The 267,647-nt window shown below is 62.9% G+C and overlaps 16 protein-coding genes across 25 annotated transcripts; 4 read left to right on the forward strand and 12 right to left on the reverse strand.

The window, feature by feature from the left end:
• Window positions 1-731: 731 nt before the first annotated feature.
• RND1 (Rho family GTPase 1) lies at window positions 732-5,370 on the reverse strand. Its single transcript, XM_054012374.1, has 5 exons — window positions 5,201-5,370; window positions 4,720-4,807; window positions 3,032-3,141; window positions 1,771-1,905; window positions 732-1,566 (listed from the first exon to the last, which is right to left on the reverse strand). The coding sequence occupies exons 1-5, from the start codon at window positions 5,318-5,320 to the stop codon at window positions 1,321-1,323; spliced, it is 699 nt and encodes a 232-aa protein (XP_053868349.1). The 5' UTR covers window positions 5,321-5,370; the 3' UTR covers window positions 732-1,320.
• Window positions 5,371-12,190: 6,820 nt separating this feature from the next.
• CCDC65 (coiled-coil domain containing 65) lies at window positions 12,191-21,590 on the forward strand. 3 transcript variants are annotated; one of them, XM_054012370.1, is made up of 9 exons: window positions 12,191-12,297; window positions 12,916-13,040; window positions 13,484-13,651; window positions 13,901-14,070; window positions 14,316-14,454; window positions 14,798-14,995; window positions 20,174-20,392; window positions 20,744-20,896; window positions 21,125-21,590. In XM_054012370.1, the coding sequence occupies exons 2-9, from the start codon at window positions 12,918-12,920 to the stop codon at window positions 21,422-21,424; spliced, it is 1,470 nt and encodes a 489-aa protein (XP_053868345.1). In that variant the 5' UTR covers window positions 12,191-12,297; window positions 12,916-12,917; the 3' UTR covers window positions 21,425-21,590. The 3 variants fall into 3 exon arrangements, with proteins under 3 accessions (XP_053868345.1, XP_053868344.1, XP_053868346.1); XM_054012369.1 differs by lacking the exons at window positions 12,191-12,297; window positions 12,916-13,040 and having other exon boundaries at window positions 13,058-13,651; window positions 20,174-21,590; XM_054012371.1 differs by lacking the exons at window positions 12,191-12,297; window positions 12,916-13,040; window positions 13,484-13,651; ... (1 more) ...; window positions 14,316-14,454; window positions 14,798-14,995 and adding an exon at window positions 18,939-19,771 and having other exon boundaries at window positions 20,174-21,590.
• Window positions 21,591-21,937: 347 nt separating this feature from the next.
• FKBP11 (FKBP prolyl isomerase 11) lies at window positions 21,938-25,549 on the reverse strand. Its single transcript, XM_054012372.1, has 6 exons — window positions 25,372-25,549; window positions 25,213-25,278; window positions 24,588-24,675; window positions 23,772-23,805; window positions 22,698-22,768; window positions 21,938-22,174 (listed from the first exon to the last, which is right to left on the reverse strand). Exons 1-6 carry the CDS (start codon window positions 25,483-25,485, stop codon window positions 21,957-21,959), a joined length of 591 nt encoding a protein of 196 aa, XP_053868347.1. The 5' UTR covers window positions 25,486-25,549; the 3' UTR covers window positions 21,938-21,956.
• Window positions 25,550-33,618: 8,069 nt separating this feature from the next.
• On the reverse strand, window positions 33,619-40,046 carry ARF3 (ADP ribosylation factor 3). The gene is made up of 5 exons (XM_054012745.1): window positions 39,970-40,046; window positions 37,689-37,890; window positions 36,779-36,889; window positions 35,551-35,675; window positions 33,619-35,463 (listed from the first exon to the last, which is right to left on the reverse strand). Exons 2-5 carry the CDS (start codon window positions 37,834-37,836, stop codon window positions 35,302-35,304), a joined length of 546 nt encoding a protein of 181 aa, XP_053868720.1. The 5' UTR covers window positions 37,837-37,890; window positions 39,970-40,046; the 3' UTR covers window positions 33,619-35,301.
• A 10,663-nt stretch (window positions 40,047-50,709) lies between these two features.
• On the reverse strand, window positions 50,710-57,324 carry WNT10B (Wnt family member 10B). The gene is made up of 5 exons (XM_054012878.1): window positions 57,143-57,324; window positions 54,982-55,148; window positions 53,377-53,639; window positions 51,867-52,228; window positions 50,710-51,429 (listed from the first exon to the last, which is right to left on the reverse strand). The coding sequence occupies exons 2-5, from the start codon at window positions 55,020-55,022 to the stop codon at window positions 50,971-50,973; spliced, it is 1,125 nt and encodes a 374-aa protein (XP_053868853.1). The 5' UTR covers window positions 55,023-55,148; window positions 57,143-57,324; the 3' UTR covers window positions 50,710-50,970.
• Window positions 57,325-71,601: 14,277 nt separating this feature from the next.
• Window positions 71,602-80,342, forward strand: WNT1 (Wnt family member 1). Its single transcript, XM_054012242.1, has 4 exons — window positions 71,602-72,441; window positions 74,969-75,222; window positions 76,803-77,068; window positions 78,911-80,342. The coding sequence occupies exons 1-4, from the start codon at window positions 72,341-72,343 to the stop codon at window positions 79,397-79,399; spliced, it is 1,110 nt and encodes a 369-aa protein (XP_053868217.1). The 5' UTR covers window positions 71,602-72,340; the 3' UTR covers window positions 79,400-80,342.
• A 14,850-nt stretch (window positions 80,343-95,192) lies between these two features.
• DDN (dendrin) lies at window positions 95,193-99,632 on the reverse strand. 2 transcript variants are annotated; one of them, XM_054012865.1, is made up of 3 exons: window positions 99,517-99,632; window positions 98,248-98,334; window positions 95,193-97,711 (listed from the first exon to the last, which is right to left on the reverse strand). In XM_054012865.1, exons 2-3 carry the CDS (start codon window positions 98,319-98,321, stop codon window positions 95,824-95,826), a joined length of 1,962 nt encoding a protein of 653 aa, XP_053868840.1. In that variant the 5' UTR covers window positions 98,322-98,334; window positions 99,517-99,632; the 3' UTR covers window positions 95,193-95,823. The 2 variants fall into 2 exon arrangements, with proteins under 2 accessions (XP_053868840.1, XP_053868839.1); XM_054012864.1 differs by lacking the exon at window positions 99,517-99,632 and having other exon boundaries at window positions 98,248-98,589.
• Window positions 99,633-104,578: 4,946 nt separating this feature from the next.
• PRKAG1 (protein kinase AMP-activated non-catalytic subunit gamma 1) lies at window positions 104,579-114,028 on the reverse strand. 2 transcript variants are annotated; one of them, XM_054012919.1, is made up of 12 exons: window positions 113,946-114,028; window positions 110,547-110,595; window positions 109,997-110,103; window positions 109,638-109,719; window positions 109,476-109,534; window positions 109,131-109,176; window positions 108,841-108,895; window positions 108,414-108,540; window positions 106,805-106,970; window positions 106,407-106,444; window positions 105,726-105,872; window positions 104,579-104,841 (listed from the first exon to the last, which is right to left on the reverse strand). In XM_054012919.1, exons 1-12 carry the CDS (start codon window positions 113,952-113,954, stop codon window positions 104,737-104,739), a joined length of 990 nt encoding a protein of 329 aa, XP_053868894.1. In that variant the 5' UTR covers window positions 113,955-114,028; the 3' UTR covers window positions 104,579-104,736. The 2 variants fall into 2 exon arrangements, with proteins under 2 accessions (XP_053868894.1, XP_053868895.1); XM_054012920.1 differs by lacking the exon at window positions 113,946-114,028 and adding an exon at window positions 111,302-111,440.
• A 326-nt stretch (window positions 114,029-114,354) lies between these two features.
• KMT2D (lysine methyltransferase 2D) lies at window positions 114,355-159,826 on the reverse strand. Of its 4 annotated transcripts, XM_054012409.1 has the most exons (55): window positions 159,615-159,826; window positions 154,375-154,453; window positions 153,437-153,554; window positions 152,861-153,078; window positions 152,391-152,500; window positions 151,524-151,686; window positions 150,904-151,069; window positions 150,443-150,557; window positions 149,869-150,023; window positions 149,430-149,566; window positions 148,815-148,943; window positions 147,667-148,640; window positions 147,145-147,258; window positions 146,418-146,528; window positions 146,144-146,248; window positions 145,554-145,735; window positions 145,006-145,170; window positions 144,055-144,164; window positions 143,888-143,935; window positions 142,942-143,157; window positions 142,137-142,280; window positions 141,799-141,915; window positions 141,435-141,559; window positions 141,094-141,283; window positions 140,772-140,852; window positions 139,906-140,010; window positions 139,106-139,270; window positions 138,498-138,582; window positions 138,041-138,285; window positions 137,571-137,644; window positions 137,408-137,458; window positions 135,360-137,114; window positions 134,732-134,905; window positions 134,148-134,296; window positions 131,495-133,563; window positions 129,727-129,850; window positions 129,543-129,630; window positions 129,197-129,263; window positions 128,711-128,943; window positions 125,120-128,254; window positions 124,840-124,983; window positions 123,915-124,079; window positions 123,563-123,719; window positions 123,142-123,223; window positions 122,703-122,878; window positions 122,258-122,385; window positions 121,964-122,099; window positions 121,695-121,834; window positions 120,286-121,435; window positions 119,852-119,988; window positions 119,430-119,560; window positions 118,917-119,202; window positions 118,722-118,795; window positions 118,022-118,130; window positions 114,355-117,631 (listed from the first exon to the last, which is right to left on the reverse strand). In XM_054012409.1, exons 2-55 carry the CDS (start codon window positions 154,421-154,423, stop codon window positions 117,539-117,541), a joined length of 15,669 nt encoding a protein of 5,222 aa, XP_053868384.1. In that variant the 5' UTR covers window positions 154,424-154,453; window positions 159,615-159,826; the 3' UTR covers window positions 114,355-117,538. The 4 variants fall into 4 exon arrangements, with proteins under 4 accessions (XP_053868384.1, XP_053868381.1, XP_053868383.1 ...); XM_054012406.1 differs by lacking the exons at window positions 148,815-148,943; window positions 149,430-149,566; window positions 149,869-150,023; ... (6 more) ...; window positions 154,375-154,453; window positions 159,615-159,826 and having other exon boundaries at window positions 118,917-119,184; window positions 147,667-148,588; XM_054012408.1 differs by lacking the exons at window positions 147,145-147,258; window positions 148,815-148,943; window positions 149,430-149,566; ... (7 more) ...; window positions 154,375-154,453; window positions 159,615-159,826 and having other exon boundaries at window positions 147,667-148,588.
• An 8,497-nt stretch (window positions 159,827-168,323) lies between these two features.
• Window positions 168,324-174,148, reverse strand: RHEBL1 (RHEB like 1). 2 transcript variants are annotated; one of them, XM_054012870.1, is made up of 8 exons: window positions 174,015-174,148; window positions 172,869-172,940; window positions 171,416-171,483; window positions 170,835-170,917; window positions 170,236-170,292; window positions 169,865-169,912; window positions 169,570-169,654; window positions 168,324-168,558 (listed from the first exon to the last, which is right to left on the reverse strand). In XM_054012870.1, the coding sequence occupies exons 1-8, from the start codon at window positions 174,064-174,066 to the stop codon at window positions 168,469-168,471; spliced, it is 555 nt and encodes a 184-aa protein (XP_053868845.1). In that variant the 5' UTR covers window positions 174,067-174,148; the 3' UTR covers window positions 168,324-168,468. The 2 variants fall into 2 exon arrangements, with proteins under 2 accessions (XP_053868845.1, XP_053868844.1); XM_054012869.1 differs by having other exon boundaries at window positions 168,469-169,114.
• A 6,953-nt stretch (window positions 174,149-181,101) lies between these two features.
• On the reverse strand, window positions 181,102-192,724 carry DHH (desert hedgehog signaling molecule). Its single transcript, XM_054013256.1, has 3 exons — window positions 191,566-192,724; window positions 183,223-183,484; window positions 181,102-181,840 (listed from the first exon to the last, which is right to left on the reverse strand). The coding sequence occupies exons 1-3, from the start codon at window positions 191,872-191,874 to the stop codon at window positions 181,173-181,175; spliced, it is 1,239 nt and encodes a 412-aa protein (XP_053869231.1). The 5' UTR covers window positions 191,875-192,724; the 3' UTR covers window positions 181,102-181,172.
• A 3,195-nt stretch (window positions 192,725-195,919) lies between these two features.
• LMBR1L (limb development membrane protein 1 like) lies at window positions 195,920-218,498 on the reverse strand. The gene is made up of 17 exons (XM_054012179.1): window positions 218,318-218,498; window positions 207,466-207,550; window positions 203,382-203,418; window positions 202,799-202,938; window positions 202,595-202,698; window positions 202,382-202,508; window positions 201,877-201,945; window positions 200,957-201,021; window positions 200,643-200,718; window positions 200,458-200,541; window positions 200,234-200,310; window positions 199,996-200,073; window positions 199,576-199,649; window positions 199,284-199,374; window positions 198,729-198,795; window positions 198,321-198,482; window positions 195,920-198,093 (listed from the first exon to the last, which is right to left on the reverse strand). The coding sequence occupies exons 1-17, from the start codon at window positions 218,387-218,389 to the stop codon at window positions 198,035-198,037; spliced, it is 1,467 nt and encodes a 488-aa protein (XP_053868154.1). The 5' UTR covers window positions 218,390-218,498; the 3' UTR covers window positions 195,920-198,034.
• LOC128827955 (uncharacterized) lies at window positions 214,528-225,683 on the forward strand. 2 transcript variants are annotated; one of them, XM_054012182.1, is made up of 2 exons: window positions 214,528-215,234; window positions 224,267-225,683. In XM_054012182.1, the coding sequence occupies exons 1-2, from the start codon at window positions 214,706-214,708 to the stop codon at window positions 224,413-224,415; spliced, it is 678 nt and encodes a 225-aa protein (XP_053868157.1). In that variant the 5' UTR covers window positions 214,528-214,705; the 3' UTR covers window positions 224,416-225,683. The 2 variants fall into 2 exon arrangements, 1 of the variants encoding a protein (XP_053868157.1); XR_008443135.1 differs by lacking the exon at window positions 214,528-215,234 and adding an exon at window positions 217,414-217,484.
• On the reverse strand, window positions 222,693-228,889 carry TUBA1B (tubulin alpha 1b). The gene is made up of 4 exons (XM_054012181.1): window positions 228,786-228,889; window positions 225,953-226,175; window positions 225,690-225,838; window positions 222,693-223,905 (listed from the first exon to the last, which is right to left on the reverse strand). The coding sequence occupies exons 1-4, from the start codon at window positions 228,786-228,788 to the stop codon at window positions 222,928-222,930; spliced, it is 1,353 nt and encodes a 450-aa protein (XP_053868156.1). The 5' UTR covers window positions 228,789-228,889; the 3' UTR covers window positions 222,693-222,927.
• A 7,397-nt stretch (window positions 228,890-236,286) lies between these two features.
• LOC128828198 (tubulin alpha-1A chain) lies at window positions 236,287-241,425 on the reverse strand. The gene is made up of 4 exons (XM_054012646.1): window positions 241,335-241,425; window positions 238,579-238,801; window positions 238,316-238,464; window positions 236,287-237,496 (listed from the first exon to the last, which is right to left on the reverse strand). Exons 1-4 carry the CDS (start codon window positions 241,335-241,337, stop codon window positions 236,516-236,518), a joined length of 1,356 nt encoding a protein of 451 aa, XP_053868621.1. The 5' UTR covers window positions 241,338-241,425; the 3' UTR covers window positions 236,287-236,515.
• A 20,048-nt stretch (window positions 241,426-261,473) lies between these two features.
• Window positions 261,474-266,990, forward strand: LOC128828132 (tubulin alpha-1C chain). Its single transcript, XM_054012523.1, has 4 exons — window positions 261,474-261,573; window positions 264,122-264,344; window positions 264,457-264,605; window positions 265,918-266,990. The coding sequence occupies exons 1-4, from the start codon at window positions 261,571-261,573 to the stop codon at window positions 266,890-266,892; spliced, it is 1,350 nt and encodes a 449-aa protein (XP_053868498.1). The 5' UTR covers window positions 261,474-261,570; the 3' UTR covers window positions 266,893-266,990.
• The last annotated feature ends 657 nt before the right edge of the window (window positions 266,991-267,647 follow it).

Consider the following 267,647-nt stretch of genomic DNA (forward strand, 5'->3'; position numbering starts at 1 on the left):
CACCCTAAGAGTTTCCTGTGCTGTGTTCAACTCTCAATAAACCCTCCTGTTTTACGCTGGCTGGGAGTCGCTACAGTCTAGAGAGCAGGGTTGCATCAACCCCTTCGGGGGTGGAGGGCTGGGAGGCCCAGAGCGAGGGGACTCCCTGAGGGGGCCCACAGCAGAGACAGACGTGCTAAGGCTCAGAGAGGTGCGGCTCCAGGAGGTGGAGGGACCTGACCCTAGGAGAGAGTGGACCCTCAAGAAGGGCTGTCGCACTGAAAGGGGCATCCCCCACGCAGCCAAGAGTGGGCATGATCTGTGAGGCCGTGACAGCTCCCCAGACGCCTGGGGCCGGACTTTGCCCCACTGCTGGGACAGTGACTCATTTGCACGGGGTGGAGTGTCCAGCCAGACACAGCTCAGATGCTTGCTCACACTGGCAGAGACCGGAACCGGGAGTCACCACAACCCTGCTGGAGGTGACGTGGCTTGGGAGGGAGACTGCTGCTCCTCAGAGGCCCCTGGATCCCCACACTGGGAAATAGTGGTTAGTAAGGGGCTGGGAGCCAGAACTCCTGGGCTCTGCTCCTAGCTCTGCCAGTCTGCACGCAAGCTGGGGCAGGTCCCTGTCCGCCTTAGTGACCCTGGCTGGGGAAGGAGATGGCACTTCTGTGGCTAAATCATTGGGGGGGGGGGAGGGGTGTTAGTTTTCAACCTGACGCTTCACAGACACCACAGGAGCCCCTGCCGCACGGCTGAGCCATTCTAGTCTCCATAATAAATACGCTTTTTAATAACACTGAACACTGAACAGGTGGCCCCCCCAGAGAAGAAGTCTATAAACCAGTTGCCTCCTTCCCGCACAGACAGGTGAAGGTGGAGCCGCCCCCACGCTGGGAGGCAGGTAACGGCAAGGTTGGAAGCAGCCAGCTCTGAAGACAAGCAGCAGATGGAGGGGATGTGTCACAGCCAGACACGGGGTGGGCATTCAACGAAATGGATGGGTCCCGCTGCCGGGGACTCCTGGCTCCGGGGGGAGGGGTCAACAGTAGCTGCTTGCCAAGGTCCTTCTGTGCCGAGACACCCCAGGGCCTTGTCACCCCACCTCCATCTCTTGCTCAGAGAACGTGTGCCGAGTCTGCGTGCGAAGCGCTGGGATGGTGAAGGGCTGATCCCAGGGCTGCCGAGGCCAGTCGGGAAACTAAAAGCCTCTGTGGGACAAGGTGTCACCGCCCCCCATCTGGCCCGTCCCCCACCCCCCGTAGCATCGGCTCGAGACCATCCGGAGGCCAGAGTCAGGGTTTGGTCCATCCGCCCCTGCCCTGGGGCCCAGCCCCTTCACATGATGGAGCAGCTTTTAGCCTTCTCCTTCTTGAAGGTGGAAGAGATGAGTTCGGATCGGCTGGGCAGGTGCAGGAGTCTCTTGGAGAAGCTGCGCCCGGGGCTCTTGGGGGGCGGGGGGCTGGCCTTGCTCAGGCAGATGGTGGATGCTGTCCGGAAGACGCTGTGCACACTCTTCTCTGACGTGAAGGCTGAGCACTCCAGGTAGTTCTCTGCTCCCAGCTGCTTGGCCGCGGCGCAGCCCTGTAAACCAGCCAAGGAAAGCCGTCAGCCAGAGCCAGGCGCGAGGCCTGCAGCTGCTGGCCAGGCTCACATCCCAGGTGGATTTGGGGCTGAGCTGAGGTTCTGGTTCAGAGCTTCAGCCCCGGACCCTGGGACACCGCCCCAGGCTGCTCTGTGGTCATGCGGAGTCCTGGCCGGGGGCAGGGACTAGCCAAACCCACTCACCTGCTCGTAGGAGACGGGTGCCTGCTTTTGGTGGGACAGCTCCATCAGGGTGCTCAGGTCAGTCCGCAGATCCGTCTTGCAGCCAATCAGCAGCACGCGGGTGCTGGGGCAGTAGTCCAGGATTTCGGTCTTCCACTACGTAGAGAAACCCGGGGTGAGTCAGGTGCCTAGAGCGGCTATCACTGGGCTTAGAGCCTGCAGGGAAAGCCCCTGGCGTGACTCAGCTGCTGCCCATGCCCTCTCTGGGTCCCCGTCACCGGAAGGGTGTGGGGCCCACAGGGCCGCCCTGGTGACAGCACAACTCAGTTGGGAGCCTCACCCCAACACCCAGTCAGAGCTACCTCCCCATCCCCCTCAGGATTAGACCTGGGAGCAAGGCTGGCTTTAGTGGCCTGAGCACAGGACGGAGAGCCAGGAATGACTGGGGGGGCCCATTTTGGGCAGTGCCACCAGGTCTGAGTCTTTGTACAAAATGTCAGATCCACGTTGGCAAAGAGGTTTAAAGAAACATTCCCTCTCCCTGCCCCAGCACAACTGGAAGGGGAAGGAGCAGCAGGACAGAGACTGCACGGGCGCCCAGGGGAGCGGCACGGGCGCCCAGGGGAGCGGCACGGGCGCCCAGGGGAGCGGCACGGGCGCCCAGGGGAGCGGCACGGGCGCCCAGGGGAGCGGCACGGGCGCCCAGGGGAGCGGCACGGGCGCCCAGGGGAGCGGCACGGGCGCCCAGGGGAGCGGCACGGGCGCCCAGGGGAGCGGCACACTGCTGTCAGCCAGTGGGGCAGAAGAGGCTCCCCCAAGTCTTTAAGCCAAGCAGAAAGTCTTGGAGAAGGAAATCAAGGGGTCACCCCCCAAGGTTTAGCCTCTGCGCCCCTGCCCCCCCCCCCCCCCCCCGCTGTAGAGCAGGTCTGGGGGCACAGGTGTGTTTGGCTCCTCATGAGAGGGGCCCGGCCCTCCCATTATGAAATACCCCACTCCTGCAATCAGAGACCCGGGGTGGGGGGAGCAGGGGGTAGTGTCCAACTGCCCTGCACTGAAGGACTCCGACCACGCCAGCAGTGCAGCCCTGCCCAGTGCTGGACGGGGCCCCAGTGCCTCATCTTGTAACCAGCTCTTCACCACTGGCTGGGAGCCCAACACCCCATCCCTGCCTGGGGGCCGGCTGCCCCAGGGCCCCCCGCTCCTCCCCTCTTTACACAGCAGTCAGATCTGTCATGGGGGGAGGGGAGAGAGAAGAGGCAGGGTGTGTGGGGGGGGTCCTCACCTTCTTCAGGGCGCTGTCCATGGTCTCGGGACGGCCCACATCGAAGCAGAGCAGGACGGCGTCCGAGTCGCTGTAGCAGAGGGGGCGCACGTTGTCGTAGTATGGGGACCCTGTGGGGGGGAGGGGGGGGTCTCTGGTGAGTCTGTGTCACCCCCTCACCCTGCCATGAGCCGGGGGGGAGGGGGAGAGAAGCTGCCGGGAACCAGCACCCATGGTCTGTCCCATGAAGGAGCAGGACCCTCCCAAGGAGGGGACGCTGCCCTGGGGGCTCACATGCCCCTACCCCCCACATATGAAGCTAAGGGTACTGACCCCCCTGGATACAGTTGTACAGCCAGGGCCCTTGCAGCCCCCAGTCCTCCCCCATCCAGCCCACATCCCAGGCTCCTCTCATCTGAGCCTCCAGGATCCGTTTATATAACTCGCTGCCTCCCCCCAGAGCTGAGCAGCGCCAGGGAGCCGGGGGTGGCGGAATGCAGGCTGGTGGGGAGGGGGCCGTGTACCCCTGGGGGAGAAGGATGGCCCAGGTGCACAGGGGGAGGGAAGGCCCGGGTGCCCTCCCCCACCCCCGGAAGCAGCATCCAAGCGTTTTGCAGCCCAGACGCTCTGTGCTTAGAATAGCAAACAGCCGCGCTCCCTGCGCCAGCGCATCGCCATAGCAACAAGGGGGATCCAAGCGAGACTGGGACCCCCCTCCAGAGGGAGGGGATGCTGCAGCAGCGAGGGGGCTGCAGTCCTGCTGCAGGGGCTCCCCAATGTGACCTCCATAGTCCCCCCTTCATTTTAAGGGACCTGTCCCCCTTCCTCCCAAGAACAAGCAGGAGCCTCCTGACCTGGGATTTCCCCAGTAACACCCCTGCTCCCCCCCTTCCACGGCAGAGCCGCAGTGATGCACTGAGGGGAGGAGCACACCCTGTCCTCAGAGCCAGGAACCTCTGGGGGCTGCAGTTTGCCTCTGCCCAGGATCACCAGGGGCTTGGGGAGCTGGGCTGCAGGGACCCCATGGACACCAGGGAGGTGGTCTGGGGGACAGCAGCTCTTAGACCCACTGCTGGAGTCTCCAGCATCACAGACCCCCCCAGCCCCAGTTCCGCTCTTGCAGGACCAGGGTCCCTGGGGTGGCGGGTTGCCCCCAGCCCCTCTAGAATGGGACCCTATTGTTTCTCCACCTGTATTTGGGTTCTGTCTTTGGTGGGGGTCAGTCAGAGCTGGCACATGGTTTCCCCCCCACCCTCTCAAGCCAAGCCCCCAATGCTCAGAGATGCCAGGGAAAGCCCACCCCCACTGTGGGGGGGAAGGGGGACTGAATGAGCTGCTTTAGGCAGGATTTGCAGGGGGGAGGGGGCTGCATGAGGCAAAGCCAAGCCTGCCCCTGCAATGGTAGGGACCCCCCCATTTAAAGAATTAAAGCAACCCAAAGGGGGTCACATGCCTTAAACTGACCCCCTCCCCCAAGAGCTCCCTGTTCAATTCCTCACACGCTCCCCTGCAGTGGACACTCCCCCCCTGCACCAGGAGCCCCCCCCCCCATAAAACCCAACCAATTCTAGGCTGGGGGGGCAGGGCTGGATCTGCAGGGACCCCCAGACACATTCCCAGGGAATGAAGGCGCCTCTCCTGCGGCCAGCCCCCACCCCAGGCACCCCACCAGCTCCAGCCCTTCTTGGAGGGGTGGGGGGGCTCCTTACCAGAGGTGTCCCAGAGGCTCAGCTCCACGCGCTGCTCCTCGGTCTCCAGGCAGGCTGTGTAGTTCTCGAACACCGTGGGCACGTAGGTCTGGGATGGAGAGCGGGCACCGGTCACCACCTGGGCCCCAGAGCCCCCAGCCCAGGGAATGGGGGGGGGGGGTGCTGCCCCTCATACCAGCCCAGCTGCCAGCCAGAGCCTGGCACACACTACACAGTGCGGTGTGTGTGTTGGGGGGGGGGGGAAGAAGAGAGCCATATTACGCCCCCCCCCTTGCACCAGCCTCTCCCGGGGGGGCTCAGCCCTTTGCCACAGGGAGCCGCGGGCACAGAGACCCCCGCCAGGCTGCCAGCCCGGGAGCCCGCCCGGGGGGGACCCAGCACGGCTCAGGGAGGCTGGGCAGAGGCGGGCCAGGGGCCGGGCATCCCCCGCGGATGCGATAGGGACCAGCCCCCCGGTGCCCCTCGCGGGGCCGGCGCTCACCTCGGGGTAACAGTCCTTCGCCAGCACCTGCAGCATGGCGGTTTTCCCGCACTGCACGTCCCCCACCAGCACCAGCTTGCACCGGGCCACGGCCGGCTGCGGGCTCCTCCGCTCCCGCATGGCGAGGGGGGCGGGGGTCCCGGTGCGGCTCCGCGCGGCTCTGCAGCGCCCCGCCACGGGCCCCTCGCTCCGACCCGCCGCAGCCCTGCAGGGACGGGGACTGGGGCGCGGGGCCAGCGCTGCTTTGATATAGCACACACCCGGCCAATCGCAGGCAGAGGCGGGTCTTCCCCTGGCCAATCAGACAGGCAGGGCTCTGGCCTGGCAGCCAATGGCAGAGGTCCTGAGTCACAGCCTCCCTTAGCACTCCCCTCCCCTGCCTCCCCTTCCCGGCTGGGAGCCGCGTGGGGACGGGCTCGGGCCGGGCGTCGCAGGGCAGCGTCTCCACCTGGCCCCGCGGCTGAACTCTTGATTGAGCAGTTTCTTAACAGACTTAAATACCAGCCAATTAACGGGTCCGCACGAGTCCCCCCCACCCCCGCCAACTAGTGATGCAGAACAATAGTTCCAATGCAATCGGGGAGATTCCCTCCCGCTCCGCCTGGCCTGGCCTGGCCTGGCCGCCCTCCCGGCTGGAAATTCTCGGAATGTGGGTCCCGTAAGGGGAGGTGACTCAGCACATGGGGGCGGGCAGGGGGGGGTCAACACCCCTCAAACTCCAGCACCCAGCACCTCATCGGATTCTGGCATCCGCCGGACAATGTTTTGTAACCACTGATTTTCACGGCCCGTGAGAGAGAAATCAAAGGGGTAAAGTCACTCCGATTCAATGGCTATTAGCCGTGATGGCCAGGGACGCGGCCCCATGCTCAGGGTGTCCCTAAGTAGGGCCGGCTTTAGGAAGTGCGGGGCCCGATTTGAACAGTTTTGATGGGGCCCCGACAGGGATGACTAAAAAAAAACACGTAAAAAAACCACGTGCAGCTTGTACTCACCGGGCCGCGCTCCTAGTCTTTGGCGGCGGGTCCTTCACTCGCTCTGGGTCTTTGGTGGCACTGAAGGACCCGCCGCCAAAGTGCTGCCAAAGACCCGGAGCGCCGCCGGGTGAGTAAAAATTAAAAACGCGCCTCTAGCCAGGGAAGGGATTCTCTGCCACTTGCCCCCCACCCTGGGCAGCCCTGCCCCTGGGCGCGGGGCCCGATTCGGGGGACTTGGTGGAATTGGCCTAAAGCCGGCCCTGTCCCTAAGCCTCTGTTTGCCAGATGCTGGGACTGGACGACAGGATGGATCCCTCAATAAGTATCTGCTCTGTTCATTCCCTCTAGGGCACCTGGCACGGGCCACTGTCGGAAGACAGGACACTGGGCTGGATGGACCATTGGTCTGACCCAGTGTGGCCGTTCTTATGTTCTTATGTCCAGCTGAAATCCTCAGGGTCTGGATGATCTATTTGCGGATGTTTTACCAACCTGAGTTGGATGTGTCCATTGGTGATACTGGATTCTTAAAATTGATAGTAGCCCTTTAATGACTTCAAGGCAGGCTCTAGAGGGGTATGGGAGGTGGACTGAGGAGCTGCAGAAGACTAGGGTAGCAGAGAGGGAGAACATGAGAACTTGGGGGAAAGGATGGGAAACGGGGGCACATGGGAGTAAGGGATAGATGGGGGCTGAGACGGCAGGAGCACCCAGCCTGACTAAGTGCAGAAGAGTTTGGGAGGGAGCTGGTCGGGGGCAGGAAGAGATGGGGCAGTGATAGGAGAGGGGTGGGGAGAACTCTGCCTGGCCTCTCCCCCCCAAAGCACATTCCCGTCTCTGGCCTGCAAGTGCCCACAATGGGAGCCCAGGTTTTGCAATTCCAGCCCTGGCTCAGAATCACGTCACCCGCCCTTGAGAGCCGACTACCCCTGGGGTGGGATGCGGCGGCAGGAACAACAAACACCCATATGCAGAGGCCACTTTTGAGAACCGTTGTCCCTCGGTCTTCATGTCGCAATATTTGGGTTGCAAACCCTGCTGGGGGGGCGGAGCAAGCTGCCTATTCCTTTCAAACCAGCTGTTTCTAATGGATGATTGTCTTTGAAGCATGTGAAATATTTTTTTTAAAATGTCACGTTTTGGGGCAGAGTTGAATTGGCAGCATCAGCAGGGCCCCCCCACGCCGATTCACCCCCACCCCTCTGAGGACTGGGCTACACTAGGACGTTCGACCAGGGTAACTGTGTTGGTTTGTGCTGGGACAGTTTTCCAGCAGGAGCCCTGGGGTGTAGGCTGCCCCGTGGATACAGAAGTGCCTCCCGCCGTCTCATTTCCCTTCCTGAACTGGAATAAGCTACAGTGCTCTAAGCCTTGTTGCCCCAGTGTATTTGCATCTGCATGGGGGCAGGGGGTTGTTTTAGCAGCACCAGGACAGATAAAGCAGCAGGCTCTGTCGCTGTCTCCTGGGGGTCCTGGCTGTGCACCGCAATCCCACCAGCCCCACCCCACGCATTGAGGGCTATCTGCCCAGCAGGCTGGGTTGTTAGGAAAGGCTGGACAGGCCCGGACCTGGCTAAAGTTTAACGCAGAAATTGCAACCTGGCTCCCTGGGTGAATGGCAGGTCCGACTGGCTGGGCACCAGGGTAGCCAGGGGCACGACCCTTGGGCACTGCGTAAGACCCCCCCGCCAGCTGTTCATCCCTGTGCCCACGCCTCAGCCTCTGATCCTGGGGTGAGCTGGGCACAGGCTCTCAGAGCAATCAGGGTGGCGGCACGGAGGAGCTGAACCCTGGCTCCTCGGGCTGCCCACGTGGGTCTGCACAGTGTTGGGTGCCCACAAGGAGCTGGAGCCAGCCCCATGGACTCTGTGCCAGCCCCAGCCGTCTCCATGCAGCGGGGAGGCCTGGCTGCCCAGGGGAGCTTGGAGGAAGGATCTGGGCTTTCCCCACGGGCGCTGCTCCAAACTCTCCATTACTCAGCGCTCTGCCCTTCCTGCCCAGCGGAGGTCACTGGTCTGATAACAACCCCAGGCCCCCGCTTCTCGGGACTGATCGCCCATTAGTTCACTGTCTGAAAGGAAAACTACCCCCGCCACAGACACACACACCATCCACGTCACCCTGAAATGAGTCCAGGGCCGGGGGGGGGGGGGGGGGACGGGGGACGAGATCTGCGAGCCCGGACTCCTGGGTTCTATTGCCAGCTCTGGGAGGAGAGCAGTGTCTGGCAGTTGGCGGCGGAGCTGGGAGTCAGGATTTCTGGGATCTGTTCCCAGCTCCGGTACGGGGCATGTGATTGAAGCAGTGGGAGGAGAGTGCTGTCCAGTGGTTAGAGTGGAGGACTGGCAGTCAGGACTCCTGGAGGTCTGCCCGTGACTGGCTGTGTGATCACAGGTCAGTCACTTTGCAGCCATCTCTGTGCCTCAGTTTCCCTATCAGGCTGGTGGCTGAACAGCGCTGGGTAAGCGCTTTCGGACAACTCAGAAAGGCTGACTGGGGCATGCAGGGCAGGCACTTAGAGCTGATGCAGCTAGAAAGAAGCCAGGGAATCAGCTCCGTGGATGGAAACAGGAAACCTCTCGAGGCCTTTTAGGAGGCACTTTCCGATCCCGGATTCCATGTGACCGAGCCTGGCTGCTGGGAAGGGAGCCTGGCTGCTGGGAAGGTGACCTGGGACTTTCCCTTAGCACGAGAGGGGAGAGCGAGATACCTGGGGCCTGCCAGGTACTCTCCAGCCTGGACGGTAAACAGCGCTGCTGCTACTCACCCATGCAAACCCCTTGGCAATGAATACCCCGACTGGCAGCTGGGGTCAGGTGCTGGGGAGTGGCTCTCTCAGGGGCTGGCAGGTTGGCAGCTTTTGTTCAGCGGCCTCCAGAAGAACAGATCTGAACCTGACTCTTTCCAGGGGTCCCTCCGAGGCCATAATGATCCTGCTCTAGACATGGGAGCTGCTGGCCTGGAACACATCAGGGTCTGGCTCGTCCTAGCACCTAGTGCACCGGGCTAGCCTGTCTGTACAGCGCCTCCTGCTGGAAGAGACCGGGACTGGAGTAGGCAGGAGGGGGGTGGTTATTTCTCAGCCATGGGACAGCACGCCCTGGTTTGCTGTCTCGCCCCCACTGCCCATCTGCTCGGGAACATAGGGCATCAGAAAAGAGGCGGGGGCTGATGCGGCTTCTGTGAAGAGCCCAAGTCCCCTGTATCCAGCAGCTGCTGCAGGCCTGGACTCTCCCAGCAGGAGGCGCTGGTGCCCTGGGCCAAGCCAGACCCTGGAGTTGCCTGTGACAGTCCAGGCCATTTGTTCCACAAATCCCCTCTCCTCTCCCCCCCCCCCGTGAGGCCCCCTCCCTGGCTGGGACCGGTGGCAAGCGCCCAAGCTGGGAAAAGGAAGGGGAGGGCTGAGTGAGCCATGCAGCCGGGGAACGGCCGGGGGAAGTCCGGAGATTGCACAGAACGGCTCAGAAATTCCAGGACTCCAGCTTCCTGCGGGTGCTTTTCCCATCAGCAGGAAATGCAGATATGCTGGAGAGCGAGGCCTTGTCATGCACAGCCATGGAGGGGGGGGGCAAGCTCTGAGCCCCATGCTCTGGGAGGCGAGCTGGCTGCGCTGGCTGGGCATTATGGGGAGACAGGAGCCTGCCGTGGGATCCAAGTGCCCCCAACCTCAGGGACAGGTCGACTCTTGGTTCCTCCCTTCCTGGCCCAGACTCTGCAATGGATCAAATTGGACCTGCCCCAAATGGGGGAAGGGGGGGCAGGTGGGGCGAGGGCATAAAATGATGCAGGGAGGGAGAGGATTTGGCCTCTCTTCATATAATTAAACCCACACCAGTTACCATGACAACAGTGCTGCAAAAAAACACCCCACATTAAAACAATAGCGAAAGAATAACCCCAATTCCCCCCTCCCCCCTCCCCAGGGCAGGTGCATTTACATGGCTACCCCACCCCCGGGGCAAGGTGTCCTCCTACCAAGGAACCAAGCCAGCCTGGGAGGGGGATTGATGGGGTTAGGGGCCAAGGGCAGAGCTGCCCCACGCCCCAGCGTCCTGGTCTCCCCAGACTGACCTTTACCATGGGGCAATGGATGAGGTGACTAATCACGAAGGGTCTGACTGTGATGTGGGAGCCTGGGAAGCGGGAACTGACCGAAGACCCCTAAACCCATTCCGCACCCCGGGCAGGGATGACTTTGGGTCACTCGTGACCTGGGGATGGAGCCCAGCTGGTGGCCCCAGAGGGCAAAACCCTGTGCCCCATTTCCCCCCTGAGCCAGCCAGTCTGAACCCAAGGCCGCTCGCGGCCTGGCAGGAGAATGCCTGACACCTGGTTTACCAGCTCCAGCTCCGCCTGCCGGGGGCTCAGCACAGAAGGGGTCTGACTGGGTTCCTAGCGCTTTGCAGGGCCAGGCAATGACAGTCGCCGGTATTGTTAGTAACTGACACAGCTGAGTCCCGGTCTCAAACCTCCCTCTCTGGGCTTCATGGCTCTCCGCTGCTGGACAGCCTGGGGCCCTGAACCTCCACCCCCCACCCCCAACACTATGAGCTCCCCCCTTCATTCTGCATGGGCAATGTCAAAGCAGCCACTTGACGGGGAGAGGGTAGTGGGGTGGGGAGCATGGCGGGGGGCCCTTAGAGACACCTCTACGCTGATCCCCCTTGGGCTTGTGGCCAGAACTGGGTTCGAGAAGAATCAACCCCAGCCCCCCACCCCAAGGGGGGCTCCACACCAGAACTGAACCTCACCTGCCCTGGGGGGTTGGTCAGATGAGGAAATTGAAGCACAGAGAGGGGATGTGCCTCCCCCAAGGTCACATGGTGAGTCAATGGCCAAGTCTTGAGTAGAACCCAGGAGTCCTGGCTCCTGCCCCTGCTCTAACCACCGGACAGCGTGGGAAGAGAACCCAGGAGTCCTGGCTCCCTTCTCTGACTCACTAGCCCAGGTGCCTTCCCACCAGGGAGCTCTGGAACTGGCCACTACTGATATTTTTGGGTCCTTGGCCCCCGCTGGCGTCTCCCCTGTCCGGGATCCCTCTGTGTCCATGGCGGAGCTGGCAGGGCTCGGGATGCCAAGCTGTGCTCTGCAGGGCTCGGCATTGGGCTGGGTCCAGCAGCAGCTGGTACCAGGGCTCCCAGCGCCATCATGGGAACAGGCTCCACCCAAAAAGAGGAAGAGGCTGGCAGCATGCGAGGGGAGTGGCAGGTGGGGGATGGATGTCCAGGGGGGCTGGACAGGACAGTGTGTGCGGAGGGGGGGGGGAAAGGGTTGCAGATGCAGGGACGCTAACAGGTGGGAGAGGGGCCTGGAGCCAGGGGGGCCAGGCTGCTCCTGCAAGGGGTCAGGGAACTGTTTCCTCCTGCTTCTCTTGTCCCCCCACCCCTGCAATCCCCTTCCCCAACCCCCTCCCCCCCACTAACCCCTCCCCCTCATTGCAATCCCCTTCCCCCTCCTCCCACTAACCCCTCTCCTGCAATCCCCTTCCCCCTCCCCCCACTAACCCGTCCCCCTCACTGCAATCCCCGTCCCCCTCCCCTGCAATCCCCTTCCCCAACCCCCTCCTCCCCACTAACCCCTCCCCCTCACTGCAATCCCCTTCCCCAACCCCCTCCTCCCCACTAACCCCTCCCCCTCACTGCAATCCCCTTCCCCAACCCCCTCCCCCCCACTAACCCCTCCCCTCACTGCAATCCCCTTCCCCAACCCCCTCCCCCCCACTAACCCCTCCCCCTCACTGCAATCCCCTTCCCCAACCCCCTCCCCCCCACTAACCCCTCCCCCTCACTGCAATCCCCGTCCCCCTCCCCTGCAATCCCCTTCCCCAACCCCCTCCCCCCCACTAACCCCTCCCCCTCACTGCAATCCCCTTCCCCAACCCCCTCCCCCCACTAACCCCTCCCCCTCACTGCAATCCCCTTCCCCTCCCCAACCTCACGGCGGTCGCCGGGCCCGGCGGGTCCTCCAGGCGCAGGGGTCGCTCACTCCCGTCCGGGGCCTCCCTCTTTCCCAGAGCGACCGCTCGTCAGCGCCCGGGCCGCAGGGGCCGCCCCTCCAACGGAAGCGGCTGTTGCTAGGAGACAGAGCGACGCGACTTGCTGCAGGGGGGAGGATCAAGAGGTACCGGGGGGGGGCGGGGGGTGCCGAGGGCCCGTAGGGGGCAGCCTGGGGGGGAGGGGGCAGAGGGCCCATGGGGGGCTCATGGGGGCAGGGGGCCCGTGGGGGGAGGGGGCCCCTGGGGGGAGGGGGTCTGTGGGGGGAGGGGGCAGAGGGCCCCTGGGGGGAGGGGGCCCGTGGGGGGAGGGGGCCCGTGGGGGGAGGGGGCCCCTGGGGGGAGGGGGTCTGTGGGGGGAGGGGGAAGAGGGCCCATGGAGGTAGGGGGCCCGTGGGGGGAGGGGGCCCGTGGGGGGAGGAGGCAGGGGGCCCCTGGGGGGAGGGGGTCCGTGGGGGGAGGGGGACCCTGGGGGGAGGGGGCAGAGGGCCCCTGGGGGGAGGGGGTCCGTGGGGGGAGGGGGACCCTGGGGGGAGGGGGCAGAGGGCCCGTGGGGGGAGGGGGCCCGTGGGGGGAGGGGGTCCGTGGGGGGAGGGGGCAGAGGGCCCCTGGGGGGAGGGGGCCCGTGGGGGGAGGGGGCCCATAGGGGGGGCCATCTGCACGGGAGGAGGGTTCTGACCAGGGACCCTGTGCAGGGTGGGGGGCCCCCTGGGCAGCATCTGACCCGGCTCCCCCCTGCCCCGCAGCCATGCCGAAGAAGGGGCGCAAGGCGCTGAGCGAGGAGGAGCGGTTGCTGCTGATGCAGCAGAAGATGCTGGCGGAGGAGGAGCTGAGCAAGAAGAAGGAGGACATGCTCACCCAGTTCCTGAAGGCGAGGCCCGGGGCGCAGGCAGGGGTGCACCGCTCCAGGGCCTGTGTAGTGCCCCCTGCGAATTGCCCCCTGGGCGCTGGGAGCCGATCTGGAACCTGGAGCTGGGCAGGAAAATGGCTTGGGGAGGGTGGGGGCATTCGACAGAAAATGTCGACTTTTGGGCCAACCCTCGAAACCTGCAATTTTGCTTCTGAAACGTCTCCCCCAAAGGAGCTGTCGTTCCAGGGCCTCGTTCTCCCGCGTGAGCCGGGCTCTCCCCTCGTAATGCTGAACCAGTGCGGTACGTGATGGGCGTCCCCGTCAGTCCTTCTGTCGCACGCTGCTGGAGTCTCGAGCTTGTGCAGTGCTTGGGGCTGCAGGTTCCACTTGAGCGAGTTAGATACCGGTAGGTGGTTGGGATGTGCTCCCACCCGGCCAGTGTAACCTTGTGACCCACCCCGCAGGACAAGCTGGCGAAGGAGGAGCACAACAGCGCCCTCAACATGAATAAAATCAACCTGCAGTGGCGCACGGTGCTGCGGGAAGTCAAGGCCAGAGAACTGCGCAAGGACATTGAGATCCTGAGCCAGACCTTTGAGCGGGTGGTGGACTGCAAGGACAGTGTCATCCGGGTAAGCAGTAGGGGTCCCAGCTGGGTGAGCTGGGAGGGGTACGTAGCTCTGTGGGTCCATGAACAGGGCTGGAAGAGTGGCTAGCAATGCCCCCCAAGGAGAGGAAGTGCTGCAGGAGGGCAAACGTGCTCAAACCAGCGTTCCATGCGCCCTGCAGCCCTCGCTGCCGCTGAGCTTGCTGGGGTAACAGCGCTCGGAGGCTCTGGGGCCGGCGCTGCAGTGCCTGAGTGTTCTCGGTCATCCACACAGTCGCTGGCCAGGGACCTGTCCGAGGCAGAGGCACAGTACACTCATGCCCTGTGCAGCCACCTGCACAACATCGACCAGTTGCTGCAGCTCCAGCGGTGCCGCCTGAGGTACCTGGATGAGGATTACAACACCGAGCTGGAGGTCCTGAAGAAGGAGTTTGAGACAGAAAGGTACGGGGGGGGGGGGGGAAGGGCACAGACAGGCAGGTGATGAACACAGGGATGGGGAGGCAGCTTGATGGTGCCCCAGGGCCATGAGCCCTCATCCCTGGCCATGAGGCTCTTGTGCTGCGTCCCAGGTCTAGCCCCCTGTGGAGCAGCTCCCCAGAGCTCTCTGGGCAGCCATCAGCTGCTCTCCCGTCCCCTCCGCGGGCCAGGCTGGCTCAGCCCTGGCAGCTCACCTGCGGCTTCCCCAGGGGGATGATCATCGAGCACCATGACAAGGAGAGCCGCTACCTGCGGGATGTGCTGCTGGCCCTGGAGCAGAACTTCAGTGAGAGCGAGTACGAGGCCAAGCTGGACTTCCAGAGCACCAGGGACGACGTCAAGAACAAGGTCTGGGCCGAGGCTGCTCCGTGCCAGCCTGGGGCAGGGGAGGGGCTTGGTGACACCAGCCTTCCTCTGGTTCTTCAGCCAGCAGCTGGTGGCGGACTCTGGTGAGGAGCCCCTCCCCCTCACTCCTATGTGTGCAGGGCTTGCTAAGGCACAGGCTATGGGCAAGAGTACATCTCTACCACAAGGTCCTCCCCACTGCCAGCTTAGGGGGCTGCCCAGTCCCAGTGGGACTGGAGGGAGGGAGCTTCCCTCCTGGGGTTTGGGTTCCAGCCCTTGGGGTGGGCTCTGCAGGCATGGCTGGTGGCTCAGGGTGGGTGAGGGGCTAACATGTCTCCCCCCCCAGAACCTGGAGGAGAAGCACTATCTGCGTGTGCAGCTGGAGGGCACAGTGGAGGAGCTGTGGAAGCGGTTCCAGCAGGCGCTGAAGAACTACACCGAGGCAACAGAGGACCGGAAGATTGCATTTGAGGCCCTCAAGCTGAAGGATGAGAAGAGCTCCAAGGAGATTGAGATGCAGATGAAGAAGCTGCAGAAAATTCAGGTCAGTGAGGCTGCCCCACCCCAAGCCCTGGCTGTAGGAAACAGGCCTTCTTGGGGGGTGTCACGGAGTATTGGGGGACTCAGGGCCCTGCACCCCCGGCTTCCTGCGATTCGCCATGACTCTCAGCCAGCCAGTAAAGCAGAAGGTTTATTTGGATGACAGGAATACAGTCCAAGACAGGTCTTGCAGGCACAGACAACAGGGCCCCCCTCAGTTAGGTCCATCTGGGGGTCCCAGGCATCCCAGCCCCCCTTGGGAGGTCAGAGACATCTCTGCCTCCCAGCTATCTCACAACCCAGCTTCCAAAACTCTGCCTTCAGCGACCCCTCCCACAGCCTTTGTTCAGTTTCCCGGGCCAAGGTGTCACCTGGCCTCCAACCCCTTCCTGGGTTCTCATGTTACACGCTCAGGTATTCGCCTTCGGGCAGACTCCCATCCCGCAATGCAGACTATCCTAGTCACACTCCCCTGTCAGCATTCACAGACCACAGTAAGAACAGTCCCAGTTCGTCACATCTCCCCCCTTTGAGACCGAACTGAGCAGGGTCACTTTAGCCAGTGACCCGGGGAAGTTCGAACCTACCCCCGTTCCCATGGATGCCCCCGCATCCCTCCCATTCCTTGGTGAGAATTACACCAGGCCCCTCCAGTTTCACGCCCCCCCTTAGGTCGGGGTTGCTTGATGGCACTCGCAGTTCGCATGTGGGAAGGTTTATGCGGCCTGTGCCCTTTCCCCACCCCCATACCTCTGGGGTTCCAACTGGGCTGTGGTCTTCTCCCAGCGCTCCAGTCTGGAGGTCTGTGCTTTGGGCTCTCTTGGTTTAGAGCCGCCCTCTTAACCTTGGCCACCCTCCGGAAAGGATCCTTTATGCTGGGCAAGGGTCCTAAAGCTGTTTTCCCCTTGTCCCAGGCCTTCCTCCCCCTCTGACAGGGGTCACAGGATCCACAGTACTGTCGGACAGTAACAAAGACCCCAGGCCAGTAAAAGCTCCGTAGCAGCCTCTGCTGGGTACGCCAGGTTCCCTGGTGCCCTGAGAGAGGAATGTCATGGGCCCGGCCCAGCAGCTGGCGGCGATACTTCTGGGGTACCACCAGCTGCCTCCTGATCCCCCCTGACTCCATTTTCCCTGGGGGAGCCCATTCTCGGTACAGGAACCCCTTCTCCCACAGGAACCTTTTCCGGCCACCTCGTCCCATGGTCTGTACCGCATTGAGGTCGGCCAGGTCCCTTATCTTCCGCAAGGAGGGATCTCTCTGCAACTCGGCCTGGAACTCAGCAGCTGGGACAGGGATGGCCACCTGCTCTTTCTCGCCCGCTGGGTCTGAAGCTGCAGCCTCCCTGAGCCGTGTCCCTGGGCGTTCCCTCCCCACCAGGTTAGGGTCCTGCGCCTCAGGTAAGGCACCCCCCCCAAGGCCAGGGCGCAGCGCCCCTCGCCGGCTCTGACTGCGGGTCACAACCAGTGCCCTTTGGGGGTTGCTTGGCCAGTTCTCCAGGTCCCCCCCCATCAATACCTCAGTGGGCAAATACGGGTGTACCCCCACATCCTTGGGGCCCTCCTTGGCCCCCCACTTCATGTGTACCCTTGCCACGGGCACTTTGACTGGTGTTCCGCCCACCCCCGTCAGGGTCAGGTAGGTGTTGGGCACCACCTGATCTGGGGCCACCACCTCGGGCCGGGCCAGCGTCACCTCGGCGCCCGTATCCCAGTATCCATTGACCTTCCTCCCATCCACCTCCAGGGGAACAAGGTACTCTCTCCGGAGGGACAGCCCCACGCCTACCGTATAAACCAAAAACCCTGAGTCTGGAGCATCCAGCCCCCTAGAGGAGCTGGCCTGGAGCTCTCCTCCCTCCTTAGCAGATGGTACTCTGCCAGCCCCCCTTCCCTGGGAATGCTGCCTCTCGCCGGGCTGGGTCTCTACCCAGTCAACCCTCTGTGGGTTCGGTCTGCTCAGTCTGTCCCTGAGCCTGGGGCACTAGGCCCGTATGTGGCCTTTTTGGCCACAGTGGTAGCAGCCCATGTCCCATGGGTCCCCCCGAGTGGGTCGGATGGTCCTGACGCCGGATGTTCCCCTTTGATGGGGTTTTTCTGTATTTTCCCACGGGGAGGTCCCATGGTGACTCTCTCTCTGCGTTGTGGTGGGACTGTTCCTTTGGGACTCCTCCGTGTTATCTCCTGACCGGCTCTTTACAAACTCATCGGCCAGCCGGCCTGCATGTCGCGGGTTCTCTGGCTTTCTGTCCACCAACCACAGCCTCAGGTCGGATGGGCACCGCTCATACAGTTGCTCCAGTACCAGCAGTTTGACCAGGTCCTCCTTCGTCTGGGCCCCATCAGCCCACTTGCTGGCGTATCCTTCCATGCGGACGGCTAGTTGCAGATATGAGATCTCAGGGGTTTTATCCTGACTCCGGAACCTTTCCCGGTACATCTCAGGAGTCAGCCCAAACTCACGTAGCAGGGCCTTTTTGAATAGTTCGTAGTCCCCTTTCTCTGCCTCTTCCAGTTGGCGGTACAATGCCACGGCTTTGGGGTCCAGTAAGGGGGTAAGGACCCAGAGTCTGTCGGCGGGATCAACCCGGTGCAGCTCGCAGGCCGTCTCAAAGGCCTCCAGGAAGTCATCCATGTCCTCCCCCTCCTTGTGTGGGGCCAGGATGCACTTATCAAAGCTCCGTGCAGTCCTGGGTCCCCCCTCACTCACCACAGCCAGGGGTTCGCTGCCCTTCAATCTCGCCAGTTCCAGTTCATGCTGACGCTGTCTCTCTTCATGCTGTCTCTGTCTCTCTTTCTCCTCCCGTTCATGCTGACGCTGTCTCTCTTCATGCTGATGCTGTCTCTCTTCATGCTGTCTCTGTTGTTCACGATCCTCCAGCTCTCTCAGTTTTAGCTCTTTCTCCTATTCCAGCCAATTCCGCTCCCCGGATGCCGAACGTCGCCGGGAGGATCCCCTGCTGGCCGGGGGGGTCACGGCGTCCTCGGTATTTATAGACTCATAGACATTAAGGTCAGAAGGGACCATTATGATCATCTGGTCTGACCCCCTGCATGCTGCAGGCCGCAAGACCCTTCCCTGGACTCTACCGTTGAAGTCCCCAATCCTGTGTTTTAGTGACTTCAATCGGCTGGGACCCTCCTGCTAGTGATCCCTGCCCCATGCTGCGGAGGAAGGCGAAAAACCTCCAGAGGCTCAGCCAATCTACCCTGGAGGAAAATTCCTTCCCGACCCCAAATAGGGCGATCAGTAATACCCCGAGCATATAGGCAAGAGTCTCTAGCCTGACCCTTGTTGGCCATTATGCTGTTCATGTACCATTGCTTGGTTTTCCTTGGCTACTATGTTTTATCATTAAACCATTCCCTCCATAAACTTATCCAACTTAATCTTAAAACCAGACAGGTCTGTCGCCCCCACCGTTTCCCTCGGAAGGCCGTTCCAATATTTCACCCCTCTGATGGTCAGAAACCTTCGTCTAATTTCAAGCCTAAACTTCCCCCCGGCCAGTTTGTATCCATTCGTTCTCGTGTCCACATTAGTACTAAACTGGAATAATTCCTCTCCCTCCCTTGTATTAACCCCTCTGATATATTTAAAGATAGCAATCATATCCCCCCTCAGCCTTCGCTTTGTCAGACTAAACAACCCAAGCTCCTCTAATCTCTTTTCATACGACAGGTTTTCCATTCCTCTGATCATCTTAGTCGCCCTTCTCTGCACCCGTTCCAGTTTGAGTTCATCTTTTTTAAACATTGGAGACCAGAACTGCACACAGTACTCCAAATGAGGTCTCACCAGCGCCTTATACAACGGAAGCAGGACCTCCCTATCTCTACTAGATATACCTCGCCTAATACATCCCAAGACCGCATTGGCTTTTTTCACCGCCACGTCACATTGCCGACTCATAGTCATCCTGCGGTCCACAAGGACCCCTAGGTCCTTCTCCTCTTCCGTTACTTCTAACCAATGCGTCCCCATCTTGTAACTAAAATTGTTATTATTCGTCCCCAAGTGCATCACCTTACACTTTTTACTATTAAAGTAAATTAAATTTGCTGGGCTCCTCCCCACCCTTCCCCTAGGCATAGGAAGGAGGGGTCTCGGGAAGCCCTCAGCAGCCAGCTGACCACTCCCAGCTGGGACAGACACTGGTGCCTGCGCTGCATTTGCCAGGCTGCTTCCCTGAGACACAGGGATCAGTTCATTCGCGCGATCTTCCGCCTCAATGAGCTGTTCTTTGGTGAGCCTCCCACTGCGCAGCCCCCTCTGCTTGCACAGCTCCACCAGGTCGCTCTTAAGCCGCTTGGCATACATCTTCCTGCTGGACACTCACCGGCCTGTGTGCTCACAGCTCCCCACAGTTCCCAGGGGGACCCCTAGTGTGCCAGCCCTTCTCGAGGTCACCACCTCTCTGCCAGGGTCGAGCTGCAGACTCCTCCGCCCCTGGGACCACTCGCTGCGATCCCCCCGGGGGACCCTGTTACTGCAAAAGTCCTTCTCGCTGGTCACACACTCCCAGGGGTAATAACTGTCTCTCTCTCACTCTTCAGCACGCCTGGTCCCCGTCAATCCCCCTTCGTTTTACTGCTCCCCAGTCACTTACTGCAGGAAGCGCCGTCCACGGGGTGCAGTAGATCCCGCCGCTGCCACCAGTTGTCACGGAGTATTGGGGGACTCAGGGCCCTGCACCCCCGGCTTCCTGCGATTCGCCATGACTCTCAGCCAGCCAGTAAAGCAGAAGGTTTATTTGGATGACAGGAATACAGTCCAAGACAGGTCTTGCAGGCACAGACAACAGGGCCCCCCTCAGTTAGGTCCATCTGGGGGTCCCAGGCATCCCAGCCCCCCTTGGGAGGTCAGAGACATCTCTGCCTCCCCACCATCTCACCACCCAGCTTCCAAAACTCTGCCTTCAGCGACCCCTCCCACAGCCTTTGTTCAGTTTCCCGGGCCAAGGTGTCACCTGGCCTCCAACCCCTTCCTGGGTTCTCATGTTACACGCTCAGGTATTCGCCTTTGGGCAGACTCCCATCCCGCAATGCAGACTATCCTAGTCACACTCCCCTGTCAGCATTCACAGACCACAGTAAGAACAGTCCCAGTTCGTCACAGGGGGTCGTGGGGTTCCCGGTGCGCTGAACAACTCACTGACTGCTCCGGGCGCCATTTCCCTGCCAGGACTCCATTGGCATCCTGAAAGGCAAGATCGCGGCACACATGCGGGAGGCCGAGGAGCAGAACCGGCGCGTGCACGAGGAGAAGGAGGTTGTCCTCAAGCAGCTGCAGAAACTCAAGAGCCAGATGAACCAGGCCAGGGCCAAGGCCAGGAGCAACCTGGCCAAGCTCACCCTGGAGAGCAGCACTGCCCTGAAGAAGCTAAGGGGTGTCCTTGAAAAGGTAAAGGCCGGAGTTCCCCTAACCCTGCAGGAGAGGCCTCTGCCCCGCCCACGGGGCCCTGCTCTTCCATGCATGCCTGGAGTAGCACTGGCCAAATGCAGCTCACCGCTGCCCCTGTCCAGGACAGGCAGCAGAGAGAAGTCCCAGCCATGCAGCCTGGCTGGTGGGAGACTCGCTTCCCCCAAACCCATCATCCCTTCCTGGCCCCAGGGCGACACTTCTCCTGCCGTCCCCCTGCGTTGTCCACACAATCCAGCACCCCCCAGGAAAAGCGTCCCCTCCTGGTGTCCAGAGCACACTGCTCACCGAGCTGTCCCCAAGCGGCCCGCTAAGGCCTCGCTTGCCCCGCAGGCAGAGCTCACCCTGCGGCTGGCCGAGATGTGTCGGAAGCTGGAGACCGAGGAGGAGAAGGTGCTACCGTTCTACGCCTCCTCGCTGAGCAGGGAGGAGCAGGAGGAGCTGGAGCAAGTCTCCCTGGAGAAGCCTGGGGAGCAGCTGGCCCAGGTAAGGGGTGAAACCCGGACCCCCTCCCCCCCCATCAGGGTGCTGGAAGGAGGGCGCCGGGGGTGCCTAGAGGCAGGCTGGCATAGCTGGTGGAGCATGTGCCGCACTGGGCGGCTGGGGAGAAGGTTGCTGAGAACCAAGCGCTCTTTAATTGAGGGGACAAGCAGAACCAGATGGGGTGCATTGTGGGAGCCCCCCCTCAGCTCTCCTCTGTCCTTCCAAGTGCAGCTGATGCAGGATTACCTGGGCCTGGAGCACTTCTGGCAAAGGTACAACAAGGTGAAGCTGGAGCAGCTGGCTCTGGAGCGGGAGAAGGCAGTGCTGCGCCAGGAGAACCAGAAGCTGCGCTTGCTCCTCAAGCAATACCTGGACGGGATCTCGGTGAGCGACGAGGTGCTCAGCCGGCTCAACCCACTGCTCATCCTCAACCCCAAGCCCCGTGCACCCGGGCCCGCCGGCAGAGCCCACCGAAAACCGCCCCTTCACAATGTCATCGAGGCTGCCCACGAGGTGCCACACATCCTGTGAGCCGCCCCGCCTGGGGCATGCTGGGAACTGCGCTCTGCCAGCTGCGGCTGCTTGTGCCTGGCGCGCGTGGCTGGAAGAGTCGGGCGTGAGGAGTGGCGAGCGCTTCCCCGGCGGTGCTGTCCCACTCCGTGCCCACAGGAAGCTGCCATTAAAGGGTTGTAATGATCGCAGTGGTGACGCCTGACAGGGGAGCGTAGGGGAGCCGAGGGGCATCCAGGCACAGGGCTCTACCCCCGCGTTCCAAGGCAGGCTGGTAGCCCTGGTGCAGCGCTGCAGCCTCCAGGCCAGGCCCTGCCCCAGGGAAGCACGGCGCTGGGATTGCCTGATCCTGGGAAAGGGCCGGCAGGCGGCCACTGTGAGCGAGATGCCTTCACTCTCCTGCCCTGTCAGCTGGCTTGGCCAGGTTCAAGCCAGTCCTGCTGCTCCGGCCCCCTTTGGAGGGGAGCAAAGGGCTTCCCCCCAGGCCCTCTTCCCCAGGGACCCTGACAAAAGCAGCCACGGAGCAGGTGCTGATACTGTGGGGAGAGGACGTTTATTTCTTTTTGGCCTTGTTTCTCTTCTCCTCCTTGAGCCTCTTCTTGGCCCCCCGGGAGCTGCTGGCCTTGTGGTAGAGGTGGTAGCCAATCAGGCCCAGCAGAGCCGGGATCAGCCCGATGCAGAGCAGGGGCAGCACGTCATTCGTCACCTTCTGCCAGTAGCTGGCCCGGGAGAGGCCAACCAGCTCCACGTCGAACTGCAGCACAGCGTCCGCTGGGGAGAGAGGGGGCATGGCTGAGCTGGGCTCCCCCGCACACACCGCAGAGGTGGGAGTGCTCCTGACACAGCTGGCACAGGGCATGTGCTCACTGCCCAAGCTCATGGGAGGGCACCAGACAGCGCTGCCCTGCCCAGAGCAGGGCACCCGCACGCTGCCCTGCCCAGAGCAAACCAGAGGCAGCTGCAGCTCTGGGGAGTCCCAGCCCTGCCACGTCAGCTCTGGCAGCCTCTCCAGGCAGGCCAAGGACTGAAGGGGCTACAGAGCCCAAGCTCCCTCGCTCCTTGGCGGGCCACAGCGTCCAGCTCCGGGGCTGTCTGTCAGCCTGGCACTGAATTCACCAGGGAGCAGAATCTGTAGCAGGTGTTGCTGGGTAACCAGAGGGCTGGGGGGGACCTAACAGCAGCCTAGTGCTCTCTGCCCTGGGGTGGGGGCACCAGGGCTTGGCTCTGAGACTCAGGCCGATTAAGGAAGATCCCACGTCCAGCCAGGCTGGGCAGACACGGAGGCGGCAGTTACCTGGGACAGCAGGTGGGGATCCTCGCTTGCCGTAAGCCAGCTGAGGTGGGATGATCACCCTCCGCTTCTCCCTGCCAAGCAGAGGGAGAGGCACATCAGAGCAAGGGCCCAACCTTCTGCCCTTTGGCAGCATAGCCACAGCCCTGCCGTTCGCACGCAGCATCCCCTGCCCAAGGCACCCCATCCACCAGGGAAGTGCGACCACTGCTGGGGTGGAGCACCGCAGCCACCCAGCACAACTCCATCACAGTTCAGGACAAGACATGCCTAATGCCGAATCAAACTGAAATTGTACATGGGTAGAACGTAAGCGATAGAGCTGGGCTGGGGGCAGGATGCTGAGGGTACCAGCCTGTGTCCAAGGAGAAGGGCCTGGAGGCGTTAAAATAACGAGAATGCATTAGGGCCTCCTCTCCAAGGCAGCACATCCAGCGGCAGGTGGTTGGGGCACTGGCTCAGTGACTGAGAGCATCTTCCTGCGTGGTTTCGCATCCAGCCCTGGGTGGGCTAGTATCAGAGCTGCATGCTCCTCTCCAAGTGCTTGCAGGCCCAACCACCTGCATCTGCCTGCAGAAACCAGTCCGCAGAAAGGGAGCGGCCCAGTGGGCAGCCCAGCCCAGAGGGCAGGAAGGGAGCGCCTCGCCCCTGCCCCCAGTGGGCAGCCCAGCCCAGAGGGCAGGCAGAGAGCGCCTCGCCCCTGCCCCCAGTGGGCAGCCCAGCCCAGAGGGCAGGAAGGGAGCGCCTCGCCCCTGCCCCCAGTGGGCAGCCCAGCCCAGAGGGCAGGCAGAGAGCCCCCTTCCTGCTCCTGGAGATAAGCACACACCGGGACCCACGCCCAGCTTCCTGGAGAGAAAATGCAGGTACAGCGAAGAGCTGGGCCCCTGCCCAGGCTCTGACCTGATTTTTACCATGTTTGCGTCTCCAGCCCCCTGCCCACTCCACTGATCCAGCCCCATCCCGGAGCAGAAGGGGAGCCCCAGCTTGTCTATTGCTTTGGCCGAGAGCACGGAGCCAGGATGCCTTTCCCCAGCCACACCATCACTGCTCTCGCTAGCAAGCCAGGGCCTCACTTACCCAACGCACATGTCTAGCAAGCTTTGCTCCAAGCCTGGGAGGAGGGAAAAACCACAGAAGAAGAGACACAAATCAGGGGGATTCTCTGAAAGGGTTCCTACCCTCCTGGGTGACGGGGCCTCTTTGGGATTGCTCTTCTCCCCACCCCCTGTCGCAGGAGGCCTCCCTTCCGAGCCCCCGGCCCCGCTGAGCTCTGGCAGGCTCACGGCACCAGGGGGCTAAGCTGCTGAAAGTGGCCCCAGTGAGGCAGGGACAGCGCGGGCCAGGGTGCCTAGGAAGTGGGAGCCAGGGATCTGGACGGGTCTGATCATTCAGCAGGGTTACGAGAGAAGCCTCCCAATCGGAGCCCGGGCCAAGCCGGGGAATTCCTAATACTCCCCGCGCCCCCCGACCCGGCGGAACATCTGCAAGGGCTGGACGTGGGAGGGGAGGTTCTGTCACACAAACACCGGCAAGGGGCGGTGGCCCCTTCACAGACTGTCACTGCAGAGAGGACAAGCAGGGGAACATGTCGGTGCGTTCCAGGGCCAGCCGGATTCGGAGCAGTGCAGGGGGCCCATGGGGCACCTGATCCTTCCAGCAGACGCCAACAGAGACCTGCACCTTCCACTGCAGTTAGTATGTCAGCAGTACCTAGAGGCCCCTGTCGCACCAGGCGCTGAACAGGCCCTGACCGAGAGCAGCCCCCCCCATCTTGCTGGGGAGGTGGGGGGTTAAGTGACGGCCAAGGGCACGCACGCAGCCAATGGCAGAGCGCCCAGATCTCTGGAGGCCCAGCCCAGCCTCCTCCCCACATTGGGGCCCAGGCTCACGTACCAGGGATCACCTGTTTTTTACCCAGCTCCACCTGCAGAGGGTCCCGCGAGAGCGAGGTGTCGATGATCCGCCCATCCTCCAAGCTGCCCTGTGGGGAGACATTGGACACACACGGGTAACCCCCAGCGCGGGCACCCTGCTGCCAGACCAGGGCCAGCTTGGGCGCGGGGCCCTGGGGCGAGGGAGCGCCTGCTGCACCACCGCTGACAGACGCGCAAAGGGCCCTGCCATGGGGACGCCGGCCCCGACCCTAGGCCTCCCCGGGGTGGGCAGCGGGGGCGAGCGGGCACAGCAGGGCGGGGGGCAGACGTGGGAACAAAGCCGGGTGAAGGGCAAAGGGGGCAGAAGGGCCAGAGTTCTGCCCTGTGCCGCTCCTGGGAGGGGGACACAACTGCAGGACCCCCGACACAGGGGGCACTGCCCCCCTGCCATTCCTATACCCCAGAGACTCAGGGGCACCCCCCCGCCCCGCGAGCCGCTCACTGCCCCAGCCGGAGGGGGCCCAGTCTCCCCCCCCCGGGCGCACGTGCGGGCCAGGTGGGAGCCGCCCCGGCCTGGCCCCGCCCCGGGCGGAAGGAGCCGCCCGTGCTGACGTGTCCGGCGGCTCCCCCCGCCCCCCCCTTACCGTGTAGTGAATCTCCACCGTGTCCCCCAGCGCCGAGCGCGCCGCGCAGTCCTCGGGGGGCGCCACCTGCGGGGCGAGCGCAAGGGGGGGTCACAGCTCTGGCGCCGGGGTCCCCCCCGTCCCCCCCCCCGCACCCCGTTCCGGCGCGCCCCCCCTCACCAGGGTCTCCAGCTGCGGCGCGCGGGGGGGGCTGTCCCCGCCGCTCTCCCCCCGCGCCCCGCACCCCAGCAGGAGGAGGAGCAGGAGGGGGGCGGCCGGAGGGTGCGGGAGCATGGTCAGCACGAGCCTGCCGGGAGCCGCCTGGCCGGGGAGTGTGTGGGGGGGGCCGCTACCGCCTCCTCGCCTCGCCCCGCCCCGGCCAGCGCCGCCTGGTGCCTTCCCACCCCCTGTCATTCAACCCCGGCCGGGCACTTCATGCCCCCCCCGGCAGCTCCGCCCCGGCCGGGCCCAGGGACACGTGCGAGCTGAGCCCCCCCCCCCCCCCCCCTCGCACTGTGGGATGTCAGCACAGCCGCTACCCCCGCCGGCACCTGGCGTCGGGCCGGGGTCAGGGCCACCCTGGGGCCAGGCCAGGCAGCAGGACAGCGGGGGGGGGGGGGGGGTCTGGCTCCAAACTCGGGGTCACTGCGTAGGGGGGGGATTGTGAGCATTGTGAGGAGTGGTCAGACACACACCTGGCACACACACCTGGCTCACCTCTCACACACACACCTGGCACACCTCACACGCACACACACACACCTGGCACACCTCACACGCACACACCTGGCTCACCTCACACACACACACACCTGGCACACACACCTGGCTCACCTCACACACACACACCTGGCACACCTCACACGCACACACCTGGCACACACACATGCGTTTAGGGCCAAAACTCCAGGGCTGGTGTAAATCACTCTCGCTCCCTTGGTGCCAATGGGGCCAGATCCCCAGCGGCTGTAAAGTTACTCCGTGTTGGCCGCGCTCCGGCGTGTGCTCTTCGGCAAAGGCTCCCCAGCGACAGCGTTAGCTGGCACAGAGCCGGGGAGCTGGGCAGTGGCGGTTCAGGAGGAGGCCAGGATGGGGTGTGGGTGCGACCACGTCCCCCTTTCCTCCTTCCCTGGGGCAGCTCCCCCCCTCGACACACACTTTACCCAGGTGCAAACTGCTCCACAAGGTGCAAAGCCTGTTCCAGAGTGCTCAGCGCCCCACTGCTCCCACCCACCAAACCAGCAGGGAACCCCCCTCCCCTGAGAGCAATGGGGCGTTCGTTAGTCCCCCAGCCCCACCCCGCATCACTGGCTCAGGCCCAGCTACCAGCGTTAGGCTTTGGGTGGACTGGGCCTTCCGGCAGGCACCAGTGGGGTCCCGTCGCGTTGCCCAGCTGCGCTAACTCCATGGAAGGCCATGGCTTTGGCCCACGGGCTTGGCGAAGGGCAGGGGGAGGGGGCAGACAGCAGGGGGTTGGTTTCCTAGGGGAGGAGACGCACAAGCCCCCTTTGCTGCGTCTCCCTTGGCTGCGTCTCGGTCACGGCCACGGCGGGAGCTGGGCTGGTGGTAGGATGACAGCGTTGCTGACCCCAGCCATTGGCTCTCCAGGCTCCCGGCAGGTGACGTTTCTCTGAAAGCCCCAGTTCCCGGCACCTGCCACCTTTGGTTTTGTGAAAGTGGATGTTCAGCTGAACAGAGCTTGGCTGCGTGAGCCCTGTGGGCCCAGCGAGCGGGCCGTGAGGCGAGACCCTGCGTTGATTGTGCGTTACATCTCACGAGTGCTTTGGGGTACAGCATATGGCAGTGGCCGGGGTGGGCTGCAACAGGGGTCTGGCAGTGCCGGCTGTCCCAGATCACCCCCTTGCGGCCAGGCAGGGCACCACCGAAGCCCTACCTTGGCTTCCCTCCACCCAGGGAAGGAACAAGTCCAAGCAGGTTTTCAGGTATCGAAGCGCATCCCCTTTTGGGGCGGGGGGGGGTCTCCTTCACAAACAGGAAATGGCCAACAACCAAAGACCTTCATCCTGGCAGGGAGACAGTCAGTCCCTGGCCCTTCGCCAGCAGGGTCTGCTCCGCTCAGCTCCCTTCCCTGGACTCCAGGCTCCTGCCAGCCTGGGCACCCTGCCACTGTTTGCAAGCAAGCGTCCTTCGCTGGGAACAGGCCTCCCTGGCGTTCTCCCTGCAGGAATCTCCTCTCCCTAGGTGTGCACCGTCCAGGCCCCCTGCTCCTCGGGGCACAGCACCTTCTTGCCACAGCCACGGCTACGCTGTGGGCACGACCGCTGCAGCACCGCTGCTTCCTGTCGTGGCAAAAGGGGGTTTCCATCCACGTAGGCAGCCCACCGCTCTGAGCAGCGATAGAAATTCTTCCACCTGCCTGGCTGGAGCTACACCAGGGCCTCTACCCACCTCATCTTTAAGCATAGACTAGGCCTAGGAGAGCCAGGCCTTTCGAAGCAGCTTCTCCCTGGGAGCAGGCCCCCTAACCACCCTCCGGACACCCAGCTCCAGGGGCTCATTTGCCAATTAACCAGGAAGTGGCCACCTGGGGAATCAGTTTACCCCCAAGCAGGCCCTCGGGAGGGAGTAACAGGGGGGCTGGATCCTGACCTCCCTTAGTGGGGGAACTCAGAGTCCAGCCTGGGTCCTGTGCCCTGCTCTGGGAGGGGAGTGGGGTCTAGTGGTTAGAGCGGGGGCAGGGCTGGGCACCAGGACGCCTGGGTTCTGTGCCTTGCTCTGGGAGGGGAGTGGGGTCTAGTGGTTAGAGCGGGGGCAGGGCTGGGCACCAGGACACCTGGGTTCTGTGCCTTGCTCTGGGAGGTGAGTGGGGTCTAGTGGTTAGAGCGGGGGCAGGGCTGGGCGCCAGGACTCCTTGGTTCTGTGCCCTGCTCTGGGTGGGGAGTGGGGTCTAGTGGTTAGAGCAGGGGGCTGGGAGTCAGGACTCCAGGCTGGGTTCTCTATGAGTGACTCACTCTGTGTCTCTTATATTTCCTCACAGGAACAGCTTTCAGATGATTAGAACTGGGGGTTACATGCTGACTCTCCCCCCACCCCCAAGCACCTTCCAGCCTTGGCGGGCAGACGTGAGGTGGAGCAGAGCATCTGGGGCATGCTGAGCTTTAAGGCACCAAGCTCCCAGCACCAGAAGGTGGCAGCAAATCATCAACAATTCCTCCCTTTCCACCTAATGGCATGTTTAAGGCCCCTGACCCTAACCGTGTTTCAGGCATCCGAAGCAGCCGCAGATGGGGAGGGACGATCTAGTGCTTGGGGCCCAGGACACCAGGGTAAGTCCTCGGCCATGCTACTGCCCTGTGGGTGATGTTAGGCAAACAAGCTCATCGCCCTGGGCCTCAGCTCCTCCGTGCCGGGGCTAACGCTCCTTCCTGGCTGGAGGCAGGGACCGCATCTCACTCCGTGTCTGGGCAACTCACGGCGCGATGGAGCCCCTGAGCTCAGCCGGGCCCCCCAGACGCTACGGGAAGACAAATAATCATTTACACAGCAGTGGCAGTACCTAAGGCCACAGCCAGATTGGGCCCCGCCGGGCTGGGTGCTGCCCAGGGCCCTGCTCCAAAGAGCTCGGCGTCTGACAGGAGAAATTCCCCACCAGAAAGAAAGGTCCGGTGCTGGTGTGGCCATGCCGGGACTCCATGGCAGGGTCGGAGCCAGGACGCAGAACTGGGCAGGCCATTTCCACCGCACGCACAGCCCCAGCTGGCAAGAGGCGGGTCCCTGGGGAGGAGGTTTGGGCGGATGCCTGTGAATGGGGCTGGGGTGTAACCTCCGTCCATGGCTCCCGAGCGCATCGCAGCACCTGCCGGGCCAGGGCCGAGGTGGGCTCCTCTGCTCTGGGGCGTGCAGAACAGGCCCGTGAGATGATGCAGCGTGTGCTGTCTGGCCCAGCAGGGCCACGCCCGGGTCCAGCCCCACCATAGTGCACATCCGCCCAGTTCGTGACTGACCGGTGCCCTTGAGAACTGGGGCCTCGCCGAGCCGTGGCCTGGCTTGAAGAACACCGGACTAGCTAAAGGGGGCCAGGCTGCCCGCATGCATGTGAATGCAGCTTGGCCACTCCCGCTGGCTGCTTCTGTCCGGGGAAGGCCCCTCTGCCCCGCTTGGACGGTGGCCACACAAGGGTGGGGATGGGCTCGCACACTCGGTAACAGTCCCCCCCAGGCACCATGGCTGTAAAGCACCGACCCTGGTGCAGAGCTGCCGGGTCTGAGGGACCCTGGTGTGGCCAGCGCGTGTGCTCTGACGGGGCCGTGCAGGCTGCGTTCGTTCTGTGCAGGGGCAGCCCCGGGGGCCCTGCTCAGGAAGGTGCTAGGAGCTGTACAAGCGTTTCCAGCTGCTCCTCTCACCAGGGACAGCCCCAGCGAGCTGCACCCCCCAGTCGTCCCGCTCAGCAGTGCCAGCTCTAGGGCTGGGCGGAGAAGCCAGCTCCGGTTGGGCTCAGCTGAAGGCTCGTGCTCCGGCCTGTGGGCACCAGCTTTGCCAGGCCAAGCAGCGTCCAGCTGGGAGCCTGCCCGTCTCCCTGCAGCACGGGGGTGTGGGGCCACCCAGCACCACAAGGCGCCGCGGGGGGCCAGAGCGTGGGCTGGGCTGTGGGGCTGGCTCCCAGGGCGACGGGATCGGCATGCCAGCTATTCCTCCGCCGGGACGCTGCTCCCATTGTCTGGGCCACGCCTGTCATTCCCCGGCCGCGGCCCCGCCACCTGCACCCACATACCAGCCCCCGTTGCCGTGATGTGGCGAAGACGGGCTGGCGGCTCGGGCCGTGAGGCTGTAATGGGATTACGGGAGCTGGGGCGGCTCGGGGCTGCGCCCCCTCCCTGGCCCAGAGACAATGTGAGATGGATGGGCTGGTGGGAAACCGGCCCCAGCCTCCAGCCCGGGAGCGGGGAGGGGGGGGGGGGGGCGCTCCGGCAGTGGGGTCCCAGCAGACCCCTGAGCAAAGGCTGCTGCCAGGAAGGGACACAGGATCGGGCCCTGTCACCTCACAGCTGCTGCAGCCATGGCTTATAACCAAGTGCCAGAATCAAAGCAGGATTCCTGGCCCCCTACAACACCCCCCCTCCCCGAGCCGGGGAGAGAACCCAGGAGTCCTGGCCCCCTACGACACCCCCCCTCCCCGAGCCGGGGAGAGAACCCAGGAGTCCTGGCTCCTGGCCCCCCTCCCCCTCCCTGAGCCGGGGAGAGAACCCAGGAGTCCTGGCTCCTGGCCCCCCTCCCCCTCCCTGAGCCAGGGATAGAACCCAGGAGTCCTGGCCCCCTACGACACCCCCCCTCCCTGAGCCGGGGAGAGAACCCAGGAGTCCTGGCCCCCTACGACACCCCCCCTCCCTGAGCCGGGGAGAGAACCCAGGAGTCCTGGCCCCCTACAACACCCCCCCTCCCCGAGCCGGGGAGAGAACCCAGGAGTCCTGGCCCCCTACGACACCCCCCCTCCCTGAGCCGGGGAGAGAACCCAGGAGTCCTGGCTCCTGGCCCCCCTCCCCCTCCCTGAGCCAGGGATAGAACCCAGGAGTCCTGGCTCCTGGCCCCCTAGACTCCCTCCCCCTTCCAGAGCCAGGGATAGAACCCAGGAGTCCTGACTCCTGGCCCCCTGGATCCCCTCCCCGAGCCAGGGATAGAACCCAGGAGTCCCGGCTCCTGGCCCCCTAAACCCCCTCCCCCTTCCAGAGCCAGGGATAGAACCAAGGAGTCTTGGCCCCCTACACCCCACTCCCCTCCCAGAGCCAGGGATAGAACCCAGGAGTCCTGGCTCCTGGCCCCCTAAACCCCCTCCCCCTTCCAGAGCCAGGGATAGAACCCAGGAGTCCTGGCTCCTGGCCCCCTACACCCCACTCCCCTCCCCAAGTTGGGGATAGAACCCAGCAATCCTGGCTCCTGGCCCCCTACACCCCACTCCCCTCCCCAAGCTGGGGATAGAACCCAGGAGTCCTGGCACCCGGCCCCCTGGGCTCCTTCCCCGAGCCAGGGATAGAACCCAGGAGTCCTGGCTCCTGGCCCCCTAAACTCCCTCCCCCTTCCAGAGCCAGGGATAGAACCCAGGAGTCCTGGCTCCTGGCCCCCTACACCCCACTCCCCTCCCCAAGTTGGGGATAGAACCCAGCAGTCCTGGCTCCCTACACCCCACTCCCCTCCCCAAGCTGGGGATAGAACCCAGGAGTCCTGACTCCCGGCCCCCTGGACCCCCTCCCAGAGCCGGGGATAGAACCCAGGAGTCCTGGCTCCTGGCCCCCTGGGCTCCTTCCCCGAGCCAGGGATAGAACCCAGGAGTCCTGGCTCCTGGCCCCCTAGACTCCCTCCCCCTTAAAGAGCCAGGGATAGAACCCAGGAGTCCTGACTCCTGGCCCCCTGGATCCCCTCCCCGAGCCGGGGATAGAACCCAGGAGTCCCGGCTCCTGGCCCCCTAAACCCCCTCCCCCTTCCAGAGCCAGGGATGGAACCCAGGAGTCCTGGCTCCTGGCCCCCTAAACCCCCTCCCCCTTCCAGAGCCAGGGATAGAACCAAGGAGTCTTGGCCCCCTACACCCCACTCCCCTCCCAGAGCCAGGGATAGAACCCAGGAGTCCTGGCCCTGGACCCCTAAACCCCCTCCCCGAGCTGGGGATAGAACCCAGGAGTCCTGGCCCCCAGCCCCCTGCTCTAACCACCTGCTTGGAGCACTGGGGATTTGAGGGGCAGCACTAGCTCTGGGGAGCGTTGAGTGGGGGGAACTGATAGGCAGACCCTGCAGATGTGCCCCCCGGCCCAGTCCCCAGGCATGTGACATCTTGAGACCCCCCCATGTCCCCCTCCAGCGCTCCCTCCCCTGCACCCTGGGCTGAAGAGCCAGCCCCCCCCCCCTCTGTCACTCACCCCAGGGGGCACAACGCTCCTCGTGTCAGACTAGCAGGGCTCAGGCCTGGTGCCCGTGGCCACCGCACCCGGGCACATGCCTGCAGCATGGAGGGACCCAGGACAGCTGCTGGGCTCCAACTGCCCTGTCTTGGGGGGAGGCGGGGCTTTCTATCTCCTCCCCCCATGCACCCCACCCCTCACTTTGCTCCCCCAGTGCTGGCGTGCGCCGGTCAGCTCAGGCCTGGTTCAAGTCGACACCACAGGACCTACGGCAGGGGCAGCGTTCCACCTGGGCTCTGGCAACGGCATTGAAACCCAGGGGCTAAGCCTGGCCTGGCCTCCGCCCACCGCAGAACCCACGGGCAATGCCCCGGACAGGCGGGTTTGACCTGCCCTCGTGGAGGCACCGGCCTGGGCCCCAGGAGACTGGAGGCAGCTCCCAGCAGGAGCCTGGCCAAGGCCTTCGGGCTCATCCGCACTATTAACAACCCTGTCACCACCATCCCTAGAGCAGTACGGCCCCACTGCCCACACCACCACCGCTCTACCCCAGAAACCGAGCAGGGACTGGTGCCCATGTGTACCGCCCCGCTCCTGATCCCCGAATCCCGGGCAGGGCAGGGGACGTCTCCCCCCACGTCTGTGTTCTCGGGACACATGGGTGGAGTTTCCATTTACCCACCACCACCTGGCACCCGCTCTACCCACTGCTGCCCCCCGAGAGCGCAGCCTCGCCCCCACTCGTGCCGCTCCGAAACGTCCGGCCTGTCCTGCCGCAGGGCTCCAGCTCGGATGGGGGCCCAGCACGCGGGGGGCTGAGGCTGCGTGGCTGGAGGGTGCAGGGGGTTGCAGCCAGCAAGGGGGGTGACCGGGCTGGAGGAGTGCGAATGGCAGAACCTGCAGGGCCCCTCCCCGGGGCTCAGGATCACACTGTCAATATGCAGCAGAGCTGGTGGGGCAGAACCCAGGCGTCCTGCGCCGGGGCCCCTCTCTCTTCCAGAGCCCCAGGGCCAGCTGCCAGGCCCTGTGCCCCATCCCCCCCCGGCCCAGGGCGGGGGCGAGGATTCAGTGCCTGCCCCACTTGTTTCAAATCAGAGTGTGGAACGGGCACAATCCGCCTCCCCCAGCCAGGATTAGAGCTAATGGGATTTACCATTTAGCCAATATCCCCTTAAATACAGGACCAGGGGGAGTGCGGGGGGGGGGGGGGGGGTAAAGCTTCTCTCTGGCTCCGGATCTCCCTGCCCCAGAAGCACCATCGCTCCCCTAAGCTGTTTCTAATTAAAGTCAGCCCCAGCCTGTCCATCACCACTTCCCCAGCCCGCCCAGGGGACCTGGCTTCACTGGCACTGATGGGGGTGGGGGGTGAGGGCACCAGATCCGGGCCACGTACCAGCTCAGCCCAGGTGCGATGGGGAGTCCCAGCCCCCCCTGCTCTAACCCACCAGCCCCCACTCCCCTCCCAGAGCAGGGGAGAGAACCCAGGAGTCCTGGCTCCCCCCCGCCTGAGAGAGTAGTTGGGGGTGTCAGTTCCTCTGGCAGCCCCGGGGAGGTGAAAGAAGCGACACTGGGCCAGCACTACATAAAACATGTTTAATATTCAATGGGGGTACAGGGGTCCTCATGTATCCAACACCCCGAGAGCCGGGGGGGGGGGGGGAGAGAGGCAGGTGGTGCTATACACACGGGCCACGTCCCAGGGCAGAACCACGGGCAACATGTCACACCAAGCAGAGACCGGGGGTATAAATACATGTGCTGGGGAGGAGCTGACAGTCCGTCCGCCCGCCCGGGGGGTGCGTGTGTTCTCGTTACAATCACTGTGCTGCACACGGGGGGGGGGGGCAGGGGGGGTTCACTTGTGAATCGCTGGCCCCTGTTGGCTGGTTAGGTGGCTCCCCAAGCCGGGGGAGTGGGTGAGGCCCAATTTCCCTCCATCTTGGGGGAGAGGGATGGGGGGGGTCACATGCATGACTGCTGGGGGGGGCGGGTACAAAGGAAAAATTAATACACTCCTTGCTAACCAGCCCACTGAGAAACAGCCGCTAATTACCCAGCCCAACCTGAGCTAACGCGCTCCCACCACCGGCCCCGGGGGACAGGATCCCCGGGCTACCATCCCTCTGCTGTGGGCAAGTCCGGGGGGCAGTGGGGGTCCCTGATGCATCTCCCCAAAATCCCTGCTCAGCCCAACAGGCGCCTCTCAGGGTGTCCCCACCGCAGGTGGTCGTGATAACGGGAGTGCCCCCCACGGCTGCCGAGGAGGCGGGCGCTGGGGAACATGGGGGGGCTGCTGCAGGGGGTGGAATCCTCCCTCTTGAAGTGACATGATTTGGTGTGTGTGGGGGTGAACCTGTGGCCCTTGCTCTGGGGCGACCTCGGGGGAGTTATTTAGCAGCTGTGGGTGCCGCCCCAGTGGAGACACAGGGAAGCGCACGGGAACGCTGGGTCTGGCAGCGTCTGAAACCTGGGGGGGGGGGGGGCGGCGCGAGGCTGGAGGGGCAATTTCCACCATGGTCCCAATTCTGCCACTGAATCCACAGCCCCCCTGCGGCCCCCCTCGGCAACGTTCACCTCCCTTGCACAGAGACTGCACTGGCCGGTCCCCCACCAGCTCTGCCAGCCCCCCCTTGTGCCTGTACAGTGTGGTGCAGGGGGGGACTGGGAAAGGGCCACGTTGCCAGCAGGGGGCGCTGCCCTAGCAAGTGATACCAACTCCCCCCCACCACCACCACCCAGATGAAAGATGGAACGGGATGAGACCCAGAAACGACTCCCCCAGCTGCCCCCTCCCCCTGCAGTGTCCCCTCCCCCCCAGCACAGACCAGTAGCCCCCCCTACACAGAAGCTTAAAGCTGCCTTGAGGAATTTACCTCCGTGTCACGTCACAGGGCACCAAGAACAACATAAAAACAACACAAAAGAAAGGCCACTGCTACACGTGGGGCAGTCAGTGCCCCCCGCCCTGGCGACAGGGGCTGCCCCAGCACGGAAGCAGATGCCCCCCGCCCCCCATAAATATTTATATATCGATATATTCATCACACGCGCACACACACCGAGATCCGTGCAAACCCCGGGGGAGGGGGGGACCAGAACCGAGACCCCAAATCAAACCCACAGCAACCGGTGCCGGAAAGAAAGCAAAACCCAACGAGAGGGGGAGGGGGGAGAACCGACGGGTCCTGCCAGCCTGAGAGGGGGTGGGCAGAAGGGCGGCTCCGCCCGGCCCCTCGCGGTGCGGGGGGCGGGCGACTCTCGCTCACTTCTTGTTCTTCAGCTGGTTGGCCAGCCAGTCCAGGCCTTCGTAGAGCCCATCGCCGCTGGTGGCGCACGTGGCCTGGATGTACCAGTTGCGGTGACGCAGGGAATGCAGGCCCAGCTTGTCCGTGATCTCCGCCGCGTTCATGGCGTTGGGCAGGTCCTGGGGGGCAGAGGGGGGGTTACAGACACCACGGAGAATTCAGCCCCAGGGCGGCCGAGGCTGGAAGGGCCCTGGGACGAGACCCACCTGCTTGTTGGCGAAGACGAGGAGCACGGCGTCCCGCAGCTCGTCCTCGGCCAGCATCCGCATCAGCTCCTCGCGCGCCTCGTTCACCCGCTCCCGGTCATTGCTGTCCACCACGAAGATCAGCCCTGGGGGGGTGGAGGGAGGGCACTGACACCGGGCACTGGGGGGGACAATTCAGTCCTCCAGCTAGGGAGCCCCACCCCACTCCGGGGCCGTGTGTGACAGTATGCCCCCAAATCCCTTCTCGGGGGGGTGACAGTGCACCCCTAGACCCCTCCTCACCACCCCACCCCTCTAATGGGGGGTTGAACAAAGTCATTCACCAATTCTCTTTCCCCCACTCACTCACACCATGGCAGGGGAGGGGGGGAGCAGGTAGGGTGACCAGATGTCCCGATAAAATCAGGACTGTCCCGATATTTAACCCTTAGTCCTGCGTCCAGATCAATGTACGATCGGGACGCCATTTGTCCCAATATTCGGGTAAGGAGGCAAGCGGGAGGGAGGCCCTGATCCTGTGGGTGCTCCGGGGCTGGAACACCCATGGGGAGAAACTGCAGCCAAGCTCCCCACCCTCGCCTCCTTCTCCCCCCCATCCCCCCATCCCGTCTTGTCCCTGCTCCTGCCCCCCTCCCAGCGCTTCCCGCCGCCTAACAGCTGTTTGGCGGTGCTTTGCGCTGTCCAGGAGGGAGGGGGCGGAGCGGGAACGCGGGGCACTCAGGGCAGGGGGCAGGACAGGGGCGGGGACTTGGGGAAAGGGGGTGGAATGGGGGCGGAGCGAGGGCGGATGCTTGAGCGGGAAGAGGCGGGGGGTGGGTGAGCACCCACCCAGCAGAGGGAAGTCGGCACAGTATGCGTGAGTGGCGAGCAGGGGGGTGAAGGGGCGAGTGGCGGGCAGGCGAGCAGTGGGTGGGGGACTGAGGAGGGACGCAGCAAGCCCGCAGATGAGGAAGGGTGCGGGGGGAGGGGGGGGGCGAACGGGGAGGGGGCGGGACCTGGGGCAGAGTGGAGGCGGAGCCTGGCAGGAGCAGGGGTGGACTGTGGGCGGGGCTGATGACACCAATATTTGTGTCCCGATATTTGAGTGTTGTGATCTGGTCACCCTGGGAGCAGGAGAAGGAGAAACCTTCTAACCCTCCCTCCCCCCACATATACTCAGCCAGCCCTAGACTATCGCTGGGGGGAGGGAAGGCCCCCCAGGAGAGGGGGGGGGCTCTGCCCACCGTACCCTGGGTGTTCTGGAAGTAGTGCCGCCACAGGGGCCGGATCTTGTCCTGGCCGCCCACATCCCACACGGTGAAGCTGATGTTCTTGTACTCGACAGTCTCCACGTTGAACCCTGCAAAGGGGGGTGGGGGGGTTAGCCACAGTCGTGGGGGGGCAGCCAGCCCTGCCCCCAGTGGGGGCTCAACCCCCTTTGCCTCGAGCTCTTCCGCAGGGTGTCCAAGCACTGGACTGAGACCCAGCAAACTCATCTCGCACAGGAGCTTCTCAATGGGCAAAGAAACTGAGGCAGGGAGGGGGGGCAGGGCGGTGCAGGTTCAGATGGGGAAATTGAGGCACAGAGGTCAGCAGCTTGCCTCCAAGTTCAGACGGCAGCAAAGCTGGGTAAAGAACCCAGGCGTTGTAACTCCCAACTCCTCCCCTCTAACCACTAGACCCCACTCCCCTCCCAGAGCCGGGAGAGAACCCAGGACTCCTGGCTCCAAGCCCCCCCCCCCGCTCTAACCACCAGCCCCCACTCCCCTCCCAGAGCCAGGGAAAGAACCCAGGAGTCCTGGCTCCCAGGCCCCCTGCTCTACCCACCAGCCCCCACTCCCCTCTCAGAGCCAGGGAGAGAACCCAGGAGTCCTGGCTCCAAGCCCCCCCGCTCTACCCACCAGCCCCCACTCCCCTCCCAGAGCCAGGGAGAGAACCCAGGAGTCCTGATGAAATGGTCTATGGGGAGCCAAACAACGCTAGACAACAGCCAGGGCCCAGGCCCGTTATGGGTCAGCTGGTCCTTTCCTCCTGCCCCCCAGGCCAGCACGTGGGGCTGTGTGCTCACAGGACCACGCCCGTCACATGGGAGTCCCCGTCCCCACGGCCGGGCCGGCTGATGGGAGCCCCAGGGGCCGCGGCCCGGCTCCCGGCCCTACCGATGGTGGGGATGGTGGTGACGATCTCGCCCAGTTTCAGCTTGTAGAGGATGGTGGTCTTCCCGGCCGCGTCCAGCCCCACCATCAGGATGCGCATCTCCTTCTTGCCAATCAGGCTTTTCAGCAGGTTCCCGAAGATGTTGCCCATGGCGGCGGCGGGGGCGCGGTGCAGGGGCTCCCGGGGCCGGCTCGCTCGCGGTTCCTGGGCAGCGGGAAGGGCAAGGCCGGCCGGCGTCAGGCGCCTGCGGTGACGGCACCTCCTAGCGGGCGCGGGCCCCAGGAGCTCAGCTCCACGGCAGGGCTGGGTCGGGCGGGGCACTGGGTGGCTCAGGCCCCGAGTCCCGGCTCAATGCCTGGCTGACCCAGCCCTGATCCCCATGTGTTCGACAGCCATGGCCAGCAGCGACAGTCAGGGGCCCTGCTGGCCCATTGGCTTCAGGCTACCCAGCCCCATGGCTGGGGGCAGAGGGGAGACCCGCCGGCAATCGGTGAGAAGGATCGGCCCGGAGCCCAGGGCAGCGCCACAGCCTGGTTTTGTGCACCACACAAGGGACCTTTCTCCCTGCGTCACAATACTGAAAGGCAGAGCCGGGGGCAGCCGTGCCAGGCCGTGCCCAGCGCCCACCAGGGCCAGCTGACTCGGCTGCCCTCGTTCCCCCTCCACGGAGTGTCGGCCCCCAAGGCACCGGCAGCAGGGTCACGACAGTGCTGCCAGCGAGGGCCAGGAGCAGCACATGCAGGGCTGGGGGGGGGGGTCCATCGCACAGGCTCTTAACGCTGTGCTAACCAATCAAAACAGGCCTTCCCCCTGCGCCTGCCGACCGCAGCCCCCAGGAGGTGGGTCCAGACCAGCCTTAACACAGATGGGGAAACTGAGGCACTGAGTCAGGGACTTACCCAGGGCCATGGCGTCAACAAAAGAATTCCCAGTCTCCAGCCACTAGACCCCACTCCCCTCCCCGAGCTGGGAACTGAACCCAGGAATCCTGGCTCCCAGCCCCCCACTTCCCCTATGCCTGTACATGGGACCTGCTCAGGGGAAGGGGGCACCGGCACCTCTCACCTTTCCAGACCATTACTCTCTCGCTGGCGTTTTAGGCCATTCCCTGCCCTCGGGGTATCAGCGCCCCCCTGCCCGCCCACGCCAGCACCTGATGCTTCACCTCTACAGCCTGCCCATGGCACTGCCAGGGCCCCCCTCAGATGCCCCCGGGCCCAGATGCTCCAGAACCATGAGCCCCCTCCCCTTCCCCCCGTGAGAGCACTGGGCCCTCCCAGCAGCCCCCAGGACTCCCAGGGCTGCGACCCACCCACCCAAAATGACTAATAATGAAGCACGACGCTCCCTGCCTTCCACCCCCAACACTTCACAAGTGATAATGGGGGGAGCTCCCCCCAGGAAAACCCACAGGGGGTTCACTCTCTGGTCAGCATGGGGGCAAGACCCCAGGCCCTGCTGCCCCCACCCGGGAAAGAAGGGCCCCTCGGGGTGGGAGGGAGCCCCCAAGCCTCAGGGGGGGCCCTGCTCAGAGAACAGGGCTGTGCTCACTCTTTGGAAGGGCCCTGCCCCCCCACTGGGCTCTCAGCCCCTTCCACTATTGGGGTCTGCAAATAGGACCCCAAAACCAGCCTCCCCCGGCAGCAGGGGGGCAAGGCCTGCTGCCCCCGTCGGGATGCTGGCCCCCAGCTGGGCTCCCCGCTCTCCCCGAGGCACACCGCCCCCCCCAGACACCCCACTCTGGATGGGGCCCTGGGGCAAGGGACGCCTGGGTCCAGCTCCTCCGCTGAGTCTGAGACACCCCCACTCCCAGGGCTCCCCAGGCTCAGTGACAGGGGCGGGCCGGCTGCCCCCCCCCCAACAACAGGCCCCACTGCAGCCCCTGCACCTCCAGATGGCCTGCACACAAACCCCCACCCTGCCGGGGGATCAGGCCTGCTCCCCCCATGCACCCCACTGAGCGTGCCCCCCCGGAGTACGGGCCCCATTGCATGCCCCCCCAAGGGGGCTGGCCTGCTCCCCCCATGAACCCCACTGAGCGTGCCCCCCCGGAGTACGGGCCCCATTGCATGCCCCCCCAAGGGGGCTGGCCTGCTCCCCCCATGCACCCCACTGAGCGAGCCCCCCCGGAGTACGGGCCCCATTGCATGCCCCCCCAAGGGGGCTGGCCTGCTCCCCCCCATGCACCCCACTGAGCGAGCCCCCCCGGAGTACGGGCCCCATTGCATGGGCCCCCCAAGGGGCTGGCCTGCTACTCCCCAGGCCCCTGCACCCCGCACCTACCTGCTCCGGCTCCGGCTCGCGCTCTTCCTCCCGCCCCCTCCTCCTCCTCCCCAGCTGACTCTGCACCGACCCCCCTCCCCCCCCAGCCGGAAGCAGCAGGCCCCGTGCACGCACCCGGGGATCTCGCGAGAGCTCTCGCCTAACTCTGGGGAGAGGGGGGGCAGCAAACCTCGCGAGATCAGCAACCCATCTCCATGGCAGCAGCTGCAGCAATGCATGGGGGGGGGGGATTGCTGCACTAGTGGGGGAGGGGAAGTGCAAGGGGGCTGCATTGGGGGTGCATTGGGGAGCTGAGGGTGTGAAGCATCGTGGGTCTTGTGCATGCCTGGGGGCGCTGGGGTGGGGCTGTTACCCGGGGGATGATGCGTGTGAATGGGGGGGTCACATCAGCGTGGGAGTGGGACACGCGGGGGCTGGAGCGTGAAGAGGAAGGCAGAGATTCATGATGGTGAGGTGCCATCGAGAGTGTGCTTGGGGGGGCCGTGGTGTATTAGCGGGAGATATGCGAGGGGGGGGTCATGGTGCATTAGCGGGGGTGACGTGCATGCAGGGGTCATGGTGCATTAGCGGGAGATGTGCATGGGGGGCCGGGGTGCATTAGTGGGAGATGTGCGTGGGGGGCTGTGGTGCATTAGTGGGGGCGATGTGCATGCAGGGCTCATGGTGCATTAGTGGGAGATGTGGTGCATTAGCGGGGGTGACGTGCATGCAGGGGTCATGGTGCATTAGCAGGAGATGTGCATGGGGGGGTGTTGCGGATTGTGGGGGAGTTAGGGCCCTGCACCCCTCTTCCCGAGATTCACTGCGACTCTCAGCCAGCCAGTAAAGCAGAAGGTTTATTTGGATGACAGGAATACAGTCCAAGACAGGTCTTGCAGGCACAGACAACAGGGCCCCCCCTCAGTTAGGTCCAGCTTGGGGTCCCAGGGCATGCCAGCCCACCCCCCTTTGGGGGGGGGTCAGAGCCATCCCTGCCTCCCAGCCATCTCTCCAGCCTCCTTCTCCCTGCTTCCAGCACTCTCCTTTTACGACCCCTCCCACAGCCTTTGTTCAGTTTCCCGGGCTAAGGAGTCGCCTCGCCTTCAACCCCTTCCTGGGTTCTCATGTTACACACTCAGGTATGCGCCCTCGGGCAGATCCCATTCTGCAATGCAGACTATCCCAGCACACTCCCCTGTCAGCATTCACAGACCACCGTGAGAACAGGCCCAGTTCGTCACATCTCTCCCCCCTTCGAGACCGAACTGAGCAGGGTCACTTTAGCCAGTGACCCGGGGAAGTTCGAACCTACCCCCGTTCCCATGGATGCCCCCGCATCCCTCCCATTCCTTGGTGGGAATTACACCAGGCCCCTCCAGTTTCACGCTCCCCCTTAGGTTGGGGGTGCTTGATGGCACTCGCAGTTCGCATGTGGGAAGGTTTATGCGGCCTGCGCCCTTTTCCCACCCCCATACCTCTGGGGCTCCAACTGGGCTGTGGTCTTCTCCCAGCGCTCCAGTCTGGAGGTCTGTGCTTTGGGCTCTCTTGGTTTAGAGCCGCCCTTTTTACCTTGGTCACCCTCCGAAAAGGCTCCTCTATGCTGGGCAAGGGTCCTAAAGCTGTTTTCCCCTTGTCCCAGGCCTTCCTCCCCCTCTGACAGGGGTCACAGGATCGGCAGTACTGTCGGACAGTAGCAAAGACCCCAGGCCAGTAAAAGCTCCGTAGCAGCCTCTGCTGGGTACGCCAGGTTCCCTGGTGCCCTGAGAGGGGAATGTCATGGGCCCGGCACAGCAGCTGGCGGCGATACTTCTGGGGTACCACCAGCTGCCTCCTGATCCCCCCTGACTCCATTTTCCCTGGGGGAGCCCATTCTCGGTACAGGAACCCCTTCTCCCACAGGAATCCTTTCCGGCCACCTCGTCCCATGGTCTGTACCGCATTGAGGTCGGCCAGGTCCCTTATCTTCCGCAAGGAGGGATCTCTCTGCAACTCGGCCTGGAACTCAGCAGCTGGGACGGGGATGGCCACCTGCTCTTTCTTGCCCGCTGGGTCCGAAGCTGCAGCCTCCCTGAGCCGCGTCCCTGGGCGTTCCCTCCCCACCGGGTTAGAGTCCCGCGCCTCAGGCAAGGCACCCCCCCCAAGGCCAGGGCGCAGTGCCCCTCGCCGGCTCTGACCGCGGGTCACAACTAAGGCGGTCTGGGGGCTGCTGGGCCAGTCCTCTAGGTCCCCACCCATCAACACCTCAGTGGGCAAATGGTGGTGCACTCCCACGTCCTTGGGGCCCTCCTTGGCCCCCCATTTCAGGTGTACCCTCGCTACGGGAACCTTGAATGGGGTCCCGCCCACCCCGGTCAGGGTCAGGAAGGTGTTGGGCACCACCCGATCTGGGGCCACCACCTCGGGCCGGGCCAGTGTCACCTCTGCGCCCGTGTCCCAGTAACCATAAACTTCCTTCCCATCCACCTCCAGGGGAACAAGGCACTCGCTCCGCAGGGACAGCCCCGCGCCAACCCTGTAAACGGAGAACTTTGAATCCGGAGCATCTGGCCCCCCAGAGAAGCTGGCCTGGGGCTCTCCTCCCTCCTTAGCAGGTGGTACTCTGCCAGCCCCCCTTCCCTGGGAATGCTGCCTCTCGCCGGGCTGGGTCTCTACCCAGTCAACCCTCTGTGGGTTCGGCCTGCTCAGTCTGTCCCTGAGCCTGGGGCATTGGGCCCGTATGTGGCCCTTTTGGCCACAGTGGTAGCAGCCCATGTCCCATGGGTCCCCTTGAGTGGGTCGGATGGTCCTGATGCCGGATGTTCCCCTCTGATGGGGTTTTTCTGTATTTTCCCACGGGGAGGTCCCATGGTGACTCTCTCTCTGCGTTGTGGTGGGATTGCTCCTTTGGGACTCCTCCCTGCCACCCCCTGACCGGCTCTTTACAAACTCATCAGCCAGCTGCCCGGCGTGTCGCGGGTTCTCTGGCTTTCTGTCCACCAACCACAGCCTCAGGTCGGATGGGCACCGCTCATACAGTTGCTCCAGTACCAGCAGTTTAATCAGGTCCTCCTTCGTCTGGGCCCCACCAGCCCACTTGCTGGCGTATCTTTCCATGCGGGCGGCTAGTTGCAGATATGAGATCTCAGGGGTTTTATCTTGACTCCGGAACCTTTCCCGGTACATCTCAGGAGTCAGCCCAAATTCTCGTAGCAGGGCCTTTTTGAATAGTTCGTAGTCCCCTTTCTCTGCCTCTCCCAGTTGGCGGTACAATGCCACGGATTTGGGGTCCAGTAAGGGGGTAAGGACCCGGAGTCTGTCCGCGGGTTCCACCCGGTGCAGCTCGCAGGCCGTCTCGAAGGCCTCCAGGAAGTCATCCATGTCCTCCCCCTCCTTGTATGGGCCATGATGCACTTATCAAAGCTCCGTGCAGTCCTGGGTCCCCCCTCACTCACCGCAGCCGGGGGTTCGCTGCCCTTCAATCTCGCCAGTTCCAGGTCATGCTGACGCTGTCTCTCATTCTCCTCCCGTTCATGCTGTCTCTGTCTCTCTTCACGCTGATGCTGTCTCTCTTTCTCCTCCCGTTCATGCTGACGCTGTCTCTCTTTCTCCTCCCGTTCACGCTGATGCTGTCTCTCTTTCTCCTCCCGTTCATGCTGTCTCTGTTGTTCACGATCCTCCAGCTCTCTCAGTTTTAGCTCTTTCTCCCATTCCAGCCAATTCCGCTCCCCGGATGCCGAACGTCGCCGGGAGGATCCTCTGCTGGCCGGCGAGCTTCGCCGGGGGGACCCCCTGCTGGCCGGGGGGCCCACGGCGCCTTCAGTATTTGCTGGGCTCCTCCCCACCCTTCCCCTAGGCATATGAAGGAGGGGTCTCGGGACGCCCTCAGCAGCCGGCTGACCACTCCCAGCTGGGACAGACACTGGTGCCTGCGCTGCATTTGCCAGGCTGCTTCCCTGAGACACAGGGATCAGTTCATTCGCGCGATCTTCTGCCTCCAGCTGGGCAATGAGCTGTTCTTTGGTGAGCCTCCCAATGCGCAGCCGCCTCTGCTTGCACAGCTCCACCAGGTCGCTCTTAAGCCGCTTGGCATACATCTTCCTGCTGGCCACTCACCGGCCTGTGTGCTCACAGCTCCCCACAGTTCCCAGGGGGCCCCCTAGTGTGCCAGCCCTTCTCGAGGTCACCACCTCTCTGCCAGGGTCGAGCTGCAGACTCCTCCGCCCCTGGGACCACTCGCTGCGATCCCCTCGGGGGACCCTGTTACTGCAAAAGTCCTTCTCGCTGGTCACACACTCCCAGGGGTAATAACCGTCCCTCTCTCACTCTTCAGCGCGCCTGGTCCCCGTCAATCCCCCTTCGTTTTACTGCTCCCCAGTCACTTACTGCAGGAAGCGCCGTCCACGGGGTGCAGTAGATCCCACCGCTGCCACCAGTTGTTGCGGATTGTGGGGGAGTTAGGGCCCTGCACCCCTCTTCCCGAGATTCACTGCGACTCTCAGCCAGCCAGTAAAGCAGAAGGTTTATTTGGATGACAGGAATACAGTCCAAGACAGGTCTTGCAGGCACAGACAACAGGGCCCCCCCTCAGTTAGGTCCAGCTTGGGGTCCCAGGGCATGCCAGCCCACCCCCCTTTGGGGGGGGGTCAGAGCCATCCCTGCCTCCCAGCCATCTCTCCAGCCTCCTTCTCCCTGCTTCCAGCACTCTCCTTTTACGACCCCTCCCACAGCCTTTGTTCAGTTTCCCGGGCTAAGGAGTCGCCTCGCCTTCAACCCCTTCCTGGGTTCTCATGTTACACACTCAGGTATGCGCCCTCGGGCAGATCCCATTCTGCAATGCAGACTATCCCAGCACACTCCCCTGTCAGCATTCACAGACCACCGTGAGAACAGGCCCAGTTCGTCACAGGGGGTTGTGGTGCATTAGTGGGAGATGTGCGTGGGGGGCTGTGGTGCATTAGTGGGGGCGATGTGCATGCAGGGGTCATGGTGCATTAATGGGAGATGTGGTGCATTAGCGGGGGTGACGTGCATGCAGGGCTCATGGTGCATTAGTGGGAGATGTGGTGCATTAGCGGGGGTGACGTGCATGCAGGGCTCATGGTGCATTAGTGGGAGATGTGGTGCATTAGCGGGGGTGACGTGCATGCAGGGCTCATGGTGCATTAGTGGGAGATGTGGTGCATTAGCGGGGGTGACGTGCATGCAGGGGTCATGGTGCATTAATGGGAGATGTGGTGCATTAGCGGGGGTGACGTGCATGCAGGGCTCATGGTGCATTAGTGGGAGATGTGGTGCATTAGCGGGGGTGACGTGCATGCAGGGCTCATGGTGCATTAGTGGGAGATGTGGTGCATTAGCGGGGGTGACCTGCATGCAGGGCTCATGGTGCATTAGTGGGAGATGTGGTGCATTAGCGGGGGTGACGTGCATGCAGGGGTCATGGTGCATTAGCGGGGGCTGTGGTGCATTAGCGGGGGTGACGTGCATGCAGGGGTCATGGTGCATTAGCGGGGGCTGTGGTGCATTAGCGGGGGTGATGTGCATGCAGGGGTCATGGTGCATTAGCGGGGGTGACGTGCATGCAGGGGTCATGGTGCATTAGCGGGGGCTGTGGTGCATTAGCGGGGGTGACGTGCATGCAGGGGTCATGGTGCATTAGCGGGAGATGTGCAGGGGGGTCACGCTGCACAAGTGGAGAGGGCGCATTGCAATAGGAGGAGGCTCCCCTGCAGCGTGAGTAGGGGATAAGGCAGGAACAAAGTTCCTCATGTGACCATCGGCTGCCCCCCCCCCCCGTCCCCAGAACGGCCTGGCCCAGTCGCTGCATACAGGCAAGTTGCTCCAGCCCCTTGGGTGCTGCTTGCCCAGAGCAGAACCCCCCACCCCGGGGAGCCAGCTTCCCCCTAGCTTACTGTGGCAGGGTCCATGAGGTGCTGCAGAGCCCCCCGCAGGGTGCACCCCATGGCAGCCAGAGGGACACACAGGCGCTGCACCCCTCTGCCACTCCGTGGGTGCTGCTGCATTGCTGGATTGGGACTCCGGAGCCCTGGATTCTATCCCCTGTTCTGCTGGGTGACCTGGGGCAAGTGCTGGGCCCGTCTCTGTGCCTCAGTTTCCCCATCTGTAAAGTGCTTTGGGATCCCCGGGTGAGAGGTGCTAGATAAGAGCTGGGTATTGATTATTAGCCCCAGCCTCCCTCCTGACCCTGCCACCTGGACCTGCCTCGAGGGAATGAGGGAGCCTCTCTCCCTGCTGTCAGAGCCAACCCTTCCCTGGGTCTGCTGGGGCCCTCGCACGTCTGGCCATAGTGTAGTGAGATCACCCCTCCCCATGGCAGGGCCGTCGAGTGGTTAGAAAATATTACGGGGAGCCAGGACTCCTGGGTTCTATCCGCGACTCCGGGAGGGGCGTGGGGTCTAGTGGGTTGGAGGAGGAGAGAGCTGGGAGCCAGGACTCCTGGGTTCTATCCTCGGCTCTGGGAGGGGCGTGGGGTCTAGTGGGTTGGAGGAGGAGGGGGCTGGGAGCCAGGACTCCTGGGTTCTCTCCTGGCTCTGCAATGGACGGATCTACTGCATCTCGTTCAGCGGCCCCGGCCCTGCGCCCCGCTGGCCAGTGCCACTCTCCCCCAGCAGGTGGCGCACTGCACCTTGCAGTGTGGACGCGCACGGGAGGAGAGGGGTACCTCTGGGGCTGGGCATGGCCCCACCTGCCCCGTGGGCAGCCAGGCTGGGCACCCGCTGGCTGGGAGCCAGGACGCCTGGGTTGTGTCACTGCAGGTGGGTCAGTGCACTTCAACTGCAGTCTGGGAGTCGGGGCTCCGGTGTTCCCTCCTTCCCCAAGGCATGAGTGCACTGCACACAGAGCCCCCCCGAGCTCCCCTCACTGCACACAGAGCCCCCAACCCCCCCGAGCTCCCCTCACTGCACACAGAGCCCCCCTGAACCCCACTTACTGCACACAGAGCCCCCCCGAGCTCCCCTCACTGCACACAGAGCCCCCAACCCCCCCGAGCCTCCCTCACTGCACACAGAGCCCCCCCGAGCTCCCCTCACTGCACACAGAGCCCCCCCGAGCTCCCCTCACTGCACACAGAGCCCCCAACCCCCCCGAGCTCCCCTCACTGCACACAGAGCCCCCAACCCCCCCGAGCCTCCCTCACTGCACACAGAGCCCCCCCGAACCCCACTTACTGCACACAGAGACCCCTGAGCCCCCCTCACTGCACACAGCCCCCCCGAGCTCCCCTCACTGCACACAGAGCCCCCAACCCCCCCGAGCCTCCCTCACTGCACACAGAGCCCCCCCGAACCCCCCTCACTGCACACAGAGCCCCCCCGAACCCCTCTCACTGCACACTACATACCCAGAGACCCCTGTGCATATGTACATGTGTGCTCTGCACACACAGCCTTGCACACTATGCACACACACAGAGCCCTGCACTCTGTACAATCATCATCCCCCCCCCCCACCCCCGTGGCTGGAGGCTGGGCTGGGCTGCAGGGCAGACTGAGGTCAGGGCAGGGCCTGTGTGTTTGCAGCGTGAGTCAGAGCCTGCAGCTCCCAGGGAGTGTCCCACCTCAGCTGCTAGGGGAGCAAGATGCTGGCAAGCGGGGCCTCCCCAGGGCAGGCGCAGCCCCCCCCATTGACGCCCCTCAGCCCTGCCCCAGGGTGGGGGGGTAGACGCTGCATGAGGCTTCCACGCTCAGTGACCCGCAGCCCCATGGCCAAGGCTGTCTCCCACACCCTGCTGCCCGGCATCCCAGCACATTCTGCTGGGGTCTCTGCCCTGGGGGCTGGGCCCTGTGCTGGGGGCCCCTGGCTCGGCGTCCTTGCTCCCAGGGGGGTCCCTCTAGCCCGCTCCCCGTCCCCCACTGCTGCAGAGGAAATGCACCACCCCTGGGCGGCCCAGAGGGGAGTCCCCTGCCCCACCAGGTTGGGGTTGCCTCATTCCCCGTGAGGGAGGGTGTCTGCCCTCTTCATGCACAACAGCCTGACCCCGCCCAGCTCTCCTCCCCTCTCACACCCAGTGGCTGTGAGTTCCACAGGCCACCCGCCTGCCATGCAAAGAGCACCCAGTTGGGTCGTGTTTACATTTGCTGCCCGTCGGTCCTGCCGAAGGCCCTGCGGGCACCGGCGGGTGTGCGGGGTTTCCCCTGCAGAAACACTGCCCCACTCTGGTCTCGGGGGGGAGGGTGGAGGGTGTGTGGTGCAATTTGAAATGGGGGGGGGGGGGGCGAGGCAGGTCTGGGGGGGGCAGGGTGATGCACCCTCCCTGGCTAATGTCTGTGCAGCCTCTGGCTGATCTGGGGCCTGCGCTCCCTGGGAATGTTCCTCACCCCAGGTCAGCGGGGGGGGGGACTGACACTGGCCCCCCTGCCTGGAGGTGGTTGGGGGAGGGGCACTGCAGCAAGGAATGTAGACGGTCAAGGCCAGCTGGGCTGGGACCCCTTGGCAGCCCCCGCAGCATCCCCCCAACCCCACCACTGCCCTCTGGTGCCTTCGGCTCAGGCTGATTTCTCTGTGTGTGGGGGTCTGCTCCACTGGGGTCATGGCACACAAAATCCACTGGGGCAGAGGGGAGCGTGTGTCCCAGGAGCCGCTAGCCAGGGACCAGCTGGTCTCGGGGTCGGGTCGGGTGGTGTGGGGCAGCGGGTTGAACCCCAGAAAGCTCACCTCACAGTGAGATAGTAATGGGCTCTGGTTACCACCCTCCTAGGGCCGGATTTGAACCCGCAGCCTAGCAGGGCAGTTCCCTGTCCTGTAGCCTCCCTGAGCAGCCGCTATCAAATCCCTGCAACAAACCGTCTGCTTCATGGGTCAGGACCACCCGTCTGCCTTCCACTGCCCCCAGCCTTCTCCCCTGAGCACCAGGCCTCTGCTTTGCCCAAGCCACGGGGCTTGGCACTGAGAACCTGCCATGCCCAAGCAAGCCACTGCCACCAGGGAGCTCGCAGCCCCATTGGGGGCACTGCTGTAACGAGACACAAGGACCTGTCTGCACGGAGTCTCAGCTGTGGGGGCACTGCTGTGAGGAAGCTCGCAGCACTGTTATCAGCTGTGGGGAGCCCAGCCCTCCAGCTACATGCCATGTGTGTTCGCAAGGAAGGCATGAGTCCTGGCTCCCAGCCCCCGCCCCAACCACTGGACCCCACTCCCCACCCAGAACCAGGGATAGAACCCAGGAGTCCTGGCTCCCAGCCCCCCCCCTCTAACCACTGGACCCCACTCCCCACCCAGAACCAGGGATAGAACCCAGGAGTCCTGGCTCCCAGCCCCCTCCTCTAACCACTGGACCCCACTCCCCACCCAGAACCAGGGATAGAACCCAGGAGTCCTGGCTCCCAGCCCCCTCTAATCCCCCTTCCTCCCAGTTTCCATTTAACAAATGTTTAACCAACATATTTGCTGGGCCTGGGCTGGGAACGGGCCTTGCTGCCCCAGCCCCGTCCAGCGCCTGCACCCAGGAGGGGCACAAGAGCAGAGGGGACCCGAGCAGGCCCCACCCGGCGAGCGTCGGCGCAGGAAGGGGTCTGTGCAGCGCCGGGCACTGCAACCCGGTGCCAGTGAATTCACCGCAGTCACTCCCCAGGCAGGTGCTTTTACTGACAGGAACCGGCGGTTGCTGCTACAATAGCCAAGCGGGGCCGCGCTTTGCCGTGAGAATCGGGTACAGGTGTGAAAACAGGCAGTGAGACATGGAGCGCACAGACCAGGTAACGCTGATGGGGCTCGGAACCCCTGAGCTCTCTGCCCTAGAGCAATAAATTAACCCTGCGGCATCCCCCACCCCGGCCCCCTGCTGATACCCACCCCAGCCCCCAATGCCCGGAGTATCCCAATGCCCTGAACCTGAGATCTCACTGTGTCCCCCCGGCCCCCACTGCGTCCCCCTGACCTCACTGCTCCACCCCGACCCAATACTCAGCTGCAGTATTGTGTCCAGTTCTGGGCACCGCATTTTAAAAAAGATGTGGAGAAATTGGAAAGGGTCCAGAGAAGAGCAACAAGAATGATTAAAGGTCGTGAGAACATGACCTGTGAAGGAAGACTGAAAGAATTGGGTTTGTTTAGTTTGGAAAAGAGACAACTGAGAGGGGACATGATAGCAGTTTTCAGGTATCTAAAGGGTGTCATAAGGAGGAGGGAGAGAACTTGTTCACCTTAGCCTCTAAGGATAGAACAAGAAGCAATGGGTTTAAACTGCAGCAAGGGAGGTCTAGATTGGACATTAGGAAAAAGTTCCTAACTGTCAGGGTGGTTAAACACTGGAATAAATTGCCTAGGGAGGTTGTGGAATCTCCGTCTCTGGAGATATTTAAGAGTAGGTTAGATAAATGTCTATCAGGGATGGTCTAGACGGTATTTGGTCCTGCCATGCAGGCAGGGGACTGGACTCGATGACCTCTCGAGGTCCCTTCCAGTCCTAGAATCTATGAATCTATAAAACCCCTCACTGTGTTCTCCTGATCCCCACTGCTCTGCCGACCCCCTCTGCTCCTCCCCGACTCCCACTGCTCCGCCCCAACCCCACTGTGTCCCCCTGATCCCCACAGCATCCCCCCAACTCTCACTGCTCTGCCCCACTCCCCATACCCCCACTGCCCCCGCAGCATCCCCCCAACCCCTCCACTGCTCCGCTGACCAGCCCCCCCCATCCCCACTGCTCCTGCAGTGTCCCCCTGGCCCCACCCCTGAAAGCCCCACTGCTTCCTGGCAACCCCATAACATCCTCTCTGCCCCCCCCATGCCTCTGCTCCCCCACTCCCCTGCAGCATTTAAAGCATTTGCAAAATTTGCTTAGCTTCCCCCCGGCCCCACTGCAGCGCCCTCCCCCCTCCCCACGCTTCTTGTTCCCTTCCCACAAAGCCCTAGGAGTTATGGGCGCGGAGCTGGGGTGCTGCCCTTCTCTTTGGCCCGCAGCCTTTGCGCACGCCCCGAAACACCTGCAGGGACCCTCGTGTCAGGCAGCGGGCGGGGGGCTGCTCCGTCCATGCTGCCGGGGCAGGAGGCAGGGCTGGGGGCGGCGCAGGCGGCCCCCCCTCACTTGCAGACGCTGAGCCAGGTGTTGAGCCGGCACTGATCACACAGCACGGAGCAGCACCAGTGGAAGTGGCAGCGGCAGCGCTCGCGGCGCGTCTGGCGCAGGAGGTTGTGGCCTCGCCCGCAGCACAGGCTGGCGCACCCGTCCGTTCGGGGGCTGGTGCGGTTGCAGGCACGGCCGCGGGTGCCGGGCGAGTCGAGCGCCGGGTCGTGCTCGCAGAAGTCGGGTGATTTCTCGAAGTAGACCAGCTCGCGGGCCAGGCGGCGCGGGCCCAGCCGCGGCCCGAACACGCCGCTGTTGCGGTTGTGGGCGCTGATGAAGGCGGCGTGTTGCATCCGCTCCCGCAGCACCGCGCCCACCAGCCGGAACTCGGGCACCACCGGCCAGCACGTGCGGAACTGGCAGCTGCCCGACGTGCCGTGGCACTTGCACTTCCGCTTCATGTTCTCCGCCACCACCTGTTCCGGGGGAGACGGGTGAGCCGGCGGAACTCCCCGCCACTGGACCGTGCAGCGACCTGCCATGGGGGCCTGCCGCTGCTGATCCCCGGCTGCTCCCTGCTGGGGCTCAGGACAGCGCCCCCCCACACACACACATGCAGAGTGAGCTGCACCCATCCTGCTTATGCCTGGCCTGAGGCATCTGCCATGGACCTCCCAGTGAGCAGCAGTGACCCTGCCCCTCCGCCCCTGCCCCCTAGCATCCCTCCCCTCCTCTCCTCACCCGCTGTGCCCCGCAGGCACTGTGCCCCTCCCCCAGTGCCAGTGCCTCTCCCCCCCCGTGCCCCTGCCCCCTAGCATCCCTCCCCTCCTCTCCTTGCCCGCTGTGCCCCGCAGGCACTGTGCCCCAGTGCCAGTGCCTCCCCCCCCGTGCCCCTGCATCATGGGCACCGTACCTGCCTGCCCACCCAGTTGTTGTGGATCCTCATCCGGGCCTGGATGTCGCGTGGCACCTCTCGTGAGTCCAGGAAGTCCCGGGAGAAGCGCTCCCCGAAGCTGATGTCGGGCCCACAGCCGCCCCACTGCCAGGTGTCCTGCGGGCCGGGCTCGCCCAGGAGCGAGGCCAGGTGAGGAGGGAGGCCCTTGCCCCGGGACAGCGCCTGCAGCTGGTTTAGCTTCAGCCGCTGCTTCTCCTGGCCGCCGTGCTCCCCCCACGCGCAGCCGCAGCCCTGCAGCTTGCCCAGGCTACAGGCCGTGGCCACCGAGTGCATCACACCCGCCGCCAGCAGGGAGAAGGTGAAGGCACTTTCCCGGAAGCCTGGGGAGCACATGGGGAGCGGGTGAGCTGGGGACCAGGCCAGGTCCCTCCCAAGTGCCTCTCAGGAGATGGGGAGGAACCCAGGCACCCGTGGCTGGGGATGCCTCTCTCCCCTGCAGAAGTGCGGATGCCTCTGGGGTGGAGCATGAGGCAGCCCTGTAGGCGAGGAGGAACAGAGTACCCAGCTGAAACTGGCCGGGCGAGGGGAGGGGGAATAGGGTCACTGGAGTGGGATTTCAGCCAGGACACCTGGGTTCTTTCCAAACACACCCAGGATCCTTGCTGCCCAGAGCAGTCAGCTCGGCTCCCCCCAGCTCTGCCAGTGCCCCCAGTCCCGACCCACAGCTCCCCGCTCTCCCTCTTCTGATTCTGCCCCTCACAGAAACCACTAACCCTGCTGAACTGTGCTGAGACCAGCTGCACTCGCTTCACTTGTGACCGAAGCGGGTGTTTGAAGGCAGGTCTCCAGAGCCGACAACTTAGGTGCCCCTCACCCTGCTCCTCAAAACTTCCCAGCCAGCCACACTGCCAAGCTTCATGGGCATGGACAGGCTACAGAGCTGGGACCTTGGGGCGCCCCGTTAGCACCAGCTGGGCGTTGGGCTGAGACCCACAGAACTCCCTGCGCCCCGGGAGCTGCCCGCCCCGGCAGGAGCAGGCAGGCCGCGGCTGGCTCCAGATCCCTCGCTTTGATCCTGGGTTTATTCTTAGCTCCTCTCCCTTGATGCAGAGGCCAAGGCAACATCAGAGGCTGCTCCAGGCTACGGGAAGCAGGGACGGGGCAGCCCCGACGCGCCATGAGAGCAGCACTGGAGGGAGGAGTCGCAATGGAGGGGCCAGCAGGGATGGGCACAGATGGGCACAGGGCAGGTTGTGGTGTAGGAGGCCGGGGCAGAGCTGATGCCGCGGTGCTGAGGGGCCAGGCTGGGGAAGCGGAGAGCAGGGTGGGGAGGGTTGGCACAGCACCGAGTGCCTGCAGCCTCCCCACCCCCAGACCCCTGCCTCCTTCCAAGTCCTGCCCCAGCCCCTCCACATGCTCCTATCCCCACCCCAGACAGGCCTACACCAGGCACTGCAAACCCCACAGCTGGGCACCCTTCCCTGCCCGCAAGTGCCCAGGGCATGGATCCCCCTCCTCCACCCCTCACCTCTCTTGAGGATGGCGCTGTCCTGCAGCACCTGGCCCGCCCCCTCCAGGCTGGAGCAGTTCCAGCGCTGGTCCCGCAGCTGGTGTTGACACTCCTGGATGGCGAGTTGGATGCCCTGCAGGGCCGAGGCGGTCACATCTGGGCTACGCACACATAGGCCCATCTGGCGTTTGCTGAGTCCCGGCAGGGTCAGGCACACCGTGTTGGGGGTCAGGACAGGGTCACTCGGTAGCTTCAGCCCCAGAATGTCATTACCCAGTACCCTGGAAGGGAAGTAAAGCACGTGAGAAGAGCAGAGGGGAGAGAACCCAGGAGTCCTGGCTCCCAGCCGCCCTTCGCTCTAACCACTAGACTCCCCTGCCCTCCCAGAGCCGGGGAGAGAATCCAGGAGTCCAATGTGCCATGCACGCTCCAGCCCTGCTAGCAGCTGGGCCCATGTGCAGCCTGCATCACACGTGTGTGCAAAGCGTGCAAACCCAGGCCCCTTCCCCCCATCCCCTCAGGAACTCTGCACCTGGCCCCGTTTGCAGGGAAATTCCCCCCTCACTCACACACCCCTCCCTGGAACCACATTAAAGGGGTTTGAGGATTAGGTGCGTCACCCTCCGGCTCGGCACCCCGGGGGTGGTGGTGTTCTCATGATGATGCGAGAGCCCCCTGCCCCCCAGGTCTAGAATAGGGGTTTCCATGGCAATGGAGGGAGGGGCACGCATAACCTGGGTGGCCGTGGAGAAAAACATCTGGAAGCTGAAGGGGAAATAGCGAAGCTTCTTGCCGTGAGGAGGGAACGTAACCCCCCCCCCGTGACCCCCAACCCTCAGGAGATCCCCCCTACAACCCCCCTAACTCCCCATGACTTCCCACAAGACCCAGCCCCCCATAATCCTCCTCAGCTCCCCATTAGATTCTCCCATAGCCCTCCATGGCACACCACGAGATCCAACCCCCATAATCCTGCACAAAATCCAGTCCAGCCCCCACTCTACCCACTAGACCCCACTGCCCGCCCTGAGCTGAGTTAGAACCCAGGAGTCCTGGCTCCCAACCCAGCCCCCACTCTATCCACTAGACCCCACTGCCCGCCCTGAGCTGAGTTAGAACCCAGGAGTCCTGGCTCCCAACCCAGCCCCCTGCTCTACCCACTAGACCCCACTCCCCTCTGGGGCGAAGGGTAGAACCCAGGAGTCCGGGCTCCCAGCCCAGCCCCCACTCTACCCACTAGACCCCACTGCCCGCCCTGAGCTGAGTTAGAACCCAGGAGTCCTGGCTCCCAACCCAGCCCCCTGCTCTACCCACTAGACCCCACTCCCTGCCCAGAACCAGGGTAGAACCCAGGAGTCCAGGCTCCCAACCCAGCCCCCACTCTACCCGCTAGACCCCACTCCCCGCTGGGGCGAAGGGAACCCAGGAGTCCGGGCTCCCAGCCCCTGGCCCAGGTGGCCCGCGGGCAGAGGGTGCAGGGGGGCACGTGGGGGGGGTACCTGGCTGAGTCGCGGCGGGGCAGACACACACCTGCGGGCTGGGCAGGGAGCCGGCCAGCCAGGGACCCCGCTGCCTCCTGCCCCCGCGTGACCGCGGCCCTGTCCGTCCCCCCCCACCGCTTACCGGCTCCAGAGGCAGAGGGCGAGGAGGGGGGCGAGCCCCATGCTGCGCTGTGGCTGGCGGGCGCCGGGGCTGCTCTGGCGGGCCGGGCGGCGCCTCCTCCCTCATGTCCCGGCCCGGGGAGGAGGGGGGGGGGTCGTCTCCTGCTCCGGGCAGCCGCGGGCTGGGGGCTGGAAGGGGCCTGGGTCGTTAGTGGGGGGAAGATGTCCCAGCCCCCATGTCCCCCGCAACGTCCTGTCATCTCCGGGGCCTCAACCCCGTATAGGCAGGGAAACTGAGGCAGGACAGGGAGAGCCCCGGCCCCGCCCTCACCAAAGGGCTCCCGAGGGGTTACCCCAGCCCAGCCCCCTTCAGCCAACGGGCTCGCAGGGACAGCGGGATCCCGCGGGGGCGAATCCAACACAGCCCCCGCCCGTCCCTCCCCCGTCACACACCGGTCAGTCTGTCCGCGCAGCCCGGGCCCCAACGCCCGGGGGAGCCCAGACGAGCGCCCCCCCCCCAGGCGCTCGATCGCGCACCCTAAGGTGCCCTGCTCCGGGGGTAGGGGCGGGGCTGGGGACGCGGGTCCCTCCCTCTCCCCAGACAGCGGGAGCCGAGCTGGGCGGGTCCCAGCCTCCTCCCCACCCCCACCCTGCCCCTGGGGCCAGGCTGCAGGGCCCCCACCCGGGCGGGGATCCCAAGGGCCAGAGCAGGGAACCCGCGGCAGGGGCGTCGCCCCGTGCCTGCCCAGACCGGGCCCTGAAGGGCAGATCCCCCGGCCATGGGGGAAAGACCCTTACAACGACCCTGGGCAGACCCAGGCGGGGCTAAGCCCGTTGTCCCGGCCCCCTCCCCCGAGCGTCTTTCCTGCTCCGCAAGAAACTGCACTGAAAAAACCCCAACCCTTGTCCCTGGGTCTCCCCAGCCACGGGGGCACCTGGGCATCACCCAGGTACTGGCAGTGTCGGGGAGAACCAGGAGTCCTGGTTCCCAGCCCCTCTGCTCTAACCCACTAGATCTCCCTTCCTTCCTGCAGCTGGGGAGAGAACCCAGGAGTCCTGGTTCCCAGCCCCTCTGCTCTAACCCACTAGATCTCCCTTCCTTCCTGCAGCTGGGGAGAGAACCCAGGAGTCCTGGTTCCCAGCCCCTCTGCTCTAACCCACTAGATCTCCCTTCCTTCCTGCAGCTGGGGAGAGAACCCAGGAGTCCTGGTTCCCAGCCCCTCTGCTCTAACCCACTAGATCTCCCTTCCTTCCTGCAGCTGGGGAGAGAACCCAGGAGTCCTGGTTCCCAGCCCCTCTGCTCTAACCCACTAGATCTCCCTTCCTTCCTGCAGCTGGGGAGAGAACCCAGGAGTCCTGGTTCCCAGCCCCTCTGCTCTAACCCACTAGATCTCCCTTCCTTCCTGGAGCTGGGGAGAGAACCCAGGAGTCCTGGCTCCCAGCCCCTCTGCTCTAACCCACTAGATCTCCCTTCCTTCCTGGAGCTGGGGAGAGAACCCAGGAGAACCCAGGAGAACCACAGCCCTGCCCCCACCCTTCTATGCATGGGAAAGTCCCTCCTGGAAACACGGGCCACTGGAAACACCCCCCACAACCCACATTGTACAACCCCTGCACCCACACTGCACACACACAGCCCAGCACTTCACCGCACTGCACCCCCTCACTGCACGGCACCTCCCCAGTGTGCATTGTACACACACTGCACACACACAGCCCAGCACTTCACCACACTGCACCCTCACTGCACGGCACCTCCCCAGTGTGCATTGTACACACACTGCACACACACAGCCCAGCACTTCACCGCACTGCACCCCCTCACTGCACGGCACCTCCCCAGTGTGCATTGTACACACACTGTACACACACAGCCCAGCACTTCACCGCACTGCACCCCCTCACTGCACGGCACCTCCCCGGTGTGCATTGTACACACACTGTACACACACAGTCCAGCACTTCACCACACTGCACCCCCTCACTGCACGGCACCTCCCCAGTGTGCATTGTACACACACTGTACACACACAGCCCAGCACTTCACCACACTGCACCCCCTCACTGCACGGCACCTCCCCAGTGTGCATTGTACACACACTGCACACACACAGCCCAGCACTTCACCACACTGCACCCACACTGCACCCCCTCACTGCACCACACATCCCCCTCACTGTCACCTGTCACGCAGTCCCCTTCATGCCTCCCTCTGGCTCTGACCCCAGCTCTCTCCTCTTCGGCTTCCCTGACACTGGCTTTTGTTCACCAGAACTTCAGGGCTTCCCTCAGTCGTTCGCTCTTTTCAGTTCCCCATTCACCCCTTCACCTCTGCACTCACCTCCTGGCCCACATGCTGCCTAACTTATCTAACCTGTCAATCCCCCCCCACAGCTCCTGTATCTATCCACCCATCCATCCCCAGACACTCCTTCTGTCTGTCTGCCCCCCCACACCCCTGTCCATCCAGTGCCAGCATCCCGCTCCCAGCTGAGACGTGCGGCCCAGAGACACCCTCCTCCCCTGCTCCCTTCGCTCGCTCCCCCAACGCCCCGCTGCTCCCTCCCCGCCCAGCCCAGCTCCAGCCCCAGCTCCGCTCTCGCCTTCTCCCGCCGCTCAGCCGCTCCGCTCCATATGCCGGTCCCTGCAGCCCCGGCTCGCTCCCCGTGCCGCGGTTCAGCCCGCTCTCCCGCTGGGCGAGCTGGTTCTCCGCACCCTCCCCCGGCTCCGCGGGCGGGCTCCAGCCCTCGCTCCGCGCTCCCCCGGCTCCTGCTGGGATCCGAGGGTCACACTGCGCTGCAGAGCCGCGCTCAAGTTTTTCTTGGATCTGGGGAGACTCAGCCACTCCCTGAGCCGCCTGCCTGCGCCCAGCCGGCCCGGCAGCCTGCCGCCCTCATGGGCTGAGCGGCCCCTAGCCAGCCCCGTGCGCCCCTAGCCAGCCCCGCCTCCCCGTGCGCCCCTAGCCAGCCCCGCCTCCCCGTGCGCCCCTCTAGCTACCCCCTCCCTTCCTCCCCATTAACCCCCTCTGTCCCCATGCACCCCTCTAGCTACCCCTCCCTCCCTCCCCATGCGCCCCTAGCCAGCCCCGACTCCCCGTGCGCCCCTCTAGCTACCCCCTGGCTCCCCATGAAACCCCCTCTGTCCCTATGCACCCCTCTAGCTACCTCCCCTCCCTGTGCGCCTCAGCCAGCCATCGCTCCCCGTGCGCCCCTCTAGCTACCCCCTCCCTCCCGGTGCGCCCCTCTAGATACCCCTCCCAACCCGTGCGCCCCTAGCCAGCCCCGCCTCCCCGTGCGCCCCTAGCCAGCCCCGCCTCCCCGTGCGCCCCTCTAGCTACCCCCTCCCTTCCTCCCCATTAACCCCCTCTGTCCCCATGCACCCCTCTAGCTACCCCTCCCTCCCTCCCCATGCGCCCCTAGCCAGCCCCGCCTCCCCGTGCGCCCCTCTAGCTACCCCTCCCTTCCTCCCCATTAATCCCCCCTCTGTCCCTATGCACCCCTCTAGCTACCTCCCCTCCCTGTGCGCCTCAGCCAGCCATCGCTCCCCATGCACCCCTCTAGCTACCCCTCCCTCCCCCCCCATGCGCCCCTAGCCAGCCAGCCCTCCCCGTGCGCCCCTCTAGCTACCCCCTCCCTCCCCGTCCGCCCCAGCCAGCCAGTCCTCCCCGTGCGCCCCTCTAGCTACCCCCTGCCTCCCTCCCCATGCGCCCCTAGCCAGCCAGCCCTCCCCATGGGCCCCTCTAGCTACCCCCTCCCTCCCCATGAACCCCCCTCAGTCTCCATGCACCCCTCTAGCTATCTCTCCTTCCCTCCCCGTGCCTATACACACCCTTCTAGTTACCCCTCCCCGTGCGCCCGTCTAGCTACCCTCCCTCCTCATGCACCCCTCTAGCTACCCCTCCATCCCACCCTCCGTCCCCGAGCGCCCCTCTAGCTACCTCCTCCCTCCCCATGAACCCCCCTCAGTCTCCATGCACCCCTCTAGCTACTCCTCCTTCCCCGAGTGCCCCTCTAGCTACCCCTCCCTTCCTCCCCATGAACCCCCCTCAGTCCCCATACACCCCTCTAGCTACCCCCTCCCTCCCCATGAACCCCCTCAGTCCCCATACACCTCTCTAGCTACCCCTCCCACCCTCCCCATGCACCCCTCTAGCTACCCCTCCGTCCCACCCTCCCTCCCCGAGCGCCCCTCTAGCTAGCCCCTCCCTCCCCATGCTCACCCCTCTCTGTCCCCATACTCCCCCTCCTTCCCCGGGGGCTGTAGGAGCTGGTAGCGGTGACTCAGTGCGGGTGGGGGTGCTGTGCTAATGAAGAGAAGGTCCCCAATGTTTATGCTTCCTAGAAATCAGGGATGCCGTACGGTGAGCGTCAGGGGTAAGCCCCGCCCCAGGACAGTCCATTCTGCCCCCTCCCTCCCCGAAGCCTCGTGTAGCTGTTGCCACGTGCTGCGCTCCACCCCAGAGGCGGCTGCCCAGCCCAGCGAAGGGGTGTCAAGCAATCTCTGCCCAGGCAATCCCGGAGCTCGTAGGGCCGGGGCTCCTGTCAGGGGCACCGCTGCTGTGCCGGGCCAGCTGCCACGAGCCTATAACCTCCCCCCGCCCCCGCCGTGCCCGCGAGGGGCGCAGCGCCGGGGCCCTGGCGCAGGGAGCGCGCACTCAGCCAGCACCTGCTGTGCGCTGCGCCATGAGCGCAGGGCCCGGCCCGGCTGCCGGCGAGGGCGCTGCTGCCCCTGCCCCTGGCCCTGGGCAATAGGCCCCGGGAGCGGCTCCAGGGGCGGCCACCTGCCAGCTGGAGCCAGGCCAGCCCCGCGCCCGGGACTTTCCAGGGCGGGGATGCGCGTTTCAGCTCCACGGTTGGTGGGCAGGGCCCGTGCGCGCCACGGCCCCCCCTTCCCTGGAGCCGGGAACTGGGCCCGCAGCGCCCCCGCCCCCCGCCGCCCTTCTGGGCTCCGCGGGGGGGACAAGAGCCGTACGGGCCTTTGGCCAAATCCACCGCCTAGAGCGCAGCTCCCCCTGCGACCCCCCCTGTCCCAGAGCACAGCTCCCCTGCGACCCCCCCTGTCCCAGAGCACAGCCCCCCTACGACCCCCCCGGCCCTGAGCGCAGCTCCCCCTACGACCCCTCCGGCACAGAGCGCAGCCCCCCCTCCAATCGCACCACCGGAAGCTCAGCCCCCCCAGAGCGCAGCCCCCCTGTGACCTCCCCCGCCCAGAGCAGAGCTCCCCCTGCTACCCTTGCCCCACCCCCCAGAGCACAGCCCCCGCCCCCTCCCTTCAACCCCCCTTGCTGCCCCCCCTAGAGCACAGCCTCCTCCCCTCCCCCCATAGGGCACCCTCCTGCCCCCCAGGTGCAGTCTCTGCTGTGACTGCTGGAGATGAAGGTGGCTCAGGGGCCAACCCAGAGACAAGAGCCGCAGATGGGTGGAGGGGGACATTTCCCAGCCCCTGGGGGCTCCCCCACACCCTGGGCTCTGGCGGGTTCATGGCCCTGGCCCCACACTCTGCAAAGGATGCTCTTCAGGTTCTAGAACAGGATGGGGGGCAGGACTCCTGGGTTCTCTCCCTGGCTCTGGGAGGGGAGCGGGGTCCAGTGGCTGGGGGGCTGGCAGCCAGGACCCCTGGGTTCTATCCAGCCCTGGAAATGTGTCTGGAAAGGCCCCGGCTACCCAGTACAGATCTCATGAGTTTTGTCTCCAGCTGAGATCCCAAGAGGCCAGAAGGGAGCCCTGAGCCCAGCCAGGCTGGTTGGTAGGACACAGGCACAAGACCTGCCCCAGCACGATTCCCGGGCAGAAAAACATCCAGGCTTGATTTAAAAACAGTCGGTGCCAGAGACACCTCCACCCCGCCCCCGTAGATTGTCCCCCGGTTGTGAATGGCCTGGAGGGGTCCATGGGAGCTAGGGGGTGGGGGGAACAGGGGGTAATGCCCCCCATCAGCTGCTCTCTGCCCCCCTCCCCACACCTAGGCCAGCGAGGCTGCTCTTAGCTGGGGGAGGGGGAGCTGTGTTGGGGCTGACGGGGCTGGAGGATGAACCCTTTGCTGAGGTCTGCTGGGGACTTGACCCTGGCCAGCCTGGGGGGAGAGGAGAGGGTCTCTTTTTGGCCTCTGCCAATCTAGGGAGATCTCCGCCCATCTCTCCCCTTGCTGTTGGCAGAGCCACAGGCCTGGAGCCCTCGAGGGACGGTGCCCGGGGTGGGGTGAACCCCATTACCCTCACTAGTGCCCGCTGAGATGCAGCCCCACTCCATCAGGTCCCCCCTCTGTCTCCCTGGGGGGGCTGGCCTGCCCCCGTCCCAAGCCAACACCTGGCTTCCTAATAAGGCTGCGCCACAGGGCTGGTGCTGGGGAGGGCGTGGGGCTGGTGCGCTGGAATGCGCATGGGAGTGTCCCTGCTCAGACACGGGGCGATGCGTGGCGAGAGCTGCCTGCTGCATTGGGAGCCCCCACAGCCCCAGAACCTCAGGACTCGCCCCCAGGCTGCGTGGAGAGAGCAGGGGCTGGGATCGGCCCATGCGGCAGGTAGGAATCTGCCACTGTCGTGGGAAGGGAAAGACCATGCGAGGAGCAAGGCAGGGGAGACAGGGGGCATGCGCGTGTTCCCCCCATGCCCCAGCAGCTGGCTCCTTCCTCCCCCGGCACCAAGGAGCAGGCCCGAGGTGGGTGGGGAAATCGAGGCACAAAGGGCTCACCCGAGGTCATGCAGTGGGTCAGTGGGAAAGATGGAATTAGAACTCAGGTCTCCCATTTCCCGGCGCGTGGAGAGTTCTCTGAAAACAGCCCCTCAACGTGCAGCAGCCATCAAACCAGCTAGGAGAAGGCTAGGCACCACTCGGACGGGGATAGATAATACAATGGCAAATCCCTTCATGCCACCATATAAATCCATGGGACGCCCACACCTGGAATACTGCCTGCAGGTCTGGTCACCCCATCACAGAAAAGATACAGCAAAAATGCTTAGGGGGCATGGAACAGCCTCTGTCTGAGGAGAGATTAATAAGACTGGGACTGTTCAGCTTGGAAAAGAGACGACTGAGGGGAGATATCACAGAGGTCTTTAAAATCTTGAATGATGTGGAGAAAGGGAACAGGCGGGTGTTATTTACCCCTTCACATAACAAGAACCAGGGGCCACCCTATGAAATGACCAGGCAGCAGGTTTAAACAAACAGAAGGAAGTATTTCTTCACACAACGCACAGTCAACCTGTGGAACTCCCCGCCAGGTGATGTTGTGAAAGCCAAAAGTATCACTGAGTTCAAAAAATAATTAAATCAGTTCCTGGAGGACAGGTCCATCACTGACTTTTAGCCAAGGGTCAGGGACGCACCCCCACGTTCTGGGTGTCCCTAAGCCTCTGACTGCCAGACGCTGGGAGTGGACGACAGGGGATGGATCACTTGCTAATTGTCCTGTTCTGTTCATTCCCTCTGAAGCACCCAGCCGCTGTTGGAAGATAGGATCCTGGGTGAGCTGGACCATTGGTCTGACCCAGTCCGGCCATTCTTATGTTCTGAAAGGAGCAACCCCACTAGTGGGCAGCAGTAGTAGGCTGTTATCCTGTATATGGCCAGGCTCTAGAGGGGGACATGACACCCACACTGCTCAAACCACTGAGGGAGAGCTCAGTGGTTTGAGCATTGGCCCCCTAAACCCAGAGTTGTGAGTTCAATCCTTGAAGAGGCCACTTAGGGATCTGGGGCAAAATCAGTACTTGGTCCTGCTAGTGAAGGCCGGGGGCTGGACTCAATGACCTTTCAGGGTCCCTTCCAGTTCTAAAAATAAATAAAAAAAGGTTCTTTTTGAGCATGGGAGGCCCCCTGCCCTGAATGTCAGAGGGAACCAGTTGCACCCCACTCTCCCCTGAGGATGCTGAACTGAGCCCCCATCCGCTACGCCCAGGGACACGCGCTGAGCGAGCTGCACTGCACACCCCGACGGGGACCCGGCAGGTCCCCGCTGCTGCACTTGAAAGAGACGTGAATGCAAACAAATACCCAGGCACCGGTAGCCTTGCAGGCACCCGCAACCAAAAAACCTGCACACGCTCCACATGCCATCTCGTCCACGGGTTCGCAGCAGGTTTGAGCGCCGGACCTTAGATCCACGCCCAGACCTCAGACGCTTGAGCCAAAGGACCAACTCCAGGAGGTGGGAGGCAGCTGGATCCCCCTTGTCCATGTTCGTTGACGCCCTCAGAGAATTCTAATAGAGTGGTGAGGCGTGATTTCCCTTTACAAAAGCCGTGTTGACTCTTCTCCAACATATCGCGTTCATCTGAGTGTCTGAGCCTTCTGTTCTTTACTATAGTGTCTACTAATTTGCCTGGTACTGAAGTTAGGCTTCATGGCCTGTAATTGCCAGGACCGCCTCTGGAGCCCTTTTTAAAAATCCGCATCACATCAGCTATCCCCTCACCTGGTCCAGAGGCTGATTTAAGCAATAGGTTGCATCCCACAGTTAATAGTGCTGCAATTTCATATCTGAGTTCCGTCACCTGGTCCTGGTGCCTTATGACTGTTTAATGTATCAATTTGTTCCCAAACCTCCTCTATTGTCACCTCAGTCTGGGACAGTTCCTCAGGTTTGTCACCTAAACAGAACGGCTCAGGTGCGGGAATCTCCCGCACGTCCTCTGCAGTGAAGACCGAAGCAAAGAATGTATTTAGCTTCTCTGCAACGGCCTTGTCTTCCTTGAGTGCTCCCTTAGTGGGTATGCGTGAGTCCTAGAGGGGTTGGGAGAGTGGCTCCCTGGCTCTGTGCTGCAGCTGGGGTGCCATCACTGCCTTGCAGTGTCCTGTCCCACGCAGCCTCTGTCACTAGCGCAAGCCCTGTCCCTGTTTATCCATGGCTCTCACTCCCCTGGCAGCCCAGCTCTGCCCGCCCACCGAGGGTCTCCCCCACACTAGGCCCGACACACAGCAACAAGTGCGTGCGCATGTGCGAACTCTTCCATGGACAGATGCCCGGGCAGACGCGAGCCTCCAGATCTCTTGAATTCCAGGCATCTCCGCGCTGGGGCGAATCTGTCTGAACTCGCTGGGGCAGTGTGAAATTCCCCTAGGCTCTGTGGGAGCCGTTAATGTTTAACCGGTTCAGAAAGAGGGAAGCTCTGGAGAGATCTGCTGGGGGAGCCCATGACCCAGAGCAGGCAGGGGCCCTGGAATGAATCCTGCTGGGGGGCTAGGTCGTCCCCCTACTCCAGCCTGTAGAAGGTGCTGCAGGGAGCGGGATAATGAGAGGGGGCAAAGTGGGGACGGACAAGTCGCTACCCTGGCTGGGAGGGGGGCTGCCTGGCCCCACCTCCCGTCTCCCTGCGCAGTCCTGTCCTGCAGAGCAGAGCGGGTGCGAAGTGCAGCCGTGCCGAGCTAGGGGCACCTTGCCCAGGGTGCAAGCCATTCGGCTAGCGCGGCCCTGGGCTAGCGAGACGCCGAACAGACAGGCAGCAGTGGGGGGGGTTGAAAGATTCTTCACAGCTTCGATCATCTCACGGGTCCAAGAGAAGGAAACCAGGGTTATAATCGATTCAATGCAGAGTGAAGGTTGCCCAGCGCTGCCCCATGCCTTCCCTGAACGCAGAGAGCAGCTAACCCTAACCCTGTGAAGCCCTGCAGCACCACGGCTCTGCCCCCGGCCCCAGGCCTGGGTCAGCGCAGGGGGTGTTACCAGGAGAGGGAACAGACACGCACGTAACAGACGACTCAATTGCTAAAGCACGATGCCAGAGAAACAAAACAATCAATGCAAAGGGCAGCACTCGCCCAGTGTGAATATGCCCAGGACCCGCGTGTCAGTGCCTGGCACAATGTCCCCTCAGCTCCTGGACGCGTCACGCGGGCGAAGGGCTAGGAGTGCTCGATGGACAGGGGGGGGCCCCGGAACCTTGGGGCAGGCCGAGATCAGCATCCAAAGTGAGTGAAATACAGGCCTGGCTCTGGGGGTTGGTCCAGCCCCACTGCTTGGCTGGAAGGGAAGATACTTTAGTCAAACCCAAGCTAGGCTCAGTACAGGGGAAAGCAGCCGAAACTCTGTGGCCTGCAGCTTACAGGAGGTCAGACCCTGGGATCCTACGGCCCTAAAGTCTCTGAAGCGGCTGCAAGCAGGAGTGAGGAGGGACTCAGCGCGCGCGGTGCTGAGGGTGGTGTTTCACGGTGCTGCGTGGCAGCCCCTTGCCGCCCGCACCGCGTTGGGGGAGCCGGGTCACGTGGGGCGGAATGAAGTGGAATCGCGACGGTGACACGAGGAGAGGTGCACAAGTGCCGTGTGGGTCACAGACACCCCTTTCCAGGGCTGAGCTCTGCAGGGGGTGAGGATCCGTCGCAGGCCTGGGGTGGGTTGTATGGGGTGGCTCCGGGGGGGGCAGCAGCCCCCCTTTGCTGTTCCTGCCTGTAAAGGGGGAAACACGCCAGAGCACCCCCTACAGCCAGGTCCCAGCGCTGCAGGGGTTCTCCCACTCTACCCCCCCTTTGGTTCCCAGTCATAGAGCTGAAGGCCAGAAGCCCCACCAGACCACGGAGGCTGACCTCCCAGCACCCACACCTAATCCAGTGGGTCTCACCCTGCGGCCATGGGCCACTTGTGGCCCGATCAGCAGCCCATGGGACGTCCTCCGGGCAGAGAGGTAGTATGGGATGCAGCCCACAATGGTAAATAGGTTGAGAACAACCGAAAGGAGACCAAAGCCTCAGCCCACGGGGGGGCTGGACTCTTGTGTGTCACAGGCCGAGAACAGGAGACGGAGTGCACCAGTGTCCAAGCCCTTCCCGCCACAGGACCACTGCGGGGGACAACTAACGAACAACAGGGTCAGGAGTGAAGGTCACAGGTTCATTCAGAGGGGGACAGCGAGCAGAGAACCCCAGGCAGCGCCCACTGCTCCTCACAGCTGCCTAGGGAGCCAGGGGACGCCGCCCAGAGGAACGCTGCCCGGGTGCGTGAGACCGGGGAGAAGTGGAAATAGGCCCCCCTGTCGCAGAGCGCCCCCCTCGTCCAGCATCCTTCTCCTGGGGTTGAAGACGGGCACTTTGGCCAGGGCCAGGAGGAGGTTGATGAGGTCTCGTGACTTGGTGGGGCCATGGACAGAGTGTGTGAATATAAACAGGTGTGGGGAAAAGGAGGAGCGGAATAGGGGCTTCAACCTGGTGGGTGCCAGGTTCTCCCTCACGCCGCAGAAGGGGCCGGTGTGAACCACGAGGGGTGAACCACGCCAGGTACACGCCCGTGCTCACAGCTCCATGAAGGAGCCAGAAACCCATATTCCCGGCATGGGACCAGGGTGGAATAGAGGCAGGGGGCAGTGACACTGACCAACCCCGCCGTTGCCTTAGCAAAGAGATGGTGTTCGGCCCCTACATTGCTCATGGGCTCTGTCCCCGAAGAGCTCTGGAACAGGCTAGTTGGAGCATTATTGGCATGCTGGGGCAGCACGCCGAGGGCAGAGTTAGGGTGGTGTTGCAGGAGGCGCATGGCCCTTAATGCTGCATTTCCTGGGTTTCAGAGGTTCGCATTTAGCCACATTCCACGTTCTGGAAAGCTGCCCAGGTGACGGCCTTTGGCAGCCTTAACTCTGCATTGACAAGGATTTGAGCATTTAATTTCCTTAGTTTTTAAAACATTAAATCTCACACACACACCCCATGTCCCACAGGCCCCCTCTTCCCTTCCGCTGCCTCCGGCTTCTTGGCAACAATTACCCCAGCCATGGAATATCCCTTCCCTTCCCCTGCAGTGTCTCCTCAGGCCACACCGCCCAGCCGGGTTCTTCCGCCCCACGGGGCGGGACCTGCCGGTCCAGCCACTGCGGAAAAGGAGCAGAGACTAGCATGGAGTCCGGGGGGATATTTTTTTGAAGGGGGTGGGGGATACTGAGGGAGGGCAGCAGGATAGTCCAGTGAGTAAGACACTAACCTGGCATGTGGGAGACCTGAATTCAAGTCCTGGTTCTTCCACAGTACCTGGGTCAGGCTACACCGGAAGTTATTCCCGTAACCCTCAAAGCCCCGTGTGCTTAAACCAGCGAAAGGCCCCGTCCTGGGGCATGATCCCTGGCTGTGTCCCTAGTGTGGTAAACGCCCCCCGACCGTATGCTGGGGGTCTGCACTCCAGTGTCTCTGCCCCCTAGCAGAGATGCAGCAAACGGGTAGAAGGAATCTGCCCCCACCATTAAACCATCTCCCCCCACGCCCATAACAAGCCACAGCACAAACGGAGGGGGGTGAGGGGCTGCTGCTTCCCAGCCTGACAAATGGCAGTGAAGTCTGGGGGGGTTCAGACCAGAGCCTCCTAGACTGGGTGCTTGGTGGAGACGGGGGAGGGGCTGTCATGTGCTGGGGCCCCAATCCCGGCAAGGGGACCTCAGGTAAGGCCCCTGTGCTCTGGGGGGAGCAGCAGTAGGTGGGGAAGTGGGGGCACCGGTGGGGCAGTGGCGGGAGGGGGCTGGGGGTCCATGAGGTGGGAGAGAGGGGGCCCCCTCGGGTGGGAGGTCTCTGAAGGACCTGGGGAGCAGAGTCCCTATAGGGGAGGAAATGAGGGTCACTTGGGGGGAGTGGGGGGCTCCCCACAGCTGCAGCAGGCTCGGCTCCTGGGCTTTGTCTGCCCCTGAACTGAGGGAATAAACGCCCTCTGCGGCGCGTGAGAAGAAAGGGCCATTAAAGGCAGTGAAGGGATTGAGCGGGGCTAATCCATCCCGCGCGCATGACTGACCCGGGGAAACGCGCGGGGCTGGGGATTAGACCTGGGGGGCTGGAGGGGGCCGAACAGCGGGGCCTGAGCGCAGCTCATTTCACAGCCAACTAAACCCAGTTCAGTGCCCAGCACACCCTGGAGCCAAGCGTGGGGACGGGATGGGACGGGGCCTGGCCCGGCCCAGGGGGGGAGCAGCGTGGGCTGCAAGCCTGGGGGGGCTAACAAGGGTGTCAGTGTCCCCCCGTTCCTTGGGGGGGGGGACAGCCCTGGACAAACTCCTCCACCCGGCAATCCACTGCATAGAGACCAGTCAGCCACTGTCCTACCTCATCCCTCCACCCCCCACCTCCTCCATCCCTCATCTCTACCCACTCCTCCATCCCCTCACCCCCGCATCCTTCCCATCTCCCCCCTCCATCCTCCCCACCCCCTACCTACCTCCTACCTCCCCTCACCCCCTATCCACCTCATCCATCCATCCATCCCCCCCACTCCCCCACCTCATCCATCTCTCATCTCTACCCACCTCCTCCATCCATCCCCCCCAACCCCTACCTACCTCCTACCTCCTTGATCCCCCCAACCCCTCTACCCACCTCATCCTTCCCATCTCCCCCCTCCATCCTCCCCACCCCTACCTACCTCCTCCATCCCCTCACCCCCCTCATCCTTCCCATCTCCCCCCTCCATCTTCCCCACCCCCCTACCTACCTCCTCCATCCCCTCACCCCCCTCATCCTTCCCATCTCCCCCCTCCATCCTCCCCACCCCCTACCTACTTCCTACCTCCCCTCACCCCTCTACCCCCCTCATCCTTCCCATCTCCCCCCTCCTCCCCATCCCCCTACCCACCTCATCCATACCTTATCTCTACCCACCTCATCCTTCCCCCCCACCCCCCTCTACCCACCTCATCCTTCACATCTCCCCCCTCCATCCTCCCCACTCCCTCACCTCATCCATCCCTCATCTTTACCCACCTCCTCCATCCATCCCCCCACCCCCCTCTACCCACTTCATCCTTCCCATCTTCCTCCTCCTCCCTCCCCCCATCCCCTACCTACCTCCTCCCTCCTCCATCCCCCCACCCCCTCATCCTCCCCACCCCCCTACCTACCTCCTCCCTCTCCCCCATCCCCTACCCATCTCATCCATCCATCATCTCTCTCCCTCTCACCTTCCCCATAGGGCCCATCTCTTCGGACAAATCCCCAGCCCCAGCCCCTCATAGAATATCAGGGTTGGAAGAGGTCATCTAGTCCAACCCCCTGCCCTCTGCGTCTGGGGGGTAGCCCAGCAGCCCCCCAGACCCATGAGCGCTCACACTGCGGGGGGGGGGGGGGGACTCTTTCTTTTTCCCAGTTGCAAATTCCCCCCCCCCCCCCCCCGGCAGCTCCCCATCGCTGGCTGGGGCCGGCCTGCCTGGCACCTGCCTGCCCCACTCCCAGCTAGCCCCATGGCTATAGCCAAGCCAGCAGCGGCCCCTGCTGGCCAGACATGGAACAGCACCCTGCTCGCCCATTCCACAGGCTGGGGAAAGGGGATGTAGAAAAGGGGTGTGTGTGTGTGTGTGTGTGTGTGTGTGTGTGTGTGTGTGTGTGTGTGTGTGTGTGTGTGTGTGTGACACCTGCATGGGGGTGTCACTCCTTGGCCTTGGATTGTTCTATGGTGGTTCTCCTCCCGCGCTGGTTTCCGTGGTATCGGCGCTCGGTGTCACCCCGGAGTGGTGGGTCTGACAGCGCTGCCCGCGGCGGCCTGGACGTTCCCACCCCGGTGCGGTCAGTTCCCCCTGCTGGTCGCATGGGTCTGGCCCACAGCAAACGGGGAGGCCTGGAAACGTGCAGGACTTTGTGGGGCAGGGTGGGGCTGGGCACGGATTGACGTCCCAGCAAGTGAGCGAGCGAGGTAGAGTTACAGGTGTGCACCCAGCCTGGCAGCCACTTTAGGCCCTGGGCCCTGATCTCTTACAGCCTGAGGCCTCCTGGGCTGCTTGCGGGTGAGCCCAGCCCCACAGCCCCCGCGGGGAAATATCGCCTCCTGCATTCTGCGCCCAGGGGCGCCCCAGTGACAGCTCGAGGCCCTGAGTTAAGGCAAATAACCTGAACGTAACCCCCCATGTCTGCAAAATCCCCAGCCGCTCTTTGAAACGACAAGCCTGCATGATCCAGCCCTTGTCCCAGCCTCCCCCCCCCCAAATCTAGCTGTGCTGAGACCAGTCACTACGCTCATAAAGGGCCCAATCCGGCTGCCTTTGAGACCAAGGAAGGTGCTGGGGGGGGGACCTTGATTTTAATGGCAGCAGAATCAGGCCCCAGGTACAAATGTCCACATCAGATTAGCCGAGACCCCCAAACTTGGAGAGAGGAGCCAGGAGCTGTGAGCTGGACCGTGGGCCATAAGGCCAAGGTTCCTGAGCACAGGACGACGCTAACAGCACCCGGGCTCACCCCGTTTCTCTCCTCTCTTCAGCGCCTGCCCCTCCCGCTCACCCCACCCCTTCGCCCTCTGGGGGCACCCATGGGGTGGACTTGTCCTGCCCTGCAGGGGTGAGGCTCATGACATACAAACCCTATTGCTGACGGGACGTCCCGCTCGCTCTGGGTTCGGGGAGGGGTGGGCAGTGCTGCAGGGTGCCCGTCTGTGTGTGTGCGGCATCGTAGCCCTGCTCCCATCCCGGCCCCTCCGGGATGGCTAAGGGGTGGGGGTTCTGCTCTCCCCTCCTCCTTGCCCCCTGGGGTCAGCTTCATTTGAGACCAAACACATCCCTGATTCAACATTATGGACGACAAGAGAGTCACTTGGGAGGAGCATGGCCCCATCTGGGTGTCAGTCCCAGGGTGACCGCGCGTCCACACACGACACAGGTGTCATCTACAACTTACCCGTGAGAACATGGCCCTTCCGGCGGAGACCCGCGTCTACCACCAGGGATGGAAGAGGGTCTAGCTGGGGTCTGATCCTCAGCGGGTAACCTGGAGCAACAGGATGAGAGCGAGCGCGAGGGGGGGTGCACAGCGCCAGACGGAGAGAGACGAGGTGCCAGGTGAGGGGTGCAGGCCTTGGGCTGTGCCTGGCTTTATCTGGCCATTCCAGTCCCCGCCCACCATTAACTAACGGCGGTGGGCACCGTTCCCGTGTGCCCTCTGGCCACCTGTCTGAGGCAGGGCCTCGCTGGGTCCCAGCCCGGCCCCACGGATTGTCCCCAATGCCAATGTTTGATTCGTTTCTTTTCCCGTTAGGCAAATCCCCCAATGCTTCCCTCTCCAGCCCGGCGCTCCCGTTCGGGGAGGTCTCAGCAGATGGGATGGAAAACCCCAGCTCCAGCCCGTTAGCTGCTGTGCTGTTAATTTGCTACATCTGGTCGCCGGGGATGGGACTTGCTCAGTTTTTATCTCCCCGAGCTTCTGCCTCGAGCGCCAGCCCCATGCGGTGAAAGGACACCGTAAATACTGCCAAGCCAAGCACACACGCGGCCAAGAGGGGAGCGAAATCAGAGTGGGAACGAAGCTGCCGCAGAAGCCTCAGGCGCATTCAGAAGCCAAATGTGGCCACTGGAACCCCAAGCGTTGCTGTGAGCGCAGCCGTGTCGGAGAGACGGGCAGAATGAAGCTGCAGGAGTCCACCGGCAGACCATGGCACGTCTGATCCCGGGCCAGTCTCAGCAGGGGGACCTGGACCCAGCCCAGAGACCCCTTCTCCTGCAGGGAGATCTTAGCTCTGGCCCCCCTCCCCGGCACCCCTCACTTCTGGACTCGGATTTCCCTTGGGATAGTGTCAACTCTCCTGCTTCTAAGGTCATGGTCGCTTTGGGGGCCTCTGGGGGAAAATGAGTTGGAAGAAACCTCCCGGACTCAGCCAGCGTCGAGCAGATGCTGCTGCATGGAGCTGGCTAGGAGAGGGGTAGGGTGGGGGTGGGGTGAGGGGGGCGTGTGAGTGACAGACACTAACATTCATCCCCCTCATCTGGATTTGCTCCCATGCAGAGAAGGATTTTGGAGGAACCGATGGATTTACAGAGCCCGGACACTTGACAGAATTAATCTCAACCCGAGTGATGGACAGTCAGATGGCCAGATAGCCCCGGCGCGGGCTACCCCATAAGAAGTGATGCATCTCTTCCACTTCCCATTGTTAGCATGAGAACACAGCCTGGGTCCTACACAGAGGTACCGTTCCACAGAGACCCACCTCGCTGCCGCTATAAGAAGGAAGGGGCTCTCTGAGGCACTGGAGATGGCTGGAGGATGCGACGCACTCAACAGCAGCCGTAGACCATCAAACTTTTTCCCCTAGTGGTTTAATTCCTCTCTGGGGGAATCATCTCTACGAGGCTGCCAGAAACCAGAAGATTGGAGCCTTTCCTCCAGCATTTTCATATTTCTGAGGATGCCAACACTACTGCAAACTCAACTGTGACACGAGTTTTTCTTTAGATTCTATTTTTAGGGTTTGAGTTTCTATACATATATCTCTATATTTATATCTCTATAGGTTTCTATACGGCCATATCCACAGACACCCCATCTTTCTTGCGCGCCGTGTGGCTGTGGATATAGCTTTCGAGATACAACGATTAAGCCAAAGAATTTGTTGTAGGATTCTCCTTGCAACAAGACTTTCTAGAGCAATAATTTTTTGTGCCCAGACAAACTACTCTCGGGAAGTTTTGTACGAGCCACTGCCCTGCAGCCAAAACAATGAGACCTGTGGCATTAATTGTAGGGTTTAAGACATTGTGGGTTTTGGCATTTTCGTCTCTTTCCAACACTCTGGCGGTGAATAACAGTGGGAGATGGTGGTAAGTCTCTGCTTTTGCCTTTATATCCATCCTGTTCATTCTCCTTTTGCGACTAGAGCAGCCGTGGAGGGAGAGAGAAATCCAGCAGACAAGTGCAGAGAAGGGGCTGCTCTCCGGGCAGGAGGGAACGCAGCTGCTCTCCACAGCATCCGGAGATGTCTGGGGAGACATTTCAAGAACTCAGGTGTTTGCTTCTAAGGATGAAAGAATAATGATACTCTGCGTTGATGAGAAAAGGCACCTTCCAAGGGGCTTGGACCCAGGGTGTTTCATCCAACCCCAGCATACCTGGCCCCTCCGGTCTTGGTTCTTTTTCCTGTAGACAGATTTTGATATTTCTAACCAGATTTGTTTTCCCTTCTCTGTGCTCCTCTGTCAGTCATGGGCTGGGGTGGGGGGGAGTTGCTGAGGGAACTTGTTGTAACTTCCCCACTAGCTAGCGATCCATTCATCCCCATCTCCATCCCCAGCTGGGCATGGTGCTGTACAAAGACAGGCATAGGACGATGCACACAGCGTCTTGGGCTAATTCTATGGGGCAGGGACTCTCTTTTCATTACGCGTGTCCAGTCAGTGCCGGTGCACCAGGCGCTAAGCTCATACTAGACACAATCACCAGAGTAGTCTGGCTACACACGCTCGCCGTATTGACACCTACAAACTGAGGCACTGTGTAGACACACGCCTACCCACAGCTCTCCAATACACACCACCCCTTGGTGTGTGCGCACTAGTTCTGCTTTCCATTTGGGAGCCTGGACACCCGTATTCACGGGTGATATTAACCATCCACTGTAGTGCAAGCCCTGCACTGACATTTCACGCTACGTGTGTACACACACATGCAGACACACACACACACACAGAGCAGCAGGTATACTGCGCTATGCAATAGCTTATGTAGATACACACAAAGAGACACAGACCCACATTTACGCCATATCATATGGGCCACAGGTGTGTGTTTGTCTGTTGTGTGTCTGTGGGCTGTGGGCTGTGATCGCTAGCTGCAGCGTGCGATGCGTGGGGATAGACGGGCGGGTGGGTGCATTAGGCTCTGTTCTATCTCCCCCCCCAAACACACCCATCCCCCCAGCGGACGCACACTTGTCCCCGCTGGGAACTCCCATCCCTGCCGTTGCTGGGGGGCAGTGGCAGCTCCTTCCCCTCCCCGGCCGGCTCCGGGGGTGGCTTCTCTCTCCTGTGTTTTAATTACTGCCTAGTCCGGGCCTGTCAGGCTGATTTAGGGCTGGGGGGGGGGGGGGGTTGCAGCACTTGACCGCTCTGCGTGGAACAGGCTGCTTCAGAGCACGGCCGGCCAGGACTTAGAGCCGCCTGGAGCCGGCACCCTGCCCCCTGGCATCTCGGAGCTGGGAACCCAGGGCTCTGCCAATACCTGGAGCCTGCCTCTGCGGCCGGGCCTGAGCCTTTCCCTCACCCACGCACTGGCTGAATGTCCTGGTTCTACCCCTTGCATCTGGGAGGGGAGTCAGAGCAGGGGGGGCTGGGAGCCAGGACTCCGGGGTTCTCTCCCCAGTGCGGGGAGGGGAGCGCGGTTAAGTGGTCAGAGCAGGGGGGGCTGGGAGCCAGGACTCCTGGGTTCTCTCCCCAGTGCGGGGAGGGGAGCGCGGTTAAGTGGTCAGAGCAGGCGGTTGGGAGCCAGGACTCCGGGGTTCTCTCCCCAGTGCGGGGAGGGGAGCGAGGTTAAGTGGTCAGAGCAGGGGGCTGGGAGCCAGGACTCCGGGGTTCTCTCCCCAGTGCGGGGAGGGGAGCGCGGTTAAATGGTCAGAGCAGGGGGGGCTGGGAGCCAGGACTCCTGGGTTCTCTCCCCAGTGCGGGGAGGGGAGCGCGGTTAAGTGGTCAGAGCAGGCGGTTGGGAGCCAGGACTCCGGGGTTCTCTCCCCAGTGCGGGGAGGGGAGCGAGGTTAAGTGGTCAGAGCAGGGGGCTGGGAGCCAGGACTCCAGGGTTCTCTCCCCAGTGCGGGGAGGGGAGCGCGGTTAAGTGGTCAGAGCAGGGGGGGCTGGGAGCCAGGACTCCGGGGTTCTCTCCCCAGTGCGGGGAGGGGAGCGCGGTTAAGTGGTCAGAGCAGGGGGCTGGGAGCCAGGACTCCGGGATTCTCTCCCCAGTGCGGGGAGGGGAGCGAGGTTAAGTGGTCAGAGCAGGGGGCTGGGAGCCAGGACTCCGGGGTTCTCTCCCCAGTGCTGGGAGGGGAGCGAGGTTAAGTGGTCAGAGCAGGGGGGGCTGGGAGCCAGGACTCCGGGGTTCTCTCCCCAGTGCGGGGAGGGGAGCGAGGTTAAGTGGTCAGAGCAGGGGGCTGGGAGCCAGGACTCCGGGGTTCTCTCCCCAGTGCGGGGAGGGGAGCGAGGTTAAGTGGTCAGAGCAGGGGGCTGGGAGCCAGGACTCCGGGGTTCTCTCCCCAGTGCGGGGAGGGGAGCGCGGTTAAGTGGTCAGAGCAGGGGGCTGGGAGCCAGGACTCCGGGGTTCGGTCGGCCCTGCGACGTGGCACCTTATCCCCGCTGTCCACAGGGGCATCATCAACGTGGCCTCTTCCACCAACCTGCTGACGGACTCCAAGAACGTGCAGCTGGTGCTGGACCCCTCCCTGCAGCTGCTGAGCCGCAGGCAGCGGAAGCTGATCCGCCAGAACCCCGGCGTCCTGCACAGCGTCAGCAGCGGCCTGCAGAGCGCCATCCAGGAGTGCAAGTGGCAGTTCCGCAACCGCCGCTGGAACTGCCCCACCACCCAGGGGCCCCACGTCTTCGGCAAGATCGTCAACCGGGGTGAGGCTGCCGGGGGCTCCCGGCGGGGGCAGGGCTCGGAGCGGGGGCGCCCGGCAGCGATCGTGGCCAAGAGGAGGGGGAAACTGAGGCAGAGCAGGTGCGAGGCCCTGGCACACCCAGGAAGGGGCTCCGGGTGCCACACGGCCCCCTCCTACCACGTGTTGAGGGCCCCGCCCCCGCGTGCCACGCCTCGTGGGTCACATACCCCCCCATGCATTGTGTCCCCCCCCCATCCCCGTGGGTCACACAATTGGCCAGATAAGTGCCGCGATGTCACCTCTACTTCCCTGATTGGACGAGCTCCCCGGCCAGGCCTGCCCAGGGGATCCCCCAGCCCGGACTCCGTGGGCATTTCCCTGGGCTGGCAGCCAGGGCTCGGCAGGGGCAGGGCCTCAGGCCCACACGCCCAGAGCAGCCCCTGGCCAGTGGGGCAACTCCTCTGCTCGGGGCTGCCAGCCTCAGCTCCGGTGCCGCCTCGGTCAGCGTTTTAAAAAACACTTTCCAAAGGACGGCCCCGTGGCCTAGTGGATGGCGCCTGAACTGGGCTCCCCAGACTCCTGGGATCCATCCCAGCTCTGCCACCTTCCCTCTCTGCCCCACCGTTTCCCCTCCCGCCCCTCGCCTAGACTGGGAGCTCCCTGAGCTGGGCCGGGGTCTGTGCAGTGCCCGGCGCGACAGGCCCAATCCCGGCTGGGCTGTAACGCCCGCGATAACGCCACGGCCCCTCTGTGGCGCGTGGGGGAGCTCGGTCGTACCCCCACCGAAGGGCAGAGCTAGCCTCACCGCTGCCGGGGTGAAAGGGCCGGTGACCCTGGGGGGGGGAGGTTGGGCTCCTTTCTAAGGCAGAAATCCCACCCTGCGAGCCGGCTCCCCTGGCCCAGCCCTCTGCCATATCCAGCCCGGCCAGTCAGGTGCCCCAAACTCTGGGTCTCCCCCACAAGCCCAGCAAGCTCCCCTGCCCCCCACCAGCTCCTCCCCACCCAGCCCCCTGCTGCAGCCCCTCCCCCAAAGCCAAGCTCGTAATCCCCCCCTGCTCACCTGCACAGGGACCCCCGCCTCCGCAGCAACACAACAGGAGCTGCAACTTCCTGCCACCTGCCCCTTCCACCTGGCGGCCGGGAGGAACCCCCCTCACTTCCCCTCACTGCCGCTAGGGGGAGCCAGGGAGCTCAGTATGCAAACGAACCTGGCCGCAGGTGGGAACACACCTTTCATTTCCCCCTTCACCTCTAGAGGGAGCCAGGGCGCTTCCCCGAGCTGGCACCAGGTGTTCCCTGCGCTGCACGGACACAGGGCGAGCCAGCCCCACCGTACTGCTGGGAGACAAAGTGACCCAGCCCCCCGCCCCCCCGCCCGCCTCTGGAGTGAGCCCCTATCCTCTTGGCTCCCCCCCCCCCCCAAGCCAGGCTACCTTTTGCACGGTGCCCGCTGCTGCGTGGGTGGGCAGTGTCTTGGGTGCCCTGCCAGAGGCAGCGGGTGCCCTGCAGCTCCTGCCCAGCTCGCCGGGACCACGCCCTGGGGTGCTCAGCGTCAGCCCGCACGGTGCCGGTGCCCTGAAGGCCTTGGTTCCCTGCCCCCAGGCTGTCGGGAGACGGCGTTCATCTTCGCCATCACCAGCGCCGGCGTCACCCACTCCGTGGCCCGGTCCTGCTCCGAGGGCTCCATCGAGTCCTGCACATGTGACTATCGGCGCCGCGGCCCGGGGGGCCCCGACTGGCACTGGGGGGGCTGCAGCGACAACGTCGACTTCGGCCGGGTCTTCGGGCGCGAGTTCGTGGATTCCAACGAGAAGGGGCGGGACCTGCGCTTCCTGATGAACCTGCACAACAATGAGGCGGGACGGATGGTGAGTGTGCACGCGTGGGTGTACGGGCACGTGGGGGTGGGGAGACTGTGTGTGCATGTCCGTGTGTGTCCATGTGTGTGCATGTGTGTGTGTCCATGTGTGTGCATGCGTGTCAGTGTGTGCGTGTCCATGTGTGTGCTTGTGTGTGTGCGTGTCCGCATGTGTTCACGTGTGTCCGTGCGTGTTCACGCGTGTCCGTGCGTGCGTGTCCATGTGTGTCCATGTGTGTGTGCATGTGTGTGCATCCATGTGTGTGTGTGTGTCCTTCCATGTGTGTGCATGTGTGTCTGTGCGTGTGTGTGCATGTCCGTGTGTGTCCATGTGTGTGAATGCGTGTCTGTGCGTGTGTGTGTGCGTCCCTGTGTGTGCGTGTGTGTGTGTGTGCATGTCCGTGTGTGACCATGTGTGTGAATGTGTGTCTGTGCGTGTGTGCGTCCATGTGTGTGCATGCTTGTCCGTGCGTGCATGTCCATGTGTGTGCATGTGTGTCTGTGTGTGTGCATGTCCATGTGTGTCCATGTGTGTGACTGTGTGTGAATGTGTGTCTGTGCATGTGTGTGCATGTGTGTGTGTCCATGTGTGTGCACGTGTGTCTGTGTGTGTGTGTGCATGTCTGTGTGTGTCCAGGTGTGTACATGCATGTGTGTGCATGTGTGTCCATGTGTGTGGATGCATGCCCACGTGTGTGCGTGCGTGTGTGCGTGTCCATGTGTGTTCATGTGTCTGTGCGTGCGTGTGCATGTCCGTGTGTGTCCATGTGTGTGAATGTGTGTCTGTGCATGTGTGTCCATGTGTGTGTATGCATGTCCGTGTGTGCGTGTCCATGTGTGTGCATGCGTGTCTCTCTGTGCGTGCGTGTCCATGCGTGTGCGTGCGTGTCCATGTGTGTGTGTGCGTGTCCATGCGTGTGCGTGCATGTCCATGCGTGTGCGGGCGTGCGTGTCCATGCGTGTGCGTGCGTGACCATGTGTGTGCGTGCGTGTCCATGCGTGTGCCTGTGTGTGCACGTGTGCGCTGTGGGAGGAGCATCTCTCTGGGGCTCTTTTCCAGCCCATGTGGTCTCTGCTTTGCACACAGGAAGCTAATGGGCTCCAGCATTCAGAGGGCAGCTGCAGGAGCCCCTGGGCGGGGCAGGTTCCTGACCTGCGACTTCTCTTCCTGGGGGCATCAGCAGAGGGCCCGGGGTTGCCGCAGCCTCTAAGCAGAGGGACGGCAGGAGGGCGGGGGTGTGCAGAGGACAGAAGTGCCCTGGGGGACAGAGAGACCTGTCCTGCCCTCCTTGCCCCCTGCGAACTCCCAGCTCGGGGGGCCGTGGGACCGATCAGAGGAGAGGAGGGAGCCCGGGGAAGGCAGGGTGGAGGCGCGATGAGTGGAGCAGGGTTGGGGCAGAGCCGGGACACGCCAGCTCTGACGGGTGAAGCCAGGGCTCCTCGTCCAGGCGTGCTGCTGCGCGTGGCCCTGCCGGCCTCCAGCACATGTGGGAGGAAATGATGCCAGTTCCTCTAATTGCAGTAAAACCCCACTGGAAAGGAGCCCTGGGAGCCGCCGCGGGCTGCCTCGGGTTTCCAGCGCGGGGGCGGGCGGAGCGCGGCTGGGGCCAGCGGCTGCAGAGCGATCCCGGCGGAACGGTTCTGCCCAGGGCAACCCCCACGACCTGCTAGATGCTGGCTAACGAGCGTTAACAGGGAGGGCCCACGTGGAATGGAGGCCGAGGGGGGCACTGCCGTGGGAGCGCTCGCCGCCCTGGGGTCCCACCTGGGCACCCCTACAAGGCAGCGCCTAGCGCTGCGGCACTGCTATGGGGAAGCTCGCAGCACTAACCGGGCCGGGTCTGTCTTGCAGACGGTCTTCTCGGAGATGCGGCAGGAGTGCAAGTGCCACGGCATGTCGGGCTCCTGCACCGTCAAGACCTGTTGGATGCGGCTCCCTACCTTCCGCACGGTGGGCGACTTCCTCAAGGACCGGTTCGACGGCGCCTCCCGCGTCATCTACGGCAACAAGGGCAGCAACCGGGCCTCACGTGTGGAGGGGCCCCACCTGGAGCCCGAGAACCCGGCCCACAAGCCCCCCTCCCTGCACGACCTCGTCTACTTCGAGAAGTCGCCCAACTTCTGCACCTACAGCGGCAAGACGGGCATGGCGGGCACGGCTGGGCGCTTCTGCAACAGCTCCTCCCCCGCCCTGGACGGCTGCGAGCTGCTGTGCTGCGGGCGGGGCTACCGCACGCGGACCCAGCGCGTCACCGAGCGCTGCAACTGCACCTTCCACTGGTGCTGCCACGTCAGCTGCTTGAACTGCACCAACACACAAGTGTTGCACGAGTGCTTGTGAGCCGGGGCCAGGCGGGAGGAGGGGGACAGAGGCAAAGACCTTCCCTGGGGGGGATCAAAATCAGGGCCCCACCCCCATCCCGCCTAGCAAGGGCACCGCACCCAAGCAGCCGCCGCAAGCCGGATTCTGCAGCCCCGTGACCCGGAGCCGCTGCTCTCAGTGGCAGACCCGGCCCCCGAGAAAGGCGAGGGCCTGGCAGATGAGGGGAGGGGCCGTCCTCTCCAGACCTCTCCAAACTCTTCCAGGCCAGGACACCTGCAGGGGCGTCAGCGATCACCCAGCGGTGACCCAAAGGGCCCTGTGGCAGCCCCCTCCCTGCCACCCCACAGGGTCTATCCCTGGGCGCATTTGGGCGAAAAGGCCTGGATCAGCAGCCTGGATCCCTCTCCCCGCCCCGCGTCCCGTGCCAACGCCCTTGCGGGAGGTGGGGGTGGGTCTCCACAGCCCAGCGCTGGCCTCTGTGCCGAGCCCCGGCCTGGGACCCCCACCCCACCTCCCCGCTGCTCAGTCACTCCCCGCCTTGGGCAGGATTCGTCCATCTGATGCGACTAGCCTCCCCCCGCCGCTGGGCTGGCCAGGTCCATGCCGCTCGTTAGCTTCTGGACTCGGCGCATTGTGCCAGGAGCAGGGTAGAAAACGCTGGCCGGGCACCGTTCGCTGGGCTGGTGCGCGCGGTTGGGAGTTTGGTATGTTACGTGCACTGAAGAAGTGGTCGGAATCGCCAGTTTTGTTTTGTAAATAAAATATTTATTGTGAATGGTTTTATACCCCTTAGTGCCGGCCTGGCCTTGCCAACCGGTGGGTCTCCTAGACAATCCCTCTCCTCTGCCTTCGACAAAGATTCCCCCCCCTGGCCTTTTTGTTTCTAATTCAAAGAAGAAGAAGAATGCTTTGTCACGGATCTCATTCATAGTGGGCTAGAGACAAATAAAGGATCTATTTTTATCAATCCAATGGAGTTTAATTTTTCTTGTGGGGAGGGTTGGAGCACTGGGGCACCTCATCCCTGCCCAGCGCTGGGCAAGCTGTGTCGTCATTAACACCAGTGCAAAGGGCGCGGGAGACGCTGCCACATCGAGGTGGCAGCGCGTTCCACGCCTGTCGCACTAGTGTCAGCGAGGACACCAGGTGCAGGGCATGAGGGACTCCGAGATCTTAGGGTCGGAGGGGACCATTCGGATTGTGCCGTCCAGACGTGTGTATAACCCAGCCGGGGACCCTCCCCCAGCGCCTCCTGCGTCCAGTCCCAACGCTCCTGCCGGGAGAATCCAGCCCAAGCCCACGACAGCGGTTCCAATGGTCAGTTCCCCTCGCTGGGTCTTATTGGCAGTTTGAGCTGATCCCCGCAGGGATCCTCAGACGTCTTGTTGGAACATGCATATTAACGGTATGTCTGGAGCGAACACCAGTAGGTTTGCTGCATGGCTATGAACCAGCCGCCACGCTCCACCCCAGAGGTGGCTGCATTTTCCCCGCCCCAGTGCTCCTCTCAGCCTCCTGCAGAGGATGCTCGCACTCCGCTGTGCGGATCCCGGAGACCACAGCCCCTGGGACGCGTGGCCCCGCCCCCATCCTGGCAGCTGGTGTGGGACCCGGCTGCACCGTGGGCTGAGAGCGGCCGTGAGCCCAGGAGCTCTGCAGCGCCACTTGGAAGGCAAAGCAGCCAGGCCCCAGGGCGGCGATTCCCCTGCGATGCCCCCGCCCTTGCACACTCTGCTCCCCACCTGCTTTGGGGTTTCAGGATCTTCAGTGAGTGTGTTGGGAGCCGGGAGTCTCAAACCCACAGCTCGCTCCTGAGGAGGAGAAAGAAAATCCCAAGCCCCCTCCCCGTGCCGTGCGGGATCAGCTAGAGAACGAACCGGCCTCCCGCCAGAGCCGGCGCTAAGTGGAAGCAGGCGACGAGCTGGGGAACTGCCTGGCTTTCATGTTTGGGCGGGGTCCGGGGCGAGCCGCTGATCGCACCCCTTGAGGTTAAACAGGGAGGCCCAGCTGCTGGCTCGCTCCGCCCGGCGTGCAATGCCGGCTAAGGCCCCGCACCGGCTCGCACCGCCCAGTGTGCAATGCCGGCTAAGGCCCCAGTGCCAGCACCCACCGCCCGGCGTGCAATGCCGGCTAAGGCCCCGCACCGGCTCCCACCGCCCGGCGTGCCATGCCGGCTAAGGCCCCGCACCGGCTCGCACCGCCTGGTGTGCAATGCCGGCTAAGGCCCCGGTGCCAGCACCCACCGCCCGGCGTGCAATGCCGGATAAGGCCCCGGTGCCAACTCCCACCGCCCGGCGTGCAATGCCGGCTAAGGCCCCGCACCGGTTCCCACCGCTCGGCGTGCAATGCCGGATAAGGCCCCCGGTGCCAGCACCTACCGCCCGGCGTGCAATGCCGGCTAAGGCCCCGCACCGGCTCCCACCGCTCGGCGTGCAATGCCGGCTAAGGCCCCGCACCGGCTCCCACCGCCCGGCGTGCAATGCCGGCTAAGGCCCCGCACCGGCTCCCACCGCCCGGCGTGCAATGCCGGCTAAGGCCCCGCACCGGCTCCCACCGCCCGGCGTGCAATGCCGGCTAAGGCTCCGCACCGGCTCCCACCGCCCGGCGTGCAATGCCGGCTAAGGCCCCGCACCGGCTCCCACCGCCCGGCGTGCAATGCCGGCTAAGGCCCCGCACCGGCTCCCACCGCCCGGCGTGCAATGCCGGCTAAGGCCCCGCACCGGCTCCCACCGCCCGGCGTGCAATGCCGGCTAAGGCCCCGGTGCTGGCTCCCACCGCCCGGCGTGCAATGCCGGCTAAGGCCCCGCACCGGCTCCCACCGCCCGGCGTGCCATGCCGGCTAAGGCCCCGCACCGGCTCGCACCGCCCAGTGTGCAATGCCGGCTAAGGCCCCAGTGCCAGCACCCACCGCCCGGCGTGCAATGCCGGCTAAGGCCCCGCACCGGCTCCCACCGCCCGGCGTGCCATGCCGGCTAAGGCCCCGCACCGGCTCGCACCGCCTGGTGTGCAATGCCGGCTAAGGCCCCGGTGCCAGCACCCACCGCCCGGCGTGCAATGCCGGATAAGGCCCCGGTGCCAACTCCCACCGCCCGGCGTGCAATGCCGGCTAAGGCCCCGCACCGGTTCCCACCGCTCGGCGTGCAATGCCGGATAAGGCCCCCGGTGCCAGCACCTACCGCCCGGCGTGCAATGCCGGCTAAGGCCCCGCACCGGCTCCCACCGCTCGGCGTGCAATGCCGGCTAAGGCCCCGCACCGGCTCCCACCGCCCGGCGTGCAATGCCGGCTAAGGCCCCGCACCGGCTCCCACCGCCCGGCGTGCAATGCCGGCTAAGGCCCCGCACCGGCTCCCACCGCCCGGCGTGCAATGCCGGCTAAGGCCCCGCACCGGCTCCCACCGCCCGGCGTGCAATGCCGGCTAAGGCCCCGCACCGGCTCCCACCGCCCGGCGTGCAATGCCGGCTAAGGCCCCGCACCGGCTCCCACCGCCCGGCGTGCAATGCCGGCTAAGGCCCCGCACCGGCTCCCACCGCCCGGCGTGCAATGCCGGCTAAGGCCCCGGTGCTGGCTCCCACCGCCCGGCGTGCAATGCTGGCTAAGGCCCTGCACCCGCTCCCACTGCCCAGCGTGCAATGCCGGCTAAGGGCCCTGCACCGGCTCCCACCGCCCGGCGGAGGAGCAGTGCGGATGGCGATGTGGAAGAGGCCAGGACTCTCTAGATCAGGGGTCAGAAACCTTTCAGAAGTGGCGTGCCGAGTCTTCATTTATTCACTCTAATATAAGGATTCGTGTGCCAGTAATACGTTTTAACGTTTTTAGAAGGTCTCTTTCTATAAGTCTACAATATAGAACTAAACTATTGTTGTATGTAAAGTAAATAAGGTTTTTAAAATGTTTAAGAAGCTTCATTTAAAATTAAATTAAAATGCAGAGACCCCCGGACCGATGACCAGGACCCGGGCAGTGTGAGTGCCACTGAAAATCAGCTCGCGTGCCGCCTTCGGCATGTGTGCCATAGGTTGCCTACCCCTGCTCTAGATTAAGACCCAGTTCCTCCTGACGTGCTACACACACAGGAATCACCATGCCTACCACTGAATGCAGCCACCTCTGGGGTGGAGTCTGGTAGATGGTTAATAGCCACACAGGAAAGATGCACAATAGTTTGGAAATTTAATATATTGCATCCTGCTGAAAGGTCCAGGGGCCGCTTGTGTAATCTAATCCATCCATCTAAGGCAGTGGTTCTCAACCTTTTGTACTGGTCCCCCTTTCACACAGCAAGCCCCTGAGTGCGACCCCCCCTTATACATTAAAAACACTTGTTTATATATTTAACCCCATTATAAATGCTGGAGACGAAGCAGGATTTGGGGCGGAGGTTGACAGCTCGCGACCCCCTGAGAGGTCCCGCCCCCCAGTTTGCGAACCCCTGAGCTAAGGTGTGTCCATCTCCCAGCTGGTCTCATGGGCCCATCGCCATGACAGCCAAGCACTCGGACACAGTGGGGCCTCTGGCCTTTGCTTGGGACATGGGGCTGGTTCCCCTTAGTGCCAAGGGGTCATTAATGACCTCTGGAGGCGAACGATGACAAGGCAGCGAATGAGCATCGTCCAGCACTGTCCGCTCTGGGGAAGCAAGTGAGGGAGCCGGAGTTTATCGTATGGTGCCCTGCTCGCGCTGCTGGCCCAGAGACCCAGGAACGCTGAGGTGCCCAACTCCCTTTGTGTCAATTCCAGGAAAAGCCCAGGGTGGTGGGTGCTGAGCTCCTGGCACTCGATCCAACACCTGGGGAGGGGTTCCCCGGAGGGGCTGGGCCGGGCCAGTTAACCCAGACAAACGCCAGCAGGAACGAATGCCCGCCCGCCGGGTGCTGAAGGGATGCGGATTCGCCGTGTCTCCATGGCTCCAGCTGCAGAGCAGAGGGTCTGGACGATGCGTTAGCCAGCCCCACGGCACTAGCCGGGGGACCTGGGGGCAATCGCTTGGCCTCTGTGAGCCAGGAGGGTCCATGAGCTGATCTCAAGGTGCCTGTTCACCATCCGAGCTCGGGGTTTCCTGCGCGGGACCCGGGCGATGAGCCGGCGAAGCGGCACATCGAGTGGGACAGTGTCAAACGCTCAGCGGTGGCGCTGGGACATTTCCAGAAATACCTTCTCGTGGCGCTAGCGGAAAAGTTGATGCTTAGAAAGAAAGAAGAAGAAAAAAAAGATTGTCCCTTTTTCTTGCCAAGGTGAAAAACACTCCCTGGTGCGGTAAAATAAAGAAATGCACAGAAAAAAAAAAAAAAGACTGGAAAGAAACACATCCCGAAATAACCCTCCTGCAGCATCACCGTTGTCTGCTGGGAGCTATCGCTCTGCTAAATTCTGCCGTGCACCGGGCATGAAAATAACCCTGTTTGCCTGCGGTGGCGAGTTAAGAATATAGATAATGACATTGTTATAAGTCTCCTCTGTTACTCAGTTTTTCCAGAGGGCTCGCTGAACCGTATCACACCTTCAGCAGCCAAAGCCCCCCTGAGATACTCACTCACACACACAACTGGGCTGAAGGGTGCAAATTATCTGGGCTTTTATAAATACACTGGGTGGCTTTAAATATAGCTCCCCGCCCCCTCCCCCTGCGCTGTCCTGGGCCTGAGCTGGGAAATGCACGCCCTGCCCCCCCCCCACCCCAGTGGAAAGCCCATCACAGCTGGGAAGCTGTGAAACATCTGGAGCCCTTCGCCACTGGCAGTACTTTCGAGAAGGGTTTTTGGTGTGTGCGGAGGGGGGGTTGGTAGCTGAGCGCTGAAGGAAACGCTCCAGCTGTTCAGTGCATTAAATCGTGTGTGCTAGTGTCATATGCACACTCACACTCACCCGTCACACCTTCCCTGTGAACAGCAAGTGGGGTCCAGCGGCGGGGTCCGAGCACTGGAAAAGCTGGGCCAGAAGCGCTGCCCGTCTGCGGGGTGGGGTGGGGGGCTCTCATCCAGCCTGCAGAGCGAGAGAGGCCGCAGTCTGTGCAGGGAGCAGACAGAGCCCAGCGGCCCTGCCCCGGGAAAGGCTCAGGGGGCAATGGGTGAAGTGCACACGACATCGGGGCGCGGGGGGGGGGCATGGTGAGAAGAGGAGACGTCACCTTTAGCTCGCCGGCCCCCTGCGTGGGCCTCAGGCCGACTGGGCTTTTGGGGCGTGGGGGGCACACTTCCTGCGTCAGTACAGCGCCGGCGCCTTGCTGGGAGGCACCCTGCCACCGCAGGCTCGGCCTGTCACATGGGACCAGCCTGTGGCTTCCCCCCCAGCGTCCTGGCTAAAGTCCAGTGTGGGCAATTCCCCCCTGGTCCCGCCCCATCCCCTGTGGGCTCCAGGCAGGCATGGCACCGCTGTGTAGTTAAACAGCTGCCACGTTCCATCCCAGAGGTGGCTGCCTCTCAGCAGTGGGGGAAGCCACAGGAGTGACAGGCTGCTGGCTGGCACCAGCCCAGCCTCTCTCTCCGGGGGAGCACAGCGGGGTTCCCACCTCTGCAGCTACATTGGGGCAGACTTCCCCCAGCTCCACAAGCCAGTTTGTGCCTGTTACCCCCGGACTCCAGCGGGTGCTCAGGAGACCGCCAGGATTGGGACCACGGCAGGGGAGGGGAGTCCAGATGTGGCGTTTAGTTCATGTGCCGCCAGCCACATCCTGGCGAGGGGAGGGGGCTGTTGTGGGAACGCGGGAGCCGCTCCCCTGCGCCGATTACTCAACGTCAGCTTTAGCTCAGCCCGGTTCATATTAATCCTCGGAAGTAATTTAGCCGTCTCCGCTCACAGCCCCTTGCCTGGCTTCTAATTAACTCCTTGTGCCTCCGGTTTTGTGTCCTGCGAATACCCCACCTTGTCGGGCCCGCCTCTCCGCTTCCCCCCTCCCCGGGAGCATTCCTGTCCCGACGGGCCAGGGCGCCCCAGCAACCGTGGCCAGGCTCGCCCCTAATCTGCGGCCCGCCGGCATCTGCTGGGGAGGCAGCCCGTCACCTCCTGGCTGTTAGGTGACCAAGGCCTGAGAGAAACAATTAGGGACAAAGCTGAGCGCCCCAGGGGTCTAATACAAACCTTCATGGGACGGTTGTGTGGCATTTGGGGAGTTTAATGAATTGTCCATCATGCTTTTCAGGCCTGGTCGGCGGGGCTGGATTAATCTGAGAAACCACAGTGGGTAGGAGCCACTAAGCCTGTATTTATTACTCTTCCATTGTAACTAATTGAGGTAATTATCTGTGACTCCAGCCCCGCTTAACAATGCCGCATTCACGCCGCAAGGCTGTGTCTCCCCCCCGCCCCACGCCGCCCCTCTCGCTGAGCTGAGGGGCCGCACCGCAGAGCACCATGGGACTGCCCACAAGGCCCTGCGCCTGCCAAGGGGCAAACACACAGCCCCTGGCTTCTCCCAGATCAGCCCCCGCGGCAATAAAGCCCCCAGGAGCACCTGGGCCTTGCGGGGTGGGGATGGAGGCCCTGGACCCACAGGCCCACTCCTTTACCATGTGCATTTGGCACTGGGTTGCAGCTGGCCCTCTGGAGTACGGGGAGGACGGGGGGCTGGTTTGCCCAAGCTGTAGGGCCAGGGCAGGACCCATGTGTTCCCAGTGAGTCCCCCAGCTCCCGCCCAGCGAGGCTTGGGGAACCCCACAGCTAATGGGCAGGTCGGGCGGGGGGGCGGAGGGGTCAGAGCCAATCCTGCAGCAATCTGACCCCTTCAGTGCCTGGGGGCTGTTCTCCCCGCCCCCCTTCTGCCCTGTGCTCCTCTCTCCTGCAAGCACCTTGCAAGGGGTGAGAATTCGCCCCCACGAGGTTCCCATGCAGCCCCCCCCAGGCCAGGACTGCTGGGGTTGGTCTACTGCACAGCGACATCGTGTGGCCGTCGGTGGGAACTGCACGCAGGCCGGCGCTGGCCCCAGTGCAGCTGCCATGCTGGGGGCAGTGGAAGTGTGGGGGCGGGGGAGCATCAGGCCTCGCTCATCTACATGCACCCTGATCCCCCCCTTTATTTGCCCTTCCTACCCCCCCCCCCAGCCCCTGCTGCCTTCCCCACTCCAGCCAGCAACCCGCCTCCCTCCCAGACTGGCCCCTGTGGTGCTGAACCTGGGGGGTCCCCCCAGACTGCCCCCCCAATTATCCCCTGGGGGGAGGGATAGCTCAGTGGTTTGAGCATTGGCCTGCTCAACCCAGGGTTGTGAGTTCAATCCTTGAGGGGGCCACTTAGGGATCTGGGGCAAAATCAGTACTTGGTCCTGCTAGTGAAGGCCGGGGGCTGGACTCGATGACCTTTCAGGGTCCCTGCCAGCTCTAGGAGATGGGATATCTCCATTGATTGATTGATTTATCCCCACCCCCAGCTACAGCCATCAGCTCTCCCCCACCCCGAAAGCTGGGAGCTGCCAGCCTGGGGCCCGGATCAGGGAGGAAGTATTGGGCCGGGGGGGTCCTGTTGCAGGACAGACCAGCGCCCGCCTTCCCCTGCCTCCCAGCTCTCCCCGCCAGCCCAGTGGGTGGGGCAGGGGCAGGGGAAGGATGCTAGGAACAGGTGAGCCAAACACCAGGCCCAGCTGTCAGCCCCACGGCTCACAAGTGAGAGAGAAGCTTTTGAGTTGGGGCAGGGAGCTACCGGCACCCCACGTGCTCCTCGCCCCCAGGCACCCCAGCTGCCCTGCGGCTGGGTGCCTCTCTCCCAGGCCGGCACAGCACAGGACAGGGAGGCGGGCAAGGCCAGGTGCAGAGCGCTCGGCTCCGGGAGGGCCTGGCACATTCTCGTGGGCAGCCCACCCCCCGCCCGCAGCTCTGCGCCCCCCGGCCCAGCCCCCGCCCGCAGCTCTGCGCCCCCAGCCCAGCCCCCGCCCGCAGCTCTGCGCCCCCCAGCCCAGCCCCCGCCCCCGCAGCTCTGTGCCCCGGCCCAGCCCCCGCCCGCAGCTCTGCGCCCCCAGCCCAGCCCCCGCCCCCGCAGCTCTGCGCCCCCCGGCCCAGCCCCCGCCCGCAGCTCTGCGCCCCCCGGCCCAGCCCCCGCCCGCAGCTCTGCGCCCCCGGCCCAGCCCCCGCCCGCAGCTCTGCACCCCCGGCCCAGCCCCCGCCTGCAGCTCTGCGCCCCCAGCCCAGCCCCCGCCTGCAGCTCTGCGTCCCCAGCCCAGCCCCCACCTGCAGCTCTGTGCCCCCCCCACCTGCCTGGAGAACTATCAGGCATATGGAGTCACCCCCCAAAGGTTTGTCAGCCATGTGAGTTGCACAAGGGCTCTGTCGGTCGGTCTGCAATGTGCCCCCAACCCTGGTATCTGGCACCAGCCTGCCGCCTTGCACCACACTCCTGCTTGGCCCAGCAGGAGACAAGCTGGCTCCTCCCCCAGCCCCTTCGCCCAGGGCCAGGCCCTGCTGGCGCTGGGCCCCGGCTGGCTCCACGCCGTGTGCCCGAGGCCCCGTGGCCGGCAGAGGTGTGGCTGGGAGCCAGGCCTGAGAGGGTGGCTGTGGTTGAGCGAGCAGCTGTTCCCGGCTGTGGTGAGTCGGGGCCCCGGGCGTGCCGCTCGCTCGCGGGAGCCGTTCCCTGGCGCGGGGCAGTTCAGCGAGAGGCCAAACCCGGCCCTCCCTGCCCCCAGCGTGTGTGGCCAGCGGGGAGGGAGGTCGGGGCTCCCCAGAGCCGGAGGGGAGCGGGGCAGGGGAGCTGTTCCAGCCGCCCAGCGTGGAGACACTGCCCGGGCCCGCTCCCCAGCCAGGCCCCTGGGCTATTGCCGGCTAGGCCCCGAGCCCCTGGGACTCACTGCACGCCAGAGACAGAGTGCGGGGGTCCACAGACACACAACGGGGTGCAAGGCCCGCACACACACGTGAACACACAAACACCCACACGGGCCTACGCGGGTGCACGCGCACACTTGTTCACACACACACGTAAATGCACACAGCCCCTAGGGACAGCGCCGGACGTTCAGCCTCGTGGCAAACAGCACGTGGGGGTGGGACCTGCTGTGACCCCCCCCTGCGCCCCAGCTGGCGATCGGCAGCAGCGACATCGCGACCTTCCTGCAATCAGGGCCAGACTGCGGCTGGGCCGCGCCGGGGAGGAGCCATTCGGGACAGAAAACACTTCCTGCAGCTCCAGGGTGGATGGGAGCGGGAGGGGGAGGGAGTTTCGATCATCACCAGCCGCTAGAAGGCAGCTGAGACCTGGCCAAACTCGTCGCCTTTCTGAGCGTCCTCTGCTCCCCCCCAGCCGGCCGTCAGGTGAGGGCGGGTTCCTCGCTGCCTGTCTGCCCTGCCGGGGCGCGCCAGGCCAGGCAAATTGGAAGCAGATTGCCCGGCCAGCCTTGGGCGGTACAGGAATGGGGCGGGTGATGACTCAGGCGCTCGCGCGGCGGGTTCACATCTGGATCCCCCCAGCTGTCTCACCACAGACACAACACCTCATGGCGCCCCCCCCACGCACCCAACCCCCCCCGCCCAGCGCTGGCTACGGCTGCTCGCGGCGCTGGTTTCTCTCCTGCACAGAGGCCCAGAGTCGTACAGCTGGGCCAGAGAGCAGCGGGCACAACCTGGTGCCAGCAGGGGGCGCTGCGGGTGCAGGGCAGGAGCGCTGCGGGGGGGGGGGGGTAGGGAAGAGGGCGGCAGGTCGGTTATCCGAGGGGCCGTGTGGATTTCAGTGTATTTGGAAATTCAGCACCGGGTTTGTGCCCCCTTCGCAGCAAGTGGGATGAGGGTGCAGGACCCACTCCCTGGGCATGGGGTGGGCCCAGTGCTTAGATCCAGCGGGGGGAGGGGGGATACCAGGCTGGCCAGGCCAACAGGACAAAGGGGCTTGGGGAAGGCAGGGGCCCCCCTCTTGCCCTGGCCGAGGTCTCCCAGCTGCCCCCCGGGGAAGGGGGAGTTTTCCCAGCCGCAGCGGGGGTTGCAGTGGAAACGCTCCGGTGACGTTGCACTGCCCCGGGCATCCCAGACGAGAGGCCCCCGCTGGGAATTTGGGGCTTGTGGTCGAGCCGGGATCTGTCCTAATTGCAGGTCTGCCAGCGGGCGCGGGCAGCTCTTGTGTCACCCGGCACCGTCAGAGGCTGCGTGGCCAGGGCCCTGGGCAGCTCGCCCAGCCCACCTGTGGGCCCCGCCGCCCGCTCGCCCCCACCCGCCCCGGCCATGGCTGGGGTCACAGGTCAGGGGGAGTCCGCGGGCCCGGCCCGGTTCGGCTCGCAGAGAAAGAGGAGCAGAGCCGGAGTCAGCCCCTCTCCCAGCTGGTGTCTTGTGCACCCCCCACAGCGCCACGGATTGTGCCGGCACCTAAAGGCCACCGTATGTGTTCCCAGGTCCCAAACACACACATGCACAGAGGGATGTGTGGGAACACACCCATGTGCACACACACACACACCCCCCGGGGCATGGGGCTTGTGGGGACAGCACCATGGGGCATAGGCGCCGACTTTCCCTCCTAGCCGGGGGGGTGCCCAACCCCCGGCCCCGGCCCAGGCCCCACCCCATCCCCACTCCACCCCTTCCCCAAGCCCCCGCCCCGTCCTGCCCCCTCCCGCCTCCTCCCCCTTCCTACATGCTGCGAAACAGCTGTTTGCAGCCGGCGGGAGGTGCAGGAGTAGACTGGCGGGGCCGCTGGCAAATGAGAGGTGCTGAGGGGGGAGCTTGGCTGCCAGGGGGTGCTAAGCACCCACTCATTTTTCTCTGTGGGTGCTGCAGCCCTGGAGCACCCACGGAGCCGTGGGGAGTGCCCGGGGGAGGAGGACTCAGACTGGGGGCCGGGGCAGGGCCCCAGGGCGAGCTGGGCGAGCGGGGGGCTCGGCCCATCCTCCCCGGAGTTCAGCGGCTCGTGCTGGGTTTGGGGGCCGAGGGCAGCTGTGGTTCTGGCGCCGGCCGGAGCTGGATTTAGAAGGTCATTTTCTCAGCAGGGAGCTGGGAGGGGTTTGTGCAGCGCCGTCCCGGCCTTCCCCCGCAGTCTGTGGCGCGCTCATCGCATCGGCTTCCACTACCACGGAGCCGGGCAAGGGCCAGGGCAGGGGGCGCCCTCCCAGTGCCTGGGGGCCTGACACCCCCATTGCTCAGAGCGCCCAGACCCCCCCAGTTGGCTTCACCTGAGCTTTGGGGACATTTCCAGCCGCAGCTCGGGGCTGGATCAGAAGTGAGCCGAGCCCAGACCCCTGGGGACTACGGCGAGACAGCGGGAGAGGAGTCCGAGCTTCGCGGCCCCTGCCACTCCTGCCAGAGGAGAATCTCTGCTAGCCGTCAGCACTACAGGGCTCCTGACCCACAGGGCTTAGTCCAAGCAGCGGTGGTCAGGGCTCCAGCAATCACCTGGGCTCTGCGGCCCATGTCCAAACCCACCCACCCCCAGCCTGGGGCAATAGGGGGCAGGGCTGATGGGGAAACACCCTGCATGGGGCAGGCAGAGACCAGGGGGCAGCGGTGAAGCGTGGGCTAGCAGGCCAGGCTGGCTCGGGCGGGGTGGGCCGGTGGTGGGAGCCTCTCACCTGTGAGTGGCTGGTCCAGTCTAGGCCCCGGTCAGCGTCTCCGGCAGGTTGTTCCCTTTAGACGGTCCCGTGAGTCGAGTTTGGTGGGTCTCAGCTCACTCCGGGTGTCATGGAAGCCACACGCCGGATCCGCCCTGTCCTGGCAGACGGGCCAAGGGATGAAGCCGCAGCTCGAGCTCCCCACCGGCCCCTGGGCTCCCAGCAGTTGAGGCCAGTTGGACCAAGTGGCCCCTGGTGAGTGCCAGGTGGGTCCATCGCTCCGCTGCACCCCCAGAAATCAGGCCCTGAAAGTACCCCAGGCTGGGCCCCAAACCGCTCGCCCCCGAGAGCAGCACCCCCATCCCGGCCGTAGCCCGGGCCCCCTTTGTGCCCCTCCCCACCCCCATGCTAGTGTCCCGGCCCCCCGGCCTTGGGCACGTCTTACCCCAGTGGGTGCAAACTACCACCTCTGTGCTTTGCATTTTGTCCTGGGGCAAGTGACCCCTGGGGGACGGGGTGTGCGATGGAGGAATCGGCCCCTGTCTCTATGTACAGCTCCTTGCACGGTGGGGCCCTAGCCCTGCTGGGCACCTCCGCAGCACCCAGCACGATCCACAACGACCCCACCGTTCCCGCTCCGCGTCTGGCCCGGCTGGGTGCCCAGGTGGGCCAGCCTGAACGGGCTGGGACGCGGGTCACGTGCCAAGCCAGGGGGGTGTAGAGCCAGGTGCTGGGGCCAGGGGAAGGTGGGCCTGTGTGTGGGGCTGGCCCCTGGGGGCACAGGGGCAGGACTCAGCCGGGGTGAACAGTAAGGGGGGTCTGATAGCACCTGTGGGGCTCCCTCGCTCTCAGCCAAGTGGCACAGACAAGATCTGGCTCAGCCAGCTATGATGGGCCAGAGGCCAGGGTGAGAGGCTGGGATCCCCGGGCCGGAGACAATGGGAACTGGTCCTTCTGGCCCAGAGCTCCCCAGCTCTCCCTGGGGCCCGGCGTCCACCCAGCAGCCGAGACTGAGCAGAACTTTGCCTCTGGGCCGAGCCGGTCGGCCAGGAGCCCTCCAGCTGGGGGGACGAGGGGTGGTTTTTTTAACCTGCCGCGGGGTCCCTTTAAAAGGAAACAGGGCGAGAAAGTCATTGCAGTCCTGAAATAGGGCCCGGCTGGCACCGCAGGGGGGCGGGAGAGTGGGCCAGCGCCAGGCCTTTGGGTTTGTGGGCGGAGTCCACCTCGAAAAGGCTCCTTAAAAAAGGAAAGTGAGTGGCTGGCAGCAGGATCCCGCGCTGGGGGTTATATTTACCCGCATGACTCAGCCCGCGCTCACCCCTGCCCGGAATCCGGGACACCGCGCCGGCCGGGGGGGCCGGAGTCAGGGGCGCCAGGAGAGACGGGGTTAGCGAAAGGACAGCAAGAGATGATTCCCCTGCAGCGTGCCCAAGGGGGGCTGGAATCTTTGCCCCAAGGGCTGGGGGGGGGGACCGAGGGCCAGGCTAGGGCTCCAGCCCACTGAGGATTGGGGAGGGGAGGGGTCCAGGGCCTGGCACCCCACGGGAAATACAAGGAAAGGGAGGAGTTAGACCAGGTGAGGGGGATGACTGGGAGCAGGCCTGGGACACCTGGGTTCTATTTCCAATTCCAGGAAGGGAGTGGGGTCTACATGGGTTAGAGCATGGTGGGGCTGGGAGCCAGGACTCCTGGGTTCTCTCCCTGGCTCTGGGAGGGGAGTGGGGACTAGTGGGTAGAGCGGGGCGCTGGGAGCTAGGACTCCTGGGTTTTCTCCCTGGCTCGTGGTGGGGAGTAGTGGGTAGAGCGGGGGGTGGGCTGGGAGCCAGGACTCCTGGGTTCTCTCCCTGGCTTGTGGCGGGCAGTGGGGAGTAGTGGGTAGAGCGGGGGGGGGGGGGGGGGGGGGGGGGCTGGGAGCCAGGACTCCTGGGTTCTCTCCCTGGCTCGCGGCAGGCAGTGGGGTCTAAGTGGGTTGGAGCAGGGGCCTGGGAGGCAGACTCATAGCTCCCATTCCCAGCAGTGGATGGGGAACATTTCCAGCTGGGGCAGAGCGGGAATCAGTCAGGACTCCTGGGTTCCAAGCTCATTCCCCAGCGCATGGCACCTCCTGGCTGCCCCGTCCCTGAGCTCCCAGCCGGCCGCTGCAGACCTGTGTCAGGGAGATAATGACAGGGCCCGGGAGGGGGTGGAGCTGGTTTTAAATAAAGTGCAAATTGGACACATTAGTTGTGCGGTTTGTTTTCTTTCCAGCTGGGGGATCCTTCCCCCAGGGGCAGCATGAGTAAGAGGTGGTGGCTGTCCCAGCATGGGGGGGGCTTTTTGCCATCATCCCCCCCCCCCCTCCCGGGTGACTCACCCTCTGCAGTCCCAGCAGCTCCCCAGGTGCCCCGTGAGGTCAGAGCCCTCGGCCACAGCCCAAACCAAAGGGTGGCAAGGGAGGCGCTTCACTCATTCATTGCCCCCCCCTTGCCCAAGGGACCCAGAGAGGCTGCCAAGGGCCACGCCTCCCCCAGCACCGAAATACCCCGACCAGGATTCATGCCTCGGGGGAGGGGGGGCAGGACTCCTGGGTTCTATTATGGGAGGGGAGTGGGGGGAGGGAGCCAGGACTCCTGGGTTCTATTATGGGAGGGGAGTGGGGTGGAGTGGGGGGAGGGAGCCAGGACTCCTGGGTTCTCTCCCAGCCCTTGGCCTCCACAGACTCATGTTGTTCAGTAGAGTTTTGCTGGGGGGGGGGGAGGCCGGGAGCTGCAATGGGGGTGGGGCGAAGCTCCCCCCAAGCAAAGAGCCCCAGAACCGAGCCGTGCCCGGACCCCCGCGCCCCGTGCCAGCGGGCTGCGAGCTGGGCCCACGGGCCGGCCCACGGACTTCGCGGAAAGCGGATGAAAATTGGGTGTGTGCCGCCCTCTAGTGGCGGTTCCGGGAAAGGCGCCCTCCAGGCACCTCCCAATTATTTGGGGATGGGCATGGGGGGGAGGGTCTCTTCTACCCTCTCTCTGGGCATTTGGTTTTGAACCCTGGTGCCAGGAACGGGAACTTGCCCCCTGCCCGGCCCCCACCAATATTATTAATCGCCTGTTTCTTTAAGGCCTTTCATCTCAAAGGAGCCCAAAGCCTCTTTCCCCAGCAATCGCTCCACCCAGTGCTGAAATGCAGCTGGCTCTGGGGTGGGGTGCAGCAGCTGTTTGGAGGCACAGGGAATCCCTCACCCAGCAATGAAATGCAACCACCTCTGGGGCAGAGCCCTGCAGCTGTTTGTCCGCACAGCTGCACAGGAGTTTGGGGCCAGACACTTAACGGAGTCCCAGGCCCGGGCAGCTGTCGGGTAGCAAGGGGTTGGTCAGGGTATAAACTCGCAGACACGGCAGCAAGGCCGGGGCACAGGCCCCCAGGGGGGTTTATTTCTCTGTGGACCATTTTACAGCAGGTTCGATTCGCACAGAAGAGTCTGGGGTAGAGACACAGACTGCTCCGTTAACTGCCCCCAGCAGGGCCGTGTCCAGGGCAGGGTGAGCCGGGTGCAAAGCCACAGGGGGGTGGAAAAACGATGACAAAACCCGATGGGCGTGTGTGCAAATACGCTCGCTCACCACGGGCGCTGAAATGCCTTGTTACGGCTCTGCCCGGAACGGCGCCAGGCCCTGGGACGCCACGCTGACTCTGAGGGGCCCACTCTCACCCCCACCGGGGAGGTGCACCCCCCAGGCTACACAGGAGCCCGGCCCGGGGGTCCTAGCTGGGTCTAAGCGGGTCCTCCCCTTCCAGCCGTCTCCTCCCAAAGCTAAGGGGTATTTGAGTTGCCAGGCTCGGCCCTGCCCCACCAAGCCACACCCAGCCAGGCCCCGCCCATATTGGGCACACCCTGCCAGGCCCCGCCCATCCTGGGCACGCCCTACCAGGCCCCGCCCCTCCTAGACATGTGAGAAGGAGAGAGGAGGGCAGGGGCGAGGGAAGAAAAGCGCAGGGCGCACAAGCAGGGCAGGCCCCCTCCATCGCCCTCACCCCCTTCTGGGCTCCGCTGCCCCACTCATCTCCACCCCCTCCTGGCCCCTGCCCCAGGCCTCCTGCCCTGGTTCCCCGGCCTCTGGCACCGCCCCCGGGGGCTCCCCCTCGCTGGCCGGGACGATGGTGATGTCGGAGCCGCTGCTTTCCAGGCTGCTGCTGCTGTAGGCCAGGGCCCCGTGGCGCGGGCGCCCCCTCCAGGCCATGTGGCCACGCGGGGCCGGGCCCTCGGGCTCCTCGTCCGTGTCCGAGTCGGGCGCCGTGTGGCGGCGGATGCGGGACACGGCCTCGCGCAGGTCGCGGGTGCAGAGCGCCGGGCGCTTGGCGCAGGGCCGGGTTCGGGGGGGCAGGGCCTGCGGCTCGTCCCCAGGAGCCTCCCTGCCCCAACCCGGGCCCGGCCCCACAGATGGACTGGTGCCGTCCCCAGGGGTCTCCCTGCCCCCCGGCACCCCAGGTGGCTCTTCGGGGGAAGCGGCCGGACTGGGCAGCCCATGTACTCTGGGGCCCCCCACCAGCGGCTCTGGGCTGCCAGGAAGAGCTGCTCCCGCCTGCTGGCCCCAGCGCCCGGGGTCCTCTCGCTGGGCACAGGCCCCCTGTGGCCCCTCCAGGCCCAGCTCGGCCGCGGGGAGCCCCAAGATCCGAGCCGCCCTCTCCCCCAGGGAGCCATCCCCGGGGGAAGGGGGTGGGGGCCCTGCCGCCCGCTCGGAGGCCCCAAGGTGGGGTCGGCTGGCCAGGAGCAGCCTCTGGCATGGAGAGGCCGAGTCCCGGGGCGGGGGGGACCCCAGGAGCCGCACCTGCTCCCGCCGCGGAGGCGGGATGTACTCGGCGCGAATCACCACGCAGGTGGCATCGATCACAAAGACACCCCCATGCCGGCTTCGGCCTTCGGCTCTGGGGGACTGGTCAGGTGCCTTCCCCACGGGGCGGGGAGAGGGGGGCGCCCTGCGTTCTGGCCGGCCCCTCTGCTCCCAGCCCTCCCGCTGCCCACTCCTGGCGCTGCCCGTGGAGCTGGGTGCGTAGCCAAAGCCCCAGCCGGAGGGGAGTCGCTGCCGGCCCGGGACAGAGCCAGGCCCCGCTGCATCCCAGCCCCTGGGGCTGCGGGCCCTGCCAGCCCCTCCGGCTGCCCGGGGCAGCGTGTGGCTGCCACTGTCTGGGCTGGACAGCGGGCGGAAGAGGGACTCGGCCGAGCCGCCCCGGGCCGTGGACTGCACTGCGCCCTCCAGCCCCGACCTGGCACGGCGCCCCAGGGAGCCCGACCCCGCGTGGTAGCTCCAGCCACCCAGGACCTCATGGGGGAGCCTGGCCAGCCGCTGCCATGGGCCGCCTGAGCCGGGAGCGGGCTCCGGGCTGCCTCCAGCGGGCCCTGTCCCATGGGGCGCTGGCCGGCCCCGCTTGGCGGCCGGCGGCTTGGGGGCGGTGCGGGGCCGCTTGGTGGGGAGGGTGCGGTGGGGCGCGTCGTAGGCAGGGGGCGAGATGTAGGGCGGGGGCCGTGGCTCGTTCGGCTTGCGGCTGCCCAGCCCCGCCCGGAGCCGTCTCAGCATGTGGGTCTCATAGCTGGGGGGCCCGGCTGGGAGCACCTCCACGGCACTCCCTGCCAGCCGCCTCCTGCCCAGGACGCCGGCCGCTGCCCCCTGCCCCCTCCTCTCCGGGGGGGCCGCCCAACCCAGGCCCCTCCTGCCCTCCGAGCCGCCCCTCAGCTTCCTCTCGCTGGGGGCGTCCCGGTCCCCTCGCGCCCCCTTCCCCAGCAGCCGCAGGCCCCGGGGGTCGCTGCTGGAGGGCGGCTGGGGGAGAGGAATCGTCTTGCTCCACGTGGGGTCCTGGTGCCCACGGGGCCCCGGGCGCCGGGCCGGCCACAGCTCAGCCACAAAGCGCTTCTCCAGACACCTGCAAGGCAGAGAGAGACTTGCTCAGGGCCCAGCTGCCCCACCCACTGCTAGGCTGCTGGCGGGGAGGGGGGGCACAGAGGTCCCGGATAGCTCATTGTGCGGGGGGTCCCGCTAACTGGGGGGGCACACTGGGGTGGAGCATGGGGCGACCCTGTTCCTAGCACTGCCCCTCCCACCCTGGCAGACACCCCCTGGCTTTCCTGGCCCGTGGGGCCGGCAGCAGTGCCCTGGGTGCCCACCCATGGGGTGGGGGATAGGCAGGGATTGCAGGGGGGTGACTGATGGGACTCAGGGAGCCTCGGCCAGCAGTGCAGGGGGCGCCCTGTTGGGTTGATGCCAGGGAAAGGGGAGATGCGTCCCAGTGCTGACCCACAGCCCCCTTCTAGTCCAGCCCTGAGCTCCCCCCATCACACAGCTCTGCCGGTGCCCCTCAGTCCTGACCCGCAGCCCCCTGCTCAAGCCCGCGAGCCTAGGGAAGTGGTGCCCTCCGCCCCCGCCAGGAGGAATGATCTAGTGAGACAGGCCCTGACTCACGCGTACTCCCCCGAGACGCTCCGGTAGATCCAGGGGGTGCCGGAGCCCCGCGCGGGCCAGTGCCCTGGGTCCATGGCACTGCCGTGGCTGCAACAAGAGACCGTGTTAATCTCCACCACCAGCAGGTCCGTGCGCTTGCAGATCTGCAGGTGCCCAGTGCCCGGTGCCCCCTGCTGCCCATGGCCCCGCCGCACCGGGCAGCCCAGCATGGTCCCAGGGGACTGGCTTGTCCGGCGGCAGGGAGCCGGGCGAGCCCCGAGGGAGCGCTGCGTGGAGAGGGAGGGCTGGGGGCTGCCTGTGCCCACGGGCTGCTTGCGAGCCTGCGAGCTCTGCGCCAGGGCTGTGTCGGCAACATGCACCGGGAGCAGCTCTTTGTGCGGGCGGGTGAGTGCCAGCCTGCCAGCAGCCGGAACAGAGCGTGCACACGGGGAGACAGGCACGCAGCGCGCGCACACACACACACAACACTCAGAGCGCACTCACACACACACACGCAAGTGCACATATGCACACACACAACACTCAGAGCGCACTCACACGCACACATGCACACGCGCACACACACAACACTCAGAGCACACTCACACACACACACATGCAAATGCACACATGCACACACACAACACTCAGAGCGCACACACACACACGCACAACACTCAGAGCACACTCACACACGCACACACACGCAGACGCACACACACACAACACTCAGAGCGCACTCACACACGCAAACGCACATACGCACACATGCACATGCACACACAACACTCAGAGCGCACTCACACATGCAGACACACACAACACTCGGAGCGTGCACACCCTGAAACACACACAGCAGGCGCGCACGCGCACACACACAACACTCAGAGCGCGCACACACACACATACACATGCGCACACAACACTCAGAGCGCACGCACACACGCACACATACACACATGCTCGCACACGCACACCACTCGGAGCACGCACGCACGCCCTGAAACACGCGCAGCGTATGCACACATGCACACACACAACACTCGGAGCGCACACGCAGCCCCTCAGCAGGGCCTGCAACACGGCCCCTCTCCCAGTGCCCTGCAGACGCCCCGCTGCCCCCAGAACCCACTGGGCGCGTGGCTGGGCCCTGGGCGATAGCAGCACCTGCAGGGGAACCCCGTGACTGCTGCCGGCTCCCTGACTGCTCTGCGGGCCACTCTGTGGTCCGGGGGGGGACTTGTTGGTAGGGGACACCCCCTTCCCAGACCCTGGGCTGCCCCCACGTACCTGCTGATGGGCTCAGTTCAGCCTGGGGCCCGTGCAGGGTCATTGCTGGGTTAATGGGGATCTCGCACCCCCCCCAGCAGCGCTGGGGCCTCTGCAAGGCAATGGAGTGTGGTACCTGTCCCCCTCATCTGAAAGGGCCTCCCCCCGCCGTGTCACGTCACCCCCCCAGCCCTGCCGGGGGAGGGGGCAGCTCTGTTTAGTGGTTAGAGTCAGGACGCCTGGGTTCTCTGACCCCTCTGGGAGGGGCCTGGGGGCTCAGCACTGAGCCTGCCACACGGGGTACGGAGGAATGAACACGCTGAAGGGGGGTCAGGGCTCAGGCCCCCCCAGGCTTTACGCAGGGACGCCCCCCCCCCCATCACCCCGAGAGATGCTGCAAGTGCACAAATTACAAGGTTTGGCACAACGTGCTGCAGCCCACGCCGGCTCCGAGCGAAACCTAGCAACCAGGCGCCGGCATGGCAACGGGCCCCAGCCGGGCTCCAGCTCTGCCCAGGGGGCTGGGGGGGCTCTGCCGAGGGGATGGGGGGGCGACGAGTCGGGCTGGGGGCTTGTCCCTCTGGGTAGAGCAGCTGGGGGGCGGCTCCGATTTGCCCTGTCCGGGGTGTGCATTGGTGACAAGGGTCCCTGACCGAGAACCCAAGCGACCGGGACGGGCTCAGGGCTCTCACCCGGGCCAGAGCAGGCGCCGGCCCCCAGGGCAGGAAGGTCCCAGGCCGCGCCCAGTGCTGGAGATGTGCCCACCCCTCAGCCCACCCCCAGCAGTGCCCCCCGTGACCTGGCTGCCTGGTTCGGTCGCTCGCTGGGTGCTGGCCTGGGCTGGAGCCGGAGCTGCGGCCTGGCCAGGGAGCTCCCTGAGCCTTCACCCCCTCCTGCCCGCACGGCTCCCGGACCCCGACCCCGGCCGGACGGCAGCACTGACAGCAGCTGGTGGCTCCCGGGGTTATTACACAGCCCCCCCGTGTCCCTCGCAGCCTCCCACCCGGCCGGGAATGTGCCTGGCTCAGCACCGCCCGGGGAGGCACCAGGGCTGTCGAAGCCTCGCCAATGGCCGGGGAGCCGGGGCACGAGATGGGCGAGGACTGGGGGGGGATGAAAGCGGTGGGTCACCCACCCCCCCAAGTGCCCCATCCTGCAGCTGGCACCTTGCTCCCTCCCCGCCCTCCCTGCAGCTGGCACCCCCCTGCTCCCCCCATCCTGCAGCTGGCACCTTGCACCCTCCCCGCCCTGCACCTGGCACCCCATCTCCCCTCCCATCCGGCACCTGGCACCCCCTGCCCTCCCACCCTGCACCTTGCTCCCTCCCCACCCTGCACCAGTCATCCCCTTCCCAGCCCCCCCCCTCCCCTGCACCAGACATCCCCTTCCCAGCCCCCCCCCTCCCCTGCACCAGACATCCCCTTCCCAGCCCCCCCCCTGCACCTGGCACCCCATCTCCCCTCCCATCCGGCACCTGGCACCCGCTGCCCTCCCACCCTCCACCTTGCTCCCTCCCCACCCTGCACCAGTCATCCCCTTCCCAGCCCCCCCTCCCCTGCACCAGACATCCCCTTCCCAGCCCCCCCCCCTCCCCTGCACCTGGCACCCCCCCAGCCCCTTCCCACCGTGCAGCCAGCACCCCCCGCCACCCCCCGCTGTCTGCGCCTGGCAGCCTGTCCTAAGCCCCCCCAAGACAAGCGGCGGCTAGTTAAGTTCATGCTGCTCCCAGCCTTGCCCATGTCCCCACTCTCCCTGCTCTCCCCCCCCCCAGGTCAGAGGCGGCTCCAGCCCAAGCCAGGGGACTGTAGTGGCTGCTGCTGGGGGGCAAGGCCCAGGTAGTGACAGGCCGATGCCTTCGGGCGCGGGGGGGGGGGGGAGGAGGTTGACAGCAGCTGGGCTCCCCAGCCTGTGCCAGCAGGGCCCTGGGGCCATGTGCAGAGCCAGGCCGGGGTCGCCGGGCCCTGAGGAGGCTCCTGGGAGCAGAGGAACCCAGGAGTCCTGACTCCAAGAGCCATGTACTTACCTCTCACTCGGGCTCAGAACCCAGGTGTCCTGGCACCCAGCTCTGACCACTAGCCCATGCTCCCTTCCTCCTTACCCCTCCCCGCAGACGCCCCCAGAGCCACCGCTGTCCTGGGCTGCCTGGCCACCCCTCCCGGCCCACGGCTCCCCTGCTGGTCTCTGAGCCAGGGGAACCAGGGAGCTGCCAGAGGCTGGCGCCTGGAGGAGCGGTCCTACAGCCCCCCCACCCCCCCGGTCTCTTTCCATCCCTTTTAGAAAACCCACTGGTGGAACAAACAGGGATTTCCGGGCTGGACACCGGCGCAGGCTCAGCGGATTCCCGGCCCCAGGGAGGGTCACACTGTGGGGCGAGCAGGGAAGGCCCCCCCTCCCCCCCGTTGAGCCAAAAGCCCCCAGTTCCCCACTGGGTCTGGGGGGGGTGGGACCAGCAGGCCCTGCTCTTTGCTCCAGCTGGGCCAGTTCCCAGGGGTCCCGCTGCAGATAAATCTCTGCATGAAGCTTTCCTAGGACTTTGTACGATGCCTCTATTTGCCTACAACTTTGTACCAGATCCTTCTTTAGAAACCCCTGTATTGAGCCTTGGGCTCCTGTGAAACATGGCTTTTTGCCCCCCCCCCCCGCCCCCGCCCCCCGGGAATCAATTGCCCTGTTGAATGACTGAGGTCTGGATGAGGAAGGCAGCACCTCCAGCCAGCTGCTCCCCTTGGAGAGGGGACGGGAGCCAGACCCAAGGCCAATAACACCTGTCCAGGGGGCTCACTGAGGCAGAGCAGACCCATTGACGGCCTTGGGGGTTAGAAGCGAGCCCCTGCTTTTGGGAACCCCCTTCGCAGCATGGGGACAACCCCCAGAGGGGAGCAGCACAAAGGACCAAGGGCCACAGACCCAGATTTGCAGGAGAGGGAAGCTGCTATAATTGTGAGGGGTCTTGCACTGGACTCTGGGTCTCGTCTTGTCAACGTGGAGCATCGAACCGGCTCCACCCTCCCCCATCTAACTCACCTGGCCAGTGCAGTCCAGGGGAGCAACTCGTCCGTAACAATGGAGAGTGTGTGAGTGTGTGTGTGTGCAATATATCGTATGCATATGATCGTGCTGATTGATACGTGTATTACCAATAAATGGCGCTTTGCCTTATTCCCCCTGAAAAGAGCCTGGGTGGTACTTGAAGTACAACACCTCAAGGGACCGGGGCCCAAGCAGCGCAGGGCAGCGACTGGGGTTCAAACCCCCCTGCTGGGATGGAGGAAGGGGAAGAGGGAGACGCCCCAGCACTGAGCACATCCCCAGGGCAGCTGTTTCAGGCCATAGTGAGGCTCTTACAAGGCCCAACTCAGGAGCTGGTAGAGGCCAGGCCCCAGACTGGGTAACCCACAGGGCTGGGCTGTGGGTCGGGAGTGAGGGGCACCGGCAGAGCTGGGGGGGGCAGGGCTGGTCTAGCAGGGGCTGCAGGTTGGGAGTGAGGGGCACCGGCAGAGCTGGGGGGAACCCAGGGCTGGGCTAGCAGGGGCTGCGGGTCGGGAGTGAGGGGCACTGGCAGGGCTGGGGGAGCCCAGCTCTGGGCTAGCAGGGGCTGTGGGTCGGGAGTGAGGGGGCACCGGCAGGGCTGGGCTAGCATGGGCTGTGGGTCGGGAGTGAAACCTGGCCTGAAAATCCTCCTGAACCAGCAATTCCACCCGCCCTTGGACCTGGTCCCAGAGCTGAGCTGCCCGGAGCCTCGTCTCCAGCCGCCAGCCCCTTGCTGGCCCTGCCTCCCACTTGCTGCCCGTCCGCCCCAGCAGATCTGCAGCGTTCGCAGGTCCCCCCTGGCTCCAGACTCCTCGGGCCAGGTGTGAACCGTTCCTCCCAGACCAGGGGCTCGAACCCTTGGCTTGTTCCTGGTGCTCTGCTCTGGCCTGTCCCGCACTGACCCCCTGCAGTGCGGTGCTGGGACCGGACCCAGCGCCGAGCAGAATGGGACCACGCCTGGTGGGGCTGACATACGACGCTCCCTTTAACACCCCCCAGAACGCTATTCGCCTTTTCCCAGCTACACCTTGTTGGCTCACTCGGTACATGGTTCACCCTGAGCCCCGGCTCCTCTCCGGCCGTGCTCCCACCTGGCCACTTCTCCCCGGGTGCAGCTGCGCACTAGAGTTTTCCTTCCCCAGGGAAGTACTTTGCACTTGTCTTCATTGAATTTCATGGCGTGGAAGGTCATTGTGAATTCAAATCCTGCCCTCCAACATGCTTGCAGCCCCACCCAGCCTGGTGTCAACGGCAGATTTTCTAAGCATCCTCTGCACCATCATCCACGTCATGAATGAAAACACGGAGGAGCAGCAGCCCCAGGCCCGAGCCCTGTGGGACCCTGCTAGAGACGGCCTCCGACCTTCCCAGCACCCCTTGCAGCGTCCGGTCCATCAGCCCCCTGCGCAGCCACGCGAGAGTAACTTCCTCTAGACACAGGGCTGGTCTTTATTACAGACTTACAGTAACCGAGCAGTGATAGGTGCAGACACCGCGGGGACGGGGCCCCGGGCATCTCCTCCCCCAACATCCCCACGGCTGCTGGCCCAGACTCCAACTCCAGCCGCCCGTGCCGGGTTCCCACCCTGGGGCAGCGAGAGGAAGTGAGCGAGCCCCCCCCACGCCGGGTGTTCAGTAAAAACAGCGTTTGGACTTTCTTTAGGGAAGGGGGGAATCACGGGGGAGTGGGGGGGAGTTTCAGATGCCTGGGGGGCAGGGCCGTGTGGCACTGCAGGGCAGGAGCTGGTTGAGATCTGAGCCCTGGGGGGTGGGGGATGAAATAAGGAAACTGTTCCGGCCCCCGGGGGGTGGACAAAGGGCCCCAGGGCGCAGAAACGGGACCAGGTCCAGCACTGGGGGGCAGCTCATCACACAGGGCTTCCCTGGCCCTTTCAGGAGGTGCTGGCAGCACCCGTGCAGGGTGCCCCCGGCCGCGTGATGCCCCACACATGGCGTTGTCGCGCTGGTGGGGCCTGGGGGCCCAGCCCTGCCCCACTCCCTGTGGATGGAGCAGCCCAGCCTGCCCGGGGAACTGGGTGGGTTTATTGCTGGCTTTGGGCTGGAGTGCAACTGGCTCGGGCGGCGTGATGCTGGTGGAGCAGTGGCAGGGCCAGCGCGTGATGGGTGGCCGGGGGGGCTTGGTATCCTTGGTCCCTGTCACTCAGAGCCCCGCCTCGGCGACAGTCTCAGACAGGCAGCGGGGCGCCCCCCTCAGGGCCAGGGCCCGCCCGGGAGCACCAGCGCCTGCAGGATGTCAGAGAGGGAGACGATGCCCTTCACCACTTTGTTCTCATCCACCACCACCAGCCTGTGGACCTGCGGCAGACAGACAGAGCGCAGTCAGGCGGGGGCCCTGCAACCCAAGGGAGCTTGGACCCTCCAGCTCTGACACTGCGGTTTGGGGGGAGGCGGAGCCGTGGGCAGGGTGGGGTGGGATTGGCTAATGCTAGTGCCCGGGGGCCAGGCTGACTGGGAGGGAAGAATTGTCCCTGCTGGGTTGGATTGTGTCCCTCCCCGGGGGGTTTACAGGGAGGGGCCCCGTGGGGCAAGGCGGGGGCCATGCGAGGCTCAGGGGGGACATGGGGGATAGGAGGGGTCCTGCAAGGCACGGGGGGTCATGGGGGATAGGAGGGGCTCCATGAGGCAAGGGGGGCCATTGGGGACTCTGGGGGGATGGGAGGGGCCCCGCAGGGCATGGAGGGGCCATGGGGGATAGGAGGGGCCCAACAGAGCAAGAGGGGCCATGGGGGGATAGGAGGCGCAAGGGGGGCCATGGGAGGGCCATTGGTGGCTCCGGGGGGCCATGGGGGGATGGGAGGGGCCCCGCAGAGCATGGGGGGCCATGGGAAGCTCCGGGGGCCATGGGGGATAGGAGGGGCCCCATGGGGGAAGGGGGGCCATAGGGGGCTGCGGGTGGCCATGGGGGAATGGGAGGGGCCCTGCAGGGCACGGGGGGGGGGGGGGCATGGGAGGCTCCGGGGACCATGGGGGGATAGGAGGGGCCCCGCAGGGCATGGGGGGCTCTGGGAGGGCATGGGGGAGTAGGAGGGGCTCCAGGGGGGCATGGGGAGGGCCATGGGGGGATGGGAGGGGGCCATGGGAGGCTCTGAGGGGCATGGGGGGCCCCATGGGGGGATAAGGGGGTCCCATGGGGCATGGGGGGCTCCGGGGGTAGGAAGGGCCTCGCGGGGGGAGGTTACCTCGGCCTCCACCAGGCGGTTGATGATGGTCTCCAGGGTTTCATGTTTGTAGCACTTCAGCACCCCCTCGAAGTAGTGCGAGCGATGCTGCAACGCCTGCGTCACCGTCACGTCCAGGTTGTTGTACGTCTTCTCGGCTGCCAGGTTCTGGGGACAGGGGGTGAACGGGGGAGCTGCACTCGCTGGCCCCAGAGCAAACTCCGCCTGCTGCTCACTGCGCCCCACAGCAACCTGCCCCCCGGCGGGGCTGACCTCCGCCATGCCCAGCAGCGACAGCCACCCCCAGGCAACGCCCCAGGGGGGTCTGTGTGTGACACCCACGGGCCAAGTGGGGAGAGCACCCAGTCCCATCAGCCAGCCCAGGTACCCCCCAGCTCCTCCCCCATCCCACCAGCTGGCCCAGGTACCCCCCAGCTCCTCCCCCATCCCACCAGCCGGCGCAGGTATCCCGCATCCCTCCCCTCAGCTCCTCCCCCATCCCACCAGCCAGCACAGGTACCCCCCTCCCCCCCAGCTCCTCCCCCATCCCACCAGCCGGCGCAGGTACCCCCTCCCCCCAGCTCCTCCCCCATCCCATCAGCCAGCGCAGGTACCCCCTATTCCCCCCCCCAGCTCCTCCCCCATCCCACCAGCTGGTGCAGCCCCCCACCCCCCAAGCTCTGCATTGGGGACGGTACTCACAATGACGTCAAACTTGGAGTAAATGTCCACGACCCGACCTGAGACAGAGGAGGGGAGGGGCTGGTGAGACGGGGACGGGGCTCTCTGCGGGCCTGTGCTGGGAGCCGAGCGTGGGAGAGTGATGTGGGAGCGCGGGAAGCAGGAGCCCGGCTGCGCAGACAAAGCTCTGGTTTGGAGCCACAGCTCGGGATTGGCGTGTTCCTGTCCGGCACGCTGCCCTGGGGGGCCTCTGGCTCTGCAAGGGGGGGGGGTCTCAGCTTGGCATGGCCCCCTGGGGAGCTCGCAGGCAGTCCAGTCCAGAGCCGCGTGCCGAGGAATGAGCCGCACCCCCAGGAGCCCCCACCCTCTGGGCCTGTCGCCCGGGGGAGATACGGAGACACACCCTCTCCCCCCCTCACCTGACTCGTCCACCACGGGCAGGGCGGAGACGCGGTGCTGCACGAAGATGCCCAATGCCACGTAGAGCGGCGTGTTGGGGCGCACCAAGGCGATGTTGGCATAGGTGCCAATCTTCAGCTGCTCCAAGGTTTTGGCCATGAATTCCGGCTTCGGGACTTCCGTTATCTGCAGGGAATACGGGGGGGGTTGTGACAGTGTACCCCATAAGGCTTTATGGGGAGGGGGTGCTTATAAATGTATGTCTGACATAACTGGAATATGTTTTGTGCTGCCTGTGCCAGGTGACATATCTCCGTAAGGGTTCTGGTCTACGATATCTATTCATCCTATCTGTACACATAGACCATTTTCTACTCGAGGGTAAGAATTTGGGCTGTATGCTGGCCTGGTTTCTAAGTAAGCTTTGGGAGGCATTTGGCCAGCTCCTTTAGGAAGGAATTCGCCAGGTTAAGTACCTGATCAGGAGACACTTGGGGAACAATGCATCTTGGAATGCTCCAATCCACATAAGAAGTCTTCCTGGAGACATGCAAGATACCATGTGGACAATGGCTTCGGCCTGTAAAGACTGAGTCACGCAGGGACATGTGACTCCAGAACTCCATCTTGGAGCTGGACTTTGCATAGGAGGGAGGAGGGGGGGTCTCCACCCACGAGAGAGAGTCTATTTAAACCCGTGAGAGACCCCTCCATTTTTGTCTTCAGGTGGCTAAGGAAGGAGCCTCTCCACCCCCTCGGATACTTGAAGGGAACTGGAACAAAGGACAGTAACTACAGGGGGTGTGAGTGATTGCTGGACTCAGGCTAAAAGGAGATTAGCCTGTAAAAGGGAGCACTCTGGAACTGGTGAGGAACTTATCTGTATTCAGTTTGATTAGGCATAGATTTGCGCATTTTATTTTACTTGGTGACTTACTTTGTTCTGTCTGTTACTACTTGGCACCACTTAAATCCTACTGTCTGTATTCAATAAAATCACTTTTTATTTAGTAATTTACTCAGAGTATGTATTAATACCTGGGGGAGCAAACAGCTGTGCATATCTCGCTATCAGTGTTATAGAGGGCGAACAATTTATGAGTTTGCCCTGTATAAGCTTTATGCAGGGTAAAACGGATTTATCTGGGTTTAGACCCCATTGGGAGTTGGGCATCTGAGTGCTAAAGACAAGCACACTTCTGTGAGCTGTTTTCAGGTAAACTTGCAGCTTTGGGACAAGTGATTCAGACCCTGGGTCTGTGCTGGAGCAGACGGGAGTGTCTGGCTCAGCAAGACAGGGGGCTGGAGGCCTGAGCTGGCAGGGAAAACAGGAACAGGGGTAGTCTTGGCACATCGGGTGGCAGCTCCCAAGGGGGTTTCTGTGATCCAACCCATCACAGGGGTCACAGTGGGGAGGGGCAGGGGGGGGACCCCTGCGGAGAGCGGAGCTAACCACCTTCTCGGCCCGGCGGCAGGGGCTGGGCAGTGCCGCCTCGGGCCGAGCGGGGCAGATGCAGCTGTTCCTTGGCGCCGGGTGGGGCGTGTTCCCGCCACGGGCGCCTGAGCCAGGGCAGCAAATGGGCGGATTCCGCCGCCCCCGCGCCCGGGACCCCGGCGGGCAGGACTTACAAACAGCTTGAGGAACTTGAGGATGCGTTTGTGCGTGAGGATGTAGAGGGTGTTCCCCGAGTCCGGGTCGATGACGGGCAGCCGGTGGATCTTGTTCTGGATCAGCGAGGAGACGGCGTCGAAGAGGCTGCGAGACAGACAGGGGCGGGGTAGACAGGCGCCCCGAGCAGGGGCAGAGCCCCCCGGACGCCTGGGTTCTCCTCCCAGCGAGGGTGGGGAAGGCCAGTGGCTGGTGCAGGGCTCCTGGGCTCTCGGCAGCCCCAGAGCCTGTGACCAGAGCGGCCCAGCCCCCCCCAGAACATGTCTTGGGCCAGGCCTGGGCTGCCGGGTGCTAGGGCGATGAAGGTAACTAGTCCCCCACCGCTCCCTTTCCCAGAGGGCACGGGGAGCCCCCAGCGAGCCGGGCGGCCAGCAGCCCAGCTCTTACCTGGCATTGGGGGAGATGCAGACCAGCGGTTTGAAGGAGTCTTGCAGATACACCTCTGTGGGGGAGAGGAGACGCACTCAGCGAGACACCGAGTGGGGCTCACAGCGCAGGCTCGGTCCCAGCCAAGGGAGGGGGGCACCGTGGGGCCTGGGGCAGCTTTCGGCTCCGGGTGGAGACAGTCCAGCTCTGCCCTTGGCACAGGGGGTCCCAGGCCCCCACCCTTGGCACGGTGCCCCTCAGCTCCCCCCACCTGGCACCACTGCACCTCCCCCACACCCCGCCCCCCTTACCTCGCCACGTTTCAATTTTATGCTCCTCCAGCTCGTAGATTTGAACCTAGACGCCGGGGGGAGGAGAGTTAGCCTCAGTCATCTCGACAGTTGGCCCGAGCGCGTCTTGGGGGCTGCGTCCCGAGGGGGGGGGGGGGGGGCGCAGAGACCCCAGCACTAACACGCCCAGCGGGGCCAGACGCCCAGGAACGAGGGGCATGACCCTGGTGGTGGGGGGGCCATTGCTGGGGGCTCGGTTATAACTCTCAGCCCCACGGGAATGAGGCTGGCCGGGGCCCATGCAGCCCCATGGAGCCAGGGCGGGTACCCATCTCTGGCGCCAGGGGTGCGTATGCCCGTCCTTACCATGGCCGACTTGTAGTAGCGATGGAGGATGTTGATAAAGTCGGTGATGGTCAGCATCCCTGGAGGGAAAAGGCCAAGTGAGCGGGGCAAGGAGCCTCCGGGCAGCCCGATCCCCAGGCCCTTCTGACCCCCAGCGCACCCCTCGCCCTGACCCCGACTTACCCACAAAGCTTTGCTTCTTGCTGTCCCAGAGCGGGGCGGCCCGCACGCCGTTGGTGACCAGCGCGAAGAAGGCTTTCTTCACCTGCAGCCCAACATGGACGCACGTCAGACTGGGTGGTGGGGGGGCAGTGCCGGACAGAGCTCCCAGGGGGTGGGGGGCAGGGGAGGTCGTGGGAGGGGGGCACCCTGTGCAGCCGGGGGGCTGGAGCAGCCAGCCCTGGGGGCTGTGCCCAGGGAAGCCAGTCTCGGGACCTCCTGCCCCCCGGGGTGAGCCAACTTGTGCCGTGGGGGACCCACCCTGGGGTGTGGGCGCACACGTAGCCAGCGCCAGTCTCGTGCACACCCCGCGGAGCACCCACCTGCAGGGAGGTGTCGAAGACGACCAGCTTGGAGCTGGTGGGGATCAGGTCGTAGCAGCGATGGGACTTCATGAAGCAGGAGTACACCCCGCTGCTGGGCTCCACGTCTGGGGGGAGAAGGCGCCGTCAGGGGGCTGGAGGAGGGGAGCGCAGGGACCTGCTCCAGCTGTGCCCCCAGGGTGTGTGGGGTCTGGGGGGGGGTCATGGGAGTCCTGTTCCGGGAGCAGCTCTTGCTCCCAGCCTGGGCGCATGCCCCCTCCCCTGCATGGCCCCTGCAGCCCGTGCCCAGCTCAGGCTCCCCCAGCACTGGGCGCCGCGTGGCGAGGGGGAGGGGCCCAACAGAGCGACGGAGCAGCCCCAGGAGTCGCGAGGACAGGCTGAAACCCTGGGGAAGAGGAGTCGGGGCTGGCAGAGGAGGGTGATAAATCGTTCTCCGTCCCGGGAGGCTGGACAAACCCCTGCTAGGGCTGGCCTAGCTAACACAGCGCAGGGGACTGGACGGACACCCCTTCCTGTCTGAGGCACCGGGCGGCCCCGGCCCAGCCCTCACCTTCCGGCGCCAGGGGGCACTTCTCAGCAACGTTCTCCGGAACCGGGCCCTGCAGACAGACAGAAATCAGAGACTCCCCGGCCACCCCGAGACGAGACCGTCCCCCAGAGCAGAGCAGCTGCTGGGAAGAGGAGAAGCCACAGGGGACACTGGCTATAAGACGGGCTGCTCTCCCGCCCCGTAACACAGACTCATTGCTTTGGGAAAGGACCATGGCAGCCCGGCTGCTGCAGGCACCCCCCTCCCCCACTCTGCAGGAACCACCCCCCTGCCCCGCAGGTAACCCCCTCCCCACTCTGCGGGTAACCCCCCCCCGGCCCTGCTCCTGCAGGTAACCCCCTCCCCACTCTGCGGGTAAGCCCCCTGGCCCTGCTCCGGCAGGCAACCCCCCCACACACAGCGGGCACCCCCCCGGCCCTGCTCCTGCAGGTAACCCCCTCCCCATTCTGCGGGCCACCCCTCACTCCCCAGCAGCTCTGTTCCTGCAGCACCTTAAAAAACCTCTCTAAGAAATCATTTGTAAAGTCCCCCCGCCCCACACGCAGCTGCGCTGTGCCCGGAGCTGCCCGCCCCACGGTGCGCACGAGGCAGGACAGCGGGTTTCCTTCCCCTGCCCATTCCCAGGGGAAATCCCACCCCACCCAGCCAGCCTCCCGCCAGCCCCAGCAGCGATGCCTGGGCCCAGCTGAGCAGGGTGAGGCAGAGCCGGGTGAGAAAAGAACCCAGGAGTCCCGGCTCCCGGCCCCTGCGCTAACCCGCTCCTTCCCTAGTGCAAATCATGTGCAGCGCTGGGTTTCTACGTGGGGCAGCTGGGGCCATAACCACCCGTCGAGCTGCAAGGCCACCTCAGCCAGGGAGCTGCCGAGAGGAAGCGAAAGCCAAGCCGCACTTTTCACTTTCCTTTTCAGAGAGGGAACCTGGCTCTGGCCCAGGGCTGGCCTGGCTCTCGAGGAAGCTCCGGCTGCTACGAGGGAGCGACCACTTCTCTTTCATCTCAACTTCTCTCAGCGCGCTTCGCAAACTGCACCCGCCTCCGACAGGCAGCCGCCTCTGCAGCAGAGCCCGGCAGCTGGTTACCCGCACGCAGCAACACTGCCCCAGTGCTCGGGACAGGGAGGGAGAATCCTGCCCCCAGTTCAGGAAGAGAAGGGGCGATGGAGGGGGCAGAGAGGCCCCAGCCGGCGTGTGCCCAGGACACAAGCCTAGCACCTTGACAGACCCTGGTGGCCACGCCGGGCCGTTGGACGAACCATCGCGGCAGAGGGAGCCCGAGAGCCAGCCGGCCAAGGTGTGGGGCCAGTCCCAGATCCAGCTTCACCCCAGCATGGAGACCACGGGGACATTTCTCCCGCAGGAACCAGGCTGAGTCCCCCCAGCTCATCCCACCACGGCCACTGCCACCAGGCCTGGCACCCCAACCACAATCCCACTAAACCCCCAGGGACGGTCGCCTGGCTGGACTCCCCAACAGCCCTAATCTGGGTGCTCTGTCCCCTTAGGTCTGGCATCCTGCAGCCTTCCTGAAACGCTGACAGCACTGGCCCACGGGCGCTGCCCCAGCCCCGATTCAGCAACACCCCCGGCCTCTCTGCTGCAGAGAGCGCATGGGGGAGCCTGGCCTGGCCAGTTCCAAGGTGCTCTCCCAGCACATCCCAGGGGACAGGACTGCCCCATGCAGCAGGGGTGGGAGCAAATACCACCCGGCCCTCTGGCCTCCAACCTCCACTGGCTGCCCTGGGCGGGGATTTCAACCCCTCGGGCGCTCACAGAGCAGGTGGGCAGGGACCGCAGCCAACCAAGCCCTGAACGCTATTTCCAGGCCATGAGCCCCCAGAGCCTGGCAGACCCCCTCTCCAGGCTGCAGCATGCATCAGTGTCTCGGCTGGGGCAGCGAGGGAGCTGGCTGGAGACACACCAGAGTCCCCAGCCGGGGGCTCAGCGCAGCAAAGGCCCGGGAGGAGGAAATGGGGGATCTGGACGCAGGCCGGGCTGAGCACGGAGCTCACACCACCCAGCTGGAAGGTAACAGAGCCCTGGGGTGCAGGACGCCCTCCAGAGGAGCAACCCCTTGCCTGCGCACAGCCCAGAGGAATCCATGCCCAGGCCGTGGGTCTGGGCTGTAGCCCCAGAGAAGGGCCCCCCAACTCCCTGGCAGGACTACGCGGGCAGAAGCAGGCAGAGCTGGAGCCATGGGACAGAGAGAGCTCCCAGGATATAAATAAGAAACGGGCTTTGGGCAGGAAAGGTCACTGCTCACGCGCCAGGGAGAGGAGGCCGCAGGCCAGGCTGACAGGGGGCACCCAGCTGGTCAGGGCGCCATCAGGCCACAGAGAAAGCCCTGCTCACCTGCCACCTCCTCTGGGAAAACCACCTTCCAGGTGACCCGGCCCCGGGCCAGCCTGACTCTCGGGTTGGTGCTGATGAGGGACACGCGGTGCCACTTGCCCGGGGGCGGTGCCGGAGCTGGCCTGGCCTGGGGCATTGGGCGTTTCGCTCTCGCCCCCCAGCCCTGGCTCTGTTCCCGCTGGTGTGGCCTGTCCAGGGCACTGGGTGCCCGGGCTCGGAGCAGGCGCTGTTGGCGGCTCACGCCAGGGTCTGGGCCCGGAGCAGGCGGGAGACACCGGGGGGAGAGGGGGGGCAGGTCTGCACCCCGAGGAGCAGCATCGACCAATGCCGGGCACCGCGCCTGGCACCCGGAGAATCGCTGCCCTGGGGGGGCCCCCCACCTGCTGGGGGTTGCTGCTCCAGGGGCCCCTCCCGTTATAGGGGACCCCACAGCCACTCCCACTGCAAGGGGAGTTAATGGGGGTGATGCATCCCCGGGGGGGGGCAGTCTCTGGGGCACCAGCCAGAGGGGAGAAAGGGGGGGCCCGATGCAGGGGGGCGCGGGGCCCGATCCGGGGGGGGCAGGGACCGATGCGGGGGGGGGGCCCCAAGGGGCACGATCCGGGGGGGGCAGGGACCGATGCGGGGGGGGGGGCCCCAAGGGGCACGATCCGGGGGGGGGGGCGCGGGGCCCGATCCGGGGGGGGCAGGGACCGATGCGGGGGGGGGCCCCAAGGGGCACGATCCGGGGGGGGGCGCGGGGCCCGATCCGGGGGGGGCAGGGACCGATGCGGGGGGGGGGCCAAGGGGCCCGATCCGGGGGGGGCAGGGACCGATGCGGGGGGGGGGGGCCCAAGGGGCACGATCCGGGGGGGGGCGCGGGGCCCGATCCGGGGGGGGGCAGGGACCGATGCGGGGGGGGGGCCAAGGGGCCCGATCCGGGGGGGGGCAGGGACCGATGCGGGGGGGGGGCGCGGGGCACGATCGGGGGGGCTCCCCACGCGGACCGACGGGGGGGGGGGATGCCGCTCCGGGGACCTTCCCCCTTTCCCGGGGCCCCGGCCGGGCTCTTACCGCCTCCATGGCCGCGGCTCGTCTGGCTGCCGCCGAGCACCCGGGGGCAGCAGCGGGCGGGGCCGGAGCCGGGGCCGCTTCACTTCCGCCCGGATCTACTTCAGCCGCTTCCGCCAGCAGAGGTCATGTGACCGGAAGTAGACGCGGGGGAGGCACCCGGATGATAAAATCACCCCTGCATCCAGTGACCTTTGACCCCCCGCCAACGTTCCTTCCGGGGGGGGGGGTTTCCCACGCTCGGTCTCTGCTCTGAGCCGAGCCAAGGCGGCGCTGGGCCCGCGGAACTCCCCGCCACTGGACCCGGCCCTCGCCTCAGAGCCAAGGCGGGGCCGGGCCGGGCGCTGCATTGAACCGGGGGGGGGGGGGGCGGGACCCCCACAAAAAACCCAGACGCGGCAGTCCAGCATCACCCAGTATTGAAAATGCACTTTTATTGTTTTCCTTTAAAAACAAACTCAGAGAAGCAAACTTGGAAACTCACTCGTTGCCTCTTGGAACATAACTTATATACAGTTCAAAAGTCCATCCGTACAAAACATGCCACAGACAAGTTCAGCTTGGTGTTTCTTAAAAAGAATCATTTTACCCCCCCCCCCCCCCCATTCTTTTCTTTGTTCCGAAGGACAACCTCGCTGTACAGGATTCACACAAAAAATAAACCCCCCACACCAAGGAAGATTCCTCACAGAGTCCACGCTTGCCATAGTTTCATTTTAAACTTTATTTTTTTAAAAAACCCAACAAAATAATAAATGGTTATTTCAGGATCATAAAAGGTAAAACTTAAAATAGAATATCTGCAACTGTAAACAAACAGAAGTATTGGACAAGGCTTTGAATGCGCATTTACAAGCAGAGAACTTTAAAAAAAAATCAAAGATCAGCTCTGGGACTGGATTCTAGTTTATATAAAAATTAAAAACTGTATAGGTTTCCCCCCTCCCCAGCTAAAATCTACAGGACTATTTTATACTCTAACCATAGTCTAAAAAGTCATACAAGCTGCTATATTCTGTTATTTTCTTTACTCTTGCCCAGCTTTAATCATTTTTTTTGTAGTAATTTTTTAAATTTTTATTTTATACACTTTACAGCCTTCCAAGTTAATGGAAAAAAACAAAACAAGTTATACTGGCTTTTTCTCTCTCACACATCTTTATTTTAAAATAACATCCAGTGGTTTTATTATTGGTAAAAACGTTTTTTTTCTCTCTACACAGCTCCCATTTTATTTACAGTTTTAAATTTAAATTTTGTGTATATTTTTTATTTTATTATTCCCTGCCCTCACCCCGAGTTTTAACATTTCATTTTAAACCTTTTGCAGCTTTGAATAGTTGCAGAAGCAGCTTTTTAAAAACACGACAGTTCTTCTCTCTCACTTGAAATCTTTTGATTTAAAAACATAAAATGCCCTGGGGCCCCCTCCCCCAGATTTCACTCCCCCCAAAATAATCTCACTTCATTGAATTCCCTCTCCCGCCCCAGGAGAGGAAGGAAGTTTAATACAAAAGAGAACCCTCCTCAGCTGAGCCGGGCAGCTGTGGCATGGGAGAGCAGGTCAGGAGTTTGTTTCTGCTTCTTTCCTCACAACTGTGCCATTCCCTGTGCCATCCCCGAGGGGGTGGGGGTGTTATGCCTTTGTGCGTTAAGAGATGTCAAACGATACAGTTTAATGGAAAGGGGCGGCGAGCGCAGGACCTCCAGCCCCTCTGGTTTACAGCAGTCTTAGAAGGTCCCTCCCGGATGAGCATTCAACCATCAGCAATAGGGTGCTATAGCAGGGGGAGGCTGGAGGGGAGAAGTGGGGCCTGGTTTGTAAAGCCACCAATCCCCTCCCCTCCCCGGGGAGCCCACGCGTGGCAGGAGGCTCCTGGACCCTGTCACCTACGGGGTTTCTATTTAACAATGGAGACCAGAGCAGGGAGTGGGGAGGATGTTTGCTCCCCCCTGCCCTCCCCCCAAGATCTCCCCTCCCCCACAGTCCAAAATCTCAGCCAAGCAGAGCACAGGAGAGAACCCCCCAAGGTTCTACTATATACAAGCTAAGGTATAAATAGATAAATACCCCCCATACCATGCCGACATTACAGACACAGACAGCCTCCTCAGGCCAGCCTAGAGCAGCAGTTCTGGTAGTGAAAGGGGAGCTGGGTAGTGGGGGAGTAGAGTGGCTCAGGCAGGGCCCCCTGCCCCACCCCCAGACTCAGGAGTATGGCAGCAGCAGCAAACTCAGCCTGAAGCGAGACTCCCCCCGGAGCTCAGCTCCTCCAAACCCAAACGCCTGGTCTCTCCGCCACGCTGTGCTGTGCTGTGCTGGAAGGTAGGTGGAAGCAAGGCCAGGGTCTTGGCACATTCTAATTAAAGCCCCGAACCCCCACCTCTCCTGGGCCCTGCCCCTCGGCTGGAAGCAGGGTGCCCAGCTTTGTGCAGGGTGGGGGAGTTGCCAGGAACACTCCTGTGCACCCAACCGGGCGGGGCCCACAGGTGGGGGGAGCGGATCCTGGGATATTTTATGGGCTCTCCTTCCAAGCAGAACCAGGTCAGAGCTCAAGGCTACAATCTCCCTTGACCCCAGGCTCCGCCCACTACCACTCCTTGGGCTCCCCAGGCTCCGCCCACTGCCACTAGTTCTCATTGGGAACTAGGAAGGTTGCGCGTGGTCAGGCTCGGAGGGAGGGTCACATTGAAAACAGCAGAATCTAACACTTAAAATGAGGTAGGTTTGGGTGCAGAGGCTCCTTGTGTCCATCGGGGGGGAGGGGGAGCCCTTTTCTGCACGCGGCTCTCCCGAGCTCTGCTCCGGCAGCTGGTGCCTCCTTCACATACTCACGGTGCTTTCGTTGACAGAACAAGAAATAAACCGAAACCCAAGCGAGCTCTGGCTGTCTCCAGAGAGCCGGGTTGGGAGGTTTTGGATTGTCAAGCTCAAGGAGTCTCTTTGTTACCTTGGTAAGTTAGCGAGCAAATATTATTCATTTTTTTGTTTTGTTTTGTTTTTTTTAAACAAACAGACTGGATCTGAGCTCCCCGTGGGTCCGATACCTCGGCTGCCCTGCCCCGGACTCCGAGCTGGAGCACCCTGATCGCCCTGCATCCGTCCAGTTATTTACAGTGAGCAAGGTGGACAGAGCAGGTTTTGTTGGTGCCGTAGGCCCTGCCCTCCTCGCAAAACAAAGAAAACCCTGAGTTGCCAGTTCATCAGTTCCACTCATGGCGCTGCGGCCACCCACTCGGGGAGAGCAGCGCCCTGCCAGCAGAGGCCCAGGGCCAAGGCGCGCAGGGCTGGAGTGGCTAGGGAGAGAACCGAGGTCCCTGGTCTTTTCAATACGCCCTCCCTGTGGAAGTTAGTTGGACAGCATCCGATGGGTGTGAGCGAGGACCGGTGCCCCCTGGAGCCACCTCGCCTTTGGAACCGAAAGTGGCCTCGGCTGACCCACCTGCACCAACCTCACTTCCTGGGTTCCAGATGGGGCCGTTTCCCCTACGCCATCTCTGCTTCCCCCGCCCCCAGCATGGCAAAGGGGGAGGAGAACCCGCAGCAGAGGCCTCCTTGCGGCAGGGGCTGCCTGCGACTGGTGACCCCGTGGCGGCTAGTTCATCCATTTCCTGCAGTTCCAGGCTCCGCAGTGGCAGGGGATTTTATGCTGATCGTCTTCAAAGTCAAACTGGTAGTCGTAGGTCAGCTGGGGGCGAGAGGGGCAGAGTCACACAGCCAGCAATGCCCTGGCAGCCACGCCACCAGCTGCCAAGCCACATCACCCCTGCAGCCCCCCTCCTAGCACATCTGCGGGAGGAGGGGGCCTGGTGTAGCCCTGCCCCCTCCTGGCCCACCCAGACTCTGCTCTGATTGCGGGGCCGGCGCTCTCCCCAATGCTCTGAACAGCTCAGGGGCGAGCCTGTGAGGCTGGCACGCGGTGGGGGGGGCAGATCCTAGTTCTGTTCAGAGGAACAGCCGGGAGGTGCTGCTGGGGGTGGGGCAGGGTGACCTGCAGGGCAGGGGCTGAGCCAGGAGGCAGCACTAACCACACGCCAGGAGCCCCTAGGCCAGGCTGGGAGCACACCCAGTCCCCTACCTCCTCCCCTTTGGGAATCCGGCGGCTGGAGATGATGATAATCTTATCTTCCTTGTCGAAGGTCACGACCTCAGCCACACAGTTCGGGGCGCACGAGTGGTTAATGTACCTGGCAGGAAGGCAGAGAGGAGGGCATCAGAGTGGGGATGTGGGGACAAGGGGCAAGCCCAGGTGAGGGGTCAGGCCCTGCGTTCCCCTCTCCCCGCAGCAGGCACAGCTTGGGGGACTTGATACGTTGAATCAATGCCAGATACCCATCGCGCAGCTTGGGAGGGGAGAAAGGGTGCCTGACAGAGTGGGGTGGCTGGAGCCAGGACTCCTGGGTTCTCTTCCCAGCTATGCCACTGCCAAATCCCTTCCTCACTCTACTTGGGTTTCCAAGTTCCCCATAGCCCCCGGATCATGGGGCTGACATGAGTTCAGAGGGCGGGATGTGACTGCGCTCACCCAACGGCGCAGGTACCCCTGTGCGCTGGCCTTTCAACCGGAGATCGCGCCAGACTTGAACCCGGCACCTTCCAGATTGTAGGCGAGTGCCATAAGCCCTCAGCCACTCCCGTCCGCACAGAAGGAGGCTCTGTGTGTGTGTGTGTGTGGGGGGGGGGGGGGGGGGGGGTGGTCAGTGACTGCAGAACACCCGGCTGAACAAAGCTACAGGGGGCAAGCGGCTCCCAAGGGGGCATTTGCCCCACACCCTCACCTGGCTGGGCCCCCCGTCAGCGTGGCGTCGATGACGTGTTCATTGTTGATGCGGAACATGTAGATTCCTCGGTTCTGGGGTCGGAAGAGCAGAGACAGCCAGTTATGCAGCTGCAGGGGCAAGGGTGTCCCTGGGAGCAGCCCGGGCTCTGAGCCCGCAGGGTGCTCCAGCCCCCCCCCGACCCCCCCCTCACACCTGCTCCTCGTAGATCTTCTCACGCCGGTTGGCCACCTCGTTGCGGATGATGGTGCCGATGTACTCGATGACCATGGTGTGCTTCTCCAGGTCCTTGGCAGCGTAGAGCCCCAGCCCCTGGATGCGGGAGCGCGCCAGGTACACGTTGTTCTTCCACTCGGTCTTGAGGCGGCGGTACTGCGAGGACTTGGAGTGCACGAACTGCTTGCTGTAGGGCGTGTTGGTCTCACCCGTGAAGGTGCTCTGGTAGGCCTTGGACATGCTGGTGCTGTTCAGGGTGTGGGGCCTGCGACAGGCGGAGAGCATGGGCACGGCGGCAGTGGGGCAGATGGGGGTGGGGGGAGGGACCAGCACTGACCCCCACCCCCCAGCACATGGGAGAGCCCAGCCCATTGGGGCCCAGTTTGCAATCCCCTCCTCCCCGGCCCAGCCCCAGGCCTGGGGAATCCCAGCTCCAACCCAGGCCAGGTGGCCCCCCGTGGGAAATGGCCCTCCTCCCCCTCCCCCACTAACCGTTTGTAGTGGGTGAGGATCTTGGGCTCGGAGCGGGCGCAGCCGGTGGGGTTGATCATGAGCGGCAGCTCCATCAGCGGGTGGCGCCCATAGCGGAACAGGTAGTTCTGACAGCTCTCCACGCCAGGCAGCTAGGAGGGACCAAGCAGAACCCGCCATGGGTCGGCTGCCAGCACCACAGTCCTGGTGCCTGCAGGGGACCCACTGAAAAGGACGAGCCCTGTTCCGCACCCCTGTCCCCTCGGGGTGCTTCCCTGAGTGTGCCCAGCTGGCACCGGCACCGACCCCTGTGCTGGGCCAGGGTCCCCGGGGGAGTCCCGGCCGACGTGGTTCCGAGCATATCGCCGGGTGCTGTGTCCCTCCCACCTCCAGCCTGCCCCTCCCATTGGGTGAGGGGTTCAGGGCTCCCCTCCGGTACATACGGACTCGGCGATGCGCAGCACCGCGTGCACCGTGAGGCCAAAGAGCTCCTCGCCCTTCAGGTACTCGGGGAAGAGCCGCAGCATGTCTGCCTCCTTCCTCATGGCCGCTACCGGCTCGATGATGCGGTTCCAAACGGCTGGGGAGGGAGGGAGGGAAACATGAGACTTGGCTTCCTGACCTGCTCCCCACCAGCCCCCCTCACCCTCAGCAGTGATTCCCGGTGGCCTGGCAAACAAGCCCAAGGCATCAGCTCCCCCACCACTGTGAAATGCAGCCACCTCTGGGGCGGGCTGCAACAGCAGGTTAACAGCCACAGAATTATGCTGCCAGAGACGGGTCACCCAGTGCTCCAATGCAGCCAGCTCTAGGGTGGGACACGGCAGCTGTTTATACAGGGATCCCCCCCCCAAGGCCGAGCCGGGCCCAGTCTCACCCTGTGGCGAGGAGTCGGTGAAGACCAGGTCCTCCAGGCCCTGCTCGATGACCTGCACCACGAACTCGGGGCGCCCGTTGTTCTCGCAGATGGTGCAGCGGTAGCAGCAGCGGCGGTTGTTGGTGCGCAGGCTCCAGTAGATGCGGGTGGCCTCGAAGCCCACGGGGTAGAGGGCTGTGACGCTGTGGAAGTCGCCCATCTGGTGGGGCAGCAGCTGGCCGATGGCATGGAAGAGCAGGCCGCCCACGCGGAACATGTGGAGGCGCTCGCCGCGCTGGATGATGCTGGCGATCTGCTTGACCTCGTCGCGCTCGATGTAGACGCGCCGGAAGACGGTGAAGGTGCTGAGCTCCTGGTCGCAGGGGCCTTTGAGCTTGTGCAGCGGGCACAGCATGGTCTTGTCCTTGAAGAACATGCACTTGGCCCGGATGGCGCAGGCGAAGTGGTAGACGCTGGGGCAGCGGATGCGGTTGCAGCTGTTAGTGGCGCCCGTCTTCTGGCACAGGGAGCACTTGGTGAGCAGCCCACGGTGCAGTGCCCCCTCCACGTTGATCAGCGCCCCGCCCTGCGTCTCGTACACCTCACTGGACCACAGGGCGCAGTTCAGGTGCACCCAGAGGTCCAGGTCAAGGTTGAGGAGGCGGGCGGGCCCATCGGTGGCACCATCCCCCTCCTCGTGGCAGAAGCAGCACTTGCGCAGGTCCCGGGGCACCTTCTCGGGCCGCAGGGTGGTGCCCAGCTTCTCGATGAACTCGGAGATCTCCTTCTCGCCGTCCTGCTTGGCGCCGCCCTTCTGGATGGTGATGAGGAAGCGGAGCCGCTTCCACCGCACCCCCTTCCACTTCTTGAGCCGGGGCCGGGGCTCCTCTCCCTCCTCCGGGGGCCGCGAGCGCTGCTTGAGCTTGGGGGGCGAGCGCGCCGCCTCCTCCTTGGAGGGCGGGGAGAGGGCTGGTGGGGAGGGGGGCGCGGGGGCCACCTCAGGGGGTGCCTCTGGGATCCTGTCCCCGTCGGCGGGGCTGGCAGGGGAGGGGACAAGGGGGGACAGGGGCGGGGACGGCTCCTGGGGCAGGATGGAGAGCTGACGCACGTCCAGGTTGGAGACGTTGTTCACGTAGCAGTGCTGCACGGCCTTCTCCAGGCCTGGGCTCTCCTGGGGGCACAGAGCAGGGCTGATCAGAGCGCGGCCGCAGGGGCTGGGCCCAGCGCTTCTCAGCGCCTCCCCCCCACCCCATAGCCAGCCAGCCTCCCTGGGGGGACTCACCCAGGAGATCAGCCCAGCCAGAGGCTGCCAAGCCAGAGTGCGGCTGGCCCTGTGCTTTGACCCCCCCCCCCCCCCCCCGATTCCGGCCCCGGGCCAAGAGATGCCCACCCCCCCACACCTGAGAAGCCCCCTGCCGTGCGTCACGGACCTGTTTGAGCAGCGTCAGGATGTCCAGCTCGTTCTTGAGGCTGTACCCCGGCAGCATGGCATCAAACTGCTTCAGCCACTCGGTGCCAGCATCGGGGGCTTTCCCTGCCAGTGCCGCCCTGGCCTTGCCGCCGAGCCCACCTACGAGAGAGACGGGTCCCCATGGCTGCACCGCAGGCTCCCAGCGCCCGGGCGGGGGGGATGGAGAAGCCCTCTGTCCACAGGGCTCCTCCCCCAGCGAGGGGGTCCCAGGGCCTGCCCGATACTCACCAGCCCCGTCCGTCTCCACCTTCTTGGCCTCAGGCCCGGAGCCCCGCACCGGGCTCTCGGGGAACAGCACCTCGTAGGAGCTGGGGATCTTCACGCGGAGCAGCTCGGCCACGGCCACCATGACGCCGTTCAGGTTCTGGGGCAGCAAGAGGCTGGGTCAGAGACGCCAGGGCAGGACCCTGCTCCCGAGCTCTCCGGGGCAGGGCCCGGCGAGACGGTGCCAGGGGGCTCTCCGCATGGGCCGAAGGGAGCCCCGGCCCTCCCCACTCCCCCCACACGCGGCGCCTCCCCCACCTTAGCAGCTGTGGCCGAGACGGTCAGCATGACGGAGACTTCGCTGCCTTTCCCCTTCTCCCATGCGACGCCCTGCGCCAGGGCCACCTTCCCGCCGTGCTCCTCGGGGGGCCTTGGGTCAGGGAACACTGAGAGCAGGAGGAAAGACAGTTTAGGTGTGTGCAGCGCCCACCCCCAGCTTCCAGGGACCCCCATGCACCCCCCCAGGCCACCCCAGCCACGCCAAGAGGACATGCCTCCTGGTCCCTCCCTGGGTATCCAGTCCACTTCATAGGGTCCCCCCATGCACGCTGCCCCCAGCCTCCAGGCCAACCCAGCCCACACCCCAGGGCCCCCTATACACACTGCACCCAAGCCAACCCAGCCCTTAAAGGGGCACTCGCCCACGGGGATATCCTCCCCCCAGCTACCCAGCCCACCCACCCCTACCCCTACCCTTGCCCACCTGGGATGCTGGCCCTGGGGATGATGGGGATGACGGGCGACAGCACCCGCTCCGGCAGTTCCGGCTTCACCTCGGCCAGCAGGGGGAAGCGGGGCGGCTCCTCGCCCAGGACGCTCTCTGGGGACGAGGCGGGAACGATGCTGTCGGGGGAGTCGCTCTCCTCATCGCTCTCCATCCTGAGAGGGGGAACGTTGGTGAGACACCGCATACCAGGGATCCCGCTGCCATCACTCATGAGAGCCTGGGGGGCCATTGCCCCTCCCCCACTACACCCAGGAGACTCCCCACAACCCTAGCCCCCTCCCCCCCAGTACAGTGCTTGGCATGGCCAGGGGACACCCCCACCCTCCCCAAGGGAACTGGGGAGGGGCAAAGCAACGGCCCAGCCCAGGACGGGAGCCCACCCCTGGCCCAGCCGGCTGCTCCCCCAGCCCCTCACCTCACGTCCTCAGTCTGGTTGTGCGGGGGCGTGGGCAGGGCCGCCAGCAGGTCCAGGCTCTTCACCTCCACGGCTGGCGTGTCTGGGCGAGGGAAGGAGGGCGAGGGTCAGGGAGCACCAAGGCCTGGCGCCAGGAGCCAGACGCTGTCCTGCCATGGGCATGCGGCCCAGCACATCAGCCCCGCCCCCGGCCCTACAACTCCGCCCCCGTCAGCCCCACCCCCAGCCCCACTCTCCCTGGCAGAAGCTCCTCCCACATCCCATCCATGCTGCTTCTGGGTTGGCCAGCAGGGGGCACAGAGTACCCACACGACCCCCCCCCCCCCCCCCAGAGGTCATCGCCCCTGGGGAGGGGGCAGGTTGCCAGCTCCAGCCTGGGCCCCAGCGGTGGGACTGGGCGTGTAGCCCTCGCTCGCCTTACCCTTCCGGCCTTTGGCTTCCTGGGCCTGGTCCGGCTCCTTGGGCTGCTCGGCCAGCTCCTCCGAGGAGGTGACGCCATTCACCATCTTCTGCTGCACGGAGGGGGGTGGGGTGGGGGGCAGCGAGGAGGGCGGGGTGGGCGGGTTGCTCAGGTTGTTCTGCCGGAGAGGATCCATCATGGATGGTCACGGTCAGGCAGCATCCCGCCCCGCCCCTCCCTGCCCCCAATCCCTGCTCTCCCTGCCCCTCCTGCTTCCCCCCGCCCCCCCAAGCGGGTGGCTCCGCTCTGTTCGTTCACCCACAGATGGGGAGACTGAGGCACGGGGCCTTGCCCACGCTGGGGCGGGCGGTACCTTGGTGAGCAGCTGGGTGTAGTAGTCGGGGACACTGTCCAGCACGGCACTGCCAAACGCCCCCTTGAGCTGGTTCTTGCCGTTGATGGGGCTGCTGCCGAAGGGCGCGAAGAGGCTGAAGTTGGCCGTGATGGTGGGTTCCACCAGGGGCAGCAGGGAGAACTCCTGCGGGGGGAGGGGGGAGAGATGCAGTCAGGATGGGACACCCCCGAAACGGCCCAAGCCATGAACCTGTGGGCAGCTTCTCCCCTCTGGGCTGGTACAGACAATAGGGTACCCCCCGCCCCCCCCCAGCGTTCCCTCTCGGTTTGTACGTCCATGTGCAGAATGAATTTAGTTATGGGCACCAACGTGGAGGAGACACGCACAACAAAATCACGTGGTGCAGGTGGGGCCGAGGGATGAGGAGTGCTGGAGGGAGCTCAGGGCTGGGTGCAGGGGGTGACGGTTCCCACTAGGGGTGAAGGCCCTGGGATGGGGATGAGGAATTCAGAGTGGGGGACGGGTCTAAGGGCTGGCACAGAGGGTTGGGGTGGGGGGGGTGGGGCCGGGGATGAGGGGTTTGGGGTGCAGTCTGCCCAGGGGCTGTGGTGGGGAGAGAGGACTCCCCCCAGCCCCCTCTCGCAGCAGCAGCTCGGGGCCGGGGGGAGAGGTGCCTTTTCCCGGCTGTGGCAAGTCCGGGGCAGGTCCACGCTGGGGCCGGCGGGGAGAAGTGCCCCCCCCCCAGCCCCTGCACACGGCTTAATAAGCAGCTACACGGTCGTGCAGCTTAGAGCGAATTTAGCCCCCCACCCTACCCCCGCATTGGGGCCCCCTGGCATGCGACCCAACCAGACCAGGAGGCCTTGGGAGACCCAGTCCCAGCCCCTGGAAATGGCAGGGCCAGGTCGGGCTACGCGAGGTGCCAGGGGGCGAAGGCCGTTACCTGCTTCAGCTGCTTCATTAGGGCCTCGCTGGATTTGAGCCCATCCTCCTTGCGCAGCTTCTTGCGGGAGGCGGCCACCCGCTCCCCGCTCTTCTGGGCCCGTTTGGGCTTCGGGGCCGGAGGCTTCTTGCTGGCGGAGGGATCCTGTGGGGAGAGGGTGAGTCGCGGGGCTGCCTGCTGCCCCACAGGGCAGGGGCTGGGTGCGTGCCCTGCACACCACTGGACTGACGCCCCCACCCGCCGTACACCCCCCCACACACCCGGCATGGCCCCCGCTCACCTCTCGGCCAGGGGGAGCCGCCTGCAGCCTCTGCTCCAGCCCCGAGAGCTTGCCCTCGCTGTGCCCGTTGACCTCGGCGCGCATCCCCTCGGCGGAGCGCTGCGACGCCAGCTGCACGTTCTTGGCCCGCAGCAGCTTCTGCAGCAGCAGGTGCCCGGCCTCAGACCTGGCGCCCGCCAGCAGCTGGCTGCCCATCAGTAGATTGTTGGCCGGGGCGGGCGCCGGATCCCCGTTGGCCTCGCGTTTCACAGTCTGGCCCCCGCCCAGCACGCACTGCGCCGTCTCCTCCTTGGGCTCCTGCTTGATGCAGACCCCGGGGGCCTGGGCTGGCAGGGGAGAGGCCTGTGGGCCTGGCCTTTCTACCCCCTGCCCGTTGACTTGACTCCCGGCCGGTGGCTTTCTCAATCCATCCGTGGGCTCCATGCTGGGAGAGGAGTGGGGACCCTGCACTGCCGGCTCCCAGTGGCCAGGGGTCCTGGCAAAGGACTCCTCCCCTGTTTGGCTGGGGGGAGGCTTTGGGACCGTGGGCACCAGCTCCGCCAGGAGGCTGTTCTGGGTGGGCGTCAGCCTGTGCTCGGGCTGTGCCCCGGGGCTCTGTGCCACACTGGGCGGCCTGACCAGGGTGGGCGGGGAGGCTTCCTTTGGCTCTTGGGGGCTCTGTTCCCGGCTGGGGCGGGGGTGCTGCTGCACAGAGCCCAGGCTCACCATGCTCATGGGCGGCTGGACCGGGGCAGCTGCTGGTGGGGCAGAGAGTCTGAGCACCCCCTGCTGGGGACTCCGTCCCGCCAGCGCCGTGTGCACCAGCTCCGCCAGCGGCTGCTGGGGGGCGCTCAGCGGCACTCTCTGCTGGCCGGTGGACGCCTGCTCCATGACAAACCCTGGCTGCATCTGCTCGGCAGCAACGGAGGGGCCGGCTGGCCGGACCTGGAACACTGTCCCCGGCTGCCTCGGTTGCTGGCGCACCATGGAGGCCTGCAAGGCTGAGGGCGGGGGCGGCCCCTGCTCGACGGATGCCTGGGCCTGCCCCGGGAAGGGGCTGGCCTGTCTCAGCGCCTGGCTCTGCTGCAGCAGGGTCTGCTGGTGGCGCTGCACCAGGAAGGCCTGGAGCTGCTGCTGCTGCTGCTGGGTGAGGTGCCGCAGCTGCGGGTTTTTGGAGATGACGCCTTGCAGCTGCGCTCGGATTTGGCCCATCACGGGAGCGGACACCTGGCTCAGGATGCTCTGTGCATGGGACACCTGCGGGACCAGCATGCTCTGCTGCGGCTGCCCCACCAGCCCGGCCTTGTGCTGCCCCGCCGGGCTCGGCAGCCGCTGGCCCACCAGCCCTTTGGCTTGCTGGTCTACGCTTTGTGCTGGCGGCTGGCCCACAATCCTTTGCGGCGGCGGCAGCTGGACCATGATGCTTTGCCCCTGGCTCGTCATGCTCCCGGGCTGCTGTTGCGGTTCTGCCCCTGAGCTCGCCGGGGCCAGCAAGCGAGGCCCCTGGGCAGGGTCCGAGTGCGGCTGCTCTGGCCTCATGGTGCCCCCCAGCTGCGCCAGCCCCGCGCTGTTCTGCAGCGGTGGATGAAGCAGGTTGCCTTGCTGCAGGCCCCCCTGCATTCGCTGCAGGGAGCTCGCCATGGTCTGCTGCGGGGAGGGCAGCGAGCGGGGCTGCTGCTGCCCCGGCTCGGGCTGGTGTTTCTGCGGCTGCTGCTCTCCGCCCGGGGGCGCCAGCTGCTCCTGGCTGGGCAGTGCCAGGGGATTGAGGTTCTGAATGCCCGGCTGCTCCTGAGGGCCCATGTGCGGCTGCCCCCCGAGGTCCTGGCTGCCCGGCCCACCCACAGCGGCCGACAGCTGAACCGGATGCTGCCCCCTGCCCTCGGCACCCTCTGGGGGCAGCACAGCGCTCTCTGCCCCTCCCTGCTGCTCCTTGGCGGCCGTGCCCTGCGGGGCTGGCTGAGCTCCCTGACTCAAGTGCAGCATGGAGGGGGACTGGCCCAGGGCCCCATGCTGTGGAAAGTGCTGGATCTGCTGCTGGGCGGCCTGCCCCTGCCCCAGGAGGCCCGGCTGGGCGGCCTGCCCCTGCCCCTGCCGGGCCGGATGCTGTGCTAGAGAGCTCTGCTGCTGCTGCTGGGTCAGCAACGTCCGTGACTGACCCAGAAGTCCCGCCTGCTGCTGCTGCGCTGGCGATAAAATCAGTCGGTGGCCCATGAGGCCGTGAGTTTGCTGCACCAGCTGCGGCGAGCCCAGCACCCTCTGCTGGTGGGGCGCTAACAGCACCTGCCTCGGGGGGGTCTGGTGGCCCGCGACGCCCTGATGCTGCAGCATGGACACCTGGGAGTGCCCCATCATCCCCGGCTGCGGCTGAGGCGAGAGCGGCTGGACCAGGATCCCCTGCTGCTTCGGAACCATGGGCTGCCCCCCACTGCCCTGCTGGGGAGCAGGGGGCTGCGACACCTGTCCCAGCATGCTTTGCTGCTGTTGCGACACCTGTCCCAGCATGCTTTGCTGCTGCTGCTGTTGCGACACCTGTCCCAGCATGCTTTGCTGCTGCTGTTGCTGCTGCGACACCTGTCCCAGCATGCTTTGCTGCTGCTGTTGCAATGACACTTGTCCCAGCATGCTTTGCTGCTGCTGCAATGACACCTGTCCCAGCATGCTTTGCTGCTGCTGCAATGACACCTGTCCCAGCATGCTTTGCTGCTGCAGTTTCTGAGCCAGCTGCATCCTCTGCAACTGCCTCTCCTGCATCAGCCGGCTGTCGGCGGCCAGCCCCCGGAGCGCGGGATTCCCAGGGAAGAAGCTGTTGGACGTGCCGGGGACGGCTGCGTTTCCCAGCTGCTGCTGGCCCATGAAGGACAGGCCCTGCTGCACCGCCATGGAGACGCCGCCCTGGGGCAAGCGCACGTTGCCTGCTTGCCCTGCCAGCTGGTTGGGCTGCTGGCCCAGGCCTTGCGCCCCCACCATGGCCCCAGTTTGCTGGGGGAGCTGTGGCTGGACACCATGGGTGGAGAGCAGCTGGCCCGGGAGCTTGGCCATGAGCCGGGGGCTCTGCGAGGGGCTCAGGGCCATAACGGCGGAGCTCTGCTGGTGCTGCTGCTGCTTGTTGCGGTATTCGGCCATCAGGTTGGTGTGCTCCTTCTGCTGCTTCCGAACCTGCCGGGGAGAGGGCCGTCAGCAACGTACCAGCCTGGGCCTCCCGCCCGCCACAGCCGTCCCCAGTGCCGCCCTCCCGCCCATCACACGCCAGCCCGGCCCTCCCGCCCGCCACAGCCGTCCCCAGTGTCACCCATCACACGCCAGCCCGGCCCTCCCGCCCGCCACAGCCGTCCCCAGTGCCGCCCCCCGCCCATCACACGCCAGCCCGGCCCTCCCGCCCGCCACAGCCGTCCCCAGTGCCGTCCCCCTGCCCACCACACGCCAGCCCGCCCCTCCCGCCTGCCACAGCCGTCCCCAGTGCCGCCCGCCCGCCCATCACACGCCAGCCCGCCCCTCCCGCCTGCCACAGCCGTCCCCAGTGCCGCCCGCCCATCACACGCCAGCCCGGGCCCCCAGCTTTGCCCAGTCCCCCCCCCCCCCGCTGCCCCCCCCCCAGCACCCCCCATCCCCCACCTGGTCCAGCTGCTTCTGGATCTTGCTCTGCTGCTCCGTCACCAGCTTGAGCTTCTCGGCGTCGGCCTCGGGGAACTCGCGACCGGCCTTCTTGGCCGTGCGCTGCTTGGCGCACAGGGCCTTGCGGGACTTGCGGTGCACGCCGATCTGCTCCTCCAGCACCTTCAGCTGCATCTGCAGGAGCTGCTGGGTGTGGAAGAGCCACTCCTCGTACTGCCGCTGGTCGGCCTCGTCTGCGGAGAGGGGCACTGGGGTGGGACAGAGCCGGGGAGACGCCCCCCCCCCAGACACTGCCCCCCCCCCCCCCCAGCCAAGATGGTCCCGGTCCCCCCCCCCCCCCCGCTCTCAGCTGGGTCACTGGGGCTCAGAGAAAAACCAGCATCTCCATTCACAGCCAAGCCCCACAGCAGCACCCCATACAACCCTCCAAATGAACCCCATCCTGGCAGGGGGCCCCCACGCTGGACCCCCCCACCAGCTACTTACTGATGACGCCCTGAGCGAAGGTGGGTGGGTTGGGGCGGGTCTGAGATGGGTCGCTGCCACTTCGCTCCTAGGAGAGACGGAGAGTGTTTATGATGATGTGCGCCTCCCCCACCCACACAGGTTATTCCCCCCTCCCCCCGGTGCCACACGCTGTCCCCTGCCCGCCCCAGCCCAACACGCTGCCCCTCACACGGACACCTCCCCCTTGCAGCCTCCATGGCCGTCCAGACGTCCGTGACTCATCGCACCCACGAGCCCTGGCCCGGCGGAGGAGACGCCTTGGTGCTGGGTATTTGCTGGGCAAGGCAGCGTGGGGGCTCCCCGGGGCAGACAGCCACGTGCTCACCTGTCCGCTCCCAGCTGGGACGTGGTTCTGCATTTCGGCCGCAGCCGTGGCCCCCGAGAGCCGCTGAGCCAGCAGGGACACCTGTTGCCTTTGGAACCAAACCGAGAGAGAATGAGCCAGGAACCACTCCTGCCCTGCCCTCAGCTGCCTGCCCGCCCCCCTCCCACGCGTGCTCCCCCCTTACCTGTTCATCCCAGGGGCCACCCCAATGCTTCCCTGAGCCATCACCTTCTTGATGCCCTTCAGTGCCACCATCTTCGCCTTGGCGATGGGGTCCATGATGTCCTCGGCCGCAAACTTATCCAGGTCTGCGAGGAGAGAGAGTGTCAGCCAGAGCCCACTGCAGGGCTCCCACCAAGCCGGGCCAGCTGCTTCCCCATGGCTAACGCCCACCAGGCTCCCAGCCTGCAGGAGGAACGGCCACCCCCCTGTGTGGGAGTCTCAGTGCTCCCAACCCAGAGGGGTGGTGCAGCTAACAACAGACGTAGCTAGAGGGTGCCAGCTGCCAGAATCCATGCTTGGCGGGCTGTCATGTTGTTGACTTGAACTGGGACCGTATAGAACATGGTTGCAAGCAAGGTCCTGTAGTGGCACCAAATCTCATATAAAGGGGGTCAAATGAGGTGTCTAAGACAAGGTTATGGTTGGCTGGTTATGATTATGCTGTCTATGTGTGTGTATCAATTTCGTAGTTGAAGTTATGAATATTGGCTCTATACTGTCTGTATTTCAAACTTATGCTGTGCTTCTGGGAAACATCCCAGACAAACTGGTGTTAGCTCTGCCTAGCCTGCTTGATGGCCCATTAAGGACCATCAGCTACAACTGACCCATTGAGAGAAGGCAAATACGCTCTGTAACTCAGCAAAGTATGCAGAGACTCGCCCATGTGACTCCAGACTCCATTTTGCTGTAATTTTCCACAGTAAGGACAAAGAGGTGTTCTTACACCTGGAAAAGACTATAAAAGGCTGATGCCTCATTTCCATCTTGTCTTCAATCCTGCTTCTTACCTCTGGAGGGACTTTGCTACAAACTGAAGCTCTGAACAAAGGACTGATGACCCATCCCAGATGGGGATGTATTCCAGAGACTCGATTTTGAACCTGCAGTTTATTCTATCACTGCTACAAGCCTGAACCAAGAACCTTGCCATTACTGTATGTAATTGATTCCATTTAATCAATTCTAGCTCTCATCTGTATCTTTTTCCTTTTATGAATAAACCTTTAGATTCTAAAGGATTGGCAACAGCGTGACTTGTGGGTAAAATCTGATTTGTATATTGACCTGGTCTAGGGCTTGGTCCTATGGGATCAGGAGAACTTTTCTCTTTTACTGGGGTATTGGTTTTCAGAACCATTTGTCCCCATGACGAGTGGCACTGGTGGTGATACTGGGAAACTGGAGTGTCTAAGGGAATTGCTTGTGTGACTTGTGGTTAGCCAGTGGGGTGAGACCAAAGTCCTCTTTGTCTGGCTGGTTTGGTTTGCCTTAGAGGTGGAAAACCCCCAGCCTTGGGCTGTAACTGCCCTGTTTTAAGTGATTTGTCCTGAATTGGCACTCTCAGATGGGTCCTGCCAGAACTGCATCGTTACGGGCCCAGGCGGGGATGGAGCTGCTCCCCACGGCTCGAGCGGGCAGTTGGCACAGGCCCCATCCATGCTCATGTGGGGGGCAGGGAACAGGACGACTCCCCAGCAGTCTGGCACTTACCCCCGTGCAAGCTGTGGAGAGGTGCTCACCCCAAGCACGCCCCACCCAGGTTGGACAGGGTCACCCCTCAGCTTCCCACTCTCGTTCAGTCCTTGGCCAGTCAGCTGTGGTCGCCCAGTGCCAAGGGGATGCTCCTCCGAGACACGCTCCCTTCAAACGGCTTTCCCCAGCTGCGGGGCCAGATCCGAACCCAGGACCGCAAGATGTGCCATCCTCTCGCCCCCGCTGGCACCTACCTGTGTCGGGGAAGAAGCTGTTGGCCAATTGCTGCTGTTGCTGCTGCATGACGAGCTGCTGGGGTTTCATGCCCATGGGGGTCGGCTGCACCCCAGGTATCTTCTGCACCAGCTGCTGGTTTGGCTGTGGGGTCAGCGCCGGCTGGACGCCGTGCTGGGCCGCGAGGACGTGGGGCTGGGGCTGGGGCTGCGCCATCGCCATGTGTGGGGCCAGCACCTGGCCCTGCTGGGGTCCCACCACCCGCTGCTGCTGCGTCATTAGCTGTTGGGTGGGCACCAGGTTCTGCTGCCTGGCGATGAGGCCCAGCTGCAGCTGTTGCTGGGGCCCCACCAGGCGGGGAGCCTGCCCGTCCGGGGGCTGGGCCGGCCCTGCAGGGTGAGCCAGTACGGAGTGCTGCTGCTGCACAGTCTGGAGGTGCTGGGCACCCCCCGGCAGGTGGGCCGACATCTGCTGCTTCTTCTGCAGCTCCTTCTTCTCGTGCTCCAGCAGGTCCTCGATGAGCAGGGGCAGCTCGCTGGCCACCAGGGAGCTCTCCATCTTCTCCAGGTCATCAGCCTGCGAGTGCTGGGCGTTGGCCAGGCCCAAGGCCCCTCCACCCAGCTCCAGCAGGGCAGGGCTCTGGCCGGGTGCCAGCCCGCGGCCCGGGGCGGCGTAGGGGCCCTTGTCTGAGCCAGAGGTGGCAGCTTGGCCGTTGTTAGGGAAGGGGGCTGTGACGAGCCGCACGGGCCCCGTTCCGGCACTCAGCAGGTTCTGGCCAGACTTGAGGGTCAGGCCTAGGGAGGCAGCCATTTTCTCGGCCCCCTGGAGGGCCTCTGACTTGACGGGGACCGGGAGGCGGTCAGAGGCGCCAGTGTTGAACTGACAGGGGGATGTCTTCAGGCAGCCTTCCTCCAGCTTGGGCTGGACGCTGGACGGCAGGGAGGCCGGCTTGGCTTCCAGGATGCTGGCCTGGGCCTTGAAGGTTGGGTGGGGAGCCGGTGCCGTGCTGGAGGGGCAGGGGGTGGGCGGCAGCCCCTCCCTGGGGGGTGCCAGCTCCTTGGGCTCCCCGGGGCCCTTGGGGCAGGGCCCAGCCGGCTCCCTCTTGAGCAGGGCCTCGCGCTCGGCCTTCTCGTTGGCTGACTCCACCAGGCGCAGGTGCTCATTGAAGATGTCCTTCTTGTCGCCTGTGTCCAGCTCGGGGTCGGTGTAGGCCAGCAGGTCGAACTCATCGCCGTTCAGCAGGTCGTCCAGGTGGGGGTCGTTGGTCTCCAGGTTGTCCAGGTTGCCCAGGTCGTCGTCCCCCTTGGCCACGTCCGGGTCCAGGCTCAGGTTGGCCAGGTCGTCGTCCTCCAGGTCCTTGTGGGAGTCGAAGTCGTCGTCCAGGTCAGGCTCCACCGGCACCTCGCACGGGAGCCGCCCACCCTCCAGCGCCAAGTGGCTCTTGCTGGGAACTGGAGCCGGGACCGGAGCCAGCGGGGGCTCCATGGCGGGGCTGTCCTTGGGGCCGTCGGGACGCAGGCCGGAGCCGGAGGATGACAGAGGGCGGGGTGGGCCATGCTGCAGTTCCAGGCCGCTGGGAGGCGGGGGCACCGGAGGGCCGCTTTTGGGGGGAGGCTGGTGGCTCCGCTCAGCCCCCTGCGGGGAAGTAGCGGAGGGCGGCAGAGGGGCCGGCAGCTTCTGGGGCTGCAGGACTGGGGCTGGCAGAGGCATGACGGAGGCACGCAGGGCCTGGCTGGAGCTCTCGTCGCCGGGCAGGAAGAAGCGTGGTCTGGCTGGGGGGCCCTGCTGGGCAAAGGGGGAGCCCATGCCCCCGGCTGCCCCCTTCTGGGCGTTGTGCCGCAGCTCAATGAATTGGGCCCCCACGGCGCCGGGCGAGGACGGGATCTGCTCGGCAGGGCCCGCCATGCGCCCAGCCAGGCCCCCCAGCGCCGGCCGGCTGAGCTCATGGCCAGGCGGCTGCTGGAAGCGGGCAGGGCCGGGGAGCCGCACGGCCGCCGCCTGCTGCTGCTGCCACATCTGCTGCTGCTGTGGTGAGGGCCCCTGGAACATGCCGCGTGGGAAGAAGGTCTGGGGGGCTCCCACCGACGGCCTGCAACAGACAGGGAGGGTCAGGGAGCAGCCCCTGCCTCGGGCGTCCCGGGAGGTGCAGCTCCTGGCCAGCACAGGGTGCCAGTGCCACCGTCCGCCGAGGGCAGAGCCATAGCCAAGGAGCTCGCTTGCTCGCCCCCCCCAGGGGAAGGTCAGCAGCAGCTGGGGGTTTTGGAAGGGGACACGGGCTGGCCACGCCCCAGCATAGTGTCGCCCCACTGAGGGGCTCCTGTTGGACAGGCTCAATCCCCACCGGACCTGCCGACAGCTTCCCCCGCCCACATCTGATGTCAGGGGATGGGGACTCAGCGGCGGCACCCTGCCAGCCGGGACCTCCCAGCCCCCCACCCCCACAGTAGGGGAGCGAGGCTCGGTGACTAGCTGGGCCAGGGGGTGGGGGTGGGAGGCTGGGAACGAGGATTCCTGGGTTCTATTCCCAGCTCTGTCACAAACTTGCTGAGTAACAGTGGGCCTCAGTTTCCCCATGTGTAGCTGAAGGCGGGGTCTGATGGGTAAGTGAAGTGCCCTGTGAGTGCAGAAGGCCTAGAGCACCGCTCGCCTCCAGCAGCCTGGGGGGACACGCACCTGCCATTGAGGTCCATGGCGGAGGGTGTGGCAGCGGGAGGCGGGCGGGAAAGCCGTTCGTCCGGTGCGAAGGCCGCGGGCACCATGGCTGGCCCGGAGAGTTTGCTGCTGCCGGGGGCTGCGGGCAGATTCCCAAGGGCGCTCTTGTCCTGGGAAGGAAGGAAGGAAGGAGAGTGACTCCCCCTGTGCCCAGACTCCTGCAGACCACACCCTCGCCTGCGCCCTCCCACTCCAGTTATGGGGGATCCGGACTCTCCTCCTGACCCCAGCCTGGGCTCAACCTCTTCTGCAGCAGGCGACTGGGAGCTCTAACTACTGCACCTCGCTGCCCTTGTTCGGGACTAGCCCCAGCCCCATCCAAATCTCCCACGCGCTTTATCTGGTAACCCCCTGCAGCAGGAGCTCCCCGGATCTGTGCCCCCAGGCCCCGGCCCTCTGTCCCATTCACAGAGGGGCCCTCGCGGGAGGGCGGGGCTTGTCTAAGCGCTGTTCGTCAAGGGCTGCGATGACCAATGTGCAGAGCCAGCTCCGACCGCCCTTGGGGCGGCCCATACGGCTACGGAGGGGTTTGGCCCCAGCCCCACCTGTGCTGGCTGGTAGGGTGCCAGGCCCCGGAGCTGCTCGAAGGCCTGGCTGCTGGCTTCGGCGCTCCACGCTGCCGGGGAGGAGCTGGTGGCGGCGGCCGCGCTCTCCTTCTCCTGCCGCAGATTGTTTCTCTGGATTTGTTGGCGGATGAGGAGCTCGCGGAGTCTCTGGCGCTGGGAGAGGAGGGATGCACCATTACAGCAGGGCCCAGGCTGCACCCTGGGAAATCACCGCCCTACCCCGAGCATCTGGGGGATGGAGCAGGGACAGGGCACCCATGGCAGCTTGGAGACTCTCTGCCCAAGTGGACTAGACTGACGCAGGTGGGAGGGGAAACTGAGGCACAGGGAGGGCGAAAGCCTTGCCCAAGTCATCCAGCAGAGCCGGGAACAGAACCCAGGTATCCCAAGCCCCAGGCCATGCAAGTACAGGAGACTGGAGGGCAAAGAGCCATTTCCCTGGCTCCAGCTCTCCTTTGTATCCTCTAGGACGTCAGGGTGTCCCTTGGCTCAGCCCCCACCCGCACGCCCGCGTCCCGTGCCTGGCTCTGGGAGGGCAGTGGGGTGCAGTGGTTAGAGCAGTCCCAGACAGCATCCCCAAGGGCTGTGGAGAAAGCGGAGTGCTCACCTGCCTCTGCTTCTCCAGCTCCGACTGGCTGATGCTGCTGACGGCGCCCTCCTGGCCGACTGGCAGTTCGGGCAGCTCCCGGCTGGGGAGAGCAGAGATCCCCGACACCACCTCGTCCCGCTTGTCAGCTGGCGGCGCCATCCCGGCTCGGGGCAGGTAGGTCAGGGAGCCGTCCTGCTGCTGCTGGGGGTGGGGCGGCTGCTGCGGCAGCACCGAGGGGGGCCGCAGGGGAGAGAGGCTGTAGGTCTCAGCAGGGCAGTTGCCAGGCCCCAGGGGGCTACCGGCCTGGTGGAAGCCGGGCGAGGAGGCATAGTTGGCGCTTTGGGGCTTGCCCATGGGCTGGCTAGAGGCAAAATGGCTGTTCATCCCGTGGGGTTGGTGGGAGGGGGAACCCTTGAGGGGCTCCGAGACAGCTGAGGGGAAGGTGAACCGCATCTGGGCCTGGGCGCCAGCGAAGACGCTGGCTCCAGGGGAGCGGGCGAAGGGGGGCTGCTGGCTCCCCGGCCCCTTGGAGTGAGGGTCACTGGGCTGGGCTGGAGGGAAGCCACCGCCAGCTGGGGGATTGTGGGAGATTGGGATCGATTTGAAGCCGGAGTCGGGCATTTGGGGCCGTGGGGGCTTGTGCAGGGGGGCAAAAGGGTCCCGGGACTGGGGGCGCGAGGGGGGTCTGGAGTAGGGGTCGGGTGACTGGAAGCGAGGGGTGACGGGTGACTGGCAGCAAGCCTCATTGGAGAGTGGCCGGGGGGTAAGAGGGGACTGGGAGCTAGACTGGGACTGCGGGCTGGCGGGGACGCGGGAGAAGGGGTCGGAAGGCAAGGACCTGGGGGGCAGGGCGCAGCAGCTGTCGGGGGGCTGTGGCCGGGGCGTCAGGGGAGGCTGGGCATAGGGGTCAGAGTAGCAGGACACGGAGGGCGACTGCCTGTAGAGGTCGGGGTGGCTGGGAGGTGAGGGGGCCAGAGCCTGGGGGTGGGGATGCGCCAGCCCTGGGCTCTGTGGCTCTACCTGAGAGACCCGTGGGGTCAGGGGGGCTTTGAACACGTCGGCTGCCTTCAGCTCGGCAGAGGAGAGGTGGGACGGGGAGTCAGCGTAGCCCATGGCGGCCATGTAGCCAGGAGAACACACTCCCGGGCCCCCTTCCTCCTTCTTCACCTGCAGCCCCCCAGCCTCCAGGCTCCTCTTCTGCTCCCCAAAGGGAGGGGGCGAGAGCAGGGGCTCGGGGGGCCTGGCCCCGGGGCTCCCTGGCACTGACAGGTTGTCCAGAGAGCCACTGAGGCAGCGTGGTTTCAGGAAGGGGTCTGGGGTGGAGGGCTGGTGCCGGGGGGTCCCGGGGGAGGTGGGGTGGAACTCTGGAGGCTGGGGGCCCAGGGCCGGCCGGGGAGTGGGCAGGAGCTGCTGCTGTTGTGTGGGGAAGGGCTGGAAGGCAGCTCCGGCTGTGGGGCTCTGACCCAGGGGCGAGGGGAAGCGGGGCTCCAGCGGGTAGCTGTAGGGGTCGTGCGAAGGCACTTGGGCTGGGGACTGGGAAGGAAGCTTGAGGAAGACCTCGCTGGACTCAGCCGCTGCTTCGGCGCCAGCAGGGGACTTCAGGAACCCGTCTGCGGAGCCGGGCAGGGCCACCGGGCTGTTGATGTAGACGGGCTGCCCCGCAGCACCCGGCAGCGCCCCCGGCTGGGGTGGGATCCTCAGGTGCAGTGAGGGTCTCTCAGGCTTGCGCAGCACCTCCCCTTTGGTCTGCTTGTTGATCTGGCTCTCGGCCTGCTGCAGAGACAGCGCGGGATGGGGGTCAGCGCCAGGGGAGCCCAAGACGGCATCGGGTCCCCCCCCCCCCCCCCCAAACACACCCCACCTTGGGCTGTGGAGGGGGGCTTGGGGCAGGGAAGGGAGGATCCGGCAGAGTCAGAGGAGGGGCCAGTTGCTCCAGTTCCTCCCTGGCCCAGTCTGGGTCCCTGAGAGGCCCAGCCGCTCTGCCAGGCAGGCCTCGGGAAGGAAGGCCAGAGAGGGGCCCCACAAGGCTACTGCCCGTGTCCTGAGCACGCTCCCCCGGCACGTACCTTCTGCACCTTGTTGATGCGATGAGCCGCCCGGTTATCTTTGGCCTTTTGCTGCACAAAAAACAAATCAATTCTCAGAGCGAGGCTGAGAGATCCCCCGCGAGCAGGTCGCGCTCGCCGGCCACAGCCCCCAGCAGGGAGCGGGTCCGCCCAGGAGACTCACCAAGTAGGGGGCTTTGTCCGGGGCTGGGACCTTTCTCCAGAGCTTCATGATCTGTTTGCAGCGGCTGGACCAGTCTGGGAGGGGGACAGAGACTGATGTTACGATCGCCCCCAAATCACCAGCTGGCGTTTCTGGAGCATCTGGGGTTTACGTCCCAAGCCCCAGCCAGGTCAGGGCAGGTGGGGGCCATCCCCCCAGCCTGGGCTCCCCAAGATGCACGAGCAGGGGCTTCATGCAGCTAATGGAGCTCACGCCAGAGAGCTCTATGGGTAAAGAACTTCTGAGCCAACGCAGAAATTTCTTGCCAAGAGGACTATGGGTAAGGAACTTCTCCACCAATAGGAGAAAGTGCTCAGTGCCCTCATACCAGAGAGGACTATGGGTAAGAGCCAAGAGGTCAAGACAAGCTGGTAACGGAGCACCCCTCCCTCCCCCAGGGGGCACCCAGAGGGGCGAGAGCAGCTGCCTACCTGGGTAATCCTGCTTGAGGCTGGGGAAGTTCATGTTGGCATAGAGGACGGGTGAGATGGTGGACAGTTCGCCCAGCTCCTCGTCCTTCTCCCAGCGCTGTAGGCTCCGCTGGTTGTAGGAGAGCCCATCCCCCTCACCCTCCGTGGTCGGGGTGGTGGGCGTGGAGGGGGTGGTGGCAGCCGAGCTGCTGGCCCAGGGGCTCTCGGGCTCGCAGTGGTCTGGGCTGAAGAAGCCGCTTCTCTCCCTGCACCGGGGAAAAAGCACATGGCTTGAGTCACCAGGGCTGTGGGCAAAGCCCAGGGCACATGCCAGCTGGGACAGATTCCAGCCCCTGGATTGAAGTAGCAGCAGCCCCCAGCTCCTTAGGGACCCACGTTCACCCCATCTCCTGAAGGACCCCGTGCCCTGCCCCTCCCAAGAGCACCAGCACTGCCCGCCTGGCACGCACCAACATACCTGTTATCGAGGAACGGGGACTGGCAGACTCCTGAGTAGGACTCCATGGGGACAGCGGAGGAGAGCGAGCCCAGAGAAACACTCCCTGTGAGGGAAGGCAAACCGTGTAGCAGAAAGCTGCAGTGTGAGTCAGAGCCGGCCCCCCCAATCCCCAACACCCCCTCCCACCTGCCCCCATGGGGCTCCTAGAGCCAAGCCAGGTGAATGCCTAGCTCCTAAAGAGTCCTAACACCACTCTCCTCCCCCCCAGGAATCACCCTATTTATTGCACATGGGGAAACTAAGGCACGAGAGGGGTGACCTGCCCACAGATCACATGGCACATCTATGCAGGAAAGAGAACCCAGGAGTCGGGTCCCCCAATGCTGTCCTCCAGCCCCTAGATGGTGCTGCCTCTGCTCAAACTAGGCTCCACAGCAAAGGGCTGGAGATGGGATCATACGCCCAGGTTTGCTCTCCTGTGTCCTGGCAGGAGTAACAGACAGCGCCCCCTGCTGGCCCTCCCTTTCGCAACCGGCCCCAGAGCGCAGCCCTTTCACACCAGGAGCTTTTGGAGGGGGGCTGTAATTTATCAGCCACCCTCGCCACGCAGGGGATAGACAGGTCACCTTGCAGGAAGGGCCTCTGGGAGAGCTGCGCTCGGTTGGGGTCTCGCCCTCCCATGCCGGCCTCCATCCCTGCCGCCACGCAGTTCAGTTGCTGCTCCCGCTCGGCAGAGCCCAGCACATCCTTGAAGAGCTGCTGGATGTCTTTGCTCTCCATCTTGGGCAATTCTGGGGGCGGAGGAAGATCACCGTGAGCACAGGGCTGTGGAGCTGCACGGCCTTATGCCCCATGTGCGGATCCACCCCGTCCCATTCTCACCACCTGCCGGGGCGAAACCGAGGTACAAGACTTCCCCCACACTGCACGTCAGGAGTCCTGACTCTCGGTCCCCCTAGCCTAACTACTAGACCCCACCCCCTCCGAGAGCCCTTCTGAAGCAGATCAAAAAGCACCCGGTGCAGGCTGAGAAAACAGTCTCACCACCATCCCCTGCTTGGTCGGCAGCTGTTCTGTGCGACAAGCTCCGGGGACTGGTCTCCTCGGATCACCAGGGGCTTCAGCAGAGGGGAGCAAAGGGATCCCTCACAGGACTGAACCACTAGCCTGGGCAAGCCCCTTGCCTTGGGAATAGCCCATGTCACCCTCTGGGGGAGATGGCACCAGGCTGGCAAGACCCGTTTTGGGCTCCAGTACATGTTTGCTGGGGCCCCACCCCCTCCCATTTCACCCCAGTGACAGACACTTGGGAGGCCCCCTCAGCTTGGGGCCCTGGTTCAACTGTCCCCTTTCCACCCTTCTCGCCAGCCCTGGCTGGCACCCGCATAGAACCAAGGGAGGTGTGAGGGGTGTCGGGCGGCCTGACCTTCTGTGGGGATCTTGTCAAGGTCGGAGCTCAGGGCACCCTCGCCGGGCGTCGCCGGCTTCTCGCTGTCCCCAGGATCCGGAGAACCTTTCGGCTCCTCTGCCCCTGGGAAACAAACACACACGCCACCACATCACCTCAGCTCAGCACCCGCGGCCAGGGGTGTGCCGCTGGATATCTTCCTGCCCCACACCCCACACAGCCCCCCATACAATGGGGGCAGACATGCCATGGGGATGCCAGGGCCGTGACCCCCACCCCATCAGGGGCGGGCGTGCCAGGGCTGTGACCCCCACCCCCACCCCGTCAGGGGCAGGGGTGCCTGGGCTGTGGATGACCCCCCTCCCCCCCCAGTAACTGGGAGCCCCCGCCTTCAGAACCCTCCCCCCCGAAATGAATAAGAACTGAGGGTGATGTTCTAGGCTACATCTCTATGGCTCCGAAGGTGGGGGAATCACTCTAGGACTCCAAACCATAGAGACTCCAGAGTCCTCCAGGACTGACCATAGACGCACCTTGCCTAGTAATAGCCCACAGCCATAGAGATGTAGCTAGAGTGGCACAGCTCTATGGCCACGGGCTGGTTGGAGACTACACTCTAGGCAGGATCTCTATGGTCAGGGGAGTTGGTCAACAAGATGGGGAGCTCCAGGCTGGTTGAGGTTATACAAATAAGGTCATGCATATTCAGATATTCAAATAAGAGGGTCACTATTTGCATAACCTTTTCAACTCTCTGTACCAGCCTGCCATAGTGCTGAGTCCCATCCCCACAGGGAACACCCCCCAGCCACGGCCCGGACACCAGCCCCCCCCCCACAGCCCCTGCTCCCCACCCGCGGGCCAGCCCGGTGGGAGGTGCTCACCTGGGTCCTCAGCCTTCGCTTCCGCCCCTTTCGGGTCCTCCTCTTGGGCCACCAGGGCGCTGCTGTCCATGCTGTCGTCCCCTGGGGGGGGGGGGGGGGTCACAGGAGGGGGACGCTGAGCCAGCACACGGCCCCTCCCTCCCGTGACGCCAGCCCCTTGGCTCCTGGCACTACCCACCCCAAGGGATGGCGCTTCCTACACAACCCAGGTGACCATGCCCAGCCCCTCAGATCCCTCACCACCAAGCCAAGTCCCACCAGCCAGCCCTGCCCCCTGCCAGCCTCCACCCAGAAACCAAGGACATCTCTGCAGCCCCCTTACCTTTCAGATGGGCAGGGGTCTCCTTCCCATCTCCAGGCACCCTCTGGAGTGTTCCGGGCACCCCAGGGTCCACCCTGGGTCTGGGAGCACCCTGGCCAAAGGGGGGGCAGGCAGCTCCATCCCCCACACCCCCTGCGGCCAGCAGGGCCTTCCGGCTCAGGTCCATGAGCGCCTTCCCGAAGAACGCTTCCTGCCGAAGGAGTGGGGAAGGGGATGGGAGGGAGCCAGGGGACATGTACCAGAGTTAACAGAGGAGCCAGACCCCTTCCCCACTCTCCCCTCCCCCTCCGCCCCCAGCAGCGGGAGCTGGCACGCCCCTGTCCTGCCGCAGCCGGGCTTACCTGGAGGTAGGCAGGGAACATATCCTCCAACTTGCTCTTCTTCCTGCCTCGGCGTTTCTTCTTCTCGTCCCCCTCCGTGGCGCCCTGCTCTGCAGCGCCCTCCGCTGGGATCTCCGCCGGCGCCCCTGTGAACAGCAGCTGCTGTTACTTCCGCCCTCCTCAGGAGCCCGGAGACATGGGGCCCTCCTGGAACAAGCCAAGCCTTGGGCGGGGGCTTCCCCATCGCCTCCCCGCCCCCCTCCAGGAGATCCCCAGAACTAAAGCGGGGGGGGGAGGGAGGGGGGTGTTCTGTCCCAGCTATACCCCGTGACACAGAGGTTAATGCCAGAGGGCCAGGCGCTGCTTGGGCGCACGTGACTCCTACCGTCCTCCGGGTGCCCCTCGGCGCTCAGCACCTCGCGACATGCCTCCACCAGTGCTGCCGAGCCCTTCTTCAGCCGTGTATGGGACTTCCGCTGCCGCACCATGAACCCACCGATCCCTGGGGGGGGGGGGGGAAGAAAAGAGGAGCGGTGGGCAGTTACAGGGGGAGGCCTCTGCTTGGCCGGGGTGGTTTCACTCCACAAAGGCCAGGGCACCCTCTGGCTCCCGCTCTGATGGGCTAGGTCCGGCGGGACGGCTCCGTCAGCCACCACTGACGAGGCTCAGAAGAGCCCAGCCGAGTAGCCATCCCCAGCCATGGATCAGCACAGGAGCACTCACCTGGGCGGTAGGGCTTCCGCTTCCTCTTCTTGCACTCCTCCGAATCCTCCAGCCCCTTCCCCGAGTCCACGTCGGCCCCTCCGTCCCGGTCGGGGCTGGCGGCAGCTTCCAGCTTGATCTCACACTCCATGTGCTCCACGCCCACTGTGCACGGGAGGGGAGGGGACGAGACGTTAGAGCAGGACTCCCCCCATGCCCCCAGCCCCACTGCGGCGGAGGGAAAGTCAACTGATGATCCAGACTCCCTGAACCTCCCACCCCCAGCCCCACACATCGCTAGCCAAGCTGCGCCCCTTCTCCCCATGACACTGCCCCTGGAGGACCCGGTTCAGCCCATCAGTGAGAGAGGGGGCCCCCCGGGTACTCCTCTCTCTGGTGCATCCTTCCCCCCACCAGCCGTGGGCCCCTGAAAGCCAGCAGCCACCCAGTTGGGCCCAGCAACAGCTTCCCCCCACCCCACCCCACGCAGTTCTTCCCGCCCTCTCACACCTGCACCCGTCCCCAGCGCACATGCCCCCCAGTGCTAGAGGCTCCCAGCTGCAGCCAGCTCCTCTGGACACAGCGTAGGGCCCACCCATCACAGCGCCAACACCCTCGGCCACTGAGCAGAGACCTGCCGTCCCAGGCACTGCCAGAGCTCTCGGTTCGGTGGGTTCCTGGGTGCTGACCAGGCCTGGCAACGAACCCAGGCATCCTGGCCCCTCTCCGAGCACAGTCAGGGAGCAGCCCAAGCAGCAGGCACCAGCACACCCGCGTACCGCGCCAGCCGGCGGTGGGGAGCGGGGGCCACGTGAGGGGAGCGCACCTTCACCCTTCAGCAGGTCGTCCCCGTCCAGATCCCCGTCCTTCTTCTCGTCCGTGCCCAGGGGGTCGCCCCCCTCCAGGCCTCCCTCCCCATTCAGGGTGCCCAGCCGGGTCTTGCGCTGCCTGCGCTTGTGCAGGGGGGACATGGACAGGTTGCGCAGCACGGCCATGCCCGTCTCCGTCAGCCACACGCCTTCGAAGCGGAAATACTGGGGCTCTGCGGGGGGGAAGGAGGGAGGGCCAGAGTTAGGAGCGCACACTCTCCAAGCTGGCCTAGTTGCCAGGGTGCTGGACCAGGAGTCAGGATGCCTGGGTTCTATTCCCGGCTCTGCACTGACCCACTGGGAGACCTCAGGCCAGTCCCTGTGCCTCTCTGTGCCTTTCATCTCGCCCGTTCAGACTGTGAGCTCTTCAAGGCAAGAGACTCCTTGTCCCCCTGCTCCATCTACTGGATTCCACAACACTCCCACGAGCCGGGAACGGAACCCAGGAGTCCTGGCTCCATCCCTAACCACTAGACCCCACTCTTCTCCCTGAGCCGGGAACGGAACCCAGGAGTCCTGGCTCCAGCCCTAACCGCTACACCCCACTCTTCTCCCTGAGCCGGGAACGGAACCCAGGAGTCCTGGCTCCCAGCCCTAACCGCTACACCCCACTCTTCTCCCTGAGCCGGGAACGGAACCCAGGAGTCCTGGCCTCTGCAGCACACCCCTCCCTGGGAAGAAGGTGACACAGCCCTGGCAGGGCTCAGCCCTTCCATGGCAGCTTCTGCCTTCCAGCTGGGAGAGGGACAGACCCTCCTGTGCCCGCCGGGCTGAGGGCCCGGTTCAGCCAGGGGCCCTTCAAGGGGACAGGGCACGGGGCACGTGCTGGAACCCCCCAGTGGGGCAGTGAGTGCAGCTCGATCACACAGGCTGGAGAGTGGGTCCCCTTCCCCACATGCTTACCCGGCTCCTTGATCTTCACTGGGATAATCTCTGGGGGGGCCACTGGAACTGGGGAGGAAAACACACAGCGGTGAGTCCCCATGGCTCCCTGGCCCACTCCCCCCGCCCAGTCCCTCAGCCCCCCCCCCAGCCGCCCCAAGCACCTGCCTCCCGGCGCAGGGACCTACCGACTGGCTTGACCACGTAGGGCTGGCAGGAGCTGCAGTCGAAGCCCTCGTCTGCTGCCTGTTCCACCTCCTCCTCCGTGAAGAGATTGTTGCACACAGCATGGAGCCACCTGGGGGGACAGGGATGGGTAAGGGACGGGGCCCGGATCCTCCCCGTGGGGACAGGCGCTTGGCTCAGGAATTCCCTTCGATGCAGGAAGTCGGATCCGCTGGACTGGGCCAGGACGTCAGAGCTCTGCTGCTCCTGGAGGCACTCCCACATTAACCCCGAGCACCCCAGGGAAGCCTCCCAGCGCCCTGTGCTTGGGACATCACTCTGTCGAGGGGGCCCAGCCCCAAACAGGGAGCTTTTCAGGGACTAGCAACTCTGGTGTCTCGGCTGGACCCCCCTACGGCAAGGTCAGGGCCCCAAGCACAGCCCCATGTGTCCCCCCTAGGCAGAACCCTGCTCCGGATCTTACACACCTTTCTGACCCTAACATTTCCAGAGACCTTTCCAAAAAAAACCAAACGACCCACCCAAGAGTCTGCAGAGAGCCTGAAACAATAGCTCCTGGAGGCATGAACTGACCTGACTCCTCACAAAGGCTGTTGACTCTGAAACTTAATGGTGCCACGGGTGGCCTATGGAGCAGTGAAGGTGTGTGCCAGTGCGGATTAGATCGAACCCAACAGCCCAAGGAGCAGGGATTAGGAGGGCTGTGTTGTTCATTTGCATATTTCACTGGGAGCTGTCCCAGAATTCCCAGAGGCTGCTCCCAGATCCAGGGACCAGCCAGTGTTTAGGCCCAGACTGCATGAAGCAAGGGGGCTTGGCGCGGGCTCCGGGGGGCAAACACCGGCTGGGGTGCCAGACCCCCTGGGAGATGCCATGGCAGCCGTGTGCAGCCCCATGGCTAGCTCCCTCCCACACACACACCTCCCCCAGGCAGAAAGGGGGCTGGGCCTCACCGGTCGCAGTGCCTGCACTGGATGAGCAGGTCGTCCTCCACGTACTTCACCCGGCAGACGGGGCAGGTGACAAGGCTGGCGCAGGGGGCGCAGTGCGTGTAGTTGTTCTGCCACTCACAGTGGAATCCAGGGGAACCCGCCCCGCACTGCACGCAGCACACGCACCTACCAGAGAGACGGGTCAGCAGCAGCACCACTTCATCCCCTCCATGCCCCCTGGCCCATGCCTCCAACAGCCCCCCACACACTGCACCCCTCCGCCGGCCTGCCCCTTCCTTCCCTTCCCCCCCCTCCCCGAGAACCCCCCAGCCACTGCCCATCTCATGCCGCACTGCACCCCCGCCGGCCTGCCCGCCTCCCCCTCATCCCCCCCCCCCCCCATCTCATGCCGCACTGCACGCCCACCTCAGGCCCCATTGCATGCAGAGAGAGATGGATCAAGTCGGGGGTCAGAAGAGGCTCCCCCCACCCTTGGCAAGCCCCACGGCATCGCTGCTGCCCAACAGGCTCCCCCCCTCGCTCAGCTGGGTCGGGGCCCCGGCACTCACCACTTGCACTTCCAGCCGCCCTTGGGCACCGTGTGCAGCGGTGGGTCCAGGCAGTAGGTGTGGTAGCTGATGTCGCAGTCGTCGCAAAGCAACAGGCGCGAGGGGTCCGAGGCCTTTCCGCACACCTCGCAGACGATGCACTCCACGCAGCGCCAGCCCTTCAGCAGCATCACCTTGGTGATCTGGGGAGCACAGCGGGGCTGGCACGGTGAGGGAGCAGGCAGGGGAGCCCCGCCCCCCGCAGGGCTGGCACCGGGAGGGGAACCCCGCCCCCCACAGGGCTGGCACCGGGAGGGGGAGGATCAATGGGCACAGAGGTCACACCCCTGACCAGGACACCAGACCCAGCTCAGAGCACTTCTGCTGGGGCAGAGAGGAAGGCGTGTCCAAGGCCCAGGCACGCAGCCTACGGGACCTGCCCTAGGGCCCCCAGCCCCAAGCTGGAAGGGGCCCAGCAGCACTGGGGCCCATGTGAAATGGCAGCTGACGGGAGAACCCGGGTGCAGGGGGAAAGCTGCTCCCAAAGGTGCACCAGGGCAGGGGGCCCAGACTGCGGCTTGGGGGATCCAGTGCCTCCCACTCCGCCTTACCTTGCTGTTGACGCAGTAGGGGTGGTAGCACTGGGAGCACTGGGAACAGGCCAGCAGGTGCCCCTCCGCCCCGCGCCCGAAGCTGCCGCACACCACGCACATGTCCTGTCGGGGAGAGACAGATGTCGGGGGGCTGGGCAGAGACACAGAGTCCCCCGGCCGAGCCCGGAACCCAGCTCCCCCGCTCCTCCCCCCCCCAGGCCGAGCCCTGAACCTGGCTCCTCTGCTCCCCAGAACCCCCCTCCTTCCCCGTGAGGCCCATCTGCTCCCCCACCTGCATGAGGACGAACTTGTCCGTGTTGGAGAAAAGCACCACGGTGTTCTGCATGGTGTCATCCTCCTCCTCGTCATCCTCCTTGCTGGGGGAGCTGTCGATATCCGCTAGCTGGGGGAGCGGGCGAGACAGGGCGAACACGTCACCGACGGAGCAGGCACGGACCCCCACACCAAGCCGGGCACCCCAGGGCAATGCTCAGTGCCAATCCGGCCAGCTGAGCCAGAGATGGAAGCACCAGGTTCCCCCTGCAAGGCTGGGGAGGGGCCTGGCTTAGACACTGGGGGAGAAGGATGTGCTGCAGCACCCCCCAGCCCACAAGGGGAAAGTCCCTGTCCTCCCTCTCTCCCCACCCTAGAGCTCATCAAACCCAGAGCCCCCTGGAGGCATGTCCCCCCCCAAGCCAGCCAGTCTTCCCGGCCTGGGATCTGAGCCGGCACCCCCTAGAGGGTAGAGGGCCCCCCATACCCACCAATCCCACCAACTGCCCAATGGAGAGATGCTACCAATTCTGGTTTGAGCCACTGGGGGTTGGGGGGTCAGAGCCCATCAGTACAAGGCTCCTAGGGGTCACTCACCAACCCCAATGCTCCAGATACCGGTAGTGGCCTGGGCCCGCCACAGATCCCACCCTGGGGAGCGAGGGGACCCACAGCAGCCGCTTCCAAGGGCCGGGGGGGGGGGAGGCAACGCAGGGACGCAGAACCCCCCCCCAGCCCAGCCTTACCGCGAGGGTCTCAATGGACGAGGTGGTCGACTTCAGCCGAGCTCGGCCCCGGCCCCGGGCCCCCTGGGTCCCGCCTCGGGGGCGCCTCCTCCCCGGGAAGCTGCTGCTGCGACCCTAGGGCCGAGGGGAGGGGGGGGTTACAGCAACACCCGGGCTTCCCAGAGCCAGGGGACCTGCTCCAGCCAGAACGGCCCCCTGCCCACTCCAGGGGCACCAGGAGATGGCACAGCCCCCGGGACTCGTGGGCGGGCCGGGACCCATAGGGGCTACCCCTCTTCCCCCTTGTCTCCACCCGGCACCTCAGCAAAACGGCCAGCAGGGGATGGCACTGACAGCTGGGGGGGGGTGCAGGGAACAGCCTGACTCAGCTTGGCAGGGGGTGGCGCACAGCTTGTGGTGAAGGGTTGCCCAGAGCCAGGCCCGATCCCAGCAGGGACAGCGAGAGAGCCCCCATCCTGGTGCCCCCGCCACGCCCTGTACCCACGCCCCCCCTTGCCTGCCCGTGCCCCAGTCCCCCCTTACCTGTTTGACGCGGGAGCGCCCCGGCGAGCTGCGCCGACGCCCTTTCTCCCCCTCGCCCTTGGCCCCAGCGCCTGGCTCGAAGAGCAGCGAGTCGTCCGTCTCGGCCAGCGAGTCGGTGCAGTGGGGCAGGGAGCCGGCGTCGTCCTTCTGCAGGCTGTCAGTGGAGGTCATGCCCAGCTCCATGGAGAGCGAGCCCCCGCCCTCGGGGTCCGGAGAGCCCAGCAGGGGCTCCGAGCCGGGAAAGCTGCTCCTGGTGTCGCCCTGGCTCAGGTTGGAGATCTCGTTGACAATGTCTGACTTGATGAGGGTGGGACGGGGCCGCAGGATGGGGGGCTCGGGGCCCACTTCCTCCCCACGCTCCAGCAGCTTCCCGCCCGTCCCATACACCTCCATCGGGGTGGCTGGGCCCAGCTCCTCGGGCTCCAGCAGCATGGGGGACCCCTTAGGCTCGCTGGTGAAGCTGACCGGGGTCTGGCTGGACTCAGGGTCCCCCCGGCCCCGGCTCTCCTCCAGCCCGTCCTCACTCAGTGGGGGAGAGCCCCTCCCCCCGGCCCCTGCCTGCTCCAGCCCAGCAGCAGTCTCCTCCTCTTCCTCCCCCGCCAAGCCTGGGAACGGCCCCAGGGCCACAGCTGGGGTGGGCTGGGCGCCATCCTCCGCAGGGCTGGCCAGGGACCCCGCCTCGCCCCCTGCCGTGTCCATCCCCTCCTCCTCCCCACACTCCATCGCTTCCCTGGGCTGCGGGGGGCCCAGCTGGGGAGCAGGGGAGCCCGGCAGGGGGGCTGCGGGGGGCGTCTCTGTCCGGGGTGGGGAGGCGGCAGCAGGCGCCTTCTCCATGGGGGGCTGGGGGCTGCCCGCAGGCTCCAGCAGGGCCGCAGTGATGGCAGGGGGCCCCGCTGGCTGCTCGGGGGCCGGTTCCTCTTTGGCATCCGGTGGCCGCTCCTCAGGGCAGGCGGGCGATGTGGCAACGGGGGGGTCTGGGGAGAGAATCAAGGGCGACGGTCACTCTCGTGGGGGTGCAGAGCCCCCAGCGGGTTAATAGCGCCCTACTTCATTGGTCGGCTCGGAGCCTCCCAAGCAGAGGGCCCATCTCCCAGAATGGCAGAGCTCGCAGACCCACCCCCAGGGGGGTTCATGGGGCACCCCCTCACCTGGGGGGGCTGGGGGCGGGGCTGGTGGTTCAGGGGTCATCTCGGGGGGTATCGGCTCTGTTGCCTCGTCCTTGGCAGGTGCTGCCGGGCCTGGCTCCTCTTCCGGCTCCTCCACCTCTGGAGCGGGACCTGGGGGACAGGACAGCTGGTTGTGGGCGGGCAGGAGGGGGAGACCCCTGCCTCGCCCACTCCCCAAATGCAGCGCCCAGCACCCGCAGGCCAAGCAGCGCCACCTAGTGCCTCCTGGCAGGCAGCGCAGGGCCACTGGGCTCTGCCTGGGCTCCCACCCCCTCCCTCAGGGATGGGGGCGCAGCCTGGGGGACACGCAAACACCCCACTTGCCCCACGTTCCCTGGGCTCTCCCAAGCTCCAGCCTCTCTGCAGGGCCACCCAGACAGAAGCAAATACGACCGCTGGCTTAAAGAAGGGGAGAAAGTGAGGCACAGGGGGAGGGACTGGCCCAAGGTCCCGCAGCAGGTCAGTGCTGGAGCTGGGAATAGACGCCAGGGCCCTTCCTCCCAGCTGTGGTGAAGAGGCTGATGGAAACTTGTGGCACCAAGGAGTCAGGGCCCCCCCAGTGCTGTGGGGCCAGCCTGGGGTGGGGCATGCGCTCACCTAGTGGTTTGGCTTCACACTCCGAGGGCACCTCTTCCTGGGGCACGGCCCCGTCCGGCTGCGGGTGCTTCTGCTGCCCTTGACACGCCAGGCAGGTGGAACCCCCTGCCATGTCGCTGCCATCCGGGGGCAAGGGCCTGGGGGGATGAGCCACATGAGGAGTGTCTGAGAGCCCCTGACCCATCCGGCCGGCCAGAGATGCTGTGAGGATCCTCCCCCCTCCCCGGGCCCCCACACTGGGGCTGCAGCTAGAACACACTCTGGACCCAAAACCACCCACCCGGTGGTGCCCACGGCCCCTCCCCTGGCACCTGCTGCACTGGGCTGAGCAGCTTATAACGGGGGGCGGGGAGGGCTATCCAGCACAGCCAGGCCCAGACCCTCCTGCCCCCCTACAGGACCCCCACGCAGTTCCAAGGGGACCCCCTTTGCAACTCACTTCTGGCAGCTCTGGCAGCGCCGCGCGGCATCGGTGCCTCCCGCCACGTTCCGGTGCCGCTGACACCCTTCACACACCGAGTAGTTCTCATACCAGTGGCACCCGGGGTCGAGCGCCGCTGGCCGTGACCCACAGTCAGAGCACACCCGGCAGTTCTGCAGGGAGACAGACAGTCAGGGGGGCAGAGAATGGGACACGGGGCCTTCCCCCTCTAGGGGGCAGTGGATCTGATCTGACCCCAAGGCAGGGGTCAGGGCTGGCTGGCTCAGTGGGGTGGGGAATGGGGCATTTCCCCTCTGGGTGGCACCCGCTCTGACCAGGCCCCAGGGCAGGAGTGGGGGACTGGCAGGCTCAGGGTCGGTGCTGTGCATGGATTTCCTCCCCTTGGATTATGGGGGAGGTGGGCCTGGGGGTCCTGGTCCCTCCCCCGGGGGCGCTGGCATCAGATGAAGCAAAGCAGGGCCAGCTCCGTGGGACGAGCTGCCAGGGCCCCGGAGCAGATGCCACCCTGGCAGTCGGCCGGGCCCGGCCTCCCCGGGGCGCCCCCTGCAGGCGATGCAGGTGTGGAGCCCACCTTGCACTTCCAGGAGTCCGTGGGAAGGCTCTCGATGGCCGGCTTCAAGCAGAACGTGTGGTAGCCCTTGTCACAGGCCTCGCACACCAGCATCATGGAGTCTGCGCCGGGCTGTCTGCAGGGAAGACGCTGCTGTCAGACAAGCCCCGGGCCCCTCACAGACTGAGCGCCGCCCCGGCCTCCCCACAGCTCTCTGGAGAGAGCAACGCTGAGGATAGAACCCAGGAGTCCGGACTCCCAGCCCCCCACCTCTAACCCACTAGACTCCCCTCCCCGAGCTGGGCATAGAACCCAGGAGTCCTGGCTCCCAGGCCCTGTCCTTGCTGTAACCCACTACACCCCACTCCTCTCAAAGAGCTGGGGATAGAACCCAGGAGTCCTGGCTCCCAGCCCACCCTCCCCAGCACCAGGAAGGCTGGTGCGGGTCACACAGGGCCCGTGCCCGGGGTTTTGCCACCTACCTGCATGTTTGGCAGACTTTGCACTCGGGACACTGCCAGCCAGAGCGCTTGCGTGGCGTGACGGGGACGTCCAGGCAGGTGCCGTGGTAGTGCAGCCCGCAGCTGGTGCAGAAGAGCAGGTCGCGCAGGTCCCCCGGCCCGTCGCAAACCATGCATCGCGAGTCCTCTGGGCGTGGGGGGCAGGGAGTCAGGGAAACAAACCCTCCTGCACCCACACTGCCCGGGATGCCCAGCCTCTCCCTCTCCCCTCAAAGCCCTGTGCCATAGACCCTGCACACCCCCTATGGCTTCCCCCTGGCTAGCAGCATCCTCAGCCCCCCCCACAACACACCCTCCCCCTCAAGGATCTCACACCACCTCACCGACATCCATCACAGCAGTGACAGATCCAGGAAGAGAACCCAGAAGTCCTGGCTCCCAGCCCCTTCCCACCCACTCTAACCACTAGACACCATTCCCCTACCTGAGTCCTGGCTCCCGGCCCCCTGCTCTAACCACTAGACCCCACTCCTCCAGCTCCTTAAGCCTCCCATTATCCCCTCCAAAACGCCACCAACCCAGTAGCAGAGGTGCCCCCAAGCAGTCCCTGTCCCTGCCCTTCTTCACGGGGCGGCACCTACCCATCTGCACTGCCTCGGTCACGTGCTCCGGGCACAGGAGCCAGAGGGTTTTCATGGACTGGAAGGAGCCGCTGGCCGCCGCGCACGGGAAGTGGTAGTGCCGCAGACACCCCTCCGAGTGGCACTGAATGGTAGCACCCATCCTCTGACAGTGTTCACATTTCTGAAAGCAGCAGGGACCCCAGCCCGGGTTAGAGATGCGGATGGATGGACGCTGCCGCAGCTTGGCTCCGCCGGGGCAATCCCCAAGAGCCCACCAGCCCCCACATGCGGCCACCTCTGGGGTGAGGTGCGGCAGCTGCTTAGCGCTATGAAGCAACATGAGGCAAGGATCCCTCATCTGGGGCTGAGATGCAGCCACCTCTGGGGTGGGACAGAGCAGCTGCTCGCACAGTGATCGCTCACGCAGCACAGATACGCAGACACCCCCTGAGGGGAGCAGGGCAGCTGATTAACAGCCTGGCAGTTTAGGACAGGAAGTGAAGGAGAAGCCCTTAGCGGGGCGCAGCCTGTGGGTGGGAAATCAGGGAGGTAAATGCAAACACCCCTTTGGTGTTTGCCCAGGAGGCCAGGGTTCGTGTTGAGAGCCCCAGGGGCAGGGCCTCACTTTTACACCTCTTATGGGGGACAGTGCCTGTGGCAGCATCGGGACCCCTGCGCTGGCAGAGGGGAATGTCCCGTTCCCCCATCCCATCTCTTCCTCAGAGGGGGGGGGGCGGGGCGCACTGGCTCCACTCTGATTAGCCAGACACCCCACATGAGCGCAGCCCAAGGGGTCGCCTACCCCCCCCCCCCACAGCCGCCCCAATGCCGGGAGCCCGCCTACCCTCCTTCCCCTTCCCATTTGCTCGCCTCCCACCCCCTCACCTGCGAGATCCCTGAGAAAACAGCTTTGTCCACGTCGCTCAGCCCGGCTCCGGCCTGCCGCTGCACCCCTGCCGACCAGGCAGCGCACCAGTGGTGGGCCCAGCAGTGCCCTGCGAGGGGAGGCAAGGTGTTAAGGGGGTGGTCGGGGTAGGAGCCCCCCCATCCTTCTCCAGAACTCTGCCAGTGGGTGGGGAGCCCTCCACAGAGACATCTCGGGACCCCACGGAGGGGGCACAAAGCGCCTGAAAAGGAAGGAGACGCCCGAGCTCCACAGCAGCCTTTGCGCTTGTGTCCCTGGGCGGGGGGGCACTGGCAGAACCAGGGGGTGTGAGAGGCTGGGGTTGCAGGGGCAGCAGGGGGCACCAGTACAGCTGGGGGTGGGGAGCCTAAGGCTGGGGCAGCAGGGGGCAGGGGCAGCAGTGGCACCAGCAGGCCTTGCGGAAGGAAGACACTCGCCCCATGCTGCTTACCTGTTGGCTCGAAGAGCTCTCCCGGCGACACCCCCTCCGCGAAGCCGATCAGGGACAGGTCGTCCCCAGGGGCCAGACTCTCGCCAGGGCCCCTCCCGGCCGGCAGCCCGGAGAGACGCTCAGTCCAGTCGGGTGCCGGCTCGAAACGCTGGAGCTTCCCCTGCCCATGCAGGCGCCACTCGCCGCAGTTGCAGAGGGCGCAACGCCTGGGCAGGGCGCTGGGGGCGGAGACGAGAGCAGAGTCAGTGGGGGCAGGGTGGGGGGCCCCCAGAAACACATTCCCCTCCCCCCCCTCCAGTCACGACCCCTCCAGTGTTCTCCTGCACCCATGTCTCCTTCCCGTCCCTGGGAGGCAGAGGGCATCCCAGCATCCCCCTGGGCTTTTGGGTCCCAGCACCGATCGGGCCGCTCCATTTGGCTTCCCTACAAGACAGGGGATCAGGGGCATCATTCAGGTGGGACGGACCCACTCCCCTCGTCTGCTCCCTGCCCTAAATCACAGCCCCCAACTCCTGGCTCTGCTCCCCTTCCCCCCCCACACCCAGTGTCGCAGGTGTCCCATCCCCCAACACTCACCTGCAGGCCTGGGGCGGCTCCTTGGCTTCCGGCTCCTGGGCAGTGGGGGCCCCTTCCGGCGGCTTCAGGGGGTCTCCTTCCACGCCACCCCGCTCTTCCAAAGATGCACCCCTGTCGGCTGCAACAGGGGAGCAGCCCCGTCAGGATCCCAGCAGCAGAGGTGCCCCCCCACTGTTACACCAATCTCCCCCCTCCCCACCACCTGACGCCCCCACAGGCACAGCCCCTGCCACCGCTCAGCACAGCCCTTCTACTTTCAGGGCACCAAGTGCATCCCCCTCACCCAGCAGAGGCCGTCCCACTGGGGGATCCCTCTGCACCGGGCGGCTGCGTGTCGGCCCCACCTTAGCCCGGGCAGCTCCCCAGGATGCACCACGGGGCTCTAACAGGACAGTGCAACGCCTAGCGAACCACCTGCCTCACCAGTCACATCCCCAGCATGGCGTGGATCATTCATCCATCGGCCCCCTCCAGGCCCTTCACCCACAGCTCACCGCTGCTCCCTGGTTACTGGGCTGGGCCAGTTTCAGACCCATTGCTCTGATGGGGAAACTGAGGCACTAGCCCACGATCAAACAATACAGCTGGGGAAAGAACCCAGGAGTCCTGGCTCCCAACCCCCCAGCTCTAACCTCTCAACCCCACTCTTTAGGGAAAGGAGTTTCAGGTAAGCGGGGGACACATAGGAGCTGGCAATTCCCATGTAACAATGCCCCAAAACTCCAGGTAAAACGTGGCCAATTTGGCTGTTTCTGTGGGATGGAGACGTGTGGCCCCATCTCACCAGGCACGGGCCATACCCCTGTGCCGTGCCACACTGCAGCCCTTGGCAACGGCTCAGGGCAGCCACCAGCCTCCAGACCAGGCAGTTCCGGCAGAGCTGCAATGGGTGCCCGCAGCAATGCCCCATCTGGCTCCACCCCCCGCCCCGGACTCACCTGGCACCTCACAGTCTTTGGCCTGGCTGGGCGGTTTCCGATCATCCATCCCGTCTCCTGCCGTCCCTCCCAGAGAGACCTGCGGCGGGGAGGAGGGGACACGTCAGCTCATTAACACTGGCCATGCCCTCGCCCCCCGTGCCCTTCGTCCGCCCCCAGCCCTCCTCCCATTGGCACGCCAGACCCTCGGCCGCTGGCACAGACCCCGCACCGCGAGACCGAGCCGCTCGCCTCTGGGTCACTGTCCCAGGCCTGAGGAGCGGCCGCAGGCATCGCTCCCAGCAGACGGCCGCTCAAGTGGGGTAGATCTCGGCCAGCTCCCTGCAGGCAAGGGCCCATGTCACAGAAACCAGCCCCACAGCCCCAGCAGGCCAGGAACTCTCTAGCCAACCCCTCTCCCTGTCCCCACCCCACAGGGGTCAGCTCCCAACCACCTGCAAACCCCAAAGCCTGTCTGGGGCAGTGCCAGCCCCACAGGCCTGGAGTCTGCAGCTCTCTGCTTAGCTAGAGCGGGTGCAGCCAGGGCAGTGACCCGACAGGCTTCCCTGCCACAAACCCGGTCCCGACCCTTCACTCGCCTGCTCAGCGCCAGACAATGCCCAGAGACACCCCCGCATGTGCATGGGTACCACCACTGGGCTAATCACATAATCTCCCCCCCCCCCCCAAAGAACCAGCCCTGTGCATCAGCAGCCGGGACACGGAGAGGAAGCTCCTCTCCCACCCCAGGGTGGCTCTGCAGGGCCAGGCTGGCGGGGCAGCTGGAGGCAGGACTCTGTCACCAGGGTCGTCAGACAGGCACCTGCCGGCACCACAAGAACGACCAGCGTGCGCCACATGGAGGGTCTGTTCTGGGGAGGTCTGGCCAAATCCCAGGCTTGTGCTAAAGTAAGCAGAACCAGAGAAACTGGGGGGAGAGGGGGAGGAGGAGGATCCCAGCATGCTTTGCTCCGAGCACACATTTCACAGGACCCGTGTGCCAGCCGGACACACCTCCCACACTCCGAACCCCTGCCTGGTCCCACAACCCCAGCTGCCCGCCTCTCCTACAACGCTACCCAAGGACAAACGGAACCAGGCCAGCTGCAGCCAGCACCCAGGTGCAACATGGGAGATGTAGTTCTACCGGCTGGCCACGGCCATGGGGCCAGGAACAGGAAGGGGTCGGCGCAGTGTATCTGGGGCAGGGTGTTCGCAGCCGAGGCCTGTGGAATCTGCAGGGACTGACCTCAATTAGAGCCACCGGGGATGGTAGCCGCCAACTTCCTTCCTAGCACAGCCCGCAGGAGTGGGCACCCCCAGACGCCAGCTGGCTCATGGGTTCGGGGGGGCAGGCCTCGCTGAGAAGCAGCTGGCCCAGTGGGGGCACCAGGCGATGCCACCTTACCCACCACGCTGCAGTCCAAAGCTAGAGCGAAAACAAGGGCACGCGGACGTGCTCAGGGCTCTGTCCCCTGCCACTGTGTGATCTTGGACAAGCTGCCGCCTCTCCGTGACTCAGTTTCCCCATCAGCGTCACAGGCGGATGCTGCCCTCCCCAGCCCAGTCCCTAACGAGCGCGTCAGGCCAGAGGGCAGTGTTTGTTTGACCTTCCCCTGGGCGCACAGACTCTCCTAAGTGCAATGGGATTGTTCCCTGCGAGCAGCCAGGGTTTGAAGTGTCACCTGAAGACGGAGCTTCCTGGGGCAAAGTCCCCCGGGGACAATGGCGGAAGGGGAAGAGCACGCCCCCAAAAACATCCTAAGGTGCTCTGCACCCGTCTCCCGTCCAGGCAGTGATCAGCCCTGACCCTGCTTAGCTTCAGAGATCCACTGAGCCCTCAGCTGGGGCTGGCTGCATGGACAGTTCACCTGGGGGGAGACATCACCTCCCCCTGGCCCTGGAACAGCTGGCCCCAGGCACCGTCAGAGATGGGGCACTGGGCTAGACGGCTCCAATCTGCTGGAGCCTGAGGGATGTTCTGTGCCACCTCCCCAGCCGCGCTTCCTTGGGAGGCAGGGCACCTGCTGGTAGAGTCGGCCATGAGCTCTGACCACCCACCCCCGGCCTTTGCCCCCGGAATCCTGGAAAGCCAAGTGCAGCTTTACCCAACCCACGCCAGGCATTGCCAGCCATGAGGGCAGGAGAGGATGAGAACTAGGTCAAAATATGGGGCTGGAGGGCCAGAGACAGCAGCTCCCATGTTAGCACGCTCCAGCCGCCATGTCTGCGTCTGGTGGGAAGCAGCATGGCCTAGTGTTCAGAGTAGGAGATTTTTCTGGGGAGTGGGGGCTGGTGGGTTAGAGCAGGGGAGGGGTGGGAGCCAGGACTCCTGGGTTCTCTCCCCGGCTCTGGGAGGGGGCTGGAGCAGTGGGGCTGGGAGCTGGAACACCTGGATTCCGTTTTGACTCCCATTGTGACTTTGGGCCAGTCACTTCTCAGCACCTCAGTCTCCTCCTACTGCAGAAAGTGGGTAGATGAGGCATGACCTGGCGAGCTGCCAAGCCACTCCACTCCCCACTGACCCCAGCAGGACTCAAGGGGCACGCAGCCCCCCAGGGCCAAGCCAGGCATTCACAGGTTGCTTTGAGGTCCCCTAAAAGAAAGTCACTGGAGAAAAGGCCAGGTGGGATGGAACTGATGGCACCAGAGGCGGGACAAGGACAAGGAAGCCTTGCAGGGAGACTGGCAGGGCCTGGGTACGCCCCTGCCAGCATCACCAACCTCTCGCTGGTGCCACCAGGGTCAGCAATGGACCTTCCCGGAAAACCTGGACTGAGAACGAGACCTCCCAGCGCCACGGGGGGGCAGGGAGAAAATGAACTGAACCATTGCTGGCCGTTTCTCTGTCGGATGCAAAAGACTTCGAGGTCTCAGTGAGCAAAATCAGTACACACGAGCACCTTGGGCCCCGATCCCACAAGCGGATCCCTGTGGGCAGATCCCTGCATCCACAGAAGCTCGGCAGGGGGGCAAAGGCTCAGACCTCATGGAGCCGATTGCAGAAGCAAGGCCATAGAGACAAACCCCCACTGAATCCTGGACTGAAGGGCCACAAACCCAAACCCACCCTCAAGATTCCCAGAGACCCTTTCCTTCCCGAGCTGCAGGATTTGCCACAACCACTAAGTTCTGGATTAAGAAGCAATTTGGGCAGCTCCAAGCTGGCGCCAAAACTGAAACGTCTTCAAGGGATTGTGTCGGGGGCAGATTTCCTGTGACCCCCCCCTCAGAGCATCACCCCCCCATTCTAGTGCATGCTCCAAAGGCCAGGGCAGGAGGCCGTAATTTCATTGCTCCACTGAGCCTCACCCCAAGGGGCTTTTGTGTTTTGTTTTTAATTAGGTCCTGCAACACCCCACCCTAAAAAGACCAAATCAGAGATGGGACCCCGGACCCCCTCGCTACACAGAAAAATGGCTCATGGGAGATGCACAGCCACACAACCGCACAGGGAGTGGGGCTGAGAGCGCGGTGAAGGCCCTGGATGGAGCCAGGACGCCTGTGTCCTACGGGCGGAGTGTTGTCAAGTGGTTGGAGCAAGGGCCTGGGCATCTGGTCAGCAAAAAAGAGACTCAATGCGCCCCCCAAAAGAACTGGGTTTAGGTGGATTGTGAACACTGCAGCCTGACGAGACCCGACACAGGATCCCTTCCCTCTGACCCCCCGCTCTGCCGGCGTAAACGTGGAGTAACGCCAGCGGAGCTGCTCCCGTTTTACACCAGCGCGATGCAGCTCAGAACCTGGCCTGCAGCAGTTCTAACCTGGCATTAATTTAAGCAGCACATGGTGTCCCTTTATACTGATTGGGGGGGCCCGGGGGGCTGCCTCTGAGCCCGGATTCTGGAGGCGAAATATGCAGCGAGCCCGGCCTTATTAAGCAGAATGCACGGCCTGGCTCCAGCCCTCGCACTGCAGCCCCTGGGACTCCCGGCCATTGTGTCTGTTTATAGGGGGGCAGACCCAGCATTACTCCCACTGCGTGCCCTCCCCAGTATCCTCTCTTCCCCATGCGACAGGAGAGACGGCAGGAGGTGGAGGCGGCACCCATGGGGAACAGCACATACAGGGAGAGCAACAGGTGCAGCCCGGCCTGTCCTGAGACCAGAGACAGAGAAAGTGTTTGTGGATTTGCTGGGGGAAAGGCCCCCCCCCAAACACACACACTCTCATCCACCACACCGGGGAAGCTCAGACAGGAGCCGGATTTAACTGGGGGGACAGGCGCAGAATCTGGGCCCCACGGTCTTTGACGCCAGTGATGGGGGAGGGGTGGGAACTGCCTATCCACGGCTGGGTCCTGGTCCCCTGAAGCTCAGGGATCAAAGGGAGAAGCTACAGGGGAACAAAAGCCTGGGAAGCCCCATTGCTGCCTGGGAAAGGGGGGAGAACTAAGCAAGAGCTCTGCCCCCCACCCCCACCCCAATCCCACCACTTTCTGTTTGAGCAAATCTCCTCGGGCTCCCTGCTAATCCTCTGGAGATTGCACTCAGCCCAGGAGAGCCGCAGGCCGCCTAGGCCGCACCGAGGGTCACACTGTTTCTGGGGGGCACCACCCCCCAGTGTACACTTCCTAGTAAAGGGCAGTGTGAGGAATTGAGGGGGGAGCAGCCGGAGGAGGGGGGGAGCCCCGTTCCCTCACCCCCGGTATGTTTACAGGAAGCAGGGGGGAGAACACAGCCAACCACCTCGAAAGGGCAGGGGGGAAGGGGAAGGGAGTGAGCAGAGTCAGCCCCCCCCTAATACCCCCCTGCACCCCCCCTTCGGGACAGGGGTCAGCCCCTCTTCCCAGGCTCCCAATGCAGCAGAACGTGGGGGCGACACAGAGAGACCCTGCCCCATGGCGAGAAAGCTCCACCTAGGCCTAGGATCGGGATTTATACATAACAAAAGCTCCCCCCAGACCCCCCTGCAAAAAACAGACTCACCCCCCCATGCCCCCTCATCCCCCTTCCCCCCGCCACACCCCAACCCCCCCCCCCCCGCCGAGATCCATGGCTGTGCAAAGGGATCCCCACCTCGACCTGGGCCCTGGAGGGGGATGAACAACAGACCCACACAACGCCCCCCCCCAACTCCTCACGGGGGGCTGGGGGCTGCGCCCCACCGCGGGCCGGGGGCGGCGCTCGGACCGCTCCCGGGGGGAGCCGCGGCGCCAGGAGAGGCCTAGCAGCAGTTCACTCCGCTCGCTTCCTCTCGCCCCCCCCCCGGGCCTGGCCGGGACCCCCCCCAGCGCCCCGGGGAAGGGGGACCCCACTCACCGCTTCACAAGGCCGTCCAGAAACCCGCCCCCGGCCCCGTCCAGCGCCGGGCGGCCGCCGGGAACATTGTCCAGCAAATAATGAAAAAAAAAAAAAAACAAGACCGGGGGAGGGGGGGGGGCGATTGTCCTTCCCCCCCCCGCGCCGGACAAAAATCTCCCCCCGACGGCCGCGGAACCGGGTGGGCCGGAGACGCCGCTAGAGCCAAATCCGGGGATCACACCGGGGGGGTGGGGGGGGCAGGGCCCAGCCCTCCTCGGGGGGGGGTCACTTCCGTGGGCCGCGGCCCCCTCGGGCGCCCCCAGCCCGCGCCGGATCCCGGGGCGGACACAAAGGGAGCCGGGCGCCGCGGGCCGCTCCCTCCGGCGGGGGGGGGGAACCGGCCCGGGGGGGGGGGGAACCGGCCCGGGGGGGGGTTTGGTGCCCCGGGGAAGCGAGCGCCCGCCGCGGCTTGGCTACATTGTAACCTCCCCGCCCGCGCGGGGACCGCACCAGACACGCAAGCGCCGGCCCCGGCCCGGGGCGGCGGCGGCGGCGGCGGCAGAAGGGGGGGGGTCCCCGCCCCCGCTCTTGGCCGGCCCCCCCGCGGCTGCTGGGGGGGTTCAAAGGGGGCTCGCGGGCGGCCCCGGCCCCGCCGCCCGGGCTCAGCGAGCGGAGCGGAAAGTGTCCGCCGAGGCAGCCATTTTCGGAGAGGAAAGTAGTCCTGCTGGGCCCCCCCCCCTGCGAGGGGCGGGGGGGATCCCGCGTGGGGAGCGGGCCCCTGCCCGGGGGCGGCCCCGCGCGGGCGGGCGGGCTCGGGGCGGGCGCGGGGGGGGGGCTGCACACCGGCCCGCTGCCCGGGGGGTGGGGGGCGGAGGGAGGGGGGGAGGCTCTATTTTGTGTTGGGCCCGGGCGGAGGGACACGCTCACGCAGCCGAAGCTTTTCGGCAGGGGGGGATGTGACGGGACGGAACCGCAGCGCACGCTGCCCGCGATCCCTCCGCGCGGGTTAACCCTGCCCTGGCCGGGCCGGCTGGTGGCGCGCACGTGGGCTGAGCGCTGCTCCCCCCCCCCCCCCCAGCTCGGGGGGGCTTTGGGCCGCGGCCCCTCCCTGCAGGGAGTAGGGGGGGCAGGAGCGCCTCTCCCCTGCAGCAGGCATCGCCCCGCCCCCCGGGGCCCTGCAGCGCGCAGAGATGGGTCCCGGGGGGGGGCTGGTTAGCGCCCCCCCCCCCCCCCCGTGCCAGGCTGGAGGGCAAAGGGATGGTGCAGTACCCCTGCAATCCCCTGGGGGGCGCCCTGCCCCAGGCACATGGCTCCGGACGCTGCAGAGCCAGCGAGCGCGGGGGGGCCCAGGTCCCACAGCGCCCCCAGCGGTGGGAGCCCGCCCCCTTGTCCGCTCTGCCCCCCTCGGTGTAATCCCCTGCCCCTCTGCCCGCCTGGGTCCGGCCTCGCGCCCCCACGCACAGGTTGGCACGGGAGCCTTGGAACAGGTGTGCCCCATAGGACGGAGACTGGGGTAAAGCCCAGGTTGGGGGGGGGGCAGGAGATTTGTCCGTCCCGGCACGTCTCACTGTCTGTCTGAGCTGGGTTCTGCTCCCAGCGTGCTGTGCTGCTCCGTGCCTCAGTTTCCCCACCTGTAAAACGGAGGGCCGGGCCCATGAAGAAGGGTGATGCGGCTTCTTGGATGAATATACGGCACCGACAAGGTGGGCGAGGTCATAATATATTTTATTGGCCCAGCTTCTGTGGGTGGACGAGACCTGCTTTCATGCTGCACAGAGCTCTTCTTCAGAGCCAGAGCAGGGAGAGAACAGTTTCCGCTGTGCCAAAAGCCCCAGCCCCCCCATCCTCCCCCAGCTGAAGGAGAATCCCCATCAAGGGTTCGCAGCATAGACCCTAGGATGCATGGTTGAGCAGTTCTGATTCCATCCAGTAGAGGGCAGGAACCAGCATGTTCCAGGGGAGCCGGAAATACCTGAGCCTGCAACACAGGGGTGAGCTTATGGCAGGGAACAAACCCTTTAGGTCTGCAGCAAGCTCCAGGTGGTGAGCACATTACCCCGTCCCCTCCCGCGGGGCGCAGGGCCACCGCTGAAAGGCACGAGGGGCTGCTCAGTTAGTCGCTAGGTATGAAGTGTAAAGCTCTGGAGAGGTGTATGTGGGGGGGGTGCACAGGCATATACACACAGGAGGAGGGGCTGGCCGTGCTGTTCCACCTCAGATCGTTATGCACTGAAAGCCAGGAGAATAGGGTGCATCTTCTGCGTATCTGCAGCTCTTCCTCTCTGCATACGGGATGAATTGGGCTATGAATGCAGGTACTGTGGCCGGGGGTGTGCTGGTTACTGCCCCAGCACCGTTTGGATGAAGGAGCACTGCAGCTGGAGAATGGACACGTGGACTTTCACAGGCAGAGAATTTCAAAGCCGCCTTGTGGGATTTAAATGCCCAACACCCATTGAAACGGATGGGAACAGTGTGTCTAAATCCCCTAGATGGCTTGGAAATCTCAGCCTTAGGCCCTGATCCTGCAGTGGGCCCAGCCCAACCAGGCTGCATGGCGCTCGTGCAAGATTGGAGCCTGGCTTTCTAAAAGAACCCAAAACGCAGCCTGTGGAGGTATGATGGCGCCATGGCAGGTTTCGGTTGGTTTGGGATTTTTTATTGGCAAACCTAGACACTTCAAAGGAAACTTCCCTGCAATACAAATCCCTGGGAAAACGCATCCCTAGCCAGGGCAGTGTCGGACATGAAAGGATCTGGGTTGATTCGCTTTGCTCTCACAGGGGTCTGGAAAAACCAGATCCGGCTTCGTCACCGTCACTAGGACTGGACGCCCGGCCAGAGTGGGGCTGGAAGTGGGATCTCCCAGCTCCCAGGCCCCACTCCTCCGGCTCAAGGATCTTCATTTGCTGTTACCTGTATAGGGCAGTGCATGCACTTGGCCAGTTCTGATTCCCTCCAGGAGAGGGCGGCGGTGCCCAGTCCATTAGTGAGCGCTACGCTCCCATGGGTTGGGGGTCTCTCCAAGCTCACAGCTGTCTAGAATAGCGGGGAAGGAGGGTTCCTTCCCCAGCTTCCCAGGGCAGAGCAAACCCAATGCAATGGCTGGGAGACCCTGCCTCCACTTTATAGAGAAGCAGGCGAGCCTCAGCCCTGTTCCAGAGGGGAGAGGGGCCTCGGGTCTCAGCCGCCCCACTGTGTCCTGGGCCTCTCTGCTCGGCTGAGGGGGCCGATTGGGACCGATATTGGCGCTTGTGGGAGGCTGCGAGCGCGTTGCACTGAACAGCCATCACCTGGGAGCAGCGTTTAGCAGCTGCTGTGGCCCTCGGCTGGGCTTTGCCCTGGCAATCCACAGGGGAAGAGCTGCGTGCCCCAGGCAGCCCCCCCCAAGCATCCTCTGACTGCAGAGGAGCAAAGCCCCAAGCCCCGTGAAGCTTTTGGCTAGATCCCCCACTCCCAGCCAAGCCTTCACCGGGTCACTTGGGCTCTCTCCTGCTGCTGGGTGGATGCAGCCCCCCGGCCTGCTGAACCCTCCCCACTCCAGCCAATGGCCCCTTGGACAATCGGGTCCCAGCTCAGACCCCAGCTGGAGGGTCACAGAGAGCAAGCAGGAGGCTGGAGAATGCAGCCCTATTAGGGGCGGATCCACCTCCCCCAGCCCAGGGGAATAACCACGATCAAAGCTACCCCGTGAAGGGATATTTCAAAGGGTGCCGAGGCGGGAGCCTGAGCCTTGAACCCAACACTGATCCGGGAGGAGGGGGAAGAGGGCCATGCCCTGGGACTGGAAGGGAGAAGGCAGCCCTGGCACACTCACACCAGGCTAATGCTCCTTCTAGCCAGGCACCCCTGGGAGACCTGCAACCAGGGGGAAATGAAACCCTGACCCTCCCGGCCATGGGAGTTTTACAATAACGTGTAATAGTCCAGCTGGTTCTGTGCCCTCCTCCAGCAGCTTCTCAGTCACGGAGCTCAGAGCATGTCACAAGGACCATGACCTCCATTTCACAGAGGGGGAAACTGAGGCACAGAGCAGCGATTCACCTACGCTCCCTGGACGAGTCGGGAATAGAACCCAGAGTCCTGGCACCCAGTCCCCTGCTCTAACCACGAGACCACACTCCCTCCTAGGGATACAGCCCAGGAGTTCGGACTCCAAATAGTGGGGCGCTAATCCCTACCGCAGGCTGCTGCCCTACATTAAACGTGTCCTACAAACTTTCTCTTGCAACCAATTTCCACAACAGTCGGCCTTCTAACCTCATGCCCCGGGGCTTTGCTTGAGGCTGGGTCAGGGCACCACTAGCTGCATCTGTTCTTAGAGAGTGGGGGAGAAAAGGATAAGCCAATAGGAAGGACATTCCTAAACCCAGTCCTGTGCTCGATATAGGAAGTGCTCCACCAACCACTGAAATGCAGCCACCTCTGGGGTGGAATGGGCAGCTGTCTGACAGCCACACTTTGCAATAGTTTAAAACAGGAAGTGAAGTATCATCCTGCATCCCCCTGAAACTGCAGAGGGAGTAGAGAGGTCAGAGCCCAGGGGATGGGAGCCAGGAGAGATTAGATAGGTGTGGGGGGGACAGAAAGCTTACATGGGGTGGTTGAAGCAGTGAAACTATAGTAAATACTTTTCCAAGCCCCACCCACTAAACAACTTCGCCTAGTTAAGATGCCAAACAAGAGTCCAAGGAGATTGTGCAGATGTTCAAAGTACGATCCCGCCGGCTCAGGGTCCTTGTGCTTAGCACCAGAGCGGGAGCTCAGACACCCACAGGGCTCCTGCTTGACTGCAGGGAAAATGAAAGAGTTTGGTGGTATTCAAAGCCCCTCCCCTCCCCCTGGTTGAGCAGTTACCCAAACTATATTTTGCAGATCTTCGTAGTCTGCTCCTGCTCCTAATCACTCGCCAGAGGCTTCGGGGCAGTGGGCTAGATAACAGTCATGCTGAAAGGATCATCTGTGACATTGGCGTGAGCAGGGACTGGGGTGAACAGGGCAGTTCACAGCTAGGGTTTCAGGCTCTCTGCAAACTCAGGCAGCCATTGCTGCCCCGCTCCACCGGAGTCACAGTTCCTAGGGGAGCCACAGGGGCTAGAAATCTCATAAACGAAAGCTGCGATTGTGGAGAACACAAGGGCAGTTTGGGAAAGGCGCTCATCCACGGTGCAGCCATGCACTGGCCCAGTTCGAGCCCTGGCTGGACAGCCAGCCAGCGGCTGGAATGAGGAGGGCCAGTCCAACCAGTCTGAGCGCCAGTAACGATAAGATGCAGTGTAAATCGCTCCCGGGAGCGGAAGCCCAGCGTAAGGACTCAGCCTGGGACTTTCCACTTGGCTGCAGCAGTTTGGGACAGAGCCACAGCCAGGGACACACGGACAGAGCCATGGGTTTCAGCAAGAGGCCGAGGGAAAAGCAAACGCAGACCACTGGGGCCAGGGAGAGCCGCAGGGCTGGGGCTGAGCAGGGAGCCGGCCTGGGCCCAGATTAGAGCCTGCGGCCAGCTCCCAGCTCCCTGCCAGCCTGCTGGGCTCTGCAGAGTGGGATTAGCACGGCCTCCATCTGCCGCTCCTGCCGCACTGGGATGTCCAGCCCCGAGCCTGGCACCCTGGGCCCGCTGGGGACAAGGGCCTGGCTCCCACCGTCCATGGCCGGCCACCGTGTTGCTGCCTCATCAGAGCGTCCGCTGCCCCCACAGCCCCCCCATTCTACTGCAGGCAGGCTCCCCTGTGAGCATCTCTCCCCCACGGGCTCTGGGGCTCTCCTCCCCCCAGCCCCCTTGGGACGGCTTATGCTGGGAGCCTCCAGCCGTGCCCAGGGAGGGGGCTGTTCATTCACGGCTCCCTGCTTTCCTGACCCGGGGGGCAGAGTGGGAACCAGGACCTCTGGGGTTTAGTCCCAGCTTGAGTAGGGGAGCAGAGTCCAGCTGCCTGGGAAGCAGGATCCCAGCCTTCCATTTCCAGCTTGGGGGAGGCGTAACGGGGAGGGGTTACAGCAGCAGACTGGCCAGGACTCCTGGGTTCCATTTCTGGCTTTGCCATCGACTCACTGCATCACCCTGGGTGAGCCCCTTCCCCCCTCTGTGCCTCAATTTTTGCACCTGTAAAACAGGGGAGTTGCCCCAGGGCTCCTACCTCCGAGGAGGAACCGGCCTGCGTTATTAGCTAACACCACGAAACCTCTGGGGGTACAAAAAAGCTCTTCCTAGCTAGCCTAACTGCAACTGTTCCTATTATCCCTCTAAATGCCCAAGCCGGATTTTGAATCCAGGTAAGCTCCTGGCCTTGGAATCCTGTGGCAGTGAGTTCCACAGGTTGTTTTCGCACTGAGTAACCTTTTAGGACTTGGCAGCGTGTTACCCTTGAGGGTTTTTTTTTCATCTCAGGCAGTTTCCTTGCACTGATCTCACAACACTTTATGACCAGATTCTCCCACCTGCCCCAGCAGGCAGCTCGGCCTGAGCCCCTCTGCAATGCACAAAGCAGGGGTGTTTCCGAAGGGAGTAGAGGCAGGAAGGCACCAAGCTCCCCAGGGGAAAAGCCTCCTCTCCACTCTACAGCCCAGGATTTGTGGCACTGAGGAGTGGCTGGATGCTGGGACGTGGAGCCGACGCTGCAACAAAGGGGGGCTGTTCCCCGTGGCGAGGGGAGGGGCACACAGTGCAACAGGCTGTCAGCCCTTGAGCTCGCCCTGCCCAGCGCCAGGGCCCCGTCCTGCCAGGCGCTGCCCAGCCCCTCGGTGAGACAGCACCTGCCCCCCACAGCAAACTGTCTACAGACTAAGAGGCCCAGAGGCAGCTCCACCCAAGGTCCCCCCAGCAGGGCAGTGGCTGAGTCTCCTTCCTCGCCCCCTGCGGCCCTGCCCTCCCCGGCCGATTCTCCCCAGCCTGGCAGCTGTTTCCAAGGCCTCGTCTAGGCTGGTGCAAAATCGAGCTTGCACCAGGGTGAGCCGCACTAGTGCAAAGCCCATCTCTTACTTGTGCGGCTTTCATGGCCGCATCCACGCGGCCCCCGGGGGCTTGAGTCCGCTGCTCCTGCTTTGCGGAGCCAGTCGCCCAGGCACAAGGGTCAGCGACAACCCAGGGGGGGGGCCACTGATGCCCCAGCCCCGCCCACCCCTGGCTCTTGGGCTGAGCCATGTCCCATCACACCCCTGCTCTCTCGTGGTGCTTTAACAGGGTGCCTAGCACAGGCCTGCAACCCTCACGTGAGCCCCTGCCCCACGCCAGAGCTCTCGCAGGTGAGACGGCTCCTGGGCTGGGGGGCTGGACACCTGGGTTCAAAAAGCCCTGCCCCAGACTTCTTGGTCGACACCTCAGTGCCTCTCTCTGTGCCCCGTTCCCTGTCCGGGGTGAGCTTTCCCTTTCTCCCCTCTTGCCTCTGGAGAGTAGGGGCTCGTTGGCCCCCAACACAACCCAGATCCGAGAGCGACCAGCTCCTGTTCATCCCCGAGAGTGCAGAGTTTCCGCTCAGCCGCTGTAGAGACCAGCTGGGGGGGATCCGGGTCCCAGCCTCCAGGGGACAAGGCAGGAGTGACCTGGACACGGTGCAGCTGGTTCCGGAAGACAGCTCCAAACACTGAACGGCCCTGGGGGTGTGGGCACGGCCAGCGGATCCCCAGCCCCAATTCACCCACCTCTGGGGTGCAGCCCCCAGAGCCCACCCCTGAGATGCAGCCACAGCTGGGGTGGAGTGCAGCAGCTGTTTAACACCTGATTGGGAGGAAGATCCCATCTGAGGAATTTTAAAGGGAACAGGACAGTGGTGGCTCCAGCGGGAATTTGGCCAGGGCAGCGGGAAGCTGGTTTACATTTTAAAACACAGATGTGTTCACCGCAGCTCAGCATGGCAGAGCTCTTCCCAGGAGGAATGAGTTACACCTCCCTGGGCTCTGGGAGACGCGCCCTCGCCCACAGGAAAGGAAACGGAGGCACGCAGTTTCTGACCAAGCGCCATTTGCCAGGGGCTACACCCCCTTCAACACCCCTCAGTTCCTGGCAACGGGATCCACCCCATTCACCCTGCCCAGAGCCTGGCCCTCTCAGGGCTGGGGCAGGCCCCTCCCCATGCATTTATGGGGCTAGTTAACCTCAAAACAGTCCAGGCAATTGCTTTCACCTTTTGAACTCTTAGTTCCTTGGTTCCTGTTCCCCTACCTCCCCCCACCCCCTGCCACCTTGGCCAGACCCCCCAGCGCACCACACATGCCTTCCCTTCGCTCTTCAGCCGAGCGGAGGCAGAGCCGGGGCCCCAGGACACCTCGGTTCCAACCTAGGCAGCATGTTCCCAAGCAGGTCACTTACTCCTTCTAACTCAGTTTCCCCCAAACCAGAAATAATTCTGACCTACCCCTCCAAGGGCTGGCTCCGTTCTTCCAAAGCACTAAGATCCGCTGACAGGGCTATGTGCATGCAGAGTGTTAATCCAGGCCCGGTGGATGTTGACTCTGAAACCTAATGATAACACTATTCGATTGCCCATCTTTTTTGCAGCGGCTCTGAGATGGTGGGTGAAGCACACCACCAATTATTTCCCCCTCCCACGACTACTCTAAGGTTTTACATACAGCACCCAGCACCACGGTCTCAGAGTGCTGACCAGCTTCGGCGAACATTCCCCATGTTCCCCCACCCCCCATCTCGCTCTCAGATCCTGAGCACAGAGACGCCAGGAAATTCTTTTTGCATACAAAACAAAGTTTAATTGATCCAGCCACCCCCACCCCAGCTCCCACCCATGAGTGTGGCCCTGTCAAGAGGGCTTGGGGAAGAGACTCCGACATCAGTAAAGAATCCATATTCAAATCCCCTTTGCGGCCTGAAATTCACAACCGTTTCTTGGTTTTAAGGAGAACTAAGGCAGCAGATGGCGAGTCAGGAGGGTGGGCGGAACCCTGGCCGGATCAGGGTTCGGCTGCCGCCGCTGGCACAGCCAAATTGAGACCAGACCAGGTCTTGGAAGGACTGTAAAACAGATTCCGGTTCCAGCAGCATTAGAAAAAAAAAGGGAGTCCCGCAGCCAAGGGGAACTGGGCCCATGCTGGGGACCGGGGCAGAGACTGCTGTAAACATGTGCGTGCAGGCTTAGACATCGGCTATAAATATCCAAAGCTCTCCCCCCCCCGCCCAAAAACCCCCCCATAAATACATTCGGCAAGAGGAGCCCCTTCCATAAACGCAGTGCGCTGGATACACACGGGCTGCTTCCAACCTGGGAATGTGCAAACGCAGGCCCTGCCCGCCGTGGGGCGCGGGGCCAGGCAGTGAGGTACAGTGTGTGTGTGGGTTACCCGTAACAACGCCAGGCCAGGGGGCTCTGGTGGCATCTAGCCCTGGGTTCCCCGCTCCCGGGGCTGCGAGGAAACTTCTAGGTAGAGGCAGGGAGGCGGCCACTCTCCCTGCCCCCGCAGCAAGCTCGAGGCAGCAGTGCTCACATCAGGAGGCAGCTGCGCTCGGTGCCGTAGGAGTTGTCCACCCGGTCGATCTCCTCTATGATCTTGGTGAAGATTCCCCGGGTCATCTGTGGGGATGGAGTGGGGGTGTGTGTGTTTGAATGACAGCCGGGAGGCCAGCCCCATGGCCCTCTGAAGGATGGGATCATTGGGGAGCCCCCTTGGGGGAGGCCCTGAAGGAATCCACCCCGCCCAGCATCTGCCAGCCCCCCCACTACTCCCACCCCCCAGGAGTGCCTCTATTCCGGCAGCAGCTGCTGGGTTACATCAGGCTGCGCTCAGGGGGAATTCAGTCACTCCTGTCTCCGCAGTGCAGGGACCTCACCCCTCTGTGCAGCCCCCTGCCCTCCCCACAACCCCTCAGCTCTGCTGGGAGGGGCAGATTCCCCCCCGCCCGCCCCAAGCCTGCGGGTACCAGGAGATGCTGCCGAGTCGGTCCATAGGCTCCCGGGGCCATTCAGCATCTCACTCTCCCCCCGTCCCGCCCCCCGAGTGTGGGACCAAGAGGTGAAATATACCAGACCTGGTTCTCTTTGGCCGACGACTCCAGGAACACGGCCCCCCAGGAATCCGCCAGCTTCTTGCCCTCGTCTGTCTTCACCTCCCGGCTAGACACACGACAGGGGGTTGAATGGGAGCCGGATGAGGAGTGAAGATCCCTTAGACCAGAGCTGCCCACCCCCCAGGAACGCATGAGAGGAGGGAGGGGGCAGCGGGCTGGAGCCCAGGGCTTGGCAGGGAGCTCTAGGGAGATGGGATGCAGGGAGGAACCGGCTGACAGACCACAGGGCCATCACAACAGCAGAGCCACTTCTTACCTCTCCATGGAGAGATCAGCCTTGTTCCCGACCAGCACCACCGGCATCCTGTCAGAAGAACAGAGTGAGCTGGGATCCGGCTGCCTCCAGCCCACGCCTCCCCAGCTCCAGTAGGCCATGGCCCAGGCACACCCAGCCGGCCAGGTGTCCAGCCCTCCCTGAGGAGGACCCCCAAGGCCATGGCCCGTTCACCCAAGGGGCCCAGTTAGCATCCACAGCCTCGGTGGGTTGTGGGGCAGGCACATGCCCCATTTGGAGTCCGATGGCCGGGGATGGAGTGGGTCCCACCCAGGGCAGCTGCAGACCCAGCCTCTCCCCGAGCCCCCTTGTTGGGACAGGCCGGGCCCCGGACAGGGGAGGGGAACTCTTACCGGGTTTTCCCTCTGCTTTCGTACAGCCTGTTGTGAAGGGTCTTAACCACCTGGAAGCTGCAGAGGGGAGACGGGGAGCGGTCGCTAAGGAGAAGCCACGGAGCTGCGTGCCGCCAGGCTTGGCCCAGCAGGGCCCAGCAATGTTGATGACAGGATTCGGGGCGAACCCTGGGGCTGTGCAGGTTCTGCTCCAAAAAGTCACTGTTAAACTGGCCTATCCCTGTGTTGAGTCAGGGTGGGCCCGATCCCCCTGCACAGTCGGCCGGATCCCAGCCTGGAGCTGGCCGAGCCATCGATTAGCCTGGGCAGCAGGCAGCCCTGCCACGACTGGGGGGCACAACCCGGGGTGGGGGGGAGCCACTGTATTGCTGGTGACGACCCGTGAGCCCGGAAGGCCCCCTTCAGATCCGCTATCCCAGGGGCAGTTTGCTGGGGCAGTTGGGAGAACATCCCCCTCTCTGATCCGGAGTCGCGGCCGAGGGCACGGGCTGGCTGCAGCGTGGGGGCTCACTGAGCTCCCAGCCCTGCCGCACGGCACGGCATGTCCCCTCCCCCGCGCTGGAGCCAAGCCCTGCCCCCCCCGGGGGGGGAGCCCTCACCTTCTGAGCGAGGTGACCGAATAGACCAGCAGGTATCCATGGATCCCGATGCTGAAGGAGGGGGGCAGGATGGTGTACTCGTCCTGGTGAGCCGCGGGCACAGCATCGGGCGAGAAACAAACACAGACATGATCACTCCCCCCCTTCATCACGGGACCCCACCCCACTGAGACACAGGAGCCCAGTCCAGGCGGCACGCGGATGGGAGACCCCCAGCAGGCTGCAGAAAGCCAGAGCGGCATTTCAAGGTTTCACTAGTGCCCCCTATGCCCCAGCACCATGCTAAAGGACAGCGTTGGTGCTGGAGATGAATTCCTTTGGAAACACCGAACCTTTCACAACAGGTGTTATTTTGGGAGGGGGAAGGGCCTGACCAAATCCCCCCTCCCTAAATTCCCTCTGGTCATCAGACATGATTTCCCCCTTCCTGACCTAAACTGCTGCCTTGATAGGTGATGGGTTCCGCCCCAGAGATGGCTGCAGCACGTGCCGGTTTTGGGGGTGGAGAGGGAAGATCCATCAGGATAAGGCACTGTGGAGAAAAGCTACACTAGTCCCTCCTCGCTGCCCCAAGGCCTTACCTGCCCTGCTGTATCCACTAGCTGGAGGTGAAATTCATCCTTTCCCACCATCAGCATTTTGTTGTAGGCTGGAGGGAACCAACGGAGCAAGAGTCAGTTACAGGGTGTGGCCCCCCCTGCTCACAGCCCCACGGCTCCCTGCTGCCCTCTGGTGGCTGGTTTACGAGTCCGCTACTGCCCCATAGCGAATGGGCCTGGTCCTTTGGACTCGGCGGGCCCAGGGTCAGTCCCTGCGGGACGTCCCCTCCAACCTCAGGGTTCCGGCTGCTGCAGGCAATGAGGCCCCTGGAGCCCCTGGGAAGTTGGAAGCTTCTGTAAGCAACCCGGGGGTTCAGCTACACCAGCCCCCCAGGCTGAGATCAGCTCCCATGGGCACGGCCTCCTGTCCTGCCCAGCCAGCTCCACGCGGCAGAACCAGAGCCGAGCCCGGAGACAGGAGCTGGCGGAGTCCCAGCGGCCTCAGCTCTCTCCATGGATGTTCAGGCGAGGATGGATTTGAGCCCAAAGCCTGACGCAACCCCAGCCCTGTGGCAGGCCAGAGAGGCTCCGCGGTGAGCGAAGGAAGGAGAAGCCCCAGAGCAGGGCTGGGATGGAGACCAGCAGGTCTCCTGCGATTACACACACAGGACGAGCTGCTCCAGACACACTCAAGACTGCGTTTCCTGACAACAAGCAGACCTGAATAAAGGTCCACCCAACCTCCTCGCTATTGGCGGGGCTGAGGTCTCCTGAAAGGCAGGAAGGGGCTCGAAACATCCCAGGGCAGGAAGGAGGGAGGGGTCACAACAAAAGCAAAAGGAAACATCCCCCTCCCCCACCCACCCACCCACAGCACGTGGCCTTTCAGCTTAAAGGCCCCTTGTCTGGTTATTCTGAGCCAGATTCTCGCCCTCGGTGGAGATCTATTTGAGTGAAACCCCAAGCAAAGCTCAAGTGGTTTCCATTCATCCTAAGCAAAAGCAACTGACCGGAGCTGGCAACAGAGCTCTGCTGGATACCTCGCCCCGGGCCCCTCCCTGCCCCCTGCAGAAGGCGCTGGATGCTAGGCAGGGAAGCCACCTTCGCCCCCATCCCATCCCCAACGACAGGCGTCCTGGCTGGTGTTTTAACACGTGGGCGTGAAAGTGAGTGCGAGTTGTAGCGTGGACACCGCACACTCCTAGTCCTCTCCAAGAATAGCAACATGCGGATCCCACAGCCTGGTCGAGCGGGTGGGTTCTGTCCAGGACTCTGCCACATCACTTTGCCAAATCCCATCCCCTCCTTCTTCGGTGCCCCCCCACCCCATCTTTAAACAATGGGGGGGGGTCTCCACAGCACCTCCCATGGAGACAGGTTTTGGTGAGACCTCTAGACATATGGGGATAAATATAATGTGCAAAGACAACTACAATCCCCAGGGTAGAGACGCCCGCTACAGATGTAATCAGGCCTGAAAGGGCCCTGCACTCACTGCTTTCCACTGTAGGGTCATAGCACTCCAGGAATTCCCCGTCCACAAACTGATGAGCCAGGGAAGTTTTACCTGGAGGGGAGAGATTTGAAACCTCATTGCTGTGAATGCCGCAAGCCTCTCAGTGTGCGTCCACACTGCAATCAGACACCCAGAGTTGGCCCGTGCCAGCTGCCTTGGGCTAAGAGGCTATTTAACTGCAGTGTAAACCAGGGTCCTAGAGCCGGAGCTCAAACGTCTGCCCCACAACTAAACAAGCCCCTTCCCCGAGTCAGCCCAGCAGGGGCCAGCCACGGGCGTCTGATTGCAGTGTGGACGTGCCCTTAAAGGCGGCTTTGTCCACGGCTAGGAGCCACCCACAGAGACAACAGGGCGAGGCCTGCCAAGTCCGCACCCACCGAATGCGCACCAGCGCGAAGGGGGGCAATCAGCCGCCACGGGGGGGGGGTGTTTTTAGGCAACAGCTTGATCAGAAAAAAGAACAGGAGTACATGTGGCACCTTAGAGACTAACACATCTATTCGAACCTACCCGCCCAGACCCCATCCCGGGGGGGAGAGGAAACGTCAGACACACACACACACACACCCCGTGTGGGGCAGGCCCCCGGCTGGACACCCCCGCACACACTAAATCTAAGGAAACGAGTCAGTCCCCCCCCCCCCGAGCGCGACCTCTGACCCCGGGTCATTTCCTCTCTCCCTTTGCCTGCCATGTGGTTCAATGGCAAACTGACCCCGCATGACCCCCAGCCCCCCCAGGATCAGAGCTGGGGGGGGCAGCAAAGACACGGAGAGCTGCACACCCCAGAACGTGGCCATATCCCCCCCCGCCCTAGGGCGCGCCTGGGGCGGGGGGGGGGGGGGGAAGGACCCCCCCTCCCAGCCCCCCGACGATGCTGCTGAGCGTGCGACGGGCTGGGCCAGGAAGCAGCAGGAAAACCCGCAGCGCAGGCGGGCCCGTCCCCTCCTCACCCCCCCGCCTCTGCAGCCACCACCAGCCCCCCGCCCGCAGCCCCTGGCATGCTCCGTGCAAAGCCCCTGGTGCCCCACGCCCTGCAGCCGGCCCGTGCATCCCCCCCCCGACCCCGCATGCACCCTGCGCCCCCCCCCCTCCTGCAGGGGAGCCCCGCCCCGCCGGACTCACCCACGGAGCGGTAGCCCAGGATCACCACCTTCCGGTAGCGCACCAGCGGCATGGCCCGCGCGGACAGCACCGCGCCGCTGAGCCCGGCGGCGGCAGGACCGGGGGGGAGAGCAACGCGGGCGGGCCCGACAACCTGCGCGATAAGAGCCCGCCCGGGCGGGGCCGTCACCGCGACCACAACACCCGGCCTCCCACGTGACCACAACACTGCGAAAGCCGCCGCGGCTATTGGCCGGCGTCCCGGCCGGAGGGGCGGAGACTCCCCCGAGGAGGGAGGAGGAGGGCGGGGAGCGGGGAGGGCGCATGCGCGCTAGTAGGGCTGGCTCCATTCATTAAAATGGAGGGGGCGGAAAGTGGACCACGTGGTTTTACACACACACACACACACACACACACACACACAGCACGTGGGGGGGGCTGTCTCCACAGTCTGACTCTGCCCCCCCGGAATTGACCCCCACTTCCAGAGCTGCTTCCACACACTGACTGCCCCACCCCCCGCCCTGCGGGGCATCTGCCCCCTTCTGCCCCCCCAGCTCTGGTCCCCCTCCCTGCCCCATGGGGACCTGGCCTCCTCCTTGTAGTCCTGTCGCCTTCTGTCCCCCTGCAATTCTGCCTCTGCCCCCCCCCCCCCCCCCCCGCGCACCCAGAACCTAGGCATGGCCAGACTGGCTCGGAGCACTGGTCCAGCGACCCAGGGTCCTGTCTGCCGACAGTGGGTGCCGGGTGCTTCAGAGGGAACGAACAGAACAGGGCAATTACCGAGTGATCCCCCCCGTCGTCCACTCCCAGCGTCTGGCAGGCCGAGGTTTAGGGACACTCAGAGCATAGCCATTGATGGACCTGTCCTCCAGGAACTGATCTCATTCTTTTTATACGTTTGGCCCTCACCACATCCCCTGGCAAACAGCTCCACCGGTGACTGTGCGCTGTGTGAAGCAGAACTTCCTTTTGTTTGTTTTAAACCTGCTGCCCGTTCATTTCATTGGGTGGCCCATGATTTGTGTGTTATGTGAAGGGGTAAATAGCACTTCCTTATTCACTGTTTCCAAACCAGTCATGATTTTATAGGCCTCTATCATATCCCCCTCACTCGTCACTTTTCCAAGCTGAACGGTTCCAGTCTTTGTAATCTTGCCTGAGATGGAAACTGTTCCATCCCCCTACGCATTTTTGTTGCCCTTCTCAGTACCTTTGTCAATTCTAACATATCTTCTTTGAGATGGGGCGACCAGCACTGCAGGCAGTGTTCAAGGTGTGGGTGTACTGGGGATTTATATTAGCGGCGTTAGGATATTTCCTGTTTTGTTATCGATCCCCATCCTAATGGTTCCTAACATTCTATTCGCCTTTCTGACAGCTCCTGCACACTGAGTGGATGCTTTCACAGAACTATCCACAGTGACGCCAAGATCTCTTTCCTGAGTGCTAACAGCAAATTTAGACCCCATCACTTCATATAGATAATTGTGAGGATGTTTTCCAATGTGCGTTACTTTGCATTTATCTACATTGAATTTCATCTGGCATTTTCTTGCCAAGTCACCCAGTTTTGTGAGATCCCTTTGTGGTCTGCTTTGGGCATAACTAATTATGTATCTGCAAACTTTGTCATTTCACTGTTCACCCCTTTCTCCAGCTCATTTAGGAATCTGTCGAACAGCACTGATCCCAGTACTGCTCCTTGGGAGACCTGGATATCTGTCTCTCTTTCTGCTGTGAAAACTGGCCATTTATTCCTATCTTTTTTTCCTATCTTTTAACCAGTTACTGATCCATGAGAGGACCTTCCCTCTTATCCCATGGCTGGTTACTTTGCTTAAGAGCCTTTGATGAGGGACCTTATCAAAGGTTTCTGAAAGGCAAGTACACTATATCCACTGGATCACTCTTGTCCACGTGTTTGTTGACCTCTTCTCTTCCCAGAGAATTCTAGTAGATTGGTGAGGTATGATTTCCCTTTACAACAGCCATGTTGACTCTTCCCCAACAAATCATGTTCATCTGTGTTCTGATAACTCTGTTCTTTACCACGGTTTCAAACAATGTGACTGGTACTGGTACCCTGCCAGCACAATACCCAGGATGCACTGTCCCCCCTTTCTGTAGGTCCCCTGGTCTCCATGCTAGTATGATGGGCATGGCGGGCCACAGAGGCCATGACCAGCACTAGCCAATATTCTAGGGAGAGGGTGGATTGCCATCTCAATGGGGAGAGACAGCCCCAGTATTCAGGGATTCCCAGCCCAGAGTGGAGTCGGGACTTGCCCATGCTGAGATGGAAACATCCCAAGCTGTTATGTGACAATTAGCTGCCCTGAGCCTGGCCTGGGTGTGTGTGTGTAATAAATTAACTTTCCCTGTAAATAAACCACATGCCAGATAAGACTAGGGGCAGGTGGGAGCCTGTTTTGTTCTTTCCAAAGCGGACAGCCACGCAGTTAGGGGGTGGGGTGGGGTGGGCATGGGGAGGGGGAAATATGTGGAGGTGGTGGAAGAATTTTGCTTGTAAACAAGTGTAAAGGTCCTGGCTGGAGCCTGCCCCCAGGGGCTGGGCGCTCCTTCCTCGGAGAAGTGTCCGAGCACATCAGCTCCTGCTGGGTCGGTCTGCAGCAATCAGCCTTGTTTAGTACAAACCCAGCAGCAAGCTTCAGGGCCTGTCTACACTGCAGTTGTCAGCGGGCTTGGGCCGGGGCCGGCTTGGGCCAAGGGCCTTTTCCCCCCCGGCAGGGTCCCAGAGCCCAGGCTTCAGCCTGAATGTCTACACCACAATTAAACAGCCCCTTTCCCCGAGCCCCACGAGCTGGAGTCAGCTGGCCCGGGCCTGCCGCGGGGGAGTGACTAGTGTAGACGTACCCATTGGCACAGTGCTCGGCCGTCCCATCCTCAGGGCGGGTTGGGGCAGGGAGGAAAGCAGCCGTGGTAGGCTCAGGGTGGGGGGGGCCCTTATGCGATATCCCCTTTCAGTCTGTATCAGACTGAAACATGCCACTCACCTGGGACAAACACAGTCTCCCCACGCCCCCATCCCCCCCACAGCCTAGGTGAGGGCAGCCTGGGGACAGGGTGGGGGAGCTCTTGGTCTTGCCCTGTCGTGTAACCGGAGGAGGGGCCCAGGCAGGAAACCAGGGGGTCTCTGCAGCAGGGCAGCGATCCCTGAGGTCTGTGGCACCCGCAGCTCCCAGCCCCAGGGCCCTGCTCTGCCCTTCCCCCGTGACACGCCCTCAGCAGGGGGCGATGCCTGCGCTCCAGGGCAGCGATCTGGGGCTAGTTCCCTGCCTGTGTGCTGGTCCCTCGCAGCCTCCTGGGCACCCGGATGGCAGGGTGGGGATGGAGCCTGGAGGGGAGAATCCTACCCCATTGTGCCGGGCCTGGCTCTGTGTGGGGATCCCAGCCACGGAGATTTAACCCGTCTTGCCTCTGCCCCCGTTGGCCTGGGCCACGGGAGGGGCGAGGTCCCGGGGCCCTTCCTGGGCTCTGCTCCGGGCACTGGCGGATGCCATGCAGGGCCCATTGCCTCCAGCTGCAGGCCAGTCTCCTGCATTGTTCTGCTGGGACACTAGGGGGCAGCCGACACCAGCTCAGCCATATCAGTGTCTCTAAACACCTGTATGCCTCCCCCTCCCCACCCCCCTGGGAGATGCGGGGCAGCGGAATGGATCCAAACACCTCTGGGTCGCCTGTTCGAATCCAGCCCCTGGCCGGAGCACTGGTGTGCGGCCGCTCACCGGTGAGATGAGTTTGGGGAGTTCTCAGCCCAGCTCCCACTGGGCAGCCCCACGGCAGAGACACCAGCTGGCCCTGCGGGGGAGGGGGCTGAAATGGGCAGGCTGGGGTGGGGGGTGATACGGGGAGAGATGAGATTGCAGGGGGCTTGGGCAGAACAAGGTGACTGGGGGGGTGCTGGGAAACGGGGACGACGGGGCATTGGCAGAGCTGAGGGGGCAGTGGGGGCGGGGGAGGTTCTGCCTGTCTTATCCCACTTCCTGCACAGCTCAGCTTCCCCTGCCCCCTCCTCTGCACTCCCAGCGCTAGCCAGCCCCTGGGGCCTGTGGACAATGAGACAGCCTGCCCATCTCCCGGGGGGGGGGCTACTCTCCAGAGGACCCTTTCCTCTCATGGGCAAGGCCTTGCTCGGTTTTGGTTGGGGCAGGGGTCAGCCAGCAAATGGTGGGGAAGGGGGTTGATTATGCAAAGGTGCCCACAGTGATCCGGGGAGGAGGGGTGCCTCCGTGGATGGGGGATGGGATTTGCTAATTCCTGCTGGGTGTGGGTTGAGATTAGACCTGAATCTGGGTCAATTTCCCCCCACCCCACCCCACATTTTCCTGCATCATTTTCTCCAATGGGCTCAGTGCAAAAGGCTCAGGTGTATGGGTGTTTTTTTTTTGGGGGGGGAGGCAGGATTTCCCCTCTGCACACAGTCCCTGGCCTTCCAAATTCAACCCCCCAGGCAGCCCCCTTCCCTCTGGGCCTAGAATCCCCCCACCCCTTGCTCCCAAGAGTCTCCACACTTCATTTCGGCTCATAAGCCAAAGAGCTCTGGGCTTGGTCCTTTCCGGGTCTCCCAGCACGAGTCACCCCCTTCCCCCTGCGGATGGATTGTGCCGGGACTCAGGAGGGGGCTGCAGGCTGGTCTCGCCCCAGTGCTGGGGGGGTGGGGTGGGGGGGTCAATGCAAGAGAGAAAAACGCCCCTGTTCTTGTGCCTGGGGCGGAATGGGAGCTGCTGGGGAGGCCGTGGGGGACGAGCTGTTCCTCCAATACCCCACCTCCCCAAAGTACGCTGGGAGGCAGATCTGCTGGCTTAGCCATGGGCTGGCCCCCAGGAGAGGAGCCAGAAGGGAGCAGGCCGGGGGGGGGTGAGGCCCAGCCATCCGCCCTCTGAGCAAACACTGCCTGTTCTCACAGCCCAGCGCCCACTTGACCTTCACTATGCAAATGGGAAGCAAGGAATGTGCAATGGGATCCCGGTGGTGCGGAGTCAGAGACCGGGGCTGGGATCCGGGGCCCAGCCACCACACGGGAGACATGGGGAAAGGGGGCTGGTGCGTGCCCTGCGTGTGGGTAGGACGGACCTGACTGCTTCCCCTAAGCTAAGCAGCGGGGGGGGAGGGGAGACCTGGTGATGCAGCTGCAATGGGGTAGGGGAGTGTTAGTGCTGGGGGGCGGGGGTCACCTGTCCTGGGCACCAGGTGAGACATGGAAAACCAAGGTGCCCCTAGGACCCTCCCCAGCCATGGGGGGAGCGGGCAATCTGGGCAGTTCCAGCCCACTCCCCTGGGCTGGAGGGGAGAAAGAGGAACTAGCCACGTGGGGGTCAGGGTGGGGGGGACACAGGTGCAGCCCCTTAGCAGCCTCTCTCCAGCACCAGAAGACACAATTTCGTCATTAACAAAAATTAAATATTATTTAAAAAACCCCAAACAGTTAAAACCACTTTAACCCCTCCCCCGCAGTCCAGGCAGAGACAAACAGCGTATAAAATTATATTACCCTTTATAAATAGAAAAATAAAACTCTTAAGCGGGGCCGGGGAGGGGGGGCAAGGTTAGGGGGTTAGAGTATCGGGGCCCAGCAGTGCAGAATTAACCTGTTACCAAGATACACGTCCCCCCACTCGCCTCCCTGCATGAGCCACAGCGGGGGAGTAGCCCCCGCCCCCCGAGTTCAGTGGAACGACTTGCCCCAGTTCGCGTGTCCTGCCCCCGGCTGCTGACTGGCCTCGCTGCGAGGAGAGAGTCCCATCCCCCGCCCTGGCGCTGCCCGCATGGGCCAGCACACGTCAGCCTAGAACCGGCTGGCAAGGAAGCCAGGCGCTTACCCTGGCTGGGCAGGACACTAAGACGCGTGAGCGTTGCCTTGCCACCCTCACAGAGCCACGAAAAGAACCCAGGCGTCCTGACTCCCCCCTCCCCCGCTCTGAACGCTAGCCCAGACTCCCCTCCCGGAGCCCGCAACAGAAGCCAGGGGTCCTGATGCCCAGCCCCCCTCCTCTAGCCACTAGCCCACACAGTTTCCAAGAGAGCATGGCCAGGGTCTGGCTTTTCAAGCCAATGAGAAACCCCCACACAAGGGAACCCCTCTGACTTCAAAGCTATTCCTGCCCCAGTGGTGGGGCAGCTGGATCAGAGGGCCTGGCTGGAGCCCCCGGGGAGCTCATTCTCTCTGGGCCCTGCGTTGGAGGAATGCGGGGAAGGCCCAGCCAGCCCACAGCCCGGCAGAGCCCGGCTTCCCGCGCGGCCGAGAACCGCAGCTGGGCAGAGGGTCTTGGGGTGATGATGCAGACTTGGAGCCTCCTGCGGGAGCGTGACTGCGTGCACGGCCCCCCACCTTCCCCGGTGGGATCTGGGCTCAGGGGCCTTGCCCCTGTTCCTCCTTCCGTTCTGAGGACCCCTGCCTTGCACGAACTCCTTGGCAGGGCGCTAACGGGGCCCAGCGCTGCCCCTCCCTCCTCCCGCGGGTGCAAAGGGGGTGGCCGTGCCAGCTGGCTGCTGGCGGTGCCCATTCCCAGGCAGAGTGGGCCAGGGCAGAATCCCTCGATGAATGCTTAGGGGAGACGCGAGGAGGGTGGGCAGGTGGGTGCCGCGCCCCAGGAGGAGCCCGGAGGAGGGGTCATGCCAGGCTGGGGGGAGGGGCTGCAGAGGGAGGATCTGGGGCCTGGCAGGAGCATTAGTAACAGGAGGGCGGGATGGCCCGGGTCTGACCTGCTGCATTCGGTGGAATGGCAGCTGGGGAGCACAGTGGAGAACCCGGCCTGGTGCTGGGCTGGGCCTGCTGCCGGGAGCCCAGCTCCTGGGCTGTTCTTAGCAAACCCTCTGGGCCCAATTCTGCCCCTTGGTCAGCCCGGGTGGGCACCACCCCAAAACCGGCCTCGGGATTTCATCTCGGGCAGGGAAAGCAGCAAGTCAAGACCCAGTCATGCTGGTTAAGTGAAGCAAGAAATACAGGGACTCGGGAGAGGTGCCCCAACCGGGGTGTGGTTTGGGGCTCACCCTCCCCCCCCTCAGGCCTGGGTTCCCATTCCCTCCCCCGACCCCCAGGCCTGCAGGGATCCCAAGGCACTTGGAATAAAGCTTGGAAACTGCTCTCAATCCAGCGCCTCCTGCTTCCAGTTTGTTACATTAACGTTGTCTGCGTCACTGATTGTAACGTGGTCGCTAGGCGTGGAGGGAGTCCTGGCCCAGCAGCCCCCACGCCAGCTGGTAGAGCAGCCGCGAGTACCAGTGCATGCCCGTCTCCGGCGCACTGCAGTTCCTGGCCTCGCCACTGGGGGGCAGCAGTGAGAGGAGGCCGTGGAAAAGCCGGAGGGGGGCGAAGGCGCGGTGGGCCCAGTGATGGCTTTCCAGGACGGCGTAGCAGGAGGCTAGCACCCCGTTGACCAGAAGGGTCCCATGTGATGTCAGTGGGGCAAACACCCCCACGCCCTCCTCCCGCGACACCCGCAGCACCCGGACTGGCTGCAGCCCCCGTCCGCCAGCGTGGTGGGCCAGCACCGAGTCACCCACCCGCACCCGCCAGGCAAAGACGGGCACGAAGCTGGCGGTGCCGTTGGCCGGGGCCGGGGCAGCGAACACCAGATGGGAGGGCGTGAGCAGCAACCGGTGGGCGGGGCTCTCCGTCTCGATGGCCACGAAGGACACACGCCGGCGCAGGTCGCGGTCCAGGAAAAGCAGCACCTCGGTGGGGACCACCTGGCCGCTCCGGTCCACGGCCAGGACCCAGTCACCACGGCGCAGCTCCCACAGCCCCTTCCGCTGGCCGCTCCGCAGCGTCACCGTGGCGTGGCCCGGGAAGCAGCCGCCGGCCCGGCTGGCCAGGGAGTTATCTGCGGGAAGACAGAGGGTCCTGTCAGCACTGCGGCCTGCGTGGGCCAGAAAACACCCCGATGGAGGCACGGAGCAGGCGGGCAGCATCTTGCCCGCGGCCTGTCCGCGTGGGGGATATTTGCACCTGCCTCGCTCCCATCGTGCAAGCCCTCCCCGGAGCAGGGCTGGTGCACCAGGTGTAAACAGGGCTTGTACAGGGGCAGTTTAATCCAGCACAAGGCCTGGCTCACAGCACAGGACATCATCGCTGGGGTTCGCACTGGAGCAGAGAGACCACTACCCAGCCCAGACAGACCCGGCTTGTGATGCCTGCTCACGCCAGGGGTGGAGCAACTCCAGAGAAGTGCCACGCGCTCTCAGCCTCCAGTGAAGGCAGCGGGCGCCATGGGCACCTCCCGCGTCTCGAACCTCTTCGTTCTGTCGTCTGGCTTGGCCATGCTTCTAGGGAGGGGAAGTGCTCGCCCCTGACGGGCTCAATCCAGAAACAAACCAACAGGGCACGGTGCTTGGGAAAGCCCCGTTTAACAGGGACTTCAAGGGGGATCCTGCCTTAAAGTGCGGCTGCCTGGTGGGGAAACCTCGAGATGTATCAACACTCGGTCAGCAGCTCTGTCACAGGAGGTTCAAAATATTCTTTGTGAGTATTACTAATTATTTAGTTAGTAATTAGCAGTTAGTATTACTATAATAATTACTAACTAAGACCCTCCTCTGCACTGAATTTCTTTACAACAATCATAAGAACAATTCCCTTCATGTTCGATTTTTGTGACATCCTTAACGCTGATGGGATGAGGAAGGAATTCTGCGGCTTCTGTTACTGCAGTGCCTAGAAGCACCCCCCAAAGCAGGGCCCCGCTGCAGGTGCTGCACAGCGCGAGCGTGAGAGGCAGGGCTTGCCCCAAAGAGCCGACAGTCCGTGTAGACAACGGGTGGGAGGGGAAGCTGAGGCATGGAGCTGGGAAGAGACTCACCCAAGGTCACAAAGCAGGGTCATTGGCAGAGATGGGACTAGAACCCAGGAGTCCACACTCCCAGCCTAGTGCTCTGCCCATCAGAGGTGTTGGGCGGGGGCATAAAAGGCAGTTGAGGGGGTCGTGAGGTAGTGAAAAATTTCAGATGAAGGCAAAGAAAATCTGCCCTCTCCCCCTCCCCACACACTCACCGGCGCTGCCCCCTGCTCAGAACACACCCACCGAGCAATCGCACAACTGAGCAGCAGCGACACATTTTTTACTCTTACACGTGAACGGAAGCAAACTTGTGAATTCAAACAAGGAGTTGCCAACCTGAAGAAGTCAAGGAACACCCCAGGCCATGGGTCCAGGCCATCCAGAGCCAGGATCCCTGTCCCCCCCTGTATCACCCTGCTTCCCGGTACCTGCTTTCACCGACACGTGGATGTGGGCTTTGGACTCGTAGTAGACCCAGTCGAAGCCAGCCTCCACGGCCAGGCGCGCCAGCATGCCATACTTCTCCCTGTCCCGGTCAGACGTGGTAATGTCCAGTGCCCGCCCTTCATAGTGCAGCGAGTCGGGCAGGTGATGCCCATCTTCGTCCCAGCCTTCCGTCACCCGCAACTTCACGCCGGGCCACATGTTCATCACGGCGATGGCCAGCGCGTTCACACGGTCCTTGCAGCGCTGGCAAGGGAGAGCATGTACATGAGAACGGCCAGCCTGGGTCAGACCAAAGATCCATCTAGCCCGGTGTCCTGTCTGCCAACAGCGGCCAGTGCCAGGGGCCCCAGAGGGAATGAACAGAACAGGGAATCATCAAGTGATCCATCCCCTGTCGCCCATTCCCATCCCTGACCAGCCTGGCAAGTAGCCACTGATGGACCTATTCTCCATGAACTTATCTAGTCCTTTTTTGAACCCTGTTATAGTCTTGGCCTTAGCAACATCTTTTGTCAAGGAGTTCCACAGGTTGACTGTGTGTTGTGTGAAGAAATACTTTCTTTTGTTTGTTTTAAACCTGCTGCCTTTTAATTTCATTGCGTAACCTCTAGTTCTTGTGTTATGAGAAGGAGTAAATAACACTTCCTTATTGACTTTCTCCTCACCAGTCATGATTGTATAGACCTCTCTCATATCCCCCCTGAGTCGTCTCTTTTCCAAGCTGAAAAGTCCCAGTCTTATTAATCTCTCCTCATACGTTAACCCTTGCTGCTCCGGAGGCAGTGGGGCAGACAGAAGGGAGCTGGCATTACAGGAGGAGAATGCACAGCTGGTTGGGGGGCTGCGAGGAGCGGGGACCCTGACATCAGAGGAGGAACGGTCCAAGGATGTGCTAAGAGATTTGGACAGCCCTGCCCTGCCTTAGCTGCCACCTCGGGTGCTGGGGGGCACCCAGAGGAAGGACGATGGAGATGCTGTTGCAGGGGCAGAGGCCAGGCCTCCGGCCGATTTTTAATTCCAAGGAGCTGGCCATTGTCACCGACAGGGACAGCGAGCGGGGGAGACAGGGGAGGGCAAAGGCAGCAGCACCCCCATAGTCCCACGGCTTTGCTGGTTCACAAGCGTAATTCCCTCTCTAGACTGGCGTGCGAGCCAGTGCCACCGGGCGCTGGGGCAGCCAGCCCAGGTTTTCAGGGGCATTTCAGCAGATTCGGGGGCACTGCCAGGCTGGACGCCGCCACCCACAGCGGCTCACCGGCCAAGGCCTCGTCTCCAGCACTCAGCGCCCGGAGAGCCGCCCGAGGCCAGGGCAGCCGGCAGCTTTGCCCCGGCTCGGCAGACAAGGGTCGCCTGGAGCCAGTTTGGGCGAAGGGCTCCTGTCCCTCGCCCACGGACCAGGCAGACGCAGGTGGGCAGGGAATCACCCACAGAGGGGACGGGACTTTGCCACAGGGCAGCAGCTCTGCCAGGGATAGAAGCACCCGGGCAGTGCCTACCCACTGAGTCAGGCTGGCTCCCCGAGCGGGGCACAAAGTGCAGGGGGGCTGTGGTGACCCCCCCCCAATTCACAAGCTCGGGAACTGAGTCTGCGGCACAAGGCTTGAGGTGCGATTTTCCCTTTGCTTTCCTGGTGCTTCCACGGTCCCTTTGCCGGTTGAACCCGGTGCCCCCCCAGGTGTGACACCCGCCTCCCCCAGCCACACCCAGCTGCACTCGCCGGACGTGTCTGGGCAGCGCCCAGAACCGGCTCCTTCCCCTCCCCCTACTCTACCCCCCCCCCCCGGCCCCTCAACTGCGCCCCCTCAGCAGAGCCCGGCTCCCTCCCACAGCCACGGGCATCGGTACAGAAGGAAACTTGAAACGGAGAGAGGCCAGGGCCCGGAGGAGAGTGCTGTTGGGGTTCTGAGCGCTCCCGTGAGACCAAGTGGGGGCCTTTTTCCAGCGCCGGGCTTGTCGTCAGCAGCTGGCAGCCAAATGCCCTGGGCAGGGACCCCGGCGGGCACAGACGCCACACAGTCCCGCAGAGCCGTGCTTGGGACGGCGCCACATGGGGACGGGACACGCCTAGGTCTGGCTGCCCCCACCCGGCCCAAACCAGTGCTCACCAGCTCCCCCCAGAAACACACAGACTAGCTCCTTAATGGGTGATTCATTAACTCGGGTCAGGCCCAGAGGGAATGGCTAATCCATGTTTCAGGAGCATCAGACTTGTTTGAGGCTGGGCCCCTCCCTTTAAAGCAGGGGGGCGGGAACCAGGACTCCTGGGTTCCCCTCCCTCCCCCCCCCCCGCTCTGGAATTGTCTCCCTCTGTGACCTCGTGCCAGTCACTCCCTTTTTCGGGGGCCATGGGGAGAGCCACGCTTCCCCGCTTTGCAAAGCAATGAATCTCTTGATTGAAAGGTGCTACATGCCCATAGATTCATCCATCCTGCTGCAGACCCACGTACACTTTGTCCTCAAACAATTTCCATAATATTTATTTATTATGCCATTCATTCCTCCCTCACAGAACTGCAGCCAGCTCTGGGGTGAGGCGGAGCAGCTCTGTATAACACCAACGCTGCACAGCACATTAAAATCAGAATCCCGCTCGATTCTCTCCCGATGTGGAAATGCAACAACTGGCCACAAAAGGCAGAGCCTGAGATAAGCTCAGCGAGGAGAGGCAAAGGGAAAGGCTGGAGTGGCAGCAAACATCCCAAGTCTCCTGCCCCGCACAGGCCTCAGCCCAGTCTCTGCCTCTCCTCTTCACCCCCAGCACTCCCCCAAATCTGCCCCCCAAGCATCATTAACCCTCTCCTGCAGTGTTCACTCCTGGTAGCCACTTTCCCTCCTTCTTCCCTCCCTCCTCCTGGGCTCCTTCCTCTGACCCCTTCGGCACCAAGCCACCTGCAGCTGCAACGCACCCCGGCTCAGGCCTAGGACAAGCCAGAGAGCCGAGCGGAGCCGAGCCGGGGCCTTGGGGGCAGGCAGGGTGGGCGGGGAGCTGCGAGGGGAAGGAACGAAAGAGGGGCAGACGGAGAGATGGGGGGCGCGGGTGGCATTTAAACCAGCTAGAAAGGGAACAAAGTCAGATTGATGGCGTGCAGGGGAGGAGGGAAGGGCCGGTGGAGGAATGTGCGGCGCTTCTCGCGCCTCGCAGCACAATAGCTGTTTTCCAGCCCGAGAATTACTTAACTCGGCGAGAATTTCAAATCCTCCGGTTCAACAGGGAAAGAACAGCAAAGTCATCAGCTTTGCCACAAAGGGCCCATTCAGCGGCCTTGCACCCCCCCCGGCCGGTGTCAGCAAGGGGGAAAGTGCACCCTGGGGGGGCAGCCACAGGACCCCCCTTCCCCCCCCGGCAGGACTGCAGCAGCCACTGACCAGGATCGGGGCCCTGCAAGGCTGGGGGCTGGAGCAGTGCACAGGAGTGGTTGGTGCGCTGGCCACCAGGGGATCAGGCCGGAGGAAGAGCAGAATATCCCCTGGGGGGAGGAGTGCTTGGGAGTTTGGGGGGGCCTTTTAGCTAGTCTCACCCTCCCCACACGCACCTAGGCTGGGGGTCCCCCCAATAGCATGCACTTTCCATAGGAGTGAACAGAGTGGCTGGGGGAGGCACTCTCTGGGGTACCCAGACCAGCCAAGGGATGGCTGAACTGCCAGGCCCCGAACCCTAATGGCCAGACACCCCATAAAAGTCAGGGTGCAGCAGCCACATTTCAAGGGGGCTAATTCCACTCAGCAGCACCACTTGCCACCCCACTTCCAGCCGGATAATATTCGTCCTAAACAGCCGCATGGCCTTAACCAGCCGCCACACTCCACCCCAGAGGAGGCTGCATCTCAGTGCTGGGCAAGTGATCCCTTTTGCTGTATGACCCTGGAACGGCTTCTGCATTCTGCCCCAGAGGGCAGCCTGGGCGAGGGGTCTCTGCCTGGGTGATCTGTCACATGCCGGCCGAGTGGGGCTAGCTGTCTTTCAAGTCCTCCCACAGGCCTCTGGGCTGCAGTTTGGGGCTGTTGAAAACTGGGTTCCTTCCATCCCCCCGAGATACCCCAATGCCCAGCCCCAGCAAGAATACGATGCCCTCCTGGTCCCTGCCCACAACATAGCAGCCTCAGGGGGACGCAGTCCGGAAGAAGGCAAGACAGGAGCAAGGGGAAATCATACGAGCTGCTCCCTCCCGGGAAGCTCCGGCTGGGAGAGGAGGTTTATCACGAAATGAATAATCCAATCAAGAAAAAAGTAACCACTTCCCTCTAGCCTTGACATTATTCTCATACCAGGAGGGCGAGACTGGCGCGGCGGGCAGGGGAGCCGGGAGCATGGGAAGGAGAGAGAGGGACAGGCAGTGAAAAGAGCGATCGAGCGGGAGAACAAGGGAAGGGGAGAAGAGCCAGGGAGCAGGGCGGATGGATAGAGAATGGAGACAGAGCCAAGCCGCCTGGACCAGGACCAGGGGAGCCCGAGGCAGACTCCTCCATCACCATGGCAACAAGATAACAGGCAGCCAAGAGCATCCCCCTCGCTGCCCCAGCCTCCCAGGATGGGGAGACATGGAACTTCCCTCCTGCCAGCTCTCCCCGCCCCCCATTTGCCCCAGTGGGGGTATGGGACCCCATGCCCTTTGCTTTCCGTTCTGAGTCCCTGCACCCCCCATGGCAGCTGGCCAAGCCCAGCTGCGTGGCCCTGGGAGCTCTGACCTGCAGAGGCAGCCGCAGGTCACCAGCTGCAGGGCTCCGAGGGCCAGAGACTGCCAGGAGCACGGTCCCGGAGCAGCTGAATGGGGCATTTCCAAGCACCTCTGAGGCGGGGACAGGGGAACCAAGAGACGCAGCAAGTGTTGCCAGGGCAGGGGGGGGGGCAACACCCCAGCAGCAAACCCCCTCCGCGGGGAGAGTCTGGGCACCGCGTAGACCCTGCCCAGCGCAGCTTGCACTCCAGTGACCCAAGTCACCCAAGACTCTCACAGCAGTTCTGACGCCTCAGAGCAGCCCTGGGATATAGGTACCATGGGATCCCCATTTCAGAGCTGGGGAAACTGAGGCACTGAGCAGGGCAGGAACTAGCCAGTGAGTCCGGGCTGCAGGCAGGGAGAGAAGCCAGCCGTTATTAATGACCTGGAAGAGGGGCTGAGCAGGGGGTGAGGTTAGTGAAGACCGTGAGAGGGACCCTCAACCTGGGCCTGGCTCCCTCGCTAATTCCCTGTTCCGTTCACTCCCTCTGAAGCACCTGGCACTGTGGCTGATACGCTGGGGATCCCCACAGTGCAAACCCCAAGGATGGAGCTGAATTGGTCAGGCAAGGACTGGCTGTAACGGACTAATGTGCCCAGGAAGAGGGACTTGGGGTTTTCCAATGTTAGTGTCTATGACTCTCCAACAACCACTAGACCCCTCTCCCCTCCCAGTGCTGCAAACGGAACCCAGGAGTCCTGGCTCCCATTCCAACCAGCACCGGACACATCCCATCAACCCTCCCACTCCCGGGTTGCTACGGCTTGAATATTCCAGGGTGCTGGTTCATTCCTGGAGGGAAGGGCCCACCCCGGAGTGTGCCCCCCCTCGCCGAGCAGACTCCCCTCCTCACCCCAGCACCGCAGCAGGAAACACCCACCCCGGAGCGCTCCATGCGCCCCCACGCCCCATTGTCTCTCCTCCAGCACAGCCAGCTCATTCTACTCCCAGAGCCGACACGCCCACCATCCTGTGCCATCCAGACCCAGTCTGGCTGCCAGCCTCCCCCCTTGCCCGGGCGACGGACATCGGGTGACTCAGCAGGAGGAAATGAATCCGCAATGCAGTCAGGCGTGCCCACCCACGGACACGCGAGAGGCTGAAATGTCATCGGCTCGCACAGCCCAGGAGCCAGCGGTCCCCTGGCACTGCCGGGACCTGGCATTGGCCACCCTAGGGGGCGGTTACATCAACTATCGTAACTAAGGGGCGTGGCACGACCATGTCCCCCTCTCTGGGGCACAGCCTGGCCCCAGGGCTGCCCCAGATGAACATGCACCTCCTCCGCCAGGGTGCCCGTGGGCTTCCCGCACCGCTGCAGCCCCTCCACCCTCTGACATTGCTCGTCACCAAGCCCCTGTAGCGCCAATGTGGGTCAATCCCGGTGGGTGGGGCTGATGGAACAGCTGGCCAGTCCTGGCCCAGCGACTTCTACTTGTTGCTAGCACTACGTTCACCTGTGGAACTCACTGCCCCAGGACTGTTCAGACACAGAAAGCGCAGTCAGATGTGCTGGGATCGGAAACTCTGCTTTGTACATGTTTCAGCCTGGAGCCTTCAGCCCCCCAGGCAGCCACTCCCCAGCTAACAGACCTGTTAGGGGCACTGTTCCATCCATCCAAGGAACTTATCTGCCCCCCGCTGCCTGACAGTCCCAGCACCTCCTGGGCAGCAGGGCAGGGCCGTTATCCCCATTTGTGCAGTGGAGAAACTGAGGCACAGAGAAGCCGCATGACTGGCTTGTGTTCCTACAATCTGTGGCAGAGCTGCGACGGACTCCAGGTCTCCCGGGGCCAAGCCATGGGGCCAGTTGTCTCCTCGTAACCTTTGCAACAAACCAGAGCCCTCGGTGAATGTCCCCAGGGTCGGCCGAGGTTCAGAGCCTGGAGAACATGTCCGGGGGGGCGTGGGGGGTGGAAAGGGGGCCAGATGCAGGTTTTCCTGGGCCCTGTTGTTAAAATGCATCTCCCCATGTAACCCCGAGCTCTTAGCAGGGGCCAACAACGGCACTGTTTCACCTCCCCTGCCAAGCCATGAAATGGGATGAGACATCCCTGTCGCCCATTGCCCACCCTGCCTGCTCTGCAGTGGGGTCTCTGCTCTCTCCCCCTTCCCCGCCCCAGGAGCTGCCACTTCGGCCCTATCTTCACTGCCAAGACGGGGTGGAGGGGGGCAGCCACGACCCAGCCTGGCTACATGGGGGGAAGCTCCCTGGGCCCTGTCTCCACTGGGCCCTGGTCACCCCCCGCTGAACACCTCCTCCCCTGCCCCCCGCTGGCAACCAGACACTGCTGCCAAAGAGAAAGTGACCAGGGTGCCAAACATCTCAGGGGCCAAGGCAGATGGTGACGCCAAGGCCCAGGTCCTGAGCTCCTCTCCGGTGTAAATCCAGGCTGGCTTTGAGGGAGGTGATTCAGGTTTACCCCCCACACCACCTCCACAGATCAGAGCCAGAACTAGACCCCAGCTTCTCTGCTCTAATCCACCCCCCATCTCATTCCCCCCCCGCCTCCCCAGCGCTGGGTCAATCACCCCAAAAGGTCTCACAAACCACTTCATGTTAATTGTTGTCATTTCGGTTCCGCCCCATTGGCTCCAATGGGTCCCTGGGGGGGTTGGGGGGGACTGGGATCGAATCTCTGCACCCAGCATAGAGGAGGGGTCTGCCCCCTTTGCTCAGCCCTGCAGCAGGCCCCAGGCGGAGATCCCAGGGCAGGGCCATAGGGCGCAGGGCTGGGAGCCACCATGCCTGTGTCTAGCACAGTAGCACCTGGGCCCAGGCCAGCCCGGGCCTCAGTGTCCCTGTCTGTGAAATGGGGGAGTCTGCAGGAGCTGGGCTCTGAGGAGGTGGAAACGCTGAACTGGAGCCGGCCAGGTGCTTTCCGAGGCTGTGGCAGGGCAGAGCAGCGATTCCATCCCGCGGCTGCTACTCACCTGTCCCAGAGAGCGGCTGGAGGGGCCCCCCAGCCTGAGCGCCCCCTTCACTCTCCCGGGAGCCTCCAGCGCTCCTTGCTGCTCTGAGGGGTCCCAGGCCTCCGAGTTGGGGCTGGGACACCTGGGGAGGGGGTGCAGAGTGCGGGGAGATGGAGAGTCGGGGAGTGCAGAGTCGGGGAGTGCGGGGGGATGGAGAGTCGGGGGGTGCGGGGGGATGGAGAGTCGGGGGGTGCAGAGTCGGGGGGGGGTGCGAGGGGTGCAGAGTCGGGGGCTGCCAGACCAGCTCCACGCAGCCCCGGGAGTTCTCAGCCAGCCCCCGGGCGAAGCGGCAGCGAATCGCCGGGGGCCCGCTGCGGTCTGGGAACAAGCTGCAGGCGGGTCCGGGCCGGCCCCCCCGCCTCAGGGCACCGCCTGGGAACTGACCCCCAGCCGCTCCCGATCCAGCTCCGAAGGTCTCGCTGCCGGGCAGCCCCCGGAGAGCGCCCCCAGTCCGCCAGTTCGCTCCCCGCTTGTACCTGGACGGCCCCCGCCCTGGACTCGCCCTGCAACGCGCCCGGGCTCCGGGCACCAGCCGCCGGGTTGATGGGTAACGGGGCGCAGGGCAGGGGGCCCCGGGGCGCTTGCCTTGCCCGGGCAGCAGCCGGGGGTCCGCGGGGGCGGCCGTCCCTTACCTGGGTCATGAGCCGGTCGGCCCCCGTGTTCTCCTCGTCCTTGAAGATGATGTCGGGGTTGTAGTTGGGCACCAGGTCCCGGAACCGCTCGGCGCGGCGCCCCAGCCGGCCCTCAGCCCGGCCGCTCGCAGCCAGCGTCTGCTCGGGCGCGTTGGGCACGAACTGCTTGTAGTGCAGCGGCACCAGGTGCCTCCGGGCCTGTCGCCGGCGCCCCGGCGGGCCCCGGCCCGGCCCGCAGCCCCGGCCCGGCAGCAGCAGGCAGCAGGCCAGGCAGAGCAGGGTGAGCGCCAGCGGGCCGTGCCAGGGCATCGCGGGGGCTGTCCGACGGCTTAGCTGCCTCCCGCGGCTCCGGGCTCCCGCATCGGGCCAGGGACCCCCGACAGCCCGGGGCCCCTCCGGGCACCGCCGCCCCTAGGGCCCGGGGGACCCCTCCTGGCACCGCCGCCCCTAGGGCCCGGGGGACCCCTCCTGGCACCGCCGCCCCTAGGGCCCGGGGGACCCCTCCGGGCACCGCCGCCCCTAGGGCCCGGGGGACCCCTCCGGGCACCGCCGCCCCTAGGGCCCGGGGGACCCCTCCGGGCACCGCCGCCCCTAGGGCCCGGGGGACCCCTCCGGGCACCGCCGCCCCTAGGGCCCGGGGGACCCCTCCGGGCACCGCCGCCCCTAGGGCCCGGGGGACCACTCCGGGCACCGCCGCCCCTAGGGCCCGGGGACCCCTCCTGGCAGCGCCATCCCCAGGCACCCTGGGTGCTTGGCTGCGCCCTCTGGTGCAGGGACCCTTGGGTGCCAGCCGTGCGCCCCGGGCAGCGTCCCCCCTCCTGCTGCTCCCAGCCACTGGGCAGCCCTGCCGGGTCCTTCGCTGCTGCTGCCCTTGCCAGGCTCCCGGCTCCGCCTTTAAGAGTCCGTCCCCCGGGAGCGGCGGCCACATCCCCCCGGTGCCGCCCCCGCGGGGCCCCGGCCAGCGCTCACTGGCGCGCCGTGCACCCAGCGCGCGTCCCCGCGTAACCCCTCTGGATCCTGCACGCGCGTCCTAGTGCACCTGTGCGCGCTCCCGCCCTTTCACCTGCGCGAAACTCCAACCGCGCGCCGCGCTCCCGGCCTGGCGCCAGCGGGAACGCGCCTCTGCCCTTCTCCGAAGCGCGCTCCTCACAGGTGTCCTTACTCCGGTCACAGTGGGGCCCAGCGCACCCCCACTGCCGCCCCCCGAGCCCTCATCCCACCCACTCCCTGCACCCCCAAGTCTTTCCCCCCCCCACTGCACCCTCCGCCCCTTCCCAGCCCCCCACCCGCCCCTGCCCTCTTCCCACCTCAGTGCGTTTCCTTCCCCGCTTTGCGCCCCCTCCCCTCCGGGGTAAAGTCCGCAGCGGGCCCTACGGCTCAGGGCTGCCTGCTCCCGGGGGGGGGGGGGGGCTCGGGTGCCCCCATTACAGATGTAACCCCCCCCCCAGCCAGGGGGGTTAAAGATCCTAATGCACAGGGGGGAAAGAGCTGGGGTTCCCCTCCCCCACAGGGCTAGAGCCCCCCCCGCCAGGGCCTGGGGCCCCAGTCTCTGGGGGGGGTCAGGTGAGAGTTTAGCCTGGGAGCAGCGTGGAGACCCGGGTAGATGGGCCCAGGCCTGAGCCAGCCTGGCCTTTCCCAGGGTGCCCCCCCCCCATCCAGCACCTGCCTCGCCCACAGGGTTGCCAATTTTCGGTAGGCGCATTCCTGGAGGTTTCATCACATGACATAATCTTTAATCAAAAAGTCTTCTTTAATTCCTGGAGACTCCCGGGCAATCCTGGAGGGTTGGCCGCCCTGCTCGCCCAGGGGTCCCAGCTGGAGTCGTAGGCGCTGGGCCCTGGCGAGAGGCCAGGCCCCAGGGGCGGGGGAGGTGCCGCTTCCAGAGTGGGGGCCCCCAAAAATTCAGCAGCCACTTTTGAAACCTGCAGAGAGACCCCCTCTCCCCCCCTCCCCGGGCTGGGGTCGGCGCGTCTCCTGCAGCAGCATTTCCGGCTCTGGCCAGCAGAGGGCGGACTCCTCTCATTCGAATTTGCCTTGAGATGCTGTTCGAAGGACCCGGAGTTAAAGAAGAACAGGAGTACTTGTGGCACCTTAGAGACTAACAAATTTATTAGAGTATCCGAAGAAGTGGGCTGTAGTCCACGAAAGCTTATGCTCTAATAAATTTGTTAGTCTCTAAGGTGCCACAAGTACTCCTGTTCTTCTTTTTGCGGATACAGACTAACACGGCTGTTACTCTGAAACTTGGAGTTAAAGAAAGTCACCAAGAAAGGGGCAGAGCAGAAAGCGACCTCTGCCTTCCCCGGGCCGGGGGGCCGGGCACCGCACCCCCAGCCAGCTCCATGCCCCAGGGCACCTGTGCCCCCAGCCAGCTCCACGCCCCATGTCACCCACACCCCCAGCCAGCTCCACGCCCCATGTCACCCACACCCCCAGCCAGCTCCACGCCCCAGGGCACCCGCGCCCCCAGCCCTGGCCGGCTCCGCGCCCCAGGACACCCGCGCCCCCAGTCGGCTCCACGCCCCAGGGCACCTGCACCCCCAGCTGGCTCCACGCCCCAGGACACCCGCACCCCCAGCCCTGGCCGGCTCTGCACCCCAGGGCACCCGCACCCCCGGCCGGCTCCGCGCCCCAGGGCACCCGCACCCCCAGCCGGCTCCATGCCCCAGGGCACCCGCACCCCCAGCCCTGGCCGGCTCCACACCCCAGGGCACCCGCACCCCCGGCCGGCTCCGCGCCCCAGGGCACCCGCGCCCCCAGCCCTGGCCAGCTCCGTGCCCCACGTCACCCGCACCCCCAGCCGGCTCCACGCCCCAGGGCACCCGCACCCCCAGCCCTGGCCAGCTCCGCGCCCCATGTCACCCGCACCCCCAGCCCTGGCCAGCTCCGTGCCCCACGTCACCCGCACCCCCAGCCGGCTCCACGCCCCAGGGCACCCGCACCCCCAGCCCTGGCCAGCTCCGCGCCCCACGTCACCCGCACCCCCAGCCGGCTCCGCGCCCCAGGGCACCCACACCCCCAGCCGCGGCCGGCTCCACGCCCCAGGGCACCTGTGCCCCCAGCCCTGGCCGGCTCTGCACCCCACGTCACCCGCACCCCCAGCCAGCTCCGCACTCCAGGGCACCCGTGCCCCCAGCCCTGGCCGGCTCTGCACTCCAGGGCACCTGCGCCCCCAGCCCTGGCCGGCTCCGTGCCCCATGTCACCCGCACCCCCAGGCGGCTCCGCACCCCAGGGCACCTGCACCCCCAGCTGGCTCTGCGCCCCAGGGCACCCGCGCCCCCAGCCCTGGCCAGCTCCGCGCCCCAGGGCACCTGTGCCCCCAGCCCTGGCCGGCTACACGCCCCCAGCAGGTCCCCAGGGTCGCTCTGCCACCTACAGCGCAGGTTGTGGGTCCAAGGCCCAGGTGGCAGCCCAGTGCCCACGCTCTGAGGGCTGAGCCAGCTCCCCCCAGCGCCACGGCCCCCAGGCAGGCGAGACGCAGGCTCGGGCAGGTGCACCCAGCAGTGCCCACGGGCGGGTGGATCACGGTGCTGGGCCGGGGCACTGGGAGGAGATCATGTTCCAGGGAAACCGGGCAGCTATGGCTCCATTTCCTGCAATACACACCCAGCTTCCTGATCAGCCCAGTGTAAAAACAGGAGGTTGGGCGGGGTGGGGGGGAGAGACAACAAACTCCCAGCTGTGACAGCCAGGCAGGGCCGGTTCCCAGCCCCCTGCGGCCGCTCCCCCCATCTGCAGAGCCGGGGCAGGATGGGTGGGAAGGTTTGGCACCCGGGCAGTTTCCTCTGCGCTCAGAGTGACAAACACCCCATGAAATAGCCGGTGGCTGGAGGCTTTGCTACCCCCTCACACGAACACCCCCCCCCCCGCCCCACATATAGGATTTTGGAAAGGCCACAACTATAACAGGCTTCAGAAAAGAACTAGAGAAGTTCCTGGAGGATAGGTCTGTCAATGGCTATTAGCCAGGCTGGGCAGGGATGGTGGCCCTGGCCTCGTTTGCCAGAGCTGGGAATGGGCGACAGGGGATGGATCACTTGGTGATTCCCTGCTCTGTTCATTCCCTCTGGGGCCCCCAGCATTGGCCGCGGTCGGCAGACAGGGCACTGGGCTCGATGGACCCTTGGGCTGGCCCTTCTGATGTTCAAAAGGAACATGGGAGTGGGGAGCCCCCTAGAGCAGACTGGAGCTGGGCCAAAAGGTGAACAAGTCCTCTTCATTGGCACCCCTGCTAGCCCAGCCCTGGCTCCCTTCCCTTCCCTTCCCCCCCCCAGATAGGCCAGTGCCCCCAGTCCTAACCCCCAGGCCCCCCGTGGGCTCCCTTCCCCCATCCCTCTGCTGCTACCCCTCAATCCCAACCTACAGCCCCCCTAAGCTCAGTGACAGAGTGCCTGCTCCCCAGCTCAGCTAGGCCCCAGCTGCCGCTGCAGCCCTGCCTGGGCCCCCTGCCGCCCCCAGAACCCTGCAGTGACTCTCCCTGTGGGCACAGTGCGGAGGAGGGGGGCAGGGCAGGGAAAATGGGCCCCTGAAAGCCAGGAACCCACCCAGCAGCCCAGCCCTCACCTTTGCCCCGGCTCTTTTCCCACAGCCTCCCCGGGGCTGGGGGTAGGGGAGGAGAGAGGGGGGAGAGCTGGAAGAGGCTCACTAGCTCCAGCCAGGAAAAGGGGTAATTATACCCAACTGCAAAGGGGGTGTGTGTGGGGGGGGAGTCAGGCAGGGTGTGGGACCTTCCAGGATGGGGGGGAGGAAGTTGTGCATGCATATTCACACACCCCTCTTCCCACATGCCAGAGAGCAGACACCCTGCTGCAACACCCCCAGGTACCCCAGCAGCCGGAGCAGGCCCAGAGAGGGGTGGGCCCCAGCACCTAGGGGAAGAAGGAGGTGTGCCCAGCTCGAGAAGCAGGAAGCCCAGGGGCAGGCACAGGGGTGTTCGGGTGCAGGGCAGAGAGCTGCAGGGTGTGTGTACGGACACGCAGCACTCCAGGAGCTGGGAACCACATTTCCCACCAAGAATTACAACAGACCGAGTCGGTAGCTCGCAGGCTGCTGGCCTCCCACCATGTATTAAAAGACACTTTTTATTATTTAAATAAAAAAAAAAAAAAAAAAAAAAAAAAAAAAACCACACACACACACACACAAAGCAGGTGACAGCGGCTCTGCATTGTCACTAGCACCTGCCGGAGCAGAGACCTGACCCACTCATCGGACAAAGCCAAGCTGGCGCTAGGCTCCCACAGTCTGGGGCCAGGCAGGGCTGGGGAGGAGGGACGCAGCAGAGCGGAGTTCAGCCCTGCAGGAAGGACTGGTGACCCTGGCCCACACCCCTTCCAGCTCTGCCCACCGCCCCAGGTCTAATGCCAGCAGGGGGGGGAGATCTACAGTTATAACCTCTCCCCCCCCCCCCCCCAGCCTGTAAATCCCCCCTACTCCTCCTGCTTGAAGGCAGGATCTGGCACCAGCCTGGCCCCTGCTGGATGAGGGGTGTCTGTAGCCAGACCTCCTTCCCCTCCCGCCCAGGGAGAGAAAGAAACCCCAGGTGTTTGAATGATGAGCCCCCCACCCCAGAGCCCCACATTAAGTTACTGAGTGTCAGAGCCAGGAGCAGCGCAGGGCTGGGGGGGCCAGACAGACTGAGCAGGGAGGGGCTGAGCTCAGTGGGCGAGGGGATGCCTTACAGGGAGGGGGGGCAGGGGGTAATTTCACCCACAAAACATCAGGGCAGCAGCTGTTCTAAATAAATAAATAAAATAAAAAAATAAAAAGGCCCGGACAGAAGACGCAGCCAGCGAAGCAGACGAAGGCGCGGGCGGCGGCCGCCTAGTGCAGGTGAGTGAGGTATGTAACGGGGGCTCCGGGGTCTGCCCGGGGCCGCGCAGGGGCCCGGGGGCTCAGGGCCAGCAGAGGAGTTTAGCAACAAGTCCAGTGAGGCAACTTCGGCACCTGCTAAACCCCCGCTCCCCACAGCGCCCCCTCCGGGGAGAGCCTGGGGCTGGACTAGCCAGGAGCCCCCCCACAGCCAAGGCCCTGCCCCCTCCCCACAGCACTCCGTGCTGGCCATCAACTCCCATTATAATCCCATACATCTTCCTGCATGGTACCTGGAGCTGCCATTCCCCCCCTCCTGGAGGCTCCAGCGGTGGGGGCGGGGGGGGGGGGGCCACTGCTCAGCAACTGTCACGAATTCTCCTGTCTTCCCCCCCCCCCCCCCCCTCAATGCCCCACATCCCAATGCAGCATCAGCACCACAGGAGGCTACTGGTCCCATCTCACCAGCATGCCATTGGTCAGAAGCAGACAAGGGCGGAGTCAGACAGGCCCCGCCCCTTCCGCAGGGTCCATGGTCCTTCGGCTCAGAATGCAGGAGACCCACATAAATCCATCGAGTCGGGGTGGGGCTGCCCCCCCCCACCCCATGGGGGCGTATCCCCCAAGTCCCAGCCGTTGGCTGGCCCCACACTCGTCCTAGCAGAGTTTGCTGGGCTGGCGGGTGCGTGTCACGGGCAGAGGCAGCTTGTGCAAACCTGGGGGGGGGGGGGGGGGGGAAGACACTGATTAGGGGCTATGCTGACATTTCCCCTCCCTGCCCATCACCCAGCAGGCAGCCAGGGCCTGGGCTGGGGCCAGGAGCCCATTCACCCACTGCCCCGGCTCACTGGCCAATCGCCTCCCCCAGGGACACTGACAGCCCAGACTCCCCAGCCCGGGGACCGGCTCCCCCACAGGTGCAGGCGGGAGGCCCAGGACTCACCAAAGGCTCGGATGAGCTCGGCCCGCACGGCCCATGTAAACTTCTTCACCAGGCACAGGGTGGTGAGGGTGGCGAAGAGCATGTTGTAGAGGAAAACGATGTAGAAGTTCCCCAGCCAGTTAAATCTGCCGAAGTCGCCCAGGAGGTCAAACCGCGTGATTCCTGCACGAGAGAGAGGCTGAGCGCTCCCCTCAGAGAGGGGCTGGGCCCCACTGCACCTCCCCCTGCAGCCCCAGCCCTCCCCCCCTTCCTGACCCACAGGCCCTTGTTATTCCAGATCTGCCTCTGCCCCTCATTCCCGACCTTCAACCCCACAGCAGCTGCTCCAGAGCTCCAACCCCCAGTGCAGGGGGGGCGTGTGCATATCGGGAGCCACTCAGTCCCACCCCAGGGGCGCGTGAGACTCACCCAGTGTCCTGGAGAAGACGGGCAGCGCGGAGCTAAGCACCAGCAAGGAGACGCAGTTCCCAATGATCTGGGTGGGGGAGAGACAGGCCTTGAACCTGGGAGCTGGACTCCCCCTGCCCCCACGGGTGCTGCACCCCAGTATGGGCACAGGACCCCTCCTGCCCCCCCAATCACCACAGCAACTCTGTATCCGCCACCCAGCGAGCCACCAGACACCTGCGGCCCCACCCCTAGAATTAGGGAACCAAGATCCCCAGCTGGACTCTGGCCCTGGGGCGCATGGGGGGCTCTCGCTGAGCAGCCACGTCGAGCTGGGGGGCATCTGACAGGGGGCAGCTCACAACTGGGCTTCTCCCCATCCAGCCTGGTGCCGGGTGCATGGCGCCCTCGTGTGGCGAGATGATGCAGTGCAGCCGCCCCCAGCAGCAGGGTCGGGAAGAGAACCCAGGCGTCCTGGGCCCACAGCACCCTGGTCCCTAGTGGCTGCCTGTGGGTAGGAAGCGGCCCTGCACTGGGGCAGGGGCACCTGGTGGCGGAGGGGCAGGTACCACTTACCTTGGTCATGGGGGTATCCTGCCTCGCAGGGAGCAGCCTGGTGAACATGGGGGAGCTGTAGAAGCCCACGACGGAGGAGACCATTAGATAGCTGAGTCCAGGGGTTAAGGAGGAATAATGGAGTGGGGAGGGGAGATCTGTTGGGCCCAGGGAGCCGATGCAGGGGCTGGGCTGTGGGCACAGCACCCAGAGGGGCAGGGAAGGGGGGCACTGGGCTTGCTGATACTTCAAACCCAGGCCCTGCTCCAGAGGGCCCAGACAAAGGGGCTGGGGCTGTGCACCCCAAGGATACAAGATGAGAACCACCTGCAGGGCGGCACCAAAGGACCCAAAGATGGAGAAGGAGGCCTGCCCCAGGGGCGCGTCCTGCAGGGAGAGAGAGCAGAGAAGGGGGTCAGGGCGGGGGGCAGATTGGAGCAGGAACCAATCAGCCAGCCCTGGGCTGGTGTCACAGGACGTCCCGGAGCCTCTTCACGCGGTCACCTGGTGAGCACTCCCCCCCCCCCCACCCCCATGGATCCATGCAGGGCAGGGTGAACCTCCCGCCCCCGACCTGGAGGGGCCTTGCTATGGGGCTAGATAGTGGGTCTCCCTGTTGCTGACGGTGCATCTACTGGGAGCTGGGCTAAAACCCAGCAAACTTGTTTCATGCCTGGGCCCACGGCAGAGAGGGAAGGGTTAAACTCCGCTCAGACCCCCTCCCCCCGGGTACCTGGATCCCCCGCGGCATGGCGGCGTCATCCAGGAGCAGCTCCAGCGTATGGAAACAGACCACGAGCACGGCAATGCCCTGGGAAGGACCAGACGGGAGGTCAGTGTGGCCTCCTCCCGGCACCCTCGGGGGGAGGGGGGGGGCGGGCACCTTCCCCAGGGAGCTCCACAGAGAATCCCCCCCCCCAGCAGGGAAACTGAGGCACGGACATCAGGCACCCCTTCCCCCCAGCACCTACCGTCAGCGCCAGGAGGCACAGCATGGCCAGGGGGTAGCCCAGGTTCCGCTGCCAGGGCGAGGCACCACGCCGTAGCTCTGCCGGGAAGCACAGGACACCCCCAGGTGAGCAATGGTCGCGGCTCCACCCCCCCAGATCAGAGCATCCAACTGATCTCACCGCCCAGCAAGCAGGGAGAGAACCCAGGAGTCCAGCTCCGCTCCCTCCCCAGCCCCGCTCCTTACCCAGCGCCAGTCTCCGGCTCTGGATGGCCAGGAACCGCTCCCGGAGCAGAGCCGCATTCACGCTAAGCCAGCAGGAGGTGGGACCTGCAGAAGGAGAGAGTCCCGAGGGATGAGCTGGGGGCTGAGCCCCCCTGGGAAGGGGCCCGTTGGAGCGAGCCCGGGGGCGGGGGATGGGGGACACTCACTGGCAGAGATCTTGCGGGAGAGGGCGGCTTCCTCGAACCTTGTGCAGTTCAGCTGCTCGTCCAGATCCTCCAGCAACTGGGTGGGGCAGAGAGAGCACGGAGCCCGTTAGCCACCACGCAGCTGGGGGAGCAACACCCCGTCCCTCCCGCACTGAGGGCTCGACCCACGGGTCCCCCACAGCGCAGGGAGAGGCTGGAACGGCTGCCCCCCCCAGCCGGCACCCAGTGGGGGCTTGGCCCCAAGCAAACAAGGGGGTCCCCCACGGCAGTGGGGGTGCAGGAGATGGGGCGAGGGCAGGAACAGGGAGCCTTACCCGGGGCTTGACCAGCAGCTTCCCGGTGACGGTGAACATGCGGGAGAGGCCGACGGGCGTGCACACTGCGGAGGGCACAGAGCAAAAGGAGCAGGGTGAGAACAGGCACCGGCATCCCCGCCCCCCTTCCACCAGCAGGGGGTGCCGTTCTATTGGCAAAAGGAACCCAAGGGACTGGGCCCGGTCTGTTTATGCCAGCAGGGCGGGTTCGAGCCTGGGGTCTGCGTGGTCTCGGCACCCAGAGCTGGAGAGGCAGCTCTGGGCTGGGACAACAGGCCCCTGCCCTGAAATCACTCCCCTTCCCCCCACAAGTTCCTTCCCTAACCCGGATCGGGCTCGGAGAGCAGCAGGAGACCCCTCTGATGAACACAGCCGCTGTTCCACGGCCATGAGGCGCTGCAGGGTGTCCGGGAGGGGCACTGCCCCCTCCAGGCGCCAGCCTGGCTAGCGTGCACGCTCCACCCTGTGGTACCTGGCCTGGCCGTCACGGAGATCCCGGCACCACCCGAAAGGGACTGGTCAGGAAAATCCACCAAGAGGTTATCCAGGTCGGGGGGTGGGGAATTCCGGCCTCTGTTTGCAGCAGGACCACAGCCAGCTCGGAAGCTCCTGGAAAACGCCCAGGAGACCGAGGAGGAGATGCAGGGATCAGGGCTGGAGGCAGAGTCTGGCTACAGGGGCCTTTGTTCGGGGGAGGGGGACAGACCCTGTCCCAGAAAGCTCCCAGTTGAACTAGGCGACACCCCCCAGGTCACCCGGGCAGTCTGTGTCAGAGACAGGAACAGAAGCCAGGTCTCTGGGATCCCAGCCTGGCACCCCAACCATATGGCCAGCTTGGGGGGGGGGGGGAGAGGGCTGGTAACTCAGCTTGGACCCCACAGATCCCCCCTCCGCCCCCAAAGCAATCAAACATCACTTACACAACAGCAGCAGCACCCCGAAGAGCGAGATGCAGGAGTAGAGGTAGGGGAGGTAGTATTCCCACAGGTCTGTGGAGAGGAGAGGGTTAACGTTACACACCCAGGCTGGGGTAAGCCGGGGGCCTGGGAGACCCTCGGTGCAGGGGGTGGGATTCCTTGGCACTCAGCAGGAGATGGTCACTCCCAGCGGAGCAGAATGGGGGGGGTGGGGAGGACATTAACTAGCACCTCTGATAGGGCGTGTCATCCTTTGACCCCAGGGCATCACAGCAAGGGGGGGTACCAATCACCCCACTATGCAGATAGGGAAACTGAGGCATGGGGCAGGGCAGAGTTTTGCCCCCCTCATAAAAAGCCACTGGCAGAGATGAAAAATTCAACCCAGGAGTCCGGGCCCAGCCCCTGGAACATACTCCCCGTTCCCAGAGCTGGGAAAAGAACCCAGGAGTCCTCGGTCTGAGAGCACCCAACACCCCCTCCCACCATCACCGCCCCGGTCACTCGCCATAGAGGGATTCCCGGCTGACCGCGTCCTCGTCCACAATGGCCGACGCCACCCAGACCATCCCCAGCACCAGCAGGGTCAGCAGCAGCAGCACCACAAAGGTCTCGTAGACTCGGGCCAGGATGCCCTGCGAGGGGAGGGGGAGAGTTTAACCCGGCGCGGGCGGCACGGCACGGGGGAGGGAGGGGAGGAGACGGACCGGGCAGCTGGTACCTTCTTGGATCCTGCGAAGCCCTCGGCCTCGGTGAAGAAATACGCGAAGGGCATGAGGAAGACCAGGGAGAGGTTGGAGAAGAGGAAGACCAGATTCCAGAGGCCTGGAGAGAGACGGGCAGGTTAGCGCAGCCCCCCAGGACCAGCCCCAGGCCAGTGTGGGCTCCGGGGCAGAGCCGCCCGGGCAGCGGGGCGGGCGCTCACCGTGGATCAGGGAGCCATTCAGCCACTGGATGTAGTAGTTGTGCGGGAAGAGCAGCAGCACCTCGTTGGTGAGGATGGAGAAGGGCAGTAGCAGGACGGCGCCCAGCGAGACGGCCAGCGTGAAGGTGCACATCGACAGCCTGGGGGGGTGGACATGCATGAGCCTTGCCCTGCCCCCATGCGGCTCCTCTGCCCCTACCCCAGCCAGCCCCCCGAATGGCCCCCAGGGCACAGGGCAGAGCCAGCAAGGGGACCGGGCTGCGGGAGAGGCGGCAGCCCCCTGCCATGGCTGGAACGTGAGCAGGCAGCACCCCGGGGCGAGTGCCGGCCGCTCCTCGCCCCGAGGCAGCCGGTGACGCGAGTTCTGACAGGTCTCAGCGTGCAGAGCAGCTCAGTGAGACTCAAACCAGCACGTGCCTCGGGGAGAGACGCGTTAGCCACTGGCCCTCCCCTCCCCCCGAGCTGGGGCTAGAACCCAGGAGTCCTGAGCCCCACCCCCTGCTCAGGCTGCGATCCCTGTCCCAGCATGCTGGGTGGGAAGTGCGTCAATACAGGAAGGGGCGAAGGACAGCCAGGAACTTACGCAATTCTGTCGACGGCAGCATCCTCGTCATCCTCAACTGCAGGGGGGGGGGGGGGGGGGGAAGAAATCCAGTCAGCTCGGCCGAGACCCTCGCTACACCTCACGGGGCAGAGTTGGCCAAGAGCCGCAACTCGGTTTTGTGGGGCGGGTGTGGCGGGAGGTTTGTGGCTCTGCTAGCGATGCCGGCGAGGCCAGGGCGAAGCCCCTCTTCCCCCCAGCGCTAAGATGGGGAGAAGGGGCCTCTGTCTGCCTCACCTACGGGAAATGGGCACTGCTCGGGGGCAGGGTCTCTCTGCACCGGGTCGCAGAGGGGTTCCCAGGAGCGGCCGGAATACCCCGGCTCGCAGCTTGTCCCAGACAGACCCCTCCCTCGCTGCCCTGCAGCCGGATGTCCTGGCGCAGGGACGGGGCCGGAGAGCGCTGGGACCAGAATTATTCAGCCAATATTAGGGGTTAAGAGAATCCAGACTTCTGCTAAAGCGAGCCCTTGTCCCCAGCATCTCTGTACCGAGCCACATTAAAAACCACACGGATGCTTTTGTTCTGGGGGCACGCAGAGAACTGTGCTGAGGTTTGAGACAATAATAAAAACAAACAGAATTGTTGCTAAAAACAGCGCGGATTTCCAATAGCCCAGGACAGCAAGGGTAGAGTGCCCAGGAACTGAAGTACTAGGACCAAGTCATTTGGGGGACTTTGTGCCCACGGTAACAGGCTAAGAGGTGTGTGTAGACAGACAGACACACCTCAGCAGCGTCCCAATGCTGGCCGTAGCCCTGGCTTGGGGAAGATTTAGCCCCTCTCTCTGTATTTGTGCTCACTGATCTGGCCCACGCTCGGTAAATCTAGTGGACTGGGATTATTTGCCATTTTCTTAGTAAAGGAGCCGACCCATCAAGCAGCGATTGGCACCCCGAACCGGCAGGGACAGGAACGTGGGCACCTCCATTGCCACTCATGCGCAGCAAAGAGACGGGGGCAACGGTGACTCAGACCAGCCCAGGTGCCCGCTGGTGTCTCCCCAAGGCAGGCTCCTGGGGGCTGTACCTGGCTGCCTGACGCCCCCCGGGCCTGTGCACAGATCTCCTGGGCAGCAACATAGGCCAGGCCCAGCCGAGCCAGGCCAGGGGGCCAGCTCTGCCCAGCCCAGGCGCAGCCCCCACCCCGACCCCCAGGAATCATCCTGGGCTTGCATTTCACTACACCAACCAACCCCCAAGGCTGCTGGGGGCTGAGCGATGGGAAAAGGGGAAGGGGCTGGGGGGAGCAGGGGGGCTATAACAAGATAGCACCTCCTAACAAAGGGTTCAGCAGCCCCCCTCCCCCATCTCTGCTCTGCCTTCACTCCCACCAAGCCGGCAGCAGCTCCCATCGGTATTCAGGTCACACGTCTCCTCTCCTCCTGCTCCCTGGCCAGCCCCGCCCAGCTCCGTGCCAACCCGAATGCTCACAGCCCAGTTCCCATCCCCCGACGCTCACCAAGCCCCCCAACCCCGGCTACAGCAGCTGTTCCTTGCACCCCGGAACCTGTCCGGGCGTTTCAGCGCCGGCACAGCACAGGGGTCGGCACCAGGGCCGCTGCAGGGCAGCAGTAAAAACTATGGAAATGCTGCCCAAAGAACTGCAGGAAAGCGGCTCAGCGAGAGCGCAGGGCAGGGGAACGGGGAGGCTACGTTTCCAAGGGCTTGTCTGCCCCAAGCACCCCCAAAGCAGGGGCAGCGCACCGGGGCTGTCACCCCCTGCCCTGCAGCAGCACACCCACACTGGCGGTCCCCAAGGCAAGCCAGCCCCACAGGGCACCCAGAGACCCTGGCTGAGGGTGGAATGGTCCCATCAGGAAAGCTATTCAGGGCAGATTTTCCTCAGGGGTAGCAACTCCCATGGAAGAGAGCCAGCGAGCCGGGGGGGGGGGGGGGAGGCAGCGCAGCAAGGAAGGGGAGCAGGGCACACAGGCATTGTCAACCCCCCACCCCCAGCCCCTGCAATACCCCCTCCTCTCTCAGCCAAAGCCCTTTACAGACACCAGTTAAGCCTCATCCTCCACACACAGCAGGTAAGGGATTGCTTCCCCCAGCCTGAAAAGCAGCCACCTCTGGGGTGGGGCCTGGCCACTGATTAACAGCCCACAGCATCACTGCCCATCCCGCAGCCCACTGACATGGGCGCAGCAAGATTCACATGGAATTTGGGCAGCGTGTCGGACACAAGACCCTGACTCTCACGAAAAGGGTCCCGGGATCTCCACCACCAGGCCAGGAGCTCGGTTTCACGCCCTCCCCCAGAGACCGCCTTCGGCTCAGAGGGAAGCGCTCTCCTGACTGAATCTCCACCGCGTGTTTCCACGTTGGCCCCCCGCCGCGCTGCTCGCTCAGAGTGCAGAGTTACCTGCTCAGGACCTGACTGGAGAACGGAGCGGGAGGCGAGACAAGCCGCCCCGTCCGGCTCGGGAGCTGAGGGGTCAGGGCCTGCAAATCCGCCAGCAGGGTTGCTGCCAGGGCATGGACCCCCACCCTAGGGGGCACCCCGCTCCACCCCCAGCCCAAGGCCAGACACGACAGTGGCGCTTTCACTCGACTGGGAAATGCACCATCTGGAAAGACACAGATGGGGCGGGGGGATGACAGGACTCGCCTCATCGGAGAGAGAGTGTGAGTGTGAGTGTGAGTGTGAGTGTGAGTGTGAGTGTGAGTGTGAGTGTGAGTGTGAGTGTGAGTGTGAGTGTGAGTGTGAGTGTGAGTGTGAGTGTTTCAGAGCCACACACCCTGGCTTGTGGGGACAAAGGAGCGTCGTGGGGGGAGGGCAAGACAGCAGGTGGCCAGAAGTGCCGGGGTCAACATGTGCGGGGCGGGCAGGGGGGGGGGGGGGGGGGGACGTATGGGCCAATTCTTATTTATAGCCCTGCCAGCAGGCCCTGGCGAGAGCCGGGGTGCACACAGCACTGGGAGACGCTGGCCCCCTCCCAAGCCAGCAGGGAGCAGCCTGGGGACCCCTGCCAGGCACGGCGGAAGCCAAGACCCGGCCTCAGCACACGAGTCCCTGACCACACGGGGGTCTGTGCCCGGGGAACGCAGCGCGTCAGGCCAGATCCAGGGGTCTGCAGACCCCCCAGGGGAGTCGTGTGTGAGGGGGGTCCCATTGGCAGGGAACACGCTACACCCCCCCAACGCACAGCCAAGGATACCCATGCCCCCACGGCACAGAATACGCCAGCCTGTCGCCCACAAGCCCCACGCTGACCCTCGGTGCTGGGCTGCTCCCCATGGAACGCAGCTTCTGCTCAGAGATGTGGGGCTGGCGGGGGGCAGAGGGTCTCCTTCCCAGCTCTCGCCAGAGCCTGCAGCCTCCTCCCCCCATTCTGTGCCCAGACGCCCCCTCGGCTCCTGCCCACCCCAGCTCACAGGATGCCGGGCAGCCTGGCTCCATCTCATGCAGCCCCCAGCACGGTGGGGGGACCCCCGGGGATGGGACGGGTTCGGCCTTTGGTAAGACAACTCCTCAGGGAGGACAAGGACGGTGCTGGGTCAGGCGGAGAGGCCACTAGGCAGCTCTCCTGCCACGGGCTCTGCCGGGGGGGAGGGGAGGGCTGGTGTTTCGGCCCCATCTCCCTGCTCCTCCCCCCGGCCTCCTGACATCCGGCTCTGGGCTCGCTGCACAGCCCGGGGAGGGAAACACCATGGTGACGACACCGCGCTTAGCGACAGCACCCGGGCAACACTCGGGAGATGCTGGTCTCTGAGCCCAGCTCCTGGGGGGCGGTGTTCTCCATGGCAACCACAACACAGCAGCGATGTAAACAAACCAAGAGGGGCCCTCCCCAGCGGGACGGGGTCTCCCCAGGGGATGCACCAAACACAGCAAAGCTGGTGCAGGAGGTTCGGGCCCTGGCTCAAGCAGCACGGGGAGGGGGGAGGTTGCGGGGGGGCTGCTGGGGGCCTAGGAGTTGGAATTCAACAAACGCTGTCCCTCCCACACCACGTGCAGGGGGGCCAGGGCGCATGGGTCTGCCACGCCCGGGGATGGAGCCGGGCACTGCCCCGTGCAGGAAGGGGCAGCCGGAGCCAGGAGCGGGGGCCCGGCCGGTTACCTGTGCTGAAGTCCGCATGCTTCTTGAAGCGGGTTATGATGAAGTGGCACAGGATGTAGAGGCTGGCGAAGAGCAGCGTGCAGATCTGCAGAGAGGGAGGGAGGGACACATGGGTCAGAGGTGGCCCAGGCAGCGGGATCCCCCCCTCAATCCACCCCCACATTTGCTACTATCCAAACCCTGAAGAGCAGCTGCAGGGAAAGCGCCGACACCCTGGGCAGGATCCCAGCGCAGGGCTGTGGTGTCGCTGCCAGGAGCGGCTCGCGCTGGGTGTCTCGCAGGACAGCCGCCCCCGGCCTGCCCACCACACAGTACCCCGCGTTGCTCTGGGGGCGGGGACAGGGCTTCGCTACTGATTTCTGCCTGACTCCATCCCAGCTGGAAATGGGACTCGCTGCAGCCCGGAGGCCCTTGCGGGTTGCCCCTGCAGCTGCTGTCCCACCGGTGCCCGAGCAGAAGGGGAGATGCGGGGGTGGCGCAGCTCCAGTTTAAAGTCACCCTCCAACCCCGAGCTGCCAGCCTGGGCTCTTTTAGGAAGTCCGGGCCTGGACCCAGAAGGGAACCTCCCATGAAGTGGCCAGCCCCAGATCCGCTCAGCCACCCCCAGCAGCGTCCCCTTTGCACTGCCGCTGCGACCAGCGCGGCAGCCCAGAGGCCCTGCACATGCACACGCCAGAATTTCCAGACATTTTGCCCGGATCTTTTGACGCCCCCAAGGACACGTTTCTGGGGCTCCCTTGGCCGAGTGGCTCAGGACGCCCCCAAGTCCATCGTCAGACTCTGCCCCACACTGGGCCCTGCCGCTCCACAGCATCCGTTGGCCTAGAATGGCCCGTGAGCCCTGGCTGTGCACTCAGCCCGTAACCTGGTATTCGCCGCAGAGGGTGACAAGACAGAGGCTGGGAGGGAGGGGATTGTGTTGTGGGGGTTGCACTTTGCAGGGGCCATTGGAGCAGGGCGTGGGGGGGATAAATCTCAGGGAAAGCTGGAGAAATCAGTCTCTGAACAAAGAGGAGATTTTGGCCCAGGCCCACAAAGGTGTTTAGGCTCCAAATGTGTGTCACTGGGGCCTGGTAACCGCGACACGAGTCAGGCTGGCTCACTGCTGCCATTCCTCTCTGCCGGGTCCAAGCCAGGCCATGTGTGACGAACTGGGACTGTTCTTGCTGGGGTGTGGGAATGCTGACAGGGGAGTGTGACTAGGATGGTCTGCATCGGGGGATGGGAGCCGGCCCAAGGGAACATACCTGAGCTTGTAACATGAGAACCCAGGAGGGGGTTGGAGGTCAGGTGACTCCGGGGCCCGGGGAAACCGAACAAAGGCTGTGGGAGGGGAGGCTGAAGGGAGAGTGCTGGAAGCAGGCTGGAAGGAGGCTGGAGAGATGGCTGGGAGGCAGAGATGGCTCTGACCCCCCCAAGGGGGGTGGGCTGGCATGCCCTGGGACCCCAAGCTGGACCTAACTGAGGGGGGGCCCTGTTGTCTGTGCCTGCAAGACCTGTCTTGGACTGTATTCCTGTCATCCAAATAAACCTTCTGCTTTACTGGCTGGCTGAGAGTCATGGTGAATCGCAGGAAGCCGGGGGTGCAGGGCCCTGAGTTCCCCGATACTCCGTGACAACTGGTGGCAGAGGTGGGATCTACTGCACCCCGTGGACGGCGCTTCCTGCAGTAAGTGACTGGGGAGCAGTAAAACGAAGGGGGATTGACGGGGACCAGGCCTGCTGAAGAGTGGGAGAGAGACGGTTATTACCCCTGGGAGTGTGTGACCAGCGAGAAGGACTTTTGCAGTAACAGGGTCCCCCGGGGGGATCGCAGCGAGTGGTCCCAGGGGCGGAGGAGTCTGCAGCTCGACCCTGGCAGAGAGGTGGTGACCTCGAGAAGGGCTGGCACACTAGGGGTCCCCCTGGGAACTGTGGGGAGCTGTGAGCACACAGGCCGGTGTGTGGCCAGCAGGAAGATGTATGCCAAGCGGCTTAAGAGCGACCTGGTGGAGCTGTGCAAGCAGAGGCGGCTGCGCATTGGGAGGCTCACCAAAGAACAGCTCATTGCCCAGCTGGAGGCGGAAGATCGCGCGAATGAACTGATCCCTGTGTCTCAGGGAAGCAGCCTGGCAAATGCAGCGCAGGCACCAGTGTCTGTCCCAGCTGGGAGTGGTCAGCCGGCTGCTGAGGGCTTCCCGAGACCCCTCCTTCCTATGCCTAGGGGAAGGGTGGGGAGGAGCCCAGCAAATACCGAGGACGCCGTGACCCCCCCGGCCAGCAGGGGATCCCCCCGGCGAAGCCCGCCGGCCAGGAGAGGATCCTCCCGGCGACGTTCGGCATCCGGGGAGCGGAATTGGCTGGAATGGGAGAAAGAGCTAAAACTGAGAGAGCTGGAGGATCGTGAACAACAGAGACAGCATGAACGGGAGGAGAAAGAGAGACAGCATCAGCGTGAACGGGAGGAGAATGAGAGACAGCGTCAGCATGACCTGGAACTGGCGAGATTGAAGGGCAGCGAACCCCCGGCTGCGGTGAGTGAGGGGGGACCCAGGACTGCACGGAGCTTTGATAAGTGCATCATGGCCCCATACAAGGAGGGGGAGGACATGGATGACTTCCTGGAGGCCTTTGAGACGGCCTGCGAGCTGCACCGGGTGGATCCCGCGGACAGACTCCGGGTCCTTACCCCCTTACTGGACCCCAAATCCGTGGCATTGTACCGCCAACTGGGAGAGGCAGAGAAAGGGGACTACGAACTATTCAAAAAGGCCCTGCTACGTGAGTTTGAGCTGACTCCTGAGATGTACCGGGAAAGGTTCCGGAGTCAAGATAAAATCCCTGAGATCTCATATCTGCAACTAGCCGTCCGCATGGAAAGATACGCCAGCAAGTGGGCTGGTGGGGCCCAGACGAAGGAGGACCTGATTAAACTGCTGGTACTGGAGCAACTGTATGAGCGGTGCCCATCCGACCTGAGGCTGTGGTTGGTGGACAGAAAGCCAGAGAACCCGCGACACGCCGGGCAGCTGGCTGATGAGTTTGTAAAGAGCCGGTCAGGGGGTGGCAGGGAGGAGCCCCAAAGGAACAGGCCCGCCGCGATGCAGAGAGAGAGTCACCCTGGCACCTCCCAAAGGGGGAATATGGGGAATCCCCTCCCACGGGGAATGCCCAGCGTCAGGGATAACCGACCGGCTCGAGGGGACCCACAGGACATGAGCTGCTATTACTGCGGCCGAAGAGGCCACGTTCGGACCCAGTGCCCCAAGCTCAAGGACAGACTGAGCAGACCGAACCCGCATAGGGTTAACTTGGTAGAGGCCCAGACGGACGAGGGGCAGGCTTCTCACACAAGAGGGGCTGGCAGCTTATCAACTGCTCAAGAGAGAGAAGGGCCCCAGGCCAGCTCCTCTAGGGGGCTGGATGCCCCAGACTCAGGGTTTTTGGTTTATACGGTGGGCGCGGGGCTGTCCCTCCGGAGAGAGTACCTTGTTCCCCTGGAGGTGGATGGGAGGAAGGTCAATGGATACTGGGATACGGGCGCAGAGGTGACGCTGGCCCGGCCCGAGGTGGTGGCCCCAGATCAGGTGGTGCCCAACTCCTACCTGACCCTGACGGGGGTGGGCGGAACACCAGTCAAAGTGCCCGTGGCAAGAGTACACCTGAAGTGGGGGGCCAAGGAGGGCCCCAAGGATGTGGGGGTACACCCGTATTTGCCCACTGAGGTATTGATGGGGGGGGACCTGGAGAACTGGCCAAGCAACCCCCAAAAGGCACTGGTTGTGACCCGCAGTCAGAGCCGGCGAGGGGCCCTGCGCCCTGGCCTTGGGGGGGGTGCCTTGCCTGAGGCGCAGGACCCTAACCTGGTGGGGAGGGAACGCCCAGGGACACGGCTCAGGGAGGCTGCAGCTTCAAACCCAGCGGGCGAGAAAGAGCAGGTGGCCATCCCTGTCCCAGCTGCTGAGTTCCAGGCCGAGTTGCAGAGAGATCCCTCCTTGCGGAAGATAAGGGACCTGGCCGACCTCAATGCGGTACAGACCATGGGACGAGGTGGCCGGAAAAGGTTCCTGTGGGAGAAGGGGTTCCTGTACCGAGAATGGGCTCCCCCAGGGAAAATGGAGTCAGGGGGGATCAGGAGGCAGCTGGTGGTACCCCAGAAGTATCGCCGCCAGCTGCTGTGCCGGGCCCATGATATTCCCCTCTCAGGGCACCAGGGAACCTGGCGTACCCAGCAGAGGCTGCTACGGAGCTTTTACTGGCCTGGGGTCTTTGTTACTGTCCGACAGTACTGCGGATCCTGTGACCCCTGTCAGAGGGGGAGGAAGGCCTGGGACAAGGGGAAAACAGCTTTAGGACCCTTGCCCAGCATAAAGGATCCTTTCCAGAGGGTGGCCAAGGTTAAAAGGGCGGCTCTAAACCAAGAGAGCCCAAAGCACAGACCTCCAGACTGGAGCGCTGGGAGAAAACCACAGCCCAGTTGGAACCCCAGAGGTATGGGGGTGGGAAAAGGGCACAGGCCGCATAAACCTTCCCACATGCGAACTGCGAGTGCCATCAAGCACCCCCGACCTAAGGGGGGGCGTGGAACGGAAGGGGCCTGGTGTAACTCCCACCAAGGAACTGGAGGGATGCGGGGGCATCCATGGGAACGGGGGTAGGTTCGAACTTCCCCAGGTCACTGGCTAAAGTGACCCTGCTCAGTTCGGTCTCGAAGGGGGGAGAGATGTGACGAACTGGGACTGTTCTTGCTGGGGTGTGGGAATGCTGACAGGGGAGTGTGACTAGGATGGTCTGCATCGGGGGATGGGAGCCAGCCCAAGGGAACATACCTGAGCTTGTAACATGAGAACCCAGGAGGGGGTTGGAGGTCAGGTGACTCCGGGGCCCGGGGAAACCGAACAAAGGCTGTGGGAGGGGAGGCTGAAGGGAGAGTGCTGGAAGCAGGCTGGAAGGAGGCTGGAGAGATGGCTGGGAGGCAGAGATGGCTCTGACCCCCCCAAGGGGGGTGGGCTGGCATGCCCTGGGACCCCAAGCTGGACCTAACTGAGGGGGGGCCCTGTTGTCTGTGCCTGCAAGACCTGTCTTGGACTGTATTCCTGTCATCCAAATAAACCTTCTGCTTTACTGGCTGGCTGAGAGTCATGGTGAATCGCAGGAAGCCGGGGGTGCAGGGCCCTGAGTTCCCCGATACTCCGTGACACCATGCCAAGCAGGACAGACGTCTGGCCACACAGAATGCCCCTGCTCTGTAATTTACCCCTTCTTGGGGGATTCAGAGGGGCCCAGGGAAGCATGTGCCACACACACACACACACACACCCGGGGGCCCGGTGCGGTCAGTCCCACCTGCCACCGGCACTAGAGCCGTGGCAGTGATTGGAAGGAAGCCGGCAAAGTCCCTCGCGGAGCTGCAGGCAGCACCTGGGAACACAGCTAACCCGCCCCGAGCCGCGCTCCGAGGTCCACGCAGAGCAGGCGACGTTTTAAGAACACAAGGACCTTTGATCACTCGCAGCCCGTGTCAGACAGGCCAGGCGCAAAGGTTGCATTGCATCACCACAAACTCATTCCCCACTGCCCTCTGGACCGTGCCCTAGCAGGCCTGGAGACTCCTTGGACATCAGCACAACCTGAACCCCTCCAGAAGCAGCAGGCCCCGCTGGCAGGCCAGCCCCTCCTAGAGCCGCCAAGCCTGGCACGTGGGGCGAAGGGGTTGAAACCCCAATGACAGAAGAGGCCGGCAGCTGGAGACAATCCAGGCCGAGTCCCAGCACGGCTGGTTCTGCATCCCCGGGCAAAGGAAATGCCTTTGCAGAGAGCAGCAGGGGCTGTAATGCCAATGAGCTGGTATCAGGGGCTGCACACATCAGACGTCCCAGCCCGGAGCTCGCAGCAGCCACCAGCCGTGCAGTCATTCAGGTTTGGGTGGTTTAAATTTAGGGCTCTCAAAGAACTGGCCCAGGGTTAACCGCTCGAAGGCTGCACGTGCCTGAAGGCTCTGGGGCCACACCCGCTCTGACGTCCTCCTAATAGGTCAGTGCTAGAAACTGGCAGAGACCGATCTGACCTCTCGTGCTGCTGGGAGCCAGCCAGCACTTCTAGCAGGGAGCAGATGGGGGCCCAGCCCTTTGGACACAGGGGTTCAGAAATTAAAGGGTGGCCAGTTCAATACATGCAAAGGAAGCCTGTTAATCACACAATACTTAGCTAGCCTGCGGAACTCCCTGCCACAGGAGTTAGCAGAATTCCAACAGGGATTGGACAGCTGCACGGAGAACCAACCTCTCCAGCGTTAGACCACCAGTGCCAGCGCCTTCAGGGAAGGGATGAGAGAGCCGAGAACTCTCCCTCCTCTCCAGTGCGGGTCTGGGCAGCGGTGAGAGCAGCTGCTAGAGGCCTGGACACAGACAGGAAGGCTCAAGGGTCCAGCCGGCAGGGGGATTTGGATCCGGCACGGGGGACTCAGGCTGGGGACCTCCTGGAGGGTCGGAAGGGGCCAGTTGGGCCTCCGCTTCCTGGCCTGGCCCCTCTCTGGGTCCATGGATCTGCTACGGGCCCATTTGTGGGGCTGTCCAGGGTCCCCCTTCTGCCCCAGATCAGCCTCTCCCCTCTGCTGCGAAGTGCAGCAGGCCCCCGGGAGGATCCCTCGGCCCCCAGCCCTGCTTGATGGGAAGCGGCAATCTCGGCTCCGCAGCGAGTCCCCTGCACCCCAGCGGGGCATCCTGCCATCCCGGAGAGCGAGCGCGCACGGCCGGGGGAGTACAGGGGCAGCAGCCTGCTGTTCCCGGATGCGGCCGCAGGCACCCAACGGCTGGGACCTCAGTTCTGAGCAGCACCTCCCTCCCCGACACCCGCATGCCCCCCAGGGAGTTAATACTCCGCACGGCTCTTTATACCCCCTCAGGGACCTGCAGGCCCCGAAGCCAGTCCTGCTTCTGGACCCCACAGCTCCGTTCCTGCCACCGCCGGCCATGTCGGCCCCTAGCCTCAAGGCCGGGACCCATGTCGGCCCGCATGCCCCAGGCCTTCCTCCACTGGCAGAGTGGGGAGGGGACCCCGCTAAGTCTTTTCCAGCTCAGAATCCCAGGGACGCTGGGCAGGAAAGGACTTAACGGGGTTTCTGTGGCAGGAGCAGCGGGGATGCAGGGAAATCAAAGCCGTTTGCAAACCCCCCACTGGATCCGGAGCTTTCAGCCCCATCCAGACCCCGTCCCCCAAGTGCCTCAGCACCCCGGGGCGATGGAGCCAGCAGGACTCCCCGATGGGCGACAGGGCTGGAGAGGTGCGGAGCCTGAGCTCGGCTGCCATCCAGCAGCGCCCACGCACCACGGCGACCGCACATGCAGAGCACCCGGGGCCACCAGTGAGCACAGACCCTCGTGCAAAGCCGCTGGATGATCTGGGGGGTCCCCCAGCCCCTCTGCTGCATGCCCTGCCCAGCCCCCAGCTTACAGCCCCTGGAGAAAGGGCTAAGCGGAGACTCTCGGTGCATGGCACCTGCATTCCCAGCAGGGTTAGCTCCCCTGGCTCCGAGGCGCTAAGTCTTATGCAAGGCACAGCGTGTGCGCTGGAAGGTCAAGTTACTCCCCGCTGCCTGTGCCAAGCAAAGGAGTTTCTGCTGCCCCAGCAACAGAGCCAGGCAGCGGGGACAGCAAGGGTTGAGTGGGTCCTGGACTCTGACTCCCCTCCCCGCTCCCTGCCACGGGCCCCAGGCCAGCAGTGCTCCTTCCTCCGGGGATCCTCCCCCACGCCCCGCAGCAGAGCAGCATCCTCATCCCCTTCGCACACAGGTGAGTGACTCAGCCAAGGCATCACGGTGAGTCAGTGGCAGAGCTGGGAAACCAGAACCCGCCGTTCTGAAGCCACTGTCCTGCTTTAGCCGCTAGGCCTGCGCAACCCCGTGGGGCCCCCCAAAGCAACCAGCCCCCACGACTCCACACCTGGAGGTGCCCTCCACGCCACCGCCAACAGCCTGCCACCAAAGCGCCTCTTTGGGGGACCCACAATTGACAGGAGCCAGCGTCACCTCCTGGCGATAGCGAGAGATAGGGGAGCCAGGACTCCTGGGTTCTCTTCCCCAGACAGGGAGCATGGCCTGGGCGTTACAGGAGGGGTCAGGGAGCCAGGACTCCTGGGTTCTCTTCCCCAGACAGGGAGCATGGCCTGGGCGTTACAGGAGGGGTCAGGGAGCCAGGACTCCTGGGTTCTCGACTCCCTGCAGCGTTGGGTGTCCTGTCCCCCTCGGCACTCACGCTGACTCCAACCCAGCTTCTCCTGGAGGTGCTTCAGTCTCAATAAAGTGACATTTTACCAACATGCGGAGACGGGGGTGGGAAGCCAGGTGACTAGCGCCCCTCCCCCATGGAGCAGCCGCCATGTGGAGCGCCCAGTCCCACGGGAGGGGCTCAGGCAATGGCTACGTGCAGACAGATCCACCAGGACAGGCTGGGAAATTCTTCAGCCCTGAACTCTTTAACTGATGTTAATTCAGCAGGAAAAACAAACCCAGCTGCTTCCCTCCCCCTCGCCTGCCAAGCAGGATAGCCGGGCCCCTGGTGTGCAGGCTGCCTGCCTCTGGGCCCTCAACTCCAGTTTCTCTGGGAGAGCTAGCGCGGCGGGAGCAGAGTTTGCCTTGCTCCAAGCACTGGGCTGTTTCAGACTGGAAGGTCCCCTCTAAGCCACAAAATTCACCGTGTGGGGCAGGGGGAGCTGGTTACAAATGCCAGGAGCCCTGCAAGACGGGGTAACCGTGCCAGCAGGCTGCCATCTGTAACCAAGGCCCCCCCCCACCCCCCAACACAGCTCAAGTCAAGGGGCTGCCGACACTGGCAGAGGAAGGGCTAGAAACCCCCCCACCCAGCAGGCACTGGAGTGGGGGGGCTGGTTAGGACAGAGGTCAAATGGTTCTAGCATATTTCCCCCCCACCCCCGACACCAGAGCCCTGCTGATAAGAGGGCACATTCCTAGTCATGACTGTAGCTGGCCAGTCCAGATCCCACCACAGCCAGGGAGGCGAGGATCCTGCCAGGAGCCTCCGAATTCCCAAACTAACCGGCTACAATCGTGCTGAGAGCGATGACCTTGGCACCAGCCATACAAGCTGGTGCTGCCGCACTGTCCCATGGCGAAGGGCTCCAAGGTGGCCCTGCACAGTTTGCACTGGGGTGGGGAGGAAGAATTATTTTGCCTAGATGTTTTCGGGTACTGGGGACAATACCCCATGGAAGTGCAGTCTCTGTGCAGACGCGATGCCCTTGGGACATCCACTCACACTGCATAAGGCCCAAACTCTCTCTGCTAATCAGATCACGGTCGCTACTACCACACTTAAAACCCTGCTAAGAGGCTGGCGTCCCCTTGGACAAGGGTGAGGAATATCCAGCCACACGGGGACTGGTTCGACGCCCGGAGAGCGAGGGGAACAGCCCCGCTGCCAATCCCCTCCGAAGACCGTGGCACAGAGACGAGCCGGGCAGCTGCCTCTGGGCAGAGGCATGTCCCAAAAAAAGTTTCTTGTTAGATCCCCCCTTTCTAGCTGACGCCGGGAAACTGAGCCGCGGCGGGCATCGGGTGTCAAAACACAGCCCTCAGCTGATGTTGTCGTGACGCAGCAGCGCTGTGATCTGCTCCCAAGTGCAGCCTGATCCCCACGGACACAGGTGTCGGCCACGGGTGGCTCCCCTGATCCGCCGCACGGTCGCCCCTCTCGGGCTGGGGGAAATGGTTCTGCAGACTCAATACAGGCGCAATCTTTAAAGGCAGCCGCAGCGCCAGACGCCTCCCAGAGAGATAAGCAGGGTGCGTGGACAGGGAGGGTGGGAGGTTTTTAAGGCCCGGCTTGACAAAGCCCTGGCTGGGATGATTTAGCTGGGAATTGGTCCTGCTTTGAGCAGGGGGTTGGACTAGATGACCTCTTGAGGTCCCTTCCAACTCTGATATTCTATTCTATGATCACAGAGAACGGTCACAGACGAGCAAGACTTCCAAAGCCAGGGGTAACGGCACAGGGCAGGGGCCACGGCAAGACCCAGTGACCACGGTAACTCAGACCAGAGTCTCACCCGGCCGCTGCTTTGCTCCTAGGGATCCCTCTTTTGGGGGGGGACGAGGGGGGTGGAAACATGGAGGCTCGGGCAGTTTGACCCAAGGCCTCTCCCAACAGGCAGCGTGTGCAGCTGTCGGGGTCCTGCCACGCCACACATCAGAAGTAGAAAGAAGAACAGGAGTACTTGTGGCACCTTAGAGACTAACAAATTTAAATCTAAGGTGCCACAAGTACTCCTGTTCTTCTTTTTGCGGATACAGACTAACACGGCTGTTACTCTGAAACTTATCAGAAGTAGCTGCATTTCAGCAAGGCCGAAGCAGTTCCCGCAGGCACCTCACACCCCGCTTCAGGGTGAAACGCGTTACAAACCCCCAGGCGGTTATGAACTCCTGAGCGAGCACATTTTCGGCAGGGTACCGAAGGGGGGGGGCTGAAGGGGGGGGCTGAAGAGGGGCAAAAAGTTTTGTTTTTCTTACTCCAACTCAGAGCCAGACACCAGGCGTTTTCCCAGCCCGGACCACTGGCCCAGCCCCACCAACAGCAACCTGGGCCAGGCACCTGAACCCCTGAGCGGGATTCAAGGGCCCCAGGCAAAGGGCCACACCTGGCCCTTGCCAGCACCCCCATTACTGCCACCCCAGGGCTCCACCAAGGGAGCAGGGACCCCACTGAGAGCCCCTCGGACCCTCCACCCCCTGCTCTGCCCAGCTCCCCCCACCCCAGGGGCTTGACGCCCCCCCCGTGCTCCGCCAGCAGCAGATGCGGACCAAGGCGCTGGCCCTGCCTCCCCTGAGCCCATCACCGTGGTATCGGCCCCCACTCACCAGGCACTCCCGGACCCGCTCGTGGAACAGCTGCTCCCGCAGCCCCAGCACGTCGAGCTCCGCCGGCTCCATCCCCCGGCCCGCATGGCTGGGGCAGGTCTGGGGGGCGCCCCTCGGCTCAATCTGCGGCGGCCCCTTTAAGGCGCTGCCCGGCGCTGGCTACACTGTATCCGGGCAGGGGCGCCGCGTTCCGCTCTTAAAGGGCCCCGCGCCGCGCCGCTCTCGGGGGGCGGGGTGACGCCGTCCAGTCCCAGCCGTGCGAAGGGCTCATTGGCTGCAGCAGGTTGAATCGGCCGCTGCTCATTGGCTGGGACGGGAGCTGTCCCGATAGGCCGAGCTCGCAGCTCCGCCCCCGCAGGGGCAGACTTGGGGGACGGTCCCACCGACCGGGGAGGGGCCCGTGTTTGGCCCCTAGCCCAGAGCCGGGGTCACAGCCAGGGCCGCCCAGAGGGTTCAGGGGCAAAGCAATTTCAGGGGCCCCTTCCATAAAAAAAAGTTGCAATACTATAGAACGGTATATTCTCAGGGGGGCCCCTGTGGGGCCAGGGGCCCTGGTCACAGCTCTGCGCTGCCCCATGCTTCCCGCGTGGCTGGCCGGGGGGAGTCACTCGCCCCGTGTGCCTCAGTTCCCCATTTGACCCCGGGGTGACCGCGTGTCTGGTACCTCGGAGAGCGGATTTCCCTACCCCCACCCTGGGGGGTGTACACCCCCACCCACACGCACCCAGCGGTCAACTAGTTATAGGTTTGCATTGGTGCGTCTGCTCCTGGGATGAGCTCCTAGGAAGCTGGAGTGGGTGGGGCCGGGGGGCCGGCAGATTCTGTTGGTTTCATGACACCCTTTGTGGGCAGATTTCACCAATGGGAAGGAGCGGAGTAAATGTCAGGCTTTGGACTAATTTTATAAGACATTTAAATGGTTCTTAGACACTGGCTTTGGAAGGGGGGTTATCACTTTGAACCTAAAGCCCTAATGGGGGGTGGGGTGCTAATGAATACAGCAGGGCACTAAACACTATCCGAAAGACCCAGGAGCCTAGAGTCAAGCCAGACCCAAGCTTGGCTCTGCCCTTTGACCTGGGTTTGGTTCTGCTCCGGATCACTGTCTCCAGTACTAGTCTGGCCCCCAGTGTTTTCCCCAGGAATTGAAATGGGGGGGGGGGGCTGGAAAATGACTATATTGTGGCCATTCTCATGATTTTATAGCTAGTCTCACCAGATTTTGTGCGTTTCTTAAAGCCCCCGTTCCCCGGGGTCCCATAATTGAGAGGAGAACCTCGCTTGTAACTAAAAAAAAAAAACGCTTCTAGGCGGCACGGTCATGCAGAAAATGTAAACGCGAAAGGCTACAGCACCAAAAGGCAAATCACAGCACTCCAGCTGTTGTTATTACAGTCCTCGTGACTTGTAAGCCGATCTCGTGCTTTTTTTGTGGGGGCGGTGGGGAAAACTCACAACTGATTTTTTAATACACGAGGCGAGCAACTGCATTTTACTCCTTAAACAAAGTTGGAGAAGCAAAAAAACCCAGAAACTTCAAGCCAGACAATATGTCTATGATATTAATAAGGGCCCATGTTCTCTAATATGTAATGTCACATAATGAAGGGGTACCAGGCCCAGTATTATATAATGTAGGGCCACTGCAAGAACATCCTATTTTCATTCTTTTCTGATGACCAGTCCTAGTTGCTGTAATTCCCAGGTCAGAGCTCACACCGCCCTTGAGGCCCTGATCCCAACCTGGCTTTCCTCTGGAAAGAGCCATGTGCAAATAGCACCATCTGCAGGCCAAGGAGGACTTAGGCTGGTGTTGTTGTAGCTGGTCTGGTCTCTGGTTACTGAATGGGGATTAATTAACACACATTATTTATTATGTGAATTGTGCCACGCCTAGGCACATCATTTTACTGGTAACCAGTGTTAGGCACTGCACACACAACAAAGACAGCCCCTGCCCCAGAGGTCTCACCTTCTAAATACAAACTGAAAACATTTTCATATGCCAACTGGCCAAATCTATGCACCTCCCTTCACTCCAGATTTCTCTCCACTTCAAATTCCAGCACCCGTTTGCTTTCCCCACCCTCATCTTTGCTTTCAAGCATCTCAAATCCCTCTGCATGTGTTCCTGATACCCCTCCTTCTACAGGTTCACTGTGCTCTTCCCTCTCATGCCCCAAACCAGGACCGGCTCTGGCTTTCTTGCCGCGCCAGGCAAAAAGGCCTCCCAGTGCCCCGGGCCAGGGAGCACAGCAGGGGAGGGCGCCGAGCCTGGCCGCGGCCCTGCTCTCCCCGGGTGAGCGCCGCCCCAAGCACATGCTTGGAGGGCTGGTGCCTGGAGCCGGCCCTGTCCCAAACACACACCTGCTTCCTTCCCACTCCCTTGCTTCAGGAGAGCAGCACTTCTTCCAGGAACCTTATACACCAGGATGTAACAGCCACCATGTTCTGGATGAAGCAGATTAACTTTCTCAGGCAGGGAACATGTGATCCTACTTGTACAAGCAATCACATGCTGACAGTGCTCCCTGAATTTCCCTGGGAGGTGATCCCTGGTAGGAGTGAGAATGTCTGAACCCGACAGACCACATGCTAACCCTGAACCCACGTTAGCTGTATAGCCAGGCACAGTAAAGCCTATTGTCTCCAGCACACAACGCGAGCAGTGCTGTATGCGCTCATCTGCTTTATAGATTAGAAAACAGGGTATAGTATTTTGCATATTACAACCATGTTTTAAAACATTTTACAGCACGGTGTTTGCTCCTAGGGCAGATGTTCTTAAAAGGACAATTCCCCTTACAGGACAGATTGCACGTCATTTTTTGTATTTGTAATATTTTGAAATAGTGGGGAGAAAAAAACATGACTCCATAACCACCCTCCTCTCCATTTTATGCTTGAGACCTAGGGCCTGCCCAGCATTTCAAAAATACAGCACTAAGGGGATGGTTATAGGGCTGGATGGAGCCATTGGTGACCAGGGCCAACAGCGAGTCCTTGGCGTCGATCCACCGTAGGGGCATTTCCAGCAGTGTACCTGCACTGGTGCTTAGGTGGTAGAAGATGGTACTTGCTCAGCCAGGTTACCAGAGCAGATCACAGTTCAACATAAACTTCCCTTGTAGATGCAGCAACAGAACGACATTGGTGCAGGGTCCCTAATGCAGACAGGCCCTAGGACCGGCACTAGTCTCCCCATAAAGCTGGGGTACTCTGAGCTGCACCGAGAGCCTGTGCACCCTGCAAGAGGGGGTGTTTGAGTCACAGAAGGTAGGTGAGTCAGATGACCAGGGAGGGAAGGAGGTGCTGCTGCAGCTGCAAGGAATAGAGGTGATACACAGCTGGTCAGCTTCCCCCACCACCTTGGCCGAAAGCTGCTGCATAATCCCTAGGCAGGTCAGGAATTCCCATACCCGCTCCTAGCCTGTCATGTGATCACCAACCAGCTGGTACTAGATGCTTCAGAGCAAGGTGCAAGAAAGCCTGTCAGGTAGTTATGGAATAAACTGCCCCTAGGGGAAGTCACCTTCCAACCCCCCCCCCCCCCGTTGCAGATGCTTTATCACCATCTTAGTTTCATCTGTTAACACCCATCACTGCAGACTGCTCCAATCTGCAGGTTATAAAAATCCAGCCTGCAAGGTTTGGAGGAGACGTCTTTCTCTATTGGCCATTGCTGTCCGAGAGCAGCTCAGGGCTTATTAGAAGGGAAATTGAGATACTGAGCTATGAATTTCTAGGCCTGATCACGTCCCATCAGCCAAGCCTCACTTTGGAGTTTGTGGCACAGCATCTCCCAACATCCTTTGCTACAAGAAAGCTGTTCTACCTCCTGCCTCAGGCAGAAGTTGTGAGTCTTTACCCGATTGTTCAGCTGCCGTGACTATGGTGAGAGGCCCACAGTCATTTCAAAAACTGGTTTATTCACAATACAGCTGGAGCTCTGTTCTGCTGGGTTATTGCAAGTGCTCAATGCATGGAGCCTGCTTTAAGAGCATCGTACAGCCTAGCGTTCAAGACAGGTCTGAAACCTGTAAGCAGAGCAGGAAAGCAGACAGCTGAACGCACCTTCACCATCCAGGCTTGTTAAAAGCAGCTTGAGGGAGAGCTCTGGCAGAAGGTCGGCTTAAAGCAGGGAAGAACGGAGATTCTCATTCAGTGGCTCTCAGTGGAATGAGGGGCGGGAGGCACATGCCTGCCACCGGGCTGGTGTATAGTCTTTGAAGGAAGCCAACATTGAAGGACACAAGCATTAGGGAAGGAACTAGCCAGGTGTTCAGAGCAGCTTGGAACGGCTGATCTGTGGGCCCACAGTTTGGACTCCACATGCACTGTGGGACACATGATTGATTTGTATTAGACACACAGCAACTTTTTTTAAAGCCTTTTTTATTTCAGACATGATATGTTTACAAAGACGAATGGAAAATTGACATGATCAAAATTTGAAACAGTGGGAACTAGTCAGATTGCTGTACTCCTTAAAGGCTCCTTCATACCATTGTGGTACCATCCATCGCTTCCCTAGTTAACAAGTAAGCTAAGTGTTTTAAGATGAACTTTTGTGGACACAGGACATGCTGCAGGGATTTAAGAGGATTAATCTATTCCTCCCCTTCCTCTTCACCCTCCCCTTCAACAGAATCCACACCAACCTCTTCGTAATCCTTCTCCAGGGCAGCCATGTCCTCCCGAGCCTCCGAGAACTCGCCTTCCTCCATCCCCTCCCCTACATACCAGTGAACAAAGGCACGCTTGGCATACATCAGGTCAAACTTGTGGTCCAGACGAGCCCAGGCCTCGGCTATGGCTGTGGTGTTGCTCAGCATGCACACAGCCCGCTGCACCTTGGCCAGGTCACCGCCAGGAACCACAGTGGGAGGCTGGTAGTTGATACCAACCTTGAAGCCAGTTGGGCACCAGTCCACAAACTGGATGCTACGCTTGGTTTTGATGGTGGCAATAGCAGCATTGACATCTTTGGGAACCACGTCCCCACGGTACAACAGGCAGCAGGCCATGTATTTCCCGTGGCGAGGGTCACATTTCACCATCTGGTTGGCTGGCTCAAAGCAAGCGTTTGTGATCTCGGCTACAGAAAGCTGCTCATGGTAAGCTTTCTCAGCAGAGATGACTGGGGCATAGGTGGCCAGAGGGAAGTGGATACGGGGATAGGGCACCAAGTTGGTCTGGAACTCGGTCAGATCTACATTCAGGGCACCATCAAATCGGAGGGAGGCGGTGATGGAGGACACGATCTGGCTAATAAGGCGGTTCAGGTTGGTGTAGGTGGGGCGCTCGATATCCAGGTTCCTGCGGCAGATGTCATAGATGGCTTCGTTGTCTACCATGAAGGCACAGTCCGAGTGCTCCAGGGTGGTGTGGGTGGTCAGGATGGAGTTGTAGGGCTCCACCACTGCGGTGGAGACCTGAGGAGCAGGGTAGATGGAGAACTCCAGCTTGGACTTCTTGCCATAGTCAACGGACAGACGCTCCATCAGCAGGGAGGTGAACCCAGAACCAGTGCCACCTCCAAAGCTGTGGAAGACCAGGAAGCCCTGGAGACCTGTGCACTGGTCAGCCTAGAAGACAGTGGAAAGAAAAGCAAGAGGAATTTAGTACAAGTTGTGCTGCAAATACAGGCTATGTAGTATGAGAGAACAGAATAGTCTTCCATCCCACACCGCTGACAATTTTCTTTGAAAATGAGATGCCTGAATGTAGGGTTTGAGGCTGGAGACAAGAGTGTCTACTTCCCTCACCCCCAGCATAGTTTAAATCTGGGCAGCAGGACAGGCTCTAGTTAGTCCCCAGTCAGTTAAATGCACTACACATCTGCCCTTATGCCAGGGGGCAGAAAGCTCCCGACAGGCGGGCTTTGGTGAGAGTTCCACCTAATACCGATCCATCACGCTTACTGAACTGTCCATCATTCATCCCTAGATGGAGCCATCTCAGAAGAGACTGCGAGGGACCACTGTGCCTCTGTTCAGACCCCCCACAGCCCAGATTTGCAGTATCAGAGGCCGTATTGCCCTCTTTGGCGGCATCTGCCAGGTGGAAACTCCAACCCCTTAGAAAGCTCATCCTAAGACATGGCTACTCCTCCTGATCCCATGAGATGCCTCCTTTTACATACTGTGGAAGATTTGCCTGACCAATGGTCAGTGCCCCGCTGCTGGAGGTGAGCCAGCAAATCCCAGTCTCCAGGAAGGAGGAAGAGGCTGAAGTAGAACTACTACACGTCTAACTCCACAGGCTGCAGTGGACTGGATGCAGGAGACTCCCTCAGCCTCACGTTGTTAAGCCCTTTCTAGGGCATCAGTCCTAGGAGGGCCACATCATGGTAGTTGAGTTGTGCCGCACAGCTCCTTCCTCTTTACAAGAGAGCCAAAGTCACTCAAGCAGATCAGAGACCCTAAGAAGGGGGATGAATCTCTCTAAATTCAAGCATCACCCAGAGTCACCAGTTCTAGACATACAGGTGCAAGGACAGCAGGCAGACCCCTTTTGAGGGGGCCAAATTCCAGTTGTATAGGTAAAGGACTTGTGTCAATGGGAGAATTGCAGAGACCAAGGGTAGCACCTTTCTTGTATGCAGTAATTAGGGTTCTAGTTATTTGCTCAGTATTCATGGCACTCTGAACATCAGTGGGGAGGATGTGCTCAGTTTAGGGCTGCTGATTTCCCCATGCTAAATTACCTCTCCTCTGCACTCTCCTCGCCTGCACCAGCTCCCAGCCTAGGTCACTCCCATGCCACACCCTAACCTATCACAATGCTCAGGCATGTGAGTGGTTGACGGGTAAAATGTTACTGTTAAGTGACCACCCAGTGAGAGGTTGGTAGAAGCATCTGTGTTGGGGGAGAAGGAGTTCTCATGTCTCAGAGCTGCCATTCCAGCCGGTCTGCAGACACAAGCAGACACTGCCTTGCATTGATTTACAGTCCCATATGTGGAAGCCCCACTTTACAGCCATGAGGATTGGAACATTATTCTAATGAAAGCTCATTCTACAGCGCATGAGTAAGTCACACGAGTCACAAATATATCGAGTGGCCCTAGCATCAGACATCCCTGTGCTAGAAGGTGCAGAGGTCTCCACCAAATGTAAACATCCAAGTACCCATTATGTGACATTCCTTCAGAGCCATGCCCAGCTCAGACTAATACAGATCTCCAACGCTCCAAGAAAGAAAAACCAGCTGTTGGATGACAAGAGTGGGTCTCTAGACTCTTCTGGTATGGCAGCTGCTCCCGCAAGTGTAACCCGAGGGAGGGGTACTACAGATTGAAGATTTCTCCCTTCCCCACCACACACCAATAAAGACACTGAACGAAACCCCTCAGATGAGCGGTATTTACCAGCTTGCGGATCCTGTCGAGAACCAGGTCGATGATTTCTTTCCCAATGGTGTAGTGCCCACGGGCATAGTTGTTGGCAGCATCTTCCTTGCCGGTGATGAGCTGTTCGGGGTGGAAGAGCTGGCGGTAGGTCCCGGTGCGCACTTCATCTGGGGAGAGGAAAGGCAGAGAGTTTGTCTCCCCGCCGTCCATGCACTGCAGCTGTCTGCTATAGGCACGTGAGTTACAAGGGAGCCCAGAAAGTGATGGCTTCGCGTACTCACCTATGACCGTTGGCTCCAAGTCCACAAAGACGGCTCTGGGGACGTGCTTGCCAGCACCCGTCTCACTGAAGAAGGTGTTGAAGGAGTCGTCTCCTCCACCAATGGTCTTGTCGCTGGGCATCTGGCCATCCGGCTGGATCCCATGTTCCAGGCAGTAGAGCTCCCAGCAGGCATTGCCGATCTGGACACCAGCTTGGCCGACGTGGATAGAGATGCACTCACGCTGGAAGAAAGGGAGGGAAACAGTTAGTGACATGACTTCATTATAATCAGTATCTACAGTGTCCCTGAACCATTACTCCCAAGTACCTCATTGCTCTGGGTTAGCTCATGCCCTTTGGAACAAGGACCTCCTCTCGCTGTATTAAAAGGGCAACATCCATCTGTGCGACACAAGGGAACAGGGTGATGTGGTCCAATGGACAGGCAGGGCACTGCACGGGGAGTTAGGGGATCAGTCCCCCAACTGCAAGCTCTGTGCCTGGTTTTCCCCAGTCACAAGGCAAGACTAGTATTGTTTATTCACCTTCAACGTCTATAGATCATGATATCGGGGCCTTTGGTCCAACCTCCAGTAGCATGTGGTCAGTGCTTCAGGAGATCTTTTGAGTCACAGCATAGCCTCTGAATTGCTGGGTTCATGAAGGAGTAAGTTTTGGATCTGTAGTTAGTGAACTAATCTCTGGTCAGATTTCCTGCACCTTAGAACAGATTTCCTATGACACACATTGGGATTGGATTACATTTTGCATCCAGATTCTGGTCTGCATGTGCCCACTTTCCCTCCCCACACCTGCCCCTCCACTGGCATAGGGAGGGAATTTCTTTAGTTAGCTAAATAAAGAATGCTACATCTCATGTCATGATCACATTTCTCATAGCCTAGGAAGAATCGTCTTAGTCAGAGGAGAAGGAGGAAATAGGCAATGGAGTTTTCCACCCCGTGGTCTAGTAAAGAAAAAAACATTAAAAATGAATGAACTATTCAGCATAAAGCAGCAACTGCAACCAGCCTCTGAGTGGTTTACCAGCAATCACACCACTTGCGAGCCATCAGCTGACCGTTCCCCACTCTCAAAAAATAGAACTGAGGCTGTCAGCTTCCACATCTGCAAAGCAGACAGGTCTAAGCAAATTGTTCCTCTCCTGACACACAGATTTACTCTCTGCAGGAACATCTGCCACCAGTGGCCCACTCCCAGGATTACCCTAGGCCTAGATCTAGATTTAGCCTACATCTCTCCCTCTTACAATCCACTTACATTCCTAAGGCACACCCCACCCACCTGCTCCAACCCATTTCTATCTGCCTCTGCAAACAGATGGCACTTGTGGCCCAGGCGACAGGGAGGTTAGCAAGTCTAAGACAAGGGAATTACAGCATCCAATAAACCCCCCAAATGCAGCGCTTATGTTTCCTCTGGAAACTACCCACATAATGAACCCAGTGGCCATTTCTCTTCAGCGAGCGTTTCAAATAGCTGCAGGAGGAGGGATTTGTTTTAGCAGGAGATGCAAGGAAAAGCCATCCTGTTCCCCTGCAACGCCACACTTGATCCAGGGAACACTTGGCCCTTTTGAGCCGCCCTGGTTTGTCTTGACAAGAGCTGTAGGGGTTTCCCCCCCCCCCCCACAAGGAGCTGGGGCGTGCGGAGGGAGATGTTGCAGGAGCTGCAGTGGGTCTGGGCGGGAAGTAGGGCACAGCAGTTGGGGGGGGGGGTTTATTTGCAATGAGGAGTGTGCAGAGGGGGCATGAGGGGCTGTGGTGCATTCCTAGGCTGGGCAGTTTGCAGGGATGGCGGGGGGGGGGGCGCGCAATGGGGGGGGGGAGATATTTGCAATGAGGAGTGTGCAGAGGGGGCACGAGGGGCCGTGGTGCATTCCTAGGCTGGGCAGTTTGCAGGGATGGGGGGGGCACTGGGGGGGATATTTGCAATGAGGAGTGTGCAGAGGGGGCACGAGAGGGGCCGTGGTGCATTCCTAGGCTGGGCAGTTTGCAGGGATGGCGGGGGGGCACTGGGGGGGGGGATATTTGCAATGAGGAGTGTGCAGAGGGGGCACGAGGGGCTGTGGTGCATTCCTAGGCTGGGCAGTTTGCAGGGATGGCGGGGGGGGTACCGGGGGGGGTATTTGCAATGAGGAGTGTGCAGAGGGGACACGAGGTGCATTGCTAGGCTGGGCAGTTTGCAGGGATGGGGGGGGCACTGGGGGGGATATTTGCAATGAGGAGTGTGCAGAGGGGACACGAGGGGCTGTGGTGCATTCCTAGGCTGGGCAGTTTGCAGGGATGGGGGGGCACTGGGGGGGATATTTGCAATGAGGAGTGTGCAGAGGGGGCACGAGGGGCCGTGGTGCATTGCTAGGCTGGGCAGTTTGCAGGGATGGGGGGGCACTGGGGGGGGGTATTTGCAATGAGGAGTGTGCAGAGGGGGCACGAGAGGGGCCGTGGTGCATTCCTAGGCTGGGCAGTTTGCAGGGATGGGGGGGGGGACCGGCAGCTGGGGGGGGGGGGGCGCGGATTATACAACACGTCGTGCCAGGGAACAGCTGCCGCGGGGCGGGGAGCCCCGCACGTGCAGACGCGACTCAACACGTGGAATTTTAAAGCACCCCCACCCCGGTTTGCAGGGACGGGGGGTGCGCGCGCACCCGGCCGTTGCCGCCGCCGCCACGCGCCCGACCCCTTCCCCGCGCGCGGGAAATGTAACGGCCGGCGGGCGGGAGGGAGGGAGGGAGGCGCCAATGGGGGCTGGCGCGCGCCCTCCCCTCCCCTCCCTCAGGCTTTGGCGCCAACGCAGCCCCCCGGCCCGCTCCCCCCTCCCCCCCCGCTCACCATGCTGCGGGGCGGGCGGGCGCAGGTCGCGAGCGGGCGGGCGGGGACGTTACTTCTCCCGACAAGCGAAGAGTCGCTGGAAGTAACCGAGTGAGGCGGGCGGGCGCCGGCGGCGGCTTTTCTAGCCGCGTCCCCGGGGAGGCGGGGCCCGGCCGCCTGCGTCAGCCCCGAGCCCGGCCGCCATTGGCGGGCGGGCCCGTCCGTCTGTGAGCTCACAATGCGGGGGCTGCTGGGGGGGACCCCGTGTTTAGCTGGGCGTTGGGGGACCCCCAGCTGAACCCCCCCAGCCGGCCCCGCCCCCGCCCCCAGCCGCAGAGCGGGGTGTAGGGGCGCCCCCCACCCCAGGACACCCCCAGCAGCAGCCGGAGCTGGGGTACCCCGCTGCCCCCCCGATTGCAGAGCGGGGCCCCAGACACAGACACCCCCGTCCAAGGGGAACCCCGGGCCGGTCGGGGGCCGTTTGCCCAGCAGCGTGGGGGCGTGGTTCGGTCCGGCGCTCGGCGCTGTACGCACCCGGCTCTGCCGGCTGCAACCTGGCTCCTCGGCAGCCCCCCGAGCCCTTCGCTGCGGCCCCCTTGGTAAAGCGAGGACCCCCGGGGGGGACCACCGTCCTAGGGTCCTGACGGCGTCTCACACACCCCGGGGCCGCGCGGGGAAACCCGGGTTTGAAACAAAGGGCCCTTTCAGGACAGGCCAGAGCTCCCCCAAGCCGGGCAGATGCTGCCGGCTCCCGGTGGGTGGGGAAGACAAATGTCTGGCAGCTGCCGGGGGCTTCTCGGCACATTTGGCTTCCAAATAACTGGGATGGTTTCAGGCTGAGCAGCAGCTGAAGCGCTCGCCCCAGCCCCTCGCCCTCTCCCCGCAGATGCCAGCTTAGATTCGCCGCGAGCAGAGAAAAACCCAACTTGGCAAGCTACTGTCAAGCGCCCAGATCGAAAAGTGCAGCTGCTGCATTAGGAGGGGCTTTGTGAGGCCTGCATGGGAGCTCCGCCAGCCGGGCGGCACAGCCAGCCTTTGTCCTCGGCTTTCAAATCAAACCAGTCAAACTGCATCGTCATGCGCGGAGGATGCGGCTGGCAGAAGGAGAGGAAAGGCAGCCGGGTCTGGGTTCCCGGATGCCATCAATAATGGAGCAAGCTGCAGAGCTGTGTGCAGGGCGGGGGAGCTGGGCCAGGCCGCCTGACTGGGACTGCGGCTCCAGGCTGCAGAGGAAAAATGCGGCAGCAGGGACAGGAATGGCTCTGCCTGGCTCCCATGGGCAGGGCGCGGGAGCAAAGAAACGCACCAGAGGGGAGCAGGGGCTGAGCTGAGTCTGGGCTCACACACCCGGGTTACTCCTGGGGAAGAACTCCAGCCTCCAGGAGCCAGAGGGGAAGCAGTCCCAGGGGAGAGAGAAAGGGGAAACAGTGTTTCTCCAAACGCCCTCCCTGCCAGTCCAGGCACCCGCCACAGCAGCACCCACCGCCCCCTGGACACCAACTACGGCCCTGATCCCCACACACCCCAATCACCCTGTAAACGCCGCCCTTTGGCAAGGGCACACTGGGAAGCAGCATACCCCTCCAGCCAGGGACATGCCCTGCAAACATCTTCCTGCAAACCCTGGACCCCTCAGGATTTAACGTATCCTTTCATCCTCCTGTCTCTCCTTCCCCCTGTAGCGCTCCCCTCTAGCCTCTGCCTTCTGTTGCACCCAGAGGAGTCTAGCTCGCTTCCCCCTTTGGGGAGCTGTGGCCCCAGCATGGCCGGTTTGTTGTTCGCTCTGGGCAAGGCTCACCTCGACAACAGCAGCACCCTGGCCTAGCAGTGTTGCCTGGATTCCCATTTCCTTAGGCAAAGTGGAGGCAGCAGGAGTGGGGGACTCCTCTCCCGCTCCTTGCACTGCACCAAGTCTGCGCAGAGGCCAAGGGGCAAGGAGAGGATGTAGGGCTCTCACCCTCTGTAGCCCCCTCAATGCAGGAGGGGGAGTCCATAGGCACCAATAATAACCTGGTTTTAAGAAGGGGCTGCAACGGTCTAGTTTCTTTATTCCCAAACCTGGGCTTCTCTGGGACCTGCCTGCAGCTGGGAGGTGTGATTGACAGGTGACAGAGCCTGGGTGTCACTGAGGGCAGGGCCGAAGCATTGGGGGATTGCGGGGGATGGTCCAGTCCAACTAGAGCAGCAATCACAGCGATATTTATTTGCACTTCAGTGATAATCGCAGTGAGATCCCTGTGCACTATTGTGAGCCTTTGGCGTCTGGACATGTGGTGTGTTGCAAACAGGACAGGTATCTGCAGTGCCAAATCCTATAACCCACGTAAGGTTAGGGGGAGGGACCGAGCAGGGCAGGCCTGGGCATTGGATGATGGTTGCAATGCAGGCCTTTTCAAACCCGCAAGGCAAAGCCGCAGGCTGCTGTTGGCCAGAGCCTGTTGCCGATCTCCCCTCCCTGGAAAGGCCCCCTCCTCAAAGCACACACAAGGGAGCCAATCTGCAGCCGGTGGGCCTTGCTCTGTCCCGCAGATGGGCCCGACAGATGTCAAAAGCGCCCTGCTCGTGTTCAGCCGGGCCACGCTCACCTAGAAAACAGTCTGGGAGGGTGATGGCCAGTCTCTGCTTTCCTGGCACAACCGTCTTTTCCCAGGAGGCCCACAAACACAACCCGAAACCCAGGGAGAAGGGGCTTGTTGCAGAGCATTCATCTCAGCCTGCCAGCTTTATCTCTTGAACTTGGACTGGGGGCACGTTCTGTGTTGTCTCCATTTTAATCCCTTGCCCTTGAGGCCGCATACTGCCCAGCTGCGTACATCTCCTCTGATGTGGGTCTTCACAGAAACTTGTCAATGCCACCCCTCAGTCAGCCAGAGGAGACACTGTTGAGCTATGCAAAGCATTCCCTGCTCCCCAGCGCCTGGAGACAAGCAGGATGCCTCTGTTATTTGTTCTAAGATGTGGAGCTCTCTCTCAAGGTTATTCATAGATAGGAGAACTTGCTTGGTGCAGTCGACGGATGGGCCATGCTCAGATTTCAAATGGGGCAGGCAGCGGCTGTCTTTGTAGCGATAGAGAGGTTTGCTTGGGTGGAAGCCGTGTTTGCTACCTGTCAGGCTACCTTCTAAAGGTTTGCAAAATGGACGACAGAAAGGAAACCCACACCTCCTTCCCCTTTTATGCAGAGTTTGCAGGGCTTTTTCTGTTGTCCCGGAGTTTAGCACTCAGGCCTTGTCTGCATGATGCTCTTTTCCTAACATTTCCCACTGTTGCTACTACTGGTGGAAGTGCATTGACAGTAGGCAACTGTGAGAATGTTAAGGGGAAAACAAGGCTAGCGCAGACAGACCCAGAGTCATGTGAATGTGTTTGGCTGGCGGTTTGATAACATGCCAACGTTCTTCCCTTCCCTCGCGGGATCTGCAAACGGCTCTAGCTAGATGTGTTATTTGATCTGTATTTTGTACAATGACTAACAAAAGGGGCAGGCCAAGAATACCTGAAGACTTATAAAACAAAAATGGTCCATTTTTCACTAGGCCAAAACTTTGGCTCCATTTCCTCTCTCGTCCCACCTCCAAACTGAAATGTGTTTGATCTAATCTCTTACACGGCTCATTCTAAATAATCCTATTTCCTGTTGTTTTTCTGAGCGGTTTATGAATAACCTCCCTGCTCTCTCGCCACAGGCTGCAAAGAAACCTCTGTTTTCACACAGTGGCTGCTTCTACACTGGCAAAGCTGGAGACATTTACTACCCCTCCCCACCCCCCTTCTCACTGCTGCAGGGCTGCGGGTGGAAGTGAGAGCTGTAGACAGGGCTCAGGTAAGCCTGTGCATTTTTATCACTGTGCCATCATCTAACCATGCTCTAAACTCCACTGCAGCCTCTAACATCGCTACCCCTGGGCTGAGTATTACAGATTCCATTTTTGCCCATATAGACAAGACTTAGGAAAGCATCGTTCACACAGAAGTATTACACATCCCAAAGCAGTTTTTACTTGCAAGCAAAAGCAAACTACATGGGGTATTGTTAAAAAAGTTTCAGTCCCTTATGTTGTCCTATGGTACAGGAGGAAAAGGTCTATAGATTAAAAAAATACTTATTTGTACACCATATTGTTATCCTGTGGAACTCACTGCCACAGGAAGTCAAGTCAAATCAATGGATAGCTTTTATAAAGACCTGGATAATTGTCTGATCAACAACACTGATAAAAGAAGGGGGCTGTAGTCCATGAAAGCTTATGCTCTAAGAAATGTGTTAGTCTCTAAGGTGCCACAAGTACTCCTGTTCTTTTTGCGGATACAGACTAACACGGCTGCTGCTCTGAAAACTGATAAAACCAGGTAATAATAATCTCATGCTTCAAGCTGTAAACTGATCACCTTCAGGAAACTTCAGCAGAGAGGGCAGTTGAAATGAACACTTGCGATTAAGAAACTTGTTAGGGGGGTTCCTGTAGCCAGTTAACGCAAACCTCTCAAAGATTAGATGTTTGCAAGAATGAACACGCACTCAGTCCCGATGGGTAAGGAAGGGCTTGCCACAACTGCCCTCCAGAAAGGTTACATGGATTGTGTTTATTTGTCTCCGGGGTAGCCACTGGAGGACAGCATAGGTGCATCTGAACAGTGGCTCTCTGAAGCATGGTCCCTGTGCATGCATGAATCAGTCATTTTAGACTCATGACCAATTGCTCCAGCAAAGAATGCAGTGCTTTGTGTTTAATTGCATCTAGCATCTCTGAGTAGCCATCTTGTTTAGACAAGGATACTGGAGAAAGCCCATTAGTGATTGTCCTCCAGTTGTAATTCTTCTACTGATTAAACATGCAGAAGAGCTTTGATGCTTTTAATACCTAAGCAAAATGCCCAATCTCTACGCAGCAGAGTTCTTCTGATAACTATTAAAACATGTTGGGAAATCGTTTATAAGCTGCCGGTTCCCCTACACAAATGGCAGCAGGATGTTACAAAAAATACTGTATTCAAAGCTGCATGCCTGACTAGAATGAATTCTTCTCAGGCTGGGAACACACAGACCATTGTGCTCATTGCATTCAGGGCTGTTTCCCGGATCCCATTTTCATTGTCAATATGAGCTTTTCTTAAAGGCATGCCCAGCCCTGCTACCCTTTCTCCCCTCGCAAATTTCACCTTGTTTGACTGCCATGATTTATTCCATTCTGGAGCTAACATTGAATAGCAAAGGTGGGGCATTGTGCCACTTAGCAGCCTCTTTTTTAATCTTTCCAACCAAAAAGGGTTTTTGTGTGTGAGTGGCTCTAACTGAAAGCAGGTACTGTAGCCTGCATCCTTCCCTTTAACTGTTGTTGTTTGTTTCACAGGAGGAAGGGCTTTAGGAACTGACAATGCTGGAGGGGGAGGTTGAGCTTGTTTGACAAAAAGGTGTGAAATGAGGGTAATATTGAAATGCTGCTGCTGACAACTTGTCTTCCCCCTTTGGCGTAAAGGGCACTAAAGACCAGGAAGGTTTTGCAAAAACATAAGGGAATTTTTTAAAAATTCTAAACTTGCATGTTACAGAAATAAAACAAAGAAGTGAAACTAGGAACTGTTTTAATCCTGGAAGCTCCAGTCACTTCTCTCCTAGTCTGTTACCAAAACCCCTCAGTTCACTTTCATCTCAGTGCAGTCCAGGCATTATCCTATATGTATCTGGTCTGAAATACTGATGGCAAGTGAATGGTTTATGAGCCAAACTTTGGAGGCAGGTGCATGGTACAGTGCCTCATTCTGCAGTAAGGAAAGGCTACAGGATTAAGACCAAAATTAGTAACTTCCACCTGAAACCAAGAGCGAAACTCTAAAACAAGGAGTGCGGTGGCACCTTAAAGACTAACAGATTTATTTGGGCATAAGCTTTCATGGGTAAAAACCTCACTTCTTCAGCTGCATGGCTGAAGTGGGTTTTTTACCCACGATAGCTTATGCCCAAATAAATCTGTTAGTCTTTAAGGTGCCACCGCACTCCTTGTTGTTTTTGTGGCTACAGACTAACACGGCTACCCAGATAGTGAAACTCTACGTGACTTCAATGGGCACAGGCCTGGGGCTACACTTTCAGTAGTGGATCATGCATTAGGGCTCTGGGGGATACCCAGGACCCCTCAAAGTCATTGGGGTTTTGCCAATGAGGCCAGGATTCCACCCTGTCTTCAGTCCAGTCTTCCCCCGTGTGTTCCCCCAGGTCAAAGCTAAATGCTCCATGCCAGGGCGAATGGTTGATAGAAAACTCCACTGTTTGCAGAAGACATTGAAGACAGATACTAGCCACCAACCCTTTTTAAAGATCACCTGTGTTTTCTTTATTCATGAATGACAAATCCTCCTTCCTTTCCTCTGCCTCAGGGTTCCGTTAGTGTGAATGAGAAAGGGAAGATTCTCTTAATTGTGAAAGCCAATAGCAACACAGAATTACAAGCAAATTTTAGGTGCTTATTTGTCATGACTGCAAGCACCTGCAGTTGGGAATTGACTCTCTCATGGTAAAAATTGTATATTTTAAAAAGTCTTCGGTGGATGTTGCAAGCCACAACTTAGAGGACTAAAGCAAAATATTTGAAAGATTTAATTTGCTTTTTCCAACCACCTCAATTTGGCTAATGGTTGGATTTGCTTTTGCTGTACTGTTTAATTCCCATGTGCTTATGCACTAGCGCAATGCTGCAGAGTTTTGATTGCAGATGCTGCAGAGAAATATTTATTAGTCAAGGAAAATAGTTTAAATGGGTATTTTAAAAATAAATTAATGAAGCATATCCATTAGTTTTAGATTTCGGGGAAAATTTGACCAGACACTGTGCTTTCAAGGGATATGTGGGATTAAGATGTCACTGTCGCCTGGGTAATGCTATGTAGCTTTAGCAACAGTCATCAGATTCATAAACTTCTGGTTGAGGGGTTATGAAAAGCCCTCAGACATCCTGAAATAAGAGGCACTGATTTGGTTTTAGTTATTTTAGCTGCTGGGTCAGTGACGGGCTGGTTTGAACCCCTCTCTCTTCCCCAAATGGACCCAGCTGAAATGTTATTAAGTCTGCTCTGGAGTGAAAACAGGAGGCCAGTTTCCAGACCTGCTTACAGAACATATGGGGGAGAGCATGGCCTGGTCTTCCCTGCAGTGAGGTGGCCACTAGGGCTCCTTGGGGTTATGACAGGACTTGGTGAGACTCAGGGCTGCACTAATTCATAAACAGTTCAAGCTTAAGGAAGTGCAGTAGTGGCTTAAAACCATCACGGCTAGATCTCCCCTACAAGTGTGGGCGTCAGTCGTAAAAAACACAACATTCAGCTTTTTTTTTTTTTTTTAAATAAGTGACTTTTTGACAACTGAAGTCCGCAGTTTTAGATTTTGCAGAGGGCAGTTTCATGGTCTTCGAAAAGACCCTCAAAGTGTGTCTATTGTGTGCAACTACATGCCCCTACCAGTGGTGTGGAGGTTTAAATGAAGATTGATGTCAGGAGTGTGTTGAGTAAATACACAAGACACGGATCCTCTAAGACAGGGAATGCTTTTTTATTCACAAACCCACAAGAGAAGTGGACGGTTTGGGTCTGTACCAAAATTTTCCATGATTTTAAGCACAGATCAGTTACCAGACAACACACACACACACATTTGGGCATACACTGCTACATAGAAGTTAACTGATCGGACCAAACATTTTGAATGTTTAGAATAGTTTAAGCTCCCTGTAAGAGCAGCACCATTGTGACATTTTACTTTAGTATTCCTCCCCTTCCTCTTCACCCTCCCCTTCAACAGAATCCACACCAACCTCTTCGTAATCCTTCTCTAGGGCAGCCATGTCCTCCCGCGCCTCCGAGAACTCGCCTTCCTCCATCCCCTCCCCTACGTACCAGTGAACAAAGGCACGCTTGGCATACATCAGGTCAAACTTGTGGTCCAGACGAGCCCAGGCCTCGGCTATGGCTGTGGTGTTGCTCAGCATGCACACAGCCCGCTGCACCTTGGCCAGGTCACCGCCAGGAACCACAGTGGGAGGCTGGTAGTTGATACCAACCTTGAAGCCAGTTGGGCACCAGTCCACAAACTGGATAGTGCGCTTGGTTTTGATGGTGGCAATAGCAGCATTGACATCTTTGGGAACCACGTCCCCACGGTACAACAGGCAGCAGGCCATGTATTTCCCGTGGCGAGGGTCACATTTCACCATCTGGTTGGCTGGCTCAAAGCAAGCGTTTGTGATCTCTGCTACAGAAAGCTGCTCATGGTAAGCTTTCTCAGCAGAGATGACTGGGGCATAGGTGGCCAAAGGGAAGTGGATACGGGGATAGGGCACCAAGTTGGTCTGGAACTCGGTCAGATCTACATTCAGGGCACCATCGAATCGGAGGGAGGCGGTGATGGAAGACACAATCTGGCCTATCAACCGGTTGAGGTTGGTGTAGGTGGGGCGCTCGATGTCCAGGTTCCTGCGGCAGATGTCATAGATGGCCTCGTTGTCTACCATGAAGGCGCAGTCCGAGTGCTCCAGGGTGGTGTGGGTGGTCAGGATGGAGTTGTAGGGCTCCACCACTGCGGTGGAGACCTGAGGAGCAGGGTAGATGGAGAACTCCAGCTTGGACTTCTTGCCATAGTCAACGGACAGACGCTCCATCAGCAGGGAGGTGAACCCAGAACCAGTGCCACCTCCAAAGCTGTGGAAGACCAGGAAGCCCTGGAGACCTGTGCACTGGTCAGCCTAGAAGAAGGTGGAAACACAAAGGAAGTTATTTTTAAGAACAGCCATCCTGGGTCAGACCAATGGTCCATCTAGCCCAGTATCTTGTCTTCTGACAGTGGCCAATGCCAGGTGCTGGAATGAACAGAACAGGGCAATTATTGAGTGATCCATCTGTCATCCAGCCCAGCATCTGGCAGTCAGAGGCTTTGGGACACCCCGAGCATCGGGTTGATGGACCTATCCTTCATGAACTAGATTTCTTTTTTTAAACCAGTTATACTTTTGGCCTTCACAACATCCCCTGGCAACAAGCCCCACAGGTTGCCTGTGCATTGTGTGAAGAAATACTTCCTTTGTTTGTTTTAAACCGTCTGCCTGGTAATTTCATCAGTTGATTGGATAATCGAACGACTAGTTATACCATGGCGGGAAGTTCACTTACTTTCTTCCCATCCTAGAAATGTTTCCTCTTAGGACTAAATTCTGTTCTATTAAATCTGGGCCCATTCCATCATACTTGGTGGAGTTCCATCAATGTAAATCCAGTGTAACAGATAAGTTATTAAAGGGCATAGTTTTATCTGTTACAAAGTTACTAATCTGTGTTCACTACCTGGTATTCTTAGCCCAATACCACTCTGAGTGACTACTCTATTTCAAAGGACTTTTTAATTCACCTTAGGACCACCTGAAAATACGGTGACACTAAATACATCAACAATATGATTAGTTGGGATGGGAGGCAGGGGGAGAAACCATCAGCTATGAACTTTTGTCTTTCAAACAGCTTCCCATTCACGGCCTGCCCAGATCACCCTCAAAAGAGATGGGATCTACCAATTTACGGATCCTGTCGAGAACCAGGTCGATGATTTCTTTCCCAATGGTGTAGTGCCCACGGGCATAGTTGTTGGCAGCATCTTCCTTGCCGGTGATGAGCTGTTCGGGGTGGAAGAGCTGGCGGTAGGTCCCGGTGCGCACTTCATCTGGGGAGAGGAAAGGCAGAGAGTTTGTCTCCCCGCCGTCCATGCACTGCAGCTGTCTGCTATAGGCACGTGAGTTACAAGGGAGCCCAGAAAGTGATGGCTTCGCGTACTCACCTATGACCGTTGGCTCCAAGTCCACAAAGACGGCTCTGGGGACGTGCTTGCCAGCGCCCGTCTCACTGAAGAAGGTGTTGAAGGAGTCGTCTCCTCCGCCGATGGTCTTGTCGCTGGGCATCTGGCCATCCGGCTGGATCCCATGTTCCAGGCAGTAGAGCTCCCAGCAGGCATTGCCGATCTGGACACCAGCCTGGCCGACGTGGATAGAGATGCACTCACGCTGCGGAGAAGATGGTGGGAGGTGGGAAGAGAAGATGGAAACACATTGGGTTGGTCTGCAATTGCATGTTAATAAGTGGCTTTTGATTAATTGAGGCATCTCTAGAAGCTCCCTTTGAAACCTCCATTTTTGCCTTTTTGGCTCCTCGATGCATAAAACCAGGCACCATTAAGCTTTGTCTCTGGGTGTGCTCTGAACAGACTCAGTATTCGGCTGTATCACAGCCAGCAGCAGGTCACACAGATGCCAGCCCTTTGTGTAACCCCCCTTGTTGAATGCACCAGATGCTTTCCAAATTGCGGGGAAAGGAAGAGCACAGATAATTGGCAGGAGAGGAAGCAAAAAGAAGAAAATACTCATGAACCGTGGAGAGGCAGGTGGGAACTGGAAACAACTGAGCAGTACCACAATTCTTGGAGTGTCTGTGCCACGCCCAGTTTTTCCTTATGTGGGGCCTGCTCCTGCTCCCATGGAAGTAACTGGCGAAACGCCGACTGATTTGGGTACAGGATTGGGGCAATGGGTATTACTGTGAATAAGGGCCCAATCCTACAAAACAAGGAGCAGCTCCCCATTGTTCTCATGGAGAAGCCAGCCCCCACTGAGTGCGCTGAGCCCTTCCAGGAGTCTGGTCCCCAGTGTCTCCTCCGGGGTGCTCAGTACCTGGTAAGATCACCCTCCAAACTGCCACGATTGCTTTTCTGTCCCCCCACTACCAGCCTCCTCCCACACGCACAGATAGCTAACCCCCAAGAGAGCCTCCCCTAGGGAATAATGAACGGAGCTGCCACACCCAGCCAGGGAACGGCGAAAATTCGAACCCTCCCTCTGCCCCGTGCCTGGTGGAGTCTGTGCGGACAGCCATGGCTTAACAGACGGGGCTATTTCCAGCATGATCTCATTAGACTGGTTTGCCAATTTCCCTCCGCTGACCTCAGCGGAGAACATGCCCACATGGGAATGAAGTCAATCAATGAAGCGGGCGGGACAAAAGTCAAACCTCGATTCACAGGCCGAGAGAGTGAGCATCGAGGTGGGAGAGAGAGGCTGGATGCAATTCCCCATTACTTACATTCGGCCTTTCATGCACTTTAATCGAATATTGAAAACATGGCCATTGCATTTGGAAAGCTCCCCCCTCCTTCACAAGGCATTGGGGACGCTGCCTGGGGAGCTAAAATACTGCACTACTAGAATGAACAGGTATGTGCACAAGTGTGCACACGCGCTCACACGCATGTGCACGCGCACTCAAATCAATTGGCTCTGAAGCACATTTCTCTTCCAAGCCCCACCCTGCTGGCCCAGGAATCATCATTTGGGTCACATCGGCCTGAGCCCTCTCCCTGCTTTGGCCTCCTTCAGGCCCCCTTGGGCTACCTCTTCATGGACCCAACTCCCAATCCATGGGGCGTGGGGGGCAGGCAGGGGCTTTGCCAGGGCTGCCCTGCCTGATGCTAAAGGGACCTGATCTCTGGGGCTGGGCGGACCGACAGCCCTTCTCTGGGGCGCAAGGGTGTGGCCCGTCCAGCCCCGGCGCCCAGCAGCTCCCGGCACTTTCTGGCTCTCCCGGGAAGGATTTTGGAGCTGGGAGGGACCTGGTGGTTGCCACGTCCCCTTCCCGCAGCCCCACTCGTCCCTGCGCCCAAAGGGGCTGGGCAGAGCCCGGAGCCGCCGGCTCCAGACAACGCGGCTCGTCTGCCAGCTCCACGCAGAGCCCCCGGGGCCGGCCGCGCCCCACAGAGCCGCGGGGTCCAGCCGCCCCGTCGCACCGGGGCTGCCCGTTTCGGGCGGACCGATCCCAGGACACCAGTAATGAGAGGCAGCGCCAGTGCCCGGACCTCCGGGACAGCCCTGGACGGTTGGCTCCCCCCGTCCCCCCTTAGAGCCCCCCCGGCGGGGGGACAGCCGCGCGTCCCCCCCGTCCCCCCTTAGAGCCCCCCCGGCGGGGGGGGACAGCCGCGTGTCCCCCCCGTCCCCCCTTAGAGCCCCCCCGGCGGGGGGGGACAGCCGCGCCCCCCTTAGAGCCCCCCCGGCGGGGGGGGACAGCCGCGCCCCCCTTAGAGCCCCCCGGCGGGGGGGGACAGCCGCGTGTCCCCCCCGTCCCCCCTTAGAGCCCCCCCGGCGGGGGGACAGCCGCGCGTCCCCCCCGTCCCCCCTTAGAGCCCCCCCGGCGGGGGGGACAGCCGCGTGTCCCCCCCGTCCCCCCTTAGAGCCCCCCCGGCGGGGGGACAGCCGCGTGTCCCCCCCGTCCCCCCTTAGAGCCCCCCCGGCGGGGGGGACAGCCGCGTGTCCCCCCCGTCCCCCCTTAGAGCCCCCCCGGCGGGGGGACAGCCGCGTGTCCCCCCCGTCCCCCCTTAGAGCCCCCGCGGGGGGGGACAGCCGCCCCCCCTTTATCTCCCGGCTCTGCCCCGGGCCAGGCTCCATCCGAGCCCCGCGGGGACGGGCTGCGGCGGCGGCCGGGGGGGGGGTGCCCAGGCGAGCCCCGGCCGGCGCGGGGCTGCAGCCCCCCAGCGCGCACGCGCCCCCTTACCATGCTGGCTGCCGGGCGGGGGCGCTGGCCGCGTTCTTACCGCGCGACTCTTAGGGGGTCGCTGTAAGAGAACTTGGGGGGCGCGCGGCGGCACGGCCGCTATATACCCTCCCGTCGCCATGGCGACCGGCCCGGCCTGCCCGCGATTGGTCGGCTCGCCCGGCTCCGCCCGGGGATTGGTGCAGAGCGCGGGGGGGGAATGAGGTAATGGCCCCGCCCCCTCTGCCCCCCCCGCACCCCCTCCCGTCCTGCAGACAAAGAGCGGGCGGGGCGGCTTCGCAGCACGAATCCGCAGCCCGAGAAATCCGGAGCATGTGTGAACCCCCCGCCCAGCCCCACGGAGAGCGCCTGTCTTTGGGGTCCCCAGCTGAGCGCGGGGGGGGGGGGGGCTGCCAAAGCAAGGGCATGGCTCCCCCCAAGACTGGGGGCAGGGCAATCCCGGGCTAAGCTCAGGGCTGGGGGCTGCTGGGGGGCAGTTGGCATTCTGCACATGGGGGGTGCAATAAGTGACCAGATGTCCTGATTGTATAGGGACAGTCCCATATTTGGGGCTTTTTCTTATCTAGGCTCCAATTACCCCCCCCCCGTCCCGATTTTTCACTCTTGCTGTCTGGTCACCCTAGGTGCCCACAGGGCTGCAGGCACCAGATCACCCTTGGAGCCCTGCATCCCCATCTTCAGAAATGGGGGACCCAGGGACCCAGCTGCTCCCTCCCCGCAGGGCTGGCGAGCCAGGTGTGTCCCTAGCATAGCTCGGGGGTGGTGGGTTCAACCTGCAGCAACCCCGAGCGGGGACCTCGCCTTCCAGAGCATTGCAAGCGCAGGTGCTGGGACTCGGGGTGCTGATAGCCAGGGGGTTCAGTGGCTCTCAGCACCCCCACTATACAAACTGTTCCAGCCCCCCGGATTGCAAGGCAGTGGGGGGGTTTTATGGAGGTGGGTAGCACATGGGGGGTGTCTTGCAACCCTGATGTCTCCCTTTTCCGCAGGGTGAGATCAGAGTCTCTTTCCCGGGTCTGCTTTACACACCCATTTCTGCAGGGGAGGCGAGGGGGTAGGGAGTGGACAGGCAGCAGCTGCTGCAGGTGGAGCCGTGAGACTGGCTGCTTTGTTGCAAGCTGGAGTCAGAGCAACATTTTTAATCCTTCCCTGCAAGGAATCCAAATTTTCTGCGCATTTCCCACATTCTGTAGCTGCTCTAGATTCCTGCCCCCGTCTTTTTCACTACTTTGACACATTTATCTCTCTCTCACACACACACATTTCCCTCCTGATCCTTTTTTTTTAGACCCTGGCCTATTTTGGGGCAACAACATCCCAGTGAATATTGGTCCCAACCCCCATGAGAACTGGCCCCCAAGAATGGCCAAGGCCTGCAACATTGCAGCACACGTAGACTGTACCTAAAGGACAAAGACCTCCTAGACCCAATCCGCCTTCCTGCCGACACAGGCTGGGTCCCTCCATTCCCCAGGGGGCTGAGGAGATACAAGAATCCAGGATTGCAGAGGCACAACTGAACAAAGGAACTGCTGGGCTCATTGACGACCAGAGGGCCAAATCCTCAGCTGGTGCAAATCAACGTCAATGGAGCTGCACTGACTTACACCGGCTGAGGACGCAGCCCAGGGAAAGGGTCCGTATCCGGTTTCAGAATTTGGCCATGGTCAGAGCTGGGCTTTTTTCATCAAGTTCATCTCTAGCCACGGAAACCTGTCCCTCGCCAAACGTGGGGTAGTGAAACCCCCTGCTCTTGGCTCCGGCCGTGCTCTGCACGGAGAGCTGTCAGGACTCCTAGTTAAACCCCAGGACACAGCAACATTTGCCTTTACGTTTGCAGTCGTTTATGGTACAACATGCTGCTTCCTGGACACATGTCTCGTCCGAGCAGCCTGGGGGAGGAGAGTCCAGGACATTCAATTCCCTGTGGGGACTGGTCATTCTGCTCGGGTTTGTAAATGGGCTTTGCAGTGCATTAGTGCCTGGAAGCTCCGGGGCTGAAATATAATCATCCATTTGAACACTCCCCAAAATCTGTTCCATGCTTACGGGATGGCGCACCGGAAATGTCTTTTCCCTCCCTGGCTTCCTTCTATTTCACTTCTAATCTATGGCCTCAGTTACACCCGGGGGCAGATCCTCAGCACGTGTGTCTCAATTTACACCCGTCAAGAATTTCCACTGGTTCCAGCTATTGTTGTAGCTGCACCAGTGAAAATAGCAACCTCCCCCCCCCCATCTACACTAGAGGTTTGCACGGGGGCAGCTACACCAGTGACTAACCTACCCGGAGAGGTGGGGCGGGTGGGGTTAACAGGGTGGATGTATTTAGGGAGGGCGTATTGTTCACTGATTAAGGCATAGAACTGAGAATCAGGAGATCTGGGCTCTGTTCCCTGTGGGGGGCATGATGCTGTCACTCTGAACCCGCAGCTGCACAATGCGGGATAATAAAATCTAGGTAGGAAACAATCAACTGCATTTCAACATGCAGTTCCCCCCGTCCCCCGGCTGCCCCCTACTGCAAACCCCCAGATCTCCACGCCTCTGTACAGCCACCTGGTTCCTCTGTCCCTTCCTGGCTCCTTGTGCTGCCGGACAGTCCACTGGCCTAAATTAACGCTGGCCGTGAAATGTCCAAGGAAGCCGACTACTCCTCCCCTCTGTCCTTGGAGCCTGGGTTTCAGTCTCGGCATCGTTTTCTTCTGGTTGGATGGAAACAATAAGAAACCACAGGCCTTGCTCCTCCCTGAGGTCACCCGCTGAAGCCAGCTGAGGAATCCAGCCCCCGTCTTTCAGCCTGGGTTTCAGGAGCAACTTGCCCTGCTCCTGCGGGGCGACAAGGCCCCTGTGTGCCCTCAGTGCCGCTCCCTCCCGCCCCCTCCCCAAACCATCTGCTCTCACATGAGCTTGAGCAGCAGGACGCTGCTTATCCCTGCTTAGGATCAGGCCAGGGCAGAGCACGGCGCCTGGAAATAGAAGCCAAGGGTGGGTCAGGTGTGGGCTAACCAGGGTTTTGATGCCGGAGTGCCCTGGCTGGGCAGGATGCAGACAGCCGGCTCCTAGATCCTTGCACGGAAAGCTGGAATGCCCTGCTGTCCACCCACCATGCCCAGCTTCCCTCTCAGAACAGGCCACACTGTGCTCGGGTTTGTGTCTCTGTGGTGCTGCACCTTGACTTTTCCAGCTGTGCTGTGGGGCCTGAGGGGGGGGTCTCTTTGGGTGCACGGGGACACCACCCACATAGAGAGGACTGAAGATGACCCCATAACTCCGCACACTGAACCCTCCCCACAAGATCTATCCCTGCGCCAGCCTCATGCAAGGCAGCTGGCACGGCTTCATTCCCAGGGCAGTTTGGGGGGGGCTGTGCTGCTGCCGGCAGTGCCATCTTTCAGCTGAGAGTTAGAGCAGGGGTCTGGGCAGCAGGACTGCCAGGTTCCTTTCCAGGCGCTAGGAGGAAGGGAGGACTAGTGGTTACAGCAAAGGACTGGGACTCCTGGGTTCTGTCCTCAGCCCCGCACGGTGACTTTGTGTGAATCACCTCATGATTTTGGGCCTCGGTTTCCCCATCTGTAATATGGAGTTCATCCCACTCATTCCTCTTCCAGGGGAGCTGTGAGGCTGAATTCATTAAAGTCTGTGAAGCGACTTCAGCTCCTGGGTGGAAGGTGCTGGGGAAGGGCAGAGGGTTGTGATTACAGCAGGAGGTACAGGCGCTGCGGATGCAGCAGAGAGATCAATGAACTCTCCCCAGTGTGCTGTGGAATCAAATCCATGGCTCCATCCCAAGGACACAGGAGCCCCAGAGATGCTTGCTCGCTAATTAGGTATGTAAGACAGAGCCCTGCTCATCCGCTGCTAGGAGACGAGTTGTTCAGTTGCTAGGAGACGGAACAGGAATCCCTGGTGGCATTTGGCCTCCCTTTATCACCTAGCAAGTCATATGACTGTGCCCCAGGGAAAGCTGTCCTGGGAGCGGGAGAGAGAGGGGAGGGGACAGGGAGAGAGGAGGATAGAAAAAGCTGGAAGACAGAGAGACAGCTGGGGAAACAGGGAGGGCCCCCCTGAGAAAGCTATTGCCCCCCCTGGCTGGCTGACATTCAGATGTTAATAAGAAAGGCCAGATCCAGGGGGTTTCTTTTCTTGGCAACAGGGGGGTCACATTATTTCTCAAGACACATTCCTGGGCCTGGTCCCTTTTTCAGCCCCACCCCCATCCCAAAATGCTGAGGCTGCATTTCTCGGGAGAGGCCTGGGGTAGGAAGAAGGAGACGAATCCAGGCTGCTGCGGCTCCCAGCCCAGTGGAGAGCCGCGTGCGGGGTTCATGGCACCCACGTTCCGACCAAGCAAGCTCCGTGGGGTTGATTCATTCGCACGCCAGCCAGAGCCAGGAGAGAGTCCTCCAGGGTTATCACAGCTCAGGTCTGAGATGCTAGTCCGGGAATGCACAGGCAGACAGACAGACAGACAGACGCTCATCATCACACCCAGACAAAGCCATGTTCAGAAATACAGGCACCGTTATACACACAGCTCTGCAGCCCATCTGCACAGCCACTTCTACACACACGTGCACACACACATACACAAACACACATGCACACAGGCACACACACTCACATGTGCATACACGCACACAGGCACACACACACATCCACACAGGCATGCACACAGGCACACACTCACGCGCGCATACATACACACGTGCGCACACGCACACAGGCACGCACGTACACAGGCACAAACTCGCACACACACATGTGCACACAGGCACGCACACACACAGGCACACAAACAGGCACACACACACGTGCGCACACGCACACAGGCGCACACACACAGGCACACACACACACATACACGCACACAGGCACACACACACACAGGCCTCGTGGCAGGTCAGCAGTAACTCAAGCCGTGGCCCGCATGCAGTGAGTTTGGCGGATCTCAGCCCAGCCCCCGTTGGCCAGGTGTCCACATCTCAGCTAGCAGTGACTGGCCCCTTTGCTGGGGACTGAATGAGCCCTGGGGACTGAACCCCCCTTCCCCTGCTGGGGGAGGGGGCCTCCCGAGGGAGGCTGAACAAGGCGGGGCAGCCTGGCTTGTACCTTTGCTGGGGATAGAGGAAGAACTCGCGTTTCTAATCTCATTTACTGGAGCAGCCAGGAGGTGGGAACAGCTGTCGGTTGGCCTGGGCCTGGACGTGACCAGGAGGCAGCACCGACTCTGCCCCCTTGGCCCTGGATCCGGGCTCCCCGGGTTCCCGCCTCTCCAAAGGGTTGCTGGAGTTCTGGAGAAGCGTCTTCTCTTGTGCCCCGTTCAGCCCGGGGCTCTCCGCTCTCCTCGCCATTGGCCTTGAGAACAGAAGCAAACGATGCTCTGGCACTGGGGCCTCCGGCTTCTCCCAACCATGCCAAATCTGTAGAGCAGAGACGACTGCGTCCGCTGGCCTCTCTCTTTCCCCAACCTCCTCCTCTGGGGCTCTCCGAGCGGGAGTGGCAGGACTGGACCCCCGGCCTCTGAAAGAGACTGAACTGAGCAGGCAGCCTCCTGGGCCCCAGAGAGAAGCAGGGTGGGACCACCGGGAACCTTCAAGTTGTATCCCAAGGAGGAGGAACATGGAAGAACCATGTGTCCCCCGGACGTTCCCCCGGCCCTTCCCTGCCCCCCGGACGTTCCTCTGGCCCCGCTGTGTCCCCTGGACGTTCCTCCGGCCCCGCCATGTCCCCTGGACGTTCCCCCGGCCCCACCCTGTCCCCTGGACGTTCCCACAGCCCCACCGAGGCCCCTGGACATCCCCCCGGCCTTTCCCTGCCCCCTGGACGTTCCCCCGGCCCCGCCCTGTCCCTCGGACGTTCCCCTGGCCCCGCCGTGTCCCCTGGACATCCCCCCGGCCTTTCCCTGCCCCCTGGACGTTTCCCCGGCCCTGCCCTGTCCCTCGGACGTTCCCCCGGCCCCGCCGTGTCCCCTGGACATCCCCCCCGGCCTTTCCCTGCCCCCTGGACGTTCCCCCAGCCCCGCCCTGTCCCTCGGACGTTCCCCTGGCCCCGCCGTGTCCCCTGGACATCCCCCCGTTCTTTCCCTGCCCCCTGGATGTTCCCCCGGCCCCGCCCTGTCCCTCGGACGTTCCCCCAGCCCCGCCGTGTCCCCCTGACGTTCCCCCGGCCCCACTGTATCCCCTGGACGCTCCCCCGGCCCCGCCCTGTCCCCCGGACGCTCCCCTGGGCACAGCATCTCCAGGAGAAAGAACAAGCTTCCTCCGGCTGCATTTTGTGTATTGTTGGTAGCAACCAGCAGCTCCCTAGCGACCGTTGCCTGGCCTCTCCGGCTGTGTTTGCAGGCACAGGGTCAGCGCCAGCAAGGCCCCGATAAAACCCACTTGAGGAACTCGTCCAGGGCCGTTAGGAGCCGGTTACCCCCCAACCACCCCGCAGCCAACAAACAAGCAATGCGGGGCAGTTACACAGCAAGGACAGGCTGCTGCAGGTGGAGGGGAGCCCCGAACCCCGGCAATTCCTCCACAGGGCCACTTACACCCCTGCTGCAATGCACAGGGAGCCGCTTAGGGAGCCAGGTAGCACCGGCGCTGGGGAAGTGGGTCTGGCTGGCTCAGGGCTGGGCTGGGGGCAGAGCCTTTCACCGTCGGCTGCTGGCTTCAATCTGGCCCCAGGCTCACGGTATCCGTGGCTGTAGGGTGGCCCCAGGGTTACATGAGGCAGGGTGGGTGTGTCTCTGTCGGCTCCCAGCGGGTACCAACCTCACCAAACGACCCCCAGAACTGAGCTCCGGGTCCTGCGGGGCAGAGAGGAGGCAAGTGGCTAGGAAAACCTGCTCTGTGCTGCTGGGCTGGCCAGTCCGGAGCCCTACCGGCCGGCTTTGGGGGCCAGAGAACAGTGGTGGCTGCATTGGTTACTTGGCAGTGGGGATCTTCCCCTCTCTAGGGGCTCCCGCTTTTAATGGGGGAAGACAGAGCAAGCGGCACTTAGGATTCGCATTAAGATCATCCCAATGCCCGTGTTCCCTGAGTCCTTGCACCCCAGCACTTTTCCATGGAGTACGCTCTCCCTCAAACGTAGCACCGCGCTCCTCCAGTCTGTCCCGGCTTCCCCTCCACCATGGGCCGGACGGCAGCCAGTGGTGTCATAACCCAGTGTGCCAGGTTGTAATGCCACTTGGTTTGGGTGCAAACTGCCCCTTTTGCCCCCCTCTCGGAGCGGCCCTGCCCTGTGTGCAAAGTTCGGACAGCTGGGGGTGCCGCTGCCCCACCCCATGGCCATGCTGATAGGGTGAGACAGGGGGAGCAGAGATCCCCAGCCTTGGTGGCTCCAACCAGCCACCACCACCTTCCCCTTCTCCTGGATTATTCCCCGGGGCGGATCTGCTGAGCCAGGACCCAGAGCAGTGCGCACGGAGAGGGGCCTGGGCCAGCACATTTGGATCAGGGTCTGAGTTTCTTGTTTGCTCCAGTAGCGAGAGGGACCCAGCTTTACGCTTCCCGGTGTCCGGAGCTTGGGCTGAGGTTTGGGCTCCTCGGAAAAATCCTTTGTGTCTTTTAGTCTCTTAAACGACCGACCACGGCAGATTTCCAGACCCCGGAGAGCCCTCGCTCTGGTGGGAAGATCCCGGCTGCCTGCAGCTCCCTTCTCCCCGAGGGGGGTTCTCTGTTAAGCTCTGCACGGTGCAGGGAGGGCACCCATCTGTACACATGCTGCATCCCCCAAGGGGGGGCTCCTTTGCATTCAGTGCCAGGAGAGCAAACGTGCAGCTCAAACCCCCTCATGGCATCCAGCGCTTCCCCCCGCCCTTGTTTCACTTGCTGCTTTTGGGGGCGGGCTGGCGGATGACACCCCCCCCGCTTCCTCGTCTCTCAGCACAGACCCAAAGCACTTGCCCTGAGCCCCGTCTTGGGCCGGCGTTTGCCCGGCACTGTCCCAGCCACCTGCTTTCTTGGTCTGCAAACGCAGCGATTTCCTTTTTTGGCCGACTAAAAAGATTTAAAATAAATGAAAAACAAAACAAACAACTGGGTTGGGGGAATCTCCCCCCCCCCCTGCATCTTGCCACTCGCCCCCCCACCTTTCTCCTGTTTCATGGGGCTCCTCCCACTGCTATTCCTTGAGCTCCCTCCGCAAACAGGTGTTTAAGGCCCGGCTTGACAAAGCCCGGGCTGGGATGATTGAGTTGGGGTTGGTCCTGCTTTGAGCAGGGGTTGGACTAGATACCCCCTGAGGTCCCTTCCCACCCTGAGATTCTATGATTCTATGAAACACCCCCCACATCCCAGGCCCACCCACCAAGTACCAACAGCTTGGTGTGGCAAGGGGGTAACTGTGGGGCCAGCACTCAGGCACCCCTTTGGAAACCAAGGGGGAATCCCCCCCACCCCCAGAACAAACAGAACAAAGGCGGATCCCCCGAGCCTGGTGGAGAAGGATGGGGGACAGAATGTCTCCAGAACCGGTGAGTTTGGGGGTGGGGGGGAGTGAAGGGAACCGTGGCTGGAGCCGGGTTCCTGCGAATTGGGCAGGGAAGTCAAATGGAGAGGTGGGAACCAGGGAGGGGCCCAGCCTGAGACACACTAGATAGGGAGGCGTCCGGATTCCTTGCGGGGGGAGGGGGGTATCAGCTCTCCATTCGGACCCTGCAGAGAGCACAGAGAAACTGGTTTTCCCTCCCTCCCAGGAGCACGGACCAGCCTTCAAGGGGCGAACAAATCCCCCTGCCACCCCCATACTAAAGCCCAATCCAGAGATTGTCCAGGCTCCCTTCTGCGCAGCGGCCCTGGGCCGAGAGGGCCTGGTGGAGGGCAGGGCCTTCCACCAACCCCAGCTCAGCAATTCCTCTCGCTCTTGTTTTCCCACATCCAGATGTGCAGTTTCAGGAGCAATCAGATTTTCCAGCTGCCGGATCCAGGACCCCACGGCTGGGCCAAGGTTCCTGTCTCTCACACACATGTTCCAGCCAGATGCAAGCAGCCTCTGAGATGAACCCCAGCACAGACACCCCCGCGGCTTCCCCGCCAGAAAGCATTTGCTGCAGACATCAGCACAGCCAAGCGTGGGAGACACATAGGAGGGAGATGGGGTTGGGGGGGGCAAGCCCATCTGTGTGGGGCCTAAGATGGCAGAGCAGCTGCTCGGGATGCCAGCAGAGACTCACAAAACACACAGTGTTTAAACCCGTGTGGAACTCGTTTGTGGCTGGTGTGTGTGTGTACGGGAACCATCCGAACCCAGCTCCCCCTCCCCAGCATGTTTATAACGTGGTCTGTGCCTGTCCACCTAGCCGGCGAAAATTCAAGTTAGAACATAGCTGAACCCCACCTGGGTTTAAAGCTGGCGATTTCTTGCAGTGTAGACGGGACCTGAGGACCCAGCTCTCTCGGTCCTCGTATGGCCCTTGTCACAGTATTCCCAGCAGGCCTCCCTGGGGGATTTGTATCCTGAATCAGGGAAGGATCGTCCCCCCGGGGAGCTGTGGCACAAGGCAGAACATGTGGGTTGCCCAAGGTCCGACAGGAGGTCTGTGACTCGGTGAGGAATGTCACCCCCTAGACTCCCAGGCCAGGCCAGTGCCCATCCCACTAGACCACCTCCTTCCTGCCCCACAGAGATGGCGAAGACCCATTACACCATCAGAACTAGGGCAGGCAGCGGTCTCCTGATACGGAGGGGCCCTGGCCAGAGCGTGAGGCTTGGAGTCAGGAACTCTGATTGAGTTGGGGTTGGTCCTGCTTTGAGCAGGGGGTTGGACTAGATACCTCCTGAGGTGTCTACCAACCCTCATCTTCTATGACTCTATGAACTCCTGGGTCACATTCCCGGCCATGGCTTGCTGGGTAATGCCACGCCTCTGTTTTGCCTTCTGTGAAATGGGAGCAAACCTCCTCCCTGCCCTGCGGTGGGGAGGGTGAAGTGCTTCAGGAACCTTGGCGAGCAGGGCAATAGGAGGACTGTCGTTCTGCACAGAGGTTTCGCCAGGTGGTCCCCGCCCTGCTCACATGCAGCCTGGTGGCCCGAAGACACGGCAGGAAAAGCCGCGGGCTAGTGAGGGGAAAGGGGCCGCGCGGGTCAGGGCTCACGGGGGACGGAGAAGAATGGGGAACAGGAAATTGCACTTAGCCGGGTTAGTTCGGCTGGCAGCTGCCCCGGCCCTCTGAGCTAATGTAATGGTGCAGAATGGAAGAATTCTCCCAGAGCGAGTCAATGCAGAAGGAGGGGAACGGGGGGCGGGGGAAATGCGCGTCTGCAGTAAGAAAGGCTTCGGGGAAGGAAGTGCTTTGTGCCCCAGCAGGCTCGGGGCGGGGCTGCAGCAGCTGGGCCAGCAGCGCATCGATGGATCTCAGCGGAGTGAGTCAAGCCCTTTGTGTCACAGCAGGGACCCTTCGCACCATTGCTCTCCTTAGCAGGGCGGCTGCAGGGGGACCAAGCGCGTTGAAGCTGGGTGTGCGTGTGCCTGCTGGGTGTACATGGAGATGGGTGCCTTGGGACCCGAGAGGCCGCACGCCGTGCTGTGGTTTCTGTGCATGCAGCATGTAGTGCTACTGGACAGGGCCGGCATTCAGCTTTTGCCAGACCTTCCCTTCTGGGGCTATCGTCCGTGATCCAAATCCCACGGAAGTCAAGAAAAGCCCCCAATGGGGCTGGATCAGGGCTGAGTAGGGTGACCAGACAGCAAGTGCGAAAAATCGGGACAGGCGGTGGGGGGGTAATAGGAGCCTATATGAGAAAAAGACCCAGAAATCGGGACATCTGGTCACCCTAGGCCTGAGCTGGTACCTTGGCCGGGCAGGTCTCAGCCAAGGGGGCACATTTTTCTTCACACAATTTGAGAAGCAAAAGCCATTTGTTTCTTGCTGAGTCTAAAACAAAGGACTCGTCACCACTGGATGCACTGTAGAAAACACATCACATTTGGAAAAACCCTGAAAAGTATTACTATGAATAATAAATAACTCTAATAAAACCATTCATTAAGATCTGAATATTTCCCAATTACTAAACAGATATCAACCAATTAATCTGACAAGCCAGTGTGTTTTAATCATTCCTATGGTTCTCTTTCAAATCAGTGTATGTTATTCCCCTGGTCTGATCTCGTATGGCAGTTCCTGTACCTCCTGAAAAACCTTCCAGTGCATAGCTAGCTAGCTACCCCAGACAGACCCATCTGTCTAGCTATGTATCTAGCTACCCGCAGACAGACCTCTCTAGGGGTCATCTACCGCATGGTTTTGGCCAGCATAGGTGTTAAACGTACCTTGCTCCACGGCAGACTGTGGGAAACCACGCTACAACCCTATCAACAAGAACCGTCCTGGGAAAGGTGCCTGGGCTTGACAACCATTGTTAGCCAAGGTGGCTGTTCGCACGGTTGGCGCTCCAGGAAACGCAGGGTCTCCACCTGCCTCTCTTGAACCCAAAGGAGCTTTCAGGGCGGAGTTAAAGCTTTGAAAACGACAGTTCACAATGGTAACGCAAAACCAGACCTGACTCCCTTTGGGAGCAAGCCCGTGTAATGGTTAGAGCAGGAGACTGGCCATCAGCGATCTAGGCTCTAGTCCCAACTCTGCCAGTGACTCACTTCCTCTCACCGTGCCTCAGTTTCCCCATGGGGTTTGAAAGGGAGTTGTGGCACTTAACTCACCACTCTTCGGAAAACGCTTTGAGCTCTCAGGAGAGGAGCACGAGAGCCGGGCAGAGGAGATTTGTGCTACTCTCCTTCCCGCCCTTTCCCTGTGCGCTGTGAGCTCTCAGGGTGAGAGAGCTTTGCAGAGGAAAGCTCGGTTAGATCTGGTCTGGGGGCAGAGCCCAGTGCCAGGGGAGACACAGGGTTGGTGTGCCAGCCTCAAAAGGCCTTTTCGGTCCCGGCTGCGCTCTCATTTCTACCCAGTGAAAACACAGCTCAGCCTTGCACTGCGCACGGCCCAGAGCCACACGCCGGCTTGGACCGTGCAGGGTTGGTTGGGTTAAAACTCAGCTCTGGGCCTGGCTGCAGGAACTAACCACATTTGAGCCACGTCCCTAAAGCAGGTCACAAGGCTGCCAAGTCTCAGGAAGGGCGGCCGAGTGGGCTGAGCGCTGGCGTGGGCTGGAGTGCTGGAGGCAGACGCAGAGCACGAGTGGGGCTGGGGGACCGACCGCAGGTCTAGGCAGACACATTAGAGCATGGGCTGCTGGGACCCCAGTAAACACGGTCTGGCCCCAGCCACGCTGGGAGTTGTGATCCCGGTTGGACCCGGGTCCCTCAATGCAGCAGAAATCGCAGCTCAGATCCCCCCCTCCACCTTCAGCGAGCCTGTCAGAAACACATTTCCCACGGCCCCCCCCCCCGCATTGCATGACAGGGGACAATCGGGGAGGGTCTCACCTGACCCCCCCCCCCCACAGGAGGGGACAAGGCAGCCCCGCTCTGATCTCCTGTAAGATCCGCTGACATCAGGGCTGGGCCTGAGAGCAGGCGGGAGACCCCCCTGCCCACACCCGGCCGTGCCCCCTTCGCTCTGCTTTCATACCAGGCTGTTCCTGGTCCCCTCACAAAGCGCTGGACAAAGGGGCCGTGCAGCTGCAGAACAAAGCGGCCCAGCTCCCTCTCCCTTTGTCTGGCCCCCCGTCCCCTCCCCAGGCCCTGCGGCAGGGAGGGAGGTGCCCGTGGTTTGGGAGGGGGCTGTGCGCCAGCTGGCTGCTCCGGGGATCTCCCAGGCGGACACGTTGACAGTCGCTTCCCTCCCCGGGGGGACCCACCCACTGCCCCTCTCGTCCCTTCCCCAAAGGCCGGACGGGCGGCAGACTCCCGGGGTGGTTCTGCCTGGCAGCTGGGCTGGGCTCGCCGGCCGGCTGGGGGCTATCGCTGAGCTCGGGTGGCTCCACTGCCTGGTGGGAGAGTGTCCGTGAGCCGGGGCCAGCAGCCTGGGCAACGCCCGTCACTCAGGCCGGCGGATGGCGAGGCCAGGCGGGGAGAGACGGCCCGGCCGGCCTAGGGATGCTCCGTGTCTGAGCTCTGCCTCCCACGCTGGGGATGAGTCATTTCCTGGCAGAGGAGCCCCATGCGCCTTGTCTCTGCGTCTCCCTTCGCAGACGGTTTCCAGCATTTCTGCTCCAGGAGCGTGACACAGAAAATGTCTCGGAGCAGGGCTCCAGCCGCGGCGTTGGGGTCTGGCTGGGAAGCCAGGGAGAGCAGCGGGGTGGGGGGTGAGGGGGGGAATGGCTCTGGGTTTCCAGTTCAGGCAACTCCCCTGCCAAGCCCCGACCGACCGCTCCCCCCTCGGCCATCCCCACACCAGGGCTTCCCACCCAGCCAAGGGAAGGTGGATTAGAGCCACGGAGGGTGGATTAAAGACCCTTTGGCCCTGGGGATCTGGACCCTGGGAATGGAGGCAGCCCGGGCAGAGCAGTGAGCAGCCAAGCACCAAACCAAGCCCTCCCTGGCACAAGTCAGAGCAAGAGGCTGGGTGATGCCCCCGCCATAGATCTCTCTGGGGTCTGTCTGAGGAGCAGGGTCAGGGGTACGGGAGTCCAGTGTTGTGCTGGGGAGCGAAGGGCTGATGCCGGCTCCTTGCGGCTGCCCGCCGGCTGGGGGGGGGGGGGTCGCTGCAGACGTGGGCTCTGTGCAAGGGGAGAGGAGGAGGAGCCGAAGACCGCATTGCGGCAAAGCCGGGGATGGAAGGAGGGGGAGAGAGGACCGAGAGGAAGCGGCAGCCGCAGCGCCCCCCCCCACACACACACACACTCTCGGTGGCTCACACAGAGGTGACAGCGAGTGCCAGAATGAAAGGTCCGGTGACAGCTGTCCCGGGCTCGCTCACGCCGCCCGCTCCCCAAAGGCCCCCGCAGCTGAGAGCAAAGCCGGACCCTGGCACGTTTTCCGCCTGTTACTTTTGCACAAACGGCCGAGCCCTCCCTGTACGAAGCGTGAAATCCCCTGGCTGCCACCAGTGCCGGAGAGCAGCTGCTCCAGCCTCGGGGCCGGCACGCCCCTCACAGGGATAGGACGTGTTTGCATTTCAGGTGCATGGGGGTCTGGGCCATGGCAGGTCCACTAGGGTTGGGGTGTTGGAAACACGCCCTTCGGTGGCTATTATGGGATGTGCATGGCCGCTCCAGCCTGGGCCAGGACCCCGTTGTGCTGGCTGGGCCAGGCACGGCACGGACACAGAACAGCAAGACAGTCCCTGCCCCTGAGAACTCACGTCTGCGCAACGCTTTGCAAGTGGACACGGCTAATTCTCAATGGAGGTGGGCCCAATCCCCAGGACCCAACCCCCGCCCAGTGGTTTGGGGTGCTCAAAATCCAGTCCCAGCTCTGACTGGTTTTTCCTTCATGCCAACCCCCCAGGCCAATGCCCTCTCTCCCCACGCTGCAGGACTTGGGGGGCGGACGCTCCAGGCTGCAGCTGCACAACTCCGAGCACGGGGGTGCTGAGAAAAGGACTGGGCCCTGGCGGGAGGGGGCAGAGCTTTCCCAGAGGTCTGGCTGCTTAGGCAAAGTGCAGCCAGCCTCTGCCCCCCAGGAGCTTTGCGGGTGTCACTGGAGCTCAGCGTAGGGCTGCCACCTCTGGCATGTCCAGGGTGAACTGGAGCTGCTAAACTGGCACTGAGCTCCCGGACAGATTTCCCAGGGCCTGGCCAGGTGCCAGCCTTAACTCAGATCAGCCGGCCCCCAAACTCAGCTCCCACCCATGTGAGCCAAAGGAGAGTCTCCATTCTCTCCCAGCAGTGCGGGGCCTATGTCCCACAGTAACGCGGCTCTGATTCCGTCTACCAGAGGCAGCGCTGCACTAACCCCTCCAGGACAATAGCCAAAGGTCTCTTGCAACACACGCTCAAATCCCGCCTCCGAACACGGCGACTAATATCTACGGCTGCCCTCCGCAGTGCGTTAAAGGGGGACAATGTGCTGAGTAGGAGACATGCACACTGCAGTCCCTGGGCCTCGGTGGGTCTCACTTCACTTTCACTGAGCCACGGGAGGAGGGGGGGTGAGATCTTCTGAAAACCTTACTCGTCATCTGTCTGTGCTTCAGTTTGACCAGCTGGAAACCGGATAAAATAAAACCACTAGCCTCCCTCCCTTGCACTGTAAACTCCAGACGGGCTCCCTAGCGGCGTGCACCCTCGGGGTGAGACACCAGAGATGACTGGGTCGGGGGAGGAGGGATTCCTGCATGTGGCTTTTGTAAAGCACTGGCTGCACAGTGCCGGACTCGGTGTTTGCACTGGTGAGCTCCGGCCTGCCTGGCTCCTGGAGCCATCCCGTTGCAGGATAACGCAGAGTCGCAAATGCTGTTGCCACAAAAACAACGAGGAGTCCGGTGGCACCTTAAAGACACATATTTCTTTGGGTCTAAGCTTTCGAGGGTAAAAACCTCACTTCCGATGCCTGGAGTGAAGGTGACAGCTGCAGGCATTATCTAATGAGACATGACGAGACGGGAGGTCCCTCGCCAGTGGAGAACCGGCGTTGCCACGGTTTGCAAAGGGCTGGTGGGTGCTCACCGGCCCTTGCCCGCACCCCGGGCCTGCGGAACCCCAGGCCTCTGGCAAAGGGAACAGTTAGCTGTGGCGCCACCTGCTGGAAGCGACGCGACCCAACAGCACCGAGGAAGGAGACTCGCACCCGGGCACTGGCAGCAGTGAAAGACCCCGGGGGGTAAAGCAGGGAAACAAAGGCTGCGCTGTCAGGCCAGCTGAACACCCCGACACAGGGGCTGGAACGCGGGGTGCTTCGGCGGCTCTCGGCACCCCCGCTGTACAGATCTCTCCAGCAGCACCCTGCACCCGACCCACGGGCTGAAACCAACCTCATTTGCGAGTGTGGGCCGGGCCGAAGCGCAGAATTTGGGCCTGTTCTCAGGCTTGGCAGGTGTTGCCGGTTGGCCTGGACGCTGAGCCATCCCGTGGGACTAAGGCACCGCCATCAAAATCCACCAGCTAAGACGGTCCCTCCCTCCAGGCCAGGCGTGGGGCTCGGGGGCCTGGCGTGGCTCACTCCCGGCTGCCCGGCTGGAGAGTGGCAGAGGATCGATCCCGTGGGATGGTAGCCGCTGCGGGAGGCGGTGGGAGGGGTGTAAGGTACCAGAGGGCACGTGTTCCCATCCCCACAACCAGTCACAGCCAGACTGCAGCCTAGGGAAACCCCGCTCGATGGGGTGCAGGAAGAGGCCCCTCGCAAAGGCCTGAGGGACAAACAGGAGACCAGCCTCTCAGGCCTTTCCCAGCTCCCGGCTTTCAGGGGTGGGCTGATCATTAGAGACCCCCGACCCCCGTCCCTCAGGACAAGGTGTAACGTCAGCACCCCGGCCAAACCCCAGCCAAGGAGAATTATCTCCCCCCCATTCCTTCTGCGTGCTGGTGCAAACCCAGCAGGAGCTGAGCTCAGGAGGGGGAGCAAGCAAAGGGGACCCAAGGGCTAATCTAACTTACAGCTGCCGACGGACCACTTCACATCCCATCCCGCCCAAGCTGCTCCCAGCACCCGCCTAGGCCCTGGGGTCATGCAGGAGGGAGAGGGCACAGGGCTATCTGTGAACAGAGCCAGCCCTTGGCTTTATTCGGCTGGCTGGCTAGCGAACGCCAGTAAACCAAGGATTAACATTTGCAGCGAAAAGCAGGGAGGGGGCGTGTTAATGTCACTACCCTATTTTCAGAGGTTCCCAGCATGACTGAGAGTCCCCTCCACCCCCCATCAGTGCCCCACCCGGAGAAAGGGCAGCAAGCTCCCAGGGGAATGTCACCGGGCATGCTGCTGCTCTCCCGCTCCTCTCGCCTGCCAGCACCCCCCACTCTGCCCTGTGACTTCCTCTTTTCCTGCCCCGTTTGTCCTCTCGAATTCCTGTTTTGCTTTAACATTGGTTTTCCTTTCCTCCCCACTGCCGGCCTGTCCGGCCTGTCGAGCCTGGTGCACCGGCCCCGCCAGAGGAGCTCAGCTCTGTAAGGACAGCGTGTCCCGGCGGCCAGGGACCAGCTAGGAGGCTGTCCGTCAGCCCCATCTGACCATACGCTTGGCCCCCGCGGTCGTGGCTTGCACAGGGATGTTTTGGTCCCTTTACCGATGGGGAGACCCGGGGCCTGGTCCTGACTCTCAGCCCTTGGAGTGAACATGAAGCCAGAGCCCGGGGCGAACTGAACCGTGGTTTGAGTGACCCACGGTGACAAGGCGCCGGTCTGGAGCTGCCACCACCAGTGTCTCCCGCTCTGAGACGGGCTCACAAGCAGGTGGGGGTTGTGCCAACCCTTTCTGAGAGGAACAGCCCTAGACGGATGGGGTGGGTGGAACAAGTTAACACCCCCCCAACGGTGCGCCCCACACCCAGCCTGAAGAGACCCTCGCCTAGGGCTGGGCCTGGGATGGACCCGAAGGGGCCTTAAAGGGGGGAATCCCCCCCACACATAGCCCAGAGAGAGCTGCAGCGGGACTGGCCCTGCTCCTGGCTCAGACGGTGGATCAGGGGCACGGCCGAAGTGCCACGGCAGGGGGCCACAGGGAGTGGAATGGGAAATGGAGTGGCCTGGAGGGGACAGTGCCTGCCGGGTCCCACAGAATAGGGAGCCCCGCAGTCCAGGACGGGAGTACTGAGAATTGGGGTCTGCCTTGTCCTCGGTCTCTCTGCTGACATGGCAAATGGCCGTTGTTTCCAGTCCCGTTGGCAGGTGGGCTGAGACCCCCGCCCAACAGCTGCCGCCAGGTGACACCTTGCAGTCACCAGCCGCCTTGGCCGGACCTGACTTGGGGAGCAGGTGTCCAAGCTGCCCCAGCCCCGTTCCCGGTGGCTGAGGGGTCATTGCAGCATTAGTGCTGGCACTCCACCCGCCTTGAGGTTACCGCTTTAGCGGAGAAGGAGATTCAATTCCTGCCTTGATGAGTTGCTTTTGTCCCACCCCCAGCCTGCTGCCTGGTTTTTCCCTAAGGAAACCCCCCAGGATCCCACTGTGAAATTGTCTCTGTCATTCCTTTCTCTGACTAACTAGCCCCAACTCCCCAAGTAGCTGTGACTGGCCCATGCCCTGGAATGTCCCACAGACGGGTTTGCTTGGGGCAAGTGGCCTTGGCTTTCACAGGAGATGCCCAGCACCTGCGCTGTGGTTAGTACCAAAGCCGGGTCCCGGCCCCGGCCCCGGAGCGAATCCAGCGACTATGAAAGGGCAGTTGTCAAACAACGGCTGATTACAGATGTCCGCAGTGTCCTAGCCATGCTGGTGCCAGGCGGCTAGCGAGACAAGGTGGTGAGGTAATACCTTTGACTGGCCCAGCATTGAGGACAAAGGCGGAAAGAAAGCCAGGCTCCCTCCACGCGCGTCCTGCAGGCTACGGTCTCTCCTTGTCCCCACAGCGCGTTCCCCGCTGGGCCAGCCGGGGAGGGGAGAGGGTGGTGGAGCCTAGGGGCAGCCACTGGTCTGTCTGGGTCGTGGGGGTAACATCGGCCCCCTAGGGAGTCACCAGGGTTAACTAGAGCCGAGCACTGTTGTTAACCCCTCCCCCCGCTGCTGGGCGGCGGTTCCCAGGCGTGTAGGGGCACCTGAACTGTTAAACGGGCAACAGAGCTAGAGAATCCAAGCGGGGCAGCCACACGGGCCGGGCATCCTGGTGGGCAAGGGGCGGGCGGAAAAGTGCCCTGGGAAAGCGCAGCAGGGGAACCGCCATGGGGGGAGCGTGTGCAAGGCAGGGCAGCCAGGGCGAGGGAAATGCCTCGAAAGCCACGCCCGGGCTCCTGGTGTCTCGCTTGGGGGCGCGGGCTGATCTGGAGCCCGTGAGCAGGGTCAGCGCTGGCCTGCAAAGCCAGGGCGCTCAGGCCCTGTGCACGTTAGAGGCTTCTCAGACCCCCGTACGCCCCCCCCCACTGCAGGGTCCTCGCCTGCCCACAGCACCACACAGCCAGGCTGCAGACCGGGGGCGATGCCACGTCACATGTCGCTGGGGCTCTGTGCCCACAGACCCCCCGGGCCCCTCATCACAGGGGGGCACCCCAGGAGACGGAGGGAGTGTTGATAGCAGGGGGTTGACTGCTCAGAGCGAGCTCCCCAGCAACACCTGTGGTCCCACCCCCTCGCCCTCCTCTCAGGCCCTTCCTGGGATCTCCTGCCCCCTCCCTCCACTGTCCTCCCCGCCGCAGGGAGGTGCCTGGTCCAGCCCCCTCCTCCTTCACTGAACACTGAGTTACCAGAGCTACTCGCTTCCTTCTGCGCCCCACCTCCGCAGCCCATCGCCAGTCTCCCCCACCCCGTGTCTCCCCCAGCCCATCCCTCCCCTTGTGTCTCCCCCAACCCATCCTCCACTCCCCGTGTCTCCCCCAGCCCATCCCTCCCCTCGTGTCTCCCCCAACCCATCCTCCACTCCCCGTGTCTCCCCCAGCCCATCCCCCATGCCCCGTGTCCCCCAGCCAATCCCGCACCCCCCGTGTCTCCCCCAGCCCATCCCCCACCCCCGTGTCTCCCAGCCCATCCCGCACCCCCCGTGTCTCCCCCAGCCCATCCCTCCCCTCGTGTCTCCCCCAACCCATCCTCCACTCCCCGTGTCTCCCCCAGCCCATCCCCCATGCCCCGTGTCCCCCAGCCCATCCCGCACCTCCCGTGTCTCCCCCAGCCCATCCCTCCCCTCGTGTCTCCCCCAACCCATCCTCCACTCCCCGTGTCTCCCCCAGCCCATCCCCCATGCCCCGTGTCCCCCAGCCAATCCCTCCCCTCGTGTCTCCCCCAACCCATCCCTCCCCCCGTGTCTCCCCCAGCCCAGCCCCCACCCCCGTGTCACCCCCAGCCCATCCCTCCCCCCGTGTCACCCCCAGCTCATCCCCCATCTCTGCCATCCCCCATGGTTCCCCATCTCTGCCACCCCATCCCATCCCCCACCCTCCCATGCCTCCCTAGCCCATCCCCCATCTCTGCCACCCCCCCATGGTTCCCATCTCTGCCACCCCGTGCCTCCCCAATCCCATCCCCCACCCCCAGGCCTCCCTCCCCCTCCACATTCCACTCTGCGTCCGTCACCCACTGCGTGCGAGTTCAAACTTTCGAACCTGCCAATCAGGACACATCGGGGGCGGGGTTTAGGCGAGGGGCGTGGCGTCGAGGAGGGACACACCCTACCTCCCCAGCCCTCGGGCACAACGCCCCGCCCCTTCGCCTTCGCCCCGCCCCCTCGGGTATATAAGGCCCCGCCCGGGGGGCAGCCCAAAGTTCTTCTCACTGGAGACTCCCTAAAGGGTCGGATAGTGAGAGACGCCGCTGCCCCGCTACCGCCATGGTGAGTTCGCGGCCCGGGTTCGGGACCCCACCCCGGCGAGCTTTCCGCCCGGGACCGTGCGCACTTGGGGGGGGGGGGGGCGGCATTGTGTGGGGGAGGGGGCGGGCTGGTGCAGCCGCAGCTCGGCATGCGAGGGGGGAGGGGCAGCGGGTGTAGCGACCCCCCCGGGCACGCGTGGGCCGCCCCCACGCACTCGCCGCTCCCGGCCCCAGCCCCCGCTGCGCGCAGGGCGCCTCGCCCCGGCTGTGCCCGGCGGAGACCCGGGGCGCCCCGTGACCTTGGGCGGCCCCCACGTGCCGCGGGGCCCGGAGCATCCCCGGGCCGCGCCCTGGGCTCCTTGCTGCGCCACGCGGGGCGGGGCGTGGGGGCGGGCCGGGCTCGGCCGGAGGCGGAAGCTCGCTCGGGTGGGGGGGGATCTCTGCCCTGTAGCCGGCTCGGATAGGCCCCGTGCGTGGGTTTCCCCGGGGGGGGGGGACAGGGCGGCGGGGGGAGCTCGTGCGGGCGGGAGTTCCCCGGGACCGGCCAGGCTCGCATGTGACCCGGAGCTCGCTGCCCCGGGCCGAGCTGGGGGCGATGCCGCCAGGAGCGCCCTGGGTCGGGGCATTGTGGGCAGGCGGGTATAACGCCTGGCCGCGTATTTCATGGCGGGGGGGGGGGGGGGGCGCTTTACAGTGATGGGGGACCGGCCCCCCCCCAGCTACAGTCGGGGTAATGAGATCCGGGCCCCGCTGGCCTGGGAATCCGCTGCTGCAGCCACACTGGGGCATGGGACCCAGGAGTCCGACCGCTCCCTGCTGGGCCCAGAGCCTGCGTTCGCCCGGAGACCTGGGCCCTGCGGCTCCGAAGGGGTAGGAAGCTGGTGCCGTGTGAACCGACGCGGCGTCCGCAGCTGCAGGTGACTCGGGTCGGGCGCAGTGGGACGGGGCTGGAAAGATGCCACGGACGCAGAGAGGGGAACCAGGGCTTGGGCAAGGTGAGGTAGGAGGGGCGGTTCACAGCCCGACTGCAAAGAGGAAGTGACGCTGGCTGAAGGGGGATTAGGCTGTTCCCAAGCCAAACCGGGTACAAGATTCAGGTTTCAAATAGGAGCATGCAACTATCCCCCCACATGCATGGGAGGCCAGCGCTTTATACTGGTTCTGCGCCCCGGGGATCTGCCCGTGTGGCCACGCACAGGCTTCCGGGCCCTGCACCTCGCACTTGCGTGCAGCCCTGACTCACCTGCGCTTGCTAGGTGGGGATGAGTAATCCTCATCAGGAGAACAATGGGTTAGTCAGCCCTTCGCAGGGCTAGTGATGACTTCATTTTCAAAGGGCATTTAGGGCAATCGACATGTAAAATGAACTGAGGGGCAATGTTCCGTGGCCTCCAACCAGAAATTGCAACCTGACCTTTGCCAGCTCTTCTGGATGCCTCAGTTTCCCCTTTGTGAGGAGGAGGCGAATGTCCTACCCCTGCTGGGGAGGAGGGTCAGGGTTTGCGCTGTTACCCAGAACTGTGAGCCAGGCCGTAAAGCCGCAGAAGCCCTGTGCTGGCGACTATGGAGAGGAAACACTTTTGGAGACAACGTTCCAAATCTTTCTGAGATGCTTGTGGAACGTTTCCGGCTCCTACAAGTTCAGTCCCTGGGCTTCTCTGGGGGGCAGCCAGATCTCCGCTTCGGCTGGGATTTCTGGCCACTGTAACCTCTCCTTAAGAAATGAGGCTGTTTTCCAGGCCTTGCAGCTGGCTGTGCTCTCGCTAGACTCGCCGCCCCTACGGGGTTAAAAACGGCTGACCACAGCCCTTCAAATTACAGCTCTTGCGGCGGCTTATCGGGCGTGTTTTTCCGTGAGTCAGATGGCTGGAGCTTGCTGGTTTAATCTGGCTTAAAGGGGAAAAAGGGCCTTCTATTGAAAGAATCGGCCTGAAGCGGAGGCTGAATTGGCTCAGTGAGGGTTACACAATCGCTGGGGGACCGTGGCTCAGGGACTGAAAGGGGGAATTTGCATGTTTCCATGGGGCCCGTCAGGAATGTTCCCTGGCGCTGGAGGCTAGCCTGCCGGGATAGAAACTCCTGGGACCCAGTCAGAAGCAACAGTTCGGTTACTAGGCTGCAGCTGAGAACTTGCTGCCTCATCACATGTCTGACATTGGTTCAAATCTGCTTTGACCCTGCAAGCCAGAGCTGCTTTGACTCTCTGCTTTGACGGCCCAGCCAGCCTGTACTGTGGCTTCTCTGCTGCTGTGGTCAAGGGAAAAACCTTGTCTGGCCTGGTTCGGGAGCCTTGTGTGATCTGGTGGAGGCCTTGGCTAAAGAAACGGTTCCTTAACAATCACGGCATATTCTTCCCACCTGGGGGAATGGTACTTGGGTGTCAGGGCAGCTCCCTTCCTGCTGGGTTCCTCATGGCTCCTCTCTGGCCTAGAGACAGTCTCCTGGAGGTGTCTGCACTGCAGGTCACGTGGCTCATTCATATCTCGCACCGTCATGCCCCATGATCAGCTGGTGACACTGGGTGCAAAACGACCCCCAGCCAGGCTGTTAATGTCCCTTTCTCCCCGCAGCGTGAGTGCATCTCTATCCACGTCGGCCAGGCTGGTGTCCAGATCGGCAATGCCTGCTGGGAGCTCTACTGCCTGGAACATGGGATCCAGCCGGATGGCCAGATGCCCAGCGACAAGACCATCGGCGGAGGAGACGACTCCTTCAACACCTTCTTCAGTGAGACGGGCGCTGGCAAGCACGTCCCCAGAGCCGTCTTTGTGGACTTGGAGCCAACGGTCATAGGTGAGTACGCAAAGCCATCACTTTCTGGGCTCCCTTGTAACTCACGTGCCTATAGCAGACAGCTGCAGTGCATGGACGGCGGGGAGACAAACTCTGCCTTTCCTCTCCCCAGATGAAGTGCGCACCGGGACCTACCGCCAGCTCTTCCACCCCGAACAGCTCATCACCGGCAAGGAAGATGCTGCCAACAACTATGCCCGTGGGCACTACACCATTGGGAAAGAAATCATCGACCTGGTTCTCGACAGGATCCGCAAGCTGGTGAGTGAGTCTCTTGCCAGCGAGGCCGATCTGGGGCGTGCCCACAGCACTGTCTGGGGCACCAGTCTCGGCAGGAGAATGGCGCTGACACGTGTTTGTGCCGACCCCTGTTCTGCCGGAATTGGCTCCCTAGCGAACATCTCCTGTTCCGGACAAGAGCGAGTGGAGCAGGGAGGCGCTGAGCTCCTGTGGTCTGGGATAGCTAGGGTAATGGAGTGCAGTGAGTGTGCTGGCGAAGGGAGGGATGTGGACTTGCATTGGTCCCAGACCCAGTCTGTCGGGGAGGTACCAGTCCACGCTGGAGCAGGCGGTCATGTTAGGAGTGCACTCTGGAAAGCGGTGGTGAAAAGGTATGTCCGCATTCCCAGATTGGGTCAGTGGGTGTGTAAAGAGCTTTGCCTCACTTGTCTAGCGTAGATGAGCCCTTTGGTACAGTGACTATCCCGTCTTGGATCTCCCTGATGGGAGGGTTTTGGGGTGTGAGGGGGGGGGGTGGGGTGTCTGCACCCACATCTCGCAGGTATTGGTAGTTTTGGATTTAATGCAGGGTTGGAACAGTCTGGCCCCCCCCATGGGACAGGGCATGAAAGGAGCAGACAGGCTTATTCACCTGGCTTGGTTTCAGCCTGGCTAGTTCTCAAACTCCTGAACAGCTGCCTTCCCTGCCCCACTTCCTTGTGGGGAGCCATCTGCCCCGGTGTGACACTGGAGGGAAACTACCTCCATCTCCACCCTCTTCCCCAGGCAGAGAATCACAGGTAATAGGCGGTTGGGTGTGAAAGACTCAGCTCTGAAGAGCTGCTGTCTCTAGAGTGGTGAGACGTCGCTGTGGGCTCCTTGTGGAGGTCTGAGCCCCGAACCCACTGCCTCTTCCAGGAGGTAAGGTTAGGAGCCAGTGAACTGGCAAGGCGGGGGACCAGCTGTCAGTCTTGTGGCCAAAAGGCTTGCCGGGGCAGATACTTCTGTCCTAGCTGTTTGGCTTTGCAGTACCTGTGGGTACGTCTATACTTACCTGCTGGTTCGGCAGCAAGCCATCGATTTTCTGGGATCGATTTATTGCATCTTGTCTAGATGCGATAAATTGATCCCAGAAGTGCTCGCCATCGACACAGGTAATCCTGCTCTGCGAGAGGAGTAGGCGGAGTCGATGGGGGAGCCTGCCTGCCGCGTGTGGACCAGCCCTTAGTCTCGGTTTCCCAAACTGTAATTCTGCGATCAAAGAGCAGGGCTGGCAAAGATGGCCTGGGTTTGTGTGCCCAGGAGTTCCGTGCATTTTCCAGAGGCAGCTTGTAACTTTTTTCCCCTCTAACAGGCCGACCAGTGCACAGGTCTCCAGGGCTTCCTGGTCTTCCACAGCTTTGGAGGTGGCACTGGTTCTGGGTTCACCTCCCTGCTGATGGAGCGTCTGTCCGTTGACTATGGCAAGAAGTCCAAGCTGGAGTTCTCCATCTACCCTGCTCCTCAGGTCTCCACCGCAGTGGTGGAGCCCTACAACTCCATCCTGACCACCCACACCACCCTGGAGCACTCGGACTGCGCCTTCATGGTAGACAACGAGGCCATCTATGACATCTGCCGCAGGAACCTGGATATCGAGCGCCCCACCTACACCAACCTGAACCGCCTTATTAGCCAGATCGTGTCCTCCATCACTGCCTCCCTCCGATTTGATGGTGCCCTGAATGTAGATCTGACCGAGTTCCAGACCAACTTGGTGCCCTATCCCCGTATCCACTTCCCTCTGGCCACCTATGCCCCAGTCATCTCTGCTGAGAAAGCTTACCATGAGCAGCTGACTGTAGCAGAGATCACAAACGCTTGCTTTGAGCCAGCCAACCAGATGGTGAAATGTGACCCTCGCCACGGGAAATACATGGCCTGCTGCCTGTTGTACCGTGGGGACGTGGTTCCCAAAGATGTCAATGCTGCTATTGCCACCATCAAAACCAAGCGTAGCATCCAGTTTGTGGACTGGTGCCCAACTGGCTTCAAGGTTGGTATCAACTACCAGCCTCCCACTGTGGTTCCTGGCGGTGACCTGGCCAAGGTGCAGCGGGCTGTGTGCATGCTGAGCAACACAACAGCTGTTGCCGAGGCCTGGGCTCGTCTGGACCACAAGTTTGACCTGATGTATGCCAAGCGTGCCTTTGTTCACTGGTACGTAGGGGAGGGGATGGAGGAAGGCGAGTTCTCGGAGGCGCGGGAGGACATGGCTGCCCTAGAGAAGGATTACGAAGAGGTGGGGGCGGATAGCGTTGAGGGCGAGGACGAAGGAGAAGAGTATTAACTTGCCTCGTCTCTTCCCTGTGCTGTCACTTCAGTTCTGTTTTCTCTGTTCCTGTAAAACTCTCCACTGTCCTGTAGCCATTAAAAGTGCTCTTCCTACTCGGGCCGTCTCGTTTACTCGCCTACGGAACAGATGGAGCCGTGTACTGGGGGGGCAGGGGCACCTCGGGACGGGCCAGGGTAGCCTCAGTGAGGACCCCCTACTGAATGAAAGGGGGGCGCTGTTCTCTGCTCCTTGCCAAGCCAAACTGTGGCCTGGGACCCCCAGCGTCCTCAGCCCGTGACAAAGCCACTTCAGTCCCAGCAGTGCCCTGTCACGCTTCAGCCATGTGATGGAGCCCCGCTGAGGGGGGCAGAACCAGGGTTGTTATGGTAACCATGCACTTGGTGTAGCTGCTTCCTGCATCTCCCAGAGACACTAATTCATCTGCCATGTCGGGCTCTCGGTCACGGCCTCCTGTTGGCACTGAGACCCTGGTGTGCTGTTTGGGGGGGAGGTGGGGATCCCCTCCTTGCAGCAGCCCTGCCTGGGGGTGAGACTGGGCCCTGTCCCCACCACAGCCCAGTCCAAGCTGCTCCCTACTGGCCCGGCCTGCCACGCAGGCGAGGGGGAGAACTTCGTTCCAGGACTGGGGTGGCCAGGCCCTGCCATGCGTGGGGTGAACAGCCGCATGCCTGGGCCCTGGGAGCCCCCAGCTCCTCCCAGCAGGCCGGGCGGGGGCAGAAGCCGACTGCCCTTGTACAGTCTCTAGTGTG

Source organism: Malaclemys terrapin, chromosome 23, assembly GCF_027887155.1.
Source record: "Malaclemys terrapin pileata isolate rMalTer1 chromosome 23, rMalTer1.hap1, whole genome shotgun sequence".
Lineage (NCBI taxonomy): Eukaryota > Metazoa > Chordata > Testudines > Emydidae > Malaclemys > Malaclemys terrapin.

What these genes read in the sequence shown, in the direction of transcription:
- RND1 (XM_054012374.1), bottom strand. Translation starts at nt 5,320, where the DNA reads ATGCGGGAGCGGAGGAGCCCGCAGCCGGCCGTGGCCCGGTGCAAGCTG. An exon ending in CGAAGGACTGTTACCCCGAG is followed by an intron (nt 4,808 to 5,200) that starts GTGAGCGCCGGC and finishes TCTCCATCCCAG; the next exon opens with ACCTACGTGCCCACGGTGTT. An exon ending in GAGCCTCTGGGACACCTCTG is followed by an intron (nt 3,142 to 4,719) that starts GTAAGGAGCCCC and finishes TCCCCCCCACAG; the next exon opens with GGTCCCCATACTACGACAAC.
- CCDC65 (XM_054012369.1), top strand. Translation starts at nt 13,523, where the DNA reads ATGAATAAAATCAACCTGCAGTGGCGCACGGTGCTGCGGGAAGTCAAG. An exon ending in AAGGAGTTTGAGACAGAAAG is followed by an intron (nt 14,071 to 14,315) that starts GTACGGGGGGGG and finishes CGGCTTCCCCAG; the next exon opens with GGGGATGATCATCGAGCACC. An exon ending in AGAAGCTGCAGAAAATTCAG is followed by an intron (nt 14,996 to 20,173) that starts GTCAGTGAGGCT and finishes TTTCCCTGCCAG; the next exon opens with GACTCCATTGGCATCCTGAA.
- FKBP11 (XM_054012372.1), bottom strand. Translation starts at nt 25,485, where the DNA reads ATGCTCCCGCACCCTCCGGCCGCCCCCCTCCTGCTCCTCCTCCTGCTG. An exon ending in TTGCTAGACATGTGCGTTGG is followed by an intron (nt 22,769 to 23,771) that starts GTAAGTGAGGCC and finishes TCTGCTTGGCAG; the next exon opens with GGAGAAGCGGAGGGTGATCA. An exon ending in ATCCCCACCTGCTGTCCCAG is followed by an intron (nt 22,175 to 22,697) that starts GTAACTGCCGCC and finishes CTCTCTCCCCAG; the next exon opens with CGGACGCTGTGCTGCAGTTC.
- ARF3 (XM_054012745.1), bottom strand. Translation starts at nt 37,836, where the DNA reads ATGGGCAACATCTTCGGGAACCTGCTGAAAAGCCTGATTGGCAAGAAG. An exon ending in CACCACCATCCCCACCATCG is followed by an intron (nt 36,890 to 37,688) that starts GTAGGGCCGGGA and finishes CCCCCTTTGCAG; the next exon opens with GGTTCAACGTGGAGACTGTC. An exon ending in CTACTTCCAGAACACCCAGG is followed by an intron (nt 35,676 to 36,778) that starts GTACGGTGGGCA and finishes CCACCCCCCCAG; the next exon opens with GGCTGATCTTCGTGGTGGAC.
- WNT10B (XM_054012878.1), bottom strand. Translation starts at nt 55,022, where the DNA reads ATGGGGCTCGCCCCCCTCCTCGCCCTCTGCCTCTGGAGCCG. An exon ending in GCCCTCTGCCTCTGGAGCCG is followed by an intron (nt 53,640 to 54,981) that starts GTAAGCGGTGGG and finishes CTTCCCTTCCAG; the next exon opens with GGTACTGGGTAATGACATTC. An exon ending in CAGCGCCATCCTCAAGAGAG is followed by an intron (nt 52,229 to 53,376) that starts GTGAGGGGTGGA and finishes TGTGCTCCCCAG; the next exon opens with GCTTCCGGGAAAGTGCCTTC.
- WNT1 (XM_054012242.1), top strand. Translation starts at nt 72,341, where the DNA reads ATGAGACCTGTGGCATTAATTGTAGGGTTTAAGACATTGTGGGTTTTG. An exon ending in AATAACAGTGGGAGATGGTG is followed by an intron (nt 72,442 to 74,968) that starts GTAAGTCTCTGC and finishes CGCTGTCCACAG; the next exon opens with GGGCATCATCAACGTGGCCT. An exon ending in CGGCAAGATCGTCAACCGGG is followed by an intron (nt 75,223 to 76,802) that starts GTGAGGCTGCCG and finishes CCCTGCCCCCAG; the next exon opens with GCTGTCGGGAGACGGCGTTC.
- DDN (XM_054012864.1), bottom strand. Translation starts at nt 98,456, where the DNA reads ATGCTGGGCTGCCCGGTGCGGCGGGGCCATGGGCAGCAGGGGGCACCG. An exon ending in AGCGTCTCGGGGGAGTACGC is followed by an intron (nt 97,712 to 98,247) that starts GTGAGTCAGGGC and finishes TCTGCCTTGCAG; the next exon opens with GTGTCTGGAGAAGCGCTTTG.
- PRKAG1 (XM_054012919.1), bottom strand. An exon ending in GCTACTACAAGTCGGCCATG is followed by an intron (nt 109,177 to 109,475) that starts GTAAGGACGGGC and finishes CCCGGCGTCTAG; the next exon opens with GTTCAAATCTACGAGCTGGA. An exon ending in ACCGCCTGGTGGAGGCCGAG is followed by an intron (nt 104,842 to 105,725) that starts GTAACCTCCCCC and finishes TGTCTGCCGCAG; the next exon opens with GTCCACAGGCTGGTGGTGGT.
- KMT2D (XM_054012409.1), bottom strand. Translation starts at nt 154,423, where the DNA reads ATGGATGATCGGAAACCGCCCAGCCAGGCCAAAGACTGTGAGGTGCCA. An exon ending in CGGACTCCTGGAAGTGCAAG is followed by an intron (nt 150,024 to 150,442) that starts GTGGGCTCCACA and finishes GTCTCCCTGCAG; the next exon opens with AACTGCCGGGTGTGCTCTGA. An exon ending in CCCGCCCCCAGCCCCCCCAG is followed by an intron (nt 148,641 to 148,814) that starts GTGAGGGGGTGC and finishes TTCTCTCCCCAG; the next exon opens with ACCCCCCCGTTGCCACATCG.
- RHEBL1 (XM_054012870.1), bottom strand. Translation starts at nt 174,066, where the DNA reads ATGCCGCTGGTGCGCTACCGGAAGGTGGTGATCCTGGGCTACCGCTCC. An exon ending in TGACCCTACAGTGGAAAGCA is followed by an intron (nt 171,484 to 172,868) that starts GTGAGTGCAGGG and finishes GGTTCCCTCCAG; the next exon opens with CCTACAACAAAATGCTGATG. An exon ending in TAGTGGATACAGCAGGGCAG is followed by an intron (nt 170,918 to 171,415) that starts GTAAGGCCTTGG and finishes GCGGCTCACCAG; the next exon opens with GACGAGTACACCATCCTGCC.
- DHH (XM_054013256.1), bottom strand. Translation starts at nt 191,874, where the DNA reads ATGCCCTGGCACGGCCCGCTGGCGCTCACCCTGCTCTGCCTGGCCTGC. An exon ending in CCGACCGGCTCATGACCCAG is followed by an intron (nt 183,485 to 191,565) that starts GTAAGGGACGGC and finishes CTCCCTTGCCAG; the next exon opens with CGCTGCAAGGACCGTGTGAA. An exon ending in CCACGTGTCGGTGAAAGCAG is followed by an intron (nt 181,841 to 183,222) that starts GTACCGGGAAGC and finishes GTCTTCCCGCAG; the next exon opens with ATAACTCCCTGGCCAGCCGG.
- LOC128827955 (XM_054012182.1), top strand. Translation starts at nt 214,706, where the DNA reads ATGGGCGACAGGGCTGGAGAGGTGCGGAGCCTGAGCTCGGCTGCCATC. An exon ending in CTCATCCCCTTCGCACACAG is followed by an intron (nt 215,235 to 224,266) that starts GTGAGTGACTCA and finishes ATTCATCCCTAG; the next exon opens with ATGGAGCCATCTCAGAAGAG.
- LMBR1L (XM_054012179.1), bottom strand. Translation starts at nt 218,389, where the DNA reads ATGGAGCCGGCGGAGCTCGACGTGCTGGGGCTGCGGGAGCAGCTGTTC. An exon ending in TGTGCCTCCTGGCGCTGACG is followed by an intron (nt 200,074 to 200,233) that starts GTAGGTGCTGGG and finishes GGTCCTTCCCAG; the next exon opens with GGCATTGCCGTGCTCGTGGT. An exon ending in AGGATACCCCCATGACCAAG is followed by an intron (nt 198,796 to 199,283) that starts GTAAGTGGTACC and finishes TCCCCCACCCAG; the next exon opens with ATCATTGGGAACTGCGTCTC.
- TUBA1B (XM_054012181.1), bottom strand. An exon ending in CTTGGAGCCAACGGTCATAG is followed by an intron (nt 225,839 to 225,952) that starts GTGAGTACGCGA and finishes TCCTCTCCCCAG; the next exon opens with ATGAAGTGCGCACCGGGACC. An exon ending in TCGACAGGATCCGCAAGCTG is followed by an intron (nt 223,906 to 225,689) that starts GTAAATACCGCT and finishes ACTGTCTTCTAG; the next exon opens with GCTGACCAGTGCACAGGTCT.
- LOC128828198 (XM_054012646.1), bottom strand. An exon ending in CTTGGAGCCAACGGTCATAG is followed by an intron (nt 238,465 to 238,578) that starts GTGAGTACGCGA and finishes TCCTCTCCCCAG; the next exon opens with ATGAAGTGCGCACCGGGACC. An exon ending in TCGACAGGATCCGTAAATTG is followed by an intron (nt 237,497 to 238,315) that starts GTAGATCCCATC and finishes ACCTTCTTCTAG; the next exon opens with GCTGACCAGTGCACAGGTCT.
- LOC128828132 (XM_054012523.1), top strand. An exon ending in CTTGGAGCCAACGGTCATAG is followed by an intron (nt 264,345 to 264,456) that starts GTGAGTACGCAA and finishes TCCTCTCCCCAG; the next exon opens with ATGAAGTGCGCACCGGGACC. An exon ending in TCGACAGGATCCGCAAGCTG is followed by an intron (nt 264,606 to 265,917) that starts GTGAGTGAGTCT and finishes CCCCTCTAACAG; the next exon opens with GCCGACCAGTGCACAGGTCT.